This window comes from Mesocricetus auratus, unplaced genomic scaffold (assembly GCF_017639785.1).
Source record: "Mesocricetus auratus isolate SY011 unplaced genomic scaffold, BCM_Maur_2.0 Super-Scaffold_15014, whole genome shotgun sequence".
In the NCBI taxonomy this organism is placed as follows: Eukaryota; Metazoa; Chordata; class Mammalia; order Rodentia; family Cricetidae; genus Mesocricetus; species Mesocricetus auratus.
The window spans coordinates 15332533-15617822 of record NW_024429186.1 but is presented as its reverse complement, the minus strand read 5'-3'; the positions used below and the strand labels follow the sequence as shown (position 1 = coordinate 15617822).

Sequence of the window (285290 nt, the reverse complement as noted above, 5' to 3'; positions counted from 1 at the left end):
TATAGACTTTTCTTTTTCATTGTATGTATCCAAACTGGATATATGCCATGTAGTATCCAGTCCTACTGGAAACAGCACTCCTTTACTGTAACTTACTATTTCCTAAGCAAGAGTATTAGTAAGTCTTCATAGCGTCAGTTTTATTACTTCGAGTTTCTACAGTATCAGTGTCATGGGTTGTGTGGAACAACCCTGGCAAAGGAGTAATATGAAAAAATACATTTCAAACACCTCAACACTCAGAATGCCTCAGTTACAGAATACTAGGCAATCTTCGAAACCCAGAAAGACCTGGAGAGAGCGTGGAAAATGAAACCTATCTCATTGGCTGCCTTCCATCACCCTGCATTCTTCAACCACAATGGATTTTTCAGGACTGGAGAGAACGGAAAAAACAACATCTGTCTCTAATAGGCTGCCTTGGGTCACTGGGTGTGTCTTCAATAAGAGTGGATTTTTCAGGCTTGGAGAGACCAGTGAAGAAGGAAAACAACTCACTGTCTGCCATCCATCTCTAGGTATGTATTCAGTCACAGTGGATTTTCCAGTGTGAAAAGAACTTGATTTTCCAGAAATGCATCCAAGTTAAAGGGTGTTGTGGGTGGGAGGATGGGGCTGGTGGTGGTGGTAGGTGTCATTTCTGCATATGCAGGAAATGTTCTTTGGGTAAGGCCAGGGGAGAGACAGCTCCTTTCTGAAATCCCTAGCCTTGGTGGTAAGGGCCCTTAGAAGTTGAGAGGAGGAATGAAAGACAGCATGAGACTCAGGAGGCTAATCCAGGCTTGGAGTCAGAGAGCAAAAATGTTGATTCCTGCTTGCCACAAGTGATGCCCTCACTAGTGTCCTGGAGGACGTGTTTCTTCATCTCTAAGACAACTTAGTGAGCTGAAGATTTTGGGGGTTTGCTTTCAACTCTGTGGGACAGATTAGACCCTACTATCCTAACAGGTTTTGCCCTGTAAGATGTATAGCAGGATAGATCTGTTAGTATAGTAATATACAGTTAAAGGTGGCTACTGCTGCTGAGCACGTCTTGCCTTGCTCTAGAAGTTTCTTCAATGACATGCTCACACATTTTTCTTTTCTCTTCTTCTCTGTCAAATAGATTTTTCTGTTTTACTTGTTGCCTATTCCTGTGTTTCCTGAATGTAAACATTGATGTCCAGTGCTAGACATGCCTCAGTTGAACCATGGGATATTTGTAGTTGGAAAATGTGGAGACTGACAGAGAGAATGCGTTAGCATTCAGATATAGAAGACCAAGACACAGAGGACCATGGCTAGGCATATTTTTTATGAATACTTGAAGTCTTAAAGATATTATACTGGGATCCAGACATTGATTTTGCAGGGTCAAGCCACTGGATGGCGTTGCTGTATTTATTGTCTTTGCGTGTTTTTAAAATCTGTGTCCGTTGTCCAAAGTTGATTTTTTAAATGTGTTCAGCATTTTTATAAAGTGATTTGGTTTTGGCATATTAAAGATGGCTTGAGTCTTGTTTAAAAATAAGTAAAAAACAAACAAACAAAATGTTGGGAGGAGACCTGTGTACAGCCGTTCTCCGATCTTCCTTTTGTTCTCCTGAAGGCACCTATCTTCAAAGGTATGTCCCTAGAAGGAAGGGACCCAAAGCCCGTACTGCCCCTGTAGGCTAGAAAGTAGGAAAGATAAGCTCCAAGTGTTAGGAGTAGCATAGTGAGAGCAAGCCATTTGTAAGCAGCCGGACCTGGCTGGTTTGTGCCTAACGTCCTTGCCATGGAACCTTCAGCCATGGAGCAAATCACTTGCAGTCTAAAATGGTTCCTGATTCCCCATCTATTTAACAGGTGCAGGATGTTGCATCCCAAGGCTGGTACAGGCCCACTGTTCCCACCAACTCTGACCAGGTGCCCTATCCACCCTGGAGCCTCAGGGTTTTCACGTTAGTTAGTAGAACCCCAGCTCTGGGTCCCCAACCTCCTCCTCAAAACTCCACTTCTTTTCCCAGGTGTGTGTCCTGTTTGGAACCTCTCCATGGCATTGTTTGCAACAGGTGCACAGATGGCCTCCATTGTCTCAAGGATAACAGCTTCGATGGCCATGGTCAAAGCTGGAGGGGCAGCCTCTGGCACCATTCTAGCTGGCTCACGGGGTGAGTGCCCATGGAAGGTTCTAGAAGGGGAGTAAGGGATTGTTATGGTGATGCACTATCCTGCCCTTAGCGGCCCACTGTCACACATCCATCATGGCCTTATCTCTGGGAAAGCCTTGAAGGAGACAAGGACTCGGTATGGTCCTGGACTTCAAGTCCCTAAAAACTCAGAGCTATGTGTTTCATGAGGTCTTCCTCTGAGAACTTGGTTCCTGGTGTCTAGAGCTGGGCCTTGTATTCTGTTCTCATGTCCCAAGAATTCACCTTTTTTTTTTCCTTTGCTAAATGTTTGTCCTTCTGGATCTACAGGCCAGGGTGTGGATTTCCACAAGTTTCTCCACTTCTGTGCTTTCTCCACTCTGTAGGGGCCACCCTCCAGTTTTCTTTATGTATTCTTTTCACAGATGTCTTCTCTTTCAACCTCAAACCTCATCCTTTGGTGTCACAGGATGTGTGTTTCTGCAGACAATTTTTATCATTTGCATGGCTCTTAGTTCACAAGGGATGACATTGGTTCATTCCATTGCTCTTCTCACACTAAGAATGAGGCTCTTACTATCCCGTGTCCTTAGAAAAACCCAGGAGACCCTGACTTCTAAATCCATACACCACCTACTGTGCAGCTAGTGTTATTTTCTGTCCCCAGGACAGACACACAGGGGGGACAGGTCCTCTAGACTCCACAGCAAGCATTTCTTGGGGGTTGGGCTTCTGACCCCTTCCTGAACTGTGACCTTCTCCCACCAGGGCTCAACCTGTTAGCCCAGACTGCCCTGGGCTCTGGAGCATCTGCACTTGGATCTTCCTTGGGAGCACTGAAGGTTGGCACCATCCTATCGGCATGCCCTGCCTCTGTCTTGGCTCTTTGTCCCACTGCAGGTGAGTGGCCCTGCATGTCAGACACTCCTCCTTGGGCCACGATTCTTAGTGGAGAAAGATGACAAGGCACAGCTTGCTTTCCATTCAGATTGTCAGAAATACAGATAGTTAATGAATCCACAGGAGTAGATGATATAAGATCAGTACCATATATATGTACATACATTGGTTTTTTGAGACAGGTTTTCTCTGTATTGTTTTGGCGGCTATCCTGGAACTTGCTCTGTACACCAGGCTGGCCTCAAACTCACAGAGATCTGCCAGCCTCTGACTCCAGAGTGTGGGATTAAATGCGTGTGTCACCGATGCCTGTAAGTTCGGTATAATTTTAATTGAGTAGAACTTCATTGCATGTATTCATACTTCAGTTGGTACTCTATGGCATTGTTAAGTTCCTTCAATGTTTCTAATGGCTTCAGCAGATGATAACATTGTCTCCCTCCCCTTTTGGAGACGAGGCTCACTGTGTTCCTAAGGATAGGTTTTGAGGCACTATGTATTTAGTACAGGATAATTGCCCTTAAGTTTGTGGCAATTTTCCTGCCAGATTCCTGAGTGCTAAAATTGTTGGTACAATCCACTATGCCCTCCAATATTATTCCTCACTGACCTGAAGGGATCCTTGTTCCAAGGGCCTGGGTAGGAGGAATTACAGGGCTTTTCCTTCTGCTAGGTACAGGAAATAGAAAGAAGATTCAGAGCTCTGCAAACAATAGGGATGTGGAGGTGATGATGGGAGGAGCCCCAGGCTGAATTTTATCACCCCCATAAGTTGTGACTTGCCCTGTGGCCTTCAGATGAGCTGACATGCTTGCAACCAGTCTTTTTTGGTTTTATTTTGTTGAACCTACCCTGCTATGCGGGGCATAGAAAAGAAATGATAAGAGGAGACACCCTTCCCCAGAGCAGGCTCACAGCAAGCATGCAAAATATTCAAGAACACAGCAAATCCACCTGAGATATATGAGTTCTCGAGAATCCAGCTCCAGTCTCTGCTCAGGGCAGTCAGATCCACCTGTGTCCTCTCTCTCAGGGAAGGACAGACAGGGCTCATTCCTTCCTGTCAGCTGGATGGGCAAGGGACAGTGGCAATCCTCTCACAGGATTTTCTTTTTGTTTCTAGCCAAGGCTGCTGTTGCTGTGCTTGGGGGAGGTAAGTATCTTCAGGGAAGGGTGCCAGTCTACGCCAAGTCCTGACTGTATGCAGGGAGCCAGGAGGATGCCCATGTTGTCCCAGTAGGCCTCCCTGGAGGTGGTGGGGCAAAGGTGAAGATGGGATGGAGGAAGTGTCTAGAAAGAAGGACCTGAAACAAGGAGGGAGGGTAAGCAGCCACAGGGCACATCTTGAGAAGGTCCACACCGCCTTGTGTGAGATTAGTCACCTTAGCCTGGTGAATGCATGCAAACTCCTCTGAGCTCCTAATTGCTTCCTTGAAAAAATGAGCTTTTCAGCTCTTTTATAGATGCTCCAGAGGGCTGCAGAGCTGAGGTAAGCAGAGAGTAGGAATGTACTGGACAATGTATGCAGGGACCATTTCTGTGCTGCTCAGTGGAGACACAGAAGGGCTCTGGGATGCCTCCTCCAGCCCCAGCATCTCCTGTCTCCTGGAGAGTTGTGATCCTCTGGAAACAGTAACTTTCGGCCACTCTCAGATCCTGTCATTAGACCTAGGCAGACACTGAGGCCCCAACCTCACCTATACTGAAGGTCTTGCTGCCCAGGACTCCATCTTCAGGGACAAACATCTATCTCTTCCTGTCTCTGGCTCCTGACTCCTGCCTGGTCGTCTGCTTCAAGCCTGCCTCTTGCCTCATATTCCACATTTGCTCTCTGGGCTTCACTGCCGAGACCTTAGAGGGAAGAGGGAAAGCCCTGACCCAGGCTTCTCTGCTCATTCCCTCCTCCTCCAGACCCCAGCAGGTCCCCATGTTTGACCCAGTATGTTGGGGTTCCCTTTTCACAAATCACCTGACACAGCTGCTCTTCCCACAGCCATGACTGTAGCTGCTGTGCCCCCCGTGTTGAGTGCTGTGGGCTTCACAGGGACAGGAATTGCTGCCTCCTCTCTAGCAGCTAAGATGATGTCCTTGTCAGCCATTGCGAATGGGGGTGGAGTTGCGGCTGGTGGCTTGGTGGCCACTCTGCAGTCAGTGGGTAAGTGTCATGGCAGGAGGACTAGAGGGAGGGCAGCACAGGACCCAGATTCTCAGTTCCAGCTTTACCTTCCCTCTGTGTTTTATCAGGGGAGGTGGAGGAGGGAGGGGAGGATCCCTGACCAGTTTACCTGGGGCTCAAACCTCCACTTGGGTCCCAGCCTTCTTCCCTACAGAGGGGGTGTTTTGCCACTGGATTGATTTCCCCTAGAATTCCTGCAGGGAACAGTTCCTTGTGAAAGTAACTGTGCTAGACACAGATCCTGGAGAGTTTTGAAATAAGTCTGATATTGTGAGACCTGTACCTCAGGCCATCCTGAGTGACCCTGCCAACTATGACCCTCTCTGAACCCATACTTTCACCCCATTTCATGTATTTCATCCTTTATTTCTTCCACAGGAGCCGCTGGACTGTCGATGTCATCCAAATTACTCTTGAGCTCTGCAGGGTCTTCTCTCATGGCCCGTATGATTGGCATTTGAGATTCCCAGTCCTTCTCTGCTCCAGGAGAGGACCCGGAGGTAGAGGCTACACTTTCCAGTTTCATCACCCAAGTGAAGTTAATCCCAGGGAAGAGTCTGCCAAGGCCAAGTGCTCAATTGGAAATAAGAAATAAAACCAATTTGTTGCCAGCCTTATTGTTCCCTTAACATCATGTGTGCTGTTTGCAGGGTGACGGCTGCTCAGAACTCTATCTCTCTGATTCTCACGTTTGGGTGGGTTAGGCTCGCCTCCTTCTCCCACATATTGTCACAGAGACACATGGCGAAGGTGAGTGCTCAGGTGGAATAGATGAAAAGTGAAAAACAGAAGCTACCCTCTGCCCTGATAACTCTGCCAAGGTCACCTCCTGAGTGGCTCCTACCTAGGTGGGGAGTTGACCTCAATGACCTCTAAGATCATGGCCATGTGGGGTTGGCTCAGCCCCTGTGAGGACTTTTAGCATGGCTTCTGCTGTGTCCTGCTCATCTCAAAGCCACGGCTTGGTTTGCATTCCCACCACCCTCCCCACTGTGTATCCAGGGATTATTTCTGGTGGCCTGAATTCGAACATTTTGTCTCAGCTAGGTCACCAGAGAAAACCCACACCTTGCGTATTCTCTCAGTCCTGGAGCCCACTAAAGCAAACTTAGTTTCCCCCTTGGTATGACCAGCCCAACCCTCCTCCATACTGGAGGGTGGGGAGGTTCACTGGTCTCACTTGGTCTCAGAAAGCAATAGTGACTTCTACCTTGGGTTCCCACTTCCTTCCATACAACCAGGGTGACTGTAGTTATGGGACTCCAGGGGGAATTTCCCACAGCAGAGGAAGTCCTCATTCTCCCTGAAAAGGAGGCATCCCCTTCCCAGTGTCGCCTAAGCCAAAGTAGTTCCAGTCTCCATTTCCTGATTCATGTCTGCTTTTCAGGCAGTGGTATGTATAATTAGAAGATGCAAAACCACCATTCTCTGGAAAATGTCAGGCCCTCCTTAAACTCCTAGAGCCATTTTTTATACCCACCAGTGACCTGGGATGACTGTCAACAGCTCCTGGACACCCTCTTCATGGCCAAAGGGAGGGGCAGACTGGAGCATGCAGTAGATAAACCACCCTTGGGCCTGACAGAGGATCACTGCCAGTCAGGGTAGTCCAGTTAGAGGGGGTTTTCTCTCAGTCTGACCTGACTGGGAGTCCTACACTGCCCAAGATAAGGAGCCTCTGAAGAGTTTTTGTCAGGCCATTGTTTCATGTATTGAAGGAAGCTGCTAGAAACATTTCTAAGCTGTCTAAGGTGATAGAGGTAATAAAAGAGTCCCAGGCATCACCTATTGGGTCCCAAAGTGCTTGTGTGACCCTCACCTGATGTTCACACCCATAGACTCAGAAAGAACAGTAATGCAGTAGGAACAGTCAGCCTCAGATAATGGAAAGAAACCTCCCAAGTCAGAATGGTTTGAGAATATGAATGTGTTCCAATTGAAGAAGATTGATCACAAGGTTTCCCATAATTATGACCATGTAGGTAAAAAATGCAAATAAAAAAAGGGATTGACCTGAGCAGTAGCTGCAGTGTTCAGGGAGACATATAGAAGGGATTTCAGAGGGGAAGTCAGAGACACCAGGAAAGCAAACGGGACAAGGGTGCCCTGTCCTGTGTAAATATTTGCAAATGGGGGAGGTGTCCTAGCTGAAGAATTGTCACCCAGGACAAGGTCAGTGCCCAATCTGTCCACTTATTGATCCTGTTTCTCTTGGTTGGCACCTACAGCTATGCTAGTAAAAAATATTATGCATACAGTTTTTTATCTATGTACATGCGTGTACCCCAGGAGAAGGCACCAGATCTCATTAGAGATGGCTGTGAACCACCATGTGGTTGCTGGGAATTGAACTCAGGACCTCTGGAAGAACATGCAGTGTTCTTAACCTCTGAGCCATCTCTCCAGTGCTAGTAAAAAATAAAAATATTAAATAATTGAGTTTGGGTCAGGAACCATTTTCAACACCACATACCCTGATGAGACCCCTTTGAAGGAGGATTCCAGAGAGGTGGGTAGTCTATGCTAGAATATGCTACCATCAGCCACTTCTAGGCCAACCCCACACTTGATTCTGTAAAACTTCAGCCAGCAATCAATTCAGTTTGCTGCCAGACAGTTACCCAACAGAGGCTCTTCTTGATTGCTTGGAAGTGACTGATGCAGTCCAGCCCATCAGATCTGACCTAACCCATGTCCACACGCAACATTATATCTCTGTGTGTGCTCCCGCGATAGACTTCTGTATGCATTACCGTGTCCCATCCATTTGTCCCTCCTTCATGGAGTCTTCCAGATCCCCTGGTCTCTAGCTGTTTGTGTGTCATTGTGGACTCTGCCCAGCACTGCCTGTTGCATCCCATGGGCAATGACTACCACCCTTTGGTGAGGTCTGGACGGGGTACCAAGACATAAGGTAGGAATTTCAGATTCCTTTTCAACTTTGTAGACATTGCACAGTGGTGACCTTTTTTTATTCTATCTCCTTCCAGAGGCGTCAGGGCAGTAGCTTAGGCCAGGGCATCCCTGGTACAGTGTGGCAGCTTTTTGCTGGTCTTAGCTCTGCACATCCAGAATCATAGATGGAGATGGACCAAGAGCTCTGGGGTCCATGTTCTTGGCCCTCTCACCTCAGCTCCAGGTCAGGAACCTCCCTTAGCAGAACCTATAATCAGGAGCAAATAAGCTTCATAAAGACCAGGAAAAATAAAAACCAAACCTTACCATACAAACCATCTCCAGTGACGCAGGGGTCTCCTAAAGCCTTCTACCTACTGACTGTGCTGGCCAACATGTCACCTCCCTTTGTTCTCCCGCCTGAGTCTGTTATAGGAAACCTAAAGACTTCACACTCCCAGTCCACAAGTCCCTTCAAAGAGTCACCAGAAGCAAAGGTAAGAGCCCCAGCACAAGACCTCTATGTTTTCATCTTTCTCTGACCTCATTGAGTGATTTGGACGATCATCTTTGTGTCTACTGTCTCCTCCTGGTTTTCCTGATCGGTCCAACTGTCAATTGCTTCCTCAACAGATGCCCCAATAGCTGCCCCCACAGAGCCCAGGATGATGTTGGCTGACGTAGAGAGTCCTACGACACCTGGGAAAGAAACAGTGCAGTGACGCCCAGTGGTCTGAGGCTTAGAGATGCCCCATTGCCTTTTTGTCTGAACCCTAGGGCTCTGCGTTAGACAGAGTTATTCAAAGAGGACCAGAAGTATAAGACAGAGTTAAGTAAACTGAGATACAGGAGGGGAGATCTCCAGTGAGCTATGTCCCTCTACATAGCAGGACAGAGGGGGACACACTGAACAAGGACACCATGTAGGGAAGATTCAGAGCCCAGGTAACATGCATCTTGGACCGGGGCTCGTTCCTGCTTCTGCCATGCAGTGCCCCTTCTGTCTGCACCACACCCCAACCGCACTCACAATGAATCAGATAGTAGCGACAGAACTAGAATAAACAGGTCCTATAAAAGGTGGCAGTGTAGGGAGAGGAAGGGAGATGCCTTCCTTGGCTGGGTCTCCACTCATCTTGCCTGGACTGACACTTACCCACAGACTGCAGTGTGGCTACCAGGCTTCCTGCTGCAACTCCACCCCCATTGGCGATTGCTGCGGCTGACATCATCTTGGCTGCTATGGATCCTGCTGCAATTCCTGCCCCAGTGAAGCCCAGAGCACCCAGGGCTATGGGAGCAGCAATCAGAGCCCCAGCTCTGGGGAGAGGAGTCAGTGGTATGGGCTCAGAGGTAGACCCACTCAACAGTTTCCGGAATGTTCGAAAGGGGGGGTCTTTGTCTTCTGAGCATGAAGAAAAGGAGTCCTGAGGATAGAGCAGGGAGCCAGGTGCAGGCCAAGTGGTCTGTGGAGAATCTCACAGAGCCATGGTTTACCAATGTGTGTGACACTAGGGAAGTCATCACCCTTCACCGGGCTTCAGGCTTGTGAGGGGTTAATTAACTTCCCCATACAGTTTTGAGTAGCTACCCCTTCTATCCGTCAATGAATTTTCCATCATGTATAAGGCTGTAGGAAATGTCAGGCAGGAAATCTTAAGCTGCTCTGCAAACCTCAAGCACAGCTCTGACCCTGGCCCTTCACCCAGGCAGCTCCAGAATCCATCAGAAGGCAAGATCTGAGTCAGAGCTCTCAGCCAAGAACAAAGCTCCCAAGGCCTCCCAGCAGGTGCAAGAAACATACCTCCTCCTATTGCAGCACTGACGATAGTTCCTAGGGAGAGATGGGGAGGGTAGAAGAGATTAATGTTGGCTGATGTCAGTGAGTTCTTGGTGGGTTTGTGTCAGGGAGCCCAGTTCCCAGCCCACACCAGTGCTGAGGGTTACTAACTCTTCTTCATGGTGAGATGTGTTGGTAGCAGGTTATGTTAGGAAGTGACTTAAATCTGAGAAAAGTAGGAGGGACTCTTGCTACTGAACCAATAGGAACACATTCTCCCCTTGCAATGAGTCAGAGTCCTGGTGGAGGTTTGAAGGCAATAAGGAAGTAGACACCTGTTCTCCTCTCATCTGCTGATGTCTGAGTAGATGGTTTCCCTTAGATTGGTTTCTATCCCGACTGACCCTTAACACACACACACACACACACACACACACACACACACACACACACACACAGGCACAGGCAGAGAAATACAGAGATGGGGTGACAGTTATTTGCTGCTAAATCAAAATTGAGAGGAACAACACATATATACCAACAGTAGCAAGAAAAATGTGGACATAAAATTCATTTCTCTCACCTGCAAGAGGATGAGAGTTTATTGTGGATCTATGGCTGGATAATCACATAGGGCCACCCAAAATGTTGTGTTCCTTCATAGTATCAGTTTCATGAGCTTTTTGTATAACAGAACAGTGAAAGTCATAAATCAAGGCACTTCAAATACATGTATTAGTGCAGACATTAAGTGTAAAGGCAATGGGGGAGCCTCTGCCATAGGCCTCAGGTACTTAATGATGGTGTTCCTCCTCTTTTGCATGGTGGGAGCTGTGGGGACATCAGACCTTGAACAGAAACCCACTTCCCCTTCAGCCTGGGAGCAGGCAGCTGTGAGATAATGTTTACTGAAAACAATTTAGTGCTATAAAGCTCTTGATAGGGCTCAGATAAGGGCTTGCACTGAAACACCATGACTTTGATTCCCCCTATGGCTAGATGTTCCTTCCTGCTCCCTGCGGTGTCTCCCCGATTCTGGGGCCAATTCTGGGGCCGGAGATTAAACCACCAGCCAGGAGGGTGAGAAGTCTGGGAAGAATTGTATGTAGACGGATGGCAGAAGTCCTTAAAAAGGGAAGCGTTTTTTCTTGGCGGTCTCCTCCTAAGATGACTTGGGAAGCATAAAGTTTTCAAAAAGCAACCGACCGGTCTCTGTGTCATCTATCCCGACCACCTTGCTACATTCTCGGATACAGGCTGCACAGCAGGTACGACAGGGAGCCTGGTGTTTGTATGTTCCAAAGGATTTACCTAATGGTCTCAAAGATGTTAGGTTAGGTACGGATGGGGACAGTGAGTGGCTATTATAAGGGCTAACAATCTCCCAAGAGAATTTGGCTCTTGACTTGGAACATTTGATACTAAACTTGATCTTAGCCAAAAGGCTAAGAAGCCATGACTTGGAACATTCGAACTTCTCCACAATCATTAACATTCTAAAAAGTTAATCATGGATGGAGAGAAGGCTCATTGGTTCAGAGCATTGACTGTTCTTCCAAAGTACCCACATCCAGGAGCATGTCCTTCCACCTCTGTCCCATGTAACATATGCCACCCCCAACCCATTCTGACTACATGTGCATGCTACTTTGTAAATGGCTCCTTCTGTTTATAACTGACTGTTTAGATCTATATGGTGTTTCCTTGACAACATGTTTATTGAGGCATAAATAAGGTAAGATATCCCACTCTCAGAACAAGCTTCTGTAAATTTGGATTTATTTGCTTATGCAAATACTGTCTCAGATCTAGAAACCTCCATAACTTCCCTTCTCTAAATTGTCTCATCTTTCCTGTTAGTCATTGGTAAAAGGTTCAGGCATTACTCTGGCCTGCCCTGTTACCTGGCAGGATGCACTCAGGCAGCGCTCTGGCCAGCCCAGAGTTCCGTGAGAACCAGGCAGGTGCAAAGGACCCCTTTAAGGGACTGACCCCTGCCCGTTTACTCTCTCCTACTCCTCTTCCTCTGCTCTTGCTCTTACTCTCTCTCTCTCTCTTATCTCTCTCTGCTCCCCTTTTCCCACCCCGTCCACCAATAAACTCCACGTGGGATCGTTGAGTCGCAGTCTGTGTCTCCTTACTGGATAAACCTAAACGTTTTAACAACAATTGGCTCCCAGCCCATTCCATCTCTAGACACTTGCCCTTCTAGAACGCCTGTGTTTAACACCCGAAGTTCTGCCCTGTGGACATTTGCTAGCTCACTGTCCCAGCCTCTCCTTTAAGGGTATGAATTCTTTTTTTTGTTTGTTTTGTTTTGTTTTGTTTTGTTTTTTGTTTTTTCAGACAAGGTTTCTCTGTATTATTTTGGAGGCTGTCCTGGAACTTGCTCTGAAGACCAGGCTGGCCTCCAACTCACAGAGATCCGCCTGCCTCTGCCTCCCAAGTACTGGGATTAAAGGTGTACACTACCAACGCCTGGCTAAGGTGTGAATTCTAATACTGGCTTCTGTAAGTTACATAACCTGAAATGCTGACGTCGCTGTGCACCAGTATTTTCTTGTTATATGATCCTATAGATGAATCTGCAGCCCAGTGCTCCTGTTCTCCAGAAACAGGGTAGATTTCTGGCTTAGTCAGGGTTCCTATTGCCATGATGAAAAACCATGACCAAAAGTCACTTGGAGAGGAAAGGGTTTATTTGGCTTACAATTCCACATCACTCTGCATCAGCAAAGGAAGTCAGGACAGGAACTCACACAGGGCAGGAGCCTCAAGGCAGGAGCTGATGCAGAGGCCATGGAGGGTGCGTCTTGCTGACTTGCTCTTTTTAACTATAGACCCACAGTAGAATGGTCACTAATAGCCATGCAACAGAATCAATATGGGGCTGTCTTGAAATCTCCTCTGCCAGTGAAATTAATTCAAAGCTCTTTGGTTTTGGCTTCGGGAATACCCCAGGACAAGGTGGAGGGAGCAGTTACATACTTTGACAAAATATCACAAGAATGGTCTCTAGACCAGTTCTTAATATTTTTCTCCTATACAACTTCTTGGGCTCTTCTCCATTATCCATTATCCACATGCTCTCAACACTACTGTCTCTCAGGTTCCTCTGGGAATAGCCCACCAGACCCACTTAAATCATTCAAGAACTTTCCTAGTCCAGAGTCCCAATGTTTTCCACATTCCTCCCAAGACAGCATGACTGAGCCTGTCATAGCAATAGCTCACTTCCGTATTAGTTACTTTGCTATTGCTGTGAAGAAACTCTATTGCCAAGGCAACTAATAGAAGATAGAGTTTATCAGGATTATAGTTTCAGAGGTAAGTCCATGACCATCATGACCAGGAACATATCAGCAGGCAGGAGGGCATACAGTTATGCAGACAAACATGCAGGCAGGTATGCAGGCAGGCAAGTAAGCAGGCAGATATGCAGGTAGGCATGTAGGCAGGAGTGCAAGAAGGTATGCAGGCAGGGAAGCTGGAAGATATGCAGGTAGACATGGTACTTGAGCAGCAGCTGAGAGCTGAAGTCAGATTAACAAGCAGGAGTTAGAGAAAGAGAAGTAACTTGACCAGCTATGTGCTTTTGAAACTTCAAAGCCCATCCCCAGTGACAAGACCTCCTTCAGCAAGACCACACCTCCTAACCCTTCCCAAACAGTTCCACCATCTGGGAACCAAACATTCAAATGTATGAGCATGTGGGGGCCATTCTCATCCAAATCACCACACTTACACTCTCCTACAAGCCTGTGGGAGACCTTTGCTCATCTATTCTTAACACGACTTAGCTTTGTCATCAAAGGCAGCTGCTGTTGGCTGGAAGTGTAGCTCAACACTGGAGCTCTTTTCTAGCCCTGGTGAGATCTTGGGGGTTCCATCTCCAGTATGAAACAAAATCAAACAAACAGCAAGCCCACATTTAGTGATAAGTTAAAATTGAAGTGATTACTCAAGTGACATTTACTTCTACTGAGATTAAACAGTTTATTGGGTTTATTCTGAACTTACTTTGTGAATTATTTTCTTGTTTCCTTTTTTTTTTTTTTTTTTTTTTTTGGTTTTCAAGACAGGGTTTCTCTGGTTGTCCTAGAACTGGAACTCACTCTGTAGAGCAGATCTGACTGCCTTTGCCTCCTGAGTGCTGGGATTGAAGGCATGTGGCACCACCACCTGACTCTTATGCTTTTTGAAAAATGGGTATGATTTCTCTTTGTACGTGCTCAAGGAGATGAGAGAGGTGTCAGCTCCCTGAAGCTGGAGATTTAGGCAGTTGTGAGCCACCAGACTCCCGTGGGTGCAGGGAATTGAAGTCAGATCTTCTGCAAAAGGACTCTAACATGTGTCCTTAACCACTGAGCACTTTCTCCAGCCCGTGTTCTCTTATTCCTGAACCTGTTTTTATTGACATTGTTTTCATTGTGGGCTGCAGGGATGGTTAGTGTGTGACAGCACTTGCTCATCTAGAGACCCTGAATGCCCGGGGCAGGCCATTCACAACTTCTTATAACTCCTGCTTCAGGGGACCTAGTAACCACTCCTGTCCTCTTCACCCACTGTCACACATGTGGCACTTACATACATGTACATAGAAGTAAACATTTAAAAACTGAGATATTTTTCTGTGTTAATCATACATAAATGATATTACTCCAATCACATGTGTAGAACAAATTTATTTTCCAGTTGTCATTGTCTATTTTTGCTGTGGTGGTTTTGTTTGTTTTCAGTCAGAGTCTTGCTATGTAACCCAGGCTAGCCTAAGACTTGAGATAAGCCCATATCAACCTTGTGTGTGCTGAGACTATAGGTGTGTGCCACAATGCCCAACCTGGTTTATTTTGTTGTTATTTTGGTATTGGTTTATTCTTACCCAGAAAAAGTTATAGTATCCACTCAAAATGACCAAGATTTTACGTTCTGTTTCTAATTTAAAAAAAAAACTGCCCCTGCTGTCTACAACATACATCACCACTACTATTTTCTTTAAAGTATTCTAAGTGGTAGTCTTTAATGTTATCTTGGTCATCTGTTTGTTACATATTGAATATTTTACATAGATTTTTATGTCTCAGTCAGACAATTATTCCAATATCATTTATTAAATGATCTTTATCATTGATTGATATTCCATTTTCCTGCTCAAAACTCATGTACTGGTGTGTGTGTATACATATATGTGTGTAATGCATGTATACTTGGTGTGTGTGTGTGTGTGTGTGTGTGTTTTCCAGGGCAATAGTTCTGAAATTTCCTATGCCGTTCCAAAGATTTGTCTCTGCTAGCAACGATATCACACTGTTTTGATGCTTACAAACTTCTCATTTGCTTTAAAGTTTAATTGGTAAGCAATATAATTATTAATTCAAAGTCACATGAGAACACACTTTCGAAAAATGAAGTTAAAAGATAATTTGTAAGGGACTGGAGGGATGACCTAGCAGTTGATAACACTGGCTACTCTTCCAGAATACCTGGGTTCAATTCCTAGCACCCACATGGCAGCTCATAATCTGTTGAGTTTGGTAAAAATTCAGTTTCCTGAGCTATTTACAGGAGCATGAACAATACAAAAAGACCACGCCTGGGCAAAGTTCTCTGCCTCATGATCCCTTAGTATTGCTAGGATTATACACAGCTGGGTCAAGGGTGGACAGAGCTGGGTGATGGAGTTACAAGTCAGGAGTTTCTCTTCTTTATGAGGGACTGTTAACAACCTGTTACCATAGACACAGCTATCACCAGTGTTTGTCTATCTATCTCCTTGATGGGACCATGAACCAGCGGTTCTGTAGGTCCCCAGGACCGCTCTGCTTCAGAAGAGCCATGGTCATATCAAGCCTGGAGGAAAGGCCTATAGCACACCCTTCTCCTTACATCATATGTCGCCCAGACTATCATCGAAAAGACAAATGTAAGAACATTGAAACAGCCCACATTATAATATGCACATGCAGGGCTGGACTGGAGAGATGGCTCAGGGCTAAAGGGCACTGGCTGCTCTTCCAGAGGACCCAGGTTCAATTCCCAGCACCCACATGGGGGCTTGCAATGCTCCAGTTGCTGGGGATCTGATACCTTCACACAAATGTACATACAATAAAGTTAAATAAATTATATAATGATAATAATAATAAACACATTCTCAAATGTACTGAAAAAGAGATGAGATAACAAATCAGTTGCTTGAAGGGGTCAAGACCATGATAACGAAACCCACAAAGACAGTTGACCGGATAAGGGGGAACTCTTGAATCCCAAACTGATGGCTGAGTGGCCAACAGGAGACTGATCCAGACTCCATAAATGCAGTGCCAGGGAGGAGGCCACAAAAATCACTGGGGCCTTGGGTAGTAGATCAGTGTTCACTATGGTTTATGAATAAGCTTTGGGAGCCCATTCCAAATAGAGGGATGCTTTCTCAGCCTGGACACATGGGGAAGGGCCTAAGTCCTGCCCAGAATGAAATGACAGACTTTAGAGATCCCCCCAAGGAGGACCTCACCCTCCCTGGGGAATGATGTGGAGATTGGGTAGGGGGCTGGGAGGCTGGTGGAGGGACAAGGGGTGAAAGACGGAGCTGGGACTGACATGTGAAACATTCACGTTTCTAATTTAAATAAAAACATATATTGAGAAAATAAATAAATAAAAACAAATCAGTTGCTTGTATCCATACTAGTTTGGATTTCATACAATAAATTATTCAACAGAAAATTCTGGTTGCTTTTCAAAAACTGTTTTGAAACAAGGGCTTAAGATATATATATCCCTCTACCTGTCACCATGACTCTGGCAGCTGAAAATACAGACCGATAAAAGTATCAGTACTACCTTCTGAAAGGTCAGTAACTCTTAGTCCAGTGCAAGAGAAACCAAGGCACAGTGTAGCCCTTGCTTGCTATAAGGCATTTTTTATTTCAGGAAAATTCCATCTGCTTGCAAACCACACAATGGTAGCACCTGTAAAACATAGTGCTCCTAGGTTTGTATAAGTGTGTGTTCTACTTCTGGGCAATAGCTTTAAAGTTTCTACAGGCCACATCTGGGCTGGGTAGCACATGTGATCCCATCAACCAAGTGACTGAGACAGGAGTGGATCCTTAGCACTGAACTAAGGTCACTGGATTGTCAGCAAGTGTCCTCATCTGCTGAGACAATTAACCTGCCCCTCAACCTTTACTTCAAAGCTAGGAAAGAGCATGAACCAAAGATCTAAGATGCCTAAACTCTGTGGGATTAATTTCTTCTTAGGAATGATACCCAATATCTAATTAAAGATAATTATAAGATATAGGAAGAATGAAATTCATACTCATGGAAAATACCACTTGATAGAAAGTTTCACCAATTCCTATATGGCTGAATTATCTAAAACATTAAGTAATCTTATTTAACATGGAAAAAAGAATGTGTAAATATAATGGTTGGAGATGTTAGAAACTCCTTAATTGTGAAAACTACAAGGAACTGTATGTGAAGGGACTAAAGTAACGCCATGTTGTCCTGACTGATCTTGTGTTTGCTCAGACACTTCTCAACCTTCTATCCCCTAGTAGACATCTCTGCCTTGGGAACACATTGGGATTTCCATGACTCTGACTATGGTCCAGATCTATTAACCAGAACAATTAATGTTTATACCAACTAAACATAATCAAGATAAATGAAAAAGGTGTAAGTCAAAATTGTCACTCTGTGTCTGAGATAACAATGTTCTGTCAAAACAAATGCAGGGTTACTCTGATCCTTGTCTGTCACTAATGTCCTTGTTGTTTTTGTCTTTTAAAATATTGTACCTCAGCTGAGCTGTGGTGGTGGAGTCCTTTCATCCCAGCACTTGGGAGGCAGAGGCATGTGGATCTCTGTGTGTTATAGGCCAGCCTGGTCCACACAGCAAGTTCCAGGTCGGGCTCTAAGGCTACACAGAGAAATCTGTCTGGAAAAAACAATGTTGTACCCCTAAGCTTTAGCACCAAGAGGCTCTGAGGCATGAGCCTACTCTTAGTTGTGGGTCAAAAAATAAAGGACTAACACTTTTAATTAATTGGCTTAGTCAGCTTGGTTTTCTGTATCATTCTCAAGTGGATTATTTCACATAGAAATGAGGAACCTGAAAACACCAGTAGAAACGATTAGCTAAATGAGAAGACATGAGCACAAGTAAGAAAACCAGAAAGAAAGTAATAGAAAAATTATGTTACATATTGATAGCATAATTATGAGGTAAACAGATGAAGCAATATTCACCACATCATAGAACAAGATGAGAAAGAGATAACATGAGCAAATTTATGCTATAAATTTGATTGTCCTGGCTGTGGGGTCAGTCAATGGGGACCCTAGGGGAGGGAGTGAGAATGGGGGGACAAGAAACAGGAGAGACGGAGACAAGACAGTATTCTGATCAAGTCACATTTATCGAAAGCACCAACAGGGCTTAAGTAAGGCAGGTAGCAGAAGGGGGGGCAGAAGTTATCCTTGGCAGGGTATGTTCCAAGGACACAAGTCTGCAGCTGGGGGAGTCTGGAGTGCAGGCCAGGTGGCAGAAGGGTGCGAGAGCCTGGACTTCAGCCCTTGAAAATGTGCTGTACAGGAAGATAAGCAGGCACAGAGAAACAGAAACTTAACTAGGTGTTAGTCTCTAAGAATACAGTAGGAATAGTAAGATGGCTTCTATTATGCTGTCCTTATTTAGGGCCCTCCACATTTGATAATATATATAAAATGGAAAAATTCATTGAGAAGGTAACTTGACTTAAAAGGCAGAAAATCTGAAATCAGTGGCAGTCTGCTATCAGAGTCCTAACAATTCCTTCTCCACACAGCCTGGAGGTACAGGATGCCCATGGTGTCTCCCAACTGTGTGTAATAGGCCAATTTAACACATAATTAAATTGTGCATCCCAAAGGATATTCTATGCCCAGTGAGCTACAATGTGAAATGTATCAGACATGTAAGGAAGAACTCTACCTGCTTTATGTGAGCTCTTTCAGAAAGTGAGAGAGAATGTTTCTAATTCCTATCATGATGTCAGTATCTGTCCAATCCCCAGATTTGACACCAGCATTTCAGAAAAAGAAAACTACACTCTAAGAGCTTGTAGAGCCAAGCAGTGGTGGTGCACACCTCTATTCCCAACATTCCAGAGGCAGAGGCAGGTGGATCTCAAAGTTCAAGGCCAAGGCGGTCTATAGAGCAGAGTTTCTGGATAGTCAGAGCTACACAAAGACACCCTGTCTGGAAAAACCAATAAATCATACATACATACATACATACATACATACATACATACATACATGCATGCATACATACATACATACATGCATACATAGAAATGGAAAGAAGAAGTGAGGGAGGGAGGAAAGGATAGAGGGAAGAAGAAAGGAAGGAGGGAAGGAAGGAAAGTATGAAAGAAGGAAGTAAAAATAAAAGAAATGTGGGAAATGGAATTGGCTCAAGACACCCCAAGATCAAGTTGTCAGCACAAACATTTATTTGCCCCAGAGGGACAAAGGGCAGGAATTAAGAGACAAAGACAGAACCCAGAAGGACACAGTAGACTAGTAAGGGGGAAGGGAACTTGGGGCAGAGGGCATCTGTCTGTAGGCAGGGGGTACTGCCTCTCGATAGAGAGGAAACAGACTTGTCTCAGAGGCACACCACAGTTATACATCTAAAAGGGGAAAGCCCATGTGAGGATGAAGTTACATGTTTAACTGTAATTGGGCATGTTATTCAGGTGAGCCAAAGTGGGCTTTTGATTGGTGGACTTCAACACTGATAGCTGGACTTTGATGGTCAACCTCAGAAGGAGGAAGTGGCCAAATAAAGGAATAGACCTTTAGAAATGTAAGCTGTTTTTAGTATGGGGAAGAAGGGCTAGGAATGCTTGCCATGCCCTGGCTGACTAGCATCCCTTCAAGAAAAATAAGGACAACAGAGCAGGAAAATGTCTCCATCTGAGAAGGCAGAACTAACTCTGAACTGCAGGCTGCTTTGTTAACATCTGACCCTTCCTGTTTTTCTGAAGAGTGCACATCTTGTCTTCCTTAGAAGTAAGCAATAACAATATCCACCTAGACAGCATTTTCTGATGCTAAAGATATAACTGGCCTGACCAGAAACATGCCAATCTCAGCTTCTGTAAAACTTGCTGAAGTCTGGAACAATCTCCTTTGGGGTTGGATGAAAAGAACACCCTAAGGTTATGAGAATGCCTAACCCCCTGCAAACCATGAGTTATTTCTGTTCTAGTCTGTGTCTTTTTAAGCAACAGCTGGAGGCTACGGCTGAACAGTACTTAAGTTTTTCCTTTATCTCTGAGTGCTGAGAGTGTCTCACTGGGAAGGTTGAAGTCCTCAGCCTCAACACTAAAGCAGAGAAACAGTCCCCACAGCGTACATTGTGACATGTCCCAAAAGCTATTGAAACTGGAAAGGACAGCATCCTAATAGCCTGCCCTCCATTCATCTTTAACAAACAGGCTATATGAGTGTCAGGTATCATACTCAGGACAAATGACAGTCATGCTTACTTAGCATAGGAAAGCAGACCTGGCATCCAGGCCCTCGAGGCATCTCTCAGTCTCTACCCATTATAGGGTATGACTACCACGCCCCACCCTGTACCATGGATTCTCCAGGGCAGGGGCTGGACAGCCCTTCCCCCAGAAGGTCTTTCCTGTATAATCCAGACATTTTGGCTACCCACCACTTTTGTACCTTTAACCTCCCGGCTGGGGTCTGGCTCTGTCTGGTCATGTCCACTCTGGACTCTCCCAGACATCCATACCTCTGACTGTGCTCTCACCAGTATCTGTGACAAACTTTCTCCTCTAACATGCCTAGGAGAAGTCATGTTCTTTCCTTTTTTTTTTTTTTTTTTTTTTTTTTTTTGGTTTTTATGAGACAGGGTTTCTCTGTATTGTTTTCGAGGCTGTCAGTCCAGCCCAGCCTCGAACTCACAGAGATCCACCTGCCTATGCCTCCCGAGTGCTGGGATTAAAGGCGTGCGCCACCACCGCCTGGCGTTCTTTCTTTTTTATGTCTTATTTTTTCATTACCCACCACTTTAATATTTTGTATTAGAAAAACACTTTTGGAAACTAGGCATGGTGGTATATGTATTTAACCCAGCACTAGGTAAAGGCAATGGCAGGTACACCTTTGAGTTCAAAGCCAGCCTAGAATGGACAGCGAGTTAGTGGAAAGCCAATGCTACACAGAGAAACCCAGTCTCAAAAAAACATAAAACAAAACAACAAACATTTGTGTTCTATGTATGTTTTACTATTAGCTTGACATATACACACTGATAGTGGTTTATTTGTCTTATGTTAACCTCTTCCGGCCCTCATGCCCCTTGAGGAGCACAAAGTTGACACCAGTAGACACTAGTGAATTTAACATTTCAATGTGTGAGCCCAAACATCCATAGAATGGGGCAAGAATACAAGGGATGATATATAAGCCACTTCCAAAACTTACCAGCTACCAAGACATCTCACCATGCCGGGTTGGTAGCCCTCACCCTACTGTGGGCTGGGAACTGGGCTCGCTGACAGAAACCCACCAAGAACTCACTGACATCAGCCAACACTAATCTCTTCTCCCCTCCCCATCTCTCCCTAGGTGTGATCATCGGTGCTGCAATAGGAGGAGGTATGTTTCCTGCACCTGCTGGGAGGCTGTGGGAGCTTTGTGCTTGGCTGTGGGCTCCACCCCAGCTCTTGCCTTCTGCTGGATTCTGGGGCTATCAGGGCCGGAGCTGTGCTCACTCATTCCAGGGATGAGCTTATGGTTTCCTGCCTAGTTTCTCCTCCAGGCCTTATATATGTAGAGGGAAAAGTAAATAATTTATTGAAGGAGGGGGCTAGGGGAAGCAGCTCCTGTAACTGCAGTAGTTATTTAACCCCTCATAAGCATGAGGCCAGTGAAGGATGATGACTTCCTAGTGTCATACACCTTAGTGAGACCATGGCTCTGTCAGATCTTCCTCTTTGCGGACACCTTGCCCTATCCTTGGGACCAATTGTCCTGCTGCTCACAATAAAAAGACCTCTGAAACACAGTCAAGGAATTTTCTTCCACCGGAGCCCACACCACCCAACTCTTCTCCCAACAGCTCTGGCTGTGATTGCTGCTCCCATAGCCCTGGGTACCATGGGCTTCACTGGGGCAGGAATCGCAGCAGCATCCATAGCAGTCAACATGATGTCAGCAGCAGCAATCGCCAATGGGGGTGGAGTTGCAGCGGGAAGCTTGGTAGCCACACTGCAGTCTGTGGGTAAGTGTCAGTCCAGGCAAGATGAGTGGAGACCCAACCAAGAAAGGCATCTCCCTTCCTCTCCCTACACTGCCACCTTTTATAGGACCTGCATCTTCTAGTTCTGTCGCTATTATCTGGTTCATTGGGAGTGAAGTTGGGTGTGGTGCAGGCAGAAGGGGCACTGGATGGCAGAAGCAGGGAGGAGCCCTGGTCTAAGATGCATGTTACCTAGGCTCTGAATCTTCCCTTCTCCAGTGTGTCCCCCTTAGGCCTGCTATGTAGAGGGGACATTCCTCTCTGGAGAGTTCCCCCTCCTGTATCTCAGTTTACCCAAGTATGTCTTCTCTTTCTGGTCCACTTTGAATATCTATGTCTAAAACAGAGCGTAGGGTTCAGACAAAAAGGCAGTGGGGACTCTCTAAACCTCAGGCCACTGTCACTGCACTGTCTTTTTTCCAGGGGTTGCTGGACTCTCTACATCATCCAACATCATCCTGGGCTCTGTTGGGGCTGGCTCTGTTGGGGCAGCTGTTATGGCCTTGCTTTGAATTTAATGAAGACACTTCTGCAGTTGAACCCACTGCCTATAAGGAATATTTAAAAACAGTGTACCACAAGATGATCCCTCAAATCCATCATTGAAGTCAGAGAAAGCTGAAAAATAAAGTTTATATGCTGGTATGCCTATCTTTGCTTGTGGAGACTCTTTGAAGGGACTTGTGGACTTTCAAGTCTTCAGGTTTCCTAAGACAGACTCAGGCAGGAGATCAAAGGTTGGGCTAACAGAGGTTGCTGACCTGGGGCAGAGGTGAGAGAAAGCCTAGAACACTGACCCCAGAGTTCTTGGTCCTTCTTCATCAATGGTTCTGGATGTGCAGGGCTATGAGCAGCACATAGCTACCCCACTGTACCAGGGATGCCCTGGGCTAAGCTACTGCCCTGCTACCTCAGGAAGGAGATAGAATCAAAAAAACCACCACCACATAATGCCTATAAAATTGAAAAGGAGAGTGAAATTCCTGCCTTACGTCCTGGGACCCTGACCACAACTCACCCAAGGTGGGAGTCATCGCCCATGTGATGCAAAATGCAGTGTTGCACAGGGTCCACAACAACACACAAAGGACTTTGAGGCAGGAGGATTCTGGCATTTTTGAGACAATTTTGTCACAGGACACTGTGCACTGTGGTGACAGGTACCAGGCACATTCATGTAAATCAGAGGCTGGGATCTGATCTCATGAAAAGATATAGAAATAAGGGACATGGAGAGGCATGCAGAAGTCTATCAGGGGAAGCACACACACACAGAGATAAGGTTGTGTGTGGGCTTCTGTTAGCTCAGGTCTCATGGCTTGGACTGCATCAGTCACTTCCAGGCAGGGAAGGAGAGGCTCTGTTGGGTTATTGCATGACAGCAGGATGCCTGGACTGATGCTAAAGTTTTATGGAAATGAGTGTGGGCTGGTCCAGGAGAAGTGCATCATTCAGGGGTTGGCTACCCACCTCTCTGGGGTCCCCCCTCAAAAGGACCTCAACAGGCTATGTGGTGATATGAATGGTTTCTCACCCAAAGTCAATTTGTCAGCTTCTTTTATTAACGTAGCTGTGGTGCCCTATGTACAGAAACAGGATCAAGTCTGATGGACAGATGGGCCACTGGCCTCTTCCAAGGTTATAATACCTGATTAGGACACCTGCCCCCTTTGAAATCATTTACATAGGACAGGATGCCCTTGTCCCCTTTCCTGGTGTCTCTGACTTCCCCTGTGGGATCTCTTCTATATGTCTCTCTGAACACTGCAGCTACTGCTCAGGTCAAATCTTTTGTTTTGCATTTTTCCCTGCACAACAATAGTTATTGTTAACTTTTTGATCAATCTCCAATAATTGAGACCCATTCCTATCCTCAAACTCTTCTAACTTCGGGAGTTTCTTTCTAATACGTGGGCCTGACTGCATGACAAAGCCAATACTGGTTTTTCACTGCTTTTCTGGTCCCTCTGGGTCTATGGGAGTGAACATCAGGTGAGGGTCACACAAGCCCTTTGGGAACCCAATAGGTGATGCCTGGGACTCTTGTATTATCTCTGTCACCTTAGGCAGCTTGGAAATGTTTCTAGCAGCTTCCTTCAATACATGAAACAATGGCCTGACAAAAACTCTTCAGAGGCTCCTTATCTTGGGCAGTGTTGGACTCCCAGTCAGGTCAGACTGAGAGAAAACCCCCTCTAACTGGACTACCCTGACTGGCAGTGATCCTCTGTCAGGCCCAAGGGTGGTTTATCTACTGCATGCTCCAGTCTGCCCCTCCCTTTGGCCATGAAGAGGGTGTCCAGGAGCTGTTGACAGTCATCCCAGGTCACTGGTGGGTATAAAAAAACTGTCTCTAGGAGTCTAATGAGGGTCTGAAATTTTTCAGAGAATACTGTGTTTGTAATCTTCCAATTATACACATCACTGCTTGAAAAGGAGATATGAATTATGACATGGAGACCGGACAGCCGTTGGCTCTTGGGACACTGGGAAGGGGATGCCTCCCTTTGAGGGAGGATGAGGACAGCCTCTGCTCCAGGGAAATCCCTCCTGGCACTCCAATTGCCAGAACCACTGTGTGTGTGTGGAAGGAAGTGCGGACCCAAGCTAGAAGAGACTACTGCTTCCTGAGGCCAAGTGTGACACATGGTCTCCTCCTCAAGCATGAAAGGGGAGTGGCATCTTGCTTTTGACTGTTTTGGGTGTTGGGTCACCTGGGGATCAGCTGCTGCTTCTGTCTGCATCTTTAGGAAGTCACACACTTGCACTTCCTGCCTAACTTAGTAATGATATTTTCCAACTCAAGTCTTTGATGAGGTTGAACACTAAACCGTCACAGCTAATATCCTCTCTTATCTCAGATGAAAAGTACTAGGCAAAACATTTAGACTTTCCAGATTAGGACAGCTTTCAGAGTAATCTCTCTTATATGCCACTACCCTGGGACTGGACATGAGGAATGGGTCTATTGCTCAGTGTTGCTCTTGCTGGTTGTAGGTCTTAATTTATATATGTCTTTACCTTTCCTTCTCCTTACTCTTATCTCCGTAAGTGATTACCTCATAAATACCTATTTATCAATTATCTCTGCCTGTCTTTGTGTCTGTGTTCATGCACGTGCGCGCGCGCGCGTGCGTGCGTGCGTGCGTGCGTGCGTGTGTGTGTGTGTGTGTGTGTGTGTGTGTGTGTGTTTTAAAGGTCAGTCAGGATAGAAATCAATCTAGAGGGAAACCATCTACTCAGAGATAATCAGATGAGAGGAGAACAGGTGCCTATTTCCCTGTGGTTTTCAAACCTCCACCAGGACTCTGACTCATTGCAAGGAGTGGTGCTTGTCCCTATTGGTTCACCAACAAGAGTCCCTCCTTCTCTCTTCAGACTTAAGTCACTTCCTAGGCTTACCTGCTACCAACACATCTCACCATGAAGAAGAGTTAGTAACCCTCAGCACTGGTGTGGGCTGGGAACTGGGCTCCCTGACACAAACCCACCAAGAACTCACTGATAGCAGCCAACACTAATCTCTTTTACCCTCCCCATCTCTCCCTAGGAACTATCGTCAGTGCTGCAATAGGAGGAGGTATGTTTCTTGCACCTGCTGGGAGGCTGTGGGAGCTTTGTGCTTGGCTGTGGGCTCTGGCTCAGCTCTTGCCTTCTGCTGGACTCTGGAGCTGCCTGGGTGAAGAGGTACAGGGCCATAGCTGCGCTTGATCCCTGGGTGAGCTTAAAGTTTACAGAGCAGCTGACGGTTTCCTTACTGACTTCTACAGGCCTTATACATGATGAGCAGCAAGTAGAAAATTCATTGAGGAAGGGGAGGGCAGCTACTTAAAACTGTATGGGGTAGTTAATTTCACCCCATAAAATCTTGAGGCCCAGTGAAGGATGATGACTTCCCAGTGTCACATACCTTGGTAAGACCATGGCTCTGTCAGATCCTCCACTGACCTCCTTACCTCCACTTGGCACCCTGCCTTGGGACCCCCTTCCTTGCTGCTCAGAATAGAAAGACCCCCTCAAACAGTCCAGGAATTGTTGAGTGGGTCTTCCCCTGAGCTCATACCACCCTACTCATCTCCCTACAGTTGGGGCTGTGATTGCTTTTCCTGTTGTCCTGGGTGCTGTGGGCTTCACTGGGGCAGGAATTGCAGCAGGATCCATGGCAGCCAAGATGATGTCAGCAGCAGCAATCGCCAATGGGGGTGGAGTTGCAGCAGGAAGCCTGGTAGCCATATTGCAGTCTGTGGGTAAGTATCAGTCCAGGCAAGATGAGTGGAGACCCAGCTAAGGAAGGCATCTCCCTTCCCCTCCCTACACTGCCACCTTTTATAGGACCTGGGTCTTCTAGTTCTGTCGCTATTATCTGGTCCATTGGGAGTGAAGTTGGGGTGTGGCGCAGGCAGAAGGGGCACTGGATGGCAGAAGCAGGGAGGAGCCCTGGTCTAAGATGCATGCTACCTGGGCTCTGAATCTTCCCTACCTGGGTGTCCTTATCCAGTGTGTCCCCCTCTGTCCTGCTATGTAGAGAGGGCAGTCCTCTCTGAAGAGCTCTCCCTCCTGTATGTCAGTTTAACCAAATCTGCCTTCTCCTACTGGTCCACTTTGAGTATCTCTGTCTAAAGCAGAGCCCTAAGGTTCAGACGAAAAGGCAATGGGGCATCTCTAAACCTCAGGCCACTGTGTGTACCTGTACTGTCTCCTTCCCAGGGGCTGCTGGACTTTCCACAACATCCAACATCATCCTGGGCTCTGTTGGGGCAGTTGTTGGGGCATCTGTCGAGGAAGGTGTTGAAGTCTTGCTTGAATTTATTAGACGACAGTTGAACCAAACAAAGAATAAGAGAAAATAGTGTACCCCCAAATGAGCCACCAAAACCTACACTGAAGTCAGAGAAAGATGAAAAATAAAGGTCTTGTACTGGTGTTCTTACCTTTGCTTCTGGTCCCTTCGTTGAAGGGACTTGTGGACTGGGAGTGCCAAGTCTTCATGTTTTCTAAGACAGTCTCAGGCAGGAGATCAAAGGGAGGTGACAGGTTGGCCAGCACAGTGAGTGTGCTTTAGGCCTCCTGCCTCACTGGAGATGGTCTGTATGGCATGGGTTTTTTTCCCTGCTCTTCATAGAGCTTATTCTTTCCTGATTAAAGGTTGGGCTAACAGAGGTTGCTGTCCTGGGGCAAAGGTGAGAGGAAGCCAAGAACACTGACCCTAGAGCTCTTGGTCCATCTTCATCTATGATTCTGGATATGCAGGGCTATGAGCAGCACATAGCTACCCAACTGTACCAGGGATGCACTGTGCTAAAGTACTGCCCTGGTCCTCTGGAAGGAGATAGAATAAAAAAAGGTCACCACTGTACAATGTCTGCAAACTTGAAAAGGAGGCTGAAATTCCTGCCTTATGTCTTGGTACCCTGTCCACACCCTCACCCAAGGGTGGTAGTCATTGCCCATGGGATGCAACAGGCAGTGCTGGGAAGAGTCCACAATGACACACAAACAGCTAGAGACCAGGGGAATCTGGAAGACTCCATGAAGGAGGGACAAATGGATGGGACACGGTAATGCATACAGAAGTCTATCTCGGGAGCACACACAGAGATATAATGTTGCGTGTGGACATCTGTTAGGTCAGATCTGATGGGCTGGACTGCATCAGTCACTTCCAAGCACTCAAGAAGAGCCTCTGTTGGATAATTGTCTGTCAGCACACTGGCTGGATTCATGGCTGAAGTTTTACAGAAATAGGTGTGGGTTTGGCCCAAAAGAGATTGATAATGCATTATTCTAGCACTGGCTGGGTCCCCCTTTAAAGGGGCATCAACAGGGTATATGTCGTTAGGAATGGTTCCTGGCCCAAATTCAATTTTTCAGCTTCTTTTATTAGCATAGATGTAGGGGCCAACCAACAGAAACAGGATCAAGTCTGTTGGACAGATTGGGCACTGACCTCATCTAGGTCACAATTCTTCAACTAGGACACCTACCCCATTTGCAAATATTTACATAAGACAATATACCCTTGTCCCTTTTCCTTTCCTGGTGTCTCTGACTTCCCCTCTGGGATCTCTTCTATATGTCTCCCTGAGCACTGCAGTTACTGCTCAGGTCAATCTTTTGTTTTGCACTTTTTCCTACATAGTCATAGTTATGGTGTATCTTGTGAGTGATCTCCAGTAATTGGGACCCATTCATATTCTCAAACCCTTCTAACTTGGGAAGTTTCTTTCTATTATCTGCGGTTGACCGTTGCTCACTGCATTTCTGGTCCCTCTGTGTCTGTGGGTGTGAACATCATGTGAGGGTCACACAAGCCCTTTGGGAACCCTATACATGATTCCTAGGACTCTTGTATTACCTCTGTCACCTTACACAGCTTGGAAATGTTTCTAGAAGCTTCCTTCAATACATGAAACAATGGCCTGACAAAAACTCTTCAGGTGCTCCTTATCTTGGGCAGTGTTGGACTCCCAGTCAGGTCAGACTGAGAGAAAACCCACTCTAACTGGACTGCCCTGACTGGCAGTGATCCTCTGTCAGGCCCAAGGGTGGTTTATGTACTGTCATGCTCCAGTCTGCCCCTGCCTTTGGCCTTGAAGAGAGTGTCCAGGAGCTGTTGACAGTCATCCCAGGTCCCTGGTGGGTATTAAAAAAACTGTCTCTAGGAGACTAATGAGGGCTTGGAATGATGGGGGACAGTCCTTCTGTGTATATGTTGTCCTATTGATTGATTAATAAAGCACTGTTGGCCAACAGGGAAGCAAAATAGGCAGGACTAGGAGAGAAGGGAGGTTCTGGGAAATGTAGTCAAGGGTAGGAGTCGCGATGTGATCCCAGGAGGAAAGAACGCAAGTCTGGCGTTCTTGGTAAGATAAGACCTTATAAAAATATATATTAGTAATTATAGGTTAATAATTAAGTCAGAGCTAGCCGATAAGAAACCATAACAAACAGCCAACAGCTTCATAATTAATATAGTATCTTGTGTGTTATTTGGTGGCTTAAGTGGAGATGGGACACAAGCGGGATCCCACAACACTGGAGCTTTTCAGAGAATGGTGATTTTGAATCTTCCAATTATACACTTCACTGCCTGAAAAGGAGATATGAATTTTGAAATGGAGACAGGAGAAACTTTTGGTCTTAGACACTGGGACAGGGAGTTGACTCCTTTAGAGGGAGGATGAGGACTACCTCTGCCCCAGGGAAATCCCTCCTGGAACTCCAATAGCTAGAACCACTCTGTGTGTGTAAGTGAGTGGGGACCCAAGCTAGAAGAGACAACCGCTTCCTGAGACCAAGTGTGAACAGTGGATTACCACCCCCACCTTGGCATGGCCAAGGGCTCTGCTGGGCACATAAAAGGGGAAAGTTATTTTCCTCTAGTGGGGCTACAGGACTGAGAGAATAGGCAGAGGTTTGGGTTTCTCTGGTAACTTAGCTGTGACAGAAGTGTTTAAATCCTGGCCACCAGAAATAATCACTGCATACATAGTGGGGAGGGTGGTACGAATGCAAACCAAGCCATGGCTTTGAGATGGGTGCACAAGACAGATACCATGCTGAACTCCTCATAGGGACCGAGTCAACCCCATCTGGCCATGATCTCAGAAGTCATTTAGGTGAACTCCCCACCTTGGGAGTAGCCAAGGAGGAGGTGACCTTGGAAGAGTTATCAGGGCAGAGGGCAGCTTCTGTTTTCACTTTTCGACTCATTCCACCTGACACTCAACCATACCATGTGTCTCTGTGACAAGATGTGGGAAAAGGAGGTGAGCCTAACCCACCCAAGTCCCGGGAAGCAGAGAGGCAGGGCCCTGAGCAACCTTTACCCTGCAAACAGCACACATGATGTTAAGGTTATGATAAGGTAGACAACAAATTGGTTCTATTTCTTATTTCCGATTAGGCTTGTGGCCTTTACAGATTGTTCCTTGGGATTAACTGATCCCTCTTTTGGTTGAAAAAACTGGGCAGTGTACCCTCTGCCTCCATGTCCCCTCCTGGAGGAGAGAAGGGCTGGAACTCACAAATGCCCATCACACGGGCCATGAGAGAAGACCCTGCAGAGCCCAAGAGTAATTTGGATGACATGGACAGTCCAGCGGCTCCTGCGGAAGAAACAAAGGATGAAATACATGAAATGGGGTGAAACTATGGGTTCAGAGAGGTCATAGTTGGCAGGGTCACTCAGGATGGCCTGAGGTACAGGTCTCATAATATCAGACCTATTTCAAAACTCTCCAGGATCTGTGTCTAGCACAGTTACTTTCACAAGGAACTGTTCCCTGCAGGAATTCTAGGGGAAATCAATCCAGTGGGATAACACCCCCCTCTGTAGGGAAGAAGGCTGGACCCCAGGTGGAGGTTTGAGCCCCAGGTAAACTGGTCAGGGATCCTCCCCTCTTTCTTCCACTTGGGCTGTTTCTTGCCCTCCCTCTCATCTTCCTGCCATGACACTTACCCACTGACATCAGAGTGGCCACCAATCCACCAGCTGCAACACCGTCCCCATTAGCAATGGCTGACTAGAATGGATGCACGGATCAAGAATCACGGGACTATGCTCAGAACAGGTTAATATCATTTTATTCGGGAGAAGTCAGTTACACAAGAAGCAGGTGACTGCCATAAGTCCCCACTCCAAAGATCCACCCAGGCTGCATTCGCTAGCCCGGCCAGAAGCAAGGAAGAGCTCCCTGTGCTACAACCCCAGACCTAAAACCACTGTCATGTTGGCACCTGTGACCATGCCCAAATGGGTGTGGTCAGCGCTATAGATGCCGGCTGGGTGGATGTCTCACTACAGACAAGGACATCATCTTAGCAGCTAGAGAGGAGGCAGCAATTCCTGTCCCTGTGAAGCCCACAGCACTCAACGCGGGGGGCACAGCAGCTACAGTCATGGCTGTGGGAAGAGCAGCTGTGTCAGGTGATTTGTGGAAAGGGAACCCCAACATACTGGGTCAAACATGGGGACCTGCTGGGGTCTGGAGGAGGAGAGAATGAGCAGAGAAGCCTGGGTCAGGACTTTCCCTCTTCCCTCTGAGGTCTCCTCGGTGAAGCCCAGAGAGCAAAGGTAGAATTCGAGGCAAGAGTCAGGCTCTGAACCAGTGATGGCGCATGCCTTTTATCACAGCACTTTGTACGCAGAGGCAGGCAGACATCTGTCATTTCGGGGCCAGCATGGTCTTTAGAGCTAGTTCCTGAATACGGCGGAAGTCTACACAGAGAAACCTGTCTCAAAAGAAACCAACAAACGAAAGAAAGAAAAACAAAAATCAAACAAAGCAAAAGTTCTTTTACAAACACACATATAGCCAAGAAAATATCATGGACCTACAATTAGCATATAAAATCTGCTCATACATAACAGAGGCCTGTCTCAGAAAGAAGGGCACCCCAAATCTTCAGGCAGGCTATGTGAGGTGAGTTTTGGGGTGTAGGTGTTGAAACAGGTCTCAGAGTTCAGGAGTATGGAGGGTGGCTATCAGGAGCACCTAGGTGCTGGCATGCACCAGGATTATCCCCAAGTCACCCTAGTCACATGTAATCTGATTCCTACCTGTCTCTAGCCATGCCCAGCCATGAGCCTGGAACAGTGTTGTGTCCAGCCAACCTCTTCCACCAAACCTGAAAACGGGAGTGAAGATTTGAGAAAAGAAAGAGACAGAAGAATAGAGCCACAGGGCTGCCAGTGAATACTGTAAAAGGAGCCCGAAGTTTATTACTCATAGTTCTCACATAACCCAATCAAAAGGGGCGGGCAAAAGACTTCCCTACCGTGACCCAAGGAACAAACAAACCTAATTTAGCCTTGTTAATACCCAATACATCACGAAACCATGCCACATCAAGACATCCGGTAGCCACACCTTTGGCCAAACATCCTGTTATTTAACCTTGAGGAGAAAGAATATGTGTGAACTCTCTGACCTTAAGTCAAGACGGATTGGGGCAACATCTGTGGGAGCATCATCTGTGGCTGCCCCCAGAACAGGTTTTGCCCCTTTAGCCAGAAGGTCTCCCAGGTGTTGGCCCTCGCACAATTGAACTTTCCCAGCTGTGTGCACACTATCTAAGAGGCAAAACTACTCCTCCCGGGTTCTAGGCATGGTATAAAGTGGCCTCAGGACACATGCCCAAATCCTCTCTAACTGACAGAGTTCCCTCGAAGTGCCTATAAGGGGCAAAACTCTGGTGAGATATCCGCAGGGAGCAGTCTCAGGAGAGGGCGTTCCTAGAGGGGGGGCAGTGCTAGGGGCTGCTCTCCTCATACAGTGGACCTGGTTTTCACCTTGCCTGGAACTCCCAGGAAACCTAAAGCCTGGGGTTTGGAGTCCTCAAATGCCATTGGATTCATTTTGGCTGTAATTTCAGTTGGTAACTGGTTTCTGTCTCTCTGCCTTGATCACTACACAGGCTTCTCTATGCTCTGGCCTTTGAACTTTCTGTGTGGCCCAAGGGAGGACTGGAGCATCTGTCACACCATCCCCCCCACCCCTCCCAGCCCACCCCCAACCCGCACCTCTGTGCTGCAGTGCTGGGATAGCTGGAGAGGAGCTGGCCCTAGGCAGCTGGGTTCTCCTGCCTTGTACTGCAGCTGCTGCTCTCCCATGGGTTAGGGAGGGGCTCTTTTAGACCCAGAGGCTCCTCTGCTGGCTGCAGGGTGAGTGTGGATGTAGCACTGGGGCCTTCTGGTTCTTTGAAGTCATTCTACGCAGCCCAGGTAAGCATTGCTTACTGAGGTCATCCTTTCTCTCATGGGCATAAGTCTCTCAACTGGTGCCTGTTGCCCTCCTATCCAGCTCGTACAGACTGCATCCCCTGGTCACTGGCCCTCTCCCTCCAGAGTCTTCTATGGCTCTCTCTATCCCACATCAAAGCCCGGTCCAGAATGAAGGAGCCTCCTCTCTCCCGTGTGAGCCATGTCAGCACCTTCCAGCTGAAGTCCCCAGTCCTATTGACCATGTCTCTCATCTGTCATGGTGTGTCTTGTGTTCAGAGAAAGGAGCTGGAACAGTCATTCCTGACTTGGGGAGCAAAGTGGACTCCAGCCTCCTCCACCAGCGGTTGCCGGAATTTCTCTTCTTCCAGGGCGGGACACACAGCAGGGATTTGACAGTGGCTTCCCTGTGTGGGATTCAGCATCATTGTGGGCACTATCTAGGATCATATAGATAGCTCCTTTATCTGAATCTTTTCTTAGGGTCATGTCTGTGGGAGCTGGGTCCTGGCTGGAACTTCTCAGCCCAGGCAGGTGTTTCTGCAATGCCGTAGTGTCCAGGTGGTTAGCTTGGTGAGCTTCACTGGCCTCGGGAGCTCATCAGAGCACCATACTTCATTGCTGGAGTACTTAGCTCTCTGAGTACTTCCCCTTCCTCTCCTCCCTGGGCCTCCAGCCCTACCTAAGGGCATGCTCCGGGGTCCTTGAAGGTTCTCCAACCTGCTCTGTCTACCAGGAGCGCCAGACCCCAGCCTTTCCTTATTGCACATCTGCATTCTAGAGGCAGGAAGTATGGTTTGGTGTGGCAGCGATGAGCACTGAGGTTGAGTGGTTTCAGAGCTGTGACTCTACTGCTCCCTTACCTTGAACTCAAAAGGGGCTGTATCAGGTCAAGTTTTAACTTGAGCCTGCGGCAGTTAGAACGCCTGTTCAGAGGCCTTATGCCTATTTATGGAGGCGAAGCTCCCACCCCGAGCCAGGCCCAAATCACCATCCCCTGTGAACTCTGGCTCCTTCCCCCTTAGCACTCCTGCATCCGGGTCCTCACAACTCTGAACTGACTTCCACTGTCCCTGCTGACTATGGCTGTGGGGCAAAGTGGTGGGTCTGGGACCTCCAATTCCCTCTGAGCCCTGCCTGATGGCAGTAGAGACTGGGGACATGGCAGATAGGGTAACAGAGCCATCTCCTCCAGGAAGGCTTTCTGTGCTGTACAGATTCCTGCTGTCTAAGCATCCACCCTGGCATTCAGGTCTGTATTTCTGCAGCTCTGGGTGCTTGTCTGCTCTGTGTCCTTGGTGGAGCAAATCCTCACCCGGTAACTCCCTGCCTGGACTGAGACTGCCCCCACATGAGAACTTTGGTTGGGAGACCCTGGGCCCAGACTGATCTGCTTGAAGGAGGATGGGCATTGGGGTCTAGAGCAGGTCTATGACATCACATATTTCCTATCTGGTCATCTGTGACCTAACGGCACTACTGGGTGGTGGCCCTTTCTGAGGACTCCATGGAGCAGTCCTACCCCTGGGTCCCATCTCAAGAGGCCTCCTGGGGGAGCAGAAGGTTCACAGAGCTGGACCACTTGTATGTCTACTGTGGCCTTCCTGGAGTGTTATAGAGTACCTAGAAGGGCCCAGGGCTGCAGTTGGGCATCTCTTGGGGGTAAGTACCTAAAGTGCTATCTGACCCAGGTATGACCTTGAAGGATGCTGGCTGCTCTGGAGTCTCCTTTCAGGTAGGAGGATGTCACGACCACCTCGACCAGCAAGGAAGACGCAACTCAGGAATCCTTCTCACAAGCAGTTTATTCAGGACCTTGATGAACAATGCGGAGGCAGCCCCCAATTGATCCCCTTAGCTGAGGCCAGCCAACCCTAAACAGCCACGTGTGCGCAAACCATAGGCTCAGTAACATGCATAAGCAGTCTGATGATCATGGCGTGATCCTGGCGGGATGGGAGCAGGCCAAATAAGGAGTTGTTTATCACTGAGAGCGCTCACCGTCGGGATGGTGGAAGGTGGAAGCCAGCGCCATCTTTAGGGTGCGGCGTGGTGCAGCTCTCCACAGGAGGAGGAAGCATTGTTTCACCAGGTATGCCACAGATATGACCCATAGCCATGTGCCTACTGTAGGCATTTTGGACAGATCAGATGGGACAAATATTCTGGCACTCGGGAGTCACAGAATACCGAGTGTTACACAGCTCAGATGGAAAGGTATCCTGGAGCTCGGGAGCCAAGGACCACCACAGGTTGCAGTAAGCTTAGCAGTTTACAGCCCTGCCTCAGAAAGGCTTCCCCAGTGTATCTGCTCTGCTCTGGCAGGAGAGGGTCTTCCCGCTGGGAATGTTTGCCCAGTGTAGCAGTTTTTCTCTGGCAGGAGAAAGTTACCCCCGGAGAAGTTGCTACAGTTCAGCTCTGCTCCTGGAGAGTGGAGAGCCGAGTGTAACAACTCCACTCTGCCAGGGGAAGGTTTCCCCAGCAGAAGTGTTACAGCCCGGCTCGCTCTGCTCTGCCCAGGGTCATCTCTGCTGCACGGTAAAAAAGGTCTTCACCCAAAGCTCATTGAAGGGGTTTATTTGGAGAGAAGAATCCAAGAGAGTGGCTGTCCTCTGCCAAAGTGGCATCGCGAACAGCCACAGGGTTTATATAGGGCTTCCAGGGTGGGGATTGGTCCGATTTTAATCTCCTGCTCAGGGATTGGTTAGTTTTCTGCATAGGGTTAGGGTCAGATTTGGCTCTGGTTTCAGGGCCAAAGTGTGTTTCTTTCTCTGGTCCTTTTTAGTCTTTTGGCTGTAGTTTTAGGACCAGGGTGCATTTCTTTCACTGGCTTTGATTCCAGGGACAAAGTGTGTTTCTTTGGCTCTGCTCAGGGTGTGTTTCTTTGGCTGGCCCCTTTTCTCTACACCTACCCCGGACCTACCGTACAGGAGCCTAGGTAAGTCCGTTGCTCCAGTCACCTCTGAAAGCCCCTGAGCTGAAGCCAAGTGTCTGCAGTGGTGCTAGGCCTGCTTGGTAACATGAGGTCCAAGGGTAGTGTCTGGCGCTCCTGGGTAGGCCAGGTGACTGAACTAGGGCTGGATGAGGAGGGAGTCAGGCTAATCTCAGGCCTGAGCAACTTCTAAATCCCCAAGGCTCAGGTCTGGGCTAGTCTTTAACCAGCTTTAAAAGAACAATCATTAGGTACATTGGAGCACATGATTCATCAACAAATACAATGTTGCTGCCTGCCTCGGTTGTTTTAATTTCAGCACAGTGGCTGCATCTTAACCTACTGCTATTTCAGCCAGCAATTGCAACTCCTCAGTTACCGGACCGCTTCTCTAGCAGAGGCCTGGCTGTCGTTATTTTGCTTAAGCTAGAAAGGCACGAGATGGAACACGAACCAAGAGATACATTAACCGTAGAGTTTATTAAAGGGTGGGGAGTGTGGGAGGGGGAGAAGAGAGAGAGAGAGAGATGAAGGGAGAGAGGGAAGAGAAGAGTAAAGGTGAGAGAGTGGACAGAAGAGGGTAAGAGAGAAGAGAGGTAAGAAGAGTGAGTGAGAGAAGAGAGCACGAGAGAGAGAGAGAGAGAGAGAGAGAGAGAGAGAGAGAGAGAGAGAGAGAGAGAGAGAGAGAGAGAAGAGTGCATAAGTGGGTGGGGTCTGTCTTTTAAAGGCATCCTTTGCACCTGCGTGCAGACTGGTTGTCATGGGACTCTGGGCTGGTCAGAGGGCTGCCTGAGGAACAGGGGCAGGCCAGTATGATGCCTGACCCTTTCACTGACTACTCAGGTCACAGCCTAGCCAGAATTGTTCCCTCAGGTACCACTCAGTCGCTGCCAGTAAAGGTAGCTTTAACTAAATCTCTATCGTTCTATTTATGAATAAGACTCGAGATTCAAAGGCTGGAGTGAAAACCTGGGAGCTCAGAGAGGCTGAGTAGCAACTGACCCTCTTTCCTTGCTGGTGTCTCCAGAACACCTCACCCCTGCGTCACCAAACCAGAAAAGGCTGTGCCATTCCAAAGCCCACCCTACTACTTCCTCTCTCTCTCTCTCTCTCTCTCTCTCTCTCTCTCTCTCTCTCTCTCTCCCTCCCTCCCTCCCTCCCTCCCTCCCTCCCCCCATGCCCTCCAATGCTCTAATACTTTCTGCCAACTAACTGTTGACTCAGCCTCCTGACCTAAGGTTAATTTTATTTAATTAACACAAAGGCAAACTCAGGGTTTACAGGGCAATCGAATGTCCGCCCAATGTGCCTCTTCCCATATAGCAGCCGGGATGCTAAAGAATGAGCCATATATTTGATCAGCAACGTGTTTGTTTATGATTGCCGAATGGGAGAACTGACCATAAATGGCTTCTACATATGCTCAATAAATATACTTATGTTATTGCTTTCCTCAGTTTTATCTTTGCCTTCCTTAGTTTTATCTTTCGGGTTGGGCCTTAATGGATGAGTGGAAGGAGATAGGACAAGGTGGAAGGAACTTTCCGTGGGGAAAGGATGGGGGAGCTGACTCATGTGCTTTGGTCTTGACAGGACCAGATGAGGTGACATGAACCCAGTGGCCCAAAAGGTAATGCTTAAATGTGACAAACCATATAGCAAGACACACTATTAGGTTAGGGACCAGGAAAACAGCTTCCTGGGTTGTTTTAAGTCTGTTGTAGTAAAATCAAATACCAATTTTGAGAGGGAAAAAGTTATTTTTTGCCTAGGAATAAATGAAATTTCTTGGGCTGTAGACCCACAAGATGTGGGCTGCAGTTTCTTCCCATCATTGCCTGAATTTGAGATGGTCAAAATCCCAGTGACTGGCCGTTATGCATCTATCTTTCTGGGCAGCCCCATTCAACAGGCAGGTTTACACAGCTCTCATTTGACTAGCAGGCTGGTTTCAGCTGTGTGAACCAGGTCATCACGGGAACTTCCCATACTTGTGGAGTAGGGGAGCCCTCAGATTTGAGTAATCAAGTGTTCTTGCGTGACTACTTTGGGTCCTCTTCCGTAGAACCCACATCCTGGTGGATGTGTGTGGGAGATGCTGTAATCCCCAATTTTAGATCAAAGCACTCTTGGAGGCTTTTTTTTTTCCAAAATAAAAGTCTTTATCATGGTCCCAGGCCTACTTGCTCACTCCCTACTCGAAGAGAAGAGTAGCGGGGATATTGGAATGCACGGACAATTCCTAGGGAATAAGGAAATGTTGAATTCAACCATAGTCGACCAATTGGAACAGACAAAATGTTCATGAAAAATTCCCAAAGCAGAACTGCAGGTTTACAAAAGAGTTTAAGGCGCAGCCAATTTCTTAAGATTTAGAACACATTTGGTGTTCTGTGTTAATCACCGGTTAATCACCTCATGCTTTCCAGTCTCTAGGGTTACAACCCCACTGTGACAGGCTTTACATTCCCATGTCTTATGGTCCCTAAGGAAAATGTTTCATCTCCTGCTTTACTTAGGGAGGTCAATTAATCCTTTAGCAAACATTGGGTTAACTTTCACAAGCTACCCCAGTCACTATTTTCTTTTTTGTTTGTTTGTTTGTTTGACAGGGTTCCAGGTTCAGGCATTACGCTGGCCTGGCCCTGTCACCTGGCAGAATGCACTCAAGCAGTGCTCTGGTCAGCACAGGGTTTCATGAGAGCTAGCCTGCAGGCAGGTGCAAAGAAAGGGCCCCTTTAAGAGACGGCCCCGCCCACTTATGCTCGCCTGCCTGCTCTGGTCTCAGCTCCCACTTTCTCATCTCTACCCCTCTCATCTCTCTCATGTCCCCTCTCCCACCCTGTAATAAGCCATGGTTAATGTATCTCACCCATCTCGTGTTCCATTCTCGCCATAGTAAACTTAAACAAACAAACAAACAAACAAAAAAAAACAACGGGGTCTCTCATATGGTAGCCCAGGTGGTTGTCCTTGAACTCCATCCAGTCTTCCTGCCCCAGCCTCCCAAATGTAGGATCACAAAGGTGAACCCCAGGCTAGTGCCAACCTCTGACTTCGTTGTGGTTTTTGGTTGTTGTTGTTGTTATTGCTGTTATGTTTGCTTTCTGTTTTTGTCTTTTTTGTTACTATAACCCCATTCGCTTGGTACATGTTAGCCATGTAAGGAATACTTGCCCAGAATCGGCAGTGTCAAATGATACCCAGACCTCCCCATTCTCCTTTCTCTTCAGGTTGGGGGAGAAGTGGGGGGGGGGGATGATGAAATGGAGCTAAAGGTTACAAGGCATCCAGGAGCCTAAGGGCACTGCATTATGTGTGTGCCAGCTGCCTGCTTTCACTGTGTCCTGTGCCAGATCCTAGAAACGACACCTCACATCCTCACATCAGTGTCCCCCTCCCCCCCGGGGTGTAATTTCCCGAATACTAAGGGGGGACTGGGAGTTTCTGTGTACAGACGGTCTTTCCTGGGGGTGATAGCCTTCCAAATCTTTACCCCCACCCCAACAACTGTCCTTGGACTTGTTTTTGAATGTTTTTGGACCAGCAAAGACATAAACTTGGCTTTGTCAACAAGGATAGTGTGTCTAGCCAGATGGCTCTGAGGGCTTTGCCCCAAGGCTGACCTAGCCCCGCCTCCTCCCATGAGGCCTTGCAAGACTGTCCTTTCTCAGCAGGGACTCTGGCACCCCCTCAACAGTCAGAGAAAGGGTCCAGATGCTGCAGACACTCATCATCGTAAAAGATGTGTTGCTTCTGCTTAGGGCGTGAGTGTCCGCAGGAGGAGGGCCCATGGGCTCTGCAGGGTCTACCCAGCATCCCGTGAACAAAGGCAGGAGATGAGCAGTGCTTCCTCAGGACTTCCCTGCTGGCTGCTAGTTTTTATGTCCATACAATTGTCTCTCTGAGCAAGGAAAAGCAACAGGTTATTTCCTTTCAGTCATTATACTGATTCTTAGTAAGGAGTCCAAAGCCCAGGCTTAAAACATGGTGCGCCCCCTCTCCCCTTGGCTGTGGTTCCCTTTATCTGTAAGTAACAAGTGTATTGTGGTTCACATCCTTCCATGTGTTTGAAAGGGAAAGCAACTGCCAAGGTGTTAGGTGACAAACCTTAAGATAACAACTGCCATTGCCTTGAGCATCAGCTAGCAAAGATGGCCATTGCGGAAACAGAAACCTGACTCTAGCGGTTCCCAGAAACCTCGTGACTAAGAAGGGGGGGGAGGCTTGTTTATCAGATAAATGTAGTCTTACTAAAAGGTCATGCACCATGGGCCAATGGACATCTGCTAATCATAAACTGGCCTGATTGTGACAGGCACATCCCCCTCCAGGCAGGCACAACCTGGGACCCTATCCTATCCAAGACAGGGAAAAAACAATCTCGGAGAGGAGTGAACCGATCTGCCCCTCAAACCTTCTGGATCCCTCTCAAAGGTTACAGGGATTTTATTGTCTCCCTGATTAGACTGCTGCTCTCTATGATGGAGAGGCAGCCTGGAAACTTGTCCCTCAATAAACTTTATTCCCCCACCCCCACCCCCAGTGGTCTGTCTGGTTTTGCTGAGTTTACTTAACTCAAAGGAAGGATAAAAGGGTCTTAGAAGATGGGGTGGTGGTGGTGCCTGAGTGCCCAGCACTCAGGAGGCAGAAGCAGGAAGATCTCTGAGTTTGAAGCCAGCCTGGCCCTCAGAACAAGGTCCAGGACAGTGAGTTCCAGAGTTAAAAAAGAAACTCTGTGTGAAAAAAAAATCTTTGAGTTTTACTAGCAACACAATTTTCAACATCATGGGCAATATAAAATATTGGGAACTGAGTTTCCATGTATAACATTCAGCTACATGAACTTTAATGTAGATTTGGGGCTAATAGCACTGTAAACTAGACCTCTACACTCACCAACACAAGGTTGCCTGCTTCCCAGCTGTCCCCTGGGCTGGCACCAGGGCCCCCCACTTGTTCCTGTACCTGCCCGGGACATTGTTTCTATTTGTCACCCACAATAAGGATTTCTAGAGAAGCAGCTCATTTGAGTTTGAGAAAACGGGAATCTCCTGGGCAGCCAGGTTGCCAGTAACTCCTGGGTGGGTCAAAGGACCCAGAATTCAACTTGAAGATTCTGTGTTCTGGGCAGTCCCAGAGGATAACCGTCACACTTAACAGATAGAAATAGTGTCTAAGGTGGGCCGATAAGATGGACGCACAGGATAATAGGGTGTGTGTGGGGGGTCTGGGAGGAGTTCAGGGAGGGAACATTATACAATTAGTAAATACTGCATGATCTGTTTTCATTAAAGTGGATTTGAAAGAGGCACTCAGAAGAGACACACAGGAGGTACACTTTAGTGTCTTGCCATAGCTGCACGTGGTGCGGCCACTTTGGTGGCTCTGAAGTTACAAAAAAGGAGTCGCTAAAACTCTTTCCCTCTCTTTGACCAATGGTAAGATAAGGTAGCTATCTGTAGAGGTGTTTGAGTAGGGCTATCACCTAAAGAAATAAAACTAACCTGCTAGGTTTACATATCAGGTTAGGACAAATCCTTTTTACTGTAAACCGGTTTGCTGGTAGTTTCTAGAAAACTGCAAGTCTACAGCTGGGAAGCTCAATGAAGCTAACACTTTTGGAATTTTTTGTTTTCAAGATAGGGTTTCTCTGTGTAACATTCCTGGCTGTCCTGGAACTTGCTTTGTAGATCAGGCTGGCCTCGAACTCACAGAGATCCACCTGCCCTTGGCATGTGCCATCACCGCCCAGCCTGCTTTTGGGATTCTTGACTCTCAGCTCATGAGTCAGAGTCTACTGAGTGGGGCCCTGTCTTGGGTCAGAGCACTCTGCAGGGCAGAGAAGACTTCAGGTGCATCCTCCTAGTTCCAGATCCCTGTCTCTGTCCCTTCCTGCTAAACTTACAAAACACCTGGGACGAGGTGACATGAAAAGAGCAGCAAATTCTCAAAATACAAGAGGCAGAATGTCTAAGGCCCACAGTCAGGCTGCATCTGTGTAACCCTCACCGCTGTTCCTAGACAGGGTGGAGGCTGAGCTGAGCCCTGAGCCAGTGGCATCCATTTCTGCATACTGCCTCTCACCATGTGTGCGGTCTGCATCCCTCACAAGTCCGTGTCACCTAGGAACCAGATACGGCCTCCAAGGACATGATGGGGCAAGTGCATGTATTTCCCAGAAGACATGGATGAGGGTGCACACAGAGCCCTGAAGACCCATGCACTGGGGAAGACAGGTCCATTAAGCCATCATCAGCACAGTAGGTAAGTGTGTTTCCATGACAGAAAGAGAGTCAGTAGAGGGGACAGACCACAGTGCCACACAACCTCCTGGAAGAATTTCACATGCCAGAAACTTGAGTGTTAACCTATGGTCAGCCCCCCAGCGGCAGTCAGAGCTTGCTAGTGGCGTTTCAGTATCCATCCGCGCCCCTCCCCCCACATCTTTTTTGCTCTGCTCTGGAGCGCCCTTTAGCGGGGCATACGTAAATACCCAATTTCCTTGTAGAGCCACGCCATCCAGGAGACCGACACCCGTAGCCCGGGAAAGGTTCCTGCTCGTTAGGATCCCAGGTGTCACATACTAAATCACACAAATCTACCAACAGTTCAGGAAAACAGGTGCTCTTGGGAAGCCTTTCGTGGGGGGTTTCGTTTGCAAGGGTTCCCGTTTCAGTGTTATAAACTCGCCAGGTAACAAGATAGGGACCATGGGGGTTGGAGCCAGGGTGGCTACAGAGACTACAGAGAACAATTCCAAAAAGGCTACAACTAAAGTTAGGGTTCTTTTAGGAGTCTTATTTTGAGAGGGTTTTGGGTGCGTTGGAGCCTCCATGAGATGGTGGGTAGGTCAATAAAGTTTGGCTGCATGTAGCACTGACCAAAGTTGTTTGAACAAGCCAAGGGCAGTGTTCACCTTAGGGAGGGAGGGAGGGAGGAGGGGCAGAGGTGGGGAAGAATAGGAAGCAGCCTCCTGGGACATGGAGCCTATAGGGTGGGCTCGCTGTAGAAAAATGCTTCCGGTTTATGTATAATTTGTATACACTTACATATGCTTCTGCATACACAACTATGTGTCAAAATCTCAAGGGAAGCTAGAGATGGTTCAGCAGTTAAGAGCTGAGCATATTGTTCTTGCAAAGACCGTAGTTTGTTTCCTAGCAACTGTATTAGACATCTAACAACTGCTTGGAACCCCAGCTCCAAGAGATCCAATCCCCTTTTCTGAACTTCGCTGGTACCCACACTCCCACACACATATACATAATCACACATAAGACCAGTAGAGATAATTTGAATTTTTCCTTTCCTCTCTCTCTCTCTCTCTCTCTCTCTCTCTCTCTCTCTCTCTCTCTCTCTCTCTCTCTCTCTCTCTCTCTCTCTGTGTGTGTGTGTGTGTGTGAGTAGCCCTTTAAAAAAAAACAAATAGTTTGGGGGAGTGCCTTGCCTTTGATGCAGAGAACAGAGGTGTAGGCCACCCAACTGGTTCTGGGCCCTTTACAGAGAATGAGGAGTTTTTTGTCAAGAAACAAAACAAGGAGCTAGAGAGACAGCTAAGTGGTTGAGAACATGTACTGTTCCTGCAGAAGATCTGGGTTTGTTCCCAGCACCACATGGTAGCTCACAACCATCCATGACACACAGCAAGTGCACATACAAACATGCATGTAGGAAAACACTCATGCACATAAAATAAATCTTTAAAGTCTAAAAACAAAAACCTATTTGCTCATCAAGAAAATAAAAGCACCAGCTGGAGATTAAAACATAACTTATAAGGCACATACTAGATGAAGACCTCATATCTAGAAATATGAAAAGCATTAGAAAAATAGCCTGATTTTTTATGGGAAAGCCAGGTGTGGTGACGCAGGCGCGTAATCATAGCATGTTGGAGGTAGACATTGGAAGAGTGGGGGGGGGGTTGCTTTTGTTTGTTTTGTTTTTGTTTTTGTTTTGAAGACAGGGTTTCTCTGTATAGTTCTGGCTGTCCTGGAACTTGCTCTGCATACTAGGCTGGCTTCAAACTCAGAGATCCGCCTGCCTCTGCCTCCCAAGTGCTGGGATTAAAGGTGTGCACCATCACTGCCCAGCTCTTGGAAGAGTGTGATCTTGAGGCCAGCCTATCTTAAAACAAAATGGAAAAAAGTATGTGTGTGCATGCATCTGCAGGAGCACCCACGTGGGCACCCACAGGGTGAGCAAACTCTCCACTGATGAGAAATGTGAACCCCCGGCACAGCACAGGTTTTCAGCACCATGAGACATTTGGGACACAGTAAAAGCTCAGCATACCAAGTGTAAGGACCCGGAGCAAAAACCCTGGCGGGAATATAAGTTGGTCCTATGGTTTTAGGTGGCTGTTTGTAACCAAATAATCATAGAAATTTCTTCACTCATAGGTACTCCAGAGCAATGAAATAACATTCGCACAATGATTTTCACACACTGTTCAGAACGGTTTCATTTATGATGACCCTCGGCTGGCACAAACCCACATGTGTCAACAGGGACTTACGCAGGTAATACATGCTCATTGGAACATCTAGAAGGTATAGCTGTGTAAAGTCAGGGACAGGTTGAACCAGTCCTCCTGGGGACATGCCATCCACCTGGTGATGTGGCTAGCGAGTCAGGAATTTTGAGCTCTGGTTAACAGTCTCCACCGGGCCTACAGACCACCTACAGCTGAGGGGTTGGAGTCTTACCAGTTAATTGTGGCTTGAGCAATGGGGTTGGGAGGATTTGCTTCTTGTGTTGAAGTGTCCTCTTGTGTCCTTATTTGGAACTGCAAACACAACCTCGGGTTGGGTAAGGGCAAGGGGGTTCTGAGGTTCTTCCCTGGCTGAAATGGTTGCAGAGGTGGCTGTGTTCTTTGGCATATCCACATCCCCGCCCCCACAAAGCCGAGATTTTAGCATTGCAGAATTATGTAAGAAGCCTCCCCGCTCTCACGGCATCTCTGCCAGTGTTTTCTTCCCTGTTCTGTGCAGGCTCCTGAAAACCATGCTGTAAGCGTGACTTCGCTTCTCAGACCACACTGACAGGACCACGGACCAACCAAGGGTCTTTCCCTGGGATGCAGAGGCAGCCACCACAGGTTCTGTATCGAATGACAGGGAGTGGTGGAGCAGCCCCAGTCTGTGGGCAGAACTGGGGAGAATAGCCAATCCTCTGAGGAGAAGTGTGACAGCATTCACAGAGACACCAGCGTGTGTCCTTCCCGCCTTCTCATTGCTAAGGATGTGGCTGTGAACAGCTCCTCGCTTCCAAGATGCTTCTGATGGGGCATCCTCGCTGTTGACTTACTAGATTGAAGTCACCTAGGAGACACTATCTGCTGTGTCTGCGAAGGAGCTTCTAGAAATGTGTATCTAAGGAGGGAGACTCACACTGAACATGGATGGTATCATTCTGTGGCCTGGGGGTCCCAGACTGAATAAATAGGGAGAAAGAGAACACGAGCCCAGCTCTGGCGTTTTTCTGCTTCCTGACTGTAGATGCCATGTAACCAGCTGCCTCATGCTCCTGACACCATGCCTGCCTGGCCGTGGTGGACTGTACGCTTCAACCTGTGAGCCAGAATAAACCCTCCCTTCCTTAAGTCCCCTTTGTCAGGCGTTTTGCCATCGCAATGAGAAAAGTAATGGGTGCAGTTTCTCGACCTCACTAACTATGCTGCAAATCTTTTCTTGGTGGACATTTCTAGTGCCTCATTCATTCGTTCATCCATTCATTCACTTATTCAGCCATCAAACCCTTACTGAGACTTTCTACATGTCAAATGCTGCTCTAGATGCAGAGGAAAGGGCAGTGGAGTGCTCTCGTGTCAGGGAGATGGACACTAAACCAACTGACAAATACAGTACAGTCGATGGTGCTGGGACTCCGAAGACAAGGCGAGGGAGAGAGACTATATCTGCTGTAGTGTGAGGTGCTGTGTTCGTAGGGTCTGAGTCTGTTTGTGCTGCTGTAACAAAATCCTTGGGGTTCGTTAACTCATAAAGAAGAGAAACTTACTTTTCCACCTGGAGAGTCTGGATGTCCCAGATGGAGCATGAAGTCTGTACCTCAGAGGAGGAAACGCCACCACCTCGTGGTGAAAGGCAGAAACGCAGAGGAGTCCAAATGAGTGCACTGAGCCCTTTCAGAAGGCTTGGCACCTCACCCCACTCACCACGGATTACCTATTTGAGGTCCCATCGCTTAATGCTGTCACAGTGGCAGCAATTGGCTAATGCTTTGGGAGCTTCATCTTCTTTCCCCCAAGAAACTGATAGCTGGGCAACTGTGCTTAGAGGGAGGGGCCCCAGAGGAAGCTGGGGCAGGGGAAAGGCAGGGGTAGGGGGTGTCTCTAGTTGCCTAGGCCGAGGCTCATATCCAAGTAGTGGTCAGTCTCCTGCACGGTGTCTGCAGGTTATACAATGAGAGCTGTCCTCAAACTCACAATTCAACCACCTCTCCCATTTCATTGACACTCAGGGTCTGCAGTGGTCAGTCTCCTGCATGGTGTCTGCAGGTTATACAATGAGCTGTCCTCAAACTCACAATTCAACCACCTCTCCCATTTCATTGACACTCAGGGTCCGCAGTGGTCAGTCTCCTGCATGGTGTCTGCAGGTTATACAATGAGCTGTCCTCAAACTCACAATTCAACCACCTCTCCCATTTCATTGACACTCGGGGTCTGCCTAGAGCCATGTCACACCCCTCTTTCGATAGAGATTTGTATATTGAAGTATATTTCACAAGTCTGGTTCCAGGCAGAGGATGTGGGAGAAGACCCTGGCAACCTAAAGAGCTTCCTCTGTCCCGTGTGAAGGAAGGACAGAGGCACACTGGGCCTGTGGGGTGTGGGACCCCTAAGGGACAGATTTTCTGACATTAGAAGAGGAGGGAAATCTTACATGAATTGTCATTGTCAACCACAATGGGACCAGAGAGATGGCTCTGTTGGTAAAGTGCTGACATTATAAGCATGAAGACCAGACCCACATAAGAAGCCAGATGCAGCGGTATACACTTGTCATCTCAGAGCTGGACACGGGCAGATGCCTGCCAAGCTGGCTTCCTCGGAGAGTTCCAGGTAATGAAAGACAATGTCACAAAGAAAAAAAAACATGTGTATTTAAAGGGTGTCATCTAGCCTACACACACACAGTACACACACATATACATGCACACTCACATGTACAAAGACACACACAGTGCACTCACATACGTGCACACTCACATGCACATGTACAAAGACACACACTGTCCCCTAGAATGAAGAGCCTCCCACTCCTTTGTATGAGGGAGAATGCCTCGTTTTAAGGCTCCCTCTATTCTTGGGAATTATGTGGCGCTTCCAGAAGAGTGAGAAGCTTCTCAAGACTCCACTGTTGGGTTGGAAGAACCCACAGCTGATCTGAGTTTATTCAGCTACTATTCATGGACATTGTTCACACTCAGCATTTTGCACTAACCGTGGATAGCAGAGTTAAACAAGCCTGCTTCACAAGCCTTCCCAGAAAGCATGCAAAGCAGAGCATCAGTAGGGTACCAGGTGACCTGGAATCATCAGTGGTGGCCCATTTTCCCACTTTATTAATCTATAAAAGACACTGCCATGGAAAAATGAATCCCAAGCCACAAGCCCTCATTTGCACAATTGTGGGACAGTTCCTCACTGCACAGCCACTTACCCTGAGGCTTCTACTCCTCTGCCAAAATCCTGTCACCTGCTTTCCAGCCCTCCTGAGAGGAAAGTGACACTTGGTTCCAGGAGTAAGCTGGAGTATCCTTTGCTGGATACCGAGGACTGGATCCAGGCATGGAGGGGCTCTCCATGGCGCTCTTCCCAGCGGCTTCTGTGCTGGCCTCTTTTTCTCCCTCCACAGTTCTTTTCTTCCATCTTCTTTTGCCACACTTCCCCACAGTGTTTCAGTCTGTGGTAGGCACAAAGATGCCGCTTGGTAAAGGGTTCCGGGCTGGGCCCAGCTAAGCCACGGTTCTGGTGCTCAGGGTCCAGCTGTGGCAGCTTCAGCAGCTCCAATGCTCACAGGTGTTCTGTGGATCAGTGGAGACACCTTTGCCCCTGTGTCCAAGAGTCCAGCCTTTATCCTAGATAATGCTGCAGGATGCAAGCTGAGCAGAACTTGAACCACTCACGCTCACCATTTAACTTTGTTTCTTCTTCTTCAATTTCTTCAAGACAGGGTTTCTCTGTGTTACAGCCCTGGCCATACTGGAATTCACTTTGCAGATCAGGCTGGCCTCATATTCACAGATATCTACTTGCCTTTGCAGATCTCTGCTGGGATCAAAGACCTGTGCAACCATGCTTGGCTCACACTTGAATATTTTTTTAAGAATTTTTAGCTTTAAAAAGTCCCCCCTCTGTCTCTCCCTGTCTCTCTGTCTCTGTCTCTGTCTCTGTCTCTGTCTCTCTGTCTCTCTCTCTGTGAGTGTATGTGTGGTGTGTGTGTGTGTGTGTGTGTGTGTGTGTGTGTAAAGGGTAGTGGAAGGAGGGAAAGGGGAAATGATATAATTATATTTTAATTTCAAAAAGAAAAAAACTTAAATGTCTTAATGAGAACCATTACTATGTATGCTACAATAAAAATGTAATTTAAGAAAGAACAAGTGCCTTATGTAGCATATCAAATGATTGTCAGAAAGGGTGGTGGTGCCCACCTTTAATCCCAGCACTTGGAATGCAGAGGCAGGTGGATCTCTTCGAGTTCAAGACCAGCCTGGTTTACAGAGTGAGTTCCAGGACAGACTCTAAATCTACACAGTGAAATCCTGTCTCTGAGGGAAACAAAAAAACCTCACACATCCATTAGCAGGGCCATTAAGCTGCCCCTGCTAGGGCAAGGGCAAAGCCGGGAAAGGGGCCTTGGGCTAGAGCAAAGCTTTCTCTCTGTCTGGAAAGGACTAACAAGCCTGTTCCAAGAGGGCTTCACACATTACCTCATGTGATGCTCACCGCAGTCACATAAAGATGGTAATTTTAAACCTTGAAATGGTGCAAGGGCTACCATCCCTGCAATTTCCAGTGACACCCCTCCTGGGTAATTACTTGAGTGGAGTCTTGTGGATGCCATTTCCTGGAACTGCTGGAGAATTTGGGAACGCGGGTCACGCAAGTTCCCTTTCCTTCAGGCTCCGCGAGAAGAGTGCTTAGGGGGAGGGCCAGCGTGCTGTGTGCTTCAGTCTCTAAATGTGTCCACTCTGCGGATCTGTACCCAGGAGGTACCGTTACTGTGTGCCCTGCCTCCCCACTTCTCTCCCTGACCCAGTCCTGGGTCCCCAGGTACCAGTCGGGAGACACTCTGTGGCCTGGGGTGGGCGGAAAGTCCTCCAGCCGTTTTAGTGTCGTTCCGGTATCTGAGAACCAGGTGCTCACATCTTCCATGGAATCTGGCCAACAGCTGGCTTGGGAGTCCGTGCCAAGGAGCTCTGGTGACCGGGAAGGGCTAGCGTGGAGGCCAGCAAAGTTGGCAACGGAAGCCCTGATCTATTTCTCATCTCCACCATCTCATCTCCTTGGTATCCATTTCCTGCCTGGCCACCGCCAGCCCTCCCGCCCCTCGCTTTCCCTTCTCCCCACTGGGAAAGGACTGTGTTCCACATCCTCAGCCTAAGGCAACCTTGTCCATTCTGTGCTTGAGGAAACTGAGTCTCTAGTGGTCAGTGATGCCCAGAGGGCCTTCTCTGGCTGAGCTGCATCCAAACTAAGAGTGCAAGACTCCAGATCTCACATTCTTGCCCATAGCTACAAGCTTGCAAATAGTGGTCCCGCACACAAGTCGGAGTAAAATGCAGATCCTGAGCCAGAAGGTCTGGGAGGGCTCTGGGAGCTTGCATCTCTCTCCTTTTTCCTACAGTTCTTGATTGTTATTCTATGTGTGCATTTGACCTGCATGTAGATATGAGTGTCATGTGTGTGCAGTGCCAGCAGAGGGCAGAAGAAGGCTTTAGATCCCTTGGAATGCCCGGGGAGATAGTAGGAACCAAAGCTGGAACCAAAGCTGGGTCCTCTGTAAGAACAGCAAGTGCTCTTAACCACTGAGTCATCTCTCCAATCCTGGATTCTACATTTCCCACAAGCTCCAATATGAAGCCCTTTAAGTAAACTTCACCTAGCAAGTATGTGTTGCTTTATCTACTTATTTTTAAAGTATATATTAAAAAATAATTCCTCTTGATTCTTACTATAACCCAGTGTCTTAGTTAGGGTTTTTTTTTTTTTTTTTTTTTTTTTTTTTTTTTTTTACGAGACAGGGTTTCTCTGTATTGTCTTGGAGGCTGTCGGTCCAGCCCGGCCTCGAACTCACAGAGATCCGCCTGCCTCTGCCTCCCGAGTACTGGGATTAAAGGCGTGCGCCACCACCGCCCGGCTTAGTTAGGGTTTCTATTGCTGTGATGAAACGCCATGACTGAAAAGCAAGTCGGGGAGGAGAGGGTTTATCAGTTTACACTTCCACACCACTATTCACCATTGATGGAAGTCAGGACAGGAACTCAAACAGGGCTGGGTCCTAGAGGCAGGAGGTGATGCGAGATCATGGAGGACTGCTGATTACTGGCTTGCTTTCCCTGACTTGCTCAGCCTGCTTTCTTATAGAACCCGGGACCACCAGCCCAGGGATAAATACCACCCAACAGGAGCTGTGCCCACCCCCAGTGATCACTAACTGGAAAATGCCTTACAGGTGAGTCTCATGGAGGCATTCCCTCAGCTGAGGCGCCTTCCTCTCTGGTGCCTCTAGCTTGTGTCAAGTGGACACACAAACCAGCTGGTACATGTAGTGAGACAGGCAGGGCGGCGTGAACGCACTTGTGCCTCGTCTTCCGTTTTCTTTTGGTCCTGTGGTGGTGTGAGTGAGAATGGCCCCTATAGGCTCACATATTTGAATGCTTGGCGCCCGGTTGGTGGAACTGTTTGGGAAGGATTAGGAGAGGTGTTATTGGAGAAGGTGTGTCACTGGGGGTGGGCTTTGAGGGTTTTTTTTTTTTTTTGGTTTTTTTCAAGACAGGGTTTCTCTGTATTGTTTTGGAGGCTGTCCTGGAACTTGCTCTCGAACTCACAGAGATCCACCTGCCTCTGCCTCCCAAGTGCTGGGATTAAAGGCGTGCGCCACCACCACCCGGTGGGCTTTGAGGTCTTAAAAGCCACACCTTCCCGGTTATCTCTCTCTGTCTCTGTCTCTGTGTGTGTCTCTCTCTGTCTGTCTGTCTGCCTCATGTTGTTGTGTCAACATGGAAGCTACTCCAGTACCATGTCTGCCTGTTGCCACGCTCTCTGTCACGATGGTTATGCGCACACCCTCTGAAACTGTAAGCCCCAATAAACTCTTTTGTTGTGTAGTATTTGTTTAAGTAGGCAAAGATGTGCAACATTTGCTTATGCTGCTTTTGTTTAATTATGTAAAGATGTGTTGCTGTTTTATCTTGCTCATCTAAGGCACCTGATTGATCTAAAAATAAAAAGCTGAATGTCCAATAGCTAGGCAGTAGCAGGGCTGGCAGTCAGAGAGAATAAGTAGGAGGAGGGATCTACGCTCGGGAGGATGAGAGAGAAAGAGAGGGAGACACCTGGGGCCAGGGAGCCACCAGACACAGAGGAAGCTGTGAAAGTAGGACATAAGAAAGAGATAAAGAAAGAAAAGAAGGAAGGAAGAAGAAAGAAGATAAAGTAGGGAGGGAGGAAAACGTAGATGAAGAGAAACAGGTTAAATTATAAGAGCAAGTGGGACAAGTGTAAGACCAGGCTGAGCATTCCTAACTAATAATAAGTCTCCGTGTCTTTATTTGGGAGCTGGTTGGTGGCTCAAAAGAAAGCCGGCTACACTCTTTGTTCTGTGTGTTGCCTTGGCCATGCTGCTTTGTTATAGAAGTAGAAAAATAACTAAGACTAAGGTTGGCTTTGCACTTGCTGTAGCTGAGGATGACCTTGAACTTTGGATTTTTCTGCCTCCACCTCCAGAGTGCTAACAAAACTGGGGCAAGCCACCAGGCCCAGTTTATACAGTTCTGGGGTGGAGACCCGGGGTTTTGTGCATACAGGGCAAGCATTCTACCAACCGAGCCATATCCTTAGCCCACATTAAAATTTTACAGGCTACTTGGCCAAAGTCCAGAGTCCTCCTGGTGAGCAAGCAGCATTCAGGAGACAGCACTGCAATGAGGCAATGATCCCGTTTTTGGGGGCCTGGTTCATCACACTGCTTCCTTGCAAAGATACATAAAGAGTTGGCCCCAGATGCCAGACCAGATCCTGTAGCTGTTACTAACCATTTCATGTGTTTAATGTCATTTGAACCCTGCGGCTGAGAAGCAGCCTTGAGGTTGTGACAATTGTTCTATTATTCTGAGGTCCCTTTGTCCCTGGCCAAGTGAGACACCCCATTAAAAAAAGAAAAAGAGCCCTTAGAGAAGTTGCAAATGGCTGGAGGTGGAAAACACACCAATCCTAGAGGCCGAAGCTGACTGTTTTCCTCTGTCAGATCAATTGTGCTCTGCGAGCTGTCCTTGGCAGTGAAAATGGGCCAGATAAGTGATACATTGAAAGAATAGAGGCTGCTGAGTTCTGCCAGGAGGCCTATGATGGAAGAAATGACAGACTCCTTGTAGGAGAACTGTGGGCTGTGCCAAGGGCACTGAGCATGGTAAAAAAAAAAATGGGGGCAGGCTGAGGCCATATACTCAGGGGCTCAGATCTTGGGGGAGAAAAGAAGAAAGAAAAATGCTGAGTGGCAGCTGAACCCCCAGGCAATGGAGACTATCTAGGTTGGAAGGCTGAATGTATGGCAGACTAGATGGGGAACAGAAGCCTGGGGATGGAGCTACTAACCCCAAGGCTGGTGATGTTGGTCCCAGGCTTCCCTGCTTGTTATAGGCAGCCATGAAGTCACAGTTCGGGGCCCTCGGCTGTAGTCTTAAGTGATTCATCTCGTTTACCTCTGTGTCTTTCATGGACCAGATCTTGTCTGACTTTTCTTAAATAGCTCAAAGGGGATCTGGATTGAAGAAATCTGTAAGGTTCCTATTCGGTGGTCGGGCTACCTTCAGTGGGTGTCAAAGGTGTATTACAGTGTGGTCCCCATCCTATGGCAATATTGGGAGCTGGCCGAAGCTTTAGAAGGTAGTAGGTAATAAGACCCTTCTTATTTGCCAGAGCTTCTAGACAGACAGCTAGTGCATCATTGGGTCCCAGGATGCTCCCATATATGTTTGGGGAACCCTGAGGATAAATATTCAGTAATTTCAAATGTTCTATAATTCATACCAATGACACTGTCTAGAAATGTCATTATAATTATTTAAAATGGTCTTTTAAAAATACATCTAGAATGATCTCTGGGAACCTGAGGGACCCATGACCTTTATCTACACAAAGCTTCATTATGTAGCTATCAGGAGAGTGGGTGTCAGTCAGGGACTGACAAGGAAAGTTGACGTTGTCATCTTAGGAGATTTCAGGTGAACTCGATGAAAAAAATGTTCATAGAGGTGAAATTAGGCATAGGGAAGTCACAGGGCTGTCTATCCTTCAGGATATCAGGCAGCCTGAGGGGACAAGAGGGGTTATTAGCAAGATGACCTCTTGTTAGTTTTTCTTTCTTCATCAGGTGAACCAACTAGGAAGTCAGAAGCCAGGGGACAGACACCATGCAGCAGGGTCTAGGACCTGTTGAAGGTGCAGCCTGGAGTGACAGATGCAGGGGGTTAATAACCATCTCTGCTCCAGCCCCGTGGATAAACAAGACACTGACCAAGGCCGAGAACAGTGTGTGCACGGAGAGTGAGGGCTGAGGGCATGCAAGACAGCTTTTGCTAAAAGGACCAGGGAGAGCTTGCAGGAACAAGTGGCTTCTAGTTGGGTCCTGTGGGTGAAGTGGCCAGCAGGGCCATGTACAAGAAATGCTCAGGGGCTCAGGGGAGGAGCAAACAGCACGCTGAAACAAATGGAACAATGAATCTCAGGACCCAAGAGTAGCCAGTGGTATCATGTGCATGCCAGGAGGGAGGCTTGGGGCGGGAAGGGTTTGCATGTTCAGACAGGACTGGGCAGAAGGAAGAAAGAAATCGCTGCTTCTGCTGCAGCAGCTAGCTGGCTAGTGTCACTGTCTTTGAGAAGGCCAGAAAAGGACACACAGAGGTCATGAGTACCCATGGCAGCCACCATCACTGAGTTCCCTATGTGCATGCCAGGGGCTTCTGTACCCATTCCCTGCATGAATCATCACATTCCTGCAAGATTGAATCGTTGCCTCCTTCTTATAGAGGTGGAAACTGAGGAGCAGAGAGACTAAAGAACTTAACCAATGTCACGAGGGAGGTGACAAAGTCAGCACTCAGTTCCAGACACAGTGAGCTTCCCGTTGTATTGCTGTCCATGTTGGGAACAAAGACCTAAAATGGGAGCTTGCAGAAGATGGGGGGAACAGACCTTGCAAGTCATTGAGGAGAGGTAAGGTGTGAGGAAAACAGGTGCAGCGCCCTTTGAGGGACCAGTACTGGTGACCATTGGCAGACATGGGGGTGGCAGAGCTCCTTTATGGAGAGGCTACACAAAGGAAATGGCAGGACCAGTGTGGTTACTAGCACCCAGCAGGAGACATCCTCCATTAGAGCCGGAGTCCAAGTCTGGGAGCAACTTGGCCATACATGGAGAGAGTCTTTGGATTAGCTTCCATTAGATTTAGGTATCAGCTCAAGTTTTTGAACAGAAAAATGATGACAGTGATCAAGGAAGATTGAAATCCAAGGCACACAGTTTACCACCCAGACCAGGCTTTGAGAACCACAGAGTTAAGTGAGCGCCTCAAGACAGGTGATGGCTCATGAACACGGCTTTGTCTAAGTTTTCCCTGTAGCAAAGGGCACATGTGAAAACAGAGAGCCAACCTTGAAAACCCTGCTAACATACAAGCAGGGGTTAAGTCCTTCTCTGACTTAGTGAGTCTAATGGACACTACTATTACTTACCTGGGAAACAATTGCTCGCAACCAACCCTCCCTCCCGTGTGTGTGTATGTGTGTGTCTCATGTGTGTTCACTCAGCTTAGACCTAGAACAATAGATGCTCTCCTCCAGTGAGACAAGGTGAGAGCCTGGAAGACAATTTTGGTGTGCGTTTGTTTGTTTTGCTTTGATGAAATTGTCGAGTTAAATTTACCCTCTTACTGGGGAGATTGAGAACTGATGAATGAGGAGCAGGAGGAAGGTGGAGTGAATTGCTTTACAGCTGGCCCATGTTCCCACCTGTATGTAACCTTTATTTCTTAGTTGTACCCGTTAAAGTCGGGTGGTAGTAGATAACTCACACTTACCTAGGGACTGGTTTGCTGTCCTAAGGAAGTGATAGGTTCCTGAGTGACTGTGGAATTCTGGGAAACTTCAGTCACCAAGAGTTTCACAGACCCCAGCTTCAGGGACATTCTGGGTGAATGTACGACAATGTGATTACGAGAAAATTCCAGTTACTTTTGCTTCTCTTGCTTGAAAGAGAAGACTGCCACCATGCTGCTAGTGGCCTTTGTGTCTCTTGGGACTGGGGCAAGCTCTGACCTCTACCTCACTCTTCTTGTCTTTATACTTCATGTTTTCAAGTCATAGGTGCCCATGCTTGACCTATAGGCAAACTGGGGACAGAAAGTGGTTGGCTGCTGGCTGGTTCATGTGGCCACCAGGAGGCCTCTACGGGTGGCTGTGTGGAGATCATACTTCCTCCTTCCTCCCTCACCTTCTCAGCTTTTCCTTGGCTCCTCCCTGCTTTCACCTTTTTCCCAGAAAATATTCTTCAGGGTCATGGACAGTGTGAGTGATGCAAAACGAAGCCCCTCCCATTCCATCCTGCAGGGTGAAGGTCAGGCAGTTAAGACCCGTGCGGTACGTTGAAGCAAGAGACAGTGGCCACACACTCACACCAGGCAGTAGTGGTTACTTAGCAACGAACGAGAAGCTGTGTAGAACAGTTTGTGTTTGCATCCGTGTTGGGCATGTCTAGTCGCTGGTAGAGGCAGAAGGCCACTCAGTGCAACATGGAGTTGTTTCTCCAGAACTCACTGCAGTCAACTCTCCTGCAGTCAGAGACGCTGTCGTGGTCCCGGAACTGCTTCGTAGGCCAGAACTAATTTTATGAGCAACTTGTCTTATCTGTGCCTGTTTGACATTTACACTGTGCTCAGAGGAATTCTCCCGTAGTAGCTTAGAAGAGCTTAAGGTCGGCCTTAGCTTCTAAATCCCTCAGTCCCTCCTGCTTTGTGTTGCTCCAGTGGAATATTATTCTCCTTTCACCTCCTGCAACAGAGGTACAGAGGGCAGGTGCACAAGGTCACAATTGTGCAGCACTGTATTTGATGGACTGCTACCTGGTCCAAGTGTGGTGCTTGGGGCATCTCAGATCATCATGTTAAAAATCATATTTGGACCTGGGAAGAGAGCGACTGGTACATGGCCTGCCTTGCAAGCATGAGGACCTGCCTTTGCATTCTAGAACACACATTTAAAACAGGCAGTTGTGGGACTTGAGGGGTGGCTCAGTGGTTAAGAGTCTGTACTGCTCTTGCAGAGGACAGATCCTATGTTTCGTGACACACAGCCATCTGTGTATCTCCAGAAGCATTAGACGCCTCTGGCCTCCGTGAGTGCCTACATTAACATGCATATACCATGCTCTGCACCCACACTCACTCACAATAAAAAATAATATATATTCATACATATGCACATATATTTAAAGCCAGATGTGGTGACATATGCTTAAAATCCCAGCATGGGGCAGGAGATGGAGACCAGTGAATCCCTGGGGCTTCTTGGCCAGTCAACCAAGCTGAATTGGTGAACTCCAGGCCAATGTCTCAAAGAGGAGCATGGAGTTCTTAAGAGTGGCATCCAAGATTGACCTCTGGCTTCCAACTGAACCTGAACACATATGCACATGCCCTTGCATATACCTGTGTGCCCCCATAACATATGCATTAATGATAGCATATTTTTCACACTATTAGTTCATGAAAGAAGGCCTATTTCCCTTTCCCTTTCCATGTGGTCTAAGTTTTCCTTGACCCCATATCTGCCCACTCTGTCCCATGTATGGGGTCTGTATGAGGTTTCTGCTTTGAGGTTTGTAGTGTGAGCTCTCAGGGATGGTATTCCTAGACATCTGTGATGTCTCCATTATCTCAAAGCCCAGCATGGAATGGCTACTGTTCTGGCAGGCCTTCCTTCTGAGTGAAGATGTGGGAAGACATGAAGGTAGACTGTAGCCGCCGTAGTGCTCACACTGCCTTCCGCATCACTGGGGCCCGAGCAGTGTGTGTGCTGCATGACTGAGTGAGGGTATGAAAGATTGCCACCCCATCCACAGCTACTTTGCACGCTTGCCATACAGACCAAGGCAGAACACTTGCGCCATGGTGTCTGCTACCTGATACTCAGGAGATTATTTTTCTGTAAATGACACTGCTTTCGCCTGTTGCTAGAGAATTACAAGTTCTCATTGTTGGAATTATTGTTCTCTGTAATTATTGTGGTGACACAGGGAGAGGAGCGGCGCTGCCCCCTCTTATGAAACAGTGAGTCGGTGTGAGTCAGGCGTGAGCCTTAGTGAGTGTTGCAGTGAAACAGGTGGCACCTTGTGCCAAGACAGGAGCCATGATGGCACCGGCTCTCAGGAGCCTCTCGGGGCATGCTGGGAACATCCACATCCTGGCTCTGTGCGTCCCATGCTGCATGGGAGCCTTGCTCACATGGGCTTGCTTCTGAGCTGTTTTGAGACATGTGCTTGGAAGCTGGCTCTTCAAACACAAGTGAGCAGGTACTGGGAAGATGCTCGGTGTGTGGTTTCACCTGCTGAGCCCTCTTGCTTTATGATGGCTTAACTGGTAAAAATGCTTGTTGCCTAAGTGTGAGAACTGCAGTTGGATCCCTAGGACCCCTGTAAATGCTGGATAAGCATGGCAGCCTGTAGTCCCAGCCTGGTGGGGGGGGGGCGCAGACAGGGAACCCCTATAGCAAGCTGGCTAACTAGACTATTGGAACCAGTCAGCTCTGGGTTCAAGTCAGAGACCCTGTCTCAACATATAAAGTGGAGAGAGATCTAAGAAGACACTGTACATTAACCTCTGACCTCTACAAGCACAACACACAGTTGGATCTCTACACATGTGAACATGCATACATATACACAAACAACACACACACACACACACACACACACACTGAATAAGTAATAAAACAAAACAAGGTAGTAAAAAGTCCAGCCCACTTTAGAAGGTGGATTTGTACCTCCCAGGTGGTCTCATGGTATTTGTACTGACTCTTCCCACCTCAGGTGTCCTTGAGGTGTCTGTCTGGAACACACACAGGGCTCTATCTCCTCCACTTACTCTAATGCCCAGAGTCTGAATAGGTCCATTTGCAAAACGCAGGCTCCAAGTTGAGATGATTAAGAACAGCAGGATACTCAGAGCAGAGAGTCAAGCTCGGAGCATTTTTTAGCTCAAGTATGTCCTTGTATTCTGGCCCTGCCTGATTAAGGAACCAAGGAACACTCCTCTTCCTCCTCCTCCGCTACTGCTGCTATCATTAAGATAGGGTCTCTCAGTACAGTCCCGCCTGGCCTGGGATGTGTCAGGTCCAAAGGAAACTCCAATTTCCCAAACTCCGAAAAGCTGTCCAAAAGTCTAGAAATGAGTTCAATCGGGACTATACGGGAATCTCTGGTGGTTAGATGAAGGCCAGCACCACTCAGGAACTTGTCAAACTGGTTCCTGTCTACTAGAGGGAGTCATTTCCCTTACCTCTGGCAGAAGGGCAGAAGGCAGAAGGGACAAATGGTACCTGTGCCACCTATCAGCATATCAAAGCCCATGCTGGCCTCTAGGTTCCCTTAGTATCACAGTCCCTGTTATACATTTCAAAGCCCATGCTCTTCTCACTCCGCCTCTACCCTCATCTTCCTCCAGAACACGGCTTCCCTCCCTGAGCTGGCTGTCTTTCTTTTGACCTGGTGTCCTCTAGGCGCTATGCTCTGTTCCTGCTTCTCTCACCACGCACTCTCTAGTCCCTATCTCTGCTAGACCCCCATCTCTGGCAGATAGGCCTGGCCGTGTCCAGTCTGCTGGCCATGCGCAGTCTACCTCTTTCTCTCTCTGCTCTGGACCCTTCCAGATGCCTCTGGCTGTCCTCTCTCTTCCCCTTAACCACACCACAGAGCAGCCATGTCATCAGTTTATACAGAACTCACTGTGTAGACCTTCCTAGTATTGAACTCAAATTCATAGATACCTGCCTCTGTCTCTACCTCCTAGGCTGGGTTTAAAGGTGTGTGCTACTGCATCTGGCCCAAAAGCTATTTCTCAAGGACAGGCCTATGAACTAATATCCAACAATAGACATAATAGTTCTTTGGATAAATGTTTAAAATTGTCTGAGTCAAGAGCTTAAATTAATTTTTCTTATATAAGGTTAATTGACCAGTTGCTGTGCTGAACAGATTTGAGCTTTACCAGTTTTAGTATTTTTCTGGGGGGGGGGTGTGGGGAAGTACTTAGGCAGTCCTCAAGAGAGAAGATGATAGAGACTGATGAAGTGTGAAAAATTCATGGCTGGAGGACAGAAGGCCTTGCAAGGACAATAATAACTTTTCAATCATATTGAGTTTAATGTATCATGTATTAATAACTATTCTGACTCACAGGGGTTCACCTGAACAAATTTATGGAGGCAAAACTATTCTAAAGGTTTGGGGTCTTGCTAGTAGGTCATATCTGCAGGCCTTGACTTTTCCTAGGGCAGGCTTGTAGTGGGGAACTAACTGCTGTATAAAGTGGATAAAATGTCATCTTTCCAAAGGAGATAGGTGGGGAGGAAAGCCAGGGAAAACATCCCTAAAAACACTGTGAGTTTCTCAGTGCTGAAGTGCCTGAGAAGAGCAGCCTAAGGAAAGAAATGGAAATGTCTATCTGGGTCCACAGCACAGCTTCAGAGAATTCAGAGACCAGGGATGGCTGTTTCTGTTGTTTGGGTCCTGAGATGCTGAGGTGGAGTGTCATGGCAACAGGACACAGCAGAGCAAAGGTGCTCACCACATGACAGCCAGGAAGTAGAGAGGACAGAAAGAGGAGGAACCAGAAAGAAGCATTCCTATAACGATCCACCTCTAACTGGGCTCCTCCTCCGTGTTTCTACCACCTCTCAATAATGCTATCAGATTATGAACTCACAGATGGACGAGTTCACTATGAAGCTGATGTCCTCATGGTCTGAATCGCTCCTCACAGCCTCATCTCTGATCACTTCACTGGGGGCCATGCCTTCAACACATGGGGGCATTTCATATGCAAATCGTAGCAGAGTCCTAATTCTGCCTTTCTCTTACATGAAACTCATTCTGGACAAAGAGGTTCAGGAGAAGCAGATCTGCGTTTGATTGATCCACTCAACTGGCATTCATTGAAAGCCTAATGTAAGCCAGGCTCTGCAACAGGCCCTGAGACTTTGTGGAAAGATTCAGCCAAGTCCTAAGTGTATCCTGAATGATGGCAGGAACGGTGGGTGAAATGTGGGTGGGTAGGGAGCTCTCAACCTCTTTGTGCTCTGTGCAATGACTTTTTACAGCCAGACCTCTGATGGTGGAGGAAGGTTACCTCCCCACCCTCACACACAGAGGTTGTTGTGGCTATGCTCACCATGGTAACAGCTTACAGAGAGCTGGAGCTCTGGTGTAGAGCCCAGCTGTTGGAGCTGCCTCCTCTGCTGTCTGCCTGCCAGCCTGATGACTCTGCTCACTGCTGAGCGCTCATCATTTCCCTGGATGTGAGATCTGGCTAGAGGACAGCAAGCAGATGGGACAGGTGGAGGGCTGGTAGAGCCGCTGCGTGTTCGAAGCCCTGGGCTAGGCGCCGCGTGGCTTCATCTTGCCTGATCCTCTGAGATTGGTCATCTTAGACGGTCACAGGCTCACGTGGACAACAGAGCATCCATCTGTCCTAACTGATCCTAAAGTCATAGCATAGCTCTCTGTGCCTGATGACTGCGGTTCGGAAAGGCAAGGACGGGGCATCTGGGGGTGCAGTGGATAGAGAAGCCACAATACATATTCCTAGTCTGGGGCCTCTGACTGAGTCACTGTCTGGAGGTGGGACCCAGGAATTGAACATGAAGGGAGTCTGTGAGGCCACCTCATCCAAGTGTGATGAGAAGTGCCCTGTCCTTGTTGTAGGGCTGACTAGTTACGCTAGCTCAGTGAACTCGAAAGGAGTAGATTTAAGAGTGGAGTTTTCACCGAGAATCTCAAAGCATTGCGGGGGGGGGGGGGTCCCAAATGCAGAAGGTCATTCTCTATTTACAATGGCCAGGCTCCCTCCAAATGATGCTCCCATCAATAAAAAGAAATGAAAGGGAAGGGGGGGGACCTCTAGCTGGTGCTTATTATATTTTCTTCTCAGCATTTGTGCCTACAAAGCCAGCCCACTTCCCAGCCCAGTCACCAGGGCAACCAGCACCCCCACCTTGACAGCTAAGCATCATAGGCAGCTTCTTGCACCCACAGCCAGGGCCGAGGGACCCAGCCCTATAATCAGCCTCCTGCTGCCTGTGCAGGCAGCCAGCAGCAAGTCTCACCCCATCACGGCTCCACAGACACCCCCTCCCCACACTCACATGTGGCAGTTTGCTAGTACCGCCTCCCAGGAGACAATGGGCAGTTGATGCTGCTGCCAGTGTCGCCTCACTCCGAAGGGAGGGATTTGCCCTGAAGGGGTAGCATAACCCAAAGTGGCAGCCTACACAGGAGAAAAACACAACCCCCATAAGGGGGTGGCAAGCTCCCTAGCTGAGGAGACAGCTTTGGGGGGGAGTGGGGGGGGTCAACGAAGAGTGTGTAAAGCTGGTGGAAGGCTGGGCAGCACGGGGGAGGGGGAGGGAAGCTGGGCTCCCTAGGCTCCATTGCTATGCAATTGCCTCCCAGCTGGGCCTTCAGCCAGTCTGAGGCCACACAGTCTGACCCAGAACAGTTTCAAGAGGCCAGGGATTGTCTGTTAGGGTTGTCAAAAGTCACCTCTCTATCCAGCTGCCCCGGCTCTAGTGATCCATCCATGTGCTGGTAGATTTCTGCTGGTCTCTTAAGCCGGGTCTTTCACCGTTCTGGGCAGCCCTAGCCCCACCTCCACCGTCCAGCAGCTTCCCTCACTCCTGTATTGGACATGTTCTTGGCCAGACCATGTGGCTGGGGTCTTGCCAGTCCACAGGCAACAGGAAATGGATCTTTTCAATCCTTCTTCCTTAGTACATTGCAGCCTGCCCCTGGATTGGGATGAGGGTCTAGTTCCCTCCAGGCTGCTTAAAGAGCCAGCTGAAAGCCAGTGGCAGCCATGGCAGCCGTGCACACCTTTAATCCCAGCACCAAGTTCGAGGCCAGGCTGGTCTACAGAGCAAGTCCCAGCACAGCCAGGACTATACAGAGAAACTCTGTCTCACAAAAACAAAAAACAAAACAAAACAAGCCTGCTGAGACCATTAAGCTGCAGGGACATTAAGTCCCCTAGAACCACTTCCAGCTGGTGGGAGGCCCGAGGCAGGAGGGAGCTGTAAGTGCCCTCTTGGCCCAGGCAGCTCTCAGGTCTGTGTTTTCTGTGGCCTGGCACTGAACGGAGGGGGGCCAGTTTGTCTGCACAGTGCTCTGGGCTCCCTTCTCAGCCCTGCTTACCTCGCTTCTGCCTCGATCACTTTGCTGCTCCCCGAATTGTGCCTCCCTTAGAAGCTCCGGAAAGGAAACTCTCCCCTCACACATTTTCCTGAGAACCTAGGATAAGCTAGTACTCCCAGGCCAGCAGAGTGGAATTCTCGTTCCGTGTCACCCAGCCTGATCCTGTCGTCTGACGGAGGGGGCTGAGGAGTCTAGAAGTAAAGGTATCTTCCCAAGGATGCAGCTTGCATGTGGAGAAGTGGCCCTTGCCCCTGCCCGTGACAATTATACCACAGACACTGCGGATGCAGCAGCGAATAAAATTGACAGAAATCCCTGGCTTTATGGAACATGACATTCCGGTAGAGAACTGGAAGACAAAACGATCATAATCCAGACAAAAAAGGAAAATTTTCAGAATGTGGGATGTGGTCACCCAAGATCCCGGTGATGGTGGGAGTCATGGGCTGTATGTGATGCCCCTAAAATTCCTAAGTAAGGCTGACATCCCAAGATCTCAGAGAGCCCTTACACTCTAGGTGACTAGGTTAAATAATTAGTGTCCTTGACAGAAGAGGAAATTGGGACATACAACCAGGGATGCCTGTACCCCCAGCAGAGTGGTGAGATGACCCGGCAGAGGGTGCAGCTGTCACTGCCTCAGGAGAAAGCAGGCTCTGAACTTCCAACCTCCAGAGCTGTGCGAAAATAGTTCCCTGTTTTAACTCACCTAGCCTGTGGTGCTTCATTCTAGCAAATGGACACACTGAGATTTTAGTTTCCTAAAAGGCATCCTGAGTTGCCTTCCCCGAGAAGGTAGCATTTAAGGAAACACTGAAGTTGCTTATGGAAGGAGTTCTTTGAAACATCTTAGGGTAGAGCATCCTGGGCAGAGAGGGAGCAACATGGTCTTCAGCTCAGACAGAGAACCCATCTCATGAGATGGAGGAACACACAGAGGCCAGCCTGCAGGAAGGAAGCTGAGCGAGTAGAGGGGAGGAACCCGAGAGGCAAGGGCACTGGGGAGACCTGTCTGTCTGCAAGAGGGGAGACATTACAGGCCTACTTGGAGCAGGTGAGAGGGGCTTTTGTCCCTAAGGAGTGTTTGGACATGTTTGCTGACCGCTTTTCTTGTTGCAGTTGTGGAGACAGGGAGGGGTATGACAGAGCTGTGGTGGGGCGAGATCAGGGGTGCTGTTAAAACTGCAGTGCCCAGGGCCGTGGTTCTCTCCCCTCACCCACACGCTGGCCCATGTGGTAAAGGCATATCCGCTGAGAAACCCGAACTACATTAAACATAGTCCCTATCTGGCTGCTGCATTAACAGATTTGCACAAAGGTGGGAGAAGGCAGAAGCTGAGGTCCTATTTGTTGATCCAGGTGACAAATAAAGGTGGCTCAGGCCAGGCAGGGAGAAGGGCTGTGCATATGCCTTTCTCGTTGCTGTTCTCTTCCCCCGACTCCTTTTTTCTTTCCTCTCTCCCAGTAAACATTAACAGGGCCCTTAGTGTGTGCTGAACAACGGGCCAACTTCTGGGCCGATTCAGAAGCTCCAGCTCATGGGGAACCCACTTGGTGGCCAAACTGTAACTAGAAATCACAGAATTGCCCCAATCTAAACCATTCTAAACTATGGTCTGGAGAGGTGGCTCAGCAATTAAAGGCAGTAAAAGACCATGGTTCCCAGCATGCATATTAGGCAGCTCACAGCAGCTGGGGGTAACTCCAACTCTGGGGAATCTGGCACCCTCCTCTCCATAGGAACTGTACTCATGTGTACTCACACACACACACACACACACACACACACACACACAGAGTTTAAAAAAATTAAAACTGGGTCTGAAAAGATGACTCAGCAGTTAAGAGCACAGGCTTCTCTTGCAGTGGATGTGAGTTTCATTCCTATCACCCACATGGTGCTCCACAACTACAGTTCCAGGGCATCTGATGCCCTCTTCTAACCTCTGAGAACACAGACATGCAAATGGTGCACAGACACCTATGCAGGCACAATACCCATGCACATAAAATAAAAATAATTTTTATTAAAGAATGTAAAATATGAACTCATGCATAAATTATCTTAAAGACAGTGAGATCAACTCACCATTTTTGGGGGGTCATTTTAATCATATGTATATTACTTATATTGTTTTAGAACACCATGTAATGGTGTCATGGTATAGATAATCTTTGGCAATTTACATGTGTCATTCATCCATTCAGTGTGCTCAAAAGATTTATCTTCCTGAATGCTGGAGTCATTCATTTTTACTCTCCGTTTCCTATCTTAGGACCCAAATTGTTATTCATTTGTCTGTTGATCATTGTTGTTTTTTTATTTTCCATGTTTTTGCTACAATCTGTACTATAGTCTGATTCCTTCCCAGAGTTCCCATCTCTGCCTGGAAGTCCTGCCTATCCTCTCCTGACTAGCTATTGGCTATCCAGCTTTTTATTAAACTGACCAGAAGGTGCCTTGGCAGTGACACATCTTCACAGTGTACAAAAAGGTTATCCCACATGTGCTTGTGCATGTCTCTGTGTGAAAACAAATAAGAATTTCTCCTGGGCATATGCTGTAAAGAATGTGCACCTAGAAGAAGTGATATATCCAATTTTACAAGCAAGTGACAAATTAATTTCCAAAGTGGTTGTACCAGCTTTCCCTTCAGCCAGCAATATGTAGATATGTTCTCCTAGCTTGTCATCTGTACATGTGACATGGTTAGACCTTTGCATTTTTACCTATTTGGTGAGTATGTAAATGTGTTTGTCCCATTTTGTTAATGAGTGTTGAGCCTAATTATCAAGGTATTATTAATTTGTGTGCGGTATATGCGTGTACATGTTCATGCACATGCACATATGAGCGTTGGTGTATACAGTCTGGATGTCAATGTTGGGTATTATCCTCCATCTTGTATACCTTGTATTTTGAGACAGATTCTCTCACTGAATCTGAAACTTGTCAATTTGGCTATGCTGATTGGTCAGAGAACACCAGGCAACCCCCCACCTCCAGCTCCCTTGGTGCTGGGAGTGCACCAAGGTGTGTCATGGAGCCCGGAGATCAAAACTCAGGCCTTCATGCTTGCTCAGGAAGCATTTTCCCAAGGGAGCCATCTCCCCAGCTCTAGTTATTATTGATGGCAAATTGACTGTCATGGGTTTACAGGCAATTCTGTAAAAGATTTGTTAATCCCATAGATGGGAGGAGAAAGACCACAGATCCAAACCATGAACACTTTTTTTTCCAGTTGTTTGAGACAGGTTTTCTCTGTGGCTTTGGAGGCTGTCCTAGAACTAGCTCTTGTAGACCAGGCTGGTCTCGAACTCACAGAGATCCACCTGCCTCTGCCTTCCAAGTGCTGGGATTAAAGGCATGTGCCACCAACACCCAGATAACACTTTTTAAAAATTTTGTGTACATGACTTGTCTCTCCCTAAAGGTGGGGTTCAAGAGATCAGCATTGGCCATGAGGAAAATAAGGGTTTTTACAGTTTGGGAGCTGGGGGTTTACAAATGGGAGATTTTGTAGAGAAGTAGGCAGGGCTGCAGAAGTGGAACATAAGCACAATAAGGTGGTCACAACAACTTTTGGAAAAGAAGGCATGGTTGCAAGGTAGTTATAAGAAGCTTCTGAAACAAAGGCATGGTTGGCATTTCCTGGAATAGGCAGTATAGAACCATTTGTAGTTAAGGTTACAGGTGGGGCATAGCCCAGTCCTTGAGAAACAGAGATATGGTCATAAACAGGAATGAACGTAGTTTGTCTTTACTATAAGATGACTTTCAAACCCAAGATGGAAACAGGTTGGTTTACCAGGTTGTGTACATATTTTGCTCTTTTATGCTTGCTTGATTTTTTTTTTTATTTTAAAGTTTTTATTCATTTTACATACCAACCACAGTTTCCCCTCCCTCCCCTCCTCCTGCTCCAACACCTTCCCCCGCCATTACTTGATTTTTTAAAAAGAGTTCCTGGTCCTGGACAGTAATCCTTTTAGGACTAATTTGTTGCAGGTTTTCCCATTCTATGAGACATCTTGTCACACTCTTTGACAAATATAAACTCACAGTTTTTGAAGTAGGTTATACTTTTTCTTTGAAGAAAACCCTTTTCTTATTTGGATGTTATAAAATGGTCTCATATCTTCTTTCAAAAGTTTGAGAGATTTGTCTTCTTTGTTCAGCTTTTTCTTTTTCTTTTCATTTCCCTGAAATTGTTTCCTGGGGTCTGACCCAGGTAATAATCAAATTCCAGTTCATTCAAATTCCAGGTCATTGCATTCTTCCTATTGCTGCTGCATCAAGTCACAACCAAACTCATGGCAGAAACAACAGTTTGGTTCTCACAGTCTGGAAGTTAGATGTCTGAAGTGGTTTCCACTGGGCTAAATCTGAGGTGCCAATAAGACCAAGTTGTCATATGGAGATCTGGGAGAATGTTCAAGGTTTGGGGGTCTCCCCTTTCAGCCTCCTACAGGCCATCATCTCTCAGCCCTTTTCTTTTTGAATGTGCACAGTGGCAAATCTAGACATCCTTACGTGGAATCGATCTACCAGGACTGGCCAAGTCTGCCCCTCTTTCATGCAAAAGGTCCTGCATGAATAGGGCCCACTCTACCAAACAATTGAGAATATTCACTGGAAGATCACCTTGCACCATAAATCAGTCACCTCAAAGACCTTTTTCCGTGCCAGACGGCATGTGCAGGCTCAGGAGACAAGCGCAGGACCATCTCCGAGGGAGCATTACTTTGCCTCCCACAAAAACCAAGGAGCTCACTACAATTTGTTGATGCTTTCCTGAGCCTGAATCCACATGGTCACTAGTTTGCCAGCAATAATAGTAATAGCAACCACTTATGCTGGGAAGTTTTTAAGGCATATTATCCCAATTAATTCTTTGAACAACAATTGGCCCAGGAAGTCCAGAAAAGGGTGTTAGATCCCCTGGAGCTAGAGTTACAGACTGTTGTTATGAGCCTCCTGACAGATGGTTGGGCCTGCACTTAGGTCTTCTGGAAGAGCACTGTGTGTTCTTAACTGCTGAGCCATGTCTCCAGCCCTTATTGTTATTATTCTTATTTGTGTGTGCATGTGAGCATTTGGTGTATGTATGTGTGTGGTGGGTGTCTTTCTCTCTCACTGAACCTGAAGTTTACTGCTTTGGTTAGGACTGGTTGGCCATGATCCACCTACCTGTTGTGGAATAATCTTTTTGTACATTGTGAAGATTTGTCACTTGGATTGGTTTAATAACAAGCTAAATGGCCAATAGCTAGGCAGGATTTTGGGGGCAGAGAGAATGCTGGGAAAAAAAGGGCAGAGAAGTCAGACAAAATGCTACATGAGTCAGGCACACAAAATGGGATAGGGGTAAGAAGCCATGTGGTAGAACATAGATTAATAAAAATATGGATTAATTGAAGCTATAAGAGCTAATTAAAAAGAAGCCTAAGCTATCAGCTCTGCTTCCATAATTAATAAGACATCTCTGTGTGGTTATTTGGGAACTGTCAGGCAGGAGAGAGAAAAATCTACCTACCTCTCCCCTCTCCCTAGTAGTAGGTTACAGGCATGTGCCAATGTGCCCAGATTTTACACTGGTCCCAGGGACCCAAGCCAGCTCCTCACCAGACACAGCAAGTTCTTCACCCACTGAGCCACCTCCCTAGTCCCCAAAATACTATCACTAGTCCTAGCTTAGAGGTAGAAAAGGTCAGAGTGACACTAAGTAGGACAGTGGGAAGTAACAGCCCTGATTCAAGTCTAGGCAGTTGAGCTTCAAAGTCGCGTGCTTAGCCTTATGTTGCTATCAGATGAATAAACCAGGTGGAGATGTCTAGCTTCCCTTAGCTGTGTGCTAAACCACACAACTTCTCTGGGCCTCAGTTTCATGACTGGTCAAACAGTGACAGTAAGGCATCTTGTCTGCACTCTGTAGGTCTGCTGTGAGGCCACACCGAGTCACGTGTAAAAGCAGGACAAGAGAGAAAGACGAACCCTGAGCACTGTTCTTCCATGTGTCACTGGTGGAGACAGGGCTGAGACTCAGGTTTCCTAGCAGTCAGGCTTCTTCCATCCCAGGACACTTAAAAATGCCAGTCATCCAAGTGGGCATTTCTCTTCTAATAGCCAGCATCAAAGCCATGTCTGTGTAGTCAAGCAATTGTTAGAGTGTCACTAAATCTCAGATGACATAATTATAGAGTCCAAATATGAAATACTTCTTAGATGGAGCAGGGTAAGGTTCATAAGTAATATTTCGTTTCCATAATGGATCAAGGACCAAGGGGAAGGGGGGAGAATTTCAGAAATTAACATCGAAGGGAAACCACATGGGCTTTGCTCCATAGCAAAGCTTTTTTGTCGAACTTTGTTTTGTGGGACCACCAGTCCCAAATAATGACACAGAGACATTATTAATTACAGCTTTGCCTTAGGTTAGGCTTGTTCTGAACTAGTGTTTGTAACTTAAATTAACCTGCGTTTATTAATGTATGTTTTGTCGTGTGGGTGGCTTTTGCCTCTCTCCTGTTCTGTATGTCAGATGTCTCTTGCACACCTCTGACTCTAACCCTCTGAGTTTCTGTCTCTGCCTGGAAGTCCCACCTAACCTCTCCTGCCCAGCTATTGACCATTCAGCTTTTTATTAAACCAGTTACAGTGACACATCTTCACACAGTGTAAACAAATACCCCACAACACCCCATGACTTCTTCTTCTCTCCATCTTCCTTCCCTTGCTCCTTGACTCCTCTTTGTGGGCTAGGGCACATAAAATCAGGATTTTTAACTGTGGGTTCACCACCAATGATTTTTATTTTAAATTTCAAAAGAAACATTGAAAATATAAAAGTGAAGAGTGGGGAGATACACTCTATCAGATATTAAGACAGACATTAGTCCCCCCTTGTATCTTCAGGGGACGCATTTCAAGATGCCTACCAGATGCTTGAAACCTAAGTTAAGTATCCAATTTTGTATATTATGTTTTTCCCTATAACTACATACCCATGACAGTTTAATTTATAAATTAGACACTGTAAGAGAGTCACAATAGGAACTAACAATAAAGTGGAACCATAACACAAGTACTGTGACACCATAACAGTCTACCTGATAACCAAGATGGCTGCCAAGTGACTAATGGGTGAGTGGTGTATACCAGATGGATTCTCTGAGCATGAGTGATTTATGTTCTGTTTCAGCTAAGATGGAACAGAATGAGATAATCTCTGCTCCAAGTGGAGCATGATTTAAAGTTTTGAAATTGATTATTGGGGAGGGGTGTTCCAGACCACAGATGATGGGCAGTAAATGAAATAATAAAAAATGACATTGTAGCTGGTGGACTACTGTGTAACTAAGGCATAGGAACACAGTCACAAATTGGGAAAGTAGCTAAGTAGGTAAAGTATTTGCTTATTCATGAAGCCCTGGGTTTAATCCTCAGCAACACACCAGGAATGGGAGTATACATGTGTGATCTTAAAGTCTTGGTTATCAATCATGCTGCTATCTGGAGATGTCAGAAAAAAGTTAGGTCACTGAGGGCATGCCCTTAGGCCCTCTAGCAACTCATCCTTTCTGTGGTCATGAGGTTTGTAAAAAGTGTTGACTCAGGTTCCTGCCACGATGTCCTGCCACAGCCACAGGCTCAGAGCAATTGGATTAAATGACTATGGACATAAATCTTAGGAACCATAAGCCAAACAAGCATTTCTTCTTTTATATTGGTTCTGTCAAGTATTTTGGCACCATGATGAGAAACTAATAGACCTCTGAGATGTTAAACTGAGGAAAAATTAAGCAACAGAGTGAGTTCTCACCATAGACAAACCAAAGGCATTAATTTATTTTGTGATATGTACATATGCTGGGGCATATTTTAAACAGGAGAGAGAGACACAGAGAGAGAGAGGAAGAGAGAGAGGTGTGTTTCATGAGGAAGACAGATAAAGCTATGCTTTTCCCCTTTGGGATAGGGTCTCACTGAAGCTGAAGCCAGACTGCAAGCTCTGGGGGAAATTGCTGTCTCCAGTTCTCCAGTCCCCAGTGCTGGGGTTACAGACTCATGTTGTTTCTTTCTTTCTTTTCTTAACGTGTTCTGGGATCTGAATTCATTTCTTTAAGATTGCACAACAAGTGATCGTACTCATTGAGCCATCTCTTCAGCCCCAGCTTAGTCTTGAAAAGCGTGTGTGTGAATGTAGGATGGAGTAAGTGTGGAGGTCATACAATAAATAGCCTGTAGGAGTCAACTCTCTCCTTCCATCTAAGTGTGTCCAGCAGTTGGAACTTACCCACTGAGCCATCTTGATCTGCACTCCTTTCTTTCAAAACAAAATGTATATGGTGTTTTGCCTACATACATGGCTGTGCATCACGTGAGCGCATTGTGCAGGAGGTCAGATACCCTGGAATTGGAGTTTCAGAAGGTTGTTAGCCGCCATGTGGGTGCTGGGACCTGAGCCCCTGTCTTCTGGAAGCGTTCTTAACAACTGAGCCATCTCTTCAGCTCCTCACCTGCCTTATTCTTGCCAGAACCAAATGTAAGCGAGTCAGTTTGCTCCTCTAGAGCAAGGCACTATTCCACCAAGGTCTTAAGTATCTCTTTCCATCCACCGTGCCAACCACTAGCTCCCGGTACCCTAAGAAGAGCTGTACTCGTCACAATCGGAACAAGTCCAAGTTTCACTCTAAAGAGCTGGTTCTAGCTTTTCTTAGTAAAGTCTTACTGATTTTTCAGGATTTAGTTTAGGTTTCTCTTCTAGGAGGCCATTTGGGACATATCACTTCTCCCAATGTCAGCGCTGCAGCATTGTATTCCCATAACTTGTCCCCTACCTTCAGGCACACACTGCGCACTAAATGTCCGATTTGGCCACTCAAGCATCCCCTAGGCCTGGAGCTAAGCTAGCAGGAGCTTGTCTGAGTCAGCAGCCGATCAGCAGGACAGAGAAGCAACAAAATAACCAGAAGTTACTCTCACAGGTGCAGGACAGCCCAGCCCACCGTCCTCGCCCCTCCGAGCTTCACTCTCATTGGCTCAGCCAGCCCGCGCCCATTCCCCGCCCCCAGCCCGCCTCCTGGCCGCCTGGGGACGCGGAGAGCTCTGCGCACGCGCCGAGAGGCGGGGCGCGCCCCTCGAGGGCGGGGCGAGGGCCGAGGGAGCCCAACGGGGGCGCATCGTTGCGAGGCAGTTGCGTCCTAAGGCGCGCGCAACCCCCGGGCGGGGGCGGGGCCGAGGCGGCCGCTGAGGCGGCTCCCTGATCTGGTCCCGCCCCCTCCGCGCGCCCCGCCCCCTCCACCCACCCCGCCCCCTCAGCGCGCTGCGCTCCGGCTGCCGCCGCGCTCGGTCTCTCGACGCCCGTGGCCTCTCGCTCCGCTTGCCCGCGGCCGAGAGCGGGGCCAGAGAGTCCTTCTGGTGGGCGGCGCGGGGCTGCGCGCGTCCGGCATCCCGGGGCCGCTCGGGCCGGCCGGCGAGGGTAGCCCCTCGGCGGTCCATGCATCCGCCGCCGCCCGCCGCCGGCGTCGCGATGGATTTCGGGCAGAACAGCCTGTTCGGCTACATGGAGGACCTGCAGGAACTCACCATCATCGAGAGGCCGGTCCGCCGGAGCCTCAAGGTGCGCAGGGCCGAGAGACGCTCCCCTCAGGGCGGCTGGCCCGACCCGGCGGCGTCCGACGGCCCCTCGGCGCTTCAGCGCCTGTCGCCGGGTCGCCGCAGCCGCTTCAGAGCCTCACTCTCCGCCGCAGCCGAGGGTCGGCCTGTCCCAGTCCCCAGACTGGAACCTGCCCGGCCCCTTGACTGAAGCTAGCCCCTGACCCTGACTGAAGCCAGCTCCTTACCCTGACTGGAGCTAGCCCTGTCGCCTGACTGAGGCTAGTCCCTTCCCTCTGACTGGAACCAGCTGGGTCCCTTGACTGCGGCCAGTCCTGTCTCGGAACTGAAATCAGCACTGTCCCCCGACTTGGCCCCTCGACTGCGGCCAGCCCTGCGCCCCACCCGGCTCTGGCCTCCCCCCCGCGAACGGCCACGCCGCTGTTCTGGTGGCCAGCCTCCGTGTGCCCCTTATCCGCGGCCGGCTTCTCTCTGGGGCCGTGTCCCAGGTTCTGATCGCTGGCCCACCCTCGGGTTCAAGCAGCCCTACCTCCAACTCACACCCGGACATCCCAGGTCCCTTCCGTACACGGTCCCCCCCCCCCCACTAATGCATAAGATCAAAGTCAGGTCTCCCGGTGTTCAGGGCGGCATGGCCTCCCCTTCGCCTCCCGAAGAAAGGCACCCTTCCCAGAGTAGTCCTAGTTCAGGGCTTCAAAGCCTCTCCCAGCCATTTGCTCCCATCCAGAGTCACCCATGCATCGGTTTCCTCCCAGTCCCTCCAGGACTGAAGGTGGGACCCTGCTCCCCAAACCCCTTGAGGGATTCAATCTTCTGTTTGTCATCCCCTACCACATAGCTCCCCCCTCCCCGCAGAGACATCGTCCCAGTCTTCTGAGACTCCAACCCTCATCCTCACAGATGGCAAACCTAGTTTAAGGACCCCTTCCCCACTCATCCTGGCCACTCCCTCAATAGCTCTTTTGATTTCCTTTCAGACTGAGTTTATTCAGTTCCCAGCCGGAGCTCCAAAGCTTGTCCTTCTCAATACCATTCAACTCACAGTCTTCAGTCCAATCCCTTTTTAAAGCATTTCCTGGTGTGGAAAAATGCCGTAGAGTCTTGGAGTATTCTGTTGGAGATAAAAAGTATGTGAATATGTGTGTATAGGTCCACATGTGGTACATATGCATGTGATATTGACTCCAGTGAGGTCCTGCAGTCTGTTAAGTAAGGGTAAAAACAGTACCCCCACCCCCACCCCCACCCCCGCACCCAACTGTAGACATTTGCTATAATATAGAAGAATCATCAGACTCTAGACTAGCTGTCATTGCTGTAACTGTGAAACTTTTCCACCAATAGGGTCTTCTAGGGTCTTTGGGAGGCAAGAATGATTAATGTTTGTATATCTAATTTGCATTTTATACTTGACAGACACCAGAAGAAATAGAAAGATTGACTGTTGATGAAGACCTCAGTGATATTGACAGGGCTGTTTATCTGCTCAGGTATGTCTCAGTCTTTCTGTCAAATTGCTGCTCTTTGTCTGTGGGACAAACATGAACTGTTTCTGAAATGTCAAGTTTTGATTGTCGATGGTGTTTAGATCTACTCTTGCACTTGAACAGAGTACTTTTGCATGCATCACAAATTATGTTATGAATTAGGTTAGGTTTGGACTTATACATTTGAGAACTGAAATCAAATCACATATCTAATTTAAAGAACATTGCCTGGAGGAGGAAAAGCAGAACAGCTAATGGTTTTAATTGAATCACATCCTTTTAAAATTACTTTCCAACTTTGCTCATGCAGGAGTCAATTAGGAGAGATAAGATTTAAGGGTATCCAGTGATTAGTTTTTAAGTTTATTGTAGAGTATGAATATTACATGCTGTTTACTATAGAGAAAAAATTCACAGGTACAGGTTTGTGCTCAGTATATATATTGTTAATATTAGTTTTGCAATGTGAGCTTTAATTGCCCGAGAGTTTCTTTTTTAAAAAATTAAATTGAGTTTGCTCTCATTTAAGTTTCAGACTGTTTCAAAGGCTCTATAGAATAGTTTAAGACAAATGGTTATGTTGTTACTATATATGTGTCTGTTGATTCGGCATTATATCAAACACACAGGGCTTGAAACACATAGGGCTCCAGTCCCCTGCTTGGGGCGAGGGCAGGGGCAGGACTGTTCTTACTCTTCTAACTTACAGGCTTCAGGACCTTGCTGGAGTCAATTTCATATGCATTTTTAAACATATTAATGCTAATGTTCTGAATCATTTAAAAAGATAGCTATATTGATGAAAAGTCTTCAGAAATAGAGAATGTCCTAGGCATTTTGTATATATTTAAGAATTATTTTCACCTGTATATATTTTTTCTTTTTGGTAAATTAGTCTTCACTTTTGCTGTTTAGAATCAGGTTTTGAAAACTGGTGTTCACTGCTATGAATTCTATTCTCCTTGTTTCCTTTGCTTAGGCCTACTTTACTAGTTTCAAGAGCTGGCTAGCTTCTTATACAGTTCTTGATTATAGATGATAGATCGTATTTCCAGTCCCATGATATTCATTGGATGATTATATAAGAAATTCCTTCTCTAAGATTCTTCCTCTTCCTCAAACTCAGGGCCTTGCCCATGTGAAGCAAACGGTTTTTCCTAGGACTTTTCTTAATTATTATTTATTTCTTGGTGGCGCCCTGAGTTTCTGTTCTTATTGTGTATCAACATACCTACCATTCAGACCCTGATCATGGTCTTCAGTAATTATACGAAACAAAAACCAAACCAAACAGATAAACCGACGGACAGAGCAAGCAAAACAAAGTGAATACGAGCTTGGTGGCCACACCTGTAGTCCCAGTGTTTGGGGAGGCTGATGAAGGAGAATTGCCGAGAGTTCAGGGATAGCCTGGGGATTGTAGGGAATACCAGGGCAGCCAGTGCTTCATAGTGAGGCCTTTTCTGCCAACTGGCTTTCACTACAATTCTTCTGCAAATGACCAGACAGTTGAAGAATTTTAGATACATTTTTCTTGATATGCAGCAGTTAATGATGGAAAATAAGCCCTGCTTATTACTGTGGCATTTTTTTTCTTTTAGGGTAAACCCTGGCTTATAATCAGGAAAAAGAGAGTCTTACTCTACTTACTGCTGACAGCAGACACCTCACTTTAGATGTCATTGATAAACCTTTTTTTTAAAGTTTGTTTTTTTAAATCTGATTTTATTGTTTATTACAGAACTAAGTTGTCTTTTTTTTTCAGATATAGAACATAAGTTCCCCTTAGTTCTGGAAACTTACAAAGGGTTTATGAAACAGATTGCTTACCCCCTCATCCCCCAGGTCCCTTTTCAGAGAAGAGAGTTTTAAAAAGAGATCATGTGTCTCCTTTACTTTCTTATGGACAGGAGAACACTAGTTTGCTTGTGTGTAGGTTATCCAACTGGGTTATTCTTTTGTATTGCTACCCTCTTACCACCTCCTGGAGTCTGGTGGGGGGCAGGTAAGGGGGCAGGCGGGGTTTCTCTTTCAGACTTGCCTCTGGAGGGATTATGGCAGGATTGCCCGAAGGGTTCTTTCTTCCCCAGGATTCAGGGGAAGGAACTGGGTTGTCTTATAAATGTATTCAAGCTGCCACTGTTAAAACTTGCTTTCCTATCTGCTCTCTTGGAGTGAGCTTTCTATTTTAAATAATTTATTCCCTTAAAAATTTGCTGTGAATATTCTACAACCTAATAGGGACTTCTGTCTTTTCCCTCTGTGGATGGATTTCAGATTTAATTTTGAGTGCTTCACCATTCTTCGTGTTGGATATGTGTTATTTACTACTTTTGTGTACTAGATTTGCTTCCTTAGTTTTCTTATTGTGTGTATTAGAACACTGGGAATCCTGTAAAATGTTTATTTATTTTATGTATGCATGAAGGTCTGTGCATCCCATTCAGTCAGTGTCTGAAGAGGGTATTGGGTCTGATGGAACTGGAACCCCAGTTCTCTGGAAGAACAGTCATTACTCTTAACCACTGAGCCATCTCTTCACCCAACAATTCTTGGAATGTAAATAATACTGAATTAGAGTTCAGTCAAATGTATAAGCATTAGTAGGTGAAACTTTACATTAATAGAGGTTCTCATAGTATTTAAATTGCATCCAATAGTCAATGACAGACAAGTTCACTGTTTACTTTTTTGCTGTTTTAACAGAAAGTTTAGAATATTACAATGCTTGAAGATTTAACACAGATTATTTTGCGGTTTTGCATACATATGATGCTGATAGACCCATCTGTGTCATTTAGCACCGAAGCAAAACAACTTCCCAGTAGTCACAGCTTGTGTCTTAGTCAAACTCAGATCACAGCTTCTTTTTCCTGTTCTCCCTCTCTTCTGTGTGATTTTGGCATGGATTTTAGGAATGTACTCAAAATATGTGAATAATTTTATTAGAGAAGAGTCTAAGTATGCATACTGTATTTTCACTAAGTAAATTTTCACTCATAAATTGTTTCATAGATAATCCTAGACTCTTAAAATCCTTCCTTCATAAGTGTGACTCCCTTGGCTATGCATGGTGATATCCTGTTTGTGCCTCACCTTTTTTTCCTCCTGAGACAGGGTTTCCCTGACCTGGAACTTGCTCCTTAGACCAGGCTGGCTTCAAACTCACAGATATCTGCCTACCTCTGCCTCCCAAGTGCTGGAATTAAAGGTGTGCACCACCACTGCCTGACTGTTCCTCTCTTTTTAAAATGGCTTTACTGAACTGTGTTTCATATTCCATTATGGTTTTCTTTTGAAGTGAACAGTTAGTGGTTTTCATGTATTCATAGTGGTTCACATGTAATGTGCAACCAACATTACTGCCAAGTTTAGAACATTTTCATCTCCCTACTCCCCATAAAGCTTGTAGCTACATCTTACTTCTGAATCCATCCAGCTTTTGGAAGGTACTTACTAATCTGTTTCCTGTTCCTGTGGACCTGCTTATTCCTATAAATGGAATGGTGTGGCCTTTGTATCAGACTTCTTTTACTTAGCAAAATGTTTTCAAGGTTTATGGTAGTAGATTATCATTATCAAATTCCTTTTGTTGGTAAATAGTGTTTTATTGCATGGACATATAGTGGTCCTCACTTAACTGCAGGCCATATGTTTCAGGACCCCCTACTGGATGCTGAAACTCCAGAGTACTGAGTCCCAATACTTATCATATTTTCCTCTGTTCCTAAGCATATATATGGTCATAACTTTTGTAGTTTGAGATTAGAAAGCAGCAGAATAAGCAATAAGCACAGATGTCTTTTTCCTTATCATTTTTACAAAACTATCTTTTCTACCGTTTGTTTTAGCACCTTTATTATACAGCTTTTTTTCCTTTTTCTTATTGAGAAGTTTACCTTCTCACTTAAAGGAAGCACTTCATGGCTTCTCTCTGGTATATTCAAATGGCCAGCAGTACTAGCAGTACTAGCCTTATACTTTGGCCATTACTAAATTAAGGAATACTTAAATACAAACACACACACACACACACACACACACACACACACACACACACAGTGCTGTATTGGAAGACATTGGAAGAAGAAAAATTTTATCATTCTTGCAGAAATTGCTTGCTATTTATAATTTATGTTACTTTTTATTACTGAAATCTTCCAATCACTATCTTCTGATAATAACTAAGGATGAATAGCAAACCACAGAAAACAAAATCTTGGGTAAGGAGGAACTATTGTACCACATTCTGTTGATCTGTTCATCAGCAGATAGACATTTGGGCTGTTTCTACTCAGATCTGTACTTTGGAGCAGTAATGTTGATTTTTTTCACTGTCACTTGGATCTGTGTGGTCACCCTTCACTCTGCGTTTCCTCACTGACATTTACCATCCCAAGATCCAACTGCAATCTTGTACCTACTAGGAGGCTTTCCTTAATGCCAGAGCTTCTTTCAACTTCCTATTGTTTTAGTACTTGGATCCCTTAAAAGACAAGTATTCCTTTATGCTTCCTAATGTGTGTGCATTTTCTTTAACACATTTCATGCTTTTGAAGGACAAGTCATGTTCTGTTTTGTGATATGAATATATATATATACACATATACATACACTCACATACATACATATATACATACATACATACATGCCTGAGTGCCCTGGCCAGCAGGACACAACAAAGGTTGAGCCCATAGGAACCTGGAATGTAAGGGACAAGAGACACAAGGACAGGCAGCAAGACAGGCTTTCTGATCAAGCTGCAATTTTTTATTTTCTCACAAGGATTCTTATAGTGGTTGAAGCAGGAAGCTTGGCAGAGCAGGGGGTTATGTGGGAGAGGCTGAAGCAGGGAACTTGGTCTTGGCAGGATACGTTCCAAGGACACAAGTCTGGCTGGGGGAGTCTGGACTGCAGGCCAGGTGGCAGAGGGATGGGAGAGCCTGGACTGCAGGCCTTGAATGTATGCTGTACCGGAAGATAAGCAGACCAGAGGACTAGAAACTTAACTGTGTTAGTCTCTAAGAATACAGTAGGAATATAAAGATGGCTTTTATTTTTTATTTTTTGGTTTTACGAGACAGGGTTTCTCTGTATTATTTTGGAGGCTGTCGGTCCAGCCCAGCCTGGAACTCACAGAGATCTGCCTGCCTCTGCCTCCTGAGTGCTGGGATAAAAGGCGTGTACCACCACCGCCCGGCTAAGATGGCTTTTATTATGTTATCCTTATTTAGGACCTTCCCCAACTGACAATATTTACAAGAGGGCCTATATTCCAATGATCACTCCTGACATCTCCTCCCTATTCATATCAATTAAAAAAGATGAACATACTGACAGTCACTGATTGAAGGGGATGGCAGAGGCCTAACCCCCCAAAATGATGAGGTACTTTCACCGGGCACCATTATTCACTTGACTTGGTAAGTTGGTAGCCCCAATCGTCCTCGATGTCTTTTTGTGGAGGAGAGGATGACATCAACCTCTATGCAGTTAGGCATGCCCTCAAGAGACCCAGAGTGTATATAGCTTCTGTGTGCAGTGCTTTGCCATGTACCCTTCTCACAAGGATCAGGCCTGAGCAGGCGGGCCTACAGCTCTCTGGGTGTGCCGTGGTTTATTTCTTGTCACTCATCATAATGAGACTCTTCCAGCCCTTGGTCCTGAAGGTCAAGGCGATGGTAATGAACCTGAGTAGGTTTTGTTGCCAGGGAGTCATTCTGTTGTTTAATAAAGGCTGTTAATTTATTAAATGCCCAAGGCCCAAGGCTGAGGAGAAGCATGAACCCAACAAATGGTTTTCTTTTTACACGAAGGAGAGGGTCTCATTGCCTTCCCACAACTGGTAGAAGCTTGAGCAGAGTAGTAAATAAGGCGAGGAATAACTTTTACCAGGACACAGAACATGGGGTCAGTTACCATAAAGGGCATGAATACATAGGCCTTAAGGCCATCTTGACAGGCCCACCATGCATCATTCTCAGGGATCAGATAAGCAGAGTTAGTATTCAGGGAAGAGAGTGAGGTTGTAGAGGTGGGAATGGGTTGAGGGAATTTGGAAACTGGGGTGGGAGGGGCTATGCAGAGTCAGGAACACTGGTTCGAAATGTTTCACTGGAACTGGCTTGGGCATGCTCCTATGGTTTCAGGTGCAGTTTTTCTCTGCTCCATGCATCTCACCAAATATTCTGGAAGCCACCAAGCTTTGTTCTTTTCCTGTAAGAAAACAGAAACATTCCCTCCACCCCAAACTGGATTTTTTCCACTGTCTAGTGCATGGATGTCTCCATTTGACCTGAGTAAAGTCTCTTGAGTTCCATCATGCCAGAATCTGTCTGTAGTAGATTGTTCACTGGCATCCACATTTAAATATTTTAAAATGAAGAGTGTATGATTTAATATATCATGTGGAGACTAGGGACTACAAAATTGTTGAAATGTTTTACTAGTTTATCCAGACCTATTGTCTGTTCTTTATCGCGTTTGGAACTCCCACGTAAGCAAAAAATTTTAACAGTGACTTATCATATGCTTGGTGGCTTTTTTTTGTTTGTGCAGTAGCCATCAGGAAACCTGAATACCTATCAACTGTCATGTGTACATATTTTAACTTGCCAAATTCTGTAACATGAGTAACATCCATTTGCCATAAATGATTAGGAAGTAGGCCTCCAGGGCTCACTCCTAAATTAGTTACAGATAAATATTGTGGGCACACCTTATTGTTTGACAGTTTTGACAGGCAGTCTCTCTAGTTAAACCAAATTTCTTTCTTAGAATTTTGTTATTTTGATGATGAAAGTTATGAGACTGTAGAGCTCTCTCTACCTGAGACAAAGTGACCGATTTTGTTAATCTGTTGGCTAGTTTCCTTTAGCCAATGTGGGCCAGGAAGGTTTGAATGAGCTCTTATGTTACCCACAAAACATGGCAATTTTCTTAGATGAATTGTATCTTGAGTTTGCTCAAACAATATTTTAACCTGATCATTACTAGTTCCAATGTACTGAACTGTCTCTATTAATTGAAGTGCTTTAAAGACATAAGGATTATCAGTATACAAATTAAATGAGTCATTTGTTAGAAGTTGAAAAACCATTGCAACAGCTTATAACTGGACTATCTGAGCTGAAGCCAGAGTTGTTTGTTCCACATATTTTTACCATCTATAACATAAGCCTCTCTTCCAGTAGGAGAACCATCAGTAAGAGCTAATATAGCCCCTTTTTTTATAGGACTACTTTTTACTATTTTGAGGACTATAAAAGGATATATTAGCTCAAACTGTAACAATCTATGAGCTGCAAATTGATTATCGATTCTCCCTGAAAATTGAGCAAAAGCAATTTCCCATGAATTACTGTTCTCAGCAACCAATCAACTTGTTGCTTTGTATAAGGAACTTGTATTGGTTATTTGTCAAAATACCTCCTAGATTCTATACAGCATTTCTGCACCATACAGACTACTGCTTTAAAATAAGGATTTAACACTTTGGCTGGGGAGATGGCATAAGCTTCTCATGGTTTCGCACTGTTAATACAACATCTGCTGATGCTGGACTATACTCTCTAACAGTAGAAGAACTTGTTTACCTTCTTTAGTTAACTGTCTAGGTGAATTGGGATCACTATTTCCTTTTAGAATCTCATTTAAAGGTTTTAAATCACCAGTGGATATCCTTTAAAAAAGGACATAGCCATTAAATATTTCCCAACAACTTCTTAAGATCACTCAAATATTGTAAACTATCCTTTTTAATTTTTGAGGCTTAATTTCTTTAGGCTATAACATATGTCCCAAATAACTTTTGAAAATTTCTAAAGTTTGTGAGTAGTCTTTTTTTTTTTTTTTTTTTTTTTTTTTTGGTTTTACGAGACAGGGTTTCTCTGTATTGTTTTGGAGGCTGTTGGTCCAGCCCGGCCTCGAACTCACAGAGATCCACCTGCCTCTGCCTCCCGAGTGTTGGGATTAAAGGCGTGCGCCACCACCGCCTGGCAGTGAGTAGTCTTTTCTAATCCAATTTGTAATGCTCTCACTAGCTGAGAAGGCCTCATTTGCCTCTACACTGACACCTTTATGGGTGGGGCCTAAGGGGCAGCAGTTCCCTGAGGCTTCTTCTCAAAAATTTTTTTCAAGTTATACATTCTCTATGTTTTCTTTTTTTCTCTTTTTTTCTTTTTTTTTTTGGTTTTTCAAGACAGGGTTTCTCTGTGGCTTTGGAGGCTGTCCTGGAACTCACTTTGTAGACCAGGCTGGCCTCGAACTCACAGAGATCCTCCTGCCTCTGCCTCCCGAGTGCTGGCATTAAAGGCGTGAGCCACCAACGCCCGGCTATGTTTTCTTTTTTTAACTATAAAAATTTAGGAGGATCTCTGTATCCTCTCCTCTGCTAAAATCTATAGAATCATTTATACAGATTCTCTTGGCTCCTAGGCCATGTTGTAGGCTTTTGGTATTTTTTTTACCAACTGGTTTTGAGGGCTCAAATCACCAACCTTTCCTGTTAAGACATTGACCGACTGGCTGGATGCTCCTTTTGGCTATATCTAAAGCAATTTAGGTAGCTTTTAAACTATATCTGAAGTAATTTAAGTATCCTTTTAATCATTAGCAAGGCAATTTGAGTAGTTCCTTTTGTCAACATTCACACATTCACAATCACATTCCATACATACCGGTTTGGCCACACCATACACACATAACATGCACACGTTTCTCATCTCTCCTTTTGCCTAGGTTATGATTAGTTAGTTGAAATGAAACCTCTTTAATTGAAGTCTCTTGTGAACACAGTAGCTATAGACAATCCTTGAATTGTGAGCATCCAAAATCTGAACAAATCCAAATTTATCCATATTGTCTTTCTTTCTCTATAAGGTTTTAAAACAGTTTCTGACTGGCTGTATTAATAGCATTTTCTATACATTTAGCTGGGTGGTAGCTACAGCATCATCTCTCAAGGCTATGAGCTTCCTAGGTTTTGGCCTTGGCCTTCCTTATATCCTGTGAGAGCCATTTTATTAAATCTTTCAAGCCTTGTAGCTTCTATTGAATTTTGCCATTAGGTTTCTGCCTCTCTGTCATTCTAGTTAAAAATGAGGGAGCTGAAGACTCTCCATCCTGATACTTAGAAACTCTCTCTTTATACTAATCCCATCTTCTCTGCCCTGTATGTTTTTTCTCATGAAGCCACTCCTTAGTAGGTTTGGAGGTCTCTTATCACACTGCTAACTGGTTCAGGGGCAGATATTTTCTGCTGTCCTTTGCCTATGTATAGTTGAACCTTTATTTTCCCAAGCCCTGGCGCAGCTCTGATACAGCTGCAGCAGTGGCTTCTGCTAGAGGGAAAGATCCTTTTAAAACTTTTAAACTCTATAAAATTTTCTATACTTAGTTTTGCTTTATTTCAGCTCTCCTGGCTATTAAAATATACAGAAGTAAATATACAATCATCTGACCAAAAATTCTTTGTCTTATATCTCTTTTTAATCTTTCTTTTTAACCTTTGTTCCTTGTGTCTTGAGGGACTCCTTAAGTCCCTTAATGAACAAATCTTGCTTACTAAATGCTTGTCGCATAGCTTACCTTGCTCTGCTGCTTTACTCCTCCAGATCTGACTCACAGCCAGGTAGAGCCTTGGCGATCTCTTTGCGAGCCGGTGCTTTCCCCCCTCGGGCGCTGTGGCTTCAGTGTGTGGACAGGCCTGTCCCTTGGTGCAGAGGTGTTCTTAGGGTACTTAGTGTCTTCGAGCTGGAATGTTGGGTGCCAGTTGCCCTGGTCAGCAGGGCACAAAGAAGGTTGAGCCCACAGGAACCTGGAATGAAAGGGACAAGAGACACAAGGACAGACAGCAAGACAGGCTTTCTGATCAAGCTGCAAATTTTATTTTCTCACAAGGATTCTTATAGTGGTTGAAGCAGGAAGCTTGGCAGAGCAGGGGGTTATGTGGGAGAGGTTGAAGCAGGGAACTTGGTCTTGGCAGGATATGTTCCAAGGACACAAGTCTGTGGCAGGGGGAGACTGGACTGCAGGCCAGGTGACAGAAGGGTGGGAAATCCTGGACTGCAGGTCTTGAAATTATGCTGTACAGGAAGATAAGCAAACACAGAGACATAGAAACTTAACTAAGTGTTATTCTCTAAAAATACAGTAGGAATATAAAGATGGTTTTTAATTATGCTATCCTTATTTAGGACCTTCCACAGCTGACAGTATTTCAAGAGGTCCTATATTCCAATGATCGCTCCCAGCACCTGAGTCAGGGTTTCTATGTGAAACAACCTTGGTTGTCCTGGAACTCACTCTGTAGACCAGGCTGGCCTCGAACTCACAGAGATACACCTGCCTCTGCCTCTTGAGTTCTGGGATTAAAGGTGTGCAGTACCATGCCTGGCTTAATATATACCTCTTAATACAATGAAATATATTTAAGATAGTCAAAACCCTAGAGGAATTAAGCAACTTTTGATTGTGTGTGTGTGTGTGTGTGTGTGTGTGTGTGTGTGTGTGTGCTTGCATGTCATGTCATGGACAGTAGATTCAAACCATATCCTATTATTCATTGCTTCTGTGATTATAGGAAAGTTACTAAATTTTTGGAACTCTGAATTTTTTCATTTGCAAAGTGAACCTATCCCTGTTTCTCAGAAATGTGAACCATAGGGAGCACTTAGCACACAGTGGGCACCCAGTTAATTTTAGCCTTCAGTCTCTTTTCTACTTTACCTGCTTCTTCAACACTCAGAGCTCAGCAGACATTTCAAAGTCATAAAGAGGATAGTGCTATTGCTGTTTCTTTGCAATAATTTAATAAAGTGTAAAGTTATCAACTGCAGTTTGTGATAGATACCTGTGAGCTTCCTTTGCTGGTGGTACTCACCAGAAACCAGACTCTCCACGAAAGCATTTTTAACTGAGTGACAGTGAGATTGGCTTGCAGATGTATCAATATATTGCAAATGATGCTCCATCTTAGCAATGTACTATCGATATTTTGCATTGAATGTGTTCATTGGATAGTGTACCTAACCCATCTTTTTATGTTGCTTCACTTTTAAAGTCACTTGAAAGTATTTTGTACTTTGTGCTGTGTGTTTTCAAATATTTTGTACTCTGGCTGTCAAGGAGGTCCAGGAGCAATGAACACAGGACAGTAAATTGTGGTTCCCACTAAAAGCTCCACCTCACTCTGTGTTTAAGACCCCAGTGAGATGGTAGCCAGGGGCTTTCTATCATCTAGTTTTTTACTTTTATCTTACAGAATTCCTATTTATTTTGCTATCTGATTTGTATGAAAAACTCCAATGTATGCATGTTTTAAAGAGCTGCTATTTCCTCATGTATGAATTGAATTTTCATTATTGTTGTGATTTCTGCTCTTTATTGTTTGAAACCTTCTGCTTTTAGTGTTGTTTTAGTCATTCATGATGAGGTCCTACAGTGTAGCCTGTTCTTTCTACTCTTTAAATACTTAAGGTATGACTTTGGAATCTCATTTGAAGAGGGACTTTGTGTGTGTGTGTGTGTGTGTGTGTGTGTGTGTGTGTTATTCTCTAAAGCAAACATACACAGAATTGTTTAAAGGTCATAAATATATAGCTTGTTGAACTTTCATAAATGAACACAGCCAAGGAGCTAGCATCCATATTAAGAAATCAAACATTACCTATTGGTTAACCCAGTAGCTTCCCACAGACTCATTCCTTTCCCTCCAGCTTCTTGACAGGAACCATAGTCTGTTTTTTTTCTTTGTTTTGTGTAGTTGTGTAGTCTCTTTTGCTCAACATTTAAAGAGAGGTTTATCCATATTGTTGCAAAGAGTAATAGGTTGTTTTCATTGCTGTATGATATTCTTGTAGAAAAGTATCACAACTTATGATGCTAATGATGGATGTTTACCTATATAAGTCTATAGTAAATGTATTTATTTTAGTTATCTTTTCTAGAAATAGAATAGTTGGTCATAGCATACTCCTATGTCCAGGTTGAAGGACTGTCTAATAGTTTCTGAAGTGCTTTTATTAGCTTCTATTTCTGTCAGCAGTGCATAGGTTGTCCTAGTTGATATATTTTTAGGAAACAAAGTGACAAACTTTCTAGCACACCAGAGATGGCTGTCTGGTTAACTGTTGGGTGTTTCTGTCCCCTGTCCTGACTTCCTCAGGTCTGCTAACTTCTCTTCTCCCTTACAGGAGAGTTTCTGTACACTTTCACAAATGGTGCTTATTCTGCCTAGGCTGTGGACAAGACATGAGACATTTTGTGTATTTTTGTCAGAAAAAGAAGCAAAGTGAATGTTGGAGCTCTTTGTTGTCTTTCCTGAAAGAACCACCCTGGTCTCTGTACTTTTAAAAATGAGTCCAAGAGGTCCTACTTTTTAAAATTGCTGAGGTGACATCCTCTGTGAAATTGATGTCCAACTGATTTGTCCTTTTACATAGAAATTTCAGGACTCTTGTTTTCATTGGTTGGCTAGGACCACTGTTTCCTGTATTAAGAGAGAGTCATGGATGGAGCTCAGCTGCTTGTCTTTCATCATTGCTAAGGCACTAGTTCTTGGCAAACTGAATTCCCTGATTTGGAAAAGTTCTAGGTCTCTGGATATAAGAGGCTGGAGATGATTTCCATCTCTTTTCTTTGTCTTCTGTTCTGAGGACAACTGCAGGAGGTATCTGTTTTCTTTTCCCTACATACTGAGCTGCAGGAAGCTCTCTCTGTGAATCAGAAAGCAGAGCAGTCTCATGGGATCTGCAGGAAAAGCTTCAAAATAAAAAGTGAACTATTTTCATAATTGTAAAAGTGACCCATATAATGTCATTGGAAAGGCCTGGAGTTTAATAGCATGATACTGTTGTGAAAGAGCTGAGCAAGTTTTCATCTTGTAAGTACAGTTATTTGATTACTTATTAAAATACTTAGGATTTATATAATAAAACATCATAGAATTATTTAAAGTAAATGACTATATACGTTTGAATGTAATATAGGCTGGCATATAATAATAATGTAGCTATAATAAACATGTGTCAGTTTTGCATACATGTATACTTTCACAAATAGCTAATTCATACATACTTTGGGAATGTAGGTGAGGATTGGATTTTATCCTACAAAATACATAATGGATTCCCAGTAAGCATTTGGAATGGTACTCCTTAGCTTGTAGCCTTAAGTTGAAATTAACAGTAGCTTCTTAGTGTTCTCATAAAAAATTAGTGTTTATTATATAAGTGATAAAAATCATACCTGTCATCAAATTAGGGCTAAATGAAGGCAGTGAAACCATTGAACAAGCTCTGTTGATCATTTAAACCTGTACATCTTTTGGCATGGACATTTAAATTAGTATAGTATCTTTCATGGGCCATGTTGGCCACCAGAAGTAGGAGGTAGGGAACAATGCTGAAGCTAAGTTTATCATAGTCCCTGTTCCTGTCATATCCTCATAAGACTCTGGTGTATGATAAGTACACCAGAATTGTTGAATATTTTATGCCCTTCTTGATCACATGCCTCATAATGTAATCTTTCCTCCAATTAGAGATATTAATAAGGGAAGAGATTTGTAGTGCGGCTAGTAGTTACTTTATAATGAATTTATGGATTTAAATTGAAACATACCAAATATTTATCAATCATTTACATGCTAGGCTTCTCTTGACAAATGAATGAGAATGTATTAACGGACACCTGTATTCAAGGAAGTCATTGTTTAGGAAGCTAATGTATTTTTAATGGCATAGAAGTCATCGCTAATTCACAAGTATGTTTATCATTGAGAGTCAGTCCTATGTGGAGGCTGAGGCTTACTCACTTGCTTTGATAGACCTTGGGTAAGTTGTGTCTCTTCTCTGAGCCCATGCCTTGCCTAATCTAAATAGGAATATTGATACCTACATTGTAGGATAGGCGAAAGGACTAGAGGTGCATGTAGATGGCACCGGTTTGATGCCGATTAGTGTTTTCAGCAAAAGGTGATTTTTACTGTCTTTTTAAATCGCCTATTTTCAGGGCATAGTATAGTTCACTTTTGATATAGAGGAAAATTTCCGTGCAGAAACTTTGTGTTGTCAGTTTTCTGTCCAGATTTCTAGGTTGTGATATTCCATCTCCTCCTAGTGTTTTATGAAAATAACTTTATTATAGTAAACTTCAAATAAATTAAGCATGTGCTTTTATGATTTTGAAAAGCAGATCCCTTGTCTGACCTGCATTTCAATCAACGTATAGAACATTTACACTGGTGTCCTTTTGCAGTTAATCCCTCCGCTGACCCCAGGCAACCACTGATGTTTTTTGTGGCTACTGGTCAGCTTTACTTGTTCTAGAATGTAGACTGTGTTTTCATATCTCTTGGATAACTACTTTAGAATGGAATGCACTGAGTCATCTGGCAAGTATATATTTTTTATTTTTACAGCTTTGAGATACAATTCACATTCAGCAATTTGTACATATTTAAATGGCGAAATCTTATATTTACATATGTACTTACCTGTGAAACTATTATGACCAGATAATAAACATTAGCCATCCCAGAAATTTTGTATCCTTTTGTCATGATTTTTACCTGTTTCTCTGCTCTTCCTCCACTCAGGACAATGGTTAACCTTTTTTTTTTTTTGTCTTTTTTATTTTTAAATTTAAATTAGAAACAAGGTTGCTTCACATATCAATTCCAGGTCCCTCTCCCTCCCCCTCCCCTCCTGCCATGCCATCCCACCAACCCCCTCTCCCCCTCCCCCAATCCCGACTCCTTTCCTCACAGAGGTGAGGCCCTCCATGGGGGGGTGTCCATATGTTGATCTGTTTTTTCTTTTTTCTTTCTTTCTTTTTTTTTTGGTTTTTCGAGACAGGGTTTCTCTGTGGCTTTGGAGGCTGTCCTGGAACTCACAGAGATTCGCCTGCCTCTGCCTCCCGAGTGCTGGGATTAAAGGCATGCGCCACCAACACTCGGCTGTTTTTTTCTTTTTTTATTGCTGTGGATTAGTTTTCAATTTCCAGGACTCTATGGGCATGAATAGTGAAGATTATATACTCTTTTGTTCAGCTTCCTTTATTCAGTATAATTATGTTGAAATTCATAATTTTTCATGGATGTGTGAGATGTTTTGTTTATCCATTCATCAGTTGATGGGCATTTGGTAGTTTGTAAGGATTAAAGTTAATGTTTCTTCAGTATGGCTTTAGTCAGGGCCACTTTGCTTTTGTTTCTGTCACCTAAACCATTCAGTGGCCTTTCCTGGTTGGGTGTTCAAAGTGATAAGCTGAGCTTGATAGATGAGATTGGACATGAGTTTCACATTCCAACCACTAGGTTGTGCTAATAGAGATGACTGTGGGGTGAAACTGCAAGATCAAACTGCCAAAGTAGACAGGAAAAATCCTGTGAGGCCTCAACCCTACACAAAAAACTATAGGCAATTGAGTAAAGCTGGGAGTAGGAGAGGTGGTCTTCCCCAGGGAGGAGCACAACAATGGGTTGTCTAGAGTCAAATTAAGTTAATTAGCTTGATTCTGGTATCCACTCCACAATGTTACATTTCAAAACATCCTGATGGATGTGTGTGTGTGTGTGTGTGTGTGTGTGTGTGTGTGTGTGTGTGTGTGTGTGTGTGTTTGGTAGTTTGGAGAATTTGTGTAGATTTTGAGTATTAAAAAAATAAGTGACCAGAAATATTAATTTACAAATCTTTGTGTGAGCTTGGCATGGTAGCAAGGGTCACCTAGGCTGAGTCTATAACTCAGGTATTGTTAGTAGTGCATCCTTAAACATGGGTTTGCTGGTCTCCAAAGTAGCTCCCTAATTCTTATAGGTATATACACAACAAAAGACATTCACATTCTTCATAGTACTTAACAAGGCCCAACTCCCAGCCCAAAGACTTGGGTGAAAGGTTGTGTCCCCTGATGCGTCTCATTAACATTAGGGAAAAGGAGTCCTTGTTCCACACATCTACATACTGACTTAGTTGACTCAAGATCTTTTAAGTGTTGTAATTGATGTTTGCATTGCATTTCTTCTGACTCAGTTCCTTATTTATCGGCCTATCAGTCAGATAAACAGACAGGAACTATTATGTGTTACTTGGATTCTGTGTCATTATCTCCATGGTATCATTTCCAAATCTGGACTGTAGGTAGCTGTTCCTGACGTTTTTTCCTGAACCTCAAGTCAAAGTTGTACTTCCACAAGGTGTCTCCTCTAGAATGCCTTACTTATCTTCCAAATGTGAAATTGAATTCATCACTTTTTAGTCTAAATGTGTTTACTTGTTATTGAAGTCTGACTATCCTTTTATGTCATTTCAATTGTGTGCTCTTCCTTTTCCCAACAGTTCTCTAAGTACCCAGCCACTAATTGCTACCTGACAAAGTCTATTCTAGGCATAAAGCATTATTAGGTTGTGCTAGAGAATTGAGACCAGTGTCTGGTAGCCAACATTTCTGAATAAGTACTTCCTTCGAGACTGACCCATCAGTCCACCTTTCTTCTTCTGTAGTTCAGTAATTGGCTCTCGTCCTCTTATCACCTTTTTTTTTTTATAGGTGCCAGACTTCAGGTGTCTGTCTCCAAGTGTCCATTGCCATTTTACTTTCTCTTCTAAACTTTTCTCTTACATCCATCGTCTTGCTTAATCTGTCTTTACGGTTATGCCATAACAGGGTCAAAAATATGTTTTAGAAACATTTTAAAAGAATTTTCTTTTAAGAGTTTTTAGTAATTGGAACATCATAAGCTTGTTTAAAAAGGAACCTAACAGGGGAAGAACTTCCAGAAACCTTTGTATTTTGCATACCTTTATACCTTTCAGCACTACTACTGTAGCCCAGGGATGAAAGCAGACCTTCAAAACACTACGGAACTATGATCTTTGCCCGTATCCTCACCAATAGGAATACATTTTTAAGTTGTGATTGGTTATATACAAGTGCATGTTTGTGTGTGTGCTCATTAATATAAGTATTTATAATAAAAATTTAACAGTAATTATTTTATGTCGATGTCTAATAAAGCATCAAAGTTGACACCAAATATAATCCTAATATGGAACTACAAAATGGGAAAAATTCAAAGTAAATTACATAAAAAATAAGATTTAGTGATACCTCAGGTGTTCTTGTTAGTTATAAGTCAGTTCCATTCCAGGTGAGTGGAGATTTTGTTTTCTGTAGAGTGTTGTGAGGTGTGAGGAGAGGGAAGCTTAAGCTAATTTTGTGATGTGCATTTGAGAGTCAGAGGGCTGTTTTGTGCCTCTGGTAAAAAGAGTAGCTGGAAAACCAGCTCCATTTTAGGTAGTTGGAGGCTATTTCCCAGCCAGTGGTCTATATGCATCTGATGGTGTGTTTAATTAAGTTGAGGATTCTGGCTTTTTACAGCAATCACAACCCCACCCCCCTTGCAAACATAGCATTCTGATAGCAGAGGGCACGTAGCAGAAATCATCAGTAAAGTAATTTTTATATCATTGATATAAAATAAATTATCTGACAACCCTTGTGGTAGTATCAACTGAGATTCTTTTTGGGGGATCAAACTCAGTTTTGTATGCTAGGCAAGTTCTCTCCCATTGAGTTAATCCCTAGCCCAGAGAACTTCTTCTAAAAGATTGACTGTTAGTCAATCTGCTTCTTGTGATGGGATTGTGAACTGAGGGGATGCATAGCCATAGATTATGGATTTAGAAATTGTCAGTTGAAATCTTGCATGTAATCTTTACTAGTTGATAACTTTGAGTGAGCCATTTTCCCTTCCCTGGGTCTCAGTTTACACAACTATAAACTACAGCAATATATTTCTTCTATAATATAAAAATTAATGAGATGCTGTAGGAATAATGTTTTGTCTCACATAGTAAACAGAGCCTTCAGTGTTAATTTTTCTTGTATCTTACTTTAGTTATGTTAAAAGATATATATTAATTTTTTGTGATACTAAATATGGTGATTGTGATCAGGTTTGATGGTTCTCTGAGTTTATAACTTTTTAGAGCTTTGTTTGGAAGATTTAATGTTAATTTTGATGAATGAAGAAATAATTAACTATATAAAGTTTGGTTTTTGTTATGATCTTAAATCAAGGCCTGTTTAACACCCAGTTCTTTGTATATTCAAACACTGTCAATAATTTCTGTGTTGTGTTTTGATCTTAAGTGAGAGCTACTAGGAAGAGCTCCTTGACTCCGTAGGAACTCAGGTCATTTAAACCCTGCACTTAGTCAAATAGTAGTAGTAAGTGAAGTTCTCAGATGCAGTAGTGACTGTGTCATCCCATCTTTTTCAGGTAGCATCTACTTCACTTCTTTCTTTACTAACTGATTTAGGATTAAGTAAACTGAATGGATTGTTCAGGTTAGGAAAAGAGAGGACATTATGCTATATATTTAACATTCTTATCATAGAAATATGTCTTCTCTTTGAATTTTGAACTTTTAGATAATTGAAGTAGGATATTAGACTAGTGACAATATTTTAAAAATACAGATTCATGTAATTACTGGGGATCAAACTCAAGAGTTCCTTATATGCTATGTAAACATTCTACCATTGAGCTACATACATTTCAGTTTGACTATTGCAACTTTGTGAAATTGGACAAGGCTTTCATAAACTGGAATAGGTAGCCTCATTTTCTCTTCCCTCCTTCCCTCCATTCTTCCCTCCCTCTCTCCCTCCCTCCCTCCCTCCCTTCCTCCCTTCCTCCCTCTCTCCCTCCCTCCCTACTTCCCTCCCTCCTTTCCTTCCTTCCTCCTTCCTTCCCTCTTGTCCTACTATGTAGACCAGACTACTCTTGAACTTTCTTATTCTTTCTGTTGCTTGATGTTATAGGTATGTGACACCATACTCAGCCTGCCTCCTCAGACACACACACACACACACACACACACACACACACACACACAAATCAACCTTCCTTCCTTCCTTGGTTATCTCAAATTGATAATCAGTTTGTGCATTCTTCCACAGTAGGGAGATGCATAGCTTAGCTTAGGAGCAAGAGTGGAATGAAAAAAATGGAAGGAGAGGTTTGATTCTGGTTATGCATTTAGTTTGTATTAGTGTTCCATGGCTGCCACTTAGGCTTTATCTCCTAAGTGTTCTGAGGCCTTACCAAATAGCACTTCATCTGGGGGCCAGGGGTCCCAACATGAGCTGGTACATATTCACACATCCAACCATAGCAGAGACTGTGTAAGATAGTGATTGTCAGCATAGGTTTGGAATTGTGCAGGATGGACAGGTTTGAAACCTTTATCTTCCTAAAGTGAAAATAGAATGTAGCCTGTGATAGTATCTATCTACTTGCTAAGATTATTGTGAGAATTATCCTATGGGAAAGTAAGTCAAGTGTTTGTTAGCCTAGTGCCTGGTGTGCAATATAACAGACACTGTTTTATCTTGTTATTGGAGGAGAAGCAAAGAAATAACGTTTTTGGTGAAAGTGCTACTGATGTAGTAGTGAAAACAATTTGGCACAGAATAAACAAAACCAGAGGGAATGTTAATGTTAGAAAGTGGAGAATCGAGAGCTGAGGAATTAGAATTGCCATGAGTGTGAAACTGGTCTTAACCATGGAAAAAATGCAAAGTCCAGGGTTCTTGCCAGCAAGGGAGATCAGTTTAAGGTTCTGGACATGGTAATAAGAGCCAGCTTTTGACAATGGAAGTAGAATGAATGCGGATGTGAAATAGAGGAAATAAGTATTTACCCTGTGCCTGTGTGCCAGGCATGGCGTGTATAAGATCCTAGCAAAACACCCTTGACTAGAGGAGGTTGGAAACTGCCAGATGGTAACTTAGTCACCTGAATGGTGTTTACTATCACAGCAGAGGGTGTGGCAACGGTGACAATCAAACTTCATTGTAGTAACAAATGCTTGAGTTTTCATTGGCTTAATCTATCACTGAAGAGTTTTTTTTTTTTTTAAATAGGTGCATCTCCCAAGGGAAAGCAAATAATTAGTAACACTAATTTAGAATTTGAAAGATAGCTGTCCTACATCCATTTATTTAGTCTTATATTTTCTCCTCTTCCCTTTTTAACCTCTGGTGTACAACTTAGATGATTAACCCAGTTCCTTTCATTGTTAGAGAAATGGCTTTCTGAGTGGCTTTAGAATGAATTGTTTGCATCCTTTTTGTTTCTTATTGAGTATCCTAAAAAGGAGCATTCCCTAAAGACTAGGGCAGAAAGGATCCACGGGGCAACCTTTGAGTGCTTTTTCTGCTTGGCTTTCAATAGAAATCTGGAAGTTTTGAAGTCTTGGAAGCTTAAATTGCTTATACAAAAAGGGTAAGATTAATCAGATAACATTTAAAGATTGTATATGCTGCATTAAGTAGAAGATTTTACACTGACATCTCTATATTGTTTTGGGTCCCTTCTACTCAGTGCTGGTAGTAGAACTATGTATTAACCACACATGCTTGTTATGTTTACCCTGACTGTCACCAAAGTTAGCAAAGGCTAACTGCAGGCTCATAACCTTGAGAAATTCCAGTTCAGCACTCCACTTTAACATGTCTCTTTTGTCCTGTTGGCAACCATTTTTCAGATTGTCTTCACATTTTCCTTTAATGTGCGTTTAAGCAGAGGCTCTTTGTTTGGGTTACCATTGCTGTGATGAAATACCATGACCAAAACAACCTGAGGAGGAGGGGGTTTATTCAGCTTACAGGAACTCAAGCAGGGCAGGAACCTGGTGAGAGGAGCTGATGCAGAGGCCTAAGGTGTTCTACTTACTGACTTGCTTCTCATGGCTTGCTCAGCCTACTACCAGCTCAGGGTTGATACCACCCACAATGCACTGGTCCCTCCTTCATCAATCACTAATTAAGAAAATGCTCCGCAGGTTTGCCTACAGCCCAATGAAAATTTTTTTTTACATTTTTTAAAATTTTATTTTAGTCCTCCTGCTGTTCTCTACTCCATTCTCCCTCCTCCCTATGCTCCCAATTTGCTGAAGGGTTCTTGTCCCCCTCCCCTTCTTTGTTTTTGTTTTTGTTTTTTTTTTTGTTTTTGTTTTTGTTTTTGTTTTACGAGACAGGGTTTCTCTGTATTGTTTTGGAGGCTGTCGGTCCAGCCTGGCCTCGAACTCACAGAGATCCGCCTGCCTCTGCCTCCCGAGTGCTGGGATTAAAGGCGTGCGCTACCACCGCCCAGCATCCCCCTCCCCTTCTTCGGGGGACCATGTGTACTTCTCTTGGATTCATTGTTTCCTAGTTTCTCTTGTGGTGTGGATTATAGGCTGGTACTCCTTTGCTCTATGTCTAATATCCATATATGAGTGAGTACATACCCTGCTTGTCTTTCTGTGACTAGGTTACTTCACTCAGGATGTTTTCTTCCAGTTCCATCCATTTGCCTGAGAAAGATCTGTGAAAAATTGTGCTGGGATTTTGATGGGGATTGCACTGAATCTGTAGATTGCTTTTGGCAAGATTGCCATTTTTACTATGTTGATCCTACCTATCCAAGAGCATAGAGATCTTTCCATTTTCAGGTATCTTCTTTACTTTCTTTCTTGCTATACAGGTCTTTCACTTGTTTAATTAGTGTTATCCCAAGATATTTTATGTTGTTTGTGGCTATTTTAAAGGGTGGTGTTTCTCTGATTTCTTTTTCAGCCCATTTATTGTCTGTGTATAGTAGGGCTACTGATTTTTTTAAAAAGCTAATCTTGCATCCTGCCAAGGTGTTTATCAGCTGTAGGAGTTCCCATGTAGAGTTTTGGGGTCCATTATGTATCCTATCATATCACTTGCAAATAATGAAAGTTTGACTTCTTCCTTTCCAATTTGTATCCCCTTGACTCCTTTTGTTGTCTTATTGCTCTAGCTAGAACTTTGAGTACGGTATTGAAGACGTATGGAGAGAGTGGACAGCCTTGTCTGTTCCTGATTTTAGAGGAAGTGCCTTGAGTTTCTCTCCATTTAGTTTGATGTTGACTGTTGGTTTACTATATATTGCGTTTATTATGTTTAGGTATGCTCCTGTTATTCCTGATGTTTCCAAGACTTTTATCATGAAGGGGTGTTGGATTTTGTCAAAGACTTTTTCAGCATCTAGTGAGATGATCATGTTTTTTTTTCATTTTGTTTATATGGTGGATTACAGTGATAGATTTTCATATGTTGAACCATCCCTGCATCCCTGGGATGAAGCGTACTTGATCATGGTGGATGATTTTTCTGATGTGTTCTTGGATTTGATTTGCCAGTATTTTGTTGAGTATTTTTGCATCAATGTTCATGAGGGAGATTGGTCTGTAGTTCTCCATCTTAGTTGTGTCTTTGTGTGGCTCAGGTACCAAGGTAGTTGTAGCCTAGTAAAACGAGTTTGTCAATGACCCTTCTGCTTCTATTGTGTGCAACGGTTTGAGGAGTAACTGGTATTAGCTCTTCTTTGAATTTCTGGTAGAATTCTGCACTGAAACCATCTGGTAACAGTATATTGTGATGGCAAAAGATGTCTTATGGACCCCAAACAGGTAGGTAGGAAAGGGGGAGTTCACTAATAGCTAAATCACTGGATAACTTAGTTCCTTGTTAACTGATGATGCCCACTATGTTATCCATGGTACATTTTTTTTCTTCCTGTCAGGAGAAGAGCCAGATATTAATTGATTATAGAAATTTAGTTTTTGTGTTTGTTAATAATTATGAGAATTATGGTTTAGGTTCACTTTCTTTTTTTCCTGTTTACATCCTATGTATAGCAAGCAGTGTCAGCCCCTGAAACATTACTGCTTTGTTAATATATTGCTATCAGAATCAGTGATGGCATGATTTTCTGTTGTTAAGCAACGTGTTCATCATTTTATTTGGATACCCAAATAATTTTATTTTCTTTAAAGTTCAACAGCTTATCTAAGTGATGGTTGCACTGTATTGATTTCTTGGGACTATGGTATGCTCTTTCACTTTTTTTATTTATAAAAATTATTTAAAAATTTATATGCATGTTTTTTTTTTACCTGTGTGTGCACTACACGTGCCCTTGATGCCTGTGGAGGTCAGAAGAGGGCATCAGATTCCCTGGATCTGGAGTTGCAGATGGAAATGAGTCACCATGTAGGTGTTGGGAATCTTACCTGGGTCCTCTGCAAGAGTAGCAAGTGTTGTTAACCAATGGGCTATCTCTGCAGCCCTTAATTAAAATTTTAAAATATTTACCTGATTTTTTTTTTGGCCATGGCATGTATGTGGAGGCTGGAGGACAGTCTTGTGGAGTTAGGTTTTTCTTTCACCTGGATATAGGTGTCAGGAATTGAACTCAGGTTGTCAGGCTTACAGGTAATTACCTTTACCTACTGAACCATTTTGCCAATCCTTAAAGAAATGTTTTCTTTGACCATTTCACACATGTGTACATACAATGTACTCTGATTACTAGCTCTCTCCTTCTGCCTCCTTCCCTCCTTCATACAAATGTTTTCTATATTCATGACTTTTTGTTTGTTTTGTTTGTGTTCCCACTGAGTTTGACTTGTCAGGTCTGTTTAACAACCGGATTGAACTATTCTCCAGAGCCTCCTAGGCTCAAAAGTGGGCAGACAACTGGATACCGTGGTTCCCTCCTTCCAGAATATTAGTTTCCAGTAGTTTATCAGTAACTGGTGGTGTCCTTTGAGCCCCTCCTCACCCATATTCTTTGTTAGTGGGGCCAGTCTTATCTATGTCCAGTGCCTATGTCTTAGTGTTCTATTGCTGTGAAGAGACACCATAACCGAGGCAACTCTTATCAAAGAAAACATTTAATTCAGGGCTGGCTTACGGTTTCAGAGGCTTAGTCCATTATCCTCATGGCAGAGAGCATAGCAGCAGGCAGGTGTGATGCTGGAAAAATAGCTAAGCACTACATCCTGATCCATGGGCCAAGAGAGATACAGAGAGACACTGAGCTTGGCATGGGCTTTTGAAACCTCAAGGCCCAGCTCCAACAAGGCCACACCTCCTAATCCTTCCAATCTTTTTAAATAGGCCCACTTCCTGGTGACTAAGCATTCAAATATATAACCTATGGGGGCCATTCTTATTCAAACCACCATAGCCAATTAAAAAAATTTTTTTTGTTTTTGTTTTTTTGAGACAGGGTTTCTCTGTATTGTTTTGGAGGTTGTCCTGGAACTCGCTCTGTAGACCAGGCTAGCCTTAAACTCACAGAGATCCGCCTGCCTCTGCCTCCCGAGTGCTGGGATTAAAGGCGTGCACCACCAACACCCGGCTAAAATGTTTTTAACTTAAATGAAATTCCTTGCTTGGTTTTCCTGTTTGAATTCTTCCTGTCAACATATTTTATTTTTGTTCATTTTATGTATTACATTCCTTCATATCATTTTACTTTCAAATTTTTATTTTTACATTTAAAATTTCTCCTTTTTGTTTCAGCAGTGATTGTTTCATTCACCCTTTTTTTCTAGTTGAATCATTTTTCAACTTCCTGCTGAGTTCTATGACCTCAGTTTTACATTTTGATAATTAAAGATGACTGTGATGTTTTGTGTCCTAGGCATTTTCTTAGTTTTCTTTTCTAGACAAATAGTAGATTATAGTTATATGTTTTGTGGGCTCTGTCTTTTGTGATAAGGACTATTAGTCTTTGCCTGATTTTCTCTTTAAACACACACACACACACACACACACACACACACACAGAGAGAATTGAATTATAATCTTTAAACCCTGAAGGTATGGTTCAGGATATCTTCCTATTTGCAGGGTTTTAGAGCATTTTTGTTACCTGTTGTAGTTTTGAACATTGACTGTTTTGTTTTTGAGGTGCAGGTATTCAAACATATGAGCCTATACTCAAATTTAAATCACAACAGTAGTGTATTTGTTTATGTGGCTTATGTAACACATTACCACAAACTGGCTAACCTGAAACAACAAGAAATATTGCTTCTATAGTTCTGTAGATCAGAAGCCCCAAATGAAGAAACCAGTGGAACTCTAGAGATGCACCCAGTTTTGTCTCTTTTAGCTCCCTGTGTCAGCATACCCTAGCTTGTGGCTACATCATTCCCATCTCCATTTTTGTGGTCAAATTGCCTTCACCCTGCCCTGTGCTTTCCTCTGGATAACTCCTTTATACACGCATGTTCCTAGACTTAGATAATTCAGAATAATCTTTTCATCTCAGGATCTATCCCATTTCAGGATTGGCATGTAGACATACTTTAGGGTTACCTTTCAACCTATGACAAGTAATTTTTTGGGATAACTTTAGTTTCTACCTTCTGACCATCTTCCTAGATTAGCACAGTCAGGTATTTCATGCTGTTCTTTTTTCTTTCTTCATTATTTTCTTTAAAGGATCTACTTATAAAGGTAAGAACAGTGAAATGATTGTGATACTGTCTATTCCATATTCTGCTGTACTTCAGTAGGCCAATGCTGAAAAAAAAAACCTTGCAGAATTCTGAAGAAACAAACATATTACTTTAAAAAGTATTTGAAAACCTTATATTTAAAACTCACATACATTTCATAAAATCATGAATAATTCTTGTCATAATTACTTTTCTGTTCCTTCATAAAACACTTTAAAAGAAAGAATTTACTGGGCTCTTACAGTTTCAGAGGATTAGAGTCTAGGACCATCATGATGGGGAGCGTGGCAGCCGGCAAGCAGGCGTGGTGTTGGAACAGTAGCTGAGAGCTAACATGTTGAAACACAACCTTAAGGCAGAAAGGGAGACTCAGAATGGCTCTTTTGAAACCTCAGAGCTCACCTCCAGTGACATGCCTTCTCCAACAGGGCCACAAGGCCTAATCTTTCCCAAACAGTTCTGCCAACTAGGGACCATATATTCAAATATATGAGCCTATTCTTTTTTAGATGACCACAGTTCTATTTGAAGAGAAGTAAAAATAATTTTAATTTATTAAAAGTATGTAAATAAATAAGTTTTATGTCATAAGCATTCAATGTGTTTGGTATCTGTTCAGAACAGGTGGCATTTCCTTTTGGCACTTGCCATGCTTTCAAAACTTATATCACTCAGGCTGTACTTTAAAGAAGTATTTGTAGTTCATGGAAATGTTCTTTCCAAAAGAATTTGAATATTTCCCAAAGTACTTAGGCCTCTAGAATACCACAGAGATTATTTTGGGAACAAAGCCTTAATGCATGCTAGACCAAAAAGGCATTGTATAAAATGCCCTAGTAGCCTATAAGAGCTTTGAGTGTATCTTTCAGAAGTTTCTTGCACTTTACAAAGACAATTTCTACAAGCCATTTCAGGGCACTGAACATTGTGGTTTTGCTTAGATTATTTTAGCTGTTGCTATAACTATTATTTTACTATCTTGTATTATTATATATCTTTATAATGTATAGTAAATTGTCAGATCACAGAGAAAATGTGGTAGAATCTTAAAGTATTAAGATTGTTGACACTTTATGATATGTATGTAAACAGGAAATCTTACTTCAGCATTACTTATGTCCACATGTATTTGTTATAAGACTATTTAATAAAATTTTATATTTGGTTTTACTTTTGTATCTCAATGATGTATTTAAAACATTGTGGAAAGTCATTAAAAGCTGTCATTTTTTTTTCAAATTAACCCATTAAATTAAAAATTCAGCTCCTAATTTTGAATTTAAAAATTTGCATTTTCCTTGTAAGTGCTGGTCAAGATATCCAAGGAACAAGTGTGATTGCAAATCTTCCATTTTTGATGCGACAGAATCCTACTGAGACACTCCGGAGAGTCTTACCCAAAGTCAGAGTAAGTTGGTATGAAATAAGATTTAAGTTTCTCTTTTTTTTCTTCTTCCCCAAGTAGCATGTTGTCACTATTGAGAGAAATTTTCAGAGTTTTGATAACTGATCTTTTATACCTACTAATAGAGTAGAAGAAATGCTATTATGTTTATTTTAAATTGTGATAAAATATTTAGGAAAATTAGTTATAAAGAATTCCTTGTTGATTTTCAGTAAAGACATTTTAAAGGTAGATTTTTAATAGCTTCAAAATTTAAACATCTTTACAAAATTATAGATATATCATTTGATATTATTTTTAAAATTAGTACACTAATTTTATGTCTTCACTACTGAAAGTAAATAACTAAGATCCTGCATGATGGGCTTGTGGTGACTTCTGAAGAATTTCAAATTAAGTTCATTATGGTCATCACAATTTTAGTTTACATGGATTTCATTCCTTTCTAAATTTCTTGAGAATTAGTTTCATGCTGTAAACATAAAGTTTTCTCTACTGTCACATTTCTCTGTAAGTACATAATGCCTGTTGATTATTATTATATCATGCTAGATATTTAATAATTAATATCTATTATTTATTCACACCTGTATGCATGCAAAGAACTCCTTTTTTTTTTAAAAACAAGTATTTTATGAGCAATCCAGACAGCAGTCCTTGTGTTCTGTAGTGTCTTAACCACTAATGGGGTCAGAGGTTGCCTGCTATTGGAGATAATATTTGCTAATAGTGAGTTTTATTTACTTACCTTCAGTTTTCCATTTGGTTATAACTATTTACAAATTAATTTATATATATTTAAAAGCTGTAATCATTAGCCCATCTTTGAACTTTTTTTGGAATTATTTATAGCATGATTCCAACTTACATCATTTTCATAAGAAGCCCACATTTCTATTAGACAGTATGAATTCTTACTGGCTATCATGGTGATTCATGAATGCATTAAGCTTTGTTATGTCTTTTTTTCCCAGAATCATGCCTAATTTTGAAGTGAGTAAACTTATATAGATCAAGCCTACTTTTATATTTAATTTTGGTAGTGTTAACTGACCTAACATTGTTATCATGACAGCCAGAGGCACCACTTAAATGGTAGAGAAGAGTTTATGTAAGTAAGAAAATTAATTTTAATGTAAGAAATGTCAAACATTCTGCATACTGTGTTGAGTTAACTAAGTCTGGTCCACAGAAGTCAGACTGAGTGTCCAAAGTGCACGCCTGGTTCCCAAAGAGGCCAAGAGAGGTTATCAGGATCTCCTGGGACTAGATCGTTGTAAACTGCCATCTGGGGTCTGGAAATTGAATCCAGGTCCTCTGGCAGAGCAGCCATTTCTCAGCCCCTAGCATCCAGTTGTATAAAACAAGAATAAAGGGTGAAACGTAGACAGGAGCAACCTTTGGAGGTTCTCAAATAGTTCTGCCAAAATTTTGCTAATGTGCTCATAGTGAAGGCACTTAAGTAACTCCTAAGAAACTTTGTGTGGGGACCTGGGTTCATTTCAGCCCCAGCATCAAAACACCTCCCTTAAAAAAAGAAAGGTGAATATGCATTTATTTCATATATACAACATATTTATATGCTGTTTCAAATGTATCTTCTGAAACTGTAAGTTATGCTTGAGTTATAGAAGATATGTTTGCTTTTTGTTTTTGTGAGATAGGGCTTCTCTGTGTAGCCCTGGCTATCCTGGAACTCTCAGTAGACCAGGCTAACCTCAAACTCAGAGATCTGCCTGCTTCTCTTTCCTGAGTGCTGGGATTAAAGGCATGTTTCACCATGTCTGACTGAAGATATGGTTTTAGTACAGAACATTAACTGATTAATTAGATTCAAAACAAATATCCACTAATGAATTTGTTTTAAGAAAATTGTTATTTATTGATCAATGATTTCCTTCTTTTTTATTCTATTTAACTAATTAGTTTCCAGTCAGAATCTCATGTAGCCCAGGCTGGTGTAGAACTCAGTATGTAGCTGAGGATGACACTGAGCTTCTGTTGATTCTCCTGCCTCTAGGTCCCAATCACCAGTATTAGAGGCTTACATCCCCATGCCCAGTTCATGTAGTGCTGGGGCTGGAACTTGGGGCTTGTGCAAACTAGGCAAGCACTCTGCCACTGAGCTATAGCTCCAGCTCTTCATTCTTTCTTCAGGATAGCTAGTAAGCAAGCATTTATTAGGACCTCCATCTCTCTTGCCTGCACTGTTTGAAGGAGATACAAAAAAAAGTAGAGGGGTTTCTTGTGGGACCCCACATCAGAAAAGTCCTTAAGTCATGCAGTTGGGTGAAGTGACCAGTCAGCAGCATGCAGTGGAGTACTGTGTGGTTCTGGCTTTGCATAAAAACATTCAAGTGAAGCTCAGGAGATAGACTCTATAGGACAACAGTGATGAAGATGGCCAAACATTTATCAGTCCATTTTAATGGTGAAACTATGCCTATTTGCAGACAATTTTAAAATCATTGTTCTCAGAGATCATCAAGACTTACTGGTACTTCAGGCTGGCACATTTTCAGTACCTGGCTTATTTCAGTGATAAGCTGTGATAATATATTTCTCATAGTCAGTTTGTTTACCTTGCTATCCTGGTGATTTCTTAGTTGATTTTGTGTTAAATCCACATTATGCAACAGTGAGCATTCAGTAATCATGGCATTTTATGCTCACTTGTATTTATTTACTTGTATTTATTTACTGAGAACTACTTGCTGGGTACAAGGCTTAGTTGTAAACACTGAAGTAGAGATGAATAAAAGACAGGGAACTTGTTGTTTAGAAGGCTGTAGTGCAGAGGTGACCCAGACTCTAACAAGTAATCAAACAAAAGGCTGACTGTCATTTGTGACAGTGCTCTGAATGTAAAAAATCAAAACAAAACTGGGACACCAAGACAAAGTAGTAAGTTAGCAGGAGACCTTCCATGAACTGGGAGGACAAGGAGAGCCTCTTAGCAAGACTGTGGCCAAGACAACAGCAGGTGGCCTGAGATGCAAGAACCTCATGGAACAGAGGTTCAGTGTGGTTGGGCTAATAGGAGGGGTAGAGTGTGAACAGGGAACAAGCTGGAAAAATGCCTATGGCCTTGGTTTTGAGGACAGTGGAAAGCTATTGGAGACTTTGAACATTAGTTGTTTAATTCATTTACATCTTATGCCATTTTGATTAATGTGTAGCGCACAGACTAGATAGAGTGGGACAGTTACAGAGCTTCAGTACTGGGCCTATAGGAGTCAATGGCAGGTTGGATTAAAATTAAAGCAGTGGAGTGGTGTGTATATGTGTCTCAGTTGAATTTACCAGGATGATTGGATTGGAGTGAATGAATTCCATTTGGGTTGGGGTTGGGAGCAGCTTCCAAATGGTTGGTGTGAGCATCTGGTTGTTTTCTGTGTGTTAGTAGAAGGTCTGTTGAGTCCTCACTCAGGTGATAATAATCTACATACTTGCTAATATTGGTCTCTCATGATTCACTTTGAGAGAAAGTAAAAATACAAGCAGTAAATATTTCATGTAGGAAGTAATTATTCCCAAGGGCATTGTCATATTTATGACTCCAGACTTCAGAATTCACCCCTTGCTTCACCTAAAAGAATTAAGGAAAAGGGATGTTGTCCCACACATTAAAAAACTGTACGGATGATATTTTGCTTTCTTTAAATCTACATTTGCATTTAATCATTACTAATGTGTCTTAATTAAAATATATATTAAAGGCTACTATTTTCACTTTTTTAGAGATGAAGAATTTTGACACACACACACCCCTTTTATGAGACAAGATCTCTCTAGGTAGTCTTGGCTGTTCTGGAATTTTCTATGTAGACAAGGCTGTCCTCACACTCAAAAAGATCCTTTTGCCTCTGCTTCCCAAGTGCTGGGATCAAAGGCATGAACCACCACACCTGGCCTAGATGAATAAACACCCCCCCACCCTTGTATTAAGTATAAAAGTAGGACTCTAAGAAGTTAAACTTTAAAACAGGAGGGGCTGGAGAGATGGTTCAGCAGTTAGGAATGCATACTGCTCTTCTAGAGAATCTGAGTGGTTCGAAGAACCTAGACAGGATGGCTTACAACCATTTGTAACTCCAGCTCTGAAGGATCTGATTCCTTCTTCTAGTCTCTGTGGACACTACACTCATGTGTGTACATGTGCTGCACACTTGCACATGCAAACACACACAACTAAAAATAAAATCAAAAATCAAAATCAAAATAAAATATTAAAATGCCATCAACAAAATTAGGATTATAATTGACCTAATTTCATTAATTTCCAAAATTTCCTTTCTAAACTATGTTCAAAGCAGAGATGTTGTGTACCTGTCTCAAGGTGGAATTTAAGTAAGAATCAAGAAAGAAAATATTTTTGACTTCCAATTTAAGTGCTATAAATGTGAAAATACTTCAAAATATAGTTATTTTATTCATGTTACTTAATTTAATCCTATGGTCATTATTGATATAGTATTTCTCTACAACTTAAAATGAATTCTGAGACATTAAATATTGAACTTGTGCTTATGCCATTTGGAAGTGAAGGGACTTCGATTGTCAAGATAAACTTCTAAATTCTGTATCCTTTTATAAAATTACAAATGAAGGTGATATAATTACACTTAAGGTAGTATAACAGATTCCATTATAATGCAGTATCAAACATTTTTCTTGTTGAACTTTTGAACTAATTTCACTGTTTATTACTTATATTTTGTTACAAAAATGTCATAATATTGAACAGCAGAAAATGTGCAGTGTTTGGAACAGAAAATAGCTATAGTAAGTATTTGCTAAGGTCTTATTGGGTGTCAGATGCTGTACACGGTTCAGTGTTTTATACATTTGAATCTCTTAGTCCAGACAACAGTTCTATGATGCACATCACACAGAGGAAGAGACAGCTGAGTTAAACAACTTCCTACAACAACCTGATGGAAGTTGTCTGTGTTGTGTGTGTTGTGCCCCACCCCCCCATCACCTCCCCTATTCCACTCCTTTGTTTTTGTTCAGAAATGGCAGGCCTCCCACGGGTATCAAGAAAGCATGGCATAACTAGTTGCAACAAGACTAAGCACCTCCCCACCCTTGTATTAAGGCTGAGCAAGGTGACCTTGTATAAAGAGTAGAACTCTAAGAGCCAGCCAAAGCATTAGGGACAGCCCCTGCTCCCACTGTTAGAAGTCCCACAAGTAGACTAAGCTACTGCTCCATTTATGTACAGGGTCAGTCCCATGCAGGCACCCTGGTTGTTCAGATTCTGTGAGTTGCTATGAGCCAAGTTACTTTTTTCTGTAGGTTTTCTTGTGATATCTTTGACCCCTCTGACTCCTATAGTCTTTCCTCCCTCTCTTCAGTGGATTCACTGAGCTCAGCCTAATGTTGGCTGTGGGTTTCTGCATCTGTTTCCATCACTTGCTAGATGAAGGCTCTCTGATGACAATTAGGTTAGTCACCAATCTGATTATAATGGATGGCCAGTTTAGGCTATGTATGCACTATTGCTAGGAGTCTTAGCTGAGGTTATCTTTCTAGATTTGTGGGAGTTTCCTTTGCATCACGTTTCTACCTGACCCCAAAATGCACCCTCTTCCAGGCATCTCTTTCAGTACTCTCCCCTCCATCCACCCCTCAACCTGATCCCTTAAGTTCCCATCCCCACCTGCACCAGGACACTCAGGAGATCTCTTCTATTTCCCCAAGATCCATTCGTTTCCTCTTGGGCCCTCCTTATTACCTAACTTCTCTGGAGCTGTGGGTTGTAGCATGATTATCCTTTACAGCTAATATCACTTATGAGTGAGTACTTACCATGTTTGTCTCACTTAGGATGAAATTTTTATTTAGTGCCATCCAATTGCCTTCCTGATGGTGTTGTTTTTAATAGCTGAGTAATGTTCCATTGTGTAAATGTATCACCTTTTCTTTTTCCATTCTTCAGTTGAGAGGCATCTACTTTGTTTCCAGCTTCTGGCTATTACAAATAAAGCTGCTATGAACATAGTTGAGCACATTTCTTTGTGGTATGATTAAGCATCCTTTGGTGGATTGAGCTCAAGAGTGGTATAGCTGGGTCTTGAGGTAGATTGATTCCCAATTTTCTGAGCAACTTCCATATTGATTTCTGAAGTGGCTGTACAAGTTTGCACTCCCACCAGCAATGGAGGAGTGTTCCCTTTGCTCTATACCCTCTCCAGCATAAGCTGTCATTTGTGTTTTTGAGCTTAATCAGCCTCTTGATTGGTTTATCTGATTGTAGTGACCTCTAACATGTAATTCACTTCTCAGGCCTCAGTTATCTTGTCATGTTCTACACATGACAAGCTGCACATAGGGCCTATTGCTTCTGCTTTGCCTTCTAGAAGCCACTCTCCAAGAGAGGTCTTTAAAAAGTACTAACCGATCATGTTTTATACTCTTGTGTGAAAAGTATTACTTTAGTGGTGAAGTGAAGTGACAGAATACTTCAAGAATCAAACTCTGATCCCAAGAAACTGTGTTACCTTTTTCCAGAACAAGGTAATTTCAGAATGTGGGTAAATAATGGATGTAGAGATAGGGAGATTGTCTTGGGTCATTTGGATGGACCCAAATGCTGCCACGTGTCTTTTATAAGAAGACAGAAGATGAATGAGTGGGAAAGACAGCATTGAAGACAGAGACAGATGCGGGAAAGCCAGGAAGTGACAGTATAGTAGCTAGAAGTAGTAAGGACGGAATGCTGCACTGCAGCCTGTGACAGGAATGTGGCACTGAGCAAAACATCTTGGTCTGAGTAATACGATTTTAGCACATCTGGCTTCTAGAACTGTAGAGAGTAAATTTCTGTTGCTTTAGCACACTTAGCTTCTGCCAATTTGTATTAGCAGCTACAAGAAAACTAAAATGAATACCTTTTCATTTCAGATAGAAAAAAATTTCTATCATGTCCTTTCTGATCTTTCTGACCAGTATTTCCTTCTTTTCCATAAAGGCCAAATCTTTGTCACTATTTGTCATTTACTCTTCAGAGGTTGGAATGGTGTTTGGAAATAACAGGCACTCACAGCCAACTTTAGAAAGAATGTTGATTGAACTGAATGTTCTGAGAGAACCAGTGTCTACCCAAAAGATCCATGATGTGTTTGGCACTCTGGCCTGACTCACTGAGGCCTTCTTAAGTGAAAACAGTATTGATGGAATGCTATGACACTGACTTTTGCTTCCAGACATTTTACAGGAGTGAGAAGAGAAGGTGGAAGTACATAATAGATGGTAAAAGAGACATAGTCTATTAAATCAATATGAAATTTGATTATTAAAGTTGGAATGATATAGCAATATTTTGATTGTGCAAAGATCCACCACTTCTACTTTTACTACTGTTTGTGACTTTATTTTCATGAATAGATATAGAAAGAAAATACCTAATATATCTTTCAATGTGAATAATACAGCATTTTATACTGAATAGAGATAGGTTCTTAAATGATCTTATTTTGAATTTGATTAGAAAGCATTTACTTTACAAATAAAGATATTTGTGAATGAAAAGATGAATGCACTTTTGAAGAGTCTTATTTGCAATAGTACAGGTTGAATGGACAAACAATAATGATTTGTAGAACACTTAATGTGGGGCAGATGCTGTGGTTCATTCCTTAGATACATCTTTTAAGCAGTTGTCAGCTCCATATGATGTATTGTACTCATTTAAACCTGAGGAAATGTGCACTTAAAGCTCAATGTTTGACTGTAATGTTTTGTTAGGTTTCTAAGAAGTATGAAAGAATATAATTGGTTGTGATAGTTCTCTGAAAAAGTCTTAACTAAGAAATGAGTGAATACAAATGAACACTACAAACTGCTGTCTTCTTTGGTTTGCATCTCAGAAAGCATTCTCCTCTTCTTCACCATAGTTGACATTTTGGAAATAAAAGTTTATATTCTGAGAAAAGTAAAAGGGGTTTGTGAAAGCAGTACAATTATGCATCTGAAACAGAACATGATGTTCCAGGACCCCTGCAGGTCACAGATGGCCTGTGATGGAGCATAGTATTCTGTTGGCTGACACTCTGATGGCAGGCAGGGAAAGAGGAGTGGGGAAGGGTTCCCACAGTGGTGTAAGGTTAATGGAGGTTTCCAGCATCAGGGTAAGAATCAACCATGCAGAAGGCCTTGCGGTCTAGAGGTATGAATTTATAGAATAGTCTCCCATTTCACCAAGAAAGAGAGTGGAGACAGATGGAGGAATTGGAGCAGGGACAGACAGTAGGGACTGCTCTTCTGTGCTTTATAGTGTAAAATAAAATTATGTCTGTGTTATGTTTTTTAATTTTATCATTATTTGTATTTAAGGATAAAATAGATTGACATTACTACTTTATACTTGGACATAAAGGAAGACGAATACAAGCAAGATAATTATTTTTTTTCTGATTGTAACCCAGGCTGGGCTCAGATTCTTTATGCATTGAAGGATGGCCTTGAACCTCTGATCCTCCTGCCTCAGCCTCCCAAGTGCCACCATGTTCAGCAGTTAATATTTTTTAAATACTTACTTTTTAATTTTCTGTTCATTTGTGCTTTTATCTTCATATATGTTTGTGTGAGGATGCCAGATCTCCTGGACCTGAAGTTACAGATAGTTTTGAACTGCCATGTGGTTGCTGATAATCGAACCTGGATCCTCTGGAAGAGCAGCCAGTGCTCTTAACCTCTGAGCCATCTCTCCAGCCCCTAGCAGTTAATATTTTTAATAGATCTAAAATTTGATTTGTATTTCATAAAATTCTAGTAAAGAACACTGTTCATATATTTTCTCCTTGGCTATCCTGCCTGTAAGAAAAATGAGCTGGGTTTTCTGAAATTCTTTTAAATGTATAGTTGAGCTTAAAAGAATGTAAAACAGTTCCTGAGTTCAAAAACTGGTTAGCTCCATTCCCTCTTAGACTGTAGAAGAGTGGTAAGAAAGTTTATTCTCCTTCTAAAACTAATTTAGCTACTAAATCCACATGCTCATATATTTTCTTGAGCCTGTCACAGGTAGTCACAAGGCTGATACATGAGTTGAATTCTAAAGAGCAAGATGATGCTGAGTCCTTTAAAGAAGGTGGGACATAGGGACACTGGCTTGTTTGTTTAATACAGATTCTTTCTGTGTTGCTCTGTCTAGGCTTGAATTCACAATCCCCCTGTCTCTACCTTCTGAGCACCAGTTGAGCACCAGTTGCAGATGTACCACACAGATTTGTAGCAGGTTGGGATAACTTGTGACTTTGTACTCTCCCGTACCACTCACAGGCTAGAGCCGTAGAGAGAGTGAAGATTCGTTGTTTCTGTGGGAGTGTCAGAAGAAACAGCAGCCTATTCTGTAAAAGATACCATGACAATGCAATGGTGATTGCTTCTGGAATACAATGGAAACATATGCCTCTTGACCTTGAGAGAAGGGCAGGAGATGTTACATCCAAGACTCTGTGCCCAATTAAACATAGAGATCTGCCAGTGGGAGAGTGACAACAAATTTGACCCTACCAGATACTACTCTGCTCCAAGAAATAGTCAGATAGGGACACCGGAAAAGCTCCATTTTTGGCAACCTGGACTCAAAGGTCCTGACTAAATAGACACAAAATCAAGTCTCTTACTTCTCCTACTAGTCCAATATAGAGCCATAAGCAACAGTGCTTTACTAATAGGGAAGATAGAGTAGGAAAAGAAACCCCTGCTTGAGAGTGCTGTCGGGTCATGGGGGAGAAACCTTTGGCATTTCAGACTACATGCTAAACACAAAGTAATAGTGACCCACTGTTGGAGGAGTTTATTTATTTATTACCTACTCATTTATTTATTTTTAAACACCAAGTCAACCACCCTGCTGTCTGTGTGCTTTTCTTTCTTTTAAAAAATTTTACTCATTTTTTATTTCATGTTCATTGATGTTTATGTATGTCTGTATGAGAGTGTCAGATTCCCTGGAACTGGAGTTACAGACAGTTGTGAGCTGTCATATGGGTACTGAGGATTGAACCTGGGTCCGCTGGGAGAACAGCCAGTACTTCCAACTGCTGAGCCATTTCCCTGGCCCATGTTGAAGGAATTTAAAACCAGTGAGGCCATAGAGGTTACTATAGCAGCAATAAAACTTAAACCCAGGTGATATATTGAGTAGATTTATTTGCCACCCCACCATAGCATTGGAGAGGAGGCATGCCACTTTTAGAACCATTGCATCTGTCTCCAGTGAATAGTATTGAACAAAAAAAAAGTTTGCTAACCTCACAAATAAAGGGAGGAAATGATCAGGTATCAGTGATGACTCAAGAAAGATGTAAATTAAATAACTATGATTTACTTGTTAGAAAATTTGGTGGAAAATGATATGCATGATATATAGGAATTTCAATAGAGAGGCAGTACTATAAAATAATAAAATGGAAATGCTAGAAGCAAAGAGTAATGCCAGACATGGAGCATGTGTTTATTGGAAGTTTGGACACAACTGGGGAATCCGTGAACATGAAGATAGGAGTTATCCAAGCCAACCTCAAAAACAATGAAGAGTGCAAAGCTTAGCAGAGAAGTGACCCAGTATACAGGCTGAATCTCAGAAAGACAAAAGAGAAAATGGAAGACATAATGGTCAAGACTCTGAAATAAGTAAGAGACAAGAAACTACAGTGCCAAGAATATAAGGACACCAAACAGAAGAAGCACACACAAATGCGCATACTCATGCACAAACACACACTTTCTCTCCAAGGAACACGATGATAACACTGCTGAAGATAAGGGAAAACAAGACAGTCTGAGAGCAGCCAGAAAGAAAGGAGCAGGAAATACTACTTGGAGGAGCACAGGCAAGAATTGAATTTCTGGTTAGAAACACACTCCTGGTAGGAATGTGAAATGACTCAACCACATGAGAAGACTGATTCTCAAAAAATTTAAATATGCACTTATTATGTCACCCAGCTGATTTCCTTCTGTGGATAAAGACTGACACTTATGTTTGCATAGAGACTAGATCATGAAGGCATTGAAGGTCATGGTTAGTTACTTGAAGCTAAAGCTGAAAACAACTGATATATACATCCTTAGGAAATAAGTAAATAAATTATAGCAGCATAGCCATGGGATAATACTTTCATTTTTATGAGACAGGGTTTCACTATGTATTCTAGGTTGGCCTTGAACTTGTATAATTCCATTCCTCAGATGCCCTAGTGCTGGTATTAAAATGTACACCACCATACTTGTACTACCTGTACTTCAGGCTCATTCTAAACATATTTCATTTGGTACAGGATTTTAGAGTGCTCACTGGCAGCTGTTTTTGTTTTTGGCACACATATGGTTTCTCTAATCTGTGGTTTATTTCATATTGTTAGGTTTGGGAAATTATGAGCTATTATTTTTTCCCAATATGCTTCTACTTCATTCCTTCTAGGTTTCCCATTTTTCATATAATTAGACCTTTTCTTACTGTCCTTTGTCTTTTACTTTTTCTGTCATTTTCTTCTTTGTGATTTATGCTGATTATTTACTCCTGACCCATTGTCCAATTCACTAGTTTGTGTCTAACCTAATTTTAATTTTGATTATTGTATTTTTCTGGTCTGGAAATTCTATTTAACTTTTGTAAATCTTCTACAATCCATTTAAATATATTAGGATTTTCTGTTGAAATTCTTAATTGTATTTTTTGTTTTCTATAACCAGGCAATGTATCTGATAGCATCAGGACCTGGAACTCCTAGTATGTTTGTTTTTGAGACAGGTTCTGACTGTGTGGCCCTGGCTGGCTTGAACTCTTTCCAGAAAATGCTGGCTTCAAATTCACAGAGATCTGCCTGTCTCTGCCTCTGGAGTGCTTGGGATTACATACCTGGCCAGAGTGTTTCTATTTCCTGCTGTTTTGCTGATTCTTTTTCATATTGTTTAATCTCCTCATCTGCCTGGATATTATGGACTATATGCCTGATCTTATATTTGCCAACTTACTTGTTGACATGATTTGAGGTCCACAAGATAGCTTCATTTGGGAGGGGTTATTTTGCTTCTAGCTAGATATTTAAATATTGTCCTAAGGTCTCTTGTAATCCTGCTTCAAGTATAGGATGTATTATGATTCAGATATAAAATAACCTTGAAGGTACTTGGGCTGAAGACTTAGTTCCCATCTGGTGGCATTGTTGAGAGGTGATTGAATCATGAGGGTGCTAGCTTTATCAGTAGGACATCCATTGATGATCATAGGTGATGCTCATATGTGATGATCATAGGGTTACTCGAAAGTGGGACCTACTTGGAAGAAACATGTCACTAGGTATGTGTCCTTGAGGGATCCTGTTCCTGGAACTTCTCCCTTAGCTGTATGACAACACTATCTCTGAAGAGATGCAGCACACATCTATTCACCCAAGATAGGGAGCCCATGACAGAATAAAGTGTGGATACCATCAAAGTTCAACTTGATGAAGCAGTGAGTTTTGCTGGCGTTACTTACAGGAGTATGAGTGAGTGTTTACTTATGGGAGCAGAAGTGACTGGGACAGCTGTATTACCAAGGCCCACCCCTGCATGGGTGATGGTTCATAAAAGCTGGGAAACCTGGAGCAAACTGTACAGTTTACAGGCAGTTCAGCAGGTTGGACAGTTCTTTCTTTCCAGGTAACTCTTGTGTAAACCTCTTTAGGCAGCTTGACTGGTTTGTTTCTCCCAGGCAGCTGGTCTGGTCTCTTTGTAGCTTCACTCCCTGAAAATCTTGCAGCTGTATTGTTTACTCTGGGAGGAAGGGACCTAGTGAATCTGGCCAGTCTCAGGAACTTCCTGTATTTTAAGTTATTTACCTTCCTGCTTAAGAAGTGTTCCTACAAGATGGAATGTCTCAATCTCTGAGGATGCTTAGATGCTAGCTCCCTCTTCTCCCCTTTCTCTCACTCATGAGTAAGCAGTTCTGACCCCTCTTTCTGGTCACTCCAGGGTCTCAGCCTTAATGTTCTGTATTTTATCATCACAGGTCATGGAGGCAGCCACCTATTGACTGAAGCTCTGAGCCAAAAAATATCTCTCCTCCTCTCAGTTGCTTCAGGCATTTATCCAAGTGCTCTTCTCTGATCAAAAGAGGGATCCCAAGGCCCCTAGAAGTCTAGCAGAGCAGTTGAGGTCTCGTAAGCTGTCAGCCTCTCCTGACCCTCCTCTAGAACCAGCAATTATTGAAAAGATGATTCTTACTAGAATGCTTTGGAGACTAAGTTTAAGATAGAAAAAAAATATGACTATTAGGAAAACACTTTCCATTTGCTTATAGAAATCACTAGACTTTCCATTACTACTGTTTGTAAGTGTAAGCGTTTCGGGATGGGTCAGGACAGGATGGAACAGGAGTGGGTCAGGTATTCTGGCACTCGGGAGTCACAGAATACTCAGTGTTAGACAGCTCAGGTGGAAAGGTATCCTGGAGCTCGGGAGCCAAGGATACTGACTGTTACACAGCTCAGGTAGAAAGGTATCCTGGAGCTCGGGAGCCAAGGACCACCATAGGTTGCAGTAAGCTTGGCAGCTTACAGCCTTGCCTCAGAGAAAGGCTTCTCTGGTGTATCAGCTCTGCTCTGGCAGGACAGGGTCTTCTAGCTGGGGATGTTCGCCCAGTGTAGCAGTTTTGCTGGGCAGGAGGTTTCTCCGGCGAAGTTGCGACAGTTCAGCTCTGCTCCTGGAGAGCAGAGAGCGGAGAGCGGAGAGCAGGGAGCCGGGAGCAGAGTGTAACAACTCTGCTCTGCCAAGGAAGGTTTCCCGGGCAAGTGTTACAGCGCTGCTTGCTCTGCTCTGTTCTGCTCTGCTCTGCCCAGGGTCGCCTCTGCTTGCTCTGCTCTGCTCTGCCCAGGGTCGCCTCTGCTCTGTCGCCGCCGCAAAAGAAGATCTTCACCCGAAGCTCATCCAAAGGTGTTTATTGGAAGACAGCTGGACCAGCCAAGCTAAACATACACAGGGTTTATATAGGGATTCCTGGGGTTGGGGAAGTTTTTCTAGAGTAGGGATTGGTCCGATTTCAGTGCTGAGCTCAGATTGGCTAGAGCTCTGCTCCGAGATTGGTTACTTTTTAACACAGGATTAGGGTCAGATTTGGCTCTGGTTTCAGGGCCAAAGTGTGTTTCTTTCTCTGGTCCTTTTTAGCCTTTTGGCTCCAATTTTAGGGCCAGGGTACATTTCTTTCACTGACTCTGATTCCAGGGACAAAGTGTGTTCCTTTGGCACTGGTTTTAGGGTCAGGGTACATTTCTTTGGTTGTGGTTGCAGGGCCAAAGTGTGTTTCTTTGGCTCTGCTCAGGGTGTGTTTCTTTGACTGGTCCCTTTTCCCTACAGTAAGTGTTTCAGACGGATCAGGTTGGACAGGTATTCTGGCACTTGGGAGTCACAGAATACCGAGTGTTACACAGCTCAGATGGAAAGGTATCCTGGAGCTTGGGAGCCAAGGACCACCACAGGTTGCAGTAAGCTTAGCAGCTTACAGCCCTGCCTCAGGGAAAGGCTTCCCCAGTGTATCTGCTCTGCTCTGGCAGGAGAGGGTCTTCCAGCTGGGGATGTTTGTCCAGTGTAGCAGTTTTGCTCAGGCAGGAGGTTTCCAGGGTGAAGTTACGAGAGTTCAGCTCGGCTCCTGGAGAGGGGAGAGAGGAAAGCGGAATGTAACAACTCAGCTCTGCCAGGGGAGGATTTCCTCTAGCAAAAGTGTTACAGCCCTGCCGGCTCTGCCCTGCCCAGAGTCATCTCTGCTCTGCAGCAAAAGAAGATCTTCACCCAAAGCTGGTCAAAGAGGCTTATTAGAAGGAACCAGTTGGACGGGGCAAGCTAACATACACAGGGTTTATATAGGGATTTTTGGGGGCAGGGGAAGTTTTTCCAGGGTAGGGACTGGTCAGATTTCAATGCTGAGCTCACATTGGCTAGAGCTCCTGCTCAAGGATTGGTTAGTTTTCTGTACAATATTAGGGTCAGATTTGGCTCTGGTGTTAGGGCCTAAGTGTGTTTCTTTCTCTGGTCCTTTTTAGCCTTAAGGTTCTAGTTTTAGGGTCAGGGTGTATTTCTTTCACTGACTCTGATTCCAGGGAAAAAGTGTGTTTCTTTGGCACTGGTTTCAGAGTCAGGGTACATTTCTTTGGTTTTGGTTGCAGGGCCAAAGTGTGTTTCTTTGGCTCTGCTCAGGGTGTGTTTCTTTGACTGGTCCCTTTTCCCTACACTGTTCACTAAAGAAAGCAGTTTATAGATTTTTCCCTCACAAAATATTTAACTAATTAAATACTTTATGGATCATATGAAGTGGTTATTGTAGCTATCAAGTAGGTATTAAATTTCTTTCATAAACACATTTTTTGCAAAGTGTTAAATTGTTACTTTACATTTTAAATCGTAACTATAAAATCTCTATTTCTAACTTATTATGTATAAGGATGATTTATAAAACAGCTGAAAGTGCAGTTTTAAAATTCTCCCACTCCTCCTTGTCCTCCTCCTCCTCTTTTTTATTTTTATTGGTAACCCTATATTTTTGTATGCCAGGGCATTTATTTGCCCATTTCCAATGATGTAAGAGTGACCATTGCTATTCCCTTTACAAAAAGATTTTTTTGATATTGTTTGTATATATATCCTCGTCAGTCCTCTGCTTAGTCACTGCAGTACAGATTTAAAGAAGGGCTCCATGCATCTCTTCACTGTTCTAGTTTATTGTCTGCAGTGCATTTCTTTTCCTGCCTGACCTGCTGTTCTTAGCTAGCTCTCCTCCCAGCTCTTTCTTTTGGTTTTGGATGAGGAAGAGAATGAGGTATGGGAGTAAATTGTTACAGGTATCTTATTGTTGGCACGTTCCATCTGTTTATCAATAGCTCAGATTTAGTCTTTTTGTAAATGTTATAATCTGTAATAAAAGAGCTGCCACCTACTGTTAATTTCTAGAAGTCCCCACATTAATTTCCCTTAATCCCCAAATATTTAAGTTCCTATTATCTAAGTTGAAATAATCAGTGCTGTGATGTACTGTTCAGTTTTACTTAGTAATTTTAGAACATGTGAATCTAATGCATCTCTCTGTTGTACATTGTGAAGAAAAAGCAATTTTTGATGGATATAATATAGGTTCATTGGAGACTGTTATTTCCCTCTCTGCAAGGGAGGCAGCACATTGTTTTATATAAAATACTAACTAGAGTGGATTACAGTAGTGCCTAGCATATCCTCCCTCCTTTAACAGGATTAGTTTTAAACACTTTGGAATGTCCCATTATTCACTGATGAAATACCTCATTTCATTTGTGAAGAGTTTAGATTGGGATGCCTGTCAAGCAATAGTATATAATAGGAATGGTACCTACCCTTCAGGCCTGCACTTAAGCAAATGGAGGAGTTTACTTTTCAGTGTCTTCCAAGGTTCACGAAAATGCGCACTTACTTATCCCAGGAGTATGGATTTCATGATTTTTGTTCAGAGCGTGTGACTCTGTGGAGGAAAACACTAATTGGTAAGTACAAAATTTATTATACTACATTACAGAAAAATATGTTTAGAAATTAATTCTTTTTTTTTTTTAAAGCAGTGATGAAATCTCATAGTCTGTGCTGGTTTCTTAACAGTGGACAGTCCTAGATGTTGAAGTCAGCACAAGAGAAAGACCAAAATCCTGATAAGACTTGAGGATTTTTGAAATTAAATGCCAAATAATTGGGGCAAATATTGCTGCGAGAGTCAAGGTTAAGCCGTACAGTAAGAAGACGGAGTTGGAAGCTCTTCTTGTTCTACTCTGCATGCAGTTCGCCTCTGTGCAAACCCAGGATGTAGTGATGTTAGGGGCCAGGACGTTAAGACAGCAACCTATGTGAACTGGAATGCACACTGTGGCCCTCACAATTCATTTAATTACAAAGTCCTTTCTGTTTCTAAATAAAAGCTATGCTTTTCAAACCTGTAAGTCTCTATATTGGCCACTCAGATAAAAAAATATGTTCTCCAGGTCCCAAATTGTTAGTATGGGATGAATGTTTATTCTGGAAACAGCAAAACAAGGGTGATAGGAAGGTTGGTTTCAGAAACTAATTATATCCTCTGACTTAACATGCCTTCTCCTTTTCTCTCAGCCAAAGACTTTTAAGATACACAATTGATAGTTGAAAAAAACTTACATAATCGTGTGTGTATGTGTGTGTGTGTGATGCAAAAGCTTTTAATAAAACAAAAACCAGTCACACAAGTAAGTGATGGACTTTATGGGATGTAACCATATTGCATAAACATTTGCCATAGCAAAGGCCACTGTGACATTTCCTTCACTACCCCATGAGGCTTAGTGTCGGTATGAACCATGTCTTAATGGTGAATGAACATGCGGGATCTGTGAGGAAGAAGTCAGCATTCAGGAGGGCTTTGGTTGGTTGTAGGGTATTCACTCAGTGGCCAGCCACAAACACTTCACTGCTCTGGTATTCCTTCTGCTGCAGTATTAGGTATGTTACTTCCATCTGATGGCTGGCATCTGTTTCACTGTACCAGAATAAGCAAAGAATATGGGTACAGTATATAAATAGTGGTGACAGTTGTTGGGGTAGAGCATAGCAAGAGCAGCTTTGTATGAACGTAATTGAAAGAAGAGTGAGAATGTGTACCTGTGTGTTTAGCCTTGCCTTCTGTCTGATTCTGCTAATCCCTAACCTTAATTTTTAAAAAAATTTTTCGAAACAGGATTTCTCTGTGTAGCTTTGTAAACCAGGCTCACTTTGAACTCACAGAAATCCTCCTGGCTCTGCCTGCTGAGTGCTGGGATTAAAGGCATGTGCCACCACTGCCTGGCTCCTTAAAATTTCTTGGTACCACCTTTTAGGAGCTGTTGAAAGTATGTAGGAAGAAAGAGAACTCCAAGAGCAGAAAGTTCTGTCCTGAATGCATGCTGTGTGTTCAGAGTCAGAGTTACAGTGGGCTAACAGACAAAAGTTCTCAAAGTCATAAGAAACATTCTCTGTTTGGAGTAGATCATTTTCAAAGGGCTGTGCTGCATGTTGGGTAATAGCCTAAGCCTTTCCAGGGTCTGGTGAGCTGAGGGTAAGTGTGTTAGGGAACATGACATTTGCATATCCATAAGTATGCTCTTTTTAAGAGTAGAATGTGTAACATTTACTTTTGAAGTAGTTTAAAACAGCACTGTTTGGGACGATTCATTTTAAAAATGGTGTCAGAGTCCAGACTTAGAAGAGGTCAGGGCGCCACCATGTGGAAATCTGGGCTAAAGAGGATTTGTGAGCAGATCCTGTAAGTCACCAAAACAACTTAGACTGAGAGAGACTCAGGAAAGCCATAGGGGGATCTGAGCAGAAGGGAGCAGGTTCTGCGTTATTAATTCTTGAGAGAATCTCCCTGGCTCCCTAGTGGAGGATAAGAGAGGGGCAATGGTAAAATTATCACAATTTACATAATTGGGCAAAAAAAATTTGCTCTGCCTCTACATTGTATATACATCCCTAAAACCAACAGACTTCTAGAGAAGCACAGTTATCATGGTATTTGATAAGGCTTACTTAGGTTTTTTTTTATTTTTAGCCTTTTATGTATTAAATTTGTATATTTTAGTGTAGGCTTTAAATTTGAATATGCATGTTCAACTTTTTAAATGGTTATGAATTAATTTATTGTTTAGAAGCATTTCTTATATCTAAGAATACATGCAGTCGAGCTTTGATATTATATGCTCAGTAGGATGACATCTGCATATTGCCATTAGCAGTGTAAAAGTTCAAATCCATCAAAATCACTTATTCTGTCCTTTAAAGGTTTACAACCGTTTATCATTTTCATCTGGTAAAGCAAAAGAATGTTATTTACTGTATAAATTCTTAAAACATTTAAGATTTCTTAAGAAATTTATCATCAAATGAATTAAATATTAGTGACAGGTTAATATAGTTCTCTTAAAGTAATAAGAGCTGCATCCTTAAAGGTTGTATTTAATGATCTATGGAATATGACTGTTCGCTTTCTGTAACCTTGGCTCTTTTAAACATTCTCTTCTGACCTCTCATCTTTGTAAATAGTTCATTCTTTCTGATCACACAGGAAGTCCTACATGTTGCGAGTGTGGAAATGCAGCTAACAGCTGCAGCATCATTTCTAACTATCCTGCAAGAAGAAACAATGTCAGTCCACACCTATGCACACTCCTTCCTGCAAGTCATTCTCCTGCACCTGGAGCACAGGGACACAGGTCAGGGCCTAACATACTTAATTGCATTCTAGTTTATGGTATCTAGCAAATGGCTGTAATTCATTTGCCATCTATGGGCCCAATGAAAATAGCTGAAGTCCCTCTAAGAAATACCCTTGGGAGAGAGAATACCCTATCATGTTCTTGGGGTTATGCTTTCCTTAGATGTTTTCCTTTACATTTATGTTCATGGGGTTATCATACAGAGAGAATAGAATACCATAAGTTAAAATTATCTCCCTCAAATTATTCTTCAGTGCTTAAAATTTTCTAAAGTGTGTCAAGACAAAAGCTGTAGAAAGTGTCTTAGAATAGTAATAACAATAATTATGCTTATTTTGTAAAAAAATGTGATTGCAGCTGTTAATGGATGAGAGTGCATTTGAACCTGAGATGTTTAACCTAGTAAATTGTGTCTATGCCCATTAGGTGTCAGCAATGCATGGCTGGAAACGCTTCTCTCTGCAATAGAATTATTACCAAAAGAAACCCTGAGGCATGAGGTAATACCGTGATTTTTTTTTCTTTTTGTAAATAGTAAGTTGCTTCATGATTTTTTTTTAAGGAGTAGGATTGGTTTCCATTGTGAAAGCAACATATGCTCATTGCAGAAAATTTAAACAAATTGGAAAATGTAAAGAAGAAAAGACAATTTATACTTCTGTGGTTGGCTGCTTTCAAATTCTTGATATATGTCCTTCAGGTTTTCCCCTCTGTGTGGATGCTTCTTGTCATGTCAATAATTGTACTGGATCTGAGCATAGTCACTTTTCAGTGAGCATTATTTTCTGTGTGTAGTTGCAAATAATTTTACTTTTAATTCTGGAAGTTATTTTCAGCTTTAAATTGTACTATCAAAATAAGTCTTCTCTGTAGAGCTTTTCAGGTGGTCTTTAACTGTAGCATCCACAAAAGTGGTGTCTCCTGGTGAGAGGACATTAATATTCTCAAACTCTTCTCTAAATATGTGAGATGTAGTTACCCTGAGTTTTTATTGAAAATACTGTTCCAGTGGGGATGTGGCTTAGTTGGTAGAGTGCTTGCCCAGTGTGCACTAATGCCTGGCTTTGATTCCCAGTTCATATGCATAGGACCCCCATTCATATGTATATGACCCCATGCTTGTGAACCAGACACAGGGTCATATGCTTGTAATCCTGGTGCTCTGAAGGTGAAGGCAGGAAGATGAGGAGTTCAAGGTCTTCCTTGGTTAGATTGTGAATTCAAGGTCAACCTGGGTTACATGAGACCCTGCCTCAAAATCAACAACAAAAATAGTGTCCCAACTTAATTTGATAGACTAAAGGTATGATTACATTTTAATTGGAAATGTAAAAATGCACTGTTGTCTGTTTTTTCATATATTGTATCAAATTAGATGCATTTTTTTCTTATTTTGAGACAAGATTTCTCTGTGTAACAGAGGGTGTGACCTAGAACTCATTTTGTAGACCAGGCTGGTCTCAAACTCATGGAGTTTCACCTGCTGCTGCCTCCCCAGTGCTGGGATTATACCATCACTCTGCCATCTTTTGTTGCATTTGTACATGTTTGTATAAGAATTATTCCCACTTGGTTATTTGTCTTTTAATTTCTGATATGGCTCATTCTGCCCCTTTAGAAAGGCTTTATTATAAGATTACTTAAGATGACAGACTAGAAAAAAACAGCAAATCTGTCCTCTAGCAATCTTGAACATTATTTTTCCCTGTATATATTTCTTTGCAGTCATACAGTTGTAAAAAGTTATTCATCGAAATATCCTCCACTGATTTTATTGTGTCTTTGTCCTTATTGTAGTTTGTCATTCTGTCACAGCACCAGAATACTTGTTAAAATGCAAGTTTTATCCAGTTATAACAATGTGTACCTAGCCTGGGCGGTGGTGGCACACTCCTTTAACCCCAGCACTTGGGAGGCAGAGGCAGGCAGATCTCTGTGAGTTTGAGGCCAGCCTGGTTTATGGAGCTAGTTCCAGGAGAGCCAGAGCTGTTAAAAAGAGAAACCCTGTCTCAACACCCCCCCACACCAAATAAAAAGAATGTGTACCTGGTGGCAAGTATCTAGACAGCATCCATACTGAACTGCTGAGCGCAATGCGGACATGTGCTCTTTGTGTTTTTGAAGAGCCGTGTAAACATGAATGAGGCAATTGTTACTTAAGAGCACTCAGCATTTTTAGGATGTGATCTTTGATAGAATCCTTGGGATGAGAAATAGCAATGTTAAACATTAAAGAGTTGGCGCTAGAATAATTCTGTGTGATGTGCCATGCTGTTGAATGTTTGGGTGCCTAGTATATGTAGAATATAGCACCAGACTTAGTTGTTATGTTTAAGTAATGGAATTTCTTAAATAGATTTTTCTATATTTTTAGGATAAATAAAGATCAGAGTATCTGGTTACTAATTTGCTTTTCTCTGTTGAAAATGTCTTTGCAAAATTATCTTCATATGCATTCAGATCACTTCAAAGTTTGCAATGAGTTTTACTTCAGTGCTTTTTCCTAATTCATTTTTATTGCATAGTTTGACATTTGCACCTTAGCCAAGAAGACAAAGAAAGCACTTTAGATTAAGAGTGACCATATATCTCAATGTATTTTTTAAAAGTGTTTAAAACATGAGGATATTCTTTGAGGAGGTTGATGTTAGTGATGAGGATGTATATCTTCCTACATTTATTCTTCAAATTGTTTCCTTTTAGATTCTGAATCCACTTGTTTCTAAGGCACAACTTTCCCAAACTGTCCAGTCGCGTTTAGTTAGCTGTAAAATTTTAGGAATACTAACCAACAAATTTGATGCCCATAGGTGAGTATTTATATGTAATTTTGTCTCTTATTAAGTTAATTTAAAATATGCAATGGCTATATCATCAAGGATTACTTTTGTATTATTCAATATTACTCACAAACTTAACCTTTTTAGTTATATAGACTTCTCATACAGAAATTTACTTACTAGAAGCATTTTAAAGAGTATTTTAATATTATTTAAATTATATATCTTGACTTATCTAACCCAAATACTCCCACTAAGCCCCTCCAGATACTTCCCTTCCTATTTTCATGTCCTCTTTTTCTTCTTTTTAAAAAATGATCTATCAATCAGTACTGCCTGCATGCACGTGGATGTAGGGCAACCTACTCCCCCATCCTGGAGAAAGTAACCTCCCTAATAGCCATTATTTGCCAGTAGCTCCTCAGCTAGGAATAGAACCTCATGTGTCCTTTTCCTATCCATGCTGGAATGTTTTCTGGTTTGTTCTTATGCCAGTAACCACGCTGCTGTAAATTCATGAGTACAACAGCCATGTCATATCCAGAAGACAGAATTTCACAGCATGTCTCTCCATCTGTTTCTCACATTCTTTCTGCCCTGCCTTTCACGGCATTCCCTGATTCTTGCAGGGCTGTGCAATTTAGGGTTGAATGCTCAGTGGACATTCACTCTTAGCACTTTGGCCAGATGTGAATCTCTGTGCGGACTTCTCCTACCACCAAAAGAAACATCATTTTTAGTTGAGAGCAGCTAATGTATGGGTATAAACATAAATATTAGAAGACAGTTTGACAACTGTTCATCAAGCAGAACTGTAGCAAGTTCCTATCTAAGGTCTATACCCTCTCTAGCTGTGGGCTTTTGACCAGATTTACAGTAATAGGCATGGATTCCTTCCCATAGAACAGAACTAAAACCCAATGAGAAAGTAGTTCATTACTACCATAGCAGTGATGTCACTTTTGTACCAATAGTCACTTCTTGCCTCACAGGTCAGTGTTGTGGCATGCAAGATCAACCACTGGCTAATTCAATTGATAACTTCTCTATTCATCACCTTCATTGTACTTTCTGGCACCATGAAAGCTAACCATCAGGGTAGAAGTTTTCTTGTCATTTATGGCTTGATTTCTCTATGTCCTACAACTAAAATATGTTGTGTCTTAAGTAATAGGGTTTTAATATAATTACATGGGTAGCCAAGAACAGTATCGCTAATAGAGAGATATCCCACATCTGGCATCAACATTTTCATTTAATAACCCATGTCTTCTGTGGAAAGAAGTGTTGTATACCTATGCAGGGTACTGCCATTCAAACTCCATTATAAAAAAATTGTACCTTAAAATTACCTGACAGAGCAATGGCTTCCTTAAAGCTTTTCCATATACCCTTAGTTTTGGTTAACCCACTGTCTTAGTCAATTTTCTCTTGTTGTGAAAAGATGTTATGACCACGGCAACTCTTATAAAAGAAGGCATTTAATTGGAGCTTGTTTATAGTTTCAGAGGGTTAGTCTGTTATCATGGTAAGGAGCATGGCAGCAAGCAGGAAGACATGGTAGTGGAGAGGTAGCTGAGAGAGTTCTACACCTGGATCTGCAGGCAGCAGGGGGAGAGAGAGAGAGAGAGAGAGAGAGAGAGAGAGAGAGAGAGAGAGAGAGGGAGGGAGGGAGGGAGGGAGGGAGGGAGGGAGGGAGGGAGGGAGGGAGGGAGGGGGAGGGAGGGAGGGAGGGAGGGAGGGAGGGAGGGAGGGAGGGAGACAGACAGACTGGGATTGGCTTGAGATTTTGAAACCACAAAGTATATTCCCACAGTGACAGACATACTTCTTCTAATAAGGCCACACCTTCTAATCCTTCTCAAGTAGTGCCACTCTCTGATGACTAAGCATTCAAATATATGAGTCTATGTGGGCCATTTTTATTCATAACACCACACCCACCTTCCATCTCATTTATCCCTCCATTCTCCCACCTCAATCCCTGTTAAATCCTTAATCCCTAATTTTCCCCTGTCCTAGTTTCATGTCATATTCATGTCATATGAACTCAACTCCCCCTTCCTCACAGCCTTTTCTTCCCCATCTGTGTGCCCTTCTAGCTTCCTGATTTCTACAGACACTCCATATTAAACATACAAATCTAAACATTCAAGGATGTTCTCTTTCATATGTGGTAATTTGAAATTTTGAGAATTATTTGAAAATATTAGTCTAAAATGTTCATCCATTTATGTGTTCTTTTTAAATCTGTCTTCATCAGCATTAAAAGAGAAATACTTCCCCTGGTAAAATCACTCTGTCAAGATGTGGAATATGAAGTTCGGTCTTGTATGTGTCGGCAGTTAGAAAATATAGCTCAGGGCATTGGGTAAGTGTATTTCCAAGTCCGTATGCTACATAGTCTTATTTCCATATTGTGAGACAAGTATATCCTGCTCATATATGCCATGAAAGTATACTGTTCATTTCTTTATGTGCTTTCTCCAAATAATCGTAGAAGGCCTCTCCTATAGTCTATAGTCTCCTATAGTAAAAGAGATGAGACGGGGTGTGTTTAGCATTGCAGCAGATATTCAATTAATGTCAGTTTCTTTCTTTCTCACCCTGGTTACTCAGTGATAATTCTAAGAAACCAGGTCCAACAAGGGGCCATGTCCCAGCAGAAACCATATCTGGCATTTCTTTTGGATAATTATTTCCTGGGTTTTTTTACGAGACAGGGTTTCTCTGTATTGTTTTGGAGGCTGTTGGTCCAGCCTGGCCTCGAACTCACAGAGATCTGCCTGCCTCTGCCTCCCGAGTGCTGGGATTAAAGGCATGCGCCACCACCGCCCGGCTTACCTGGGTATATTTTTAAGTATTTCAGATGGGTTGTCAGTCATTGAAGTATGTCCCTGTGCAATTACAAGTGCTGCGTGTTTCTGGATTTGTGGTTCTTCTTGCCCTTTGGGTGGCATGCAACGTACAGCCTTGTCCCAGAGCTGCGTCAACCCCAAATGACACACAGGACGCTATATTAATTATGAAGCTGTTGGCTGTTTGCTTGATTTTTTATCAGCTAGCTCTGACTTAATTATTAACCATAACTGCTAATCTGAGTAGTTCCATGTACTCTTCTCTTACCAGAGAAAGGGTCCGGATCTCTTACTCCTCTGGTGTCCTACATCGTGACTAACTGTGCCTCTGTTTCCCAGAATCTTCCTTAACTCCTAGTCCCACCTATTTTGCTTCCCTATTGGCCAACAGTGGTTTATTTAAATAACCAATAAGACAACATATCACAGCAGGCCTTCCTCCATCAGGGGCATACTGTTCAGGGAGCAGAAGCATAGGACAGGCAGTCTACTCTCTGCTTAAAAACAGTTCCCAGGTCATGGTACAACTATAGTTTTAAAGGAAATATCTACAAACTATCTTGGGAAATGGTTTGTTTTAAGGATTTTAAAGTTGATGGAGAAACACTAGTGTCTTATTTTTAGTAGATCCTATATTTATATCATCTGTTATTGTTTTTTCACAGATAAGGACAGTGAGCTTATAGTAATGATGGTTTTGGAAAGCTTTAGGATGTCAATAACAGACTCAGGGCATAGTCATGTACTTTGTGCTATGTCTGCTAATCAGTTATTTTTTTAATTATTTATTTATTATGCATACAGTTTTTTATCTGTGTACATGCATGCACCCCAGGAGAAGGCATCAGACCTCATTATAGATGGTTGTGCGCCACCATGTGGTTGCTGGGAATTGAACTCAGGACCTCTAGAAGAACATGCAGTGCTCTTAACCTCTGAGCCATCTCTCCAGCCCTGCTAATCAGTTCTTATGTTTTTATCTCAAAACTATTTTTGATAGGTCTTCTGAAGCTACATTACTCCTATTGGATTACTGTGGACTATAATTATTTCAGTCTCAACTAAAGCTATGAGTCAGAATCAGAATTTGATTATTTGATTGGACAGTGTACTACTGCTTTATTCACTTTATAAAGATGTGAAATATATATTTTACTTTTTTTAAGCACCTGACATTTTTTCCTGTTTAAAGTGTGGAAAGGCTAAGTTTCTTAGTTATGGTGCTATTGCTGTGAAGTGACACCATGACTAAGGCAACTTGTAAAAGGAGGCATTTGCTTGGGGGGCTTGCTTATAGTTTTAGAGGGTTAGTTCATAGTCATCGTGGTGGGAAGCAGACAGGCATGGCACTGGAGCAATAGCTGAGAGCTTTACATCCTGATCCACAGGCAGCAGGCAGAGAGGGAGGGGAGAGTCACACATATAGAGAGACAGAGACAGAGACAGAGAGAGACTTGGCCTGGTGTGGCCTTTGTATACTTCAAAGGCCACCTCTAGTGGTATACTTTCTCTAACAAGGCCACATCTCCTACTCTTTCCCAAGCAGTTCCAGCAGGTGACCAAGCATTCAAACATAATCAAACTGCCATTCCAAGGACGTTCAAATTAGTCTTCCCCATATTAATTTAGGATTATTCCTTAAGGATTAATTTATGAAAACAAAATTGCAGAGGATATACTCAACCTTGGTAGGTTAGAATCCTTTTAAGGAACCAATTTTCTTGACAATATATGCATATTTATTTGCTTTTAAGTATTATTGTTGTCCTATTACAAATGTGATGATCGGACTTTTCATGGTATGATAACTGAAAAGTAATGGCATCTTATTTCTAGTTGTGTCAGTCAGTTTTCCATTGTTGTAACAGATGCTGTAACAACTTATGGGGAGAAAAGGTTTACTTGGGGTCATTATTTGGAGGTTTTCCCTTACTGTCTCTAGGGAAGCAGCACATCATGTGAAGAGTGTGTGGAGCACAGCTATCACTTCTTCACCAGGAAACAAAAAAATGGGGAAGAAGAAGGGACTTCCTGCTTCCAGGGCATGTCTCCAGAGTCTGGAAAACTCCCAATATGCCCTATGTCTTAAAGTTCCCATTACCTTCTTTTTTTTTTTTTTTTTTTTGGTTTTACGAGACAGGGTTTCTCTGTATTGTTTTGGAGGCTGTCAGTCCAGCCTGGCCTTGAACTCACAGAGATCTGCCTGCCTCTGCCTCCTGAGTGCTGGGATTAAAGGCGTGTGCCACCACCGCCCGGTTCACATTACCTTCTTATAATAATCAAAAACCAAAACTTTTTGGCTCTAATGAAATGAGAAGATTAATTATCTCCTTAACACTTAAAATTATTTAAATTCTCACTAATACAATGTGGTTGAGGGTTTAATGAGGTGACATTCTTGATATGAAAAATCTGTGAGAATGAAAGTTTTAAAAAAATTAAAATTAACTTTTAAAAATTAAAATAGGATAGAAAATTCAAATTCATAGTGAATAGATGTACACAACTACCTTCCTGTCAGGTCTGCTGCGCAGCCTGTGTCCGAGAACGTGCGGAGGGTGTCGGGGATTGACAACACAGAGACTCGTTCAAAGATATAAAGAAAACTTTAAACAGGCTCCAAAAAGGTTCAAGAAAACATCCTCAGAAAAGCTCCCACCAGAGAAGCTTCTGCTCTCTCCTCTACCCTGGCTGGTTCTGCCCTGACACCAGAGGTGGATGTGTGTGGGTTTTGAAGGTACAGTTAGTCTTTGGACAAGGTCGAGGTCAGGGCGGTTTCCGTGGGAAGGCCTTTTCCAGGAACTTATTGTATCGTTTTTAGTAAACATGTTTTTACTAAACATTGTCTTACAGCTGCCTACTCCCAGGCAGAAGGGGAAGTGGGTCTCTGCTCAAGGTCTGGTGTTCCCACAATTCACCCCTTTTTATTTTCAAATGAGGCACTCCTGGCTTAGGTCAAGTAGGGTCACCCTCCCTTTCCTGTCTTTGGGGGACCTTGAACCCCTGTCTTAGGTGGGAGGGGTCTTCCCCACAGGTTGCCCGTCGTCGGAGACACCCCAACCTTAAATCATCTGTAACCAACCTTCATGGCTATCGGGATTGCCATGGGCTAAGATAAGCAATACTTGGTTACGGATCTCTTGCCTCTGGAACAAGGCACGTTTGAGCTCGGCATAAAGCCAGAATGCCTACTGCCATTGCCACCATTTCCAGGACCCCCATTGACATAGCGCCTCTCCATCACCATACCCATCACCAGATCTGGGCCATAACATTCTACCAGCCTTCATCTGTTACAAGGGTAACATGCACGTGATTTACATTCTGTTACAATGGTAACCCGCATGTGATTTACATTTACAATTTGATAAAGTTTACAATCGTTTCAAGATCTGCTCAGGAAAGCATTTAGAAAGTGCACTTGCACAGATACATTGGGCACAATCATTGATGTTACACATGTAGCATTATGAAAAATATGAACAATAGTTGTCGCATCAGGACAAGTTGCATTTCTCCAGAAAAATACACTGGCCTAGTCGTGATTCCAGAAACAGGAACCATCAAGTCTGATATTTCAAGTGACCATGTCCTGTTCAAATACTGAAAAGAGGCTTTTGCCACTCATAGTCCATACCAATGTCCAAATGCTTTAAATGGGTCCTTTTTTCTCTGTTGGCTTCATGATGAAAACTCATGGGTCCAGAAGGTTGATGCAGCATGTCTGTTGAGAAACTGGAAATCTCGAACCGACTGTTTTCTTTCTTTCTTGGGCTGTAGATTCGATGACATCAAGGGTCAAGAACACTGATTTAGGAGATCTCACTCAAACTGGCTTAGGTAGGCTTCCATGGTCTCAGGTCCAGTTTTTCTCTGCTCCATGCATCTCACTAAATGGTCTGACAGCTGCTGAAGCTTTATTCTTTTCCTGCAAGAAAACACAAACATGCCCTCGACCCCAAATTAGGGTCTTCTCCACTGTCTAGTGCATGGATGTCTCCATTTGACCTGAGCAATGGTTGCTCAAGTTCCATCATGCCAGAATCTGTCTGAAGCTCACTGGCATTCACATTATAAAATTTTTAAATGAGGAGTGTATTATTTGATGAGTCATGTGGGGGCTGGGGGCATTATTCCCCCTTTTTTATTTTCTAAAAAATTTTTTTTTGAACTGTTGAAGCTAGACCATAACAGTAGAAGGATTTGTCTACCCTCCTTGGTTAATTATCTAGGTAAATTGGGATTATTACTTAGATTATTTGTAGATGTCCATTAAAAAGGACATATCCATTAAATATTTCCCAAAAACTTTTGAAAATCACTCAAAGATTGTAAACTATACTGTGTCCAAATAACTTTTGTAAATTATTTGAAGTCTGTGAGCAGTCTTTCCCAATCTAACCTGTAGAGTTCTCACTAGCTAACAAGGCCTTATTTGTATCTTAAATTTTTCTGTTAAAACATTAACAGACTGGCTGGATGTTCCTTTTGGCTATATATAAAGCAATTTAGGTAGCTTCTTAACTATTTTTTGAAGGGATTTAAGTATCCTTTTAATCATATAAGCAGTTTACACTCACGCATTCACAATCACATTTCATACATACCGGTGTGGCCACACCATACATTCAGAACATACATGCATCTTTTAGTCATCCTTTTTCCCTAGGTCATGATTAGTCTGTTGTAATGAAGCTTCCTTAATTGAAATCTATGTAAAAGAACAACTCCAGCCAATCCTTGAACTAAAAGGGTTAAAAGTCCTGTATGTTCTTTATCATTCCTCCATTTGAGCTACAGTCATGGGGTATAGCCGTACCTACTCCTTGTAATTCTGTAGATGCAAGGTGGAGAGGCCAGGCTTTTGGCCAAAAATTTTTAGAGATGACTCACAAAATAGAACTTAAATGTAAACAAAATTTTCCATTCCATATACTTTTGTCTTTTTCTTTTTCTTTACTTGATACCAGTACCTCTTTACTGTTACCAAAAAAAAATTTTTTTTGAGTCAGGGTTTCTCTGTATTGTTTGGAGGCTGTCCTGGAACTTGCATAAAGGTGTGTTGGGATTAAAGGCGTATGCCGCTGGGAATCTCTTGGATTCCCCTACTTCCTGACCCTGGTATCAGGCTTAGGAGGGGGAAACTCAGAATGTCTAGTTTCTGACTTTTTAATCTCATTGGCAGCAGCCGCTTCCAATGTATTATTGGTGTTATAAAAATTGATGAACAGGGAGCTGGAATGACTAACTGGCATTAACATGGGGGGGGAATCCTCACCAACGCCCATATTTCCCTTACCTGAGTGTTCAGTAATGGTTGGATCATCTTTATCATGGTGAGCATTACTAGTATCCGGAGTAGTATTGGGGTCGACATGCCTGATGCACTGTTCGGGGACCCAAATGGGCTTCTCACTTCCTGGAGGGAAAACACAAACAGCCCCTCGGACCCTAGCTAGTAGGGGAGTGGGTGGCTGCCATTTTCCTGTGATCAAATCCTTCCATCTGACCCATCCCAAGGACTGGGAGGGTTTGTTCCAATGTCTCTCCATAGCAGACAAATTATTACGGTCTATGGTCAAAAAATTTAAAATGTAAAGTATGGTGGATAACTGAATATTGGGGGAGGTAACATACTCCCCCTTTTTTATTTTCTTAAAATACTGTTTGAGAGTGGCATGGGTGTGCTCCACAATAGCCTGTCCCGTGGGGTTGTGAGGAATACCAAAAGAATGGACAATGTGATGTTCCCTGGAAAAGGCAGCAAAGCGATTGCTGGCATAGGCAGGGCCATTGTCCGTTTTTAGGGCATCGGGTACGCCCATGTAGGCAAAGGCCTGAAGGCAATGAGAAATAACATCTTTAATCTTCTCTCCTGAGTGGAGAGAGGCAAAAATCAGTTTAGAATACGTATCCACCAAGACATGCATGTATTTTAATTTCCCTGCCTGTGGCAGGTGAGTGACATCCATTTGCCAGAGATGGTTGGCCCTGAGGCCCCGGGGATTTACCCCCTCATTGGGAGAATTATGATAAGGGGCACAATCAGGGCACTGAGAGGTAATCTGTGTAGCTATGGATAAGGGGCACCCAGTGTGAAATTTAATGGAGTGGGCATTTAGATGATACCGCTCATGGAGCTGGTGGGCCAGCTGCTCCTGAGTAAATAAGACCCTAGGGCGGGTCAAGGAGTCAGCAATTTCATTGCCCTGGGCAAGGGGTCCTGGAAGGTTAGTATGTGCACGAATAAATCCTACATAAGCAGGGTGGATGCGCTGCCAAATAAGATGTTGGAGCTGAACTAATAAGGAACGAACCTGGGAGGTTGGAAGAACATATGGAGAAGTTTCTAAAGGTCTAACAATGTTGGCAACATAAACACTATCAGTATATAAATTAAAGGGCTCTCCCTCAAACATTTGGAAAGCCATCAAGCAAGCAAACAACTCGGCGGCTTGTGCTGACATCTGTCCTATGGGTACCCTCTTCTGCACCTGAGAAGAAACCACCACCGCGAAACCCTTGGAGGAGCCGTCTGTAAAGACTGAGCGAGCTCCAACTAGAGGGTTCTCCTTTAAAATCTTGGGAAAGATCACAGGGTGTTGTTTAAAAAAAGACTTCAAGGGGCTATTGGGATAATGGTTATCAAACTGGGCGCCTGTAGATGTAATAAACAGGGTCCACCCATCATGGAAGATCTGTAGATGTTCCACCTCCTCCTTACCATAAGGAAGGATAATTTTATCAGGACTCTTTCCAAAGGTTTGAATGCTAAACTTGTGCGTGTTCCACAACAATTGTAAAATGAGATCATAGTAAGGGGTCACTACCTTCTTAGGGGAGGCTGACAAATGTATCCAATAAATAGGACCAGTCTGCCAAAACACGGCAGTGGGCGAAAAGCTAGATGAAAGTACAGCCAGAACAAGGGGCTGCCCATAATCTATACGCCGAAGGTGGGCTTGCTCTATACTTCTTAACAACAATTGTAGGGCTTCCCTGGCCTCTGGGGTAATCTGTCTAGGGGAAGTTGGAGCAGGGTCCCCAGGAAGAATATCATAAAGCGCTTTAAGAGCCCCAGTTTTAATAGAAAGAGAAGGGCGAAACCATTGCACCTCTCCCAAAAATCTCTGCCAATCATGAAGTGTTTTTAAATTTGAACAATCGATTTGGAGTCTTTGTGGCCGGAGGCCAGTTTGTTGAATTTGATGACCCAAATAAGTATAAGGGGGTCTCTTTTGGATCTTTTCAGGAGCCAAAATAAATCCGCGGGCCTCCAGAAGTTCCTGTAGCTCTGCAAAGGCTATGTAACATTGTCTTTCTTTGGCCGCGGCCAAAAGAATATCATCCATGTAGTGGATAATGTAAAGATCAGGGAACTTACGTCTGAGGGGATCTAAACAGGCAGCTACATAAATCTGTCATATAGTTGGACTATTAGCCATCCCTTGGGGGAGTACCACCCATTGGAAGCGAAGGGCAGGCTCCCTAAAGTTAATCGCAGGAAGGCTAAACGCAAACCGAGGACTATCTTGAGAATGCAAGGGAATAGAAAAGAAGCAATCCTTCAAATCAATAACAATCAAATGTCAGTCTCTAGGAATGGCCACAGGCACGGGCAAGCCAGGCTGCAGAGCCCCCATAGGCTGCATGGTCGCATTCACGGCCCTCAAGTCTTGTAGTAACCTCCATTTCCCTGAAGATTTTTTTATTACAAATATAGGGGTATTCCAAGGGGACGTGGAAGGAACCAAATGACCTGCCTCCAATTGTTCTTGAACTAGCTGGTGAGCCGCCCTTAGTTTCTCTGCTGGTAAGGGCCACTGTTCCACCCATACCGGATCATCTGATAGCCATGTGATGGGTATGGGGGCTGGCGGCGCAACAGTGACCCTCATCAAAAATGGCCAAAACCCTTCCTATCCCCTGGGGCCCTGGTCTCCAAAGGGAGGGATGCCACAGGGCAAACCTCTCCCTGTTCTAGTTTACCCAGTTCCCTCCCCGGGCTCCAGCCCCTACCTTGTGTCATCTGGGGGCCCCTGCTTTTGGACTTGGGTGCCTGAGTGGTGAGGACCACTCCCATTTCTTGCATGAGGTCCCGTCCCCAGAGGTTAATAGGGAGGCCAGGCAAAACATATGCCTGGAAAAGCCCTGTGTGGCCCTCAGAGTCTTGCCACTTTAGGATTCTGAGGCTTTTTTTGGGGCACAGCCTGTCCTATTCCCTGGAGGGTCACTGTCCCTTCCTCTTTCGGCCAGGCGGGGAGCCAGAATTTATCTGAGAGGACAGAAAAATCTGCCCCAGAGTCTAAGACGCCCCTAAAGGACTTGTCTTCTATCTTTAATGTAAGCTGGGGGCGGTTCTCCATAGTGGCTACCCAAAATGCTGCCGGGCCGGTACTTCCAAAACCTTGGTTGCCCCTTTTCTCTTTAATTTTTCTAGCCTCACAAGGAGCTGTAGGGAGGAGGAGTATCTGAGCAATCTGTTCTCCTGCAGGGATGGCAACAACCCCACTGCCCACTGATGTCATTATTTTAATCTCCCCCTCACTATCCTGGTCTATAACACCGGGGTGTACTTGGATGCCTCGAAGAATAGTACTGGACCGTCCCAAGAGTAGTCCGACCGTGCCTGGGGGCAATGGCCCATGCACCCCAGTAGGGAGGGCCTGGATCCCCATTTCTGGTGTTAGGATTGCCCGGGCGGAGGGAGCGAGGTCCAATCCTGCACTCCCTGAGGTGGCTCTAAGGAGGTCTGAGATATGAAGGGGTTGCTCTGGGGGAGAAAATGAGTCCTGCCACTGCCCAGAGCAGGGGTCATTGCCCTGTACACATTGGTTTTGGGGCCCTGGGGCGGGGCCCTCCTCCCGTTTCCCTGATTATTATTAGTAGGAAGGAAATTTCCCTCCCGGTCAGTTTTAGAGTAGCAGTTATTGGCCCAATGATATCCCCTTCGACAACAGGGGCATAAACCAGGTCTCTTGAGACCCATAGTACTATTTTGAGGGTACTCTCTACGGAAGTGTCCCTCCCTGCCGCAGCTGAAACATGTTTTTCTCCTTCCCAGAGTAGGTCTTTCTTTCCCCACTTGGGGCCGAATAGCAGTAGCTAACACTTGGCCCTGGATGAAGTTCCCATCAATGTCCCTACAGATCCGGATATAGTCATTTAGACTTTTATTGCGATAGGGGCGAAGGGCTTCCTTACAATATTTATTTGCATTTTCAAATGCCATCTGCTTTATGACTGGCATCGCAGGCCCAATGCCCCCAAATATTCTTTCTGCTACCTGACTGAGACGGTCTACGAAGTCTTGAAAAGGTTCGGAAGGTCCTTGAAGGACTTTGGACAGATGATCCCCTCCTTCCTTGGAGGGCAATGCTTTTCAAGCCCCTTGGGCCGCTGCTGCCACTTGGGCATAGACTGCGATGTCATATTGCATTTGTTGCTGAATGGTGGCGTATTGACCACTCCCGGTAAGCATCTCCACATTTCTCTGGGGCTGTCCGGCCTGTGCATTTCTTTGGGCTGTCTGGCTGTATCTTTTCTGAAACTCACCTCTCCAAATCAAATAATCTCCCCCCGACAGAGCTGCTCTGCAAAGCTGCTGCCAATCGCCAGGTGTCAAATTAAGAGACGCAAAAGATTCCATTAAGGAAAGTGTAAAGGGAGCCTGTGCTCCATAATTTAAAGTTGCCTCTTTAAGTTGTTTTATATCCTTAAAATTTAAAGGGTTATGACGCCGAATGACCTGTCCAGAATTGTTCGGATCTGGAACTTCCATTACTGGGGCCACCACTGGGCAGCATTGGACCCCTCCTCTGGGTCTTCCCTCCAGGTCTGAGAAGGATTGGGTTATCTCATAGGAGGATTCCCTTTTTTCAGAGTATGGGGAAGGGTTTCTCTCCCTGTCCTGTCTTTCCCTAATTCGAATCTTTTTTAGTTCTTTTTTAAGGGCCGCTATCTCAGCAAGTAACCGTTCCTTTTCAGACTGTGACGAGTCTGAGTCTGAGCTACTTCCATTTTCTAGGTCTGATAGAGAAGGATATAACCGATTCTGACCGGAGTCCTTCTTTTTGGGTCGTGCCCGGAGATCTCTACCCATTTTTTTTGTTGTTACTAAGAGACTCCCCCTCATCCTCACTAACAATGGAGCCTCTAGTTTCAGTCACGGTCTCTTCCTCACTCTCTTCCCCTGAACTCAAAGAGGCTTGAGTCTCAGTCTCTTGTAACTCTAAAAAAGCCTCTTTTGTATCCTGAACTACCTGGTGGTGACGAACCTTATCTGTCAAAAGTGCTCCCCTCACTAATCTCCATAAGAAGAATGTCGTAGGGGGCAAGGACTCAGATCCTTCTTTTCATAAAAGTCTATGAAGATCACGGTGAACCTCCTCCAAATCTGGAATATTTAAGCTTCCCCCAGTAATGAACCATGGACTGGCTCGTTCGATGGATTTTAGAAAGCCTTCTAGGGTTTTAGACTTGACTGCAGTCCCATGTTCTTTAAGTAACTTTTTTAGTTGATACTGTAATGATTCTAGCTTCCCGGAACTATTCCCCATAGTTTCTTATCCCTGTCCACTTGCCTCGCTTTCACGATCTCAGTGGGACCTCCAATTGTCACGTCTGCTGCGCAGCCTGTGTCCGAGAACGTGCGGAGGGTGTCGGGGATTGACAACACAGAGACTCGTTCAAAGATATAAAGAAAACTTTAAACAGGCTCCAAAAAGGTTCAAGAAAACATCCTCAGAAAAGCTCCCACCAGAGAAGCTTCTGCTCTCTCCTCTACCCTGGCTGGTTCTGCCCTGACACCAGAGGTGGATGTGTGTGGGTTTTGAAGGTGCAGTTAGTCTTTGGACAAGGTCGAGGTCAGGGCGGTTTCTGTGGGAAGGCCTTTTCCAGGAACTTATTGTATCGTTTTTAGTAAACATGTTTTTACTAAACATTGTCTTACAGCTGCCTACTCCCAGGCAGAAGGGGAAGTGGGTCTCTGCTCAAGGTCTGGTGTTCCCACACCCTCTGAGTTCAGATGAGAGAGTTGAATTGCTTAGAGGTGTGCTGTTAGCTGTGTGGTGGGGGAGGAACTGTCCACACAAGTCCAGCTGAGGTTCAGTTCGTGATGGTGCCCTGTCTGTCATACAACAAATGCAGTAATTACAGACAGCATAGAAGAAAGTTCATTCAAGACCTGTGTGAGGAAACTGAAGGAACAGTCTTTTGATGAAGGCCTTTTTGTTTGCTTTATTAATTTATTTTGACAGGGTCTCACTATGTAGCCTTTGCTGGCCTGGAGTTCACTATGCAGACCAGGCTGGCCCCAAACTCAGAGATTCACCTGTCTCTGCTCCCCAGTGTTGGGATTAAAAGTGTGTGCCACCCCTCCCTGTTTTTAATATTTTTTTTGAGATTTATTCATTTGTTCATTTTTTTTTTGAGATGGTCTCACTGTGCATCCCTGACTGGCATGGAACAAGATCATTCTGACCTTGAATTCACAGAGATCTACTTGCCTCTGCTAGTTTTTTAAAACTGTCAATAAAATATACCAGGTATAATTTATGCTGTCTTCAGAAAGCTGGTTATATGTTACAACTCCTTGTCATAAGTAGGAGTGAAGTGCTGGATTTTTGCTGCTTATGACCATGTTCTAAGTGTTGTTTATTCTCTAAAAGCATCTTTCATACCTTATTGTTTTATGTTGAATATCCAGTGTTGTCTGCCATTCTTCTGTGTGGTAACTATCATAATGTATTTCAGATGATTACAAAAATAACATATGCCCCAGAATCTAGTTCAAATGATTTTGCTTGAATTTTTATAAATACTTTTAATAATATTTTTTTCTTAATTAGCTGGACCGTTTCCTGAAATTTCTCTAAAATAGAAAATGATATAATTTATAAAGCTTAATATAGTGTCCTAGTCATTAAAATTTCTATAGTTAATAGTAGTTTACAGGGGAAAGTAGAATTGATTTAATCATGAAATTATTAAAATTTATTTAAATATTTTTAATTCCTTGAGAATTTCATGTGATGTATTTTAATTATATTCCCTCACAACCTCTTCCCCCCAGACTCCTCCCATATCTAACCTGTATTTCTTACACCCATGGCTGCTTTCCCAACCAGATGGCATGCTTGGGGACTAGAGTGGGACACTGGGACCATCTGGGATAATCATTTGTTTTCACTGGACTCTTGCTTTTGGTCTGACTTACTTTCTTCTACTGCTTATTGTGCAGGACAGAACTGACAAAGAGTGTGGTGCTCCCGGAATTAATAGAACTCTCTAGGGATGAGAGTGGCAGTGTGCGGCTTGCTGCTTTTGAAACCTTGGTTAACATGCTTGACATGTTTGATACAGGTAAATCTGCATGTGCAGAGATCTTTATTTATGAAAGGCTATTTTTCCATGTTTTATATTACTAATAAGGCACAAAGACTGATTCAGAATTTTTTTGTTTAGAGTTTTATGATTCTTCTGTCTGATGCCTTCCATACTTTTGCTCTTACCCTCCTGGAATCTAGGCTGCTGTATGTTTCAAACTTCTCATTTCTCTCTTCAAAACTTAACTGACATATATAAAAGTAGAAGAATTTGTCTTGAGAAGTAGCCCTTAACTTCCCCAACTAACTGATGCTAAGTCCTGATTGTAACATGTCTAAATGACATAACATGCATATAACATGCCTAAATGAATTCTTTCTTAACATATTCTAATGCTAGAAAGCTGTCTGTGGGAAGAGAAATTTGAGGTAGATAATTCAGTGGCGATGTGAAAGGAGTCATTTCTTGTTCTTATGCAAACCAAGCCACAGGAAAGCTAGCTGCTCTACCAAGTGTGTACCTAGACCTAGATTGGTGCCTAGCTCTGGACAAGTAGTTCGTCAGTGGATTCTAGCCACTGTGACAAGGTAATACTTGGAGGGCTGAATGTCAAGACTGAAGTGTGAAAGTCAGTTGTGTAACTGTAGGATTGGGCTTACTAGGACTATGGAGATTTTGTCTGAACTGGGAGGGTCTCTGAAGATTATTACGGTATAGACAATAATTTTGTATAAATATTTCAGAATAATCATCGAAGTAATATGATAAATACAGAAGCAATACTGCACATAATTGGATGAATATTTTTGTCTCTAATATTGAGGGCACCCCTAGGATTCAGACTGGAAATGCTGGCATTAATGGGTCTTATCTGCTTCACTGCACTGGGTTCTGTTTTCGCAGACCTTATTCTGTTTCCTCCCTCTCTTCCTCCTGGTGCTCTGACTCCAGCACATCTCTAGCCTTCCATGTCCACTTTCCTCTCCATGATGTTGCCTCTAGTTTTCTTTCTCCCTCCTCCTCTATTTTTATCCTACATGACTTCTAGGCTTCTTTTAGTGTGCAGTTCAAATCCATTTTCCTCTCTTTTATCTTTTCAATTTTTTATATGAGAGCATGGGAGGTTACTTAGAAGCTCCCTCAATTCTATGTGTTTTGTTAAAGTTTGTTGGAACTTGATTATTTTCACTTGTTTGTATAGTGTATGTGACTATTTTGGTGCTATGGGGACAGAGCAGGTTTGTTGGATAAATATCCTACAAAATCTAGGTCATCTCTGAAACCTGCTTTCAGACCCTGCTTATGTCTTTCTTTAAACTGGTGACCACATTGCCTCATTAGTTTGTGTATTTGGTTTCTTTGCTAGTTTGTTCTTCAGGTTCTAAGATCACTTATTATTCTTCATCTAGTGAAATTTCTCCCCCTCTCATAACGCTTGATTTGTTAAGCAGTTAATATTGTATGGCTTTCATTTGATAACAGCTGACGATAAGGCCCTGGATTGTGATGCAATAGCAGTTGTAATTGTAGTATTTGATAACAGCTGACGATAAGGCCCTGGATTGTGATGCAATAGCAGTTGTAATTGTAGTAACATTCCTACCCCTTTATAGCCTCTTACCCCAGAGTGCTGATGCATAACTGATAGCTTAATCAAATTGTGGGGTTTTTAAGAGTACCTGGAAGGGAGACTGAAATATTGCTAATCTGTCAGGAGCATATGACTTAAGTAGATACACTTAAAGACTTGTTCAACCTTTAAAGAGGTTAAACCTTCTAAAGAAGTAAAAACACAAAATTAAGTAGACAGATTACATTTCTTTTTCTAATTTAAATTAAATACAATCTTATTTTACATAATGGTTTCAGTTCCCTCTCCCTCCCGTCCTCCCATGCCCTCCACCAACCCTCCATCCCACCACCCAAGGAGGGTGAGGCCTCTCATGGGGGATCATCAAAGAACAGGTTACATTTCAAGCTGACCCTGATTTAAAAAAACAGTTAAGTGTGGCATGGGATGAATGAAAGAGAGAATTGGAGGTTTCCTGGGCCTGCCATCTGTCTACTTAAATTAAAAATGCTATAACTCTTCTGGTTATTCAGACTCAAGACATCAGTCACCTTATTGTTTTAATTGTGATGACCCTATCTTCATTCCTTGGTGGTGCCTTAGAAGCCCAAACTGGTAATCTTACCCCTTGTCACCAGTCTTCCTCCTGACACTGTTATCAGATATTTCTATCATTGTTAGTCTAACATAGACATTTTTCTTCTGGAGGGGATATGGGTACTGGTTTCCATGTGGTAATGTGAGCAACTGGCTCTAAACTATATATTGTTTTGTTTTGTCTTTCAGATGACAGAAGTCAAACTATACTTCCCTTAGTGAAATCATTCTGTGAAAAATCTTTCAAAGCAGATGAATCAATTCTTATTTCTTTATCTTTTCATTTAGGAAAGCTATGTCATGGACTGTATGGTACGTTACACAGGGCTTGCAAAACTAGTTGTTTTTCTCTTTTTCTCATTTCATTGAGTTCTTTACATGTAGCACTTGTTCTCAAGTGTGTGAAGTCTTATGGTAATGTAATTTAGAACACATTTAGAAATGGTATTTTCACGGATGGAATCTTATTTGAAAGAGTCAAATAAGCATAGCCCTTGGCATTTTGTACGTTTACGTTGGAGTGGGCTGTTAGAAGGTCATGTATGTTAACTGTTGGTGTGTAGTAAGAATAACTTTAAAAACTACTTTTCAAATAATAAATGTAGCATGTGAATAGTTCAGCTTAGAATGTAGACCAACACCCAAGAGTTGAGGTATTTGAGAATATTCTTAGCTTACTGTAACCATGTAAGAGTTAAGCTCTTATCTAGCATAGTAATATGTGAATTGCAGACATCTGGTAATTTAAAAATGTTTTACAGTATTCAACAAATCCTTAGTGCTAAGAGAGCTGATGAACATGGAACCATTCTGTTGATGAATAGTATATCTAATCATTTTCACCTCCTCCAGGCTAGGTTCTTAGGCTCCTTCTCTGTAGATACACATGCAGTTTTCTTTTTCTGCAGAGACTTTAAAACATGTACCATAAATACACAGCAGTATTGTAAGTACAATCCTGATGATGATATCTTAGTTCTTCAAGCTGTGTAGCTAATATAGACGTGTTTCTTGTTTTCTGTAGTTTCTATTTTTTAAATTAAAATATTATTAAAGTGAGCACAAGGTGAAAAATATGACCTATTAGCTTTCTTCAGAGTAAGTTTTTGCTCATTGCTGTAATTATGAGCCATCTGTAACAATTTTGCTTAAATGCTTTGTTCCAAACATGTTTTTATTGCACTTTGAGTTTCTTTTTAAAGTTATTGTATGCAATTGAAACATTGAGCACAGATTTTACATTTGTTTTAGGAATTTTCACTCCAGATCAGCACTTGAGATTTTTGGAATTTTATAAGAAACTTTGCACATTGGGTTTACAACAAGAAAATGGCCACAATGAAAACCAGATTCCATCCCAAATTATAGAACAGGAGAAGAAATATACTTCAGTACGAAAGAACTGTGCTTACAACTTTCCGGTAATAAAATACTTGTTTGTATTTACTGGGTGTGTTGATTATGACATTAAAATATATGAGTAGAATGCATTAAAATATTTACATGTCCAACACCTGCTGTTTAGCCCCTTATCTCAATGTATAGAAGTATTAAGCAAATATTGGAATTTATATTTCTGTTTATAATCAGAATTATGTGCATGCATTTGGGTTTTACAAAAATATTTATTATTAAATATGCTTAGGGATATAATTTCAGTTTTAGTGAGATGATTATATTAGGTATTGATGCATGTTTTTCTCTCCTTCCCATTCATCTCCTTTCACCTCCACTAGGCCATGATTGTTTTTGTTGATCCTAAAAACTTCCACATGGAACTCTATTCTACATTCTTCTGCCTTTGTCATGACCCTGAAGTACCAGTCAGATACACTATTGCTATTTGCTTTTATGAAGTAAGTCTAAGAATGAACTCGATGGGACACATGTTGATTCTGTCTGTGTGTATTAGAAGCTGTTTTATTGTTCTGTATGCTGTATTTTACAGACTTGTTATGAGATAGAGATTCCATAGCTCTTTCATGTTGTAGTTTTAAGTCTTATTTTTGAATTCCCATAATTCTCTTTTTAGTGTGTTTACAAATCCATTTGCATAAATACATTATATTCATTTACCCATTAACCTATTTTCAGCATATTTAAACTGAATACTTACTATAATTTATATGCTTTATCATATTTATACTTTGCCCTTATGTTTAAGTAGTTTTAGGGTAAATAGAAAATTAAGTAACAAATTATTTACATTGATTGCTTTTACTGTAAGTGACATTTTATGAGCATAGCTTTTTGCTTCAGCTGTACAACTTTCCATAAATTATGTACAAAAGTAAAACAAACTTTTATGATGAACATAATTAACTTTTCATCTTTGAAGTTGAAATTAGGGGCCTGTTTCTCAGAAAATGACAATAAAAACACATGTATATAACAGTTTCCAGGCATATGCTCATTACTTGTCTCATTGCTGTGAGAAAATCCATGACAAAAGCAACTTAAGAGGAAATGTTTTACTTTAGCTTGCAGGTCTGGGCTCATTCCATCATGGAGGGAGGTATGGTGGCAGGAGCAGGAAGCAGCTGGCTACTCTGAGTCCACAGTCAGGAAGCAGAGAGCAACGATGCTACTTCTCAACTCCCTCTCTCATTTTCATTTAGTCCAGGATCCCAGGCCATGGGATGGTGCTGCCCATAATTAAAGTGTGTCCTAGCTTGCTTCTCTGTTGCTGTAATAAGTACTATGACCAAAAGCAATGGCTGGGAGAGAGAGAAGGGTTTATTTGGCTTATACTTCCATATCATAGCCCATCATTGAGGGAAGTCAGGGCAAGAACTCAAGTAGAAGCTCAAAGCAGAAACTATGGAGGAATGCTGCTTTACAGGCTTGCTATATGGCTCTCTCGGCTAGCTTTCTTACATAGTTCTGGCTGAGCCTTCCCATATCCACAAGACAGTGTTCCAGTATAATCTAGGCAATTCCTCAAGTAAGGTTCCTCTGCCCAGATGATTCTATGTTGAGGAAGTTGACAACTGAAGCTAACTAAAACAGTGTTGCTCTTCCTATCTAAGCTAATCCAATCTAAAAATTCCCTCACAGATGAATGCTAAAATTTGCTAGATTAAGTCTAGATCCTGTCACATTGACGATCCGTATTAACCATCACAATATATAAACTATAACCTGTCAATTCAAAATAGTCACATGACAGCCTCTGTATAATTGTCATGAAATCTTTTCTTTCCTTCTAAACGGTATAGTAAATTCTTATTGATAGTAAGAATATTTCATCATCTTCCTTGCACTGTTTCCCATGTCTAAGCACCACTAGATTAGCTGAGAGAATGAAGCATATTTATAGCATCATTATAAATATTTAAGATTCTTTGGTCTGTTGAGTCATATTCTTTGCTTCTTTAAAATAGCACTTTTCTGGATCCAGTGAGATGGCTCAGTGGGTAAAGTGCTTGCCTGAGTGTGAGGATTAATCCAGATTCCATGTAAATCTAGTGGGCATAGAAGCCTACCTGTAATCCATGCCCTCAGGAGGCAGAGACAGGGCATCTCCAGAGCAAGCTAGCTAGCTAAATCAGCGGAATCTGGAGCCCTAGGTTTGTTTAAGTGAGAGACCTTTGATATATAAAGTGGAGAGTGATCAATAAAGATACCCAATATCAACTTCATGTGCTCACATACATGTGAATATGCACACACAATGCACACTCCCAAACACATGTAAAAATGAATAGCAATGAAATAAAAATATAAGAATTACACTTTTTTGACATGGATGAAATCACAGTACAAACTCTAGGAAGTATTCCACTGCAATGTAACATTGCAAGTTTTGTGGGTCAGTCTGCAAATTGACCCACAAAAGCTCACTTTGGAGGAGGAAAGGGCAGAAAGTACTAGCAGTGGATCCTGCAGGTTATTTGTTTAGGTTGGTTACCATACAGTCTTCTGTAAGACTGCATGGGAGTGGAGTTTGAGAATATCTATGTAAATGTTAGTTTCTCTTATCTCTTTTGTTTAATATTTGATTTTAGTTATATTTTTGTAGCAGACAAAACAACAACAACATGCACACTCACATTAGTATTTCTGTAATAAGACTCACTTTGGAGATGGTTATTCTATGTATTTTGTGGATGTCTAGTTTTCATATTCTTACAGTTATACCTAATGTGTGTAGGCTAAGAGTAATGTTCAGTTCTCTGAAACAAAGGGTTTATTTGATTTTGCCCTTTAAATAATGAAAATTCTCCACCATATTTACAAGTTTTCTAATCTAGTGTTAATGCTAGATTTGATAATTACTATATTGTAACTTCATTATTATTTTTCAGAAAATATTTCTAACAACTTAAAGACAACTCAATCCAAAGCTTTTAAATCACTTTCTTTATTCAGGCATCTTCCCATCCCCAAGCCCTGTAAGCAAAACTGACTCATGCCAGTGTAGTATATGTTCTTTCCCACCCTTTAAAAGGTAAAGTACAAATGAGTGAATTCACCTTTGCCGACTCTGGTTTAGAGGAACAAAACCAAAAAGCGTTGATCTAGACTGACTGTGACTCTGTCAGTTGCTCAGACTGAGGACAGTCTCTGACAGGGCTAAGGAAGACTGTTCGCCTTGTAGGGTGTTCCTACACCCCAGTGTCTTGAAAGACCTTCAGTCCAGTTTCTGTCTTGTGAGAAACTTGAGTGGGAATCAATGCCTGTATGCTTCAGGTATTCTTTAAGACCCCTTTGATTTTCTGGACTCAAGTGTGGATTAGTGGAGCCAGTAGGTTATAATGGACTGGTGCAGAGGTTCCAGCACTGGTAATCTTATCCTTTGTACATTCCCTCCCCATTTATGCATATCTTGTCCTGTGGCCATACATACTAGCATGTTAGAAAACAGATCTATGCAACTAAATTTACTAAAAATTATTTTTATATTTATGTTGCAACTTTTTAGAAGGGATATTTAACGAGAATGTAGTTTAAAAATATGTGTCTTAACATTATATAGTCTCAAATATGAGGGATTTTATTGTTGTATTTTAGGTTTCTAAACTTCTGGATTCTGGAGTATATTTAATACACAAAGAACTGATAACATTATTACAAGATGAATCACTGGAGGTAATATAAGTTCCCACTCTGGAATTTCTTCTTTTATGTTAAGCCAGACTGTATCAGTCACTGCATCCCTGGGAAGATCTTACAAATGAGGACTTCCAGGATATCTAGTTTGAAAATGGAAGAGTGTATTGCTTATTGAGGAAACTTAGGAAGCGCCAACAAGTAGACAAAGGAGAACCTTTAATTAAATCACTGTTGATATTTTGTTACATTTTTTCTAATGTTACATTTTTCTACTAGAGGTATTGTTCACACTTGTAATGACATCACATTTTGCATTTTTGCTCCTCACTGTTTTGAGAGTATTTTTCCTGTATATAGACTTGTGAAGATGTTGAGAGAGATGGAAAATATTCTTCCATCTGATGCTGTGTTTGGCAAATTCTATTTACCAAAATAACTATTAGCCTGGGGTACTTAGCCCATCACATGATACTTGAGGGTGTCACTTGATGTGACAGTTTTGAGGATATTAGCTTTCTCCAGTTTAGAAAAATGGATGCCACAATCATTTTTTAAAGCAGAAATACCCCTAATGTTGTTTTGTCAAAAATATTTCTGTATATAAACTGAAATGTGGGATTAACTATTTTAGAAGACAGGTAATAACCATTATAAACACAATATCTCTTTAAAAGGTACTAGATGCTCTTATAAATCACCTCCCAGAAATCTTGGAACTCATGTCTATTGGTGGAGACAGCAGTGCTCAAGAAAATAAGGTAAATCTCATCTTTCAGGAAAGTTACAAGTCTGTCTTCTTATTTATCGTACAGACTGGTTGTGAGGAAACAGTGAAAGAATGTGTGAGGAACATTAAAGTAGTTCTTGCCCCTGTGATGGACAGTGTCTAACCCTCTATGCATTTGTCAGAACTCAGGAAAGACAGATAGTATGTCCCTAGCTGGCTTTAAAATTTACACAAGGAGTCTAGAGAGATGGCTTAGCATTTACAAGCACTACTGCTCTTGTAAAGGGCCTGGCTTCCACGCCAGCACCCTTATTGGGTACGTCATGATCACAAAGGAATCTAATGCATTCTTATGGCTTCCTTTAGCACTGCATTTAAGTGCACCATCCTCTATCACCACACAATGCACATAATTTAAAAATAAATGTCTATAAACAAGTTTGAGTGAATGTTATGCTGTAGACAGGAAGGATAGGTTACATTCCTAGCTCTGAGCCATATCTGGAAGCATTACTGTGAGATACTGAGAATCTATTTGAAACATCTTAAGCTTTCAACTTCTGTTCTATTAGTAAGGAATTTGAAGGTCAAAAAGCCATAGGCACCACTCACCTTTATTTTCCCAGTAGTTGAAGTAATGTAGGAACAAAACCTTTCCAGTTACCAATTCCTTTTCCATCAGGATGTTTCCTGTGCTTCTGCTGTATGGGTGACACATGGAGTGTGTAGAGTATTTGAAAACTTCTAAAGTTTTTTAGTAAATACACAAGCAACTAAAGAAAACAGCACCTGCTCTATAGCTATACCTATGCCTGTGAAAGCGGCTGGCATGAGCTGCCCTCTGCAGCTACTACATGCAGTGGTTCCATCTATCACAATTATTATTGTCTTTGGAATCTGTATTCATATTTTCAGTGTTAATGATTATTACAAGTATAACCAGTAAGGGTAGGAATTTAGAAGGTCAAACTTGCCCAAAGTGATATGTAAGGAATTTTGTGGCAGTAAGAATAGATGCCATGGTAACCAACCAAGGAAGAAATAACAAGTCCAGGCTTTAGTGATTTCGTTTTCTGGTGCCATAAATTTTACTCAAGCATTAAAAAAAATACTCGGTCTGTCTGATGGCTGCCTTCTGGTGACAGCGGAGATAGCTTCTAAACCCTGAAGTCCTTCCCTGGTGTGTATTTACATCATTACAGGCTGCAGTTGATGGAGTTAGTTGCCATCACGATTGTATTTCTTTCCAGTTGTCTTCTCTGCCTGACTTGATTCCTGCACTCACGGCTGCTGAGCAGCGAGCTGCAGCCTCTCTGAAATGGAGGACCCATGAGAAGCTGCTGCAGAAATATGCATGTCTGCCTCACATCATATCGAGTGACCAGATTTATTATCGCTTCTTGCAAAGAATGTTCACCATCATGATGACAAATGTGAGCCCTGAATTTCCCGATTGTTTTGAACTTGGAATAATTTTGTCATTACCAAATTCTTCACCTTTTCACAATACAACCTCAGTTCCTATGGGCTTGGAAGAGCAGCATCTCCATAGGTCTCTGAGGAGGGGAGTCAAGACTCCTCTGCTTCTTTGATTTACCCTTTGTTCTTCCACCATTGGCTGCATGGCGGTCTGAACAGGACTCATCTTACACATACTCTTTGCCCACTTCAATGGACTCATCTCACACTTTCATGTTGTTTTTAGAAGCAATGCACAGGGAGTCCAGTCTGTCCTCAAATTTATTACATAGCTGAAGGTGACACTGATCCTCCTGCCTCTAACTCTCCAATGCTGGCATTAGAGGTATGTGGCACTATACTAAGTTTATGTGGTGTTGGGAATTGAACCCAGGGCTTCATGCCTGCTAGGCAAGTACTCAACCTGCTGAGCTACATCTCCTGCCCTTTACCTCAGACTCCAGTACTTCTGGAGAAAAAGGTTGACAGGACTCAGTATTGTCAACTGCAAAAGAACCTCTGCTTTGCTCTTCTTTTGAGTGTACCCACAAGTCAGCGTCTCACATCTGCCAGCCCTTTATTCTCACGACTCCCAGCAGTCCCTGCTAGTGTGCATACTGTGTCTTTTAGAGGGACTAATGACAGTTACACTGAAAGTTTGGATACCTGAGTATAGATAGTCTATTCAGTTAAAAGAAGTGGCAGCTTGCTTTCCAAATAGCTATGTGTCATCTTGTGAAGTTGTCTACCTTTTACAATACTTCCAGAAAAGACTGTTTAGCCTGCAGTCCACTGTGCATGCATGATGGCATCCTAATAAAAGTTATAAAGTATTTTATTTCAAAAGATGAAACTACTAGAGATGTAGCTTAGCAATAGGGTACCTGAATAGCATGCATAAGCTCATAGATTCAATCTCCTGTAGCAAGTCAAAAACAAACAAAAACCTTCCATATGTTTCTACTTTGCAATCTGAACTGAAGTACCTTACCTTTTCATTTCATAAGAGGGAAATGAGGAATTCAAGAGTCATCTCCAAAATTCAAAATAAGTTTTAGTTTCAAAGATTTAGAAAAGAGAAAAATATTATTTTCATTGTTTTCAACTTAAGAAAGTAAGAGGCACAGTTTATTACCCACCGCCCAACAAATTCATCACATATAACAATGGAAATCTGAGGAATTTAAGGTTGTGCTGTATACATAATAATCTTTAAAAGTGATTTGACAAGAATAACTGCTTGTTTACTTTTGTATTTATTTATTATTTGTTTGTTTTCTGTGTGTGCATGTGTGTATGTATGAGGGCACACAGGTACCATAACACATGTTTAAAAGTCTAAGGCAACTCATAGAAGCTGTTCTAAGCACTTCTCCTCCTTCCTTCCCATATTACTCAGATTAATATTGATAGTAGTATTTTTATAAAATAGAAATACTTATATAACAAAACAAAATAATCTATAAATTATAATTAGTAAAAATGCATCATGCAGACTTTGGAGATCCACCATGGAGGGCCTCACCTTCCCTGGGGATCTGAGTGGAGATTGGGTGGGAGACTGGGGAGGCCTGGTTTGACATGTGAAACAAACTTGTTTCTAACTTCAATAAAAATATTAAAAATGCAAAAAAAAGAAGCTGTTCTGGGACCTTTATCATTGCATTCTATCCCAAATGAATATTTGCCTTGTATTATAAGACATGTTACAGGAGGCATAAACAGCGTATTTTCATTTATCTTGTATATATGCATTTGAAATTCTGTAATACTAAATCAAATGAAAGAAGAGAGTAAGAGGCGTTTATTTAGTTCCCTGTCTGAAGTTTATTTAAGCTCTGTTATATTTCTGCTTATGTAGAGTTATTAAATTTTCAGTTCTAAACCATAGTAGATACTGTCATTTTGTATCCAACAGTTAACAATATCACATAGCACAGTGCCCAGCAGAATGGACACTTGTGTAGATGGAAGAGGGCACAACCAGTACGACTGTCTCTACACTATACAACTGTAGTCCACTGCATGTCAGAGATTCCCACTGCAGTAATCTGGGTTTTAGGTGGTGGAATATTATAATATTGACGAGTAAGTCAGGATGGTGAAGATGAATTTACAGTTGACACAGTATACCTGGTTTAGAGACTTTTCTTTAAGGTATTGGTTTTTCTTCCTCTCTAATTTCCAGTAAAGGTAACTGGTTGAATTCATTCAGAATCAAGGTTCCTTATAGTGGAGTATTGGGAATCTGAAGCACAGAGGGTTTGAAATACTGGTAATGCTACCCATCAGCTGGTCCTTTTGCTCTTCTTGGTGGCACTCTCTCTACCTTATGTAGAGTTCTGGAACCTTTACCTCCACACTGACAAATGTTACATCTTTTGTGTGGGCATAGGAAATTGAGATTCCTCAGCCCCAAATAGCATTGTACATCCTGGGCTTAGATATTTAGTCTCCAGCCTTAGAAATGATACCAACCCCCAAATTCCTCAACAATGTATCTGGACATGGGATCTCTACATTTCTGCTTTAGAAGTGGCACAGTTTTGGTGATGGCACATGGTATTTCCCCTAAAATGTTAGTTGAATGTATAGAAACAGTTAATATTCTGCTGCATGAAAAGATGGGTGCCTGAGGAACATGTTATTTAAGATGAGATGGCAGGAAATGGTAGTCAAACATGAATGATTTGGATGTAATTATGAAATTGAATTATCTTGGGATAGGATATCTTATTTTTCTGAGTGACATTAACATTAGGTAACAGAGATCCCTCCAGAAGGGTGTGAGTCAGGGTTTGAACGACAGTGAACACTTTTCATTTAGTCAATAGCTAATTGATTTGGTGGGGACTAATTGTTGAGAACATACCTTAGCGTAGTGTGATTATCTTTCCTGTTTTATTTCTTTAAGAATGTCTTACCTGTCCAAAGAGCAGCTGCACGAACTCTATGCATTTTTCTACGCTATAATCGTAAACAAGAGCAGAGGCATGAGGTCATTCAAAAACTAATTGAGCGTAAGTAATAATTTTGGAAAAAAGTTTCTGAAGTATTTGACCTTAATTACATCTACAATGCATTGCATGCCATTTTTTGAAGATAAAATAGGCTGCTGGTTGTAAATAACTTGTGTATGCTTTTAGTTGAATTTTGTGGCTAGTTTGTGTTTATTTTGGAAATCTGTATGTCACAATCAAAATTTTCACAGAGGGAAATTGTATTTAATCAGAGCTTTCTTTTGAGAATTCCCACACTCGAGAAATTTAAATACATAAATACATGTTGAAAGACTAATTTCTACCTTGGTGAAATAGCATTTGGAACTAAAGCATGAATAGAATATTTTTAAGTCTAGTAATTTATTTTATAACACTGTTTTCAATATTAATTGAATGAACAAAATGTGGCCTTACAATTCTTTCTTGAATGCTGTTGGCAGCAAATATTAGTGTGAATCTAGTGAGCTGTGATGATTTGAATGTATTTAGAAACTAGGTTAACACATGAAAATTTATTGTGATTTGTTAAGGGCTAAAAGTCATGGCAGAAATCATCCTAGTGGTATATACATTTTTAGTGAGTTTATTAATCATAGAACACTTGCTTTGACAATTATGCTTAAATATTTTTAATAAAACTGTTATCCAACACAGACAAGGAGGAGGATTTCCTGATTATTTCAGAAAAAATAAAAGTACTTTTGTAAAATTCTACTTAAGAAAAATTATGCTCAGTATATTTTGATTTTCATTTTGTGGCCTGTTTTAATTCTGTTTTCATTTTGTAGTAGTACAGACTTAAATTTAGAATAAGTCTCATTTTTAAAGTATTAAGAACTTTAACTTTGCATGTTTATGTAAAAATGAGATTATTCTTTAAATACTGACCTAAAGTACTGTCAATAATTGTGTTTGCATATGACTTTATCCACATTAGACATGTTTAAGGAAACAAAAAGAGAACAATTAGTTTAGATTGAAAAGACTTGGACGATTTGGAGACTGCCTTTGAATTGGTTTAAGTGTGTATATCCACTAGATTGCGTCCCAGGTTTCAATAAGATACTGTCTACAGGGTACTCAGCATATAGGCAATGGCCAAACATAGTTACTCTCTCTAGTCATCCAGTCTTCATAGTCCACCAGTGCTTACTGAACTTTATTCAGTGTTAATAAAACCCTTTCCTAATTTTTGATGTGTAAATATTGTAGTCTACAAACCTAGAGTATATAATGATTATTTTTCTCTTGTATTTGTTAAGTAAATTTCAGGTAGAATGAAACTTTGCTTAGATGTTTGGTGTTGAGCTTTATAACATATAATTTCTGGTAGGGAAAATTAGGTTATGGTATAACATGAATAGTAAAAGCCCAGAGACAGATATTGGGGTTCAAGCTGAAGACCAGAAAAGCAAAGCAGTCAAGTCACCAGAGAGCTCTTACCTCTACCAAGGCTGGGGGAGGGATACAACTAATTGTCCAGACTGGAGACTAATTGCCTTCCTATCCTCAACGTGGCTGGAGAATAAATGCCAGAATATGAGATCCTACTTCTATCTTATATACCTCTATAGGGATAAAAGGAATTAAAGACATGAGCTCTGTTCTCTTTTAGATTCACTCTCATGTAGTCCTGGGTGGCCTTGAACTCACAGAGATTCATCTGCCTCTGTCTCCTGTGTCCTGGGATTAAAAGCGTGTACTACCACTGCCCAGCTTCTTTGGTTGTGGCTAGCTTTGCATTCTGATCTTCAGTGGCTTTATTATGTCTTAAACAATATTATCACCACATTATGGTATTTTTGTTGTTTGTAGAGTTGGGTCAAGGAAAGAGTTATTGGAATAGACTTCGGTTTTTGGATACCTGTGAATTTATCATAGAGATATTTTCCAAATCATTTTTCTGCAAATATTTCTTTCTACCTGTTATTGAACTAACTCATGACCCAGTAGCAAATGTGAGGTATGTATTGCTACGCAAAGTTTGAAAAATGTTGCATTTCTCATGTCCTTTGTGGTAAATGTTTGCAAACTCTTTTTCTTAGATAATTAAGCCAAGTGAGGAATTTATGCTTCCTTTCAGAATCTTAGTAGTTGTTTTTGAAGGTTGACTCATGGGATACAGCATGATAATTTAATATATGAATATTAGATGTAGCAATAAAGCCAGGGTAGATAGCATTTTCATTTCCTTAAATATTTGCCATTTCTATGTAATCAGAGCCTCCAGACTGTTCTTCTAGTTTTTTTATAAAATATATAATGAGTTGCTGTGAACTGTAGTTACCTATTCTACAGGCTACAAGATATCCCTCATATATTAACTGAATTTTGGCACCCTTTGCCCACCTCCTTCCCACCTTCCTTCCTTCTACCCTTCTACTTGTTCATGAACATCATTCTGCTATTCACCTTTTCAGCTTCCTCATCTTAGCAGGAACATGCAGTACTTATCTTTGTGACACCTTATTTCACTATAAGTGACCCCTTCCTGTTCCATTTGTGTTGCAGCAGTGTTTCATTCTTTGTTAGAACTGTGCTTATACACCTTCTTTTCTTTATCAGTTGTCTGTTGATGGACATCTCAGGTGGCTTTATAGGCTGATTGGTAACAGTCTTGGGATAAAATCTCAGTCTCTTGATGGACATCTCAGATCTTTTTTCTTATTGAATTGAGCAAGCACAAGTCAAAGCCAGCCTGACAGGCTGGCTGAGTAATTATTATTAGTATGATAAGATCCTTAAAAAGTATTTCTTACTAAAAGCTGTAGTCCTTATTTTCAAGAACTTCATAATCTTGTGAGTTCATGAATCAAAATGTTTTCTAGATATATTTTGGGTAATAAAGAATGTTTTGTGTGCTTCTCTACATGAATGTTTTAACATTTAATTTACTGAGTTTAGACACCATCAAGGCTGGGAAAATCCTGTTGGTATTCCTCAGTGGCCAGAGTTGAAGGGGATTTGAGGGTTCTTAGTTACAATGTCCCCCGTACCTGTGCTGAGCAGTGATTGAGATGGAGACTATTGGTGCAGTGTTAAGAATCCCATAGAGCAGCTTCTTCACCTTTAAGATGCACAGAAGCAAGGGCTACTATGTAGAAGGAGCTCTCAGCTGAATATCTGTCGGCACTGCATCCTGGAAATGAGACCTAGCTGCCTCAAGATTTGGAAAAGAAATGCAGAGCATTAACATGGAGAACACATGATGAATGAATGAATCCAGCAGCTTTAAGATAGACAACTGCCTAGCATCTCTCCCCAGAACTAGCCTAAAAAGAGGGAGAGTTGGAGCTTAACAAAGCAGAACATCTCATTGGCAATCTTCTGGGAAGGCTTTCTTTAGTCTCTTAGATCTCTGATCACCTCCCTAGCATTCCATAGCCCCATTGTTTCTTGTTTTCTCAGCTTATCTAGACAGTAGTAGTGCCTTAGCATGGTTTCCATTTCTATTCTTCTCTCACTGCCCTTATGCTTGCGATCTCTCCATTCCCATGCCTAAACTATCATTTTTATGCATTCCTGATTTATCTCTTGCAAGGACATCCACATGGACAGCAGGCTTACTGAGCTAGCTGCAGATTTATAATTCCCATAGACTAATGGACATCCCATACTTAATCTGTCTAGCATGCAGTGGGTCTGCTTTGTCTGCATCTCTTCCTTCTGCAGTATTCTGCATCTCACTAAGCAACTGGTTCGTCTTCCCACTTCCCAGGCCTAAACCTAAACCCTTTTCTCTCCATCATCCCATCTGCCGTCCCCGAGGCCACTCTGCTGCTCACAAATGACGCAGAAAGCAGGCTTCTCTGGGCACCTCTGCTGCTCTTTCTGGCCCAAAGCACCATAAGCTCTTGCTTGGGGATATCTCCATTGCTTCTCTCCTCTCCTTAACCACTTACAGTCTAGTCTCAAAACACGGCTGAAAATTAGGAAAGTTAAGTCACATCGCTTTACTCTTCTGCTCATACCCTCCAGCATTCTATTGCATCTGAAATAGAAGCCAGGCTCTGTGCAGTGACTGACAGGGCCCTGTATGAGCTGGCCCCTTGTGACTACTCTGGTCTCCTATTAAGCTCATCTTTGCTATAGTATGCCTCAAGGCTAGTTTGCTAATTCAGACTACCACTATTCCCTATTGGCCACAATACTTTTCCAAACACTTGAGTGGCTTGCTCCCTGATTTTCTAGGTCTTTCCTTAAATACAATATTTACAGTGAAAACATTATTAACTACTCTAATACTGCTTTCTAGGCTGACCACTTTCTGGCAGATGTTTTCTTTATATGCATTCTGTTTTCCATGCCCCAAACTAGAACGCAAGCCCCCAAAGAGGATTTTGTTGGTTTGATTCAATTTTGTGTCTTGGTATCCAGAATAATTAATGACTTATAAATAGTAGGCACTCCACACATATCTGTTGCATGGGCAGTTGGATTCTGAGGTTTTCTAAAGCTTGAACTTTTTCAGTTGCGCATTCCTATTACTGTTAGTTATTATTAAGCTCACTCTATATACAGAATGAAACTTTGCTGCCTGCTGCCCAAAGTAAAATCAGCTCTGAAGATTCCTGCAGACATGCATCTCCTTCAGCAGTTAGAAATGTGTGTGAGAAAACTCCTATGTCAAGAAAAAGATAAAGATGTCCTGGCTATTGTGAAAAAAGTAAGTGTCTCTCCTGCTTATAAAACCTGTGTCTTGCAGTATGGCAGTGTTAACTTAAGTTTCCCTACCTTAGCTTGATAAGATAATGATCTGAAAGTGTGATAAGTGGCAGGTGTGTTAGCTACTACTGGGTACACCAGTTCCTTTGAAGGACATTTCTAAGGAGTAATCATTTTTGTTACTAGCACTTACTCTCTTGTGGAAGAATTGAGCACCTTCGAGGTGTTTGTGAGCCTGGCTCAAATGATGACCAATACTTCATTCACTAGATTTTATTTATAAGTGTTCACATGGCAGTAAAATTCCGGAAGTCATGTTTTCTAGAAGAGTGTAGGAAACCCACCTCAGAGTGAATACAGTAGTCTGTTTAACTTTGTAAAGGAACTAGAGCTAGAAACACTGGCTAATAGGTGGTGGGGTCAGCATCATGGAGATCTGGCATCACCAAGCACGTCTCTTTCTAAACATTCTAACTTTATGCCATATGATTTTGCTCTAGCATAAAGATCTGTCATGTGGATTGTTTGGAAATGCTAGAAAACTAAGATAGTTAAAAAGTTGGGTTAGTGGGATCAAACCTTAAAATGCTTCAGCTTTCAAAAACCTACTTAATATGTAACTGACACCATCATCAATAAAATGATTATGAGTGGGTGTGACTTTGGAATACAGTTTTTGAACATTTATTGGTAGTGAAAGATTAGCTTCTTAGTATCATAGTGTAAACCATTCTCTTTGAATACCCCTGGGGAAGGAATTTCTTTGAGAAATACTTGGTTGGTTGTGTTTCATTATTGTTGAATTAACTGTAATTTCTAAAAACTTTCCTTGTAGACAGTATTAGAGTTGGACAGAATGGAAATGTCTATGGATGTGGTAAGTAGACTCTACCTTATGGTAAAAGAGATATTTATAGTATCAAGAAGTTGTCACTAATGATTGACAATGCTGATTTAAATTTTAAACAGTTTCAGAAAAAAAATTATGAGAAAGATTTGTTGGATCAAGAGAAAGAAAGAGAAGAACTGCTTTTTTTGGAAATGGTATGTTGTTCTCCCCCACATACTCCTTTCTGATTAGTTTTAGATGGGCTTTGACAGTAAACCTAAAGCTAATTTATTTCAGCTTTACATTGTTCCATATGTCCTAAAAGACTGAAGAAAAGTCTTGATTTTCTGAAGTTTTATCTTTATAAATTGGGAGAAAAATTACAGTTGAGAATGAGTTTCTTAATTGAAACTTGTATGTATTTAACCACAGGTATACAGTCCTAGAAGATATATTCCCACCTGCCCCAGGCCATCCATCCTCAGCATCCATTGAATCAGTTTCTAGAAAGAGTGTGATCATGTTTTTTTTCTAGAACTATATGGCTTTAGATATCCCTGGTGTCAAAGATAATAAGCAGCCTTTTCTTTGTTTACTGGCCATACTATCTTGTTTTCTGTAAAGTCCATTTAAAGTAGGTTGTTCACATTATTTTTAAGAGCTCTTTTGTCACAGGCTCTCATGTTGTGAATATTTTCTTGAACTCTGTCTTCTCTTGGTGTATTTAACAGTCTTTAGAAAGTTTTAATTTTGATAGTTAAAACATGTTAAAGCAAATGCAGCAGTGGGCAGTGGATACCTGTTTAAAGGACTAAATCTAGCCCAGGCTAGTTTGATTTTGTCAGCAATATTCCACTCTCTCTATAATCACAAGTTGATGGTCAGTCAGCCTTACAGAATCTTCAGTGTGGAAATGCTGTTTTTCTCAGGTTGTTAGTTCATAGTCTTAAGTTTTCTCTATATATCATGCTTCAATAAGATATTTTAAACATGTTTGGTAGAGTTTTCCCTTTCCTCTCAGTCTTTTTTTTATTTTGTTTTTGTTTTTTGAGACAGGATTTCTCTGTGTAGTTCTAGCTGTCCTGGAACTTGCTCTGTAGAGCAGGCTGTCTTGGAATTTACAAAGATCCCCCTGCCTCTCCCCCCTGAGTGCTGGGATTAAAGGTGTGCCCCACCACCACCCAGAAAAGACCTTGACATCTCTTTTTTTAAAAAAGATATTTTGTTGTTTGCCAAATAGGAATTGAAATAACCATGGTTAAACACATGCTCTGTTGTTGAGAACCAGTGAACACCTTGTAGGGAATAAATGCTCATTGTAGAGTGACGCCAAAGTCATTGTTTTAGTGGGGCAAACTCCCAGGAGCAATATTATGTGATATGCAATACCACAGATTAAAATAACAGCAACAGGCCGGGCGGTGGTGGCGCACACCTTTAATCCCAGCACTCGGGAGGCAGAGGCAGGCGGATCTCTGTGAGTTCGAGGCTGGGCTGGACCAACAGCCTCCAAAACAATACAGAGAAACCCTGTCTCATAAAAACCAAAACAAACAAACAAACAAACAAACAAATAACAGCAACAACACCAACAGCAAACCTCTGAATTCTGTACCAAAGGAAAGGCCCATTTTTAATGGCATTTTTATGAGGTATATTTGTATCTCTAAAGGCAAGAGTCATTTTCCCCAGAACAAGCTCCCAAGCTGCACCTGTAACACGACCCTGTGTCCCAACAGGAACAGCTAGATAAGGAGAAACATCAGAACGAAGGGAGGTCTTCCAATGAGAAAAATTTTGAGAAGAAACGTAAGTGGTTTTGTGTCTTCCCACTCTGTTCCAGGGTTAATGCTGGGTGACAGGGAAAATCCAGGTCCCTTCTTGAGTCTTGTTGATGCAGTAATTTAGGGATACATGCAAAGAGAAGCTCAAGAACAACTTCATTGGTTTTACAAGAAAACCTTGGAGTAGGCAAGCTGTTTATCAAAGTAGCTTCCTGGAGGAGGGAGATGGAGAAGAGAAAGAGAAAGACTTAAGCTGGGATGGGGCACAGGAAGGCCTATGGTGGGGAGGAGAGCTTTGGAGAGAGTGAAGACCAAAGCATTAGGGAAGCATGATGAGCAAAGCAGACCTGTGAAGCTGTGTGCCTGCAGCTCTCTGTAAGGAGCTGCACAGAAGCCAGTTCAGGGAAGGAAAGTAAGTCATTAAAGGGATCATTATTTCTTCCTTCTCTTGCTCTCTCTTTTTAAGAAAATTTATTTATTACATATACAGTGTTCTGCCTACATGCCAGAAGAGGGCACCACATTTAATTGTAGATGGTTATGAGCCACCATGTGGTTGCTGGGAATTGAACTCAGGACCTCTGGAAGTGTAGCCAGTGCTCTTAACCTCTGAGCATCTCTCCAGCCCCCTCACTCTTGATCAAGGCAAATCCACCTTCCTGAAGCATGGTGGTTCCTTAGTCAGGTTTTTGACCAGCCTAACTGGATTAACTCTTAACGGAGCAGACACAGGTTCCACCCAGAGGTAGATTACATTCTTTTGACCTTTGGGCCACCAATGCTACAGTAACTTTCTATCTTTGTAGCCTGAAATACTGTGTGGACCTTTTGCATTTAAGAAAGCATTTATTTTTGAAAACTGGTTGACTAATGTGGTATAGGTATTAGGAGTACATAAAAAGGGAGGCAGTAGTATGAGGCTCAGAGCAGAGGGAAGGGAAGCTTAGTGTTGGTGCCAAGTTGATCCTCAATAGCCGAGACTGAAACTTGGAAATATATGAAGTAAGAATATTTGGGAAATAGAGCTGATTTAACAGGGATAGTAAATTTCACAGGAGTCAGATGAAATGACACAACTGAAACCAGAGTTTATTTTAGGCAGAGAGTCTAAGACACCAACACAAAGCCTGCCCAAGAACATCCCGATTTCTGTTCCTGGACCGTCTTCTAGCACTCCATCAACAAGTAAGGACTCATGCTGTTTTATGATTCATATAAGCTTCCAAAGACAAATTGCAGGCTTATTTACTGTTAGATTAGATATATGATTTCTGGAGTACCCAATTATTTTTTAATAATGAAAACAATGTTTCAGTGTGGCTACACTGCGAAGAGGAACAAAAATCCAGTGACATCCCCCTCCCTCACTGCTATGTCCATTTTCAGGGTGCTGTTATGAGGTTAAGGTTTAACTAGAGGGTAAAGTTATGCATATCTGAGCATCCAAGGCCCACATGTAGCTCTCTCTGACACTGACTCATTGTCTCCTCTGTCAGGTGACCTGGCAGAGTGTAAATCTCTTGTCCAGGGATTTAGCCTCTCTCTTCTTACTGCATGAAATTCCTGGGGGCATTCTAGTTTCTTGAGGGTTACTGTTTCAATATTCCGATGGCCAAAGGGTGGGGCAGAGTTGTCTGTGTAAAGGTCTTCATCCCTGTCAGGCCATTACACTTTCTCACTTTGAGTGTGTCTTAAACTTTTCCATGTAGTTTTTCCATTATTCTTCATGGGTGGTTTGAATGAGACTTACTGTAGTCAGCTCCAACTGAAGAGTGGAAACTTTACCCATCTGGGTTTTTCCAGACATAGTGTGATCTGAGGAAGGCTTGGGGGTTGGAATGGTTAAGGGAGAACTGAGAGTTGTATTTTTCTTTGTTCTACTTTAGGCAAAGAAATCAAGAAATCCAAATTGATTCGAAGCCAATCTTTTAATAATCAAGCTTTTCATACAAAATATGGCAACTTAGACAAGTGTGCTAGGTATGTATGTGCTGTCAAATGTTCATTCTTAACTGGGATTTTTATTTTGTGGTTACCCTATTTATCTACACAGAATATTTACATCATTATAATCAGAATTAATTTTGTATTCTTTTACGGGTTGAAAATTTGTCAATTTCTTCTGTAAAGATTATCACACTAAAAATAGAAGGTACTTGATATTTGTATAAAAATAGATATCTTTGCATTGTAGGAAGACTATTACCATAGCATTATATGAAAATATCACAGAATCTACCCATAATTTATGAGAAAGTATGTATTTGGAAGCATGGAATATAAAAAAAATAATAAAGGCAAGACACGTGTTTCATAGGAAGTAGAAGGAGGCATTTACAAAATGAGGTTAAAACCCTCAAATGTTAAGTAGCTAAGGCTGAAAAGTGTGGTTTTAGGTCCTAATTCTATCACTTTCTTTTCTAGTAAGAGCTCCACCTTAGCTCACACACCTTCTGTCTCAGGGCTGGGAAGGACCGCCATGATTTCACTGACTGGTAAGCAGCAGCGTGCACTCTTCCAAAAATGGCTGCTTTAATGAAGTATTATTTTCTTTAAATAATACATCTTTCTAACTCTAGATACTGTGTTTTTCTTTTTCAATTTATTTTTATGTATATTGGTGTTTTGTCTGCATGTATGTCTGTGTGAGGGTGTCAGATCCCCTGGAATGGAGTTACAGTTGTGGGCTGCCATGTGGGTGCTTGGAATTGAACCCAGGTCCTCTGGAAGAGTAGCAAGTACTTTTAACCTCTGAGTCATTTCTCCAGCCCCATGATGTTTTTCTTAAATGTATCTCATCATCAAGTCTTTAAGCAATAAACTTTTCCTGCCACTGGGGAAATTGAGGTTCCCTCGTGGAGTTATTAGTCGCCTTAATAAAAGAATTTGTAAACAGACATGAAACTTGAGGATAGTTCCATTAGAATTTAAGAGAAAAGCAATAGGACAAGATGTAAATCTTGGCAGTTGCCAGGGGAATAGAAATGGAGAAGAGAGAAAACGGAAGCCATGCCATCTGAGTTAAGGCAGGGTGGTAGACAAGCAGCCATGGGGTGGGGATGGTGCTTTATAGAAGGGGTAGGAAGTCCAAAGTACCAGAAAAAGTGTATTTGAGCTCTGGCCAGTGTCTGAGAGGAAGAGACCCGAGAAAAGGAAAAAGAAAAGTTAGGCCTCTCTGAGTCATACCTCAGGAAATCGGGCAGATCCAACAGAACCTCAGAGGGGTCCCGGGGACAAAATTCTGAGAAGAAGACTATATCATCTCATATAAGGCTAATTATTCTTAATAGCTCTTATAAGCATGGTTTCCTGAGTGGTGATTCATTGGTCAGGTGACTGATCTGCCCAGCTGGATTAGCCATTAACGGAGCAAACAATGGTGTGTTTCCATCCAGAGGCAGACTCCATTCTTTTTGACTAGGATGTGACCATTTTCTCTTAATGGGCTTTTAGTGCTACCATAACTCAGCAGCTCAGGAAATACTCGGCCATGTACTATTTTTTAAAACTATGTCAAGGTCAGAGCTTAACATTTATAAAGAGATAGGAAGGACTAGTGGTAGGATAGTTTTAAAGAGAGGGGAAGGACTAAGGTAGGATAGCTGAAGCAGGGACAGACAGATACTTCCAGTACTTTGTAATGAAGTTGGGAGCAGAATCCATTTATCATCTTAGTACCTGAAAGTTTGTTCTGAGGGCCAGTTTGTAAATGTTTTGTCATTGTGGGCTAGGCGTAGTCACTCTACTCTGCTGCTGCAGTGTGACAGCAGCCATAGGCACGGCCTGCTGAATAAGCATGGCTGTGTTCCATAGCATTTTAAGCACCCAGGCAGCCATTTGTTTCACAATCTGTAGTTGCTGACTTGTGGATTTTATAGTATAAGGCAGAATTATTCATAGAAAAGGCTAGGATATAGTACTAAAAATTACTGTGACTGGATGTATCTTTCTAATTTTGCATATTGGAAATATTGGTTGATAGCTATAATATTGATTGATAGCTATTAAAATAAATGTGACCCTTAATTTCAGAGGGTCTGAAGTTTTAAGTTTAGTTATCTTTTATTTTTAAGTTTTATTTTGAATATTTAATCTGCCTTTTTACTGTGTTCATTTTATTCTCATGAAAAATATGTATACATATGAGATAGTTTGCAACAGTGTTCTTATTTCCAGAACAGAATATTTTTCAATAATTAAAACATCAATATTCACACACAGCAATAATTAACATGGTACATTAGGATTATCACTAGAAACCAGAAGTGCTTTGATCATGGGTCTTGTTTAAAGATGTTATTACCATATCTTATGATACATTAAAAAGTATCACTAGACCAATTGGAACTTCAGCCTCAGTTAATATCTGACATTATATAAAATTCATTAACTTAAAATGTAAATATAAGCACAAACTGGTAAAATTACAATTTTTTAAAGAAGATATGGAAGTCTGTAATTTTGGAGCAGATAGATATTTATATTAATCATAGCAGAAAAGGAGTGACATACTATATGTCAGAATTTAGAACTCTGGGCTTTGAGATGGGGGCATAGAAAAATACAAGACAAGACCCAGATTGGGAGAAAATATGTATAATGTATCTTTTGTAAAGGACTTGTGTCAAGAATGTTCAGAGAAGTCTAAGACAGGCAGCTAAGCTTAAAATGGACAAAAGATTTGAACATGAGCTTTTAAATAAGATAAAGATGTGACTGCAAGAGAAATTGCTTTGCATGACCAATCATTAGGGAAGCACAATTAAAAACAGTGAGAAAGTGGAGCAGAGAGATGTGTCTGCAATCCTAGCACTTGAGAGTTGGAGGCAGCAGGATCAGGAGTTCAAATTCAGCCACGGCTGCAGGCAATACTGATGCAGCCCGGGATGTAGGAGACACTGTATCAAAACAAAACAAAGCAGTAGCTATGAGGAAAGGGCTGTATTGCTTGTTGCTCATAACATGTCTGAAAATCAAATGCTTATAATATTAATTTCAAGAATGAAGAGTACTCTGCAGACTTCCATACATATAGAGGGAGAGAAAAGGAGAAAGGAGTTAGAAAACCCCAGCACATCTATTCCTAAACATTCACTGAAAAATATTAAAACATAGCCACATACAGATTTATATGCAAATATTCATAGAAGTTTTATTTATTATAGTCAAGAACTGGAACCAAGAAAATGCCTATAAGTGAACATTTAGGACAAATGTTAGCCCATCTATATAACACCAGTTATAAAGTGCTAGTATTCTGATACAGATGGATTTTAGTTATATGAAAACTATAAAAAATAATCATATGATAAAAATTGACAGCATATTCTGTATGAGTCTTTTTATGTAAAAATCCTAGAAAATGCAGGCTAATCTTTAGCAAGGGGAAAATTGGTGGTTTGTAGAAAGAGGAGGTAGAAGAGGGGGATTCTGAAGGGCCTGTGGGGACATTTGTGCTAGCATGTCTTCATGTCTTGATTGTGATAATGGCAGTGGATACACATGCCAAATCTTAATTAGTACATAAATTATAAGAGAAAAAGCCCACTGTCTGGAGTCTTCTCTCCTTGGTAAACATCTTTCTGAGTGTATCAACACCTCTGCCTCTCCACATGTGACTTCCAGATGATTCATTCCGGACTCGAAATGCCAGTAGCGTTCCAGCTTCCTTTTCTCCTAATCCTGTTTTGCCCAGTACTTCCCGTGGGACAGGTAGCACAGCCGATCCAAAGAGTAGTGGAAGTAAAGATGCACAGCCTCGGAAGGCTACCTTGTGAGTACCATTTCAACTGCTGAGTGTGCTGTTTGCCTCAGGGCACCATCTTTCCCACCTCCACACTTCAAAGAACTGAAAATGTCTCTAGTGAGGGAATGTTGTAAGATGAAGGTAGTTATGTGAGAGCCTTGACTGTGCTCGTGTGTATGAGATATCTGATATTAGCATATGACAATGACATTGTCTACTGGATATCTAAATACCTAACTAGTGCCTGATCACATGGCATTCAGAAAGGTGGCTATCGCTGATACCACTTTGAAGTGCCACAACAGCACGGGACACAGAGTGTGGGCTCAGTAGCTGAACACACTTATAGACAATACTTGTACTTTGAAGTTAAAGTTTATAAAGGCCCTGTTTTTTCCCCCATGGTTCCTGTTTGTGTGCTGTTTGCTTCTTGTTTGAAGTTGTTTCTTTTGGACCCTTAAAAGAATGATACCCTAAAAATTATCAGAGTAACACTGCAAGGATGCCCAAACTATAGCTACAGCTTTGTTCTCTCATACAGAGCAGTTGTTCAAATCATAGTAAAACTTAGCAAGATTCAGATTTCCTCTTGAGCATACATCACTAAATTCATGGGCTTTTGGCTCTCTTTCTTTTCCTTCCTCTCTTCCTCCTTCCCTTCTTCCTGTTTTTGAGATAGGGTTCACCATGTAGCCCACTCTGGCCTAGAACTTGAGACCTCTTGCCAATGCCTCTCAAATGCTGAGATTACAGGTATACCTCACTATGCCTGGCTCACATTTTTGAATAAAATTTTTCACCTGCATCTTTCCATGGAAACTCTCTGGTTGGCTTGAGTGCCTTTTAGGAACTGGTTGTATTATAATTAATTTTAAATTCTGACTCGCTATTGGTATGTACATTAGAAATATGTGATAGAAATGTACCCCATTTCATTCAGAATTAAAAAAGATGAATGGAGCTCAGAATGTGGGACTAAATGCTCCAAAAAATAATCATAGCAACAGGAGATTCAGATATTGCAGACTAGTGGTGCCAACTTGAAGGGTGTTCTTTCTACAGAAAGCCTAGTGCTGTTTAGGAGCCATGAGAGCAGAGGTGGCATGGGTTGGTGGTCTGCAGCACTCTGGGCTAGAACCATGTACCCACTCCAGTATGAGCAAAGTCACTGTGCATCAGTGAGCCTGCAGGGCTCTAGGGATTCTACACATCTGTCAAATAACAGGTCTGGCTCATAACTCATTTAAGGGGCCTCTCAGTTCTATATCCTGAGGTCTTTCTCTGTCACCACAGACCCTCTTCTTCTACTGCTCTGAACCTTTCTTGAGGAACATGGTGGTATCGTTGTTTTTTTAATTTTATTTTGTTTTTTATTACACTTTTAATTATATATTTAAATTAGGAACAAGCTTGCTTCCCATGTTAGTCCCAGCTCCCTCTCCCTCCCCTCCACACCCACTGCCCCCCACTAGCCCCCAAGCCCCCCACCTAATCCCCACTCCATTCCCTAGGGAGGATAAGGCCCTCCATGGGTGATCTCTAGAGTCTGTCATTTCATTCCTGGGAGGGCCCAGGCCCTCCCCAAAGTATCCAGATTGAGAGAGCATCCCTCATTGTGGGATGGGTCCCCAAAGTCCATTTTGTTCCAGGGATAAATACTGATTTACTATCCCAAAACCCCATAGATTGCCTGAGTTTCCTCATTGACACCCACATTCAGGGGGTCTGGATCAGTCCCATGCTGGCTTCTCAGCCATCAGTCTGGGGTCCAAGATCTCCCTCTTGTTCAGGTCAGTTGTTTCTCTGGATTTCACCAGCCCAGTCTTGACCCCTTTGCTCCCTTTCTGTCACTGGGTTCCAGGAGTTCAGTTCAGTGTTTAGCTGTGCGTGTCTGCCTTTGCTTTCTTCTGTCACTGGATGGAGGTTCTAGGATGGTAGGTAAGACAGTCGTCAAAATCATTATTATGGAGGGGCATTTAATGTAGTCTCTCCATTACTGCTTAGTTTATCAATTGGTGCCATCCTTGTAGATCTCTGGAGATCTCACTAGTGCCAGATCTCCCCTCAAACCTAGAATGGCTCCCTCTATTATGGTATCTCCTTTCCTGCTCTCCTCCATTCTTCTCCCAACTCAACATGTAATTTTGCTTTTTAAACGAAAGATTGCTGAACCAATATTTCATGGCACTTTTCTTTGTTCCAGATACTTTATCCGTTCTTTCATTGCTGTGTACATCTTTCCTTTTTGCAGACTGAGTTTCCTATTTTCTGGTCTAACTGATGGCTACCAAAATGAATCTAAAACAAAGACCAGTGAGAACTCATTTGTACCTTTTTCAAGTGGTCTGAAGGAAGGCTTGCAAGCATCTACAGCCCCTTCTTCACACATGTCTTACTGTGCAGCACTGACTTTTCCCACACAGGGTTCTAACATGCCCATTAGTTGGATGGGTAATTGGTATCTAAACTGGCCTTTTTCCAGTGAAGTGTTATCAACAATTTAGAGACTGTCATATCCAAATTGAAAAGAAAAAAAGGTTCTTTTAATTTAAAATAAGCCTATGAAGTGATTGCAGAAAGCATTACCTCAATTTTTACTTCCTAGAAAAATCCTGTGCAGGAGATTCGCCTGCTTTACCAAAAGGCAGCTCTGGTGTTTAGAAGCAGTATGTCATAAGGGAAGTACAGGTGTGCAGCATAGCTTCTGTTTTCTAGGGCTGGACAGCTGATATATCTGTGCAATTTCCTTAATGGTATACAAAATCAAAAGTGTAGGAAAGGTTGTGTAAATTGAAGGGGATGCTAGTAGGTATGTGCAGGATGGTCTTTTACTTACAGGTAATCCTGAATGATCCTTAATGTGTAATTCATTTCCTCTTCATCAGAGTTCTCATATTGTAGGGTTAGTCAGAGTAGCATATTTACATTTCTTTATTTACTTTATATGGATAATTGTTTTACATTTTCTTTTTGGTCTCTTTCTCCTTTCCTGCTTCCCTCCCTTCTCTCCTTCCTCTTTCTTTCTTTCCTTCATCAGAAAATCCAGAAAATCCAATCCTTAAGTCAACTGCTTGGTGACGGAGGCAAGCAGTCAGCAGAGACTGAGACGGTGGAAAAGAGCGCCAGTGATGCCAGGCTTGTTAAGTGTGGAAGGGACAAAGGAACACCAGGCAGCTGATGTGAAACTTACCTTATTTGGAGTTAGATTCCCTAGGAGGTATGGCATGTTTTAATGTGGGCTCTGAATCCCAGTGCAGTGCAATTGAACTCCAACTTGAGGTGTGCACTCAGACTGCAGGAGAGACATGCCTGTCTCTGTGGGAAGCTGGCTGTTGGTTACTCTAAGTTGTACATTTAGAAATTCTGCAGCAGTCTGGATTAGCTGACTGCTCCTTGGGTAGCTACTTGGGCAAGGACACAGGAGGTAAGAAAGGCACTGTATTTCCTCAGAGCTCTCTAAGCCGAGCAGACAAGTCAAACCGAACACTGTCTGTGGTTCCATGGGTCTTGGGATTCTGTGACAGTGTCAGTACCTAGATGATCCCAGTCTAGATTCGGCCATGAAAATCTGAAAAGATTCATGAAAATTTTAGCTACAAAAATACCTTTAAAATGATAGATTGATGATTTCCTTAATTCCTAAAATTCTTTTATAAATGCTTTGTTTACATTTTGGATTGTATCTGTCCTTAATTTAAAATGATGAATCTAGTTTGAATCAGCTGTTATTCTAAGCTATCATGCTCATGCTACGTCAACAGCACCCATTTGTACTAAAGCTAATACTTCCATCAAAATTTGCCTGTGGAACATAGATTGTCCTTAACTTTAAAATGTCGGTTCCTGAGATAGAATGTATGAAGCTATTGTCAGCTTCTCTATTTCAAATGCAATCAGCATATACCTATATTGATATCAGAAAATACTTGTTTTTTAAAAATATATTGATGTATGATAAAGATGATCTAATTTGTGAATGCATACATGTGCGTGGTTACTTTTTATAATGTGAAATGGATAATGAGCTTGTTTAAAATAAAGCAGAGGTTAATGAGCTACCAGAACTTGTGAGAAAAGTTTTAAATACTTTCCTACAGTTCTTACTCTATAAGGAGAAGGCAGTTCATCTTTATATAATGAGCAAGTGGAGCGTATTTGTGTCAACTGTAAAGGACTCAGGGACAGTTGCTTACTGCTTCTTCATTCTTTGTCATTCCTTCCCTTCCCCATGGTCTCTTTAGGGACTCGTAACACCCTTCATCAAGGACAGTCAGGTCAGAAGTGAGAGTCTAGTAGCCATGAGAAACTTTACCATCCTACATAAGGAAATCGAGTTTAACAAGTTTATGTCTCCTACTAGCATTAGTAATATGGAATTGAATCTATTGTGGTCTGGAGAATTCATTGTGCATAAAGGGGCATCATAACTGCATCCGTTTTTCCAGTACTCTGGTTCAAAAAGTCGGCATTGCCTCTGTCTACTTCAGATAAAAGGGAGAATTTCAATTTGATTGTTAAATAATACACTTAGTAGTCATAAGCTTTTTATATTCTTGTTATTTATGTGGGATAAGGTGAAAGTGATCTGACAGAGAATAGTCACCACTGCTTATAAAGTTGGAAGTCAATTGCTCAGGCATTAAATTCTCAATTAAAGCAGTTATTCAAAATTACTTTTGAGAGTATTTTTTCACAAGCATTAAAAACTTTAAAATTTTTTGAATATTTGTTAAAATTGTACCCCAGAAACAAATATGCAGGAAGATTAAAAAGCAAATGGGTGGCAAATGGGAACATCTACTGATATCTTCATTTTATCAGAAGACCTAATATTCTTTAACTAGGTGTGTTGACAGTGCTCTGCTCCATCTGCAGTGCTGGCCTGCCTGTCACTGGCTTTGGCAGTGTTTATTCCAGGATGGTAGAGCCATAGGCTTCCTTTTCTAGATTTCATCTCTCCAAGTGAGAAAAGAGCCAGAACCCTCTTTTAAAATCCCTCTTTCTGGCCCCAAGTTCAATTCCCAGCACTTACATGGTGGCTCACAACTGTCTATAACTGTAGTCCTTGGGATAGGATGTCCTCTTCTGGTGTGCAGATGTACTTGCAGACAAAACATCCGTATACATAAAATAAATCTATAAAAAAATAAAGATTCTCTTCCTAATATTTCCCCACAAGCACACCAAAGTAACCGAACACAAGTATCTACAAGTGCCAGTTAGAGCCATCTTCTCATGTCTCTCTTCCTAGGCTCCAGAATTTTCTGGTCCTAACTGAACATCTATTAATGCCCAGATGACTACAGAGTGAATGAATGTCAAGAGTGAGGTGAGGAAGTCTGGTTTAGACTGCCTCTTGATACTGTCTCCTGTTCATGCTACCCGTGACGTACAGTCATTGAGTAACTAATGAATAAATTAATGTTAGGTATGTTTACATATTAAACAGCAGATAGAAATGCAAGGAAGCATTTAGCACAGCCGACAGCCCCATTCAGGAATCTCTGATTTATTCCCAAAGGACTGCCTTATTTCATTTCTATTCTATAAGATAGAAAATGACTGCCCAAGAATGCTTTAGAGGTATTTTCATTTTCCTTTCATATTGGGACGAAGTCCATGCTTCTTTTTGTTTAACTGCGGTGGCTAACCAAGGCAAAGGCAGACTACTATTCAGCAGTCTCTGAGAGACTAGAGAGGGAAGGTGATGTAACAAGGATTTGAGACTAGAATAGGAAGGAAGAATTGGCTTACTATGGTTACACTGAATGGCCTTGGGCAATTGCTCCCTCCCACTGAGATATAAGGTTTGATATACACTCATCATGTGCAGCGGGCACTATAGTCATGCCCCTGCTATGATAAAAACTCTCAAAGGTGTTTCCTTAATCAGCAATGAGCAAGACATATACTTTTTGTTGGCAAACGGTGAATATAATTGAGACTGTATTCATCGTTATACCAAAGCAATCATAAAAGGTCATTGTTAGTGCATGTATTTATATGTATACTTGTAAACTCTAGTGAAGAAAGGAATGCACAGAGGAAAAGGTGCCTGTCACTCGTGAAAGTCAGGATGTGGCCTGGTTCTGGCCCGTTTGTTTTCCTTGTAGAATGAAAGTACTGAACTGTGTGATCTGTGGTGGCTGTGGTGTCATGGAGATGCGTGGCTGTTATTGAGCCAGACATTGTGATTAGAGTATGAGAATTTGCTGCTAATTTTAATAAAAAGAATTCTGTTATTAATTAAAACATATTACAACACATAAAAAATGCTGAGTGTGGTAGCACACACTTTTAATCCTAGCACTCAGGAGGCAGAGGCAGGTGGATTTTTTTCAAGTTCAAGACCAGCTTGGTCTACATAGAGTTCCAGGCCAGCCATAGCTATGTCAGAGAGTGGGAGATGGGTGGGTTGGGGAGGGGAATGAGAGGGAAAGAGAAGGAGAGAGACAGAAACGAAGGAGAGAGAGATACACAGAGAGAAATTGTGAGATAAACTCAAATAAAACCCCGATTTTGCACGAGAGAGAAATTGAGAGTGAGAAGCATGCCTGTAGGAGAATGTCCATGTATTTCCCAGATACTTTGTGTCACAATGGCTGTCCTACCTACTGCTCTCAAAGTCCAGGCAGGAGAGCAGCAGAGAAGGATTCTTCTCACTTAGTCTTCAGTCAGTCAGCAAAGGATCTCAGGAGCAAGTTTAAAATGCTGGACAGATTGCACAGACATCGTTTTAATTTCTGTGTTGATCAGAGAACAGCCACTGGCTAAATGCAGAGGACACATCCATTCACCACCAACATCCTATGATTCAGACACCTCTGGCTAAGCAGCTGTTGTGACTGAGGCTTTCACATGCCAGAGTCATAGGACAGTGGGGTTCACCACCCTGCCCAGAAACAGAAGCATCCTGGACGTCTCCTCATAGATCATGAAATGAAAAGGTCGGTTCACTTTGATGACAGGAGGCATGGAGTAAGCAACAATCTCTGACATTGTCCCGGCCACTGCTTCAGTTCCGCTTTCATCCACCTCAAGGACTGATTGCTGTAAGACCTAGAAAGGAAAGGACATGCAAGACCATTTGTGTGACAATGGGAAGAGGGGAGTGACAGAAAATGTCCACAGGAGCTCTGCCCACCCAGCCATGTTCCTGGGGTGCAGCGTTGCAGCCTGTATTTGCTAAGAGGTGCATGAGATGGCACCAGAGACTGCCTCCTAATTCAAAATGATACCAGGAGGCTGTGGGAACTGTGCCCTCTGTGAGATGCATTCTGGGGCTTAGAACCGGGAAAGCTGGCTGATACATTTGTGCATGTGGGCATCTAGTAAGTATTTATTGACCATGTACTTTGTGATGCTGATTCCTAAGCTGAGGGCACTCTAAGCTGACTGATAATTAATTACTCTGAGGCATTTCCTGGGGGCAAGTCTGATGGTTTGTGATGCCTTCCTGGATCCTGGTTGCCTGAACTCAGGCTGAGGTTACCCTGCTGGCTCCCACTTACATGGCACTACTTTAAATCTCTCATAATTAACAGTGGTACTGGCAAATCTTATTCAAACCTCTTGATTGTAATGGTAAAGGAGAGAGTTGGAATGCACACAGGCCAGAAATGCTAGCAAGTTTCACTGCAGGGCACAACTGCTCCAAGATCCAGAGAAACACTGATTAGTTAGAGATTTGGTGTGAGCTAGCAAGAAGACTAACCACGAGCTTCCCCCTCACGGTCAGCCAGAAGGACGTCAAAGGACCAGCGTGGGCCCAACAGCAGTGGCACCAAGTATGTGCTGACTGCTACCTAAGTTGAATCAGTTTGTTTTCGGTACTTCAGAAGAAGGACCAAAAAGTCTGAGTTGGAGAACTTACCAGTCAATGTATTGCAAAAGAATCACCCATTTGTGTATTGGGCTGCTTTTCAGAGAAGGGATGAGTTCCTTGTCTGAAGAATAGGAGGGAGAGGAAGAACAAGAGGGTCTCTGAGGCTAATTATAGAGGAGGTGGAATGTTCATCACAGGGCATGGAGGCGGGGCCAGGTGATGACTAGGGATTTCTTTCATGCTAAAGGTGATATACTTTCATGAGCCCTTTCCATATTCAACACAGCTACTGATGGGTTAAAAGCCTGTCCGTATGGGGGGGCAGATGCCTCCCCAGGGCTTGGGAGGGAGGAGGGATGGAGCTCTTCCAATGAGAACCTATTTAAAATGGTGATTGAATAGCATGGCTTGAGGTCCTTAGAACACCTGGTTTGAATGCTACTTCAAGTTGTTAGGACTGAAGTCAAATTCCCTACTAGGGCTAGACATTTAATCACAATGACATGGTTTGCACAGTATTTGTTGGTTTCAGTGGCATTGCATGCTGAGGACTGGGCCTCAGCACAGCCCCTGACTTGCCTTGGACACCTGCAGATTTCTTGCCAAGGCTGAGAGTTCGCTGAGGTCAGCTGAGGTGGAGAAGACTCTCCTGATTCCCATCTGCTGGAGCAGCTTGTGCATCTCATACCTCTGGTCCAGCTTGAACTTGGGAAAGAAAACCTCCATCTTCCTGTGGCACAAGGACAGATGATAGTGAAATGGCTGGGGGATGCTGATGAGGACATGCTCTCTTCCTCCATGAGTATTTCCTCTGTCTGACTGTACATAGCTCATGTGATCCTTTGGTAGTGTTCTATCCCAGAAAAAAATACTTCTGGCTTATGAAACATCACTGTGTCTACCCAGTAAGCTAGCTTCTCAGCTCACTACCCAAAATGCTTCTTAGTAAAGAATGCCAGACTCCATGTCTATTTCCCTATGTTTAAAAAACAATCCCAGCCAACTCCCTAGCTACTTCCTGCATCCCTGCAGACTGCTGGAAGATACTGTTCCCAGCCTAGAACCCCAGACTCAGTATTCCCAGAGAACTTGGGGATGTGCAGACAAAGGAAGCAAAGAGGGCTTTGAACTAACTAACCCTACCATCTTAGTCAGGGATGCCCTGTGAGTAGTCTGAGAATATGAGATTTGGGAAGATGAGGGTTTTTTTTGGCTCAGAAATAAAAAACACATAAAAGCTACTAATTATATCAAATTAATCTTGGTTTTCACTTTTCTTGCTCTGTTAAGAGTAGTCAAAAGTGCATATACCAATATCAGAGTTGTTGAAAAGAATGATAGACGTAACAGAGGATATGACTTTATGTTAAGTGTTAATTCATAAATGTAGTTGGCCAGCAAATACTTGTTAGGGGTTATGTTTCAGTCCTTTGCTAGTGCCTAAAGACTTAAAAAACAAATGGCAGAAAAATGAAAGTGGAACCTGTAGCAAGGACCTTTGATTGAGCTCTGGAGTGGAAGGACTTGGGAGATACACCGTGAGATTCTTATTGGAGCCGTCTACTTGTTCTTCAGCAGGTGGACTGACTTCCAATAAACACCCGAGTATCTACCCTGCCCTTCTATTTCTTCTCACCACACTTACAGTGTTATTTTACTCCCTCTGCCTGGCTTCTTAACTGATGCAACCATGGTATCTCAATAAGGCAAATTGTTGTCTTTGCTGAGTTAATGAGCAGTAAAGCTGGGCCTACACTGGATTGATGATGAGATAGAGTTGAAAGCAGGACAGATGTTTCTTCTGCCTGCAGAAGCTTGGTAGCATGGGCAGTAAGCCGCAGGGTATTGCGTAAAACTGTTGGGGTTGTTCATGAGGATGACAGGCCAAGTCTGTGAGACAGGGGGAGCATCGTACCTGGTTTTCATATTCTGGAGCCATGTCTCCACAAGATCTGTGGTCAGGTAGTCCTCCAGGGCCAAGTGGTCACCTGTTTTCTCCATGAGGACCACTAGCATGGTGGCATTTCCTTGGTAGGGCAGTTTGAGGATGTGACAGCGGAACTTCTTATCAAATGTGGAGGCAAAGTTGCCTTCCTGGTACATCATGGGCACCTTAACTGCCTTGTATTTGTCCAGGTGGAAAGTGTCAGTCTCAGTGAAGGCGGGGTCAAATGGAGTCAGCCACTTCCCTGAACAAGTCAGAAGAAAGCCCCTAAAGAAGCAAGTCTCCATGGAACACATTGGTTTCACCCGAGTGGTAGAGGGAGTGCTGTTCTTTTTTTTTTTTCCGGAGTTTGCTTGGCCCACAGCCCAGGCAGCAAATTCCCCAAAGACCAAACTTCAGCTCCACCTGTAACCCACAATGGAACCACACACAAAAGCAAAGACTCCCCCTCCTCTCCTTTGTTCCCCTTGTTCTGGATCTGAACAAAACTTCATTTCCTAGCAGAAGGCTTTCAATGGCTGTCTACATGAGGGACTCATAGCTACCACATGGCCCCAGAATGCCCATATGCAAACATATACTTTCCAGGTAGTGAGGGTATTTCTAGCCCAGCATCGTTTCATGTGGATCTGGAAGCAGAAGAGGCTACTACATGATTCTACACTGAGCATCTGGTGGGGGTGCTGGCAAATGGCCCTTCTACCTAGGGCTTCGTAAGTCTCCAGGTACAGCTTTAAGCACCAGAGGCATGTACACCATACCCTGTTCCCTGTTGGGGTTAGAAGTAATTGGGTTATGAGGTCATGGGATCCTTCTTTGCATTTTAACTTCTGCCATTCCTGTGTGATCCTGATCAACGCAGCTTCTCCAACCTTCACCTTCATCCCCTTAAGAAAGGAGACAGTGACCCTACTCTGCCAGGTACATTGGCTGACAGGAAGAAAAAAGATGCAACCTGTTCCTGTTCCATGGTGGATAGTAACTGCCAAGCATACCGTGTAGTACCTTGCATATTTCAGCTCTTGTGGCTTCATACCTGTAACAAGTTAGAGTCCCAGTTTTTATATAAAACGTGTAAGACTATGGGACTGGGAAGGTGGCTTATCAGTTAAGAGCACAAGCTGCTTGTACAGAGGAGTCAAGTTTGGTTCCTAGCACCCATATTGCCTGTAACTCCAATTCCAGGAGGATCCAACACCTCTGACTGCTGGGTAAACCTACCTACCTACCTACCTACCTACCTACCTACCTACCTACCTACACACACACACACACACACACACACACACACACACACACACACACACACACACTATAATAATGACAACAAATCCAAGGGCAGAGATTTTGCCCCAGGTCCCCAAAACAGGATAGGAATAGAGATACTACCTAAGTCTCGCTGATAGTGAGTTTCTCATCCAGTAGCCTTTTCCAAATATTAGAAGAAAACCAGGCAGAGGAGCTATGGAAACTGAGGACCACATGTGTGCAGGTGCTGGTGGTGGCGGCTCAGGACCATAAGTCTGCAGTGAGAGTGGGGGCCTTGGAGAAAGCATTGTTCCCTCCTTAGTGTATGCTGGGCCTGCAAAGCAGAGCCCCTGCATGCAGAGCATCCTTTAGTGCTAACTACACTGACCAGAAAAAGGAAAGGGAGAGAGGGTCGGGTTCTCATGGCTTTGCAGCAGCAACAAGACTATCAAAATACCTTTGAAGAAGATGTAGTGCACCAGAATCAACTTTGTTTCAGGATTAATCTCATCAAAGAGCTTGGGAATTTTCCCCCGAGTCTCTTTGTTGATGTAGTGGTTCATGAGCCCTCTGGCCTGTGAGGAATTTTGAAAATTTGTAGGCACACACTCTGTATTGAAATACTTCTTGGATAGATTGAGGTAGGTCTCTTTGATATCAAAGTCCTTGTGGATGAAGGCAAAGCTACCCTGGGCAAGGTCCAGTTCTTGATTGCTGGAGAGGGTCTCTCTGAGCCTTTTGAAGAGGGATGGGAGGATCAGGGGTCCTGCCTGGCTCAGGGCCTGCAGGTGGAGTCCATTCTCCACCTGGACTTTGGTCTCTCCCTTGGCTCCCAGCGTCAGGCTCACCATGGCCACAGACAGACCAAACGGTGAAAAGATCACATTGCCGTCGTGCCTCATGGAGATCTTCCGAAGCAGGCTGAACCCAAAGTTTGAAGTCTCATTGGAGAGCTGCTGCTGGCTGGTCTTCAGCCAGTATTCTTCTTTCTCTTCATCGCTGGGGACAGTCCATGACTCCTCCTCCCAAGTCTGGTTCTGGGGATCCCAAGACTCCAACTCTGCCTGGGCCTCTGGTGAATGGGAGCTGAAGTTCAAACTGGTCACCAGACACACCTCTGCCAGGAGGATAGGAAGCAAGAGGCTAAAAACAGCCCTCATGTGCTCAGCTGTGGAGGCCAGGGGCCACTTTCCTTCATCCTGGGAGAGGGAGGGAAGGAGGAAGGGAGGGAGGGAGGGAGAAAATATCTTAATACCTAATAAAGCATCATTGCTACATGTGGGCTTTTTCCTGGGTTCCTGCAGGTTAGTGATACCCTAGACTGATCTAGAGCAGATAGGTGGGTGGGGATGTTACCATGGTGGGGGTTTACAAGCCTTCCTCCAAGAGTCTTGTCCTATGCCAGGTCCTTGGGCAGGCAGCTTATGGTCCCTCCCCCAGTTTCTGCTCACTGGCCAGTCATGGCCCTTTCCTATGGAATGGACCTCATAACAGGATCAGGTGGGAGTTGGGTCCATTTACTAACCTGCTTCAGGCTTTGCCTTTGTCATCTGTTCCATAAAGCATATCAAACAGCCCCTCTGTGCTTAACTACAGGACCTTGATTGTGACACCTTTGACTGGGAATTTGGAAGGTCCAAGAGAGAATCTGACCAAAGGAAGGCATCCCCACACAGAGCTTTCTGATTTAAGCCCCTCCTCCCCTGCACTTCCCATACACAGTTCCTGGTAGGTCTCCTTTCCTTCCTCTACCCACAGCTACAAGATGGCTGCAGGAAACACAGATGATTCCTCTTTGCACAAGACCTGGACTCAATCCCACTGCCCCTGAAGGCACACACTGGCCATCCCTGTCCCAGGTCCACAGTCCACTGGAAGCTAACCCTGCCCTGGCAGTGACTTTCCAGCACCAAGCTCCTCCTTCTGACTGTCAGGTGCTACCTCTCTGAGATTCCTCTGCACTCTCAGACCCCAAACTTGGCTCTGGGGCTGTGCCATTCATTATATTGTGATCAGCTACATTACCATTGTCCTAGAGGCTGAGGTATATATCACTAAGGTGTCCCCAGTAGCTCACTCTCTGCTGTACCTAGGCCAACATCAAATTGCTAAGGACACAGCTGGTCACACGGAGCCTAAATGGTAGGAAATGGGCTGTTTACCTGACACAGCTCTGAGCAGTGTGTGGAGAACAGTGCCTCCCTTGCCTCTCTCCAGCCCTGGTGGGACCAGACTTGCCTGCCTGGGCAGTGAGCTGTGGTAGATGACAAATACCAAGCCTTCAGAGCCATTTCTTTGGCCACCTCCTATCTATGGCTGACATGCTTTATATGCCACCCTGAGCTCAACTTTGATTTACAGGCCTTTGGGGTCTAAGCTGAAAGAGCAATGCCTGCTCCCTAGACCTCACCTTGAAGTCCACTAGGAGAGAGTAAAAGGGCTCTTCTCCCCGCTTCCCTGTTAGACTCTCTGGAGGGTCCCCTGCCACCCACCAACGCTTACCAGTTCCAGACCACTGGTGCTGAGAGCATTCAGAGAGAAGAGGCATAAGCTTTGAAGCCCAAAGCCTTCTGCAAATATTTGTTATTCCAAAGTGTGGTCCCCTTGGGACTGTTACTGATTAACACCCTGCCGGGATATGGTTGTTTCTGGAAATTCCGTAGGCTGGTCCTGTGGCCCCACCTATGACCAGAATTCACAAGAGGGTTGCCCTCCCAGAGTGGGGAATGAAGGTTCTAGAAAGAAGGTTGTGGTGGGACTCGGTGACTGCTTCTGGGAACCATAAAGGATTTAGGTGGAATTTAAGACCCACTGTCTTGTCCCCAAGGAATTGTCAGTCCAGAGGTTGTGAGTGGGTTCCCATTGGGTCTCTGGGTCACTTCTTACAATACAAAGTCTGTTGCAAGGTTCGTGTACTACCTTCTGTATTGAGACTGACCCTCGCAAGCAAGTACTGGGTCAGAGCTGGAAAACACTCTTTCAGGCACAACTTCTTAGACTTAACAGATTGTCATGTGTAAGCTTTGTTATATGTCCCTTCCTATTCTTGAAGTGAGACTTAAAGTGAATACTGTCTACCCAAAGAATAGGGGAAGAAGGTAATAGGGGCTGAGGTGTAGCTTAGTTGGTTGAGTGTTCCCTGGGTTTTGGTCCCAGCACTTAACAAAACAAGGCACACTGGAGCACATCTAAAATTCCAGCACTAGGAGGTGGGGGCAGGAAGATTAGAAGTTCAGGGTCATCCTTGATCACATAGTGAGTCTGAGGCCAGCCTGGCTACATAAGACCCTATCTGAAAAAAAAAAAAGGATTTCTCAAAAAGCAAAACTGATAAGAAACAATAATGATGCTCCAACTGTAGCATGGAGGCAAAAGAAAATACCATACATTTAAATGCAGTGGCATTCCAGAAAAATCTACTGTGGCAGATGTAGCCGGCCACCTGCTCATCCCATGATGGAGGCCGGTCATTAGACAGGACGGTGACTATTGGAGAAGAACTCCATTAACTAATGGACTAGCTGACTGAAGGTTGGTGGCCTCTTATCCTGAAGAGCCATCTTGCCAGAAAGCAGACTGAGGAGTGGTTTTTATATAGAAGGAATGTGATCATCCACCAACTGGTAGGTGCCTCCTCACAGGTAGAAATGGCTAGATGACACGTCTCATCTGAACCGCGTAGTCCCAAGAAAGACATTGGTTATTATATTTTGTCAAAGATCTTTATTGCCTTGCTACTGGTTATTGTGGGGAGGCAGATCCCTAGAGAAGCACGCCATTGCAGTACCCTGCCTAGAGCTCTGTCAGGTGAGTGGTCTCCATCCATTCTTACCCAGCTCATTTTGAAAAAGCAAACAAGCATCCCCCTACAGGATGAATAACAACCCATTTTTCACACTTCAATTTAAAGACATTTTTCTAAAACAAACAGTAAGTCCAAAGAAGTTTGTTTTTGTTACTGTGTCAAACTTTAGTGCTGGCCATGGCTTGTGGAATAGCAACCCCTAATTCCACCTCTGGGCTATGAAAACACTCCCATTTATTCTCACTTTCACTCTTGCCTACACCATCCTCTGAAGAATATTTACCACAGACATTTGGAGAGCCATGAAAATCAAATACCAATTTTCTGAGATATTTGGGGACCCCCTGTTTTGACCACAGAGCTTTGTCTGTTTCCTGGAAGAGAGATGAGAGCAACTAAAGAATAATAAAGACAAGGATCTGAACGATTGCACTGGAACAACCTGGACAGATGTATAGAGGTGGACAGATCTAAGATTACATTGACAGGAAGTGTGATTTTGTAGGCTTACTGACAGAAGCCTGACCTGGGTGGTATCAAGTCCAAATGCATCCTATCACTGGGACTAAATGAGGAGCTTCTTGGTTGGCCAGTATGAGTGATTTCACTGTGCTGGAATGTCTTAAACTGAGATCGGAGTCAGGCCCATTTCTGGTACCAGGATCCTGTTGCAGCACTCCATACACCATGCTACACCGTGCTAACAGTTCTTCTGTCTAGAGGCAGCTGGGAAACTACACAGGGAAGCTAACTAGGATCATGCTGGGCAGTTGTGTTGGCTGCAGCTCAGGATGGATGCAAGATGCCAAGCTGAGTTCATATAAAGATTGTAGATTGCCTCATCTTTGCAGGATACATTGTCACTTGCTTCATTCCCCCACACCCTTTACATGCTGTGTATGTCCCAGGTCACATTTTCCATCTTTTTTTTTAATACAGGTAAATGCAAATATATTTATTAGCACTACTAAAATAGGTCCATGGATTCTTAAGTACATTTAATACTTCTCAACTCAGGGCTTTTAAAAAAATTGTGCTTTCATTTATGTGTATCTCTAAACCATGCATTTATGCCTTTAATTCATATCTAGCCATGCCTTTATGCCTCGAATTCATATCTAGCTCCACAGGACTGTCCCTTGTTCCTCATTCCCTCCCCTCTCTTCATCTTTCCTCCCCTCCTTTCCCTGTCGCTCTGTCTCCCTTTGTCTCTTTGCTGGTCTCTCTGTCTCTGTGTCTTTGTCTCCTCTGTCTTTCTCTGTCCTGGTCTCTGCCATCTCTCTGTTTCTCTCTTGCTGGGGGTTGAAGGCAGGTTCTCACACATCCTAGGCAAGCACTCTCCCACTGAGCTGCACCCCCAGCAGGCTTCCTTGCTTTCCTGGCCCATAGTTGTATTTCCCTTCTTTGCTCTGCCCCACAAGATGTATAAATCTTGTATCACAATGTCATATGCTTACCCCACTTTGAAGCAGAGAAAACTTGGAGATTTTCTGGCAGTGCTTTCTCTTTGAAGTGGGAGCATATGCTCCAAACGCCATGTTCAGAAGATCCTTGGCTCGGTTCTTTTTCTCCCCTTCTGTGTGGTTATCTGAAATGTGCTTGCCCTCGTTTGTTTGTCTTTTCATTTGGCTCTGAGACTTTTATCATCTTAATTGTTGTGTCGACTCTGTAAGATGTTAATGTTATTTCCAACGTCTAAGCCATATAAAAAGTTACAGTAAGAGATGCACAGTCCCCCACCCTCTCTCCCACTCTCATCTAACCCTCCCCCAGTCTCTGGTGTATCATTTAGCTGCTTTCTTTTTTAAATTAATTTTAAATTAAAAATAATCTTATTTTACATACCAATCCCAGTTCCTTCTCCCTCCTGACTTCCCATCCCACCCCCCATCCACTCCTCAGGGAAGGTGATGCCTCCCATGGGGGTCATCAAAGTCTGTCACATCTTGTAGGGCAGGACCCAGGCCTTCCCCATGTATCTAGGCTGAGAGAGTATCCCTCCATAGGGAAGAGGCTCTCAAATCCCATTCGAACACTAGGGATAAATATTGGTTCCATTGCCAGAGGCTCCATAGACTGCCCAAGCCCCCCAGCTGACACCCACGTTCAGGGGCCCTGGTTTGGTTCTATGCTGGTTCCTTGCTGTCGGTCTGGGGTTTAACTGCTTCCTTTTCAGTTCCTTTTCTTGTATTTCTTTATCTAGGGATACACATATGTGTTTATACTTCCTTGTTTCTTCCTTGTGAAAGCATGATGCCTGTAGGGTTTGTCACCTCTTTATATGACTTCACAGTATTCTAGTGCTTACTCAACAAATTTCCTGTGTTTAGGCATTTATGTAATTTCTAATGTTTTACAATTACAAAATAGTTTAGGGAGACTATTTTTAAAACTGCCAGATGTTTATCATTAGTTTAAATTCCTCAAAGTCAGGCTTCTGGATCAAGGGTAAATGCTTAAAATTTTAATTTTGTTTTATTTTTTAGAATAGGTTGGAATTGACTAAGAGGAGGTTTTTTTTTTATCATTTTTTATTTTAATTTTAAATAGCTTGCTTTACATGTCAATCCCAGTTCCCTCTCCCTCCCATCCTCCCGCACTCCCCTTCCCCCTCCCTCCCACCCTATTGCCAAATCCTTCCACATAGGGGATATCTAGAGTCTGTCATTTTACTCTTGGTAGGGTCCAGGCACTCCCCTAAGAGTCCAGGCTGAGAGAGCATCTCTCTTTGTGCTATAGGCACATGAAGACAGTTTGTATACCAGGGATAGACACTGATCCACAGCTCAGGGCCCCATAGGTTGTCCAGGCCTTCTCACTGACACTCACATTTGGGGGGTCCAGATCAGTCCCATGCTGGCCTCCCCACTGTCGGTCTGGGGTCCAAGAGCACTCCCCTGTTCAGATCAGCTGTCTCTGCTGGTTTTGCCAGCCCATTCTTTGCCAATTTGCTCATCGCTCCTCTCTCTCTGTCACTGGGTTCCTTGGGTTCAGTTCAGTGATTAATTGTGTGTTTGCCTCTGCTTCCATCAGTCACAGGATGAAGGCTCCCGGATGGTTATAGACATCAAGTTCATTATCAGGAATGGGCATTCGAGGTGGTCCCTCCACTATTGCTTAGCTGGCCAATTGGTGTTATACCTTTAGATCACTGGAGGTCACTCTGGTGCCTGATCTGTCTTCGATCCTATGATTCCCTCTTCCCCCTATTCTACCCCCACCCCCTCAACTTTCTGTTCCCCCATGACCAACTCCCTTCCTCTTTACCCCCTCTATTCTTCCCAGGTCCCACTCCCCCCACCCCTCGCCGTGTTCCCCATCCATTCAGAGGATCTTGTCTCCATCCTCTTCTCTTGGGTACTATGCATATATGCATATCTTTTAGGTTCTTTCCTGTTTCCCAGACTCTCTATCTGTGGAAGTGCAGACTGGCACTATCCTGATCCATATCTAAAATCCATATATGAGTGAGTACATACCATGTTTGTCTTTTTGCGACTGGGTTACCTCACTCAGGATGGTTTCTTCCAGTGCTATCCATTTCCCTGAGAATTTCAAGATTCCATTGTTTTTTTCTGCTGAGTAATACTCCATTGTGTAAATGTACCACATTTTCTCTATCCACTCTTCAGTTGAGGGGCATCTAGGTTGCTTCCAGGTTCTGGCTATTACAAACAATGCTGCTATGAACATAGTGGAGCAGATGCCCTTGTTGTATGAACCTGCCTCATTTGGATAAATGCCTAAGAGTGGAATTGCTGGGTCTAGTGGTAGATTAATTCCCATTTTCCTGAGGAATCTCCATATTGATTTCCAAAGAGGCTGTATGAGTCGGCATTCCCACCAGCAGTGGAGGAGTGTTCCTCTCTCTCCACATCCTCTCCAGCATAAATTGTCTTCGGTGTTATTGATTCTAGCCATTCTGATAGGAGTAAGATGGTATCTCAGAGTTGTTTTGATTTGCATTTCCCTGATGGCTAAGGATGTTGAGCACTTTCTTAAGTGTCTCTTGGCCATTTTAGCCTCCTCTACTGAGAATTCTCTATTTAGCTCTGTACCCCACCTTTCTAGTGGATCCTTTGGTGTTTTGGAGACTTGTTTCCTGAGTTCTTTATAAATTTTGGAGATTAGCCCTCTGTCAGATGTAGGGTTAGTGAATATCTTTTCCCATTCTGTGGCCTGCCTTTTTGTCTTTTTGACTGTGTCCTTTGCCTTACAGAAGCTTTTTAGTTTCAGAAGGTCCCATTTGTTAATTGTCGATCTCAGTGCCTGTGCCACTGGTGTTATGTTTAGGAAGTGGTGTCCTGTACCAACTCGTTGAAGAGTATCTCCCACTTTCTCTTCTAAAAGTTTCAGTGTGGCTGGATGTATGTTGAGATCTTTGATCCATTTGGACTTAAGTTTTGTACAAGGCGATAAACATGGATCTATCTGCAGTCTTCTGCATACCAGTACCCAGTTATGCCAGCACCATTTGTTGAAGATGCTTTCTTTTTTCCACTGTACAGTTTTAGCTTCTTTGTCAAAAATCAGGTGTTCATAGGTGTGTGGGTTAAAATTAGGGCTTTCGATTCGGTTCCATTGGTCTACATGCCTATTTTTGTGCCAATACCAAGCTGTTTTCAGGACTATAGCTCTATAATAGAGCTTGAAGTCAGGTATGGTGATGCCTCCTGAAGTTCCTTTATTGTATAGGGATGTTTTGGCTATCCTGGGCCTTTTGTTTTTCCATATAAAGTTGATTAATGTTCTTTCCAGGTCCTTGAAGAATTGTGATGGAATTTTGATAGGGATTGCATTGAATCTATAGACTGCTTTTGGCAAGATTGCCATTTTTATTATGTTGATCCTACCAATCCAAGAGCATGGGAGATCTTTCCATTTTCTGGTATCTTCTTTGATTTCTTTCATCAAAGACACAAAGTTCTTGATATACAGGTCTTTCACTTCCTTGGTTAACATTATCCCCAGATATTTGATACTGTTTTTGGCTATTGTAAAAGGTGATGTTTCTCTGATTTCTTTCTCAGTCACTTCATCCTCTGTATATAATAGGGCCACTGATTTTTTTGAGTTTACCTTGTATCCTGCCACATTGCTGAAGGTGTTTATCAGCTCTAGGAGTAACCTTGCGGAGTTTTTTGGGTCACTTATGTAAACTATCATATCATCTGCAAAAAGTGAAAGTTTGACTTCTTCTTTTCCTATTTGTATCCCCTTTATCTCCTTTTGTTGTCTTATTGCTGTAGCTAGAACTTCAAGTACAATATTGAAGAGATATGGAGAGAGTGGACAGCCTTGTCTTGTTCCTGATTTTAGAGGAATTGCTTTGAGTTTCTCTCCATTTAGTTTGATGTTAGCTGTTGGTTTACTGTATATTGCTTTTATTATATTCAGGTACGTTCCTGTTATCCCTGATCTCTCTAGGACCTTTATCATGAAGGGGTGCTGGATTTTGTCAAAGGCTTTTTCAGCATCTAGTGAGATGATCATGTGGTTTTTCTTTCGCAGATTGTTAATATGGTGGATTACATTGATAGATTTTCTAATGTTGAACCATCCCTGCATTCCTGGAATGAAGCCTACTTGATCATGGTGGATGATTTTTCTGATGTGTTCTTGAATCCGGTTTGCAAGTATTTTATTGAGTATTTTCGCATCAATGTTCATGAGGGAAATTGGTCTATAGTTCTCTTTCTTAGTTGTGTCTTTGTGTGGCTTGGGTATCAAGGTAATTGTAGCCTCGTAGAAAGAGTTTGGCAGTGAGCCTCCTGCTTCTATTGTGTGGAATACTTTGACGAGTATTGGAATGAGCTCTTCTTTGAATTTCTGGTAGAATTCTGCACTGAAGCCATCTGGGCCTGGGCTTTTTTTATTTGGGAGACTTTTGATGACTGCTTCTATTTCATTAGGGGTTATAGGTCTGTTTAGATTATTTATCTGTTCTTGATTTAGTTTTGGCAAGTGATATCTATCCAGGAAATTGTCCATTTCCTTTAAATTTTCAAATTTTGTGGAGTACAGATTTTCAAAGTATGCCCTGATGATTCTCTTGATTTCCTCAGAGTCCGTTGTTATGTCCCCTTTTTCATCCCTGATTTTGTTAATTAGCATGTTCTCTCTCTGTCTTTTGGTTAGTTTGGACAGAGGTTTGTCTATTTTGTTGATTTTCTCAAAGAACCAACTCTTTGTTTCATTGATTCTTCTCAGTGTTTTCCTGGTTTCTACTTGATTGATTTCAGCCCTCAATTTGATTATTTCCTGGCGTCTGCTCCTCCTGGGGAGTTTGCTTCTTTTTGTTCTAGAACATTCAGCTGTGCTATTAATTCTCTAGTATGACTGTTCTCCAGTTTTTTCATGTAAGCACTTACTGCTATAAACTTTCCTCTCAGCACTGCTTTCAAAGTGTCCCATAAGTTTGTGTATGTTGTGTCTTCATTTTCATTGAAATCGAGGAAGTCTTTAATTTCTTTTTTTATTTGTTCCTTTACCCAGGGATGGTGCAATTGTGCATTGTTCAATCTCCATGAGTTTGTAGGGTTTCTGCGATTTGTGTTATTGTTGAATTCTAATGTTAATGCATGGTGGTCTGATAAGATGCAGGGGGTTATTCCAATTTTTTTGTATCTGTGGAGATTTGCTATGTTTCCTATTATGTGGTCAATTTTAGAGAAGGTTCCATGTGGTGCCGAGAAGAAGATATATCCCTTTGTATTTGGGTGGAATGTTCTATAGATGTCTGTTAAACCCAGTTGGGTCATAACTTCTATTAATTCTTTTGTTTCTTTGCTAAGTTTCTCTCTGGAGGTCCTGTCTAGCGGTGAGAGCGGAGTGTTGAAGTCTCCTACTATTAGCGTGTGAGATTTTATGTGCATTTTGAGCTTTAGTAATGTTTCTTTCACGAATGTAGGTGCCTTTGTATTTGGGGCGTAGATGTTTAAAATTGAGACTTCATCTTGATGTATTTTTCCTTTGATGAATATGAAGTGCCCTTCTTCATCTCTTTTGATTGATTTTAATTTGAAGTCTAATTTGTTAGATATTAGGATTGCTACGCCCGCTTGTTTCTTGGGGCCGTTTGATTGGAAGATCTTTTCCCAGCCCTTTACTCTGAGATAACGTCTGTCTTTGGTGTTGAGATGTGTTTCTTGTATGCAGCAGAAGGAAGGGTCCTGTCTTCGTATCCATTCTGCTAGTCTGTGTCTTTTTATAGGCAAGTTGAGGCCGTTGACATTGAGAGATATTAATGACCATTGATTGGTGATCCTTGTTTGCGCTTGATTTATCGTTAGTGAAGTTATTTTGTGTAGTTTCTCCTCCCTTTTTCTTTTGGTGTTTTGTAAAGTATGATTATATATTGCCTGTGTCTTTGTGAATGTAGTTATCTTCCTTGGCTCTAGGTTTTCCTTCTAGCATTTTCTGTAGAGCTGGATTCATGGATACGTATTGTTTAAATCTGGCTTTGTCATGGAATATTTTGTGCTTATTTGGGGCTGGCGGGACAAAGATAATCGCCAGCAGCACAGCCCTCTGCACGACTTCTGTTGTTTGGAGCTACTTGTTTTATGGTAATTGGTTACAGCAGCTTTAGGAAACAAACACCAAATGTACTGCCAGATTCCCTTATCAGGGAAAGTCTGGCATCTACTAAAGATGTGTGAGAAGGGCTGTTTCACACCAAGGCCATCCCATCACGCCATACCAGTGCTATACCAGTGCTTAGCAAATGAGATGTCAGTGTAGTCCTAGTTGGTGGCTTTTAAGTGAGGTTGAGCATATATCCAAGTGTTTAATCACTATCTCTGCATTTGTTTGTGTTCATGTCTTTCTGCTCATTTTTGTGTAATATTTTAAATTTTTCCTTAAGTTATAAAGTAATTATCATGTATGTTAGTGTCAACACTAGTTAATTTTCTCATCATTTCGACTAAACACCCAACTGAAGCTATCTAAGGAAGGGAAGATTTATTCTGGGTTATGGTTTCTATCCGTCACTTCAGGTGAAGACACAGTAGAGTTCCCGGTGTGTGCTAGACACTCCCCACATCTGGGTGGATCAAGCAATAAAGAAAAAAAAACTGGAAACAGAGCCCAACTGTAATCCTTAAATGTCTGTCCCTAAGTGTCCTACATCCATGAACTAGGTTCCATGATCCTAAGGAACCATAATCTCCCTCAACAGTGCCACCAACTGGATATTAAGTGTTTAAACACATGATTCCATGGGGAACATTTTACACCCAAACCATGCCCTTGCCATGGCTTATGGCCATTTGATAATCAACGTTCATTCCAACAGTCCCCAAAGTCTTAGCTGTTCCAGCACTGTTCAAAGGTCCCAAATCCAAAAGTCTTTTCTGAAACTCAAAGCAAACTCTTAGCATTGAGCCCTATGAAGTCAAATCATGAGTTATGTCCTTATTCTGTACAACACAGTAAATGTCTCATTCCCAAAGGGGTAACAGGAGGATAGTAAGGAAAGATTGTGCCAGTGAGAAACCAAACCCAGCTGTGACAAGTGATGACATTGTGTAGGCTCCGATGGGCTTGGTTTGTCCCATTCCTGTGTCTCTGCTGCCTAGGGCACACGTGGCCTCCCTCAGGTGTCTCCATTACCACTTAGTCTTTACCTAAGCACATCTCTTGTTGCATGGAATTCAGTTCTGTTACATGCTGCCTGGTCTCATTGGTTCTCCTCCGGAACTTTGATGCAGGTCTCCATGACCCCACAACCCTTGAAATCTCTGTGCTTGCAGACAGCACCAGGTATATGATACAAGTTCTCTGCTCATCTTGATAGCAGCTTGGCCCTCTTGTACCATGGATGCAGCACTCCCTGAATGCTTGTGTGTCTGAGCCTGGGAAAGTACCCTCCTCGGTGGTTTTGTTTGAGCTGTGTGCCCTGGAGGCTCAGTCTTCTTAAGCACTCATTTTAAAGGAAGGTGCTTCTATTGACTTTGCATTTTTATACCCTGGATCCTCAGGTGGAGGGCAGTACCCTCTCGGGGCACATTTCTTATTGTACCAGAGCAAAGTGCATGGCTGCCTTTCAATTGTGCTTTAATAATTACAGCTCTTCTATCTGTACTCACCTTGACTGTAGCATTAAACCCACCCTCTCACACTGCATATTTCCCCACAACTTTCTGACTCACTTTTCACTCTAGATTATCATCATGAATGGGGCTTAAAGCAGCAAGTAAGGACCATTCCATGGTCTGAGTGTTACACTGTCTTGAAATTCCACCTGCCGTACACATCTGCATATTATTTTAAGATCCTGCCTCAAAATTTCTGGACATGGGCAGAACATAGACAGATTGGCTCCAAGTTCCCAGAGGATCCTTCCTCCCATCTGGAAGCCATGGACAGAGTTCCTGCTGTCCAGATGGTATCAACATCCCAGCCTTCTGAAATCCCACCACACTGGCCTCTTACATTGTATTTGCAGAGCTCTGGGGCCCCTTCAGTCGACATTTCTCCCACAAACCTTTTCCTAAGGCTGCACTTCATGGTCAGATTTACCACGGCAGTGGCCACACTTCTTGGCACCAGTTTTCTGCTCTAGTTGCTTTCTTTCATTATGGCAACAAAATAAGGGACAGAAGCAATCAACGTACAGAAGGTGACATTTGTTTTCACTCCAGGTCTCAACCTGTCATAGTGAGGAAAGTAAGTACCATTATGCTTATAGCGGTGGGGAGCTTCTGGCACAGGCTCCCCACATCTTGGAAAGTCAGGAGACAGAAGACAGGAGCAAAAGTAAGGCCAGGCTATAGCCTTCTCATAGTCTACACCTGTGAACTTGACCCTGTAATTCAGCAGCTTTCCTAATCTCCACCCCCCACAGCACCACCGGCTGGGGATGGTGTTGGAACAAATGAGGACATGGGGACATTTTCCTTTTCATACTGTGTGACTTCATTTTTTTTTTTCACTGAGGCCTTTGATCCTTCTTATTCCTGTATGTGATGTCTCACATGTTGAATGTGAGACAGTCAACATTCAAATGGCTCGAATTCTACCTCCCCCTGATTCAAATGGACACCCAGTTGTCCCAAGGTCATTTATTTGAAAGTCATTCATTTTTAAAAATATTTATTTATGTATGTATAACCGAGTGCTATTATCTGCATGTACACCTCCATACCAGAAGAGGGCATCAGATCCCATTACAGATGTCTTTGAGCCACTGTGTGATTGCTGGGAACTGAACTCAGGACCTCTGGAAGAACAGCCAGTGCTCTTAACCACTAAGCCACTTCTTCAGCCTCTAACAGTCATTCTTCATCAAATATGATTGTCATTTGCATTTGGGTTATTTCCAGACATTTTTATCCTTTAATTATCAATCATCTTTAATTATGCTTTATTTTAATCACAGTAAATTAGTGAGCTAAATATTATTATCCAAATTTTAAAAAGTTATTTTTTTAAATTATCTTCCAAAGTAGCAGGTTTCCTTTGTTGTTTGTTTTGGTTGACCGTCTCTATCTCAGTTGGAAAGCTCTTCCCCATCAGTCTGCCTAGGCTTTCATGTGCCAGTACCAGCGTTATAACTAAGGAGACCGTGTCCTCTACTTTCCCTCTGTCATAATAGCCCCCCCCTCTTCTTCCTGAACTCACAGCTTCTTCTTCTTCTTGTCCTGGAATACTTGGACATTTGTAAATGGATTTTGATGTCATGTTGTCTATCTATGAGAAAAAAAAAGTTGGTATCTTTACTGGGACACCAATAAATTCATTCATTATATTAGAGAAAACAGTGTGTGGATGGTTTTGAGCAGTCTCACTCAGGAAGGAGTAACTTTCCACATCTAATTTGTTCACATCTTATCTTGCATTTTTTCTCAATTTTTAAAAATTTAAATTAGAAACAAGCTTATTTTACATGTCAATCCCAGTTTCCTCTCCCTCCCCACCTCCCCTACCCTCCACCAATCCCCTATCCCATCCCCTTTCTGCTCTCCAGGGAGGGTGAGGCCTTCCATTGGGGGAATCTTCAAGTCTGTAATATCATTTGGAGCAGGTCCTAGACCATCCCCCATGTGTCTAGGCAAAGAGGGAATCCCTCTATGTGGAGTGGGTTCCCAAAGTCCATTTGTGTACTAGGGATAAATACTGGTCCACTACCAGAGGCCCAGACCTCCTAACTGACACCCACGATCAGGGGGTCTGAGTTGGTTTCCCAGCTGTCAGTCTGGGGTCCATGAGCTCCCCCTTATTCAGATTCAGGTCAGCTGTTTTTGTGGGTTTCTCCAGTCTGTTCTGACCACTTTGCTCATCACTTCTCCCTCTCTGAAACTGGATTCCAGTTCAGTGTTTAGCTGTGGGTGTCTGCTTCTGCTTCCATCAGCTAATGGATTAAGGCTCTAGGATGGCATATAAGGTAGTCATCAATCTCATTATTGCTCTAGCTAGAACTTCAAGCACAACATTGAAGAGATATGGAGAGAGTGGACAGCCTTGTCTTGTTCCTGACTTTAGAAGAATCATGTTGAGTTTCTCTCCATTTAGTCTGATGTTGGCTGTTGGTTGATTGTATATTGTTTTATTATGTCTGGGTATGTTCTTGTTATCCCTGATCTCTCTAAGACCTTTATCATGAAGGGATGTTGGATTTTTTCAAAGGCTTTTTAGCATCTAGTGAGATGTTCATGTTGATTTTCTTTTGCAGTTTGTTTATATGGTAGATTATGTTGATAGATTTTCATATGCTGAACCATCCCTGCATCCCTGGGATGAAGCCTACTTGATCATGGTGGATGATTTCTCTGATGTGTTGTTGGATTTGGTTTGCCAGTATTTTACTGAGTATTTTTGCATCAATGTTCATGAGGGATAATGGTCAGTAGTTCTCTTTCTTAGTTGTGTCTTTGTGTGGCTTGGATACCAAGGTAATTATAGCCGCATAAAAAGAGTTTGGCAATGAACCTTCTGCTTCTATTGTGTGGAATACTTTGATGAGTATTGGTATTAGTTCTTCTTTGAATTTCTGGTACAATTATGCACTGCAACCATCTGGCCCCCGGCTTTTTGGGGGGGAGAATTTTGATAACTGCTTCTATTTAATTTGGGTTTATAGGTCTGTTTAAATTGCTCATCTGTTCTGGTTTTAATTTTGGTGATATCGATCCAAAACTTGTCCATTTCTTTTAAATTTTCGAATTTTTTGGAGTACAGGTTTTTAAAGTATGACCTGTAGATTCTCTGTCTGTTTTTATGCCCCCCCTTTCATTTCTGATTTTGTTAATTTGTATGTTCTCTCTCTGACTTTTGGTTAGTTTGGATAAAGGTTTGTCTATCTTGATGATTTTCTCAAAGAACCAACTCATTGTTACATTGATTCTTTGTATTGTTTTCTTTGTTTCTACTTTATTGCTCCCAGCCATCAATTTGATTATTTACTGGCATCTATTCCTCCTGGGTGAGTTTGCTTCTTTTTGTTCTAGAGCTTTCAGTTGTGCTGTTAATTTTCTAGTTTGATTATTCTCCAGTTTCTTCATGTGGGCACTTAGTGCTATGAACTTTCCTCTTATCACTGCTTTCAAAGTGTCCCGTAAGTTTGGGTATGTTGTGTCTTCATTCTCATTGAATTCTAGGAAGCCTTTAATTTCTTTTTTTAAAATTTCTTCCTTGACTCAATTTTCATGAGTTTGTAGGGTTTTTGCAATTTGTGTTGTTGAATTCTCACTATAAAACATGGTGGTCTGATATGATACATGGGGTTATTCCAATTTTTTGTACCTGTTGAGGTTTGCTATGTTGCCAAGTATGTGGTAGATTTTAGAGAAGGTTCCATGTGGTGCTAAGAAATGTATTCTTTTGTGTTTGGATGGAATGTTCTATAGATGTCTGCTAAACCCAATTGGGTCATAACTTCTGTTAGTTCTTTTGTTTCTTTGTTAAGTTTCTGTCTGGTGGTCCTGTCTAGTGGTGAGAGTGGGGTGTTGATGTCTCCCATTATAACTGTGTGAGGTTTTATGTGTGATTTGAGTTTTAGTAATGTTTTTTTATGAACGTGGGTGCCTTTGTATCTGGGGCATAGATGTTCAGAATTGAGACTTCATGCTGGTGGATTTTTCCTGTGATGAGTATGAAGTGACCATCATCATCTCTTTTGATTGATTTTAGTTTGAAGTCTAGTTTGTTAGATATAAGGATAGCTACACCAGCTTGTTTCTTGGGTCCATTTGATTGGAAAATCTTATCCCAACCCTTTACTCTGAGGTAACGTCTGTCTTTGAAGTTGAGGTATGTTTCTTGTATGCAGCAGAAGGATGGATTCTGTCTTCGTATCCATTCTGTTAGCCTGTGTCTTTTTATAGGCGAGTTAAGACCATTAATATTGAGGGAAATTAAGGACCATTGGGTGTTAATTTTTGTTTGTTTTGAATTTGTTGTTAGATTTGCCCCTTTTTTCTTTTGGTTTTTGGTAAAGGGGGATTATCTATTGCCTATATTTTTGTGAGTGTAGTTAACTTCCTTAGGTTGGAGTTTTCCTTCCAGTACTTTCTGTAGGGCTGGATTAGTGGATATGTATTGTTTAAATCTGGTTTTGTCCTGAAATATCTTGTTTTCTTCATCTGTAGTTGAAGTGATTGAAGGTTTCGCTGGGTATAGTAGTCAGTGCTGGAATCCATGGTTTGTTAGTGTTTGTAGAATATCTATCCAAGATCTTCTGGCTTTCAGAGTTTCCATGGAGAAGTCAGGTGCAATTCTGGTAGGTTTGTCTTTATATGTTACTTTGTATTTTTTCCTTTGCTGCTCTTATTATTCTTTCTTTATTCTGTATGTTTGGTGTTTTGATTATTATTTGACAATGGGACCTTTTTGTGGTCCACTCTATTTGGTGTTCTGTAAGCTTCTTGTATTTTTATTGTCATGTCTTTCTTTAGGTTGGGAAAGTTTTCTTGTATGATTTTGTTGAATGTTTTCTGCACCTTTGAGTTGGGTTTCTTCACCTTCTCCTATACCTATTGTTCTTAGGTTTGGCCTTTACATGGTGTTCCATATTTCCTGGATATTTTGTGTTAGGGATTTGTTTGACTTAAGATTTTCTTTGGTCGATGAATCTCTTTCTCCTAGTGTATCTTCAATGCCTGAGATTCTCTTTTCTATCTCGTGTATTCTGTTGGTTATGCTTGCATCTGTAGTTCCTGATTGTTTACCCACCTTTTCTAATTCCAGAATTCCCTCAGACTGTGTTTTTTTATTGTCTCTATTTCAGCTTTCAAATCTTTCACTGTTTAATTGCTTCTTGCAATTTTTGGTTTGTCTTTTCCTCCATTTCTTGAATTTTTTGTTTGTTTTTCTCCCATTTCTTTAAGGAATCTTCTCATTTCCTCTTTTAGGGTCTCTATTTTCTTCATGAAGTTGTTTTAAGGTCATTCTCTTCTGCTTCATCTGTGTTGGGATATTCAGGTTTTGCTGGTGTAGAGTCCTAGACTCTGGTGGCATCATATTATTTTTTTTCTGTTGTTGAATGTATTCTTATATTTTCATCTTCCTATCCCTTCTTCCAGTGGGTGCAAGTGGGGTCTCTTCCTTTCCTGATAGGTACGGGTCCACGGTTCTCTTCTGGTGGGTGCAAGCAGGTCCAGTACTCTGATGGGTCTCCCAGTGGGTGCAGGCTGATCTGAGACACTCCATCTCCGGGTGGGACAGGGTGGCTCTAGCACAGTGATATTAGCAGACTCTGGATTGCTTGGTCCACCAGGGGCAAGTCAACCTGCTGCAGTCCCCAATCCAGGAGATCCCAAAGTGGGCAAGGGGAAGTCGGGCCTGAGACAGGGACCCATGCTCACCTCTTCCCTTAGTGGGGGCGGGACTAGCACAGAGATGTCAGCAGACTCTGGGTTGCTTGGTCCACTGGGGGCAAGTCGACCTGCCTGCAGTCCCCAGGCCAGGAGGTCCTGATCTTGTATTTCAAAGGAGAATATTTCATTTTACTCAGTGTGTTTGGGGCACTGTTACTTTTATTCCTGTGTGTTGTATCTTTTGGGCTGTTGTTGGCTTGGCTCTTCCCTTGCAAGTTTTGGCTGGCAGTTATTTGTACATATTAAAGGTGTCCCTGTATGCTAATTATAAGCTGACTTCTTGCTGAATTCATTTACTGATTTGTGTGGCCCTTGGTCTTCATGTGTACTTTTGACACAGACTTTGGTATCCTTTTGTCTTTTAGCGATGCAGACATATGATCACATAATAAAGACCCAGACAGTTTTATTCCCCCTCCCTGTTCTACTGTCCTTTCTGTAATTAATTAGATCATCTGATAAATAATCCCAGTACAATGTGAAATGACAAAGGATATGAGGAGTATTTTTGTCTCAGTTTTTGTTTTAGTGAGAATCAATTTAGTGTTTCCCTATGTAAGAAAAATCCTGGCTTTGAAGAATCAGGTGTGTATGTGTGTCTACCCATGCATTCTAGAGGTACAGGTAAGAAAGTATCTTTAACTATATTTTTCCAGGATGTATATTTCCATCATATGTCCTCATCCATCTAGTCACATATCGATCTTTGTAATTATAAGTCTCTATCTAGTGTCTGTTTGACTGCCTGTCTGTCTGTATCTAATTACCATCTAGTGCTCTGTCTCACTTGTCTGGTGGGAATCAGGCAGGAAAAGTGAACCCGCTTCATTCCACAGTGTCTCTCTGGCGCCATCTACTGACAAAGGCAGACATGTCCCAAGTGGGAAGCAGAAACATTAAAAAGATCCAGACTTAGAAGATTTGGAAGGACTTAGAGCTGATGAGTAATAAATTGATAACTTGCATAACAAATTGTGTTGTTATTATTTCTGTTTCAGTAATGTGTAGTTTAAAGATATCTTTGAAATATGTTTCATCTTTTCCCACATATTTACTTTTCTGATACTCTTCATTCTTTCATGTAGGTCCAAATTCCCACCTGGAATCATCTTCCTGCCTAAATAAATACTTTAAACACATATTTAATCAGTGTAACATGTTTCATCTTTGGTATTCTAAAATTTTTGCTGTCATTTATATATTTATTTTTACTTTGCTTATATGGATGTTTTGCCTGCGTGGCTGTGCACCATGTATGCAGTGCCCACAGAGTCCAGAAGAGGGAGTTTTACCCCCTGGAACTGGAGTTAACAGTTGTGAGCTCACAGGTTAGTGGTGGCAGTCAAATCTGGGTCTTCTAGAAAACCAGCCAGGGCTCTTAACCGCTGAGTCATCTCTCTGGTCCCCTTGTCTTCATTTTAAAGAGTTCTTTTCTTTCTGAAAAACTGTTATAACCTCCTTCCGTCACTTCCAGAACGTTAGAGGCATCTTTGTGTTTCATGAGTTCTAGGTTTTATCTTTCTATTCATAAACATCCTTGAACTTACCAAAACTCATAATGTGTTTATATATACTGTCTTTTAACTACTGTATGTAAACACCATATAATGACCAAACCCATAAAGTCTATAGGGATACTGTGTTGTGTTGATAATATCCACACATTTGGATCTTTTCAATTCCCCACCTTTTCTGGTTTAGCGTCCACTCCCAGAGCTCCCAATGAAGCTGGTTTTCATGTCCCTTCCCACCTAGGCAATACGGGCTTGTTTCTTTTCTCTCCAAACCTGTTGGAAGGGACTCTGCCTGGATACTTTGTAGGGTTTTCATTTTAGGCTTGTTTGAAGTTCTTCCTGTTATCTCCAGGTTGCATAGTGTGGTTAGGAAAGTCACAGAGGGAGTGTGTTTCTTACTTCAGCATGTCGGCCAACTGACATAACTCCAGGTGTGAAATTCACCTTTATCTTTATCTTTGCTCTCTGTGTAGTGCATCTATTTTTTTTCTTTTGGCTGATTTTTGGAATTTTCTCTTTATATTGATCATGTTGTTCCTTGCCCGTGGTTCTTTGTGGCTTTCATGTGGATGTGTTTGATTTGTTGGACATGTGAACTTAGAGCTCTCATCAAGTTTGGAAAAAAATGAAACCAAAGAAAACCAAAGTAGACACCAGCCATTTCTCATTAGCTTTTCTCTTTGCTGTGACCAATGCCCGACATGAACAGCTCAAAAGAGGTTTATTTTACTCAGAACTCAGTCATTTCAAAACCACAGTCATTGGGCCCACTCGTTAGGGAGCTGTAGTGCTGTGGAACACTATGGAGGTAGGGACATATGAAGGGGAGCTGCTTGCCTTATTGTGGGCAGGAAGCAGAAACAGGATAGAGGAAGTGGCCAAGTCAAGGTGTGGCACCTAATGACACACCTCCAGTAACCTGTTTCCACTTGGCCCTATAGCCTACCTATCCCACTACCCAATAATGCTAGGATATTTTTCCAAGTATTTCCCCTCCTACACCCACCCTCTCCTGGGGCTCATATTTCAGGTGATAATGCCATGTGGAAGCCTGAATCACCCAGAGTTTTATTTGTACAGTATTGGTTTTTATACTATCCTGGGAAGATACATAAGAAAAGAATAGTCAATCAGCCACCATTGTCCCAGGCCCAATTCAAGCTCCTCCTGGTCTTTTAAAAATATTAAGTGATGTGGTGGAGAAATTAACTTTCATATTTTTACCCCTCTGTGGCAGTTTGAAAGAAAATGACCCCCAAAGAGAATGGCACTATTAGGAGGTACAGCTTTGTTGGGGTAGATATGGCCTTGTTTGAGAAAGTGTGTCACTATGGGATGGGGCTCTGAGGTCTCATATATGCTCAAGATACCACCCAGTGTCCTGTCCGCCTGCCTTTCTAGCACAGGTCTGTCTGTGTGCTTCCATATTCCCAACCGCCATGCTCCCCAGCCATGATGATAATTATAAGCCTCCACCTCAATTAAATGTTTTCTTTGTAAGAGTTACCATGGTCATGGTGTCTCTTCACAACAATAGAAATCCTAAGACACCCTCTTCATTGTCTTTGAAACCAGGTTAACTTCGTTATGTAGCTTGATGCAGCAGCCTTTTCTTTAGTGGTTCTGGGTTTTGCATACTTCCTTCTTTTGAAGTTATTCTAAAAACATACACTGCTCTTAAATCTTTGATTCATCTGGAGCTGGTTCAAGAATGAGAACTACTTGTTCTTCAGTACCTACCAATCCCCAAACATGGCTTAATCGAGTTTTTCCAACCAATTTATTGCAGATGGCACTTTGATTTCTGCTAAATATCCATTGATAAAAGAATGCTTATTCTGAAACCATATTTCACATACAGTGTATTTAAGGATAGGCGGAATTAAGAGAAAGGACATTTGTGAGCTTGAATTGATTATTCTTTGACTTGTGAAAAAAATGGAAACAAAACTCAAACCACTGTCGCAGAGGAACAGAAACAGTGCTCTGCCCATGGGTGACATGGGAGTACTCTGGGTAGAGGTAGGGGAGACTGGCTCAGTGTGGCTGACTCAGACCTTGGGGTTCCGCATCAGCGTGCATGTGTATTGATTGTGTGGTAAGAACAGAGAACTAACACGTGTTGGAACTGACCCCTCCCATCTGCTACAGTCTCCTCTGACAACTCTGTGCCACTCACGCACCCATGACAGGCTTTGCCAGCCCTTCCAGTGTGCACCCAGCCCCTCTCCCTGCAACCTTCTAAAGAAAACCACATAGTTCCAGTTTCAGCTTAGGACCACTCTGTGACCCAGCTGGGCTTCTGTCTCGGGGCTCCCTCTGAAGCCACACATCTCCCTCTCCACACTACACTCTGGACCTATGACTGATCCAAGATGCCCTGTGTTCTTGTTCCTGTAAGAAGCAGAAGTGGTTCTGTTGGCCCGAGTCACCCCTCTTGTGGCAGGACTACATGTTACAGACTGAGTGTCTTACAGATTCATTTGGAAACCTAGTATTAGAAGACTAAGAGGGCTTCCAGGAGGTGATGAGATCATAAGGATGGAGCCCTCATGAAAGACCCTAGAGAGTCCTCTCCGCTCTACTCTTCCCTCCATGCGAGGATAGTGAGAAGGCACCAGCTAGGTGTAAATCAAGAATGAAGCCCAGAGTTTGCAAAAACACCCTTTAATAACAGTTCCCTCTATCTCAGTGCTACTTTATCAGTTGACCTGTCTTGGGAGTAGCAACAATGGTTATACATTACAGGATATCTAAAAGTAGGGATACCTAGTTGGGTTCGGAAGAACCTGGAGAAGACTGGGGAAAGGCTTCTACCCCCCAAAGTCAGGCGGTACCATAGCTTCTCCAGCATGCACTAAGCTGGATTCATGATTTTGCCCAACAACAGGCTGCTCCAAGTGAAGCTGTCAAACATCATGATGATGAAGGGTTTGTTGAAGGTGAGGGTGAGCGGTTCAGATGTTGTCTGTGGGGGAGCCTCTGTGGTGGTAACAGGCGGTTCATCTTTCTCATCCAGTTGCAGCATGACCTTGTGGACTATCTGTGAGAAACACACCAAAGGCAGGAAATGAGCCTGTCGTGAGGCAGGAACTGTCCATGTCTCATCACATGGACATCTCACCCTCTGTTCCACAGAAGGTGAAGCAGCCAGGATTGCCAAAGCATCACGTGTTTACTCCATGTCTAAGCACCAGCTCCAGACCCTAGACTGCACCTAATTTCCTCCCTGTTGGAAAAGCAGGATGTGCGCACCACACAGAAGTTAGAGGAACTGGGTCTCATGGTCCATCTTGGGCTCTATTTACCAGATCCCAGGTTTCAAGACACCTCACTTTGTCCATTCTGCTATGAAAACAGCAGAGTTGAACTTGTATGAAGTGCTTATGCCTACTCTGCCTAGGAAAGCCCAGGCTGAAGCAGAAATGCAAATCCTTGGCTGTTGGTGTGTTCCTTTTAGTGATGAAAATTAGGTGGGATTCTGAAAACAGCTAACTGGTTGACAGATCCTACCCCGGTAACTAAACAATAGGTTACAGTCAATGTATTCCCAGCACCCCGTGGTGGTAGTGGTGTGTGTGTGTGTGTGTGTGTGTGTGTTTTCATCAGTTCCACTTCTCAGGAAGTCTGTAGGTCTCTGAGTGTCCCTGTGATAGGTTCCTGCAGACAGGCAGAGGCTGAGCTGTGACCTGGACTTCTGCAGTGGGTCTTCAGGACTTGAGACCTTGTGTAGACAGACCCAAGATCAAACGTTCAACTGTTTTTGCTGCTGCTGTTGCTGTTTGGTTTTGCTAACCCTGTGACTGTGTCAAGCTCTTCACCCTTCCTGTGTTAAGGATACCTCTGAGCAGTTGGAATAATTTCTACCTCCGCTATATAAGCCCAAAGCTCCAGTTAGTTCAGTGGTCAATGTGCTTTGTGACCTTAGAACATTCAATCCTTCAGTACTTGTAGTACAGCCATGGTGGGAAAAAATCCATTTATCATTAAAAAAACAGATAAAGGGAGGCTTCTGTGTGGCCCAGCTTCCTTGGTGAGTTTACTTATCCACAGGGCACATTTACTGAACTCACATCTCACTACGTAAGGCTTTTGTGCACTCAAAGCCCTTGTGTTTTGAGGACAGTGTCCACATTTGAGTAATGGAAACATACCCAGATCCAGCACAGGCTTGGGCACATAGTATGTGTTCAATCAAAAAGTTCTGAGTGAATTTACGAATTGAGAACATCAAGCGTGAAACCGACTAGAAGGCTCTGTGTGTTGTTAATGGGACCTTTACTGTGTCCTCTCTTACTCTCTACCAAGGCTGCCTTCATTTCTGCCTTGACAACTTTGTTTTCCAGTGTCCCCTCTCTGTGAGGCTTAGGGGCATGGGTAGCTGCATGGGCTGTGACTCTCCCTTGTCATGAGCTTTCTGTGCACTTGTTTCCTTGCTGAGTTTCTGTTTACTTTGCTGTGGTTGAAAGGCTTGAATCTGGGGTTTTCAGCTAGGCATCCCGGGGAGTATTCACCAATAGGCTGTGTTGCTTACTCTTAAGAGTTGTTGGTGTAAATTTTGGAAGAAAAGCTCCCAAGACACTTACTCACCTTTGATGCTTTCTGTGGAGGATCCTGGGAGATGTCTAAGAAATCTGTTTGGTTGGTGAATAAGCCTGTAATGCCCATGCCCTCCAGCACATCTTCGAGGTTGTAGGTACCAGACATGTAGACTCTGGGGATGTACAGGTTCACCAGCCTGTTCAGTTGAAGCCGAAGAAGTTAGAGGGTCCAAGGCTAGCCCTGGTGGTAGACAGCAGCACATCCTTTCCCAGACAGATGCCCCATTCTTTGTGTGATCTCTTCAGTACTTGTAGCACCAGGCTAACTCACTCACTAGGGATGAAGGGCAGGGAAAAGGGCAGGAACTCTCTCTTCCTCATGTGTAAGCCTTCTCTAGGGCTGTGAATTACCTAAAGTCATTTGTTTTTCTGCATGATTCCTTTGAGCTGATTATATCTGTGATATAGCTGGACCACTGATCTTATGGTCTCAAAAGAAGGTAGAAGAAGAGTAGTGAAGAGAACTGACCAGGAGCCTTAGTCCTGGCCAAGTTATACAAATGATTCTATGCCTCAATAGTCAAGTCCTATCCCTTCTGCTAATATCCTTATCACAGCTGGTTCAGCCTATGTACTGTTAAGGCCTCTGATGGTTGATCTTCATTTTCAAATGACTGGACTTTAAAATCACCTAGGAGATACACTTTCAAACATATCTATGAAAGCATTTTCAGAGAGGCTTAACAAAGGAGGGAGGACCCATCCTAAATGGCCTGAGTTCCGATATTATCAGACCAGGAAAGGGGATATTAAAGGAAGAGGTTGCTGCTTATTTTCATGTCTTGCTGGCAAGTTCATCTGACCTTTAACCTACTCTGTTGCTGCCACTACCTGCTGCTTCTGCCATCATTTACTGCCATCAGAATCCAACTTTCAGACTTCTACTATGGAAAGAAGACCACCTGTTCTCCAGGAATCTTCTAGGTCTTCAGTGTCAGATTTGAACTATTGAGCCATCCAGCCTCATGGATTGAGAAACTTCTGTTTTTTTCTCAGTCAGGTCCATTGTTGGACTATCTATACTATAGTGGTGTATAATCCAATCTACTAAGTCTTCTTTTTATAAATAAATTTTATAAAGAATAAATCATTTTCTGTGACAACCCAACAAGCCTTGAGAATTGACTTGGGGAATTTGGAATGCTGGGAGGTATGGCTAGAGAAGTCCTTGAGTTCTGTAAAAAGGAGCCTAACATGTATAAAATGACTATGATTATGGCATTCACAAGAAACGGGGCTTGGACTTGTGCTACACCCCGAATGACCTCTGTGATAGGTGGATATATAAGTATACCTTTCAGTTACAGAACCTCATAGCCTCTGGGAAACAGTAAGACCTTATGGGGTCTATCTTGGAGAGAAAGAAGTCTTTACCCCTCATTTTCCAGAAATATACACCCAATCTGAACCCACATGGTGCCTGGAGGGCTTACCTTTTGGTCAGCAGCTTGTCCCACCTTTCAACTGTGTCCCTATGAAGTGCAGCGGTGACAGCGTCCATCTGGCCCTCGTCTGGAAGGATGAAGAAGGTAGTCCCATTTTTCAAATACTGCATCTGTACCAACTGGCAGGGGATCTCTGAGTCATGAAGATAACCGATGACACCTGACTGGAACATCATGGGCACCCTGACCGTGCTATTCTCGCTTACATGGAAGTCCTCATCCCTGGTATTCTCTGGGCTTATGGGGAGCTCCCACATGCCTGGAAAGATATGAAGGAGGGAAGAGATGGGGGGCTATCAATCATTAGGTTAGTAGACTGGGAATTAAAAGAAAGCTTGGGCACCCTCTTCTGAAGCAGCAGAACACCCACTGTTCCTGTAGAAACAAGCTAGGTAGCTAGCTGCCTGCAGCATGCCAGGAATACTCCAGTTTGAGCTGCCTGATTTCAGAAAGATGTGATAATCCCCAGGGGCTTACAGCCAGTTCTGCATTCAACAGTGTGATGCAGCGGCAGTATGCTAGGCTAGGATGCCTATCCTGTCCCCTGCCTCTGGTGGTTGCAGATTAGCTCTGCTTGAGATTGGCTTTCAAGCACAGGCAAGAGAAGAGAAAAGGGGCATGGATCTTGGATTTAGGGTAGGCACCACTTGAGCTAGACTTCTACCCGGGACTCTGGGTCTGAGGTGGGCCTCAGTGCTGAGAGTTCTGGTGGTCCTGGCGGGCAGAGGGAGGAGCTAGCTTTGGAGAAATGAACTATCCTGAAAGTCTGGCCAGTTCCTGGAGGAGGTGTTCCAGACAATGGAGTAAGGATACAGGATGCCCTCCACCTCACAGTTTCCCCCTCACCCTTAGCTGGTGGGGTCACCATCCAGGCTGTCTGCTTGCTGTGGTACTGGTCAGTTCAGACAGGAAGAATGTTGCTCCTTAGACTGAGTCAAAGCTTGTCTGCTTGCAATCTCCCACCCCCAACCTCTTCTGCCTTCAGGAGCCAGCCCCGAGCAGTGAGTCCCATTCTGTTCCCCTGACTTCAATGGTGATCGAATAACAAATGCATACAGCCACTGTTTGCCCCTGGAACTTGTTACACTACTATCAAGAGGCTCACACCAGCTTCTGTGGAAGCAAGCATGCTCAAGGACAGGGGAGAAATTTGGTATAGTCAGACCGCGTGCGTGCGTGCGTGCGTGCGTGCGTGCGTGCGTGCGTGCGTGCGTGCGTGCGTGCGTGTGTGTGTGTGTGTGTGTGTGTGTGTGTATGCACATTGTGAATAACATTGTGAGTAGCATGTTCAGCAGCCTTCCTGGCCTCTACTTACTGGATGCCAACAGCTCATCCTATCTCACCCTTAGTTTTGACTTTAACAAATGCTCCCCAAGGTTGCCTAACGTTCCTGGGAAGGTGGGGACATCACCTTCAGCTGAGAATCAGTGTTATAGCAGAAGTTCAGATTTTATTCTCAAGGATGAGATGTCTCCAAACCGACCAATCATAAAAGTGGCATTAAGTTGGTGGAGGGGCACACGTGGCACATTCTGGGCTTTCCTGCAGAGGCCTTGCTTCAGGGGTCTGTCGTAAGTTCTGGAATCTATAATTCTAACAAATCTTTAAGGAAGTGTTCAAGAACACTGGCAGACACGGGCATTTGTTAGCGACAGGACATGGTCAGAACCAACTGTGAACTCGATGACTTTGTGGGCACTAGGGAGATTTGAGGTGGAGCAGGACCTCATGAGCATGGGAAGTAGGGGAGAACAGTACCTTTGAGGACATTGTAGTTGACCAGGGTGAGGGGAGCTGGACTATCCTGGTCTGAGAACACATGTGTAATTTCTCCCTGTGTCTTAGTCTCCACATGCCTGTTGATATGCTCACGGGCATCAGCCCCGTCCTTGAAATCGGTAGTCAAGGCCTCTGATTCATGATAGTGTTCGATGTCTGTTAAGAATGAGTCCCTCATATTCAGGCTCTGGTCAAGGAACATGGTATTGCCCATGCGCATCTCCAAGCTGCTGTCTGCCTTGCTGAGAAGGTGACTGAGCTTCTCGAAGCTCTGATAGATCTCTTCTTTACTGATCTCTGTGAGGTTGAAGCCCACATCCTGGAAAAACTGGTTCTTTTTGGAGCCTACGGCGACAAGGGACATCATGGCCAAGGCCATGGAGACGCTCACAGGGGAAATTAAGATATTCTTGTGAGGATCCAAGGTCGATAGGTGACGATACATATTGAAGGCAAAGTCAACATTAGTAGGAGCTAGGCCTCGGTGAGAATCATGCAAGGATTGGACAGTCTTGAGGCCACTGGTGAGGAGCCAGAGGAAACAGGTGTACAGAGCAAGTGACATCATTGTTCTGGTTGACCAGGCCCTGCCAAATCAAGAGTGCTTGTTAGATGACAGGGAAGTCCCAGAGTCAGGGGCACAGAGTGCTGTGGGGGACAGGTCAAGACCACACTTTGACACCCATTTTCCCGTTCATTTTGTCTGTGAAAGAAATTGACCCAGGCAGTCACACAGAGCCCTGGGCTTCAATGTCCTCCTTTGAATATGTGCCTTTGCTATATAGTGCAATACAGTGCTTTTGAATATAGTGCACTTGCTGAGTGCCCAAGACTTCCTCAAGCACTTTGCCTATATTTTCGTGCAAGTTTCATCAAAACAAAACAAAAACCTCAAGGTAGACTTTCTTAACTCTATGGTAGGCAGTCAGAAACTCAGACAGGCTAAGTACCCATGCAACTCATATATTTAATATTCAAGAAAAAATAAAATGTTGCCAAGCTCTCCTTCAAAACCAACAGCTTGCTAAACCATGCTCAGTTTGCACAGTAGGAAACCCTGCTAAATTGGTTTCCTTTTGATTGCAGATCAGAATGAAAAGGCACAGGGCACCAGTTAGAAGCAGATGGACAGAGAGAGATAAAGATGATGGCCAAAGAGCAGTGTGCAGACAATTGTCAGGCTAGGTGTCATTGGAATTCCACTTTGCAAATTCACCTTTTTATATTCTATGTGATTTGTGAAAGCCTTGATGTGTTGAGGTTCTCTGCTGAACCACCACCTACTGCAAAAAGAAGCCTCTCTGGTGACGTAGGGTTGAGACTCACTAATCCCTTGGTAAAAGTTACTGTGTTTCTTTAGCAGAGTAAGAGCAGTAGGTTTTCCATCTGTGGCTTCTGGAAGAGGGAGAAGCTGTTCATGAATGGCACTCTTGAGAGACTAGCCATTCTTCTGTAGATGGACCTACACCATGCACATAGCCACACTAAATGAACTGAGTATTAAAAAAAAAGGCCAGGCAGTGGTGGTGCACAACTTTAATCCAAGTACTTGGAAGGCAGACGCAGGCAGAGCTGAGTTCTAGGTCAGCCTGGTCTACACAGTGAGTTTCAGGAGAGTCAGGAATGTTACAGAGAAACCCCGTCTCAAACAAAGACCCAAGACAAACAAACAAATGAAAAAACAAAGTAATTAAAAAAAATGAAGTTGGGGAGGGTGTAGTAGGAAGAGGGGACAACTTGAAGGGGAGGGAAGAGGGAGTGGATTTCATTAGAATACACATTCATGGGTAAAGTTCTCAAATTCTCAAACAACACCAAAATTATACATCAATATCTTGGGGACTACCCAAACCAGAGGTATGACATCTGTGACAGAAAGAGGGGTAGGACACAGCTGCAGAAGCTGTTTGCAGAGCCCCCCTACTGCCCCTATGAGGTTGACCCTCACCTCTGTGGGTGACTCACATAGTGAGGATTAGTGAGGCACACAGTTGCCCCCAGAAACAGCAGGAAGAGGAAGGAGGCCCAACCTACTGGACCCTCATGACCCAGCCCTTCAGTCTTACATTAGAGTGCTGTCTGTCTGTCTGTAGCACTGCTGTGTGTCACTCGCTACCTCTGGGCACACACTGAATAGTTACCCTGCTCTAGGCCAGGTCAGAGGTTAGGGCAGGCAGGACTGGGCTGGCTACAGGAGGCAGAGCAGGTCACTACAGTCCCCCATTGTTTGCTGAGCTCTGTCCTGGCCTGAGGCCCAGAGATAAAGATGGCTCCACCCTGCCTCTGTCCATGTGGCCCTGCTCTGTGGGCCCGTTCCTTCTGTTCCCTTGCCTGGCTCATTCTCTGTGGGCTTTTGAGGCTCAGGTGCCTGGTCACTGCCTCTAGGAAGCCTTTCTTCTTCCCTCTTCTCTGCCCCTTTCCATGTTTTCTACACAGGGGCGTCTTGGTTTCTGCACCATTACCTGTCTGTGATCCCATTTGGGGGAAGGACCCCAGTCAACAGTAGGCTGGGCCTCATTCCTCTTCCTGCTGTTTGAGGGGAGAGGCTCACTCTCCCTGCGTCAAACCTGCATGGCGGAGATGAAAACGCCCCCCTGCCTCATGAGACTTGTGAACACCTGGTGTGGCTGCCATCAATGCATGACTTACACAAACTCCATGAGTCATCCTGAAACTCACTGTAGAGATGGGGAAACTGAGCTGGACAGGACATCCATAACAGACAGGGCGTGTGTCTCCAGAGCCACCCTGCCTATCTCTACCGAAAACCGCATGGTCGGCATGGTGGCTCCTTAAGACCAGCCTACGAAAAGGCTGAGGGCCAAGTGTTCCTTTCTAGTAATGTCCTCCTTGCCACTCCTCTCTGAAGTGACTCGGATCAGGTGGCGGTTTGGGTAGGCATCATAGCTGGTGGTATGATGCAGATTGTTAACTCAGGTCCTTCTCTCAGCAGCATCATCTCCACCCCAGGGTACCAAGTGAGGAGCTATGGAAGAGAGATGTGTGGGCACTCCTTAGAGTGCCCCTGCGTGTGCCAGTTGTGCGCCCACACCCCGTAGTGCAGTCTGGCACTCATCCATCTCTGCTCTGAGATTCCCTCCCACTCCTGGCTACTAATGCTGCTCCATCAGGCCAACGGGAGGCAATGAAACACAGCTCTCAGGGGCAGCCTCCTGCAAGGAAGGCTTCCATAAGATATCAAACTCCACTGGTAACCCCCAGACTCTAGGTTCTGGGGAGTCCTCCAGGGGTTTGCCTCATGCCCTCATGTTTGTCTACTAAAAATCTTGAACAAGCAAGTTGCATGCATGGCTGTGTTCTGGGGTGCAGCAGATACAGAGGTGGCGACCCTGGGAAGAGCAGGAGACATGGAGTATTCTCAGGGGTAACTCACATTTGCAGTGGGTTCCCGTTGTTCCTGCTGGCTCTGCTCTGCTGTCTGGGATCCTAGCACATGTACAGTAAGGCTTCCGGAAGACTGTCCACTAAATCTTGTTTGCCAGTGTCTCTGCTAGTTAATGGTTAGAGGAGGGAGGCAGTGGCCTTCACCATTTGGCGACCCCCACCCCCCAAACACCAGCCAATGGGAGGCTTTATAGGTAGTGAAGGTAAACAGAACAGTGCTGCAGATTAACTTTCCACTGCACCTGATCCCTGAGGCTTTATTTTAATATCAAAATGTGGCTGGAGTTTCATCATTGTTTGTGGTTCCCCCGTGCGTGCCAGCTGGCGGGAGACTCGCTGGTGTCATTAATACGCACCATGGCATGGACTCGGTGAAGAGCCAGGTACTTGACACCAGGAGGGGAAGAATCTGCCAAGGGTGGGAGAAACAAACATGCATGAATGAATGTGTGACTCTGTCTTTGGGCTCCCTCAAGCCTTCCGATGTTTCGTCGAACAGATTGCTATCATCGTTACAAGGCTGATTTGAGCTAGTCCCTTTTCTTTTAATTTGATTTTTCTGCAGCTACCCATGATTGAACCCGAGGCCTTCCTTATGCATGCTGGTCAAGGGCTCCACCACTGGGCTGCATCCTCATCGGCGTCCTCATCGGTGTCTCTTCTTTACACAAGGAAACCGAGAGGCGCTGGAGATGAAGTGAGCTGCCCTGGGACCATCTCCATCCCCACATCTAGTGCCCGCCTCCCATGTTAAAGTTTATTCTCCAGACTGTTGCAGGAGGCACACATCAAAGTATCATAAAGCAAAAGGGAACACTGGGTCTCTGTGTTGCTTTTCCTCGTGAATGGGACTTCTGAAGAGCGGAGAGGGCTTTAGACTTTCCAGTCAGTCACTAGATCTTTCTTGTGGCCCTTGTCTCCTTCTGCTTCCGCTTCCGTTCAGTTCCAGTGGGGAGAAGGAGTCTCCTAAAACCCCAGATTGTGTGGATCTCATTGGCTAACAGCGAAGGAAAAAAGATCATTATTTTGCCTCTGTATTTCTTTCAGTCCCTCGGAGGACTGTCTGTCCCTGGACTGACCACAGTGCCCAAGGGGATGAACCTCTGTGAATGCCCATCCTGAGCCCTGAGCCCCAACCCTGGGTTTGATTGGCAGCACCATTAATTCCATGCAAGGATGAAGGAAGCTGGGAAGGGAAGAAGGTCAGAGATCATGTCTGGAAGTTTGGAGTGCTACAGTTTTGTCAATTATTATTCTTTTCAAGTTTTCTACTTTGCAAGCCCATTTTGGACTTTGTAGCCAATGATTTATCTCATCAATATTTGTATATTAAATGTTATTCACAGTTAGCTGGGTATGGTGGTGCACTCCTTTAATCCCAGCACTAGGGAGGCAGAATCAGGTGGACCTCTGTGAGTTACAGGCTAGATTAGTCTACATAGGAAGTTCTAAGACCGCTAGGACTACACAGAGAAATCCTGTCCCAAACAAAACAAAAACCAAACAAGTTGTTCACAAAGCCCTCCATTGGTGTTTAATTATTTAATAACAGTATTCCACATATGCATATATATATATATTCTTCTCCTTGATAGTGTGTGTGTGTGTGTGAGTGTGTGTGTGTGTTGCACATACACAAATCTGGGTATGCATGTGGAGGCCAAATAAAACTTCAAGTAATGTTCCAGAGACTCTATCCATCAGTTTTTGAGGCAGGGTTTCTCATAGGCTTGGAACTCTCCAAGTAGACTAGCTGGCCAGCAAACCCCAGAGATCAGCCTGTTTCAACTTCCCATGGTCCCACCATTGCAAGAAAATGCCATCATGCCTGGATTTTATGTAGGCTCTGGGGATCCAACTCAGGTCCTCAAGCTTGCAAGGCAAGCACTTAACTGACTGAATTATCTCCTATCCCTTTGGTACATTTTATTAGAGAAATCTGTCTAGCTAATCTTTAAAAGACTCAGCTTTTAGATTTAAGAAAGTTATTATTTTCTTAAAGAGGAGTTGGAGGAGGAGAGAGGGGTAGGTGTGATCCAAATGCATTGTATTCATATGTGAAACTTAAAATCCACAATTGACTTACATTTTTAGAAACCAATTTTTAAAAAAAGTTTCTGGGTGTTATTCTGCTGCTTTTCTTTCTATTTTCTTGAGATAAAGCCTCAGCTTCATACATCACAGTGGCCAAATATATGACATAATCATCTCAAAGAAGAAAGAATTAATCTGGGCTCCCGGTTTCAGATAATTCAGTCAACTGTGGAGGGGGAGTCTTGTGGAACACCTCTGTTCACATCACGGTGGACCAGGAGGCAGGACAGGAGGGTGGTACTCTCCTGTGTTTATTCTGTCTGGGTCCCAGCCCAGGTGTTAGTGTCACTCCCATTCAGGGTGGATCCTTCCTTCCACATGAACATGTGTGGGCATTCTCACAGACACACCAGGGCACACCTCTATCTCCTAGTCCAGTTGACAATGAAGGTGAAGCCATAGCATGTCTGTTTCATAACACAAAACATATTAGGCCCATGCTGAAGAGCTGGGATAACCTTCCCAGTTCCAGCACTGCTCAAAAGTCTATGTATAAAGTCTCCACCGAGACTCAGAGGACTCTTAGCTGTGCACTCCAGTAAGCATAGAAGAAGGATAAGTGCTTCTGAAATTCAATAGTGCATGATAGATGTTCCCATCCCAAGGGAAGATGGGTAAGCCACAAACAAGGATGGGACCAAACTGAGAAACAAAACAAAACAAAATGTTGCAAGGCAAACGTCAAATCCTGTGGCATCACATTTGGTCTGTAGGGGCCATGATACCATGATATGACCCCAATCAACCCTACTTCTGCAGCTTTGATGTTTGCAGCCCACATAGCCTGTGTGCTGGGCAGATGTCACTCATTTTCTATGGCTTTTCCGGACAGATATCCACCATCCCTGGCATCTTCAACATCCTGGGGTGTCCACTGTTGCTCAAATGTCACCCTCACAGTTTAAAACATTATGATCCTTCTCAAAGACTCTCTGGGGGAATTTGATCCCACTGCATGTAGCCTAACTCCATGGCCTTCTGTAAAAATGTGTGTGAATGCCTCAGTGAACCTGTAATGCTTGTAGTCTCTATATCTGTGGATGATGTTGAGGACAACCACCTGGAGAGACACATACACCAGGAAGTAAATGGAGAACTCACAAGCTTAGGAGACTCCTGAAAGCGACAAGACTCACAAGGCCCCTCCTCAAGCTTACATAAACAGTAGCAATTACTTGGAAGAAGACACTCTTCCACAGGCTTGGCAGCCTGCAGTCATGCCAGGAGCTCCAGGGATTCTGTTCTCCTGACTCATCACGCATGCTGGGATGGTTTCTTTGTTGACACAGGTGCTTTTGAGGTGTCCCTGCTCCTTTAAGTTGGCCCAGTAAACTCACTGGTTCACTAAGTGAGACTCAGGTGGAATCTTTTCTTGTGTCTGTGACAGTGTCCTTCATGTCTACTCAGGAAAAGTCACACAATGGCAGTGCTCTTTGTAATCTTATAACCAGAAAAACTGGATCAAGTCAAAGACTACAGTGATTAGGTTTTCCAGAGAAGGCATTTGGCTGACCTTCCCAACCCTGGCTATTTACTCAAGGGTCATGAGCTGTGCAGGCAAATACAGATATCAACAAGTGCCCTTGGTCAGTGTGTGGGTGACATAGGCCAGTTGCTCTTCAGGGAGTTTCTACTGCTTCTCTCAAATCCTGAACTGAAAATACTGAACCTGGGTGAGATGTCACTGACACTAGAACCTGCCTTTTAGGACATGACACCCAACTATGTCCTTTCCTGTTGATCATAGTCACTGGGGCCACCTGTCCTTACTCTTGGTCTTCAAGCAGACACTGAACCAAGCATCCCTCAAGCTCCCATGAGGTATCACTGTCATGAGGAGCCATTTAGTTTGCTTTAGTTTCCATACCTTTCCTAATGAGAAGGATCTGTATCTGTAAAGTCTTTGTCTTCTTTCTCCCTTCCTACTTCAGTTCTACTCTGTTGGCCTAGCAACACATAGCTTGCTGAGTTGAGTGTGATACCTGGCACCTCGCACAAGCTCCCAGCTCTGCTGTTGAATGTGTGTTGACTGACTTATCCTCTCAAGAACCCTGTGGGGTAGATGTATTGTCATCCAAGGTAATGCAGCAATAGTTAGAACTTGGATTCAAGTCCAGATTTCTCACTTTGCCACATACTCTTCAGGGGGTCCTAGGGTCACTCCAGTTCTTAGAGTCACTCTGGAATGCCATGGGAGTTAGGTGAGGTAATACTTGAAAGATCATGGGATAGTATTGACTTACTATAACTTTGCTTACCATGGATGCCAGTGACTGTTGCTTCTTCCACTGGCATTTGGGAAAACTGGCAGAGATATCAGATGAATTCATTAAGTCACTTGTGCCAAGTAAATTGACAATGAAATGGATTTGAAACCACAGACCCTAGCCAAAGCCCATGCCCCCCCCCACTAGACTCTATTGTCCTGACTTTGTTCAGCTCTCTCTTGCTATGTCTCACATTGGGGCAGAGGTGATAGCATTCCAGGTTTGAACCCTTGGAACTTCATGCAACACATCTGTTTTCAGTCTAAAACAGGATGTTGAGATGGGATAGAGTGGTTATGTGACTGCCTGCCATTGGTCCAGATGTGTCCCATGAGAAAGTCCCAGAAACACAAGGTAAGGAAGGCAAGCTCTGCAGGAGCCATCATCTCTCCTGAGGGAAACTGGACAGAATCTGAGTTCTGCCTGGAGCTCTGTCATGACCTATCTCCATGACTTTGAACCACTTGTTTGAATTCTCTGAGGCTTGGTGTATTTGCTTGTTTTCCATTACTGTAATACTAGCAGCTGGGAAACTTTAAAAAGAAAAAGGTCCATTCACCTCACAGTTGTGGGACTCCAGGGCAGTTGTTCTCAACCTTTCTTATGTTGAGACTCTTTTTAATACAGTTCCTCATGCCGTGGTGACTCCCAACCATAAACTTCATTGCTACTTCACAACTGTAATTGGATGATGTTATGAACTGTAATGTTAATACTTTTGGAGACAGAGGGCTGCCAAAGAGTCACAACCCATAGCTTGAGAACTGTTGCTCTAGGGTATTTCACTATTATCTTGACTCTAATGAGAACTTCAGTATGGTCAGTGCACACAGGGGTCACAAGGCAAGAAAAGCAGCCAGAAAGCAACTGGGAACCAAATGAAGCCCTCAAGAGCACAACATCAATCAGCTAAGAATTTCCCATCAGGCCTCATCTGTTAGGGGTCCCATCACCTTGATACCAAAATCCAGATCTGCAGGCAAAAAACAAGCCATATCCAAATCATAACTTTTAGCTTTAGAAAACTGTCTCTGTGTGTGTATATGTGTGTGTTATGTCATGTGTGCACACATATATGCTAGACCATGTGTGGAGGGCAGAGGTTGACATTAGGATATCCTCAATTCTCTGTTTTCCTTGTGATTAAACTGAAATTGTGAGATCCAGCCATGGTGCTACATGTTTTTAAGTCCCAGCATTCAAGAGACAGAGGCAAGCAGATCTCTTTGAGTTCAAGGCCAGCCAGACTACACAGTGGGACAGAATATCCCCTTACTTCCTTCATCCTCCCTGCTTCATCCTCCACCCCCCAGAGAGAGAGAGAGAGAGAGAGAGAGAGAGAGAGAGAGAGAGAGAGAGAGAGAGAGAGAGATACTTTGGGAGATGCATAATGAAGTCGATTTCTAGCAAAGAAGAATAGACTCAGACAAACTGGGAGGCACTTTAAAGATCACTAACTCAGTAAGCTGTTCACATCCTGGCCGCCATCTTGGTTCCTATGTGGTGCATCATCCTGGAGGATCACTATGGTAGGGTTTCTGGAACTGTTTGTTCATTCACTGTTGCTCATTGGTGTGCTTCTTTTTCCCCTCTCAGAGTGAGTCAATCTGCCAGCCCTCTGCTATTCTCCTCTCAAAACTCCATCTGATACAACTACCAGTTAAAACATGAATCCTGTTTGTAGATCAAGACCATATGTTGTATTGTTAACCAATGTCCATGCATCCATGATAGCTGCATGTCCTGTGCCTATGGAATGGGCTCTTGAAGTTGGAGACAGTCCTCCATCTTTATCTTTCAGTCCTATGACTGTGCCCAATGGACACTAACTCTAATGACCTGTGTGAAAACATTTTCCACATGGAGGATGGTACCCTCTTGGAAAGAGCTTGGAAGGTAGTTGTCTTTGCAGGAGCAGAGCTGACTGCAACTCCTTCAACACAGCTTAATTTCCGGTAACTTCTTTCATCAAGAGACCTAGAGACATCCCCTGTATGTTTTCCTTCTCAGTCACTTGCCAAAGAGACAGAGGCTCACTGACACCCTTGCGAACCACTGAGCCATCTGGATTCCAACAAGCAGCAACAAAAGGGTGACCCTGACATTTCTTTCTCACAAGCATGCTCCCAGGTTGCTCTTACAGGGTTTCCAGGTCTTTCCAGGTCCCTCCCCCTCTTGGAGCAAAAACACCACTCATAACATTCTCATTTGCTGTTTTATTGAAACAATCTTCAAAGGAATAGAACTCTACTATAATCCAGTGAGGGTCTGAGAAAATCAGAATTCAGGGCCTCCAGCTCCAACCTCCATGGGGCACCTTCTTTAAAGGACACCATGTCTGGAGCTCTCCCATACTGATGCTCAGTCTATGTTTCTGTCTTCTTGTCTTTGCATGGGTCCCCTTTGAGTAGCTGCTCTTACCCCACAGATTAGAAAACCACCACCTCAGATGCAATCATGAGCAAAGGAATGTCAGACTCACTGCCCCAACTCCAGTCTTCCTGTGGGCATCATAGGCTGGTCACTCTCCTAAGCTGTGGCCAGTTTTCTATCTTCTAGGTTCTCAACTCTGTCTTGGGAACCGATCTGACACTAGTAGGATTCACCACTTTCCCCATGAAGAGAAGGTTGTGGCTGGCTTCCTCTAAAATTAATAGTAGGAAGGGCCTATTGAAGTTGAGGTTATGGAGGAATGGCATGGGGATGCCTTGGAAGCCGGAGATGGTTTCCTCTTCTGCTCCATCCTCATCCATGGTCAGCTCCACCCTGTGTAGTGCCTTTGGAGACCAAAGTTCACAGTGTTGAGGGAGCAGGGGCTGTGCCAACACCATCCTCAGCAAATGTCATGCTGCATTGGGCCCAGGATGCCCAGAATCCAGGCCTAGCACTGTCCTGCTAGAGGGAGGCACACGACACTGCAGAGAGGAGGCTCATCTCTGCATCTCCAAGAGTTCAAGAACACCATGGCTTGTTCTCCACTCAGTCTGCACCACCCACCACTGGCTTCACACTGTGGCTGTGCTCCTCACTCTGCTCCTGGCTTTCTGGGGAGCAACCGTTTGTGCCCATATGCCGTGGTCACTGCCCTGCCCCCCGGAAGGATGGCTTTCTTGTAATTTGCCCACCCCAAGCCACCAGATCCTGGAATTTTCATCCTGAAACGAGTCTTCTCCAGGTTCTCCTTCTATTCCTGCACTTTTCTGTGAAGCCTGCCTCTGCTGTCACTCACTGGCTTGTTTCTCTGGTGGCCTTCAGCACTCTCCTTCCACTGGCTCAGTTCCCATCAGCTCCTTTCCTGCCGAAGTCCCTAATGGCCCTCATACTCCATGTGGCCTGAATGCAACCATTTAGTCACTCGGTCCAGCATCTGCTCTTTGGGCCTCCCCTGCAACGTTGCCAGCCAGTAACTTAGTCCTCCCCCATTCCAGAAGAAGCCCCCATATATGGATGACTCCACTCCCATTCTGCTTTACCTAACTTCCTAACGTCTGCAGTGTGGTGGTGGGGATGACACATCATGGGGAAAAGCCATTTTTGTAGGACGCCACGCTTGCAATTACAGTGCCTTCATGTCACCAGGGGGTACGAGGGCCCTCTGGTGCATAGACATATCCAGCATTGGAGCACCCAAGCTCCTGGCTGTCTCCCCAGGCCAGCCATCTCTGAGAGACGGCCAGGCCCAGGACTCGACTGGAGTTGTTATCACCATTTCTGCCTTTGAGTTCACAGAATACTGTGGGTGCTCATTGGTGCTCCCTGAATGAGTTCAGAAAGGGAAACCGCTAAGCATAAAGAGCCTGGCCGCAGGGTGTTAACCTACCGTGGTGACCCTCAGGGGTGCCTTTGGCATGGTGATTCCCGAGAGGTCCATGTGTTCAAAGAACAGATTAAGGCGGCTGGAAGCATACTTGAAGTTCTCCAGACGAAGAGTCACAGGAATGGAGAATTTGGGGAAAAATAGCCGCCCCATGCTACTCAGAAAGATAGAAGAAGAAAATGGACTTGAAACCTCTTTGCCTAATAATCCACCCCAGCCTGGGGACTCCCTAACAAACAAGAGCAGCTCTGTGCTGCATGGCTGCAACAGGCGGGCCGTGCCAGAGACTCCTGAAGGCAGTTTCCTCCCATCCTCTTGGCAATGCTGGGCTTGCTCAGAAAATGAGATGGGCATCAACGAGGCTATGAGTTCGTCCAAAGCTGTAGGAGGCACAGCTTAAAGCGAGCATTGGAGGGACGAGCCTTGTTAAGCTCGCTGACCCATTTTTTTTTTTCAAATGAAGGAAATGCACAGTACACCTGGTCACCTGGAAGTCTGAGGTAGGTGTTGTGTAACAGCCTAATGGTCTTTGTGCTATTCTATGGGCCAGCCTTCCTGAATCCTCCCAAATCCTGGGCATTGTTTAGGCCCTAATTCTGAGCTTTATATCTCTCAGTCAATGGAACCCATCCTTATGAAAGAGGTCCCAGGCACTTTTCATCCTCCGTCAACAGACTCTATCCTTGTGCTTATTACAAATCCTCCCTCCTTGCCGGGCGGTGGTGGTGCACGCCTTTAATCCCAGCACTCGGGAGTCAGAGGCAGGCGGATCTCTGTGAGTTCGAGGCCAGGCTGGACCGACAGCCTCCAAAACAATACAGAGAAACCCTGTCTCGTAAAACCAAAAAAAAAAAAAATTCCTCCCTCCTTAGGCCCTTGCCCTGAGCCCTGAGCCCTGAACCCTGGCTATCAGCCAATAGAAGTCATTCTTACTGTCAAGTCACAGGTGGTTTGCTGCTTTCCGAGGGAGTTTCTATGGAGCTATGCCTGAAGCTTTGTTGTGATAATTGTCACATGGAAACCTGTCCCTCAAGTTTTACTGTGTTTAAATGTGTAAGAAAAAGAAACAGTAAGGTCAGACTCCGAAAGTTTCCACCCAGAACCTGCTGAAGTGGTGCAGACTTGACTTTCATTCTTCACCTCCTGGGTTCTCTCTGTCAGCTGTGGGGTTTGCAGGGGTTAGGACATAAAGCCACACTGTTCCTGAAAGCTGAGGGTCCTTGAACTATGTAGTATTACTTCTCAGAGAGGCTGTGACTGCCCTTGTCCAGCTGGAAAAAAGGTTTCTGTCTGTCTGTGTTTCAGCTTAGCCAAGCTTTTCCCCCTGTCTTGGGCTTCAAAGATCCTAGGGCAGACTGAGTAACACATTTTCTTGTTTGTGTCTCAGAATGACACCAGATGATGTTATGTGTTCACACATTGGATCACAAGACCAAAAGAGTCTCACACTTGGACATAGAGGGTGCCTGCCAGGGGCTGGGGGAGAAGAAATGGGAGGTGTTGCTTGACTCAAGCAGGGTGGATATTTCTGGATTTCTATCATGCAGCCCTGGACCTGGAGATGTTCACTCTGTACTGTGTAGTTCCAACTGCTACGTGGAGGCTTCTGATACATATGCAAAACAGAACCTGTGTCGAGCAATTATTGGGCTCAGTAGCTGAGTATGGTCAGTGATTCACTATGCCCACGCACATCATGTTGTCTACCTTAAATACACACAGTATTTTCTTGTTGCTTATGTTAGGGAGAATGAAGTAAGAAACAAACATAAAAAAAATCTAACATTCAAAAGGACATTCTTCATCCAGCAGCCATATGGAGGCTGTGTGTGACAGACCCAGAGATGATCACATGCCAAAAGCAAATCTGACTGACTTTCATTTCTGAAATGCTTGAAGCACAAGGACATGAGTCTATCTCCCCCCATTTTGACTCCCAGGCATTGGCCTAATGGAGCTGGATCATAGTTCCAGATGCCTTCATGAGTAGACAAAGCATCGGAGCCATGAATGAGTCTCCCAACTGTGATGGTGGTGATGGTGATGGTGATGGTGGTGATGGTGGTGATAATGGTGGTGGTGGTGATGGTGGTGATGGTGATGGTGATGGTGGTGATGGTGGTGATAATGGTGGTGGTGGTGATGGTGTTGATGGTGATAATGGTGATGGTGGTGATGGTGTTGATGGTGATGATGGTGGTGGTGATGGTGGTGATAATGGTGATGGTGGTGATTATGTTCTGTGTATTTTTCCTATCTTTGGGAGATGTGAGTGGCTGAATCCTGTCTGATAGTAAGTGTGTGACCAAGTCTCAGATCCTATATCCCAAAGACCAGAAGTGTCTCCACCTCTCATCCAGAGCCAAGGTGGCTGTGGAAAAGGTCTTGTAGCTCTGGGTGGAAGGTGATAATAGCTGGTTTCTCACCTCAGTGGTAAGGGCTGAATCCATGTGTCAAAACTCTCCTCCAGTACTGCCTTCTCGCACTCCTCCAGTTTTTTCTCTTCTGGAAGAATGAAGACTCCTGAGATGTTGCAGGTGAAGGGCATCTGGAGAACATAGCTGTGCAGGTGGGAGAAATACTGCGAATGGAACCAGCCTACCCGCTGCATCATGGGTACCATAATCCGGACCCCCTCATGTACTGTGAAGTACTTCATTGTTGTGAGCTTCGGGTCAAAGCGATGTTTCCATGTCCCTGACAAGAGAGTGAGTGCACAGGAATCAGAGGGGCCAGTGATATCCAGGGCACATGACACTGTCCATCAGGGAGGCCCTAAGGCCAATCCACACCAGGAATGCTTCTTGTGGCCAGCCACGCAGGCACATGTGAGAGATCCTTGTCCACACAGATGTTATGAAGTAAGGGAATATAAACAACTGAGGATCTGGCCAGGATTTGGGTGGTCAGCTCTTCAGAGCCAGGTTGAGCGAGGCTACTGTGGATACATTGAGCTGGGAGCTCCTACCAGGGCCAGTGACAGGGGGAGGACTAGGAAACTGACTTTCTTGCCTTTAATCCTGACTGGATATGGTAAAGGCTGGTGTTTTACAGAAGAACCCACACTTCGGCACAAAGCAGTCCACAGCCTTGAGAAAGATAATCAGAAAATCATGAGAGTTACTAAGAGAAAGGAGGAGCAGACTCAGAATCAAGTTGTTCCCTTTAGCTGCTCAAAATGATCCGCTTTCTGGGGTTCTAAGTCCTTAATTCCCAAGCTTACACCTCTCAAAGTGCCAGGCCCCATACCTGCCAGCCACCTGGCCACTGTCGTCCAAACTCCCAAGAAGTAGTTTAAACTTCATGTACCAAACAAAAGTTTGTTTTTCTCCACAGACACCTCCTTTGAAGGAAGGTGCCCAGACAAAAGATAGGACGTCCAGTTACATCTGAATGTTGGAGGGATAGCAATTGTTAAATATATGTGACATTTTGTGGTCCTTTGCTTTCTTCCTAAAGTTGACAATCTCTCTCGGGGAGCTTGTCAGGAAAGACTTTCTGGAAGCTGGAGATGAACCCTGAAGGAGTGCCCATCACTGAGGAAGAAGAGAGGAGGAAGGGTCAAAGCCATTCACCTGACAGAGGTTGTAACAGGGAAACTAGCAACTGCAGGGATCATGTAGCTCAGGTAGGGCTAATGTTCCTAGTAGCCTGTGGTGCTTTGAGGGAAAGGAAGGGTAGGGAGTAGGAGAGAGGGCATTCAAGGGCTCTTGGTGAGACAAGTTGAAGACAGGACTCATTAAGAAGCAATTGCTGCTGGATACAGGGACACACATTTGAAGTCCCAGGATGTAGGAGGTCACGGTAATAGGATTACAAGCCGCCCCCTGGCCCACCCCAAAGAAATAAAGAGGAAAAATGAGGGCACAGTCATAATAACTTGGGTAAGAGTTAGTCTGACTTGACAAACAGAACTAGAATAGTGGCCGTGGTTGAGACAGTGGTCAGATTTAGCATGTTGTGTGGGGAGAAAAGATACCCAGGGCATGGGAACGTCATGTGTCAGGCTTGGACTGGAATCAGGGAAATTGACTGAGCCGTGTAGGAGAGCATCAGGAGAAGGGAACTTCCTGGGTGGAGGAAAGCTCCCATTTGGAGCATGCCAAGCACAAGCTGCTCCATTCAGAAGGTGATCAGGTGGCTGGCAGGCATAGAGTTGGGGGCCTTCTGTGCACAGGAAGGTTGTAGCCAGCTCACATGGTCTAGCTCACTGAAGGGAAGATCCCAGGATAGAGAAAGAGCAGGAAAGGAACGCCATGATGTGTCAGCATTGCACTGAGTTCCCAGGAGAGAGAACGGCACCAAGGTTGGGCAGAAGAGCAGAAAGGCCACGCTGAACTAGGAGAAGTGTCCAGCTGCATGGCCAGCAAGAGCCACTGGCAGCCTGGTCAGGCAGGTGTGGAAGGACAAGGTACCCTTCTGTGTGGTGGGTTGAAGGCAACTTGATGAAACAGTTTGAGACAAGACATATAATGCTCCCAGAGCTCACACTTGTGGACTCCTTGTCTGGGCCTCTCCTATACTTACTTCTTATCCTGCTCCTTTCTTCCATTCTTGACCTCTCCCTTCCAGAATCTGAAGCTCCTTTTATAGATGGAGGCCCCTGTTCTTTCCTCCTTACTAAGTCTTAGGATGAGGCATGTCAATCCAGGACCAGCTACATTACTCTTAGGACTCAAGGACAAACGAGAGGAGGGGCCCTTTGCTCAAAAATCACCTCCCAGTAATGCCAGCAGAGCATTAAGACACCAGCAGGGCCCTGTGTGACTGCCTAGCTCACACCTCTGGAAGACCACTGGGGCTATGCCAATGTGCCTTGCATTCTACCTCACACAAGTGTGAGCTCTGGGAGCGTTATATGTCTTGTCTCAAACTGTTTCATCAAGTTGCCTTCAACCCACCACACAGAAGGGTACCTTGTCCTTCCACACCTGCCTGACCAGGCTGCCAGTGGCTCTTGCTGGCCATGCAGCTGGACACTTCTCCTAGTTCAGCGTGGCCTTTCTGCTCCTCTGCCCAACCTTGGTGCCGTTCTCTCTCCTGGGAACTCAGCGCAATGCTGGCACATCATGGCGTTCCTTTCCTGCTCTTTCTCTATCCTGGGATCTTCCCTTCAGTGAGCTAGACCATGAAAGCTGGCTACAACCTTCCTGTGCACAGAAGGCCCCCAACTCCATGTCAGATCCCCATGCCTGCCAGCCACCTGATCACCTTCTGAATGGAGCAGCTTGTGCTTGGCATGCTCCAAATGGGAGCTTTCCTCCACCCAGGAAGTCCCCTTCTCCTGATGCTCCCTTCAAGGCTAATAACTGGAATAAATCTAAATGATTCTGACCTCCCTATACCCTAAGTGAAATATTTCTCAAGACCTTCCTAATGACCCAAAGGGCTAGATGATATTGAGGAGAGCAGAGAGAGACAGAGGCAGAGACAAAGAGAGACAGAGAGCCATACATAGAGACAGACAGAAAGACAGAGAGATAGTGATAGAGATACAGAGGGACATACACAGAGAGAGACAGACACAGAGAGACAGGGACACACAGAGAGACAGAGACAGACAGAAACATACACAGAGTGAGACAGAGACAGAGAGTAATATACAAAGAAAGACAGACAGACAGACAGACAGACACACACACACACACAGGTGGAAAGGATAAGGGAGAGGACTCAAGAGGGAGGCATCTAGAGGTGATCAACAGAGCTGGATAAGAGCAGGACACTGCTCCAAGCCAATGGAGCTGAGAACATCCAGAAAGATCTAGAGGAATGGAGTAAGTCTCCAGTCAGCAAGGCGCTGCCAAGGCTCCATTTAAGGCTCACCAACCTTTAAAGAAGTTGTAATTGGCCAGAAGCAAGTCAGATAGAGCCTTCACATCCCTCAACAGCCTCTTAACTTTCCCGTGGGTCCTGTCTCGCATAACTGAGTTTATCTGCTTGTGGGCTAATTCGTAGTCCCCCAAGGAGATGAGGATGACGTCACTGCTGTAGGCGCTCTGGGCTAGTGAGAGAAACTTGCTTTCTGGTTTTAGTTTCTTGTCCATAAACAGCAAGCTGCCAGTTTGGATTCCACACTGATCGTCACGCAGCAGGGCACCCAGCTGGTTCCCATAGCTCATGGGTGCCTCATTGTCCAGGTCCTTGGCATCTCTGAACCCCAGATCATTCAGAATCAGGTGGCGGGCTTCCGGCTTATTTTGGAAGGCCAACAGCGTGAGGGGCACAGCGATACTGAGTGGAGAAAAGATTATGTTTTTGTTTTTGTTAGTCCCTGGCAGCTGTCTGTACAGGCTCAAGGCAAATTTTTGGTTGTTGAAGATGGGGGGTCGTTTCCTTTGAATCACTGGTGTTGGTGACAGGCCTTGAGTCAATGATGCTAGTGGTGTCTCTTTGTCACAGGCATGGGGAACCAGTGCAGCTACCAGCAGCCAGAGAGACAGAATGGAGTGTGCCATCCTAGATAAAGAAAGCAGTAGTTCCACTCAGTCTGGCCCTACGAGACACAAAGCTCCAGAGCGGCTTCCTGCTGCTCTTGGGGGCCTTAGGTTCGCTTTGGATGGGGAGACCTGGGAATTCTAAGGGATTGGCAAGATCTTGGGCACCGTCAGGCTCAAGAATCTGGCAGATCATAGCATGACTCAGTTAACTTCTGTCCTTCCCAGTGGAGACCCCAGGTGTGAACAGAGGTCAGAACACCTGCCCACAAACTATGCCAGGCCTGCTGTGAGAACAGAGTAGGGAGAAGCCGACAGATACTCAACCAAACTGTAGACTATAGCAAACCCACTCTGACTGCTCCCTGTGAGCTTTGGAGTTGAACTCTGATCTCTTACTGCCTGTGTATATGTTCCAGCTTTCCACCCACTCACCCGAAGCCCCTGTGCCAGCCAGTTGCTGTCCAGGTGCATGCTTCTGCCCTTCTCTGACCTGCTTGTCCCTTGGAGCCTGAGGCCTTCAGACTAGGTTCCACCTCTTCTGTACCCACTGGTTTGCTCTTGAGTTTGGCAGAAGTGGGGGCTTATAGATTTATATTCCCTTGTTGGTACAGCCCCGACATCCTTCTGCTACCCGAGAAAACCATTTTCCAGATGCCTCCTGTTCCTTCAATTTCGGGCAGTTTCCTGCTTTTACCCACCAGGTGGCCTTCCTCAGAATGCCATCTTCTTGAGTTCTCACTTGGCCTATTTGAACCCCCACCTAATGGTCTACCCAGCACCGTCTTGTCCTTTGAGCAATATGCCATTTAGTCCCCAAAGTCCAGCAAAAACTTGGGCCCAGGCGGGTCAGATGGCCTCCTTGGGGTCCACAGCCAGCTAGTGGCAGAGCCAGGTTTCTTACACAGTTCGTGTAACATGAAAATTAAAAGACCCAGAGACTGATATTGGGGTTCAAGCTTCAAGTGAAGATCAGAAAAGCAAAGCAGCCAGTCACTAGCTCTTATCTCTACCTCAGACCAAAGGGGCGATCCTCAGATCGCCCCCGACTTCACTATTCTTCAGATTCACTCAGACTGCCATGCTCTCCTCAACTTGGCTAGAGACTAATTGCTTCACATGAAACCTTTTTCCTTTTATACGTCTCTAGTGCTGGGATTAAAGGCGAGTCATCCCAAGTGCTGAGGTCACCTTTGTGTGAGGTGTTTCTCTTTAGAACTGGATCAGTTTCATTGTAGCTCAGTGTGGCCTCAACTAACAGAGATCTACCAGTTTGTCCCTTGAGTCTTGGGATTAAAGATGTGTGCCGCCACTGCCTGGCTCTATAGCTAGCTAGTATGGCTGCTGGGATTAAAGGCATGTATCACCATTGCCTGGCTCGATGGCTTGTCACCAGATTTGCTTTCTGTACTCTTAGGCAAGCTTTAATGAATCATAAACAATATATAACCACAAGCCTGTATCTCCAACAGTGAAGCTTTATCTTTCATTGCCCCCTCCATTCAGAACAGGTTTCCCTCTGTAATAAGAACCTCTGAATACCAGCCTTCTAGGCCCTATGACATGCAGGCCTGCAAAGCTGCATTATTCTTGGAGCTGTCCCTGCAGTGGTCTCTAATCATGTAGAGAACCATATCCCCAAGAAAAAAATTAGGAGCTCTGGGGCCCAAACCGCAGGCCGGAGAAAAGAAAGTTTTACTTACAAGACATAGAGTGGGAGTCTGATGTATTCACAGCTGCCTTGGACAGAGGAGTGAGGGGAGAGCAAACATTACTCACAAGTTCAGGAAGTCATGGTCACATAGCAAGGTCAGCATGTACCCTCCCTCTGGCAATTGTTCCAGCCTCTCCAGCCTCAGTGCTGTGCTCACTGGTGTATGGGGAGCCTGGAGGCACAGAGACTGCTGAGCCAGCCAGCTGTGGAAAAGGGTCATGCAGCAGGTCAGGCAAGAAGAGGGGCACCCTGGCACATCTTCCCTCTCATGCCACCCACCCATCCATCCATCCATCCATCCTTCCTCACACCTGACGCATCTGCTTACATTTGACCATGGCTGGGTACTGAAAAGGGATTAGAGAAAAATATACTGGGTCACTCTTTCCAATAAGCTAGGTGTCATTTGGGAGCATATGTCCCCACTGTGTCCACCAAATGCTTCTGGGACTGTGGTGAGGGTGTGTGAACACCTCTGGACTGTGGTCAGGCTCTTGGCCAGCTGTTTCTGGTTCTTGCTTTCTTAGCCAAAGAACTGAAAGTTGGCACACAAAGGTATTCAAAGATCCATGGGTGTGCAAAGCAACACTATAACTATTTGGAGAGAAGTCACTGTACAGATGATAGAGGGATACACAGTTAAGTTTGACGGTGACCTATGTGGGGTCTAAAGGATGGTGGGGCTGGTTACTCAGGGGTGCTCATTATGACTGATAGATTAGGTCATGCATTGTAAAGAGAAGCTTTTTCCTTGAGAGAAGCCTTTCCGCCAGCTTGGTTCCAGAGCCGCATCAATCCCAAATAAACACACAGGAGGCTATATTAATTATGAAGCTGTTGGCCTTGTTTGTTTCTTACTGGCTAGCTCTAACTTAAGTAATTACCCCATAATTGTTAATCTAAGTATGTCTCTTACCGGAGAAGTTTCCGGGCTTCCTACCCCATGGCGTTACATCTCGACTCTCTTGTGTTTCTCCTTCCCAGAGTCCTCCTGGACTCCTAGTCCCTCCTATCTTGGTTCCCTATTGGCTCAACAGTGCTTTATTGACATAAGACTTCCCCAACAAAGCATTCATTTTTCCCCTACTGCTCATGTTTCTCCTCATATGACTATGATTTTAATCATAAACATACCCAATTATGCAAATACATAAGATGATAAATAGGGTGCAAATTCACTTGAGGGACACAGTTTGCCTTACTGCGCATGTACTCAAAATTAGTTCAAGCCAGATTGGCCTTTCTATTCTTCCTACCCAGCACACTGGGAACATACGAGTAGTACCTTGTTTGTTGTTAGGGGCAGAGAAATGTCTATTATTGTCGGGAGATTGTATGTGAAAATAATTGCAGGTGGGGTTTTGAGGTTGAAAAGCACATTGTCTGGAGCAGTGTGTGCGCGCCTGTGTGTGTGTGTGTGTGTGTGTGTGTGTATAGAATGTGCAAGTAAAAGAACTAGGCTGCTAAGTAGAGACAGATACATAAAGAGAAGATAGATAGATAGATAGATAGATAGATAGATAGATAGATAGATAGATAGATAGATAGACAGAAGATGCCCAAACCAAGTGGAGTCCTAGGTTCTTAATCATTCCCTATGTTGGCCTGTCTCAGAACCTTGAGTTGTTTAGGTTCCCCTTGAACTCAGAATTCAGCTAGCATTCCCTAAGATGAAACCTTCTCTACCAGGAGGTTCTAAGCTGGATTCAGAGGAAGGACAGACTGCTCATAGTCAGAAGGCAGGACAGAAAATGCTGGCTAAGTGACTGGAATAGTTCTCTCAAAGGCCCCGCAATCTGGTGTATTCCCATGGTATCCCTACAGCTCATCATCTTTGTTCCCTTTTGCATGTCTCCAGGATGTGCACGAGCAGTATTTTTTCCTCTGTGTAGAAACACAAGCAGTAACAGACCAGTATTGAGTAGGAAGAGCAGATGCTCTTGACTCATTTGTCTGCTAGGGATACACTTTGTGCCCCCCCCCAATACAAGAGGCAGTCATTGTTATATTTTGTAAGTAAGCCCAGGAAAGTATGAGTGACTTGTTCAAAACAAAAAGCCTGTAGAAACTAAGGCAAGCTGGCCAAGCTGGGTGATGAGGCACTTAGAGTCAATGTTCTTTCTGCTCTGGGGAGCAGCTTCCTGGGCACAGGCACATTTGGAGTTGTCTTGAAGGCTGGAAGAGGAACAGAACAGTGAGGCTTGGGGAGGTCTCCAGTGCTGGGTGTGCTTCATTGTACCACTTAGATCTGACAGCCCTACACACACACACACACACACACACACACACACACACACACACACCTAGTTCTTTCCTTAGGTTAATAGTTTGCCCTGGGTTTTCTTTGGCCAAATTAGCTAAGGATGAAATGGGCGGTTGTTCTCATTTAATCTACCATGGCCTGACAGAGTGGGTTGAGAGCACATCAGGGACTCTGTCTCTCAGTGGGCGAATACTGTGATCTGCTAACTGTGACTGGGAGATGGGAAAAAGGCATGTGGAATCATCTGTACAAATCCCACTCTGAGATGTTGTATAAATCTCATTATCATAATGAAATACCCAAGGTAGGTTAGCTTAATTTAAAAAAAGATTTGATTTGAGTGTTCTGGCCATGTTGCTGGCATTGGCTCAGTTCTGCACATAACTTCTTTGTTGCCAGCGTCATGAGACAGCCAATGATACCATGTGGAGGGGAGTCTATGTTCATATCTGCAAATCTGGTGTCTCTCCTACTTCTTATAAACCATCAGAATTCCATTTTGGGAGCTCTGCCTTAATGACCTAATCTAGTCCTAATCACTTTCTGAAAGGTTCATCTTTAGATTCCATAATTAGGTTTTGTTTGGACAACGTTTGTACCATTAACAAATGACTCTGGGGACTCAACACCTATGTGAAGTATGGTGGGCTGGTAGTCTTATTCAAACTAGTCTAGATTTCCAGGAGTCACAAAAGGAATCTGGGTGATGTAGGCTAGGATGTAGGACTCTGGTTCCAGAAAGGAGAGCTGAAATATAAATTGGCAGAGAGAGATGGTACAGCAGGGCAAGTCTTGATGAAGGACTCTATCCAGCAAAAAGGATAAATATTCACCACATGAAAATCTTGGGAGATGGTGAGGCTAGGCTCAGTCGGTACAGTGTTTGCCATGCAAGCACAAGGACCTGAGTTCAGATCCACAGCACCTATGTTAAAGCTGGGTGATATAACACACACCTGTAACCCCAGAACTGGGTTCCTGGAGCTCACTGACCAGCTGATCTACCTGAATTGTTCAGGCTCAGGCTCAGTGAGAGAATCTGTGTCAAAAAATAAGGAAGAGGGCTTGAGGAAGACATCTGCTCTCAACCTCTGGTCTCCACATTGTCATGTACACATGTTCATGTACCCACATAAATGGGAGGGGGAGAGGGAGAGAGAGGGAGGCTGGGAAGGAGAGGTAGAGGGAGAATGGGAGGATAGCGAGGTGGGGAGGGAGGAAATGAGGGAAGTAGAGAGGAGATGACCTTGAGGGATGCATAATGAATACCTGGGAGGCACTTTAGAGATCTTTAGGCAACTCAGTAAGCTGTTTCCATCCCAGCCGCCATATTGGGTCCTATGTGGTGCATCCCGGAGGATCAGTGTGGTAGGAATTCTGGAACTGTTTGCACAGAGCAGAAATAGCATCATGGTGATTAGTGATGTCTGCCATGGGCAGAACATCAGGATTGGCACATACAGCAGTGCTCGTCATTCATAGAAGCTCTCACTGGAAGACAAGGAAGTATAGGTTGGAGAAATCTGAACCTTACCAAGGCCACCCCACTGGAGACAAATGAGAATTAGAATCTTATTTTATGCTCTGCACCAGTGAGTACTCTGCCTACTGTACCATGCCTTCTCCGAGCACTGGTGGGGAGACGTAATCGATTCTCAGCATGTCCAATGGGGATAAACACATAACAGCACTGGAGTATTGATCCTGATCTCCACACATGCACACCCACATGCTGCTGGCCTTCACCTGCACTTGTTTATTGAACAAACAAGTCTTTGAGCCAGTTCACTGAACCTCACCTGCCTAATCTCAATGTTGTTTCAGAGTGGTTACCCCAATTGCTGGAGCATCTACTGCGTTACTGGAGCTTTAGATGTAGTACCGTATTAAAGACCTCCCTTAAGCCCTAAGAGGAGCCAAGAGTACCTATGTCTTTGTGAATAGTAAAGAGTTCGAATGTATTGCCCAGCAAGACATAGCTCTAAACACTTTCTCTTAGATGTTCTTCTTTGGGAAATGCCATTGGGTGAGTCAGCAATGGTAAAAACTCTATGGGTGAGTCAGCAATGGTAAAAACGCTATGCCTATTGCCTCAGTACTGGACATGAGCTGCCCCTCAGATCCCAGAGGATGATTCTCCTACGTTCCTTCTTTCCTTCCAAGGAAGATATTAGTACATGCTCATTTTCCAGGTTCCTAACTTTGCAAGAGGAACCTCCTTCCCTCAAGCAGTACTGAACGCCATCCTTACATGAGTACTTAAGTTCAAGTACAAAGATCTGATCAGGACACTGTTAGCCATGGTGGCCATGACTGAATACCACACACTGGCTCAACACCAAGAATCACTACTTTTCATAGTTCCAGAAACCATAAATGCTATGGATAGAATTCATTCTTGAGTCCTGCCCAGACCTCTCCTTGGCTGACACATGTTCATCTTCATGTTTACATCCATGATGACCTCTCAAGTAGCCTCACCTAACATACCCTCTATGTTCAAGGGGTTTACTCAGGTCCATGCTGTCACATTCAAATGTCCCCTCTTATAAGGATACAGATTAGGTTCAGATGTCCCCAACACATTCATTTTCACTTGTTTGCTTCCGTAAAGAACCTGGTTCCAAAGTGTGGTCTCCTTCTGTGTTACCGGAGGTTAGAATCTTGACATATGAGATATAACTCAACTCACAGCAGTTCCTGTCTGTCCTCGGGTAGCACAATAAGGGATGTTCTATTATGAAAATTTCCAAATGTCTAACTATGCTGAAATATTTTCATGGTGGACCACCCAAAGGAGGCACTCATGCACAATGTGCAACATGGGTCACTGTCCACGGCAACATCCAGGACAACCCTCTGAACGAACAAGAGGACAGCAGAGGCTCTATAAAGCCCATTTTTCTTATTACCAAGAAGTTTGTAATTCAGAATCATTCGCTAAGCCATGTGAATCCCACACAAAGCACAGAGTGTAATCCTGGGTCGGCATGTAGGGGCACATAGTGCAAGATGACCCAGTGAACGCATCATTTACTCAGTACGTGACAATCAGAGGATGATTGCTTGGTTGACTGAATCTGAGCAGTGAATAGCAATCTCTCTCAAAAGATGTCCCAACATAGCAAATGCCCATTGGGAAGAAATGCATTTTTAGGAGCAGTTTTGATGGCACAGTTACTAAAGTTGCTCAAGATGGCAGTTTGTGACAACCCTGGGGCTGACAACGCATGCTGTTTCTACAGGACTTTTTTTCCCACTCAGTTTTCCAGTGTCTGTCTATCCACCCATGTAGTCACAGAGATTAAAGCTGTGTTTAGGGCTGAAGATGTAGCTCAAGGGCAGAGAAGTAGCCTAGAATGCAAAAGGTCTGGTTCCATCGACAGCACTATAAAATAAAAGTTCATACATTTACGGAGGATTGAACAGGATTGCTGTGGACAGCCAAGTGAGAGAGTGAGGTGATTTAGTCAACAAGATGAACAAAACAACCTCATGAGGCTAGTGACTGGAACTTGCTGATGCTTCTCTGGCCTGGAGACGAAGTTAATATTAACACGCTCAAGTTGATGTGGGATTGTGCAATTAGGGCCTGGTCACCAACTCCCGTGGCTGATGCCATCATTCACCTCATCTCTGGTACCTCGGTTGCCCTCCAAGGAATGCCCGGGAGGGCGGAAGTCAGACCTGGGCAGTAGAGTGTGAACACATGCTGCACCAATGCCATTCTGAACCAAAAGCATCTGCTGGTGGGTGTCCCACCACCCTGGTGTCTTTCCATGCAGACTGCGAGTGTCAGAAGCATCTGTCTGAGCACAGGGAACATGCGCACATACAGGACAGACATGTGCAGTGGATGAGAGGTCTGGGGTCTTCTACCTTTGATCTTGTCTCCATCAGATGCCCCTCCTCACTGCTAGAGTGAGCCACTCCCATGACCACCACACTTAATAAAAAAAATCACCCCTTTGTTTGAGACAGGGTTTCTCTGTGCAGCCCTGTCTGTCCTGGAACTCACCGCTCAGAGATCCGAGTGCAGCACTGGCTGTCTCCTGTGATGTCAAAGGTAGTTTGGGGTAGTTGCCTCCACGGTCAGGACAGCTTGGGGAACACTATTCTCTTTTTTCCCACTTGGATGGGAGTATTTTAAAGGCCATGAGAAGTCCTTAAGTGAAGACTATCCAAAGCTCTCCAAATTCATCTGACCAAGGACCCTCTCCTGGTAATCTGATGAGGTTCCTGCAGGCCAGGTTCCCATAAGAATAGAGCTGCCTCCTGGAGTATCCTGGACCCTGGAACATCTTGACCCCTGGAGTATCCTGAGCCTCTGGAGTATCCTGACCCTCTGGAGTTTCCTGGTCCCTGGCGCATCTTAGTCCATGGGACATCCTGGCCCCTGCAGTATCCTGGCCCCTTTACCCCTTTATTTCCCCATTACCCCTTCCATTTACTTCTTTAAAAAATTTTTTTATTACTTTAATTTTAAATAGCTTGCTTCACATGTCAATCCCAGTTCCCTCTCCCTCCCCTCCTCCCGCACCCCCCCACCATTCCCCCCAGCCTCCCACCCTATCCCCACTTCCTTCCACATAGGGGATAACCAGAGTCTGTCATTTCACTCAGGGCAGGGTCCAGGCACTCCCCTAAGAGTCCAGGCTGAGAGAGCATCCCTCTTTGTGTTATGGACACACGAAGTCTGTTTGTATGCCAGGGATAAACACTGATCTACTGCCCAGGCCTCCTCACTGACTCTCAAACTCAGGGGGTCTGGAACAGTTCCATGCTGGCCTCCCAGCTCTCCCCTATTCAGGTCAGCTGTCTCTGCTGGTTTTGCCAGCTCATTCTTTGCCAATTTGCTCATCGCTCCTCTCTCTCTGTCACTGGGTTCCATGGGTTCAGTTCAGTGTTAACTGGGTGTTTGCCTTTGCTTCCATCAGTCACTGGATGAAGGTTCTAGGATGGCATATAGTGTAGACGTCAAGTTCATTATCAGGAATGGGCATTTAAGGTGGTCTCTCCACTATTGCTTAGCTTGCCAGTTGGTGTCATCCATTTAGATCACTAGAGGTCACACTGGTGCCAGATCTCTGTTCTAACCTATGACTCCATCTATTATGGTATTTCTCATCCTGTTCTCCCCCTGTTCTACCCCCCACTCAACTTTCCTGTTCCCCCATGACCTACTCTCTCCTCCTCTTCTCCCCCTCTCTTCTTCCCAGCTCCCACTCCCCCCCCCTTGCCGTGTTCCTAATCTGTTCAGAAGATCTTGCCTCATTCCTCTTCTCTGGGATTCTTTCCTGTTTCCTAGACTCTCTGTCAGTGGAAGTAAATCAATGTGTCTTTTTAAACATTAGAGAAGGAAGTTATGGTCTGTGCCCATACGCTCACACTCTGTTGCTTTGAGAGAGCTGCCTGTTCACTGACCTTAACCATAGCAAACACACCTTGTCTCTCTTCCGCCTGCTTGTCTTCCCAGCACCCACACAGATCTCTCTTTTACCTGCCTTGGGTCTCAGATGCTATCTTACCCGAGGGCAAAGGGATCACAGAGGGGTGTCTTTTCTGAGGATGCCATCTGAGCAGGATCCTCACCCCAGCACTCCCCATCTCCTGCATAACTCGATTCTCCATGGGACTCATGGCCTTTCCCTTCCATATTCACCTGCTGTATGTGCCCGAATCCCTGGCGACAACCTTCCCACAGGCACACACTTCTGTCTGTTTTGTTTCGGTGGCAACATAATACATGCTTAGTAAATAGTTTGTAGGTGAATTCTCACAGGAAACACACACACACACACACACACACACAGGTGCACTCTTCCTTTTCACAAGCATCTCTTTAGCTTTTAGCAATCTTTCCATGTCAGCCCCCACAGAACCCTTTAAAAAGCCTTGCATGTGTATGTAGTGGGGGTAAGTCTGGGAGGGGGGATACATGTCATGCCACACATATGGATGTCAGAGCATAAGCTTAAGTGTCTCCCCTTACCGTCTACCTCCATTAGAGACTGTCTCTTCTTGGTTCTCTGCAAGGTTACCTCTCAAGCTTCCTGGGATCTCTTTGTCTCCACCTCCCATCTTGCACTAGGAATGCTGGAATTATAGCCGTGCTTTCTACCACATCTTTCACGTGGGCTCTGGAGACACAAACTTGGGTCCTCACGTTTGCATGGCGATCTCTTTGCTCACAGAGCCGTCTCCCCAGCCTCACTCAGGGTCTTGTAAAAATGCTACTTCATGTTGCCTTTTAGGGATACACCATTATAAAACAAGGGGTGGGGTGGGGGATCCCACATGGCATCCTGTGTGGTAAATTCCCAGGGATGGGGTTGAAAGTGAGCGTGTTTTCCTTTTCCTTTGATAGCTCTTACCGAGTTGTCCTCCAGTGAGGCTGCACAGATTCACCCAATGTCTGCTTTCTCATAGCACTGGGCGCCAGGGCAATGGCTCTTAATTGGATTTACATTTTTTAACTGCAAGAAGTTAGGACATCTTAGAATTTCCTTTGGCCATTTCTGTTTATTCTTCTTTACTTCTTTCTTTTTAAAAGCTTGCTGATTATATTATTTGCTGGGTTTTTCTACTGGATAATAGATTTCAAAGAAATATTCAAAAGAATCGTTTTTGTGATCATTGTTTTCAAGATTTTTCAGTTTGTTTATGGGCTGTGTTTATGCCATTTCATTTTTATTTATTTATATTTGAATCTCAAATATTGGACTTTATTTTATTTTAGGTGTTTTATGTTTTTTCTTGTTTTTGTTTGTTTGTTTGTTTTGTTTTGTGACAGGGTCTCTCTGGGTAACCTTGAATGTCCTGGAACTTGCTTTGTAGACCAGGCTGGCCTCAGATTCACAGAGATCCACCTGCCTCTGGAGTGCTGGGATTAAAGGTGTGGACCACCAGGGCCTGGCTTTACTTCGAGATGTAATGTACCATTTTGTAATACCCTGCAAAGCAGCAGGTTACCTTAAGGCACCTTCATACCTACCATGTTTTGGTTGACACCCTCTGCCCTATTTCTCTTCTTCCTCTTCTCCCCCTCTAACCCTTCTACCTCCAGTATTTTCCAGTTCACTTCCATGCCACATGTGTGCTATAATCCTTCCTCCTTCTCTCCCTTAAAGACTGTTTACCTCTCATACCCAACCCCCATTCTAGTTTCCTGGTGTGTCACTTCCTCAATACCAGTGGGCCTGCTTTGGGGAACAATAGTCCACAGCACTGAGAACAGTGTGTGTGATGCTGTTGGTGGAATGTTGAAGATGACTTTTGAGTCTCACTTCCCTTATTGATTATCTGTCTGCTGCACCTGCACCACAAGCAAGTCCAAGGTACCAGGAAAAGAAAGACAAGATGTCCAGCTATTTGTACTAAGAGAATGCATGTGCTGCCTTTATTGCCAGGAAAGAGAGAGAGAGAGAGAGAGAGAGAGAGAGAGAGAGAGAGAGAGAGAGAGAGAGTCTTTATTGCAAGTGCTAAGAGGTCTCTCTCTTGTAGAAGGAAGCAGCTTTATATACAGGCTTACAGCACAGTGAAAAACCCCAGGAGGTGGAGAGTATGTTTTCCTCCTGCTAGATGTTGATGTCAGAGGGTCAAGGCCGGGGCAGGAAGCCAGGACTAGAAAACAGGAAGCACTTGGACTGGAAAACAGGAAGCACTTGGACTAGAAAACAGGAAGCACTTGGACTAGAAAACAGGAAGCACTTGGACTAGAAAACAGGAAGCACTTGGACTGGAAAACAAGTTGCACTTGTAGGCTGACTAGCAACTCACAGAGACCCCATGGGGCTGGGGCCCAACAGTCTGGTTGTTGGTTGGTTATAGATTATTGTTCTACTATAAGGACAGACGGAATTGCCATCGGCCTGTCCACTCTGTTCAGCCTTTGTCGGGAGTTGTGATGTTTGGCACATGTAGATGCATGGTGGCTATTCTTTCATAGTGAATTGAAACACGCCAACCCTCACATACTGTTTACACTTTGTAAAGTCAAACACAGTAATTCTTTGGATGATTTCTGGGGATAGCCTTATTCAGAAAGGTTGTGTCTACTTGGCATCTCTCTATATTTTTATTTTCTGCATTTCAGTGTCTGCCTTGAAGGTTAGTCCTTAGGGTCCAAACTGTGGCTCTGCTTGGAGTTGCTGCTTTGTCAACCCTTTTAACCTTCTTCTTGTTTGGGTCCCTGGCCTTACCCTGGCCTTGCCAGTGTCTTCTTCAACTGTCTCTGTCTGAGGCATGTCTAAAGACTCCATTTCATGTCCCCGCTCACCTCCAAAGGGGTCTTTCTGCCATGGCTGGCTTTCATGTCTGTTACACTGGAAACGTTGCTCTGATGAGAGGTGAGGTACATGCAGTGGAGACAGGCCAGGGAATCAGGGAGGCACCAAAGTTCAAGGATGGGGTCATGAACCCAGACAAGAAAAAGGGAGGAGGTGGGCAGAGGGGCAGCCAGGTTATCTGAAGAGTTAATAAACACACTTCTCTCCCTTCTCTGGAGTTCCCAGCAGGAGATCAAAGGATTTCTGGGGCAGGAGGATGGGCTCAGAAAGCAGAGGAGTGAGGATCTGGGACTGCTGCAAGGGAATCTGGGAAATGTGCTTTGATCATCCAGAATTGATAGTTGGTTGGGTTATGGGTCATTCCATTCCAGTCAAGGTGTGGGCATGTGAGTAGACTTGGATTCCAAAGGTATTGGTTCGGAGATGGGCACCCTCAGTGGCTCCAGACCTTTGGCCAACAGAGACCGGGGAGCAGGAGGCCCAAGGTCAGCCTAGATCTGGGAGGGTGGCATGTTGGAGCAGGCAACCAGGCCAGAATGCCCAGCATCATCTCTGGGCCCACTGTGTGCTGAAAGCTCAGAGGAAAGCTATTTTCCTTCTCTGGCTCCATCACAACACTGGGTGCTTCAGGGTCTCCTGTGTACAAGGTGTGCTGAGCTAGGTGGGGGGGGGGGCTGGCCATGCCCACCCTGTGGGCTCAGGAGGAGACTGGTGAAGACTTACTTATCAGGATTCCAGGGGCCAGCGGGAGACAAGAGGTACAGTGCCAACTGTCCCTCAAGCTGTTGCTCTGGGGACTCATGGATTGAGTAGGAAAAGGAGCATTCTGTCCCTATGTGGCCGGGGCACTCTTGGTGGAAGAGAACCCAGGACAGTGTGTGAGCTTGGCCATGTGCTGCTGTGACCCACGGCCTGCCTATTCTCTAGGTTCAGTCCAGTGGGAGCCGCCACTTCCGTTTAGTTCTTTCTGACATCAGAGAAGGGAGGGAGTTCTGTGGCTGCCTCAGCCCACATCAGGGAGCAGCTGAAAGTAGGGCAATAAGTTCCTAAGCATCGGGGCCTGTGGCTGTGCATGAGCCAAGGTGTCTTCAGTGCCACCTGTCTCCAGGCAGGGTGTGAGCTTCCACTCCTGCTGGGAAGTCTCACAGCAGGACCTGGCCTTCTGCTATGCACTGCTTGTTTGGGAATAGAGAGATAGGTCAAGTGCCTAATGCCACAGATGGGGACCTTGGTGGGGCTGAGAAAAGCTGATGGTGTCCATCCATCCTAGGGAGGGGGAGCTTTGCCTTGAGAATGGGGAGAATAAAGTTCCTTTATCCTCACATGTGCATCTACCCATGCTGTACCCTTCCCAGACAGATACACACATTCTGACACAGATATAGGTATGCATAAAGACTGACAATGACAGGAACACCACCCCCACACACACACACCATCACACAGCACATACAGACATGCCTAAGGGAACACATATGCACACACACACTGATGTGGAACCCTCCCTCATTGGAGGTCACACAAGCATAACAGAACATACACCTGACTATTTCTTCAGAGTCCTAGTTCTGGCATGGAATGGAAAGCTGTTCAAATAGTGTAGGCTGTCAAATAGTGTACTCATGTCGAGGTAATTGGCTCCAAGTGACAGCTGCAAGGCTCAGGGAAAATGTAGTCCAAGCTTAGGGTGGAAGTGTTACAGCATGAGATGTTTTTAAACAATGCCCAGGGTTAGTGAACAAGTGTCAAACATTAGCCCATCACAAACCCCCAGTAAAACCAGCTTCTCCTTGTGTCTGGGTGAGCAGCCCTGTCACCACTGGGGAGTGACAGCTCCATTCAACTCCAGCTGAAGGAACCTTGCTTGTCATGTTGGAGGCATGTAGCAAGGCTTGATAACATAGTAACATCTTACTTCTCCTGTATCTTCCACAGTCATCAAAGGTGTAGTAATGACCTCACTTCCTTAAGTCCCTTCCACCACCACCTGGACACTCTGGTCTTTAGCTGGACAGGTTGGGGAGATTCTCATAATGTTGTGCTCTGTTGTGAGCTAGTGAAATCGGGGTAGGGAGAGTTCTAGCAAAGTGGTTGTTTCTCCACTGGGCAGCCCAGTGTGATCTTAGAAAAATGTTCCTCAAGGTTCAAGAAGAAATTTTATTTTGTGTGGGTACAGACTAGCTCTGAGTGGTAGGGGTGAGGTTGGTGGGTGGGTAGGGGGTGGTAAACTTTCTGGGAATGAGAATTCCTGGTAGTATCTTTGTCATGAAGGGACAAGCATCTCCCTTGCCCTGCTTTGGTTTGCCACTGTCTGGGGGGCCAGCCTCCAACAGCACAGGGCTTTGTCGGGAATCCAGGGAGTCAGTAAGGCTAGACTTTTCTATCCGAGGGGGTTGGGGGAAAAGGCGATTACAAGCACTCTTGATGTTTCCTTCAGACAGCTCTACTTTAAATCTTTTGGTACATATCCATTTATTAATAGTTTTTTTATACCAGGAGATTGAGGCCAGAAATGACTTAGCAAGGAGAGTACATCTGCCAGTAATAGCTGGGTTGCTTTGTTCTTATTCTCTGGCCTTGAAGAGTTCCGCATTCAACTATGTGCCTTTCTAAAACTTTTCTAAACTTTCTAAAACTTAAAGAGTACCGCATTCAACTGTGTGCCTTTCTAAAACTTTTCTAAACTTTCTAAAACTTAAAGAGTACCGCATTCAACTGTGTGCCTTTCTAAAACTTTTCTAAACTTTCTAAAACTTAAAGAGTACCGCATTCAACTATGTGCCTTTCTAAAACTTTTCTAAACTTTCTAAAACTTAAAGAGTACCGCATTCAACTATGTGCCTTTCTAAAACTTTAGATTGTCTTCTTGGATGTTTCATCTCAAAATTGTTTAGCAAAAACATCTTAGTCTAACTTTATTATTGTTAAAACTTTGTTTCAGCTGTGATGCACTCCTGAGACTTGTGAATACATCTCCCAACATTAGGATTAACAGAATCTAAATTAGCTAGGCCACTGGGACTCAATTATTAATCCTTAACTTGAACTACAATCCATGCAGCTCATTGGGTGAAGCTCACAGACCCTGGCTGTAAAACATATCCTGGTATTTATTTTTATTCATTAAAACTCTTTTATGCTATCAATATTGTTATCAAATTAGACAGTACAGCATAAGGGGGGATCATCTTCTTGACAATCCACAGGTAAAAATGCCCAGTAAACCAGAATGTTTCTAAGAGATAAGCACACTGTATTACAGGCAGTGAAGATCTGCCCATGTCCCCTCATACCATGTTAGATGCCAGAGAAAGAGAGCACAGCAGACACAAAAGACATTCCAGGGTCTGCAATAGTGTGGCTTTGCCTAAACAAGACTGACCCATCAGAGGATTCCCTCCTGGTGGACTGACACCCAGAACTTCAACTCGCTGCTCCTCCAGCATGGCCAATGGGACCTTGTCTCTCGTCAGATTTGTGAAGTGCTACAACAGGCATTTAGGGAATGTTCCCCAGCACCTCTATGAGAAGGTCTGGCTCTTAAAGAAAACTCCTGATGGGAAGGACACTGTCCCTCACAATGGCACATGGGCTACTGGGATGGAAAAAAGCTATAACATATACTAAGGCTCAGAGTTTGATGGCTTCTCAGAGGTCACATAGTATGCATGTGTCAGTCTCAACTAGAATCCAGGTCCTGACACTCTGTAGTTCAGTGTCACTGCCGTCATGAGGATAGTTTTATCTTTGGTGGAGTTTGGGAAGGTTGGAGGTACTCATAGATCATTTATGAAAAGTGTCACCTTTAAAGAAATGCTTGGTGTGTGTTAATTACTGAGTCCTGTGAAATCACACGACTATGACACTTTGATGTAAAATATCAATCTTATGATTCAAGCCAATGCTTTCTGTCTACATTTATTCAGGAATGGAGGGGTGTCTCTAGATGAGCTTGGAATGGGTAGCACTCCCATAACAAAGCAGTGTTCTGGGCAGTAGCTGCATTCTCTGGGATGGGGCTGCTGGATGCTGCAGGCGGGCTGCCTGGCCCCATGACAGGGTGAATCCTGAGGTCCACTCCGAATGTACAGTTGCCCTTGGAATACTACAGTGATAGTCTGAAGACGGGGTAGGGGAAGGTACATATGACTTCAGGAAGATCTCAGGGGGACCATGGGAAAGGATAGGTGTTCTTCTCCTGTAGTGACATGTCCTTGTTATGACCATTTAGAGCCATCTGTACAGCATGGTTTCATGGTCAGCAAGGATGAGGGAAACAAAGTAAGTGGCTTTGGGCTCACAGGCCTGACTGACTTGAGAAGACAGAAGCCAAGATCCAGGGAGACCTACCTTTTCATTGGGGGACTTGTGAGACACCTCTGGCAGGAAAGATATGACAGGGACAAAGGCTGGGGTCCTGCTCCATCTCCTCTAGCCATTCTCAGGAAATCACCGGTAAGATAGAGAGGATAGGGCCCAGGAAGTTGACACAATGCAACCATAAGGGGATATGACCCTCTCCCTTCAGTGCTGGAGATGGATGCAGGAGACATGGAGATGAGCTGTGACCTTGAGTCTCCACACACCTCAAGGAACAGTAGAAAAGTTAGCTGGACACTCAGGTGTAGGTAAAAGAATCTCATGTTTAATGTCATCAGGGAAGGATATACAGCTCTCAGGAGAGGGGCTGATTCCCAAGAGCAGTTACTTTCTGGGATTTGCTACCCTGCCTAAAAAGATGGGGACATTGTTTGTTGGGTCCTGGATGAAGATTATGAAGGGCCTATTTACTCTAACAAGAGGAACATCAGACCATTGTTTGCTTTTGAAGCATGAATCTGTAGTGAGTCTTGTGCCCTTTCCCTCGAGTGTCAGCGTGGCCTTACTCACCACCTGTAGGAAGGGAAGCAGAGGCATGTCAGAAGGGGGCAGCAGTCACTATGTCCTAGAGCAGGATCTCATGGGAAACTCACAAAGGAAGACCCTCCCATGGCTGTGTCCACCCTTTATGATACTGCCCTGCCCTCAGCCATGGCAGTCACCTTCCCCTCTATCTCCAGTCTTTCCCTGCTTTGGACCACTCAGTTCCATGTTCTCTTCCTGACTCCATCTCCCATGGCCTTGGATACAGCTCATAGCTTCTCAGTGGGAGGACATTTGGATTTCATGTCCTTTCCAATGTGTAGCTGTCAGCCCTACGGAGACTGGGTTTCTGAAGATGACCTTAAGTGTCCAGACTCCAAGGGTATCCTGTCCATTCTGAATGCCTTTCATTTCCCTGAACCAGTGGATTCTTTGGAAAAATCATTAATACTGGCTTTGTAGTTGGCTAGTAGCTCTAAATGCTACAAGTGGAAAATTCTAGGACAATGTCCCAGGCAAAAGGTGAGACTGAGATTCAGGAAGGCCATTCAGGGAAGGTACTTACATTATCAGCAGCACACAAAATCTCCCTGTTGCAGCTTTGACCTCCGACCCCATCCTCCAGATAAACTCCAAAGGTCCTCTGGAGGAGCTCAGCCTTACCTTTGCCTTCTCCTTATCTTCACACCTGAGCTGCACCTCTACCCATTGGACTCAAACAATCTCTGGAACCGCACTGCGAGGTCACCTCACCTTGAAGGACTTCTGAGGTGTGTGTTGCATGATCACTGAACTGTTGGCTTCCTTGTTGAAATCAGGGGTGATTCCTAGTAGGTCCATCATTGACTCCACACTGTGGGTCTCAGACAGTGACAATATGGGTATGTGTACCTTGACCGCCCTAGCAGGGAGGAGAGGAAGCTTTTCTTTAGTATGCGAGGGACACTTTGTCCTTGGAGCCTCTGAAATGCCACCTCCTCTGAGAAGCCCTCCAGGCAGACTCAGGGTGTTCACATGGAGCCTTGTCTCACTGTGTCCTGAAGTGTTTGGTTGCCCCCTCTTACTCATCCAGGGTTACCCTGCCCCTAAGACATGACTCCCAGGAGAGTGGCAGTCGGTGTAGGTGAGTGCAACAGCTCTCTGGGGAGTGCAATGACACCGCTCCTCTCTCCACCATGCTGAAGGTTCAGTGCTCATTTTGGGTCTTGGGATCTCAACAGCTCCATTCCCAGCCCCAGCTGGTTTCTCTGCCCTCTGTTGCAGGTTCTGGGCATCAGAAAGTGCTGCTCCAGGCATCGGATTAAGACCTTTGCCTACAGTTCGCCTCAGGTCTGTCAGAGTGTCCATGTGTCTCACATAACAGGCAGCAGGGTGTGGGCTAGCTTACACAGCACCAGCTCACTAATTTGTAGGGCCTGATAAGCTCCACTGAAGAGGGACAGAGGAATGGAGTCTCTTGCAGTTGTGCCCTGGGTGTTCTTTTCTGTCTGAGATTTTTCTCACAGGTTCTTCTCCTACCCTCCAAACACCCCCTGGGTTCCCCACCTTGACCTCTAACCCCTAAGGAGGCTAGGGCCAAAGAGCCATCTCCCTATTCTTGGTTCAGCCATAATATACACTGCAGCTATGGCCCCTGCCCTGTGCTCTGCCTATTGAGGCTGCAGTGTGTCCATACCCGGGTATGATTTCCCCTGAGGACATGCTCACCTCTTCATTTCGAGCATAGTTTCCATCAACAAGCCTGGCCTATGGTATAGGAATGAACACTTGTCTGTCTAGAAGCTCAAAGTGGCTGTGGGCCCAGCTTCTGAACAGTCTTCGAGGGCCTTTGTCACATAATGATCAGAGGTTGACTGGTTCTGGGTGGTTCCTGGGACTGGGGACTCACCTTAGGCTAAATTGTTGCACCATCCGGCGAAAGTGTGGGTAGGTCAGTCTCTGCTCTACCTCGTGCAACTTCATATCATCAGGTATGATGAAGTAGGCTACGGCACTGCCTTGGTTGTTGCTCTGAATCAGCACCGTGCTAGACAGATCACTGACTTGGAACAGATGATACACACCCACGTTATTGACCATCGGTAATTTCATGCCCCACCTGTGTCCTGTGTAGAAATACTCCATCTTGATGAACTGACAATCAAAGTCGTTGATAATTTTGCCTGCAGACGATGAAGAGGGGGTGTCAGCTAGGGTGGATCTAGGTCTGTGAGAATGTATCAGAAGATAGGAGCCAGGACTCTTCTTTTGGAGCCCTGGTTTTATCAGCTAAAAACAGAATAAGAATGGAGATGATATGGTACCAGGGCTTTATGAGGGTCGTTTGAACTTGGGGAGGGATGTAGAATTGGGGTATATTCTATCAGGTTCCAAAGGTAAAATGTCTTTGAAAAAAATTTAGTATTATGTTTATTTAATGGTTCCCTGGGGATACTAAATCATAATGAATAAAGGTGGTCAGTGGCCCCTAAGTCACACCTGCACATCCTGAAGGCTTTTTGTCCTTTTCAGGCAATGGTTTAATCTATTTTCAAGGCAAACCTTTCTGGTACCTTGAGTCCTTTCCTGAGCCCCTAGATGCAGTACAAATACCTGGGTAACTTTCCCAGGGCTGTACAAAAAACATGAACATCATGGTCATCAGAATAGGTAAGGGCCTCAGGGACCTGTATTCACAGTCATGAATGAGTAGGACCCTCAGAGACCCTGACCTCACATTCTCATTGGAGGGGTGACGGGTCCAGGAAGGGAGTGAAGCTATGGCCTGGGTGCTGTGCTCTGCAGGTCTTTGTAAAGGGGAAAAGGAGCTCAGGAGACGAGGAGCAGGCCTTAGCCTCAACCCCTAGCCCTTCCCCAAGCTGTATATCCCCTTGGTGCACGGATGTTACCCCCAGGGTCCTGACCTAACCATTTCCAGGCAGGAGGTCATGCTTGGGGTCAAGGTTAGTTAATCAGGTGCATGTGCTCCACACAAGTCCATTCATTGTGTCACCTCACTAATTCACAGCATTGGGCTAGCTTTGTCCATGGTAAGCAGATAAAATGGCTTGTCCAACAGACAGGTAATAGATGATGGAGGCCACACTGGAAGCCAGTGTTTTCAGGCTCCAAAGATGAGTCTACAACTCTTACAGTGTCTCAGTGTATTTCTCCATGGAAACTGCCCTATGTGTACCTTGTTGTACTTTCTTTTGGAAAACACTATATATTCTCCTGTTTCACTCACATAGATTTCAAAAGAACATTTGTACACAGAGTGATCTTTCAAGGTCAGCTAAAGGGGTTGCTCTAAGCCTCCATCCTCCAGTCTCATTGGTTGTTGAAAATTGTTACACTGATTATTGGTGAAAGACTAAAGAAGACACATCTAGGCATTTTGCCCTCCTCTACTTTGGGGTGCCAAGGAGATGGAACATTGGAATATGAGCATCTATTTGGATAAGTCTCCTGGAGCCAGCTCAGCTTAGTAACGTCACCCTTACCATTCCAGACAATGTAGTTCATCAGGGCAAGGAATGTGTCATTCTTCAGCTCCTTGACCATCTCTACGATTTCCTTGTTGGTTTTCTTCATCATGTAATTGTTGATCTGTGTCTTGGCCCTACTGCTGTCTCTGAAGTTGATGGAGATGACGTCAGAGAAGTACAAGTCCTTGATTGTCTCCACAGATTTGTCCACCAGGTTCAGACCCTGGGGAACGAACATGCTGCTACCACTTTTCAGTGGGGATACACTTGTGGGCTGGTTGACAGTGTGGAGTAGATACTGGAAACACTTGTGGATCTCAGCTTCAGGCAAGCCCGTTTTGTTGAGCTTTAGGGCCTCCAGGATGTGTTGGCTAACATTACCTTGGGCTCCTAGGGAAAGCATTAAAATCGAAGCAACAACTCTAATAGGGGAGAATAAAATACTTTCGTATCTTGACTGCTGGGCCATCTCTTTGTACAAAGAGAAGGAGACATTGCTGATGGTGAGAGCTACCTTCCGGCAGTGAAAACGATTAATGTCCATGTTATTGTAGAGTTCTTCATATGTAGCTTGGGTTCTGGGAAACAGGTAGCATAGGCCTGCTAGCAAGAGGAGTCCATGGGAGAAAAAGGGTGTCATCATCTGCAATACAGAGAAAGGGAGACACAACCCTGAGTTGTGTCAACTTCCACTAAGCAGTGATTGACACATGTGAAAACAACCACCATTTCTTACACCTGTGCTATACTCACAGTCTGGATGAGGCACTTTTTACAGCCTCACCATTGAAAGAGTTAGTGACGATTAATACTCAGGGCAGGGCAGACCTGCATGGTCTGCACTTCTCTGATACATAAGGGCACTTTGCCTTCTTGTCTTAGTCCCGCAGGGGAGCTAATGGAGGAGAAAAGTCCTCTTTTTCTTCATGAGGACATAATATCCCAGAGAGCTTAAGGAATATGTTCAAGACCATGAGCAGCGGCTATGGCAGAACCAGGTCCCATGGCAGGCTGTCTGGAGCCCACTCTGCTCCCATCTACAATGACTCAATGCAAGAGAGACTGTCCTGTTTAACAAATCTCCATGCCACTAGAATCTGTGTGACCTGTGATACAGGTCAATTTCTGAGCCTCATTTTAAAAACAGAAATATGAAAGGTATTATTAGCATAAATGCAGACATGGATACTTATACCTGGATATGATCTTGGGGGCAGTTTGTAGGTTTGGCAAACTCTAGCCTTTTGGACTAGCCCTCGGTCATCAGCTTGGAATCAGGAGTGAGAACCCAAATAAGAAAGGGGAAAGGAAGGGTTGGAAGGACAGCAGCTCATCTGAGGAGTTAATGAACATATTTTCCCTTGGAGATTAGAAGTTCTTCCCAGGTGACCAAGGGAGAGAAGAGGCCTAGGTCACTGGGCAGGAGAGAAGATGCCTAAGACCTTGGGCTGCCACAGGGAGCCTTGGGAAACACACTTTTAAGGGTAGCAGTTAACAAAACAAAAAATAAAGCCCATTTTCCATCCTAAGAGAGTTGTGTGTGGAATCAGTCCTTGACTCCACAAGTAGAGAGAGGTCAAAGTCTGTGGCTTCCAGTAGAGGGTCATGGGATTGGGTGTGGAAGGACTCCCAAGCTGAGAATATTAGGTGTGAGAATGGGGGTATAGGACTGCCTGAGGTGTTTCCTCAATAGCCCCTCCTCAACCCCGCCGGCCAAACAGGTGGAGAGACAGACAGAAGTAAGCAACCCAGAGTCAGCAACCCAGGCCTAGAGGGGCAGGCCAGCAGGGCAGGGGGTACACTGTATTCTGGGAGCACAGAAGGAGGCCTTTGCTCTCCTCTGGACCTGCCCATAGGAGTTGAATCCTCTGTGTGGAGGAGGTATGGAGGCAGGTGGCCAGGGTGGCCGTTCCCACCCCATGGGTTCGGAAGAAGGCTATTTACAGACTTACTGAGCGGAGTCGGCACAGGCAGTGAGAAGCTCGTGGGCTGGGCCCGCAGTACTGACTGCCCCTTAAGCTCTCGCCTGGGGACTTATAGGCACAGCAGAGTGTGGGAGACACTCAGTCCCTAAGTGTGCAATGACATTCCACGAGGGAGGAGAGCCTGGGGCATCTTAAAATCTCAACTAGGAGCTGGTGTACCATGGGCTGTTGTGGTCCAGGGGCCTGGATGTCTTTCCCTGAACTGACCTAGTGAAGCAGAACTGGCCAGTATAACCATCTAGAAGGAAGACAGAGGGAGCCCTGTGGCCATTGCAGCCTGCCTCGGGGAGTTGCTGAGAGGAGACCATGGGTCCACACATACGCCTAGCCTCGGTGTCTTCAATAATTGTCACCCACCTAATGTCAGTGAGTGTATTTCCACTCTGCGTCTGAGAAGCCTCACTTGGCTACTAGGACCTGCGCTTCACTGCACTCACACCCTGTTGTTTTGGGACAGAGTGGGGATAATGGTCCTGTGCCTTAGAATAGGGTCTTTGTTGTAGCTGAGAGACAATTGATAGAGTTCACTCCAAGGAGGAGTGGCTTTGCCTTGAGGAGAAGGAGAAGAGAACCCTTCAACCCTCAAATGTGCAACTGTAACCAGTGTAACTCCCCTCACAGATGCACACCTTAAAAAACACATGCAAGGCCACAGACCCAGATGTAAAGCACACACACAAACAGCATAGTAAGAAAACGCTTCCTTCAGGAGGCAGAGGCAAGCAGATCTCTGTGAGTTCAAGGCCAACCTGGTCTACAAAGTGAGTTCCAGGACAGCCAAGGCTACACACAGAAAACCTGTCTCAAAAAACAAGAAAGAAAGAAAGAAAGAAAGAAAGAAAGAAAGAAAGAAAGAAAGAAAGGAAAGGAGGAAGGAAGAAAGAGAGAGACAGAAAGAGGGAGTGAGGGAGGGAAAGAAGGAAGGAAGAGAGGAAGGGAGGAAGGAAGGAAATGTATCCTACCCCTCTAAGCTGGCAGGCCTGAAGGGTCTTGAAGTTGCAGAGGCTGTCATCTGGTGACATTATGCTCTACACTCACGCAGAGATGACATGGTTTCTCTGCCTTTTAAAATGAATGGATAGGGCCAGGCAGTGGTGGCATACGCCTTTAATCCCAGCTCTTGGGAGGCAGAGGCAGGTGGGTCTCTGTGAGTTTGAGGCCAGCCTGGTCTACAGAGTTAGATCTAGGACAGCTAGTGCTGTTACACAGAGAAACGTGGTCTCGAAAACCAAACCAAACAAACAAATAAATAAAATGAGTGGATAATATTCTGTTTCATGGTTGCCTGCCCTTTTGCTTGCTCACCCATCCAGTCATTGATTCATTGATGGACACATTGCTCCGGGGCAGGCATACTTTAACGTGACTGTATCGTGCTGTCCTGAACATGAGTGTAGAGATACCTTTCCAGGTCCTTTCATTTCTTTTGGGATAAAGGGGAGATGACATTGCTGGGGCATGTGGCGTGTGGTTGATTTTGGGGAGCAGCTTTGAAAGGCTTCGGGAATCCGTGTGGTGTAGCTCTTGGTGTGTCCCTGAGTGCTTTCTAGAGATGGTTAGCTCTGACTTAATCTGTGGCCTAACCTGTGGGTGGAGTCACATGATGCCATTTTGGGGGAAGTGATGAACGCAAAGAAGAGCGACCTCGCTGGAGGAAGTAGTCACTGGGTGCGTGCCCTTAAGGCTGTCTTTTGCCCTGGTTTCTTCCTGTCATCCCTCTCTCCTCTCTTTCTACCCGACATGACGTGTAGAATACCCTTTGTAGCCACAGTGTTGTGTCCAAGTAGAGAGGCAATCAACCACAGAGGAAGTGTTCCGTGAGACCATGATGCAGGATGAATTTTGGTTTATTTTAGTTGCTATAGTCAGGTATTTGGTTGCTATGCTGTAAGAGTAATTGAAACAGAAAATCAGCTCTAGAGAAGTGGCATTATTGCTGTGGCAGAAGATGAATGTGTGGGGAACCAGTCAGGGGGGTGGGTGGGAGATATTTGGAAATGATTCCAGATGTGGGCCAGAGAAATACCAGGGTAGTATGAGAAAGGACTCAACGCACATGCTGGAGTAGCCTCCTGCAAGTTGTGTAAAGAATTTCAGTCACACTGCCTTCCTGATGGCTCACCATGATGCTAAAGTCAGGCTTTTCAGAGATGCAGCTTCCTGAAAGTCACCTGCGTGCCTGTAAAAAACATGCACCCATGCTCCCATGCTCCCATAAATAAATAGCCACACACCCATGCTCCCATAAATAACCATGCACCCATGCTCCTGTAAATAAATAACCACACACCCATGCTCCTGTAAATAACCATGCACCCATGCTTTTTATTTTTTGAGACAAATTCTCTGTAGACTGGGCTGGCCTTATCTTAGAGATCTGCCTGCCCCTGCCACCTGAGTGCTGGGATTAAAGACATGTTTGTTTCTCTAATCCCCACTGATGTGGACTATCCTGTTCCCTGTGGAGAGGAATAGTGTATCTTCCTTGAGGAGATATCCAAGGCTTAATGGGTTTGTTTGGTTTCTGGTTTGAGACTTAGAAGGTGTGTGTGTGTGTGTGTGTGTGTGTGTGTGTGTGTGTGTGTGTGTGTAAAGATGTGTTCTATTTCACAATTGCATTTTTCAGATATTATTCCCTTACCAGATGCATGCTCTGGAGCAATTCCTCACATTCTGTGTGTTTTCCTTTCGCTCTGCTGATACTTTCTTCTCACATGCAGACGTCAAATGTTTTTCAAGAAGTCCAATTTCCCTTTGGCTGCCTGTGCCTTTGAAAGGCTCTTGCCTAAGTAATGACTACACAATTTGAATTATCCCCTTCCCTACCCTGGACGATCCGGGATGCGGTTACATAGGTCTGCTTCCTTTTGGGAATTAAGAGTGTTTTTTCTGATGCTGTTGAAATGGCATAGGGTGAGCTCTAGCAGATTAGCTGCCCCTTCTGCTCAGCTTGTGGACACATCCTGGACTTGGGTGGTGGACCTCATGAGTCAGGAGGAATTTTATTATACCTGAGTCCAAGCCTCTCCTCTGAGGCTGGGATGGGTAGTTCCACAGGACAGGAGTGTTCCAGAGGATCTGGGCTGTAGGTAAATTCTGCTGAGCTCTTGGACTGTCTAGCTCCAGCCGCACTTCCCCGGAGCCTTGGAATTTGGGACAGGGCTGCTTGAGTCTTATCAAAAATGCTGTGGTTGTCCCCAGAATGCCATTGAGACAATCACAGTGAGAAAAAGCAGGGCCACAGGCCCCGTTAGGCACCTGAGCACAATGAAATGTGAGGTGTTCCTATGGCAGAACCCCAGGATGAGAGGGCTGAATGACTCATGGTGATGACTGTGAACTCTGGAGAGTTAGGGGAGGTGATGATCCCCATCCATGCATCTGTACTAAACGCTACTCTTCTGATATACTGAGACAGGCGGTATTTTCATGTTCTATTAAACCTTATTAAATATGATTCAGTTTGTGTTGATAAGGTCTCATATATCCCAAGCTGGCCTTGAACCTAGAATTCTCTGTGTAGCCTGAAGATGACTTTGAGCTTGTCACCTTCCTGTCATCGTTTCCCAAGTGCTGTAGCTAGAGACATGCATCCCCATGCCTAGCCTGTGTGGTTCTAGGGATTGGAACCTAGCATATGTAAGGCAAACACTCTACACTAGCTTTGACATTGCTTTCCAGTAGACCCTAAGCTGCCAGATCCCAAGACTGATTAATGCTGGCTTATAATGGATGACAGTGGATCTTCAGGGATTCCTCTCGCCCTCTCTAAAAGATTTCTATACACACTTCTAACCTTGGAGTATCCTGCAGTATTAGAAAACCATCCCAGGAACAGTACAGTAAAAACAGCAGTATAAGAGTTTGAATCAAACCCAGAGTGGGTAAAAGAAGGAACTCCCAAGGGCTGTAAGGTTTCTAATAGACAATGCCATTGCCAGGGGTAAGCAAACTCCCTATGATATACTGTCCAGAGTGACATCCAAGGCCTCACACAATGCAGGTCCTGGTCACTGCTGTTTGTCGTCTGCTGGAGACACTGGAGAGACTGGTTTCAGGAACAGAGAAACAGGGCTGTAAACTCGCTCCCTAGCTGCTGCTCTTTTTAAGGCCAGAAAGCGCCCTGCATGTTGTTGGTTGAGCAAGAACCACACTGCCAGTGGTCTTGCTGCGATTTACCAGGCAAAATGTGCCTCTTGCTGTATAGTGGTGTGAATGAGAATGGCCCCCACAGGCTCATACATCTGAGTGTTTGGTTCCCAGTTGGTGGACCATTGAGGAAGGACTAGGAGGAGTGGTCTTGTTGGAGGAGATATGTCACTGGGGGATGGGCTTTGAGTTTCACTCCCTGCCTCCTGTTTGTGGGTGGATGTAAACTCTTAGTGCCTACTCTAGCACCACTGCCACGGCAATCATAGACTAACCTGAAAGTGCAAGTAAGTAAGCCCCCAATTAAATGCGGTCTCTTATAAGTTGCCTTGGCCATGGTGTTTCTTTGCAGTGATAGATAGAACAGTAACTAAGAAATGGTAGACCCTCGTGGGTGGAGCCAACTATTTTCTGACTGGATGTGAGGTATGCTCCGGAGGAAGGAACTCTTATTTAGTACTATAGACCTGAACAAAAGCCCACTGCTCAAGAGGTCAGAGGACCCAGTGGGGGTTTGCTGGTGGGGAGAGTGGAACTGGTGCTCGAGTGTGACTATTGTGTTTTGGGATCCTTTATTTTGCCCATGAGAAAAGGAAGGTTGAAGGTTATATCTTTGAGGATGACTAGGAAGGACCTGTTGAACTCCACAGAGGGGCCATCAGCATATGTGAAATGTCTATCAGTTTGTCTTCAAAACACGTTTTTTATTCCCATAGATGACTGTTGCTTGTAGACTGAGTTTTCCTGTGCTAGCAGTGGTCCCAAAAAGCGAACATGGAGACTTAATGTTATGTACAAATGCTCAGCCGACAGCTCAGGCTTGTTACTAGCTGAGTCTTACACTTAAATAACCCGTATTTTTCATCTATGCTTTGCCACACGGCTTGGTGACTTCTCTTAGCACGGCATGCCCATCTCAGATTCTCCCTGTGTCTGCTGGTGACTTCTCTGGCGCCCACTACTCTGCCCCCTTTTCCTCCCAGCATCCTCTTAGTCTGGTTTTCCCTCCTAACCTCCTTCTGCCCAGGTATAGGCCAGCCAGCTCCTTATTAGCCAATGAGAGGGCTGCATATCCATAGGGTATCAAAAGATTGTTCCACTGCTGTTGCTGGTAGCTTAGGCCAAGAAAGTTTCTTTTTGTGGTGGATAGTGATGATGACAGATTTACAGCCATTCAAATTGCTGATAGTAGGTTACTGTTGCTGTGGCACAGTGGCTCAATGCTCAGCTATACATGTGAAAAATGACCATATCTCCCAAGGCTGGGGGAACACAGTAGAAGAGGAGGCCAAGGAAGGGGTGGAGTTCTGTGTAGCTGCTTCTTCCAGGTGGGAACGTTTTCTCATGGAGGGAGAGGAACCTCAGAGGCTGGAGAGACAAGATTTCCCAGACCCCTTCCTGAGGTGATATAAGCAGTAGATTACTGCCAAGATGGGGGTCGCTTCCCTGATATGGCTGCCTGTAAGTCAAGTAAGGAATTTCAGTCACACTGCTCTCCTGATGTTCCTCCCACGTTGCTGTTAGGCTGTTCAAACACGTAGCTTCTAAAAAGTTCATGCTCCTGTAAATAACCATGAACCCACACTCTCATAAAGAACACCCAGTGAAGTCATTTGTTTACCAAGCGGGACTTGGATAAGCAGCCTTTTTAAAAACATTTATTTATTTATTTATCATCTACTTTGGTTTGGCATTGCCATCTATACCCGGGATGAGCAGAAGTAGCCTCCACCCCCCAGTTACATGTGATGCCCACGCTGGAAGTCATCTGGGGAAAGAACCTGGTGGGGAGAGTGGAACTGGTGCTCAAGTGTGACTATTTTGTTTTGGGATCCTTTATCTTGCCCATGAGAAAAGGAAGGTTGAAGGTTATATCTTTGAGGATGACTAGGAAGGACCTGTTGAACTCCACAGAGGGGCCATCAGGCAGCAAATTCTTGTGCAAATCAGGAAAGTCCAATTCTTCCCACTGTTTATCTTCAACTCCCAGCACAGCCTTATGCATAGCCTACAGAAGGGGCCAGGGACAGAAGTGGATCAGAAACTGTGAAGTCTCCACCCTAGGTGGAAGCAAGATGATGTGGGAGGCTCAGTTAAGGAGAGCCTCCCTGGGGCCTATCTCCTCCTGGTTAGTCTTTCCTTGCCCACAACTCCCTCTCTCCTCATGATCCTTCAGAACTTTTCCTGACTTGGCCTGCTTTTCAATTTACTCCCTTCATGACCTCTCATACCCTTGATGCAGCCTGAAGCCATAGAGGGGAGGGGCCTCTCTACACCCTTTGTCACAAAGCCCCCTTTCTAGTGCACAGTTTTGAGCTTCTGGAGACAAGGACTCTGAAAGTGACCTTCAGAGGGCCCATACTCCCAAAGTATGCAGCTCATGCTCAACCACTCTTGTTTTGGGGTCTACTGATTTTCCCAGAACTGTTGGCCTCCTTGGTTAACTCACTCATAAATTGGACTTTGTGATTCACATTTACAGAAGATTATAGGACATTGTCCAAAGAAACTGAGCCTAAGATTCTTTGCATGAGTATGAGCAAACCAAAGCTCAAACAATAGAAAGTCTGGGTCAAAGGTCACCAGAGAAACACCTCAGGGAGAAGTCGTGGTACCACCTACATGAAAAGTCACCACCTCCAGATCTGACCTTTAACCCCATCCTCTTCCCAGATACCTCCTGAGAGTCCTCAGAGCTCAACCTGGACCCTGCTTATGCTTCCTTTTCCATTCTTAGTCTTACGTCCAAGCTGTGCTCGCTACACCTTTGGACAACTGGAACTACACATTGGTTAGGTGGCCTCACCTTGGACAGCTTCACATGTTCATCCCTTATGGCTTTTGAGAAATCAGCCCTGTTGCTGAAGATCTGGGTGATGCCCAGAGTATTCATGACTTTCTTCAGGTCGTAGGTTGTAGAAATGGTAAATTTGGGGAAAGACAAGTTGGAACTCCTGTCATAGTGGAAGAAAAATATAGGGGTTTCATAGTTTTCTCTATTCTTCTGGGATATGCTATGTTGTAAAGTGTTGTTCCCCCCATTTATGGCCTTGTTTCTGTCCACAGCGGGATGGCAAGGCACCTTGGTGACCTATCCTAGTAACTTCCTTTATACTCGGCATGGAGGTCTGGTGTTGACACGAATGGGACTGTCTCGTGCTAGTAGCCCTCATCTGAGAAGTTCTCCTGACAGACTCAGGATGCTCACACAGAACCATGTCTATCCTCCCTCCCCCTCCATAGCCAGGGGTACTCCTGAGAGTTGGCAGCCCTTTTGCCACTAAGTGACTTCTACTCAGACAAGAAGAGCAGAGTGACCCTATAAGCTGGAGGAGGCCTGGGAACAGAATGTCTTTCAGCTCTGTGCCCAGTTCTTATCTCAACCCCATCTGGTTCTCCACTCTCTACGGGGGTGCAGGGCTTCAGGGCTGTGCGCAGCAGAATGACACCTCTGCCTACACTTGTCTCAAGCCCACAAAACAGACATGGGGTGGCGGGGACTGGGATCACTGATGGAGAACATACTCAGACTTATTGGCTCTTAGGGACCCAATGAACCACACTGAAGAGTGTCAAAAGATGGAGCCTCCTGAAAATGTGCCCCCATGCCTACCTTTAACCTTCCCGCCCTAGGCCTACTTAGCCAAGCTCTGCCCGTGTCCACTGTGGAAGTCATGGCACCCAGGTGAACTCCTCTGAGAGAAGTGCCTTTTCAAGGAAAGCCCAAGGCACAAGCATGTCATGCTTTGAGGCATGTATCAATTCTTTTTAGCAGCCTATATAATTTCTATTAAGACTGCAGCAATTCAGATAAGTGCTCTGGATAGAAAGCTTGCCCGGCAACAATATCTATACCAATTCCTGCCTTAGGGCTCCATGGCCAAACAACTGTGTGTATTCAAGAATATTACAGAAATTTCTTCCCCTTTCTCTTTAAAGCCTTTCCTCTTTGAGTGTGATGGTGGTAGTTCTTCACTGCTTCTAGAACAGTTATTCTATGGACATTCTCAGACTGGCATCCTTTGTGCATACTCTGTCCTGGGAATTGGACCAACTAGGGCCTTTGTCTCAAAGCCCATCTTCTTGTTCTTGGTTCTGTCATAGCATATGGCTCCAGTGACTGTCACAAACCCCAGCAGCACACATTTGGAAGGCACAGTGTGCACAATGGGAAGGCAACTTCCAAGACCAGGACCTTATAGCTCACAGCCAGCTTTGTGAGAACTGGTCATCCTGCTTTCAAGAGATTCCAGGTTGTGACTCATAATGGTGAGTCAGGGATTGGGTCCACCTATCCTAGCTGGTGGCCAGTCCTGAGGGATGGCCTCAGGCAGGTCACAGCTTGGAGAAGAGGGCAGTTCTGAATGGGCCCACAGAGGGGAGAATCACCTTGTTTTAATGCGTTTGTGGATGCTGTTGAGACACTCATGACTCAGGTTTTGTATCAGTTCCTCCATCTTTCCTACATCTGGCAAGATGAAGAAGGCCATGATATTCCCTACATAGGGCTGCATCAGCACCCAGCTGGACAGAGTATTATCCTTGAGCAGGTAAAATTTGCCCTGGCGTTTGACCATGGGCACTGTAACCACCTTGCCTGTATCTAGTTGGAACTCTAATTTGTCCAAACGCTCAGCTTCAAATTCACCAATCTGGACTCCTGGGGAGAGAGAAGAGGCTATCAGGGAGAGGTAGGATAAAAATTTAGGTGTCAGAGTAAGGAATTCCCTGCCCCCTCCATGTGACACTTCCCTCTTAGTCATAGCTTCATTAAGTATAAATGGGATGAGTGTGGCCACAGAAGTCCACCGAAGGGACTTTGTGATGATCACTTGAAGCTGTGGAAGATGTAGAATACTTTTTTATCAGGCTACTTAATGGAAATTTTGCAATTTCCTCCTTCTATCTGTCCCTTTTTCTTTTGGATATTAAATATATTGGACAGTTTCATGAGGATTTGTTGTTTGTGGTAGAAATTGGACTTATGACTTCCCATATACTCATGCCCCTCTCCATCACTGAGGTACAACTCTGCCTGTGCCTAGAGATTCTCACTGAAAATAGGATTCTCACTTGACCTCCTGAGTCAAGGTTCCCTGCTGGAAGACCCCTGCACATCACAGACAACCATTCAGTTAGTATTCAGGGGAAACCTCACGTGTACAGATGCCAGGACAGGGTCTCCTCTGCTGTATGAGAGCCACCACTGAGACCACCAGAGAAGGTAGACTCTCAAGCACTGAGGTCATTGGAAAGAAGCAGGTGACAGGGCTGAGGTGTGGACAAGGTTCACAGCAGAGCTAGGATCTTTGTTGTACTGGATGTGGCCTGAGGGCTCTGTTCTGCGGGGCTCTGCCCAGGACCAAGGAAGCTGCGGTGGAGAGAAGTTTTGTCTTTGATTTCCAGCCCCTACTGTATGTAGGGGGATCCCCTTCCCAGACAGGATGGGAGACTGAGGGGTGAGGGTCAGGTTAGTTGCCCTGGTAACTATTAGTTTCTTTTGTCACCAGAAAGGAACAGTTAGCTTTCCTTATGAAGGTGGGATAGTCATATCCTAAACAGTAAAATAGCTTTCTTTGTTTTGTTTTTCTTCTCTTTTGGATATCATAGTTATTAGGTGGTTGTGTAGCGGGGGCCTCTAAGCTGGATGATGTGAATTTGATCCCCCAGAACACAGATGATAGGAAAGAACTGACTCCCATAGGTTGTGTGTGATGTGACCTCCACATATGTTCTATGTCATGTGTAGACATGCACTTACACACAGCCATAAGTAAGTAAATGTAAAAAAAAACCCCACCACTTCTTGATTCAAGCTGGTAATATCTATGCTCCCAAGGCATGGCCATAGAATGCATTATATGACTCAGTTATCATAAAAGATGGGGCTAGTCAAAATGATGTCCGTGACACACGCCACACTTATCATCATCGCTGATCCCATAATGAGCAGCACCCCAACAGTCCCAGGGTGATTACCATTCATGAGCCCAACCAGGCTGCTCCCTAGCTTGTCTGCTTTGTCAAATACTGCCTCTTCTAAATAAAACTCTCACCTGCTCACTGTCTCACCGTCTATACATTCTTTTATTGTTGAGAACAAGAACTTGAACCCTAGAGTTCTGACCTCCGTGGTTGCCCTCCCCAGGGCCAGTTCCACCTTACCATCGAAGGAGATGAAGTTCACCAGGGCAAGAACTGTGTCAATGGGCAGGTCCCCAACCACCTTTAGTACATGCCCATAGCTTCCTTTCATCACGTGCTTGTTGATCTGCGTCTTGGCTGCTTGAATGTCTTTGAAGTTGATGGGGATGGTTTCTGAGTTGTACAGCTCCATAGCTGCCTTTTTGAACTTGCTCTCCACCTTCAGATTCTTATGAACGAACAGGCTGCTACCTATGGTCATGTGGAGCTGGTGGTTTGGCTGGAGGAATGTGTGGATGAGATGCTGGAAGCATTTGTGGATCTTCGTTTCAGGCATCTTCATGAGATCGAACCCCATCCCATTTAGGATTTGTTTGTGAGTATTTCCCTTAGTTCCCAGGGAGAGCATTGCGAAGGCAGCTATAATGCTCACTGGGGAAAACACCAAGTTGGTGTGTTCTGGCCAATGGATTGCCTTTTGGAGCAAGAACAAAGATATATTGGTGATGGTAGGGGCAAAATTCTGGCATTGGGTGCTTTCTCGCTTCTTGTTGAGGTCTGAGGCACCTGTATTCTGGGGTCCAGGGAGCAGACAACACAGGCCTGCTAGCAAGAGGAAGTTGTGAGAGAAAAAGTGTGGCATTGTCCTGTAAGACAGAAAAGAGGACAAAGGTCCAAATCAATGAGTCTCACTCACCAACCCAACCACTGACACTGTGTAAAGGCAACTAGTTTCCAAAAGCTGTGCACCCAGCAGAGGGCCAGGAATGTTCTACATCCTCATCATGGAAGGAACCAGAGGAAGCCGTCACAGTCATAAGGGCTCAGATACATTCATTCATTACTTTGGTTTTCTTTGAAAGTGTGTGTGTGTGTGTGTGTGTGTGTGTGTGTGTGTGTGTGTGTGTGTGTGTACATGTGTGCACCACAGCAAGTGTATGAAGGTCAGAGGCCAACTTGTGGGAGTCTAGGTCTTGTTCAGGCTCCCCAGATGGCACAAACTTCTACCATGGCTCTCCTCTCCCAGCTACTGCGACCTTCACATTGTAGGCCATTTGAGCATGAGTTGGTTTTTTTGGCCCGAATCCCGTCATATTCTGAGCCGGGGAATTGCTGTTGATCACAAGCCTATGAGCGGTGGGCGCATTTGTGACCACTCCCCATGGATTCCGGGCATCTGGTCCTGCCTATTTGATAGGGCAGGAAAAGGAAGGCTCAAAGAGGCTCAGCAGCTTCTTCAAGGTGACTCAGTCAGGAAAGCTGAACTGCATCAGGCTGGTCTCCAGCTTCTGGCATGTATCCCATGTGATGCTGAGGCAGTTGTCATGGCACTGCCTCCATTGAGCATCGGGCATAGGCTCAGGGCTAGGCACAGGGGATAGAAGGAGTTCGAGGGGTCAATTAATGCGCAGTATGACACCCCACCCCCACCCCAGCAGCTCAGAGGTCCGTCTTGGCCACCTGCAGTGAGTTAAGGAGAATCTAGACACTAGAGAAGCATGGTTGTGGGGCATACGAAGAGACGAAAACAAACTTGGGTTCCATTTTGTGACTTCTCTAAATCTCATTTAAACAGGATAGTTGGGGGGAAGGGGAAGAATTACAGGAGACATCAAACTTCGACCAAGCTATGAATGGCCTCAGAGCAGTTCGTGAGGGAGAAAGGGAGTGGATTTTGCAAACTCTGGCCTTCAACACCAGCTGGGGGCCGAGAGCAGGGATGGAATTTGGGGTTATGAACCCAGATAAGAATGGGGAGGAGGAGGGAGCAGAGAGGCACACAGGTTATCTGGAGAGTTAATGAACATCTCTTCCTTGGGGACAGGGAGTTCCCGAGAGGAGATCAGGGCAGATGGCCCCTGGGAAGGAGGTGGAGCCCAAAGAGCAGAGGGCAAGGACCTCAGACTGAGTTCTGGAATTTAGATTAGAAAGAGCTGATAGGGGTCCCATTCTCTTCTACAGTAGTTGAGCTTCATTGAACCCCAAAGTCACACAGTAGGTCTGCAGCAAGGCCTGGCTTCTAAAAGCATGAGAGAAGTGCAGGGTAGGAGAGTGGGGTTCCCTGAAATGGATCATCAAAAGTCAGTATCCAGAGGAAGGCAGGAGGCTTAGGGCTAGCCCAGGCCTGGGCGTCACTTTAACAGTGAGCAGACTACCAGCTCAGTCCTACCCAGTGCCCAGCAGTGTCCCTGTGATGTGCTCGGCGTGCAGAAAGCAGCCACTCTTGTATCCTGCCTCTGTCGGAAGGAACTGTAGCTGGTGCCTGTTTCCCCTTTATGCAGACTGTGCCAACCCAGCTGGGCAGACTGATTGATAGGGCCCAGGAGTGACTTACTGAGCAGAGTCGTCTGGGGCCAGTGGGAGGCTTGTGGACTAGATGTACAGCACAGGCTGTCCCTCATACTCTTACCCTGGGGCTTTATAGGGTGACAGAGGGTGTGAGATACTTGGTCCCTGTGTGCTGAAGGAGGGCCTGAGGCATTATGTGGGTCTGGTCAGGTGATGGTGTGACCTGAGGGTCTGGCTGATCTTTCCTGAACTGATTTAGTCTAGGGTAACCAGCCAGAGCTGGAATGGGGAAGGTGAGGGAGCCCTGTGACCTACTGAAGGCAGCCACGGGCCCTCCAGGGCTGTCCCCTGGACACAACAGCAATGGCCTCTGTGAAGCTTACGGCTTCTTCTTTCTCTTTCCTACTCATCATCCTTACAATCTCCCCTCGTGCTGAGGCTGGGCCCAGGACCAACCTGGGGCCTTGTCTTTCTCCATATCACCTACTTCTCTTTGGCTCTCTGTGTCTCACACCCCCCCTCTCTGGAAGGTTGCGCCCCTGGTAGACTCTTGGTCCCAAGATTGCAGTGTTAATGACGCGGAATAGGGTGCTTGCTGGTGTGATCGGGATAAGATAGAGTGTTTACACAGGGAGTGTCTTTGGACTTGGCCTCCAAATGTAATCGCAAAGACCCTCACATCTAGAGACAGAAGAAGCTGGGACATGACCATTCTTTAGAGGGTGTGACCAGCCCAAGGGGACACCTGAAAACGGAGCCGTTGTCACTGTCTTCATGGAGACACTACATAAAGCTACTGATAGATCCTCAAGCGAGGACCCCGCGGAACAAGACCCCAAGTCCCAGAGCTGCTGAGGCACCTGTATCAGGCCACACAGTCTACTCTCTCACGTTGTAGCCTACAGGATATTTCTTTACTGGTGCTTTCATGAAGGGGCTTGCCTCAGGGAGAGCATATTCCCCTAATTCCTATTCCAGGAGCCATCGCATGGCCTCCAAGATGTGGCTCTGGTTCAGGCTGGCACTGAGCTCAGAGGGGGCTGTGTGCTGTCTACTGCACCCTGGAGACCTTTCGAGGACCTAAGAACCCTTGTTCAGCTTTCAGGGTGTGCTGGGGCGCTGGAGATAAGGTGGCTGTTGTTGGCTGTTTGTTGGGGCTCTAGAAGGGGTTGGAACCCCATGCTGACCCTGTGGCCTGCTTTGACTGCTCCCCACCACCATGGAGCAGCACGCCTCTGGGTAGCACCTGGGCCCCAGTCTTGTCATGAGAATAGAACCAGTGTCAATGTGTTTGCTGTTAGCTAGAGGTCCATGCTTGGGAATGCAGAGAGTGTTTTAGCAGGCTTCTGGGAGGGGATTTGATGTGTGAGCTGCACCTCCCATTTCTGACTGAGTTTCCATCTAGGAGCCCAGAAATACTTGCCTCTGTCCCTACTTCACAGTGTGTCTCGGTGGGGCTCACGCTGGCAGCCCAGCTCCGGGTGATCGGTCTTACCTCCGGTCCCGTGTTGTTTCCCGAGCACAGGGTGAGGCTACACAGGGCATGGCTATGCTGCCCCTCACTGAGCTCAGAGTTTCCTTTGTGTGCTCACTTTCATTTCTCTATTCCAGAGCAGAGCAGACCGGACCTTTCCTGTAGGGGACCCTCACTTGGAGCACCCAACACCCCAGCAGTGTTGCAGGTATTTTGTATCAGGTTGGAGCGGTTGAGGTTGTGTGCCCCTACGTACAATGATGGAACATGTGGCCAGACATAGGCCCACTATGAAAAGAGCCGCCCAAAGCTGCCCTGGAGGTCATTTAATCACGTTAAACCGGCAAAGCGCTCCATGGCCTGAGTGATGATGATTTTACTGACATGCAGAATGCAGGCGTTAAGATCACAGGCTTCTACCCCGATTCCAGAGAGAAACCTTGGAAGCTGATTTTATGCTAAAAAGACAGAGTCCTTGGTGGGGCAGCGCATGGCAGTGCTGCGTGATCAAAGTGCCCTGGAAACTAGGAAGGTCATTTCTTGGTTTCCTAGGCTCTGGCACAGCAGCTGCCCACCACTGGAAGCTGTAGGCTGCATGCAAAACTAGCCCCAGAGAGAAAATGTGTGGACTTCAAAGAGCAAAGTCACAGGGGCAGGATGGCCCAGGCCCTTGGGCTACATCCCACCCAGTGTGACCCAGATGCCAGACTCCATAAGACTCAGCGCTTGTTCTGCTGGGTTCAGTTTTGCTTTGAACTGATTCTCACTTCCTGTCTACTAATCACATTAGAACGGGGACTGTCGACCCCGTGACTGCTCCACCATTGTAGCCTGGAAGCATACTACTTATTTCAGCCTTTTACAGGAGATCAGCTCTGTTTGCCTCAAATCTCAGATGCGACAACGGGCTTAGGTTTTGAGCAATACTGTGACAGTTAAGGCTTGGTGGTAGAATAAATCCATTTTGGTTTTGTGAGACACAGAGACCTATAGTGACTAGGAGCAGAGTCCTCAGTGTGGGTGTTGACTGTCCCCCAAAGGTACCTATGGTTAAGTTCCACTGCCTATAGTGGGGCTCAATGAGAGGCCTTTAAGTCATTGGGCAAGGTCACCGAGGGGATTGTGGGACACCAGTCTCTTTGGTTTTGGATATCTCTGTCTGTCCCCACATGTGTTCCCACTTTGATGTGCAGACTTCAGCAGGGGCTAAACAGACAAGGCTGCCTGATCTTGGATGCAAATCACCGAAACTGTGAGCAAACTAAATCCCATCACTCTATAAATTTAGCTGCTTCAGGTACTGTACTGTAGTCACACGAAGCAGAATGCAGGCACCTTTTGCTTCTCTTTCATCTGCAGATGGATACTGACTGGACCCAGGCTTATACATTCCTTATCAAGACCCTCTGGGTGCGGTCAGGTACATGGCTGGGTAAACACTCTAAGGATGGTTAAACTTACCAAATTGTGTTTGAGCATGAAGGAATTTCCATGACTAGGCATCACTGAGACCTGAAGATTAAGACCACTCCTTCCGTGAGTGGGCAGAAGAAATGACAGTATGTTAGCTGTCCCTGATTGGATATAAGTTGGCAGACCTGTGCCTGTGCCTGGTTAAGATTCAGCTGCTGTATCAGTACCCATCCCAAGTATACACACGGTCTCTGGACTCCCATAGAACAATGTGAGGTGCACTCTCACCCTGAACTCTTGGGGAAGGGTCTAGGCCCTGCCCTATATGAAATGACAGACTATGGACACCCCCATGGAGGGCCTCACCCTCCCTGGGGGAATGAGGGGATAACGGGGGGGATGGGGGAGGGCACGGGAGGAGGGGAGGGAAAGGGAGAGGGACCTCGTACTGACTTGTGAAGCAACCTTGTTTCTTATCTAAATTTAAAATGGAAAATAAAAAAAAAAAAGAACTGAATCCTTACTTTGGGTGCCCATTCCACAATGAGGGATGTTCTCTCTCAGCCTGGACTCTTGGGGAAGGGCCTAGGCCCTGTGCTGAATGAAATGACAGACTCTGGTGATCCCCCATGGAGGGCCTCACTCTCCCTGAGGAATGGAGTGAGTATTGGATGGGGGACTGGGAGGTCCTAGGGAGCCTGGTGGGGGGGGGATGGAGAGGGAGCTGGGATTGACATGTGAAGCAAGCTTATTTCTAATTTAAATAAAATAAAAAAAAAAGATTCAGCTGCTGTGATGGGTAGAGGCTCAGTTACAACGTTATGGGGGTCTTGCATGGATTAGGCTGCAGTTTATTTGTGTATTGACCCACGTTGTAGTTTTTTTGGCAGAAAGGTCAGTTTGAACCACACTTGTCACCAAGGCCAGAGTGAGTTCTTTTGAGCATTTCTGCCTTCTGATTTCCCAACAAAAGGACCAATAACACCATGATGGGTCACCACTGTGGTCCTGGGCTGGGCCACCAATTTCTGCAGCCATCACTAGATTTTGCTGGGTTTGGGGACAGTGCTCACAACTTCATGGTGCCGAATTACCTAGATAATACTTTCATTTTATGTTTTTGCTGTTCCCATGACATTAAGACCATTTGATACACAAACAACAATGGTGGAATGTGGGCTGTAAACTTACTAAAATTAATATTAACATATGTGGTATGCGTGTACCCATGGATCACAGCATGGGGGTTGGCTCTCAGAAGACAACTTTGTGGAATGGGTCTTGCTTACCTTTTTACGGATTCCAGGAATAGAACCCAGGTCATCAGGGTTGGCTTTTACGAGCTGAGCTGTGTCCCCCGCCAGGGTAGATCACAAACTTTTGAGTGAGCGCAGCGTTCTGCCATCAAGACTGAAAACACCATGGAAGCAGCATGATTTTTCTGTACGGTGGGGGAGAAGAAATACCACTGAGGACAGAAGACCTCAGGCTGACTGCACGTGCCCCTGCCTCTGAGCAATTTGTTGCATGTGTCTCACGCCCACAAAATGGAAGCATTAGTCAACCCAGGGTGTTTCAGTGGGGACACAGCAGCAGTATTCACTCATTCAGTATCATGTGCAACCCACAACTGGGACCAAGTGGAGACCCCTCCCCCAAACAGTGAAGTGCTGTGTGGGGTACAGATGTTCTACTACAGTTGTCACAGGGTGATCTACTACAGTTGTCACAGGGTGATCTACTACAGTTGTCACAGAGTGATCTGCATCTGTCTGATTGGCTACAAATTCCAACATTTTTCTCATTTCTCCCTCCTTCCTTCCTTCCTTCCTTCCTTCCTTCCTTCCTTCCTTCCTTCCTTCCTTTCTTCCCTTCTTTTTGAGGCAATCTCATGTAAACCAGCTGGACTCCAACCCACTGTGTAACTGAGGATAACCTTGAACTCCTAATGCTCCAGTCTCTATCTTTCAAGTGCTACAATTGCCGGCATGTGTGCCATGCTCACCTGTCCAAGCTGTCTTTAAATTCTATATTCCCACACTCTGTTACCATGGTCAGTTAGTCCTCAAGAGCCTCGGTGGGACCGAGGAAAACTTGGGTAAATTCACATGATTTATTGACTGCCTGATTGATGACTTCTGAAAAGCTACAAGGGAAATCTACTGTATGGGGGACAGAGAGGGGGAGGGGGAGGGGGAGGGAGAGGGAGAAGGAGGGAGGGAGAGGGAGGGAGGGAGGGAGGGAGAGAGAGAGAGAGAGAGAGAGAGAGAGAGAGAGAGAGAGAGAGAGAGAGAGAGAGAGAGAGCCAGTCTAGTAGCAAAGTCCTAAACCACGTAGGGATGGGGTAAAATAGGTAGCCTTCAGGGGGTGGAACAGGGCGTCACCTAGTGGTGCCCATGGGTCATGGCTTTCGAAGATGCGATGTTAAGTTCAGTAAGTGCAGCCCTGGGCCTGATCCCACATTTTTTTCTCTACAACCTCATGTGCTATTACATCAAAAGAAACCCGAGGATTTTGTTGTTGTTGCAAACACCGGAAGGAATTGGATTCCGCAGACATGTCCCTTTTCTTGTTTTTTGTTTGTATGCTTGGCTTTAACCCACACACCTCCAGTCATTTTGATTTCCTCCCACAGTGTGAGTCTTTGGTAAAGTCTTTCTCAGATTATTACCCTCTGGATTTCCTTTGAGGAAATAAAGAGTGTTAGAATGACCAGGAATGTAGGCACTGTGGAGGAGAAAGGATCACTGTGGTGGAGGTCTTGCCACGTTGGGAAAGCCATGTGACCAAGTTTAGTTCCTTATGCAGTGATCAGATATTCTGCCGGGGAAAAGGGATTGTTTCAGCTCACAGCTCCAGATCGCTGTCTATAACTTTGGGGAAGTCAAGGCAGGGGCCTCTCATCATACCCACTGTTGCAGAGGGTTTTTGCCATCCTGGTTCCCAGGCTGCTTCAGCCCCAAATAAACACATGGGCGATATATTAATTATAAAACTATTGGCTGATGGCTAGGGCTTCTTATTGGCTAGCTCTGTCTTAATTATTAACCCATTTATGTTAGTCTATGCATTTCCACATGGTCTTGGCTTACCAAAGAATGCCCAAACCTGTTACTCCTTTGGCGGCCTACCTTTCCCAGAATTCCCATTGTCTCCTAGCCTCACCTATCTTCCTGCCTCTGTTGGTCAAACAGTATTTTATCCATCAACCAATAAGAGAAACATATATAAGAACATGCCCCATCATCTCCTCTTTTCTGTCTAAATAAAAAGAAGGGGTTTAACAACCCACTGTCAAGAGCAGAGAGAAATGGATGTGTGAACACTCACCTGCATGCACATGCTCAACTTGATGTCTCCACTCTTACACAGTTCAGGGCCCTGTGCATAGGGAATGGTGCTGCCAACAGTGGACTGGGTCTCCCCCCAGTTAAATGAAGAAAATCTCCTACAGACATGCCACAGGCTAACCCTATGTAGACAGTCCCTAGTGACACCCTCTTCAGGAATGATTCCAGGTCCTGTCAAGTTGACAATTATATCTAACTAGAAAGTGACCTATGTCTTACAAGGCTTTGAAGAATTTCTGTGCTTATCTTCATCTTAATGTTTAATGAATGTATATTCCTGGGTGATAAGAGGATTTCATCTTCAGTTGTCAAGTATGGACCCATGTTTTAAGGGCCTTAATTTTAGCTGCACTACATTTAATGAGAAGGAATTGGTAGGGTTATTTCCAGTGAAGGCAACAGGCAACTGCCCTTGGATGTCATTTTCAGGAGAACCGGCCTCCAAGCTCTTAATTGTGAATAGTCTGGCTGGTGTCAGTCAGTGGGTCATGAAAAGCTTCTGTTGTTAGATGAGAATAAACCATTGCACAATGTACATTTAGTCACCAAATTTAGGAGGGCAGGAAAAGCTTGGGTCTTAGAGATGAGCCTTCCAGCAGCTATCTCCTAAGGACTCCTAAGGCATGCTTAGGATTACAGCACTAGAAGGCGCCACTGCTGCAGCTTCTGCCACTACCAGTGCCACGCCCAGCTGCCAAACACTGACAAACACACAATAGAGAGTGGCACTAGCAGAACTTCTCCTTGTACACGCCTCATCTCTATCCAAGTTGAGCAAAAGAGCCCACAGACTGTTGACTGATGGGAACACCACTATAGCAAAAGCAAAACAACAACAACAAAAACAAACAAACAAACAAACAAAAAACAACCCAAAACCACCTAGGTCATTGATGCTGATCAAATTATCACACAGATGAGTGCATCCAGGACTCAAACTAGCACACCCTACATCACAGATACTCAGCCCCACCCTTAGAAAATAGAATCTTGCAGTCAAACAAAGCCCACAAAGTCAGAGAATGTGGGTATTGCTGCAGAGCAGATACACACACAAAGATGCAAGGAAAAAGAAAGGTTAGGGGTTAGGAAATCTCCAATAGGACAAAGGAGTTCTACTATCCCAGATTCCCATCTCAAAGGAACTTAAGAGACTCTTGAAAAAAGAGTTCAAAATAATGTTCTCATGAGTACTCTGAACATACCAGATGAACAGTTCAATGAAATAAAGAAACAGTTAACCTCAGAGTGAGAAATTATAAAAGACACAGATACCATGAAACAAAATCAACTGTTTTTACAGATGAAAAAGCCAATATATGCATTTTTTAAAAAATAAAGTTGAGAGCCAAAGAAGCCATCTATATCAAACAGAAACAAGAATTTCTGAACACAAACACATACACATAAGTTTTATAATTGTTTAGTGTCAAAAATGAAGCCAGATCTTTGCACATGGCTGACTGGTGCTCTACCACTGTGATACATTCCCTATGACCTGTCTGACCTGGCAAAGGCACATAAGCCAGCTAGGGATTGTAGAGAGAGAGAATAAAAAACAAATTTATTTTAGAAGACTGGTGATACACTGATATAAAAATATATATCCCCCTTATGGTGATACAAGGGAGAGAAAAGACAAATAGAAAATAAAATTAATGAACTAGTGGAAAACTTCTCGAGCCTGGGGAGAAAGAGGGAATCCAGCTTCTTGAAACTCATAGACTCAAAGAGACCCCTGCCAAAAAACACTCAAAACAAGCTGTTAAAAGTCTAAGGCAAGGAACTATAAAGGGAGCAAGAAAGCACGTGGGAATGTTTCATATAAGGAGTCTTCCTTAGGCTAATATCAGAATTCTCAGTGGGAGCTGTGCATCCTGACAGAGAACTAAGAGAAAGTAGGCAAACAAACACCTCTGACACCTAAGAATATTGTATTCTCCTCAAAGATGTCCTTCATAAATTAAGAATTTTATCCCATCACTCGGGAGGCAGAGGCAGGTCAATCTCTACGAGTTCAAGGCCAGCCTGGACTACAGAGCCAGTACCAGGACAGGCAGGGCTACACAGAGAAACCTTGTCACAAACAAAGGTAATGAAGTCTTTCTTAGACAAGCTACCTAATGCTGTGATTTTCTGTGGCCCCTCTTCCATATTTCAACCTCACTGCCTTTAGTTTAGGGACTCCAGAGGTGCCTGATCATAAATACCCTTTTCCCCTTCATCCTTACAGGGTGAAGGTATCAGGGAGAGTATCCCTTGATGTGTAGCTACTTCCTAAGGATACCCAGCAAAGCATCCTGGGTTAGAAGGAACTTTATTGGCTCTGTTGGGTACACACACATAAGTGATGGGGATTGTCTTTTTAGAATATGTGATTCTCTTATTAGTTAATGAATAAAACACTGTTCAGCCAATGAAGCAGGAAGATAGGTGTGATTAGGATACAAGGAGAATTCTGGGACATGTAGGCAGAGAGGAGTCACCATGTAAGGATGGGGAAGAAAGGACACACTAGGAGTTCTTCGGTAAGAAAAGACTAGGTGAAAATACATATATTAATAGAAATAGGTTAATAATTAAGACAGAGATAACCACTAAGAAGCCCTAGTCATTGGCCAACAGTTAATAATTAATATAGTATCCATGTGCTTATTTGGGGCTGAAAAGGGCAGCAGTACCCATGCAGACAAGAACCTCTGAAACACACACATAAGGGTTTGAGTACCCAGAGTCTTGAGACTTAAGTCCCCATTTGAGTACCCAGAGTCAAGTGTCCACAGATAGTCAACAAATGTTCAGGACTAGCACCACACATTGGGAGGAAGTGATCTCAGAGTGATAGCTGTTTGTGCTCTGCTCACAAGGAGTGCTTAAAAAAAACACAGATCCCTCTAGCTGGCATGGTAAAGCTTGACCAGCAAGAGGACTGTGAACTAAAATGTGTGTGTGTGTGTGTGTGTGTGTGTGTGTGTGTGTGTGTGTGTGTGTGTCCTGTGTTAGAGATTCTGCAAGAATCATTAACTGGTCAGAACCTCTTCGGCTGTACAGCTGAAACATTACAAGTCTGGAGGTAAATTTTTCTGGATTATCTTTAGCATCCTCTGTAGCCGTTTCTTGCCCACCCCTTTGCTAGACCTAGCATTCTTGAGCTGAATAGGCAATTTCTGTTTTTGGTTCACAAAATAGACAGCTTCTAGTAACCCCAAAGCTGAGAATGTTATCAGATAGCCTTGAGGCCTGTAGCAGAGACTTTGTCACTTTCCAAAGCTGTCATTCCTGATGTTCCCATCAAGGAACTTAGAAAATATCCAGACTTATTTCTTTGTCACTATAAAAAATTTGTGAAAGTGTTTCCATGTTGAAATGTTGTTGAGGTAACCTAAATCTGTGTCCCAAGGCCACAGTCACTCATATTTGACTCCAGAATACATTTTCATCCCCTCCAAGGGGAGAGCTGTGCCTTTGTATTAGTTTTTAGAACAAACTGTGTTGAGAAACCCTTACCCAACCAGTGACCCCAAAAAAAATCACCATTTTCTTCTTTTTCATCTTTCTCAGTGGTGTTTTTAGAACAACTTGGAATCCTGACTACTCCCTAGAAAGTCTTGCCTCAAAACAGGTAGAGCTGAATGGTCAGGCTGGAGCCAAGCCATTTTTATGACTAGGGACAATTGCCCTGGATAATCTGATTCAATTCCTCATGACCTGAAGCTACTACCCAACATTTCCTGAATCTAGGAAGGTGACAGTCTCAACACTGGAGGGAGCATGTTGAAGTCCTTTCCAGGTAGGATAGGTGCTGGTAGTTTTCATCCATGAAGAGTTCAGTGACCCTTTGGGTTGTGAAAGCTTGTAGTCTTCCTTGCAGGGAGTTGGTGAGATAGCTGGAAGGGGCCAAAGAGTATAGTTAGAACAATCATAACAACAAGTCCTGCCAAGGAGCTGTCTGTGGCCCCCAAGCCGTCATGTGTCCATCCAGAGAGTATTGTCTGTTTTTAATTCATTGTAGTAATTGTTTGTTTAGTGTTTTCCCATACTAGACCAGATTAGTTTGCACAAAAGAGCATTCTTCCCTTAGGAAGGGACAAATGCCTCCTTTTCCCATAGTCATTAAGTCTAGCTCTCTGTGGTTTTGGAGGGCCACTGAAGATTTGACTTTGTAGCATGATTATGCTTTGTTGTGGCAAGGTAAGGTCTTCCTTAATCTGATTGGTCAGTTGGCTGTGCTGCATCTGTTGGAAGCCCTGTCACTCATGGAGTGAGAACCATTGGTAGTGGTGGGGGGGGGAGTTATGTGGACCTTTTGTTTGGGTATGGAGGGAGTTCAGAGGGGAAAACACATAAAAACCAGGCAAAATATGAACCTGAGGATAATAAGATGAAGGAGTAATGAGGGTAGGGGCCAGAGTGGGAGGGAACTAAAAGCCCACACATAGAGAAGGCCTGTGGCTGAATTCTCGTCTGGTGCCTGTGTCTTTGGGTCCCATCTCAAACCAGTTGGGATTTGTTGGTGTGGAAGTGGCATCGTTATTAGAGGAGGGCGCAATCCCACCTACAGCAGTCATCTGGTTTTGTTGTAGACTACTGCAGCAGCCAAAGAATCAAGTTGGTCCTGAAGGATGCTAAGCTGATCTGCATCATATCTAAGGTTTTTGAGAGCGGGTAAGATAATGAAGTTAGTTAATATAGAAGAGATTTCAGTCCAGCTATTTCAGTTCTAAGTCCTGAAAACAATGTCCAGAGTGACAAAAGAGGAAGGAGTGGCTGGAGCAGGACCCCCCCACACACACTTCAGAGCTCACTTTAACTGTTTTTAGGGGCTTCAGGTGCAGATTTCTTTCAGCTTAGGAAAAGGGACCGTATAGAAGAGGTGGCAGAGACCCAGAGGAGGGTATATCTCAGGGACCACAACAAAACTCAAAGATGGCCAAGACCCAGCTCAAAAGTCGGGAGGTAGTAACTGCACACTGTGTGGAGAATAGTGGGAGAGAAAGTTAACTTTTGTTTAGTAAGGTGAAATGTACTTGTACAGCTGGCTGGACCATGTACCAGAGCTCCACTGAAGGACAAAGTAACTACTTAGCAGTGTGTTTATGTCAGTCTCCCAGATATGAAACATATTCCATAACTAAAGAAGGCTGACAGACACTCTGCCATCAAACTCACAGTTTTAGGTGTTTATTCTGACTGTCCAAGTGTTGTCTTTGAAAACATTGCTGGATAATCCTACAAACATGTCTCAGTGGGATTCTTTTTCTCTTTTAAGTCGTGAGTTCGATGTGGGATTTAGCTGACTTCCTTCCAGAAGATTCCGGGAGCTTCTCCCTTGTGTAGGTGTTTGGTGTAAGCAGCAGCAAGCACAGAGCCTGGACAGAAAGCCTTGAGGTCTCACAGAATTGGGGCCGCCTGGGAGGAGTGGCTGGCTCCTCAGGTGAAGGCCCAATGGCCCGGCCTGTCTCCTCCTGATTTGAAGGAATACTAACATTTAATAAGTCCACCTGTCATTGTTCTAAGCAGGCACAGTTGGAGTTTTGAAGACCACCACTGTTCAGCGTAGGTGTTGTGCAATAGCACCTTCATAAAAGAAGTTGAATTCGAATCACACACACAGTGATGCAGCAAATTAATATCACCTGTGTACATATTATAAAACAGTTACACCTTGTACCTTTCCAGTTAAATCTTATAGAAAACATAAGACAGATTTTTTTCAGAGACAGGGTTTTTCTGTATAGCTTTGTAGACCAGGCTGATGTTGATCTCACAGAGATCCGCCTGCCTCTGCCTCCTGAGTGCTGGGAGTAAAGGCATGTGCCACCACCGCCCGGCCCCATAAAACAGATTTTATAACTTATGTATCACGTAGATATTTTTTGTATTATTATTGTCTTTAATTTATGCTTGCATCATCTAACAGAATTTAGTTGAGGGAGCCCTAATAAAACCATGACACTGGAGTTGTTATTGAGAGATTTTGGACAGAGGGGCCCTTTTATCCTTTTTGTGTTTGAACATCCTGTTAGCTGATTTTATTATAGACAACTTTATACCATGAGATAAATAATAATAACCTTTATTGTAAATCGCTTACTGTTTATTGGAAGTTGTGTGCTGTTCTCATGTATACAATGTCTTTTTTCCCTGGATTGTTTTATTACTCTCTTTCTCTCTGTCACAGAGACAGGGGACCAGCCTGACCAAGGACAGAGATTTGGAAGAAACTTTGAATAAACGCGCTTGAGTCTAAAGTGGGCAGGCCAAATCCCATCTCCAGACACAGATTTTCAGTAAAGTAAAACAGCCTTTGACAACTTTTCAATATTATTGACACCCCAAAGACATTTGAATCTCTGTATGACTGGATCCTTGAGCTACTCTCCATAACCAATTCATGTGTGTCTGAGGATGGGGGCAGACAGCCTGAAAAGCTTTACAAGTAACTGAAACATGAAATAAAAGCAAGAGTATACAGACCTGGTGGGGCCGAAACAAAGGCACAAGGTAAATAAGTTCCAAGAATAAGACGACCATCCTATCTCAGTTAGGAGCAGCAGGCTTAGAAACCCACTAGAAACAGCAGGCATTAGGACCCAGTGTATATTTTACCTCCAGTTTCTTTCAGGGCTATATTAAGCTTTGGCTCTGGGTTCTGGGGCATGTTGTACACCAGAACTAAGGGGTAGAGATGAGAAGGGTTAAAATGAGCTGTTTAAAATTACTTGGGGCATGGGCCTTAGACCCTTTGCCATTTCATTTGCGATAGTTGGCCAGGTCTACTTGGGATGTCAAAATTGAAAGCTCCAAACTGAGGACAGTGATGGCCATATGGGAGCACCCTGGCCAGATCTGGGCAGATAATTGTGTGCATTTGGTGGGCTCGAGCCTGCTAAGATGGCGCATTAGAGCCTGTTGGAAATGAGAAGCAGAACAGTGGAGTGGCTCATCCTGCTGCTTGAGGTGTGGGGAAAGATAAAAATGAGCTGAAGTCTTAGGAGGGGTATCCCTACACTCGTAAGACCCTGGGAGTCACAAAGTCAGACAAAATGTGGGAGAACCCTGGAACCTCCAAGCCCATGGAGAAGACACGAGAAGCTCCTGGAGCTTCTGGGGTCAGGTCAGGGAACCTCTGAGTCAGACCCAGATGGATGATTACCTGTCCTGCAGAATCTGAGCGTGTGCATGGCAGTGATCATATAGCAGAATGCCTCTCAACGTGGAGATCAGTGAGTCTGGGAGGAACAGGTTGGAGGAGAATGGATGGGGAGGACTCAGAGGAGAGCAGAGGGTTAAGATCAAGCCGGGTGTCTTAGTCAATGCTTCTCAGCTGTGAAGAGACACCATGACCACAAAAACTCTTTTTTCCCCCTTTCACTCATCTCTCCTTCTCTTTACATCTACCCTCTGTGCTTGCATGCCCCATTCCAAGGTAAAACAAAGGAAAATTTAAAGGAAAAGCAAAAAGAAAGAAAAATGTCGTGGTGGAAGCCATAGTGTGACACAGTGAATCACAAGTAAACCCTTTTGTCCATCCTTCTTTTCTTGCAAGTGTCCCCTGCAATGGTCGGCTCTCTGCTGCACTCTCAATACTGGGCCCTCACTGGGACTCCTCTTGGATATCTTGTTGTTGTTCAGAACCACAGAAACTCAACCAACGCATTTAATTGGGGCTGGCTTACAGTTTCAGAGGCTTAGTCCATTATCCTCATGGCAGGAAGCTTGATGGTGTGCCGGCAGACATGGTAGCTGAGAGTTCTACATCCAGATCTGCAGGCAGCAGAAGGGAAAAGAGGCCTGGTTTGGGCATTTGAAACCTCCAAGCACACCCGCAAGTGACACACTTCCTCCAACAAGACCACATCCACAAATCCCTCCCAAGTAGTGCCACTCCCTGATACCAAGCACTAAAACCTCTGAGCCTATAGGGGCCATTCTTACTGAAACTACAACACATTTACATAAAGCATCCAATAAAGCTCCAAGAACTGAAGTTCCAACCATGGGACCTGTACTACTCCTGAAGACAGAGGCCACAAAGACCAAAGGTCTCAGGTTGGAATAATGGCATTTACCTATAAAGTGAGCTTAGAAGGTATCCATACTCCCAGATGAATGATCCCAGGGAGGGTGTGGTGCTTTCTTCTTGGAGGACCCTAAAAGGGTTCTGGCTTTAGGTACCAGATACAAGAAAAATTAGAGGCAGACAGAATTTATCTCAGCAGTACAAGACTGCTTTACTGGAACAGCGAGAAGCCACAACTTGTACAGCCTGTCAGTTCCTCATGACCCGAGGCTAATTACCCTAAAATAGGAAGAACACATTTTGGCACAATTGTGGGCAGAGATGACAACATTACAATGAACACCGAACTGACTGGATTAGAACCGAGAGCACTTGCTCTGAGATCAGGAATAAGCAAGGAAGTCAGTGTTCCTACTCTGTTGAATATATAGCATTGAGAGTCCCAGCCAGAGCAGTTAGGAGAGAGAGGAACAAAGGGCACCTAAACTGTGGAGTAGTAAGTCAAGTTGTCCTTGCCTCCAGGCCATTTGATCATATATTTACATTGAAAACCTTAAAGAACTAATGAAAATAATTTATAAGAAGCAATGCACTTAGTGAGGTCACAGGCTATAAGTATGACATGAGAAATGACAATATTTCCACATATTGACAATGAATTTAGTAAAAAGGAAAAAATGAAAGGTCATCTTGTCTACCATAGCTTAAAAATCCAGAGATAACAGAAACCTTGTAATAAATTTAACCAACAAGTTGAAAATACTCTATAATGAAAACTACAAATCAGTGAGATTATAATGAAAGAAACTGAAGAAAATGCAAATACTGGAAAGACATTCACATTTATGAGTTAAAATATATATTTCTAAATGCCATAACATCCAAAGAGATGTAGAGACTGCATGCAATGAGCATCAAAATGCCACTGATGAGGCACTTTTAAGACATAAGCTATGGAACTACTAGATGAAAACATAAGGAAATGATTCAAGACACTGACCTGTGCAAAGAATTTGTTTGATACAACCCTAAAAACACAGGCAATAATTGAGATCATGTGACACTAAAACGTTTCTACAGCAAAAAAACAAAAAACAAAAAATACAAAAACTTCATGCTGATGATTGACTCATCAGCGTGAAGAGTCAATCTACAGAATGGGAGAAATTGTCAGCTATTCATTCATAAGGAATAATGTCAAGAATACATGGTCAGTCCTGAAAATGTACATACAAATAACAGTATATAGGCTTAGCAGGTTATATTTAGGAATATATGCATATTGACATTTACACATATGCATACTAATATAGGTATATACACACCTATGTGTTAGTACATATATATATATAACACATATGTATATAATAACAATCACAGTGAGCTTCCTTATCATACTTGCTAGAGTGGCTATACTTTTAAAGAGATTAAGCAAAACAAACTGATAAATCATACTGTCAAAGGTGAAAATGGTGGAACCATCAGTCTGTACAGACATTATGGTAAACAAACAACTTGAGGTTTCTGAAGGAGCTAGAGATACAACAGCCCTGTTATGTGTGACTCAGCACTTAATGCTTCTGGACTGTATCTGAAGGAAAGAAAGGAGATCAATGTGTGAAATGGGCACCCACACTTCCATGATTAAGCACAGGCCATAACAGTGGATTTGAGAAATCAAGCCCCATCTACAAGGGAGTGGGTAAGGAAAATGCAGCATAGAAAACAATGGAATATTATCCAGTTGTAAAAAATAATGAATGAAACCTTGTTATTCACAGCAATATGGCAGAGTCTAGACTACACCGTGCTAAGTGAAATAAACCAAGCACAGGAAAACAGATACTGTGTGTTTTTGCCCAGAGGCAGAAGTTTAAAAAGTTGACTTACAAAGCAGAGCTTGAGATGTTGGTTACTAGGTTCTGGTGAAAAGATGTGGGAGAGGAGACAGTGGGTCTTTCATCAGAACCAGAGGAATGGCTAGCATGGCCTGGCAATTGTGCCTGGCTCTGGACTCCTGAATAGCTAGTGGGGAGGTTTTGTGTGTCTCCAACACAAAGACATGGCACATGCTTGAACTGAGAGTTTCCAGCTATCCCATCAGTTGCCTGTCACATTCACTTTGCACTCCTGGTGGTCACTGGAGTTCTGAATACACCAATCTTTTAATGAACACAAATACAAGCAAGCAAAATCCAACCCTGAGACCTTGTAAAGTCAACCAAGTTCATCTGGACCATGATAAAGGCCAAAAACAATCTGACTGAACCCCTGACTACACTCTGTTCAGAATGCCCCCCACCCATCTCCAGTTTAGTGGGTAACCAGAAATGATGAAAGGACATGACATGTGGAGATAGCCTGATGGGTACAGTTCAGTATTTCCTTAAGCATGTTTTGGGAGCCTTTAGTCTGTGATTGGTTGAAGGTTCAGCTGCGATGATTGGCTGAGGCATGGCTGCTTAGCTAACAGGGTGTAGTTAGGACAGTGTGATGGAACAGATCTGGTTCAGCTGCGATGACTGGCTGAGGCATGGCTGCTTAGCTAACAGGGTGTAGTTAGGACAGTGTGATGGAACAGATCTGGTTCAGCTGCGATGATTGGCTGTGGCATGGCTGCTTAGCTAACAGGGTGTAGTTAGGACAGTGAGATGGCACAGATCTGGTTCAGCTGCGATGATTGGCTGAGGCATGGCTGCTTAGCTAACAGGGTGTGGTTAGGACAGGGTGATGGCTAGTCTTGATTATTGACTCGTTTGGATCAAGAGGTAACACATTAGTTACCTTTTTCATTGCCAGTGTCAAAATACCTGTAAAACACAACTTAGAGAAGTAAAGACCCATCACTGTAGTTGAGGTGCAGAGGCAGGGGCAGCTCATTACATCCTGTCTGCAATCAGGAAGGAGAGAGAGAGAGATGAATGCTGTTGCTTTCTCATCTTAATTCCATTTGGCCTCCCCAAGCAGGTAGAATGCCACCACTGGCATTCTGGGTGGATTTTCTCTTCTTAGTCAATGCTTTCTGGAGTTGCAATCCTGGAGGCGTGTTTCCATGGTGATTCTGAATCTCATGGAGTTGACAGTGAACTTTTCCATCACTGATACCTAAGAGGTTAGTAAGCATACTTCTGGGTTAGTCTGTGAGGTTGTCTCCAGAGACAGTTGGTGTGTGGGACAGTAAAGGGAATGTCCTGAATGTGAGTGGCACCATCCAGCAGTCTGGGTGCTCTGATAGAACACAGTGGGGGGGAGGAAGCCAGCTCAGGGAGGCTTGACTTTTCCAGAGTGGGTGCATTTCTTGATGCTACCGTCAGTCATGGACTGCACATTCTGTCTTCTTCAGCCTTCCACACGGATTCCTTCCCAGGCATCTTCCAGGTTTCCAGCTCTACTCTGCTGCATCATCCGTCCCCCCCCCCCCCCCTTCTTCTGAGGCTCTCATCTCCTTGGCCTGAACAGGTGCCGGTATCTCTAGTAATCCAGCAGGCAGTTCACTGTCTGATTTGCAAGCTGAGTTGACACACCCCTTTTACAGTCATAGGTGAATCATGTGTGGGTTCTCTTCCTCTGAAGAACCTTGACAAATACAGACTGGGTATCATATGTTTGTCCATCCAGTGGGTGACAGAGGGCATGTTGGGGGCTGTTTACTACTCAAATACTAAAATATAATTCAGTGTAACAGTACCCAGAGAGACATTCCTGGGCAAGGTGACAACTCAATTCTCCTTTTTGTAAGGAGCCACCATGCTGCTTTTCACTACCCATTGTCCATGAAAAGGTGATCAGTTCCCCTGTATCCCACTCCCAAAAATGACCATTTCTGCTTTTTAGTAGTTATCATTTTGATAGTTAGCAAGTGCATCTCATTATAGTTTTGATTTCCATTCTCCAATGATTAATGATATGAAGCTCTTTTTTCACGTACTTAGAAACCACTTCTGAGCATGTGGGATGTCAGCAGGTAAAGGTGTTTGCCATCGAGCCTGATGACCTGAATTTGGTCCCCAAGACCCACACACTAGAAGGAGAGAACTGACTCCAAAAATTGTCCTCTGACCTCTTCACATGTGCTATAATGTGTTCTCCTACCAGCATAAATAAATGTCATAGTAATTTTTACAAAATGAATCATTGTATATTTTCTTCAAAGACATAAGTGGTTAGAATTTTTTGCCCATTTTTAATCAGGTGATTTAATTATTGGTTGTTGGAGTTCAGCATTTTGCTGTATTTTGAAGAGTGCTTTCCTACCAAATATATGACCTGCAAAAGATTTCTCACATTCTTCGGCGTGTCTTTCCATTTTTAAAATTAAACTAGCTTATTTAGTTTGTGTTGGGGTGGTGGGAGTGTGTGAGTGCCACGACACACATATGAAGTTATTAGAGGAGGACTTGTAGGAGTCCATTTTCTTCTCCCATCATGTGGGTCCTGGAGATCAAACTCAGGCCATCAGCCTTTGCCACAAGATCCTTTTGTGATCAGGGCCATCTTGTCAACCCTCTACTGTCTTCTGATAGCTGGCTGTTGATAGTAAAATGATAGTTTTAAAAATGACTCAGCTTTCATATTTCAGGCTTTCACAACCCACTCCAGGATTATTCAGCTACAAACAGACTGCCCAGGACTGTAGCTACCCTTGTTGTCTTGTTTACTTCTTCCCATGGGAATGCCCAGCTGGACAACAACACAGGGAGTTTGTGCAAGGACAGGGGATGTTGAAGCGTCCGTTAAGGTGGGTTCTACAGATCATTTGTGTCTCCACTGACACAGGGCCTTGGGGAAGTAGCCTAGACTTAAGCCATGGCCCATCAGTGTCTTGCAGGGAAAGGAAGAGCGGCACTCTGCATCATTTCAGTGTGGCTCTCTAGAAGAAGGTGGGGAGGTCTACTTTGCAGAGAGGTGGAAACCCTGGCAGCCGCTCACTGGGTGTGTAGCTCCTCCTTTGCAGACTGAGTACAGACTAGTTTCACAGCAGTGGCCCAGCATCTCGGAGCTGCTTCGAGGATTTCTTAGGACAGTGATGAGTCACGCACTCTGCTGTGGTAGAAATGCGTGTCTTGACAATCTAATATAACCTTCTACCAGCTCCAGGTCATTTCCATTGCTGACGGTGGGGACCCAGTTCTCAGAAGGTATCACTGAGGTCATAGAGCTGACTGAGTCTGAGCGTGTGTCTAGGTCTTCAGAGGGGCCCATCTGGTATGTGCAGAGGGATGTGTGAAGTCCATTGACCAGTGGAATCTGGGGAGGGTGGAAGTCAGGGAATGTGTGCTCATATGGGGAAGGATTGTCATAAATTGATTTAGACAGAATCATAGGAACTTGCTGCTACCTTACGACTTCGAACAGAAGGCAGCGATTGCATGGAGCACCATGTTGCTTTCTATCCAGCCTCGTTGTGTGCATGAGTGGGGTGCAGAGACCCCCCCACGTCTGCTTGAAATGGACAGTGCCTACACAAGACAGGAACATCTCCGAGGCAGGGACAATGAGTGTCTTCAGTTGGATATCTCGCTGCTGTAGCCCTTTTGCTGGTCACTAGAGAGTAAGAGGGGGACTCCTGGACCCTGTGACAAGAGTTTATCTCAGGATCAACTAATACCATGTCACTACACCCAAGGCTGTCCCTGGAAGGGTAGGAGGAAGGATCTGGGTAGCAAGTGCTAGGCACAAATGGCCTCATGATGAGCCCAGACTGGGTTGGAGTGGGAGACAATTCTGGAAAATGGGAGGAGCTGATTTTCCTCCCCCTTCTAAGGGCCTTCTAGAGCCATACATGCACAAGGGGTGTATGACTAGAGAGGACAGAGGGCGTGGCTCTGGGCCCACTGGCCTGAGGGGCTTGAGAAGACAGAGGACAAGACCCAGAGACCTTCCTGTTTACTGGGGGATTTGTGAGGCTCCTCTGGCAGGCAAGGACGGACAGGGATCCCGCTGCAGCCCCGAGGAGGAAGAATTCTACCAACCGTCTCCTCCAGCCATTCTCAGAAAATTCCTGGTGAGACAGAGAGGGAAGGCCTAGTGAGATGACACAGTGTAACCAGAAGAGGACATAGCCCTCTCCCTTCAGTGCTGATGATGTGACAGCATGGGGACCTCCTAAACATGGGTGCAGGAGACACTGAGACATGGACTCCCCACGTACCTCAGTGAACAGAGGAAGGCACAGACACCACCAGAAGAGGGATTTGCTGGTCGCACTCAGGAGTGAGCAAAAGCTACCCCATGTTTAATGTCAGCAGGGAGGGGACATGCTGGAACAGGGTGGTGAGGATGACTGGAATTTGAAATCAGGTATTTTCTGTGGGATTTACCACTCTTCCCACAAAGAGGGGGACATTGGCGTATTTGTCTTTAATGATAATTATGAAGGGCCTGTTGAAACGGATGACGGGGATCTTAGACAAGCCCCTTTTACTCAAACTGCTGTTCCTTGCAGTGTGTGTCACATCATCACTGAAGGTCAGTACAGTCTTGTGCACAGCCTGTAGGGGGAGAAGCAGAGGACATTGTAGGTAGGCTGTACCCATCCTAGGCTAAAGCCCGGTCTCCTGTGGGGGTTCTCATCCATGGAGAGCCTCACTGTGATCATGCCCTGCCCATGGCCCCTTAACCCTAGTGCTCAGTAGAAGCCTTTTCTAATGTGTTCAGCCTTTCTGTACCAAGACTGCTCTCCTGCCCTCTCCTTTCCTGAACCACCTCTCATAGACTCAGCTTCAGAGGGACTCCCCACTCCCCCGTACCTAATGTCCCCCATAAACACGAAGCCTTTCCAGTGTGTGCTGAGACAAAATTTCAAAGGTGATATGAGTCACTGTCTTTCCATAGGTGATTTGAGTCCCAGGGAATCAACAGCCCTGGACAAAGATAAAATTAAAGGCCACCAATCTTTATGACAGCATGTGATTCCTTATCCTGGCTCTGCTCTCTGATCCTGCATCCCCCATGGTGTGTCTCTAGAGTCTGTGAGAAAAGCTTTGTCTCTGTCCCTTAGCCCCTTCCTAAGCTTCATGTCTGATCTGTTCTCACATTGCACTCAGCCCTATTGACAGCCATGGATGCATGACCTCACCTTGCTGATCTTCAGGGGAGCATCTCGTGTGATCCCAGAGAGGTCAGCCTCATTGCTGAAGACCTGGGTGATGCCCAGCGTGCTCAGGATGGTCTTCAGGTCATAGGATTTGGACATAGACAGTTTGGGAAGGTACAGATTGACAGTCCTGGCATGTAGGAAGATATGAAGGAGGTCTTTAGTGTCATGGCGCATCAATAGTGTCTCCTCAGCCTGGTACCTCCTGGAAGGCCACCTACCTCATCCAGGAAGGCCTCCAAGAAGATTGTGTGTTCTGAGACTTGTGTGTGACTCTCCAGGAGGAGGCTCAGCCTTCTGTTTCCACAGACAAGACAAGGACCCTAGTGGGTCTCTGTTAAGGGAACAGACCAGCCCCAAGGCTGTCACCGGTTCCTTTTTACCCTGCCCGACTCTGTTTTCTGTTGGGTGACAGGCCTCAGCAGGCTGGGCAGTGAGACAGAACAGCTGTCCACAGTTCACTTGGAGACTACCCGAGCTTCTATGTGTATCATTACTTTCATCACCCAAGGCAGAGTAGGGCCTGGCCTCCCAAAGAGCAGGCTCAGTGATCTGCAGGTGGAGGGGCACATTCCAGAAGTGTTGGCTCCCTGGGGCCCAATAAACCTCACTGAAGGGTGACAGGAACATAGCTTTCTGTAGTTATAATCTGAGCTCACTGTGGCTGGCCCTCTCCTGTTCTAGGCCCTTCCTCCCTTGTCTCTCATGACCTCCACTCCCTGCTGAGGCCTCAGACCTGTCTCCTTGTTTTTGCTTCTGCCATTATATATGTTGCTGTTGAAAACCCTGTGATGGGCCCTGGCTGCTGAGGGTAGAGGCGTGCCTTGGCCAAGGAGACTGACACTTCTGGTGTCTGACTCTTAGCCAGTCCTACACTGTGTCTGTCTATAAGCTCTAGCTGAGGGGCCAGTCCTGAAAGACCCTGGTCACTTCATGGCTCAGAGGCTGCGGAGCAGTGCCTGGATCCCTCAACGGGGGACTCACCGTATGTTGATGCGCTTTAAGATATTCACGAAGTGTTTGTGATTCAAGTTCTCCTCTAGTTTTTGCATCTCTCCTTGGTCAGGCAGCATGAAGAAGGCGGTGGCATCACCCATGTAATGATTTACCATCACCCAGGTCGACAGCTCTTCCTCCCGGTGCAAGAAAAATCTACCCCGGCGATTGACCATGGGCACTTTCACCGTCACGTCCTTGTTCACATGGAAGTCAGCTTCCAACTTGAGTTCAACATCAACTTCGTCATACCCTTTGCCTGGAGAGAAGGGAGGGGCATGTCAGCCAGTGGTGGCATCAAGGGTTAGCTACGTGTTAGAGGAAAGACATATTGAGCACCTTGTGAGGCACTCCCTCTGAGCTGTAAAATGGGATGGAGAGGAACCCCCTGGGATAGAGATGAGCTCATCGGGATGAACATGAACCCACTGGGATACTTGATGCACTTTAGGGAACAGTCTGAAGCAGTAGGGAGGGGCTGGGAGAAATACGTGGATTGATTTGTGGAAACCTGGCTCCAACGAAGAAGCAGTTTTATTTATTTCACACTATTTTGGTAGTCTCCCGAGGATGCTAATTGGAGCAAGTGGGCATGATCACATTCTCCTATAATCTGTATGTCAAATCTGGGTATCTCTTTTCTGATGGCTTCCTGTACCTTGTAGGTGATGCTTCAGTCAGCATGCTGGAAAAGCCTAGTGGGTGCCTTTGGATCTCTGTCTCAGGCCCTCAACAAGGGCAGGTACCTCGGAAGACCCTCTCTGCTGTACAAGCGTCCTTTGTTAAGGCTGTCAGAGAGGGTAGGGACCTTGGGGAACCCTGAGCCTTCCTAGCATTGGTCAGACACTAAGCATCCCCAACATCATAACAGAGCTGGGGTCTCCCGTGCGGACACTTTCCTCAGCCCCCTGTGCTGCACTGCTCTGCTGGGCAGTGTGGAATATGATAGAAAGGTGAAGCCATGGCCTTGACCCCCACCCCCACCTTCTGAGCTGAGACTTCCTGGAGAACGTGAAGCATCTTTGGGATGTGGACTCGTGAGGCTCTGACATAGTAGCCTAGCCCTCAAAGGAAGCAAGGCAGACTGAAAATCCAGTTTATCTCACCAGCTCCTTGTTTTTGCTTCCACCATTATATACGTTACTGTTGAAACCCCGGTGGTGGGTTTGGGCTGCTGAGATGGAGGCGTGTCTGTTTACAAGTTCAAGACTATCCACCATAGCTCTGGCTAAGGCACTGGCCCAGGCCTGAAGGGTTCCCCATCATATCATGCCTCAGGAGGCTGGGAAGCAGTACCTGCCCCCCTGGGAAAGGGACTCACCTTAATAGATAAATCTTAAGACACACATTCTGTGTAGCTTGGTTAGGTAAGTGTCCAGGTAGGTCTTTGCACAAATTGACAATAATGGTATTGCTTCCCCCCATGATAAGCTCACATTTGAACCCAGGTCTTGCACACTTCATTGCTTACTCTGTTCAGTTACCAAATTAAGCCACCCAAAACACTATTTTTTTCTCTACCGTCTTCGACAATTTGCATAAGTGACTGACAACTAAGGAAATGTCATGTATCTGATATTCAACCCTCCCTTAGAGATTTCCAGTGAGCCTGTGTATCACAGTATAACAGAGTCCCTGAGGAATTAAAAGTTCTCCAGTAAGCCTCATGCTGGGAATGAGTCTAGCTGGAAGCCCTGGCATCAGGGGAGGAAGCCATCTTCCAGAAAACGATCAGCCTCCGTCCTGATAATGTACATTGAAGCCAACCTACATATGAATACTTCTGGACTTTTGTTTCATTTTTTTCCTATTAACAGTGATGCCATATAGGTAAGGCAGAAGAAAGACATAGAGATTATTCTCCCTCCAGTTCCAGCCAAGACTGTGAATGAAGTCATTTCCTTAAACCAAGCTTTGTTTCCCAGTTGCCCATTTTCCTGGTGAAGTGGGACAGTCACCTTCAGATTGTAATAACATTTTTGGCAAGCCAGTCAGGAGAAAGGGAGCCAGTGGAAGAGGCTTACACTGGTCATGGCAAGCTAGCCCTGTATTTTGGAAAATGAGGGATAGTGCCTCAGCTTTTGGAACATGCCTTATGCACATGGATTTTACCATTCCTCGTTTATATAACATTGGCTATAAATAAATAAAACTCACCAGATTGGTAACAGAAAGAGAGATTGATTTTAATTGTATCTTATTAAATAAGGATATGATACTTGCCTCCAAATACAGACTGTGGGGGACACGTGACCCTGGGGTGGGGAATTCACTCCCGGGAGACTGAGGGATGCAATTACATATTCCATCTACACACATGTGTATGTTTATGTATTGTGCTAGATAAGGTCTCCCAGACACCACCTGGTTCATGTGACTTAGGCAAATCTTTGACAGAGCAGTTAATTAAACTTGTAAGATAAACAGAAGATGTTTTATTTTGCCAGCCTGTGCATGTGCGTTCAGGCACCTATGGAGACCAGAAGATGTCAGGTCCCCTGGAGGCACAGTAAGAGGCGACCATGAGCTGCCCAAGGTGGATGCTGGCAACCCAACTTTGATTCTCCACAAAAACTGCACACGATTTCAGTCCTTCAGCCATCTATCCAGCTCCTCCACCTTAATTTTTAAGGACAGGGTCTCACACCGAACCTCGAGTTTGCTGGTTCATCCAGACTGGCCAGCAATCCCCCAGTATTTATTTCTCTCCATCTTCCATTGCTGGCGTACTGTCAGTCACCGCTATGCCCAGCTTTTACATGAGTGTCAAGGATCTGAACTTGGGTCCTCATGCTTTCACAGAGTTATCCTGAACTCATGGCTTCTTTCATATATTAGTTTTTATCATTAAGAGAAACAAGGCTTAAAAAGAATCTGTTTGTTTTAATGTCTTTTAAACAATTATTTTATAACACTGGCTACATCAATATCTATTGCTTAGGTTATTGTATTATGTTTGTCAGAGATGTCTGTAACCAGAAATATATCTATCTATCTATCTCATCTGTATCTATCTACCATCTATCTATCTATATCTATCTCTATCATCTGTCTCTATCACCTATTTATCTATCTATCTATAGCTATCTATCTCTATCATCTATTTATCTATCTATATATATGTATATCTATCTATTATCTATCCTGTCTGTATCTAAGGGCTTAATATGCTGTATATATAAGCTTTGTCTAAATGTTATATGAAATTCATAAAGGTTCACAGGTTAATACAAGCAAAATAATCAGCCAGTACTGTCTTTGACATAGTGTGTTGGCTCTATACTTTAAACCCACAAGATAGTCAATAAGGCTGTTGGAGTTTCTACCAACTGAACTCAACACCGTTCACATGGAAGGCCCCCCTTAATTCAAACAGTGTGCTGTTTAAACCCTTGTCTGCATCCATTTGCTTCAACCCAGTCAGTAATTCTGCTGTTGTTTATACAAGGCACATGCTCCCACTGAAAGTCGGAAATCCACCAGAGGCTATTCATACTGCTTCCTAGTCCTTCCTGAAGTCTAAAACTTTAAAGATGTTAAATTTCACTTCAAAAACAAAAGCTAAGTCAGTACTAAAAATCATCTGCATTGGTGACTACTGGCCTCTTTGTGCACTTCTAGTCTATACGAGCATGGAAGGCTCCTAAGACTCCAAGCTTAGAAAACACTTTACTGTTCCACTATCATTCAAACTAAAACTTGTCATCATGACAGTCTTTCAGTCTCACCTGTGATCCTGATTCTACTCTGACCGTTGTTTGGAGCACAGATAATTAGCTGTACCTCTAGGCACTGCATTCCCAGCAGCCACACTAATCATTGAAACCACTGGATGCTGGGTGTCTGGGAAGTCCTGATGCAATGCTGCATGCAATAAAAGAATAGATTGTTTTGGTAATTGCTAAATTTTCTTAGAAAAAGTTTGCAATTCCTTGGAAAACTTTGGATAGTCTATGGGTAAATGGCTTGTAACAAAATGCCCTAAAGAGGAGGTTCTCTGAGAGGCTCCAGGATTGGTAAAACTAAATTCAATTAAAAATGGACTACTGGCAAACTCAGCCTAAGTGCTCCTCCTTCAAAACCACACAGCTGCTTAAACTTAGTCAAGAAGGTAACCTGGAATTGACTCCTTAACTTTCTGCTGCAGGGTCAGATCAGTCTAAACGGGACAGATCTCACCTTGGCAATGACATCTAAGGCAACAGAGACCAAACCTTGGTGTGGTGTGCCAGTCTTGTCTTCAGGGGAAAATGTATAGAGAAAAAGGGGAAGAAATTGCTAGAATAAAAACGGAATCATGACAGACCTGATGGTGCACCCGCTCAAAGGGTCATGAGTTCCAGGTCAGCCTAGGTGACAGTGAGACACTGCTAAAATAAAAAAAAAACCCAGCAACATCCAAAATGGAGTTACTTGTGCCACAAGTGGGTGTAAAGAAAAGTCCCTCTGAATAATGCTGGGGCTTTGTTTCCCAATAGTATTCTTCTAAGGACTGTTTTTAGCTACAGGGTACCTAGGGAATTCCGCATGAGTTCAACAATAGATGGGACAACATCCCAAGTCCCTTGAGACTGAGAAGTGAACAAGAAAGAGTTGTCATCATGTTACTGGGACCCTAAGGGATTAAAATACCTCTAGGACATCCCATGCTGGGAGGGAGACTAATCCATAGTCCTGGCAGGTTAGGGAGAAGCCATGTTCCAGGAAAGGGTCACTGTCACAGTTCTGACAGGTGCCTCACAGCTAACTCAGCAAATGTGCATTTTTTGCCTTTTGCATTTTTTCTGTAAATTGCAACACTACTATAGGCCAGGCAGAGAAAGAAGTTTTTCTCCCCAGTTCTGATCCAAACTGAAAAAAAAACATTCCTTTTTATCATTTCCCATCTCCTAAAATTCAGGTACAGTTGTGAGCAGTGGATTCTGGTACCATTAAGATAATGAAGGCTTAACTCAGAGGAGACGGTGCTCTGGTGGGCTTTAACCCATCATCCCCAATTTAGAGGTTTAAGATGTTATTGAATTATTTCGGAGTGAAGAATTGAAGATCATATTGTGACACTGCCTGCTGTATTCTGGTATGTCAAGGAAGGATTAAGTACTGGAGCATGAGACATATTTGGGTGGCTTCCTTGAGGCCACTAACCCTGGTGGCCCCACCTTACCTTGGAAGAAGATGTAATTCATCAAGGCAAAGTGTGTGTCTTTTTCCAGATCCTTGACCAATCCCACTATCTTCCCTCTGGTTTCTCCCTCCACATACTCATTGATCTGTTTTTGGGCTTTTTGGGTGTCCTTGAAGTTGACAGCAATGGCTTTTGAGTGGTACAGCGCTTTGACATTATCCACAAACTTGTCCTCCAGCTTCAGACTCTGGTCAGTGAATAGGCTGCTGTCTATGGTCAGCTGTGACCTGTGGTCTGGCAGATGGAGGATATGGATAATTTGCTGGAGGCAGGCATGGATGTAGTTCTCTGGTGTTTCTGAGACGTTGAAATTCAGTCCCTTCAGGATCTGGTTGTAGGTGTTGTTCTTGGCTCCCAGGGAAAGCATTAAAGAGGCAGCAATGATATTCACTGGGGAGAATAAGATGTTGGCATCTTTCGCCCAGCTACCAGACTTCTGATACAAGGTGAAGGCTAACTGGATAATGCTATAGGAGATGCGTTGGCAGGGCAGATGCGCCTGATGTTCATGGTCATGTTCTTCCGCATCTATCTCCAGGGGATCTTGAGGCTGGGAGCCAGAGAAAAGGCAGCACAGGCCTGCTAACAAAAGGAGTCCCTGGGGAACAGAGAGTAACATTGTCCTGCAAGACAGAGATGGAGACACAAGTCCTAAGTCAAGGCCCATGAGGGTTCCTACAACCCTGTGCCCCACTTTCCTAATTGTTTTCTTTCTATAAAACACCATTTACTCTAATGACTGTGGTTTGTGCCTTCAGACTCTGAAGAGTTACAGTTTCTGGGGGCAGAAAGGATGACAACAGACTTGGATTCTAGTCTAGACCCTGCTTCTAACAACTGTGACACACACACACACACACACACACACACACACACACACACACACATGAAATCTCATCTTTGAAATGAGGTAGGTGGGGGTAAATCAAATAAATGCAGACATATTGCAGAGAACACTCAGATAGAACCACAGAACAGTTCATGGGGGGAGTGGGGTGCTGAACTTAGCAAACTGGCAACAGTTAGAACTAGCCAAGGCCCATGAATCCAAAAGAGAAAAAGAGGGACGGAGGAGGAGACAAGCTATCCCAGGAGTCAGTGAACACATTTCTCCCGTGAGGCTCGGGAGTTCTCACAAGGATATCAAGATCAGAGTGCACCGGGGCAGGAGAGTGAGTTAAAGAGAGAGAGGGCTGAAAACAAGACTATATTCTGGAATTCAGCTCTGAAAATCCAGATCAGAAAAAGGCTTCTTTATCCTCTAACATAGGGTTGTAGATGGTCATAGACTAACTACACCCATGGCAGGGTCAGTGTCTGGCTCAGTATGGGTAGCCCTAAGAAGGATCCCCAGGGCAGATCAGGTGCCTGCTGGGGAATTGGGGTGTGTGTGAATTAGCCCATGGTGGCTTCTGACCTCTCTATAGGGAGAGAACAGGGGAGAGCCAGAGGTCCAGGGCCCAAAGCAGGTCACCAGCCCAGCCCTTACCAGCACGCACTGTGGTCCTACTGTATGTTGAGAACACAAAGCAAGGTCTTTGTTCTCTTGACTCTGTCCATAGGAGATGAACTGGGAGCTTTGGCTTCCCATGTATTAACGGGGATGTTGAGCCCAAGGGATGGAGGTTGGCAATGCCCTCCCTGAAGACACAAGAGGAGGATGGTGAAGTACTTACTGAGAAGAGCTAGCTGAGGCCAGCAGGAGAGTCACAAGCTGCTTGTACAGCACTGGCTGTCCTTCATGGTCTTTTCCTGGGACTTATAACCTGATTTCAGGGGTGGGGGGCGTAGAGACACTCAGTCCCAATTTGTGCAGAGATACCTCAGGCTGGAGGAGAGCCTGGGGCTGATTGTGAGGCTGCCCAGGGAACTGTGCCATGCACTGCTGTAACCCGAGGGCTTGGCCACCTTTCCAGAGATTGGCCTAGTCCAGTGCAACAAGAAAGTGGGGAGAGAGGGTGCCAAGGCCATTGACGCTCAGAGTAGGCGATAGGCGTACACTGTAACCAGATAGGAGAGAAGATATTTCAAGGAGAGTGATTATCAGACTATTGGAACCCAAATAATGAATTTCCCAGGAATCCCATGCTGGGTAAAGGGAAAGGCTGAAACCCTGATGCCAGCCACAGCAGGGACTTGCCTCCCCAGAAGAGATCTCACAAAGTTCTGATAGCTTAGGCTGGCATAGTAATAATTCCTAGTTTGTGTTATGCAGTGTCTGAGTCAGTGTTCTATTGCCGTGAAGAGACACCGCGACGAAGGCAACTCTTATAAAGGAGAACATTTCATTGGGACTGGCTTACAGTTTCAGAGGTTTAGTCCATCATCATCGCCGGGAGCAGGCCGACACAGTGCTGCAGAAGCAGCTGAGAGTTCTACATCTGAACCCACGGCAGCAGGAGACAGAGCCATTGGGCCTGGCTTGGGCTCTTGAAACCTCGAAGTGACACACATCTTCCAACAAGGTCACACCTCCTAGTCCTTCTCAGGTAGTACCACTTCTTGATGACCAAGCATTTCAATCTATGTGCCTAGAGAGGCTGCTCCTAGTCAAACCACCACATCTTCTATG

The 285290-nt window shown here is 44.1% G+C and overlaps 11 protein-coding genes and 2 long non-coding RNA genes across 19 annotated transcripts in view; 5 read left to right on the top strand and 8 right to left on the bottom strand.

Annotated features, from left to right (window-relative positions):
- The window catches only part of LOC121139262 (interferon alpha-inducible protein 27, mitochondrial-like), a 9152-nt gene extending 3354 nt beyond the window's left edge, over positions 1-5798 (top strand). The window contains exons 2-7 of one of the 3 annotated variants that reach the window (XM_040742571.1): positions 375-518; positions 1989-2132; positions 2880-3011; positions 4135-4164; positions 5005-5166; positions 5566-5798. In XM_040742571.1, the coding sequence (XP_040598505.1) occupies positions 375-518; positions 1989-2132; positions 2880-3011; positions 4135-4164; positions 5005-5166; positions 5566-5648 (695 nt within the window). In that variant the 3' untranslated portion in view covers positions 5649-5798. The remainder of the gene's footprint in view (positions 1-374; positions 519-1988; positions 2133-2879; positions 3012-4134; positions 4165-5004; positions 5167-5565) is intronic. The other 2 variants (XM_040742572.1, XM_040742573.1) reach the window with 2 other exon arrangements.
- A 2342-nt stretch (positions 5799-8140) lies between these two features.
- LOC106021006 (interferon alpha-inducible protein 27-like protein 2A) lies at positions 8141-10058 on the bottom strand. The gene is made up of 5 exons (XM_021226175.2): positions 10034-10058; positions 9887-9916; positions 9239-9487; positions 8626-8781; positions 8141-8350 (listed from the first exon to the last, which is right to left on the bottom strand). The coding sequence occupies exons 1-4, from the start codon at positions 10041-10043 to the stop codon at positions 8627-8629; spliced, it is 444 nt and encodes a 147-aa protein (XP_021081834.1). The 5' UTR covers positions 10044-10058; the 3' UTR covers positions 8141-8350; position 8626.
- An 11324-nt stretch (positions 10059-21382) lies between these two features.
- Positions 21383-22732, top strand: LOC121139546 (interferon alpha-inducible protein 27-like protein 2A). The gene is made up of 4 exons (XM_040743406.1): positions 21383-21389; positions 21506-21535; positions 21999-22160; positions 22602-22732. The coding sequence occupies exons 1-4, from the start codon at positions 21383-21385 to the stop codon at positions 22688-22690; spliced, it is 288 nt and encodes a 95-aa protein (XP_040599340.1). The 3' UTR covers positions 22691-22732.
- A 2768-nt stretch (positions 22733-25500) lies between these two features.
- On the top strand, positions 25501-27108 carry LOC121132726 (interferon alpha-inducible protein 27-like protein 2). The gene is made up of 4 exons (XM_013112166.3): positions 25501-25611; positions 25729-25758; positions 26264-26425; positions 26886-27108. Exons 1-4 carry the CDS (start codon positions 25602-25604, stop codon positions 27026-27028), a joined length of 345 nt encoding a protein of 114 aa, XP_012967620.1. The 5' UTR covers positions 25501-25601; the 3' UTR covers positions 27029-27108.
- Positions 27109-30041: 2933 nt separating this feature from the next.
- On the bottom strand, positions 30042-31897 carry LOC110340572. The gene is made up of 3 exons (XR_005876164.1): positions 31741-31897; positions 30640-31412; positions 30042-30286 (listed from the first exon to the last, which is right to left on the bottom strand). It is a non-coding gene; the product is annotated as an uncharacterized LOC110340572 (long non-coding RNA).
- Positions 31898-34422: 2525 nt separating this feature from the next.
- LOC110340615 lies at positions 34423-48211 on the top strand. 2 transcript variants are annotated; one of them, XR_005876166.1, is made up of 4 exons: positions 34423-34563; positions 41963-42100; positions 44239-44358; positions 44830-48211. It is a non-coding gene; the product is annotated as an uncharacterized LOC110340615 (long non-coding RNA). The 2 variants fall into 2 exon arrangements; XR_005876165.1 differs by having other exon boundaries at positions 41858-42100.
- A 23685-nt stretch (positions 48212-71896) lies between these two features.
- Ppp4r4 (protein phosphatase 4 regulatory subunit 4) lies at positions 71897-167082 on the top strand. Of its 4 annotated transcripts, XM_005068367.4 has the most exons (25): positions 71898-72166; positions 73579-73652; positions 100292-100394; positions 119470-119617; positions 120047-120120; positions 122324-122430; positions 124664-124771; positions 137500-137621; positions 139942-140064; positions 141004-141173; positions 141489-141608; positions 144766-144843; positions 145482-145565; positions 146785-146967; positions 149907-150012; positions 151810-151957; positions 154516-154660; positions 155495-155536; positions 155629-155703; positions 157228-157297; positions 158371-158457; positions 159159-159252; positions 159697-159767; positions 162898-163045; positions 166056-167082. In XM_005068367.4, the coding sequence occupies exons 1-25, from the start codon at positions 72044-72046 to the stop codon at positions 166078-166080; spliced, it is 2628 nt and encodes an 875-aa protein (XP_005068424.1). In that variant the 5' UTR covers positions 71898-72043; the 3' UTR covers positions 166081-167082. The 4 variants fall into 4 exon arrangements, with proteins under 4 accessions (XP_040598502.1, XP_005068424.1, XP_012967697.1 ...); XM_040742568.1 differs by lacking the exon at positions 158371-158457 and having other exon boundaries at positions 71897-72166; XM_013112243.3 differs by lacking the exons at positions 71898-72166; positions 100292-100394.
- A 1429-nt stretch (positions 167083-168511) lies between these two features.
- On the bottom strand, positions 168512-175251 carry Serpina10 (serpin family A member 10). The gene is made up of 4 exons (XM_040742570.1): positions 174494-175251; positions 172759-173032; positions 171423-171573; positions 168512-170077 (listed from the first exon to the last, which is right to left on the bottom strand). The coding sequence occupies exons 1-4, from the start codon at positions 175194-175196 to the stop codon at positions 169886-169888; spliced, it is 1320 nt and encodes a 439-aa protein (XP_040598504.1). The 5' UTR covers positions 175197-175251; the 3' UTR covers positions 168512-169885.
- A 21577-nt stretch (positions 175252-196828) lies between these two features.
- On the bottom strand, positions 196829-205411 carry Serpina6 (serpin family A member 6). Its single transcript, NM_001281953.1, has 5 exons — positions 205394-205411; positions 201979-202586; positions 200209-200479; positions 198765-198912; positions 196829-197217 (listed from the first exon to the last, which is right to left on the bottom strand). Coding segments are annotated over exons 1-5 (1215 nt in total). The 5' UTR covers positions 205396-205411; the 3' UTR covers positions 196829-197031.
- Positions 205412-211961: 6550 nt separating this feature from the next.
- On the bottom strand, positions 211962-221769 carry LOC101837937 (alpha-1-antitrypsin-like protein GS55-MS). The gene is made up of 5 exons (XM_005068272.4): positions 221723-221769; positions 219413-220041; positions 216009-216279; positions 213586-213736; positions 211962-212542 (listed from the first exon to the last, which is right to left on the bottom strand). The coding sequence occupies exons 2-5, from the start codon at positions 220038-220040 to the stop codon at positions 212321-212323; spliced, it is 1272 nt and encodes a 423-aa protein (XP_005068329.1). The 5' UTR covers position 220041; positions 221723-221769; the 3' UTR covers positions 211962-212320.
- Positions 221770-236326: 14557 nt separating this feature from the next.
- On the bottom strand, positions 236327-242609 carry LOC101837671 (alpha-1-antitrypsin 1-6). The gene is made up of 5 exons (XM_005068271.2): positions 242567-242609; positions 240630-241257; positions 239036-239309; positions 237901-238048; positions 236327-237177 (listed from the first exon to the last, which is right to left on the bottom strand). Exons 2-5 carry the CDS (start codon positions 241255-241257, stop codon positions 236989-236991), a joined length of 1239 nt encoding a protein of 412 aa, XP_005068328.1. The 5' UTR covers positions 242567-242609; the 3' UTR covers positions 236327-236988.
- Positions 242610-248080: 5471 nt separating this feature from the next.
- Positions 248081-255153, bottom strand: LOC101837407 (alpha-1-antiproteinase-like). Its single transcript, XM_021226101.2, has 5 exons — positions 255063-255153; positions 252914-253539; positions 251138-251408; positions 249555-249702; positions 248081-248756 (listed from the first exon to the last, which is right to left on the bottom strand). The coding sequence occupies exons 2-5, from the start codon at positions 253533-253535 to the stop codon at positions 248565-248567; spliced, it is 1233 nt and encodes a 410-aa protein (XP_021081760.2). The 5' UTR covers positions 253536-253539; positions 255063-255153; the 3' UTR covers positions 248081-248564.
- Positions 255154-275643: 20490 nt separating this feature from the next.
- Positions 275644-283337, bottom strand: LOC101837132 (alpha-1-antiproteinase-like). The gene is made up of 4 exons (XM_021226100.2): positions 282698-283337; positions 277522-277792; positions 276520-276667; positions 275644-275932 (listed from the first exon to the last, which is right to left on the bottom strand). The coding sequence occupies exons 1-4, from the start codon at positions 283335-283337 to the stop codon at positions 275738-275740; spliced, it is 1254 nt and encodes a 417-aa protein (XP_021081759.2). The 3' UTR covers positions 275644-275737.
- Positions 283338-285290: the final 1953 nt, after the last annotated feature.

Bases quoted from the DNA above. Each gene is read 5' to 3' on its own strand.
- Serpina6 (NM_001281953.1), bottom strand. The intron at 200,480-201,978 runs GTACTGTTCTCC...ATATCTTTCCAG, and splicing joins CAACTACAATGTCCTCAAAG to GCATGTGGGAGCTCCCCATA. The intron at 197,218-198,764 runs GTGAGTAAGTGT...TGTTTCTCACAG, and splicing joins CTCCACAGAAAGCATCAAAG to ATAGTCCACAAGGTCATGCT.
- LOC101837937 (XM_005068272.4), bottom strand. From the start codon at position 220,040: ATGGCACACTCCATTCTGTCTCTCTGGCTGCTGGTAGCTGCACTGGTT. The intron at 216,280-219,412 runs GTTGGTGAGCCT...CTCTCTTGTCAG, and splicing joins CAATTACAACTTCTTTAAAG to GGACATGGAAACATCGCTTT. The intron at 213,737-216,008 runs GTGAGAAACCAG...CTTTCTGAGTAG, and splicing joins ATTCAGCCCTTACCACTGAG to CATGGGGCGGCTATTTTTCC.
- LOC101837671 (XM_005068271.2), bottom strand. From the start codon at position 241,257: ATGATGACACCCTTTTTCTCCCATGGACTCCTCTTGCTAGCAGGCCTA. The intron at 239,310-240,629 runs GTAAGGGTGACG...CATCGTCTGCAG, and splicing joins GAACTACATTGTCTGGAATG to GCAAAATTATCAACGACTTT. The intron at 237,178-237,900 runs GTGAGGTGACCT...CCCTTCCTACAG, and splicing joins CACCTCAGAAGTCCTTCAAG to GTGGTGAGTAAGGCCACGCT.
- LOC121139546 (XM_040743406.1), top strand. The intron at 21,536-21,998 runs GTATGTTTCCTG...TTCTCCCAACAG, and splicing joins CGGTGCTGCAATAGGAGGAG to CTCTGGCTGTGATTGCTGCT. The intron at 22,161-22,601 runs GTAAGTGTCAGT...TCTTTTTTCCAG, and splicing joins AGCCACACTGCAGTCTGTGG to GGGTTGCTGGACTCTCTACA.
- LOC101837132 (XM_021226100.2), bottom strand. From the start codon at position 283,337: ATGTTACTCTCTGTTCCCCAGGGACTCCTTTTGTTAGCAGGCCTGTGC. The intron at 277,793-282,697 runs GTAAGGTGGGGC...CCTTCTCTCCAG, and splicing joins GAATTACATCTTCTTCCAAG to GCAAAGGGTATGACGAAGTT. The intron at 276,668-277,521 runs GTGAGTCCCCCG...CCTACATGCCAG, and splicing joins TTAAAGCGCATCAACATACG to GACTGTCAATCTGTACCTTC.
- LOC101837407 (XM_021226101.2), bottom strand. From the start codon at position 253,535: ATGCCACACTTTTTCTCTCACAACTTCCTCTTGCTAGCAGGCCTGTGT. The intron at 251,409-252,913 runs GTAAGGTGGAAC...CTCTCTCCCCAG, and splicing joins GAACTTCATCTCCTTCGATG to GAGTCCAGATTGGTGAATTT. The intron at 249,703-251,137 runs GTGATTCTCCCC...CCACTATGACAG, and splicing joins CACAAACGCATTAAAACAAG to GAGTTCCAACTTGTCTTTCC.
- Serpina10 (XM_040742570.1), bottom strand. From the start codon at position 175,196: ATGAGGGCTGTTTTTAGCCTCTTGCTTCCTATCCTCCTGGCAGAGGTG. The intron at 171,574-172,758 runs GTACGATGCTCC...CTTGTGCCACAG, and splicing joins CTCCAGAATATGAAAACCAG to GAAGATGGAGGTTTTCTTTC. The intron at 170,078-171,422 runs GCAAGTCAGGGG...TTTCCTTTCTAG, and splicing joins GAAATCTGCAGGTGTCCAAG to GTCTTACAGCAATCAGTCCT.
- Ppp4r4 (XM_005068367.4), top strand. From the start codon at position 72,044: ATGCATCCGCCGCCGCCCGCCGCCGGCGTCGCGATGGATTTCGGGCAG. The intron at 122,431-124,663 runs GTGAGTATTTAT...TGTCTTCATCAG, and splicing joins AACAAATTTGATGCCCATAG to CATTAAAAGAGAAATACTTC. The intron at 154,661-155,494 runs GTAAGTGTCTCT...CTTTCCTTGTAG, and splicing joins TCCTGGCTATTGTGAAAAAA to ACAGTATTAGAGTTGGACAG.
- LOC106021006 (XM_021226175.2), bottom strand. The intron at 9,488-9,886 runs GTATGTTTCTTG...CTTCATGCTCAG, and splicing joins CAGTGCTGCAATAGGAGGAG to AAGACAAAGACCCCCCCTTT. The intron at 8,782-9,238 runs GTAAGTGTCAGT...TTTCTTTCCCAG, and splicing joins AGCCACACTGCAGTCTGTGG to GTGTCGTAGGACTCTCTACG.
- LOC121132726 (XM_013112166.3), top strand. The intron at 25,759-26,263 runs GTATGTTTCTTG...ATCTCCCTACAG, and splicing joins CAGTGCTGCAATAGGAGGAG to TTGGGGCTGTGATTGCTTTT. The intron at 26,426-26,885 runs GTAAGTATCAGT...TCTCCTTCCCAG, and splicing joins AGCCATATTGCAGTCTGTGG to GGGCTGCTGGACTTTCCACA.